The sequence below is a fragment of the Ochotona princeps genome, chromosome 30 (assembly GCF_030435755.1).
Source record: "Ochotona princeps isolate mOchPri1 chromosome 30, mOchPri1.hap1, whole genome shotgun sequence".
Taxonomy (NCBI): Eukaryota; Metazoa; Chordata; class Mammalia; order Lagomorpha; family Ochotonidae; genus Ochotona; species Ochotona princeps.
The window spans coordinates 18410491-18674495 of record NC_080861.1 but is presented as its reverse complement, the minus strand read 5'-3'; the positions used below and the strand labels follow the sequence as shown (position 1 = coordinate 18674495).

Genomic DNA, 264005 nt, shown 5'->3' with positions numbered 1-264005 from the left:
TGATTTTGTATCCCAAAGATGTTTAAAAAATATTTATTTGAAATATTTATCTGTTTATTATTATTATTAATCATTGTAAGGTCTTCCATCTGCTGGTTCACTCCCTAAATGGCTGTGAATGGCCAGAGCTGAACCGGTCTGGAGCCAGGAGCCAGGAGCCAGGAATTTCCTCTTGGTCTCTCACCTGGGTGGAGGGGCCCAAGGACTTCGGCTGGCCTCTGTGTATTCCCAGGCACATTAGCAGGTGGATCAGCTGGGTCTGGGGCCAGCACCCCTATGGGATTCTGATGGTGCAGGCACTGACCTTCCCTGCTCTATCACGCATCAGCCCCTACCATGGACTCATGGAGGCTGGAGTGAGAGTCCTCACTGTAATTATTTCACGTAAGACTAATGTGACTACATAGAAATGGGCTGGGCATTTGAGTAATGGACAAGATGGGTTCCTACTTCCTGTGTGGCCACCTCGGTTCAGTTTCACTGAAGTTAGAAGTGGAAAGGAAAATGCGTTCTTACAGCTGTGTACTCAGTCATGCAAGCTCTGCTTCTTTCTGGGAAATCCCAGTTTACCCAGAGCTTGAGTCACTTTTGTGGGTTGTGGGGACTCAGCCTATGCATGTGGTCTTGTTTGCAGAGCCTGAGGAATCGGTGCTTTGCTACATCAGAGAGACAGGCCGTGTGTTACACTGGGGTTCGGGGGAGCCAGAGCCTGGGTATATTTTCAGCTTCAGGGCACATACTAGAGGGCACAGAACACAAGATTGAGGTGCTGAGATGGTAGTCTCTCTGCATGACTTTGGAAGCGTGTGTGAGCTTGACGTTCTTGGGTTCTGTGTGACTTGATTGGTAGCTCATAAACTCAGCAAGTGGGTACCCTGACTCTCCCTTCCCTAGAAGTAACACTGTCAGTTAGGTGGAGGAGGGCAGTGATCAGGACAACTGGATCTAGAGGATTGAGGGTAAGGACTTCCTGGGTCAGGGAAGAAACACAGAGGAAGCATCGGGTAACTTAGAGATAGTCCCATACGAAGAGGCTTGCGTTGGGGGTTGGAGAGCCACAGGGAGAAGTCAGGGGGCCATCGGCACTTGGAAGCTTGGAGCAAGGAAGAAACGCCTCACACCTCTTGGCTTTTCTTCCAAGGCTGAAGGGAACCAACCACTTCTGGTGTGGTTTCAGCTGTCAGCCCTTTGTACAAATGCTCTCTTAGCTGGGAGGAGTCACCTCACAACGGCTCCTGCAGCAGGCATGCCCAGCAACGGGTCCCCAGGGTAGGAAGGCCCCTGCGCCCCTGCTGCAGCCAAGCGCCCACTCTGCAATCTTTTGCATGCTTTTTGGGATCTCAGATTGGCTTCCTGGGGAACCAAACTCAGGACATCCCTTAGAGACTTGTAACCACTGAGAGCAGTGGTCAGAACGGCAGGGCATGGAGTGTCCCATGCAGCCCCTGTAGAGTGGTTGGGAGTTGATGATGGATGCTATGAACTGGTCCAGCCTATTCTATTGTATCCTGACCTAGTCTGGACTGCTCCCAGCCTCAATTCTAGCACACACCAGCAGGGGCTGCATCCTGATAGAGGAGTTCCTCAAGCTTCTGTATCAAGCTACCTCCCATCACAGATCTCACCTAACTTGGCCTACATCCTGTCCTGGCACTCCCTGGCAAGTACAAAGCCTTGCCCAGCTGGCCCACACCCATTCCAGCTCTTGCCGGTGGGTGCCACAGCCCAGCTCCAGCTGGCCCACCCCCAGACCCAGCTCTGATGTGGTTCAGCAGGTGCCAAGATCTAGCCCAGCCTGTCTCACACCCACTCTGGCTCTCATGAATGCCAGTGAGTGTTAGACTCTAGTCCAGTCTGGTACATTCCAGATCCAGTTGACACCCATGCCAAAGGATGCTGTAGTTATGTCCAGTCCAGTTCACCACCCCATTCTGGCTCCTACCCTTACCAGTGCAAACCACAGTCCAACTGGCCCACTCCCAACCAGATCTTGCAAATTCTTCTCAGGCCAGGTTGGAATTAGGGAGCATTGACTGTGCCATAAACATTATGCATTTCTTTTTTTTTTTTAATTTTTCAAGAAACGGTTGAGTGGAGGTATTATGGATCATGGGTAATGCGCTTTTTGTTAGTCTCTTAATAGTTGACGTCAAAGATAGTGACTTAATTCGTCTCATCCTAATTCCAGCCAAGGATTTTGGAAATGAATGCAGCAGATCCTGTGTGGTTTACTCCTCATTTCCTTTGTGAGTACACTCAGAAAAGCAGATTGAGTGGAGAGGTGGTGGAGAGTAGAGACATTCAGGGAGGACGGAGCACACAAGATCGTCTCCAGGTGTTATATACCCACACACAGTGTAAGAGGTTTTATCTTGGGACAGGTGATCCGTCCTAGCGCTTCCGGTAAGACCCCGGACAGGCTAGGCTGCAGTTGGTGTCGTGGGTGGATATGTGACAAGTGCCAGGGAGAAAGTAGAGAGAAGTGAAGGTGTGTAATGGACATGTTCATTAGCACCCAGTGTGGAAACCAGAGAGCATCCTCCAAAGGGCTAGCGAGAGAACGACTGGCAGCTGATTCCACGACTGGCTGTGTGTCAAGGGAACTGAAACCAACTGGCTGGCGAGATGTCTTCACTCCCACATTTCCCAAGGTCAAGGCATGGAAGCTGTGCAAGTGTCCAATACCTTATGAATGGGTAAACAAAAAATATATAGTACATATACACATGAGAATACTATGCAGTCGTTAGAAATGGTTGAAATCTTGCCATTTGAAAGAAAAATGGAAAGAATTCGAAGTCATTGTGTTAAGTGAAATAAGCCAGGCCCAGAAGGACAAATATTCCATGATCTCATTTGTACACGAAGTCTAAAAACGGTGGTCTGATATAACTTGAGTGTAGAAGGTGGTCACCCAAGGTTGCAGAATGTAAGACAGCAGATTAGCAGATGTTAAGTTATAGTTAGATAGGAAAGAGAAATTATGGTGTTCTGCTGTGTGCTAGAATAACCGTACTGTTTATTTTTCCTAAAAAAAAAAAAAGGCTAGAGGATGGGGCTGGCGTGGTAGCATAGCCAGCTAAGCCTCCGTTTGTGGCACTGGCATCCCAAATGGGCGTTGTTTCGAGTCCTGGCTGCTCCACTCCTGACCCAGGTCCATGCTAGTCCTTGTACCCTGCACCCAGGTGGGACACTCGGAGGAAGCTCCCAGCTCTTGCCCTTGGACCACCCCAGATCCAGCTGTTGAGGTCATTTAGGAGAGTAAACCAGTGGGAGGGGGGATTTATCTTCCCTGCAATATTGCCTTTCTAAAAGTAATTTAAAAAAATACATAAATCTTAAAAAGGCGGTGGTAGATGCTCTCACCGAGGGGACAGCTGTGCGTATCCTGAGTTAGACATTCCATCATGTATGCGTTATACCAAGTCATCACCGCGTGGTACTTTACAAATAGTACAATTTTTACAGAAGTTCAAAACAAAACAAGGAAGACATTTGCTCCCTCATCCATTTCAGTGATCATTGGCAAATAGAATGGCTTCCCGGCTCAGGTTCAAGGCTTACTTTTAGCACTAGAAAAATCATGACAGCAATGACCTGCTAGCCAGCTCTTCGCTTCATGTTTTCTCGTTTCTTTGAGGCTCAACCCCTGCCTGCCTGGCCCTGGCTCCCTGCTGCGATACATTTTTGTACTCCTTAGGAATCAAATCCCAAATGCTCTTTCAAGGAGCACCTCCATTCCCCAAGCCAAGATCAGTGGAGTTTGCTGTTATGTTGATAAAAGGCCCCACTTGTGCCCCGTGGCTCCAGCACCGGTATTAAGGCTGGGCTGCAGAGTCTTCAAACCCGAGCCTGACTGCTTTGACTGGCTTTCTGTCTTCAAATCTCCCCCGCCCACCAGGGGAAGGTGGAGCAGCAGGCACCAGGCTGTGGATGTTGGGCACCAGCCTGTAATCCCAGGACCCAGAGTGAAAGATCTTCCACCTGCTAATTCCCTCCTCAAAAGACTACAAGGCTGGACCTGAGCCGATTTGAAGCTGGGGACCAAGAGCTTCTTCAGCATGCCCCATGTGGGTGCAGGGTCCCGAGGAATGGGGCCGTCCTCTGCTGCTTTCCCGGGCCATATTCAGGGAGCTGGATCAGAAGTGGAGCAGGCAAGGCTAGAACCTTGAAGGTGGAGGATTAGTCTGTTGAGCCACAGTGCCAATTCACGTACTCCCTTAGGTCAGAGGAAAAGGTAGCAAACCCAGTGTGTTGACATCATTCGTGCAGTGCATGCTTTTGGTAGCTCATATACAAGCACCGGAGTGATATAATCTGTCCAACAAATAATAAGTGTGTGCGAATTAGGGAGACCACTTAAGATTGTTTCATATATGGAAAAATTTAAATCTCTCAAGTAATCCTAGCTATACATTTCTTTCCTTTGCGATTCGTGTTCAACCAGGTGAGTCAAAGTTGTAAATGAACTTCAGGTAAAGCCGCCTTAGTAATTCACACAGCTAAGTGGGACAAAGGAAATTTCACTTTCGCTTATTTCTCTCTCATTGGACACGTGTGCTCGTAGCTCGTCTACTTTTCTGTCTTGGGTTCCGTTGAGTTGGGGAGGCCTGCACCATCGTGAGCCTGGCATCTGGCGTGACTCTGTCCTCACATCTCTCCATCAATCCAGTACATGGTACTGTGGAAAAAACTGCTCACTTAGACAACAGTCGGGAGCCCCCCAACAGAAGAATAATAAACTTCCTTCGGGACCCAGGAGAGGAGCTTTCTCTGGTCCTTACTTAGTTCCAACTTTGGCTCCCCACCCTCTCTTGCAATGACCATCAGGGTCGCTCCGGAACCACCCCCCAAAAAAAATTGGATCAGATAGACAGAGACCAATAAGGAAAGCTTAGAACAGATAGGAAACAGCTTGGACTCACACATACTTTACTAGGTAGGACACAAAGATTAGTTACTCTTCATGAAGGGATTGAAGATTTCTCTGCACACCCCTCTTAAAACTTTTCTGCACCTCAAACGTTAACATATGCCTTGTTAGAATTATAAATCTGTTTGGGCTATCCTAAAATTCACCAAGTTCAGTAAAAATCACGTTTGAATCCTATAAGCTGCTAAACATAAAAATGAAAATAGACCCGAGACAGCTGAATAGTACCCTATAACCATTTTAAGGTGTATAGCAGCCAGTTGTGTATAAACTAAGATTGAAACGTCGATGAAGAAGTCACAGGACGTGGTTAAGAACTTGCATTTTCTAATGTATTGGTCACTCAATACCATTAACTCAATTAACTCCATGATGTTGTAAATTGTTGTTGATGTTATGTTGTAGCCTTTCATTGGAGGGGATGATATTCTGCCAGCTCTACTTTCAGACCAGGGATGGTCTCCCAAGAAACTGTTGAATTTATCTGGACAATAAGAGGCTGGACTCTGTGCATGGTCCATGCTCGCAATGAAGGAATCATGACTGGTTATGAACTGGACTACTGCCACAATGTGGAGGAATCCAATATGGGGGAGAGGGTATGGGGAGGGGCTGGAGGAATCCCAGAGCCTATGAAACTAAGTCATAAATAAATTTTAAAAAATGCGAAAGGAAACAAACTGCTCCCTTAGGAAGTCAGTTCCATTTGACTGTGTTTTGTTAACTTGTGGCTGGTAAAATACCAGTGTCTGACATAGCCCTCCTGCTGCAGCATGACAGCCTGGAATCTGAGTTGATGACTTTTCTTTATGCACGTGATCAGCCGACATATGCTTGTGTTCATTTTCTTGAGATAATCCTCAAAGTGAAAAACCTTGGAGAAGGCTTCGGATGCCCTACGCACCCGCACCCGGTGGGAGACCCACTTCCTGGAGAAATCAGACTTTTCCCAGCCTGTGCAGCAGGTGGCGCTCTTGGCATTTGGACTCATGCTGGGGCCTGCCGTCCGGAGGGCATTGGTCTGCTACAGTTAGCTGGTGATGCCTTGCAGAATGGTTAAGAAACAATAAACAAAACCGCTCTCTCTCACAATATTTATCTGGTCCAAATCAGCCAAGCTTAATCTGGGGCAGCACACAGGGAGGTGACAGAGCTATTGTTTGGTCCCTGAGTCCCATGGTAGGTGTATTCCGCAACCCCCGCCCCATGATCCCAGCAACAGCGGCTCCAGCCTGACAGCTTATGATTTACTGGGTTGAACTCACACCCTAGGATGGGAATATGACGTATGAACCTGCAAACTCCTTACGGAAACTGGAATTAAAAGCTACAGTCATTTGAATGCAGAATAAATTATTTTTCCTATAGTATGTGTTCGGTGAATCTGATCTGAGTTTAGGGAGATTTTGAGGTACGGCTGAGGCAGAGTGGGCAGGTGAGAGAAACACCTTGAGGTTCAGGTTTCAAGATTTAGGCTCTGCTGGCTGGCATGTCACGCAGCGTCCACCAGGCGACGCTGTTGTCAGCCTTGTCCCTGGGAAGTCGCCCTTGTCACCAGGGCCAGGGAGCGAACTTGGCTGGCTGCAGGGATGCCTGGGCCTGGATTCTGCTCTTTAACCTCATACCCGAGGGACGGCTGCTATCCGGGCTTTTGATAAATGCTTTTCCTGGCAATCGGGGTTTAGCATCTTTCTTGGCCTTGCCACATAGCTGCCTGGGAGAGTCCTGGTTTGTTGTGCGGGTGGATCCAGCCACAAGCGCATCTCTTCCCTCTCTATTCAGGCTGTGAGCATGCGAGCTTGGGTGCACCTGCCCGAGCGGTGTGGAGGGGAGCTGGAAGGCTGCGGTCAAGGCCACGGTTCACATGGCAACCCTGGGTTGGTGTCTGTACGACAGTTGTTAGGGACTGCGTGCCGGTCCTGGGGACAAGAAGTGTTCTTTCTTCTTGGCTAACAGCCCCATTCCAGGAACAGGCCAATAAAGGCTTAGGGCTGCCGTGCCTGAACCAGCTTGGAACCAGCTGCCATATAGACGAGATAAGGTCTTGGGACTGAGAAATCAAGTTCAAGCTGTTTGGTTTTTTTCCTCCCAATCCTAGAGTTGATGGCGGTTGTAAGACTTGTACCATCCTAACCTTTTAGAATAGCCAAGGGGTAGAGTGAAGAGTTATTACCATCCGCTGCTTAGCCCTAAATGCTGGGAACCAGGAGTTCAATTGCAGGCTCATCTGTGGCTGTCAGAGATACGCCATGTAAATCGCAGCGAGCATGTGTCAGGCAGTTCTCTGTATCGGTCAGATCATTTCAACGGCTTTGTGCTCTTTTTTTAGCCTGACTCTCAAGTTTATAGGCTTTTTTTTTTTAAAAGGGAGATTTCCAGAGAGAATGAGAGTATGAGAGACAGAGAGATCTTCCATCTGCTGGTTCACTTCCCAGATGGTTTAAATGGCTGGAGCTGAACTGACCTGTAGCCAGGAGGCAGACGCTTCTTCCAGGTCTCCCACGTGGGTGCAGGGTCCCAAGGCTTTGGGCCGTCCTTGACCTGCTTTCCCAGGCCACAAGTAGGGAGCTGGATGGGAAGCGGAATGACCAGAACATGAACCGGCACCCATACGGGATCCCTGCGCTTGGAGGTAGAGGATTAGCCAATTGAGCCATCCCACTGGGCCCCTCATTTCCTTATGTGCTCTGTCCTATCTTGGGTGTTCTTTGGGAAGAATCTCAGAAACCAACAGAAAGCATGCAGCTTTGCTGGGGAAGGCTCTGGATTTTCCTCTCTGTTGTCAGCATCCTGTAATAATTCCAGATTAAACTGGAGTTGCTGCTGCCCTTGGGGACCCTGTGTAAGACGACCTGAAGGAGGTGATCGCTCGGGAACTCCATTCTTGTGTTTGAAAGTTTGGCTTGGTCCCAGCAGCGTGGCCTAGTGGCTAAAGTCCTCGCCTTGAACGCGTCGGGATCCCATATGGGTGCCGGTTCTAATCCCAGTGGCTCCACTTCCCATCAGGCTCCCGGCTTGTGGTCTGGGAAAGCAGTCGAGGATGGCCCAATGCTTTGAGATCCTGCACCCGTGTGGGAGACCTGGAGGAAGTTCCTGGCTCCTGGCTTTGGATCGGCACAGCACTGGCCATTGTGCTCACTTGGGGAGTGAATCATTGGACGAAAGATCTTCCTCTCTGTCTCTCCTCCTCTCTGTATGTCTGACTTTGTAATGAAAATAAATAAATCTTTAAAAATAAATAAAGAAAGTTGGTCTTAGCACATAGCCTCTTGTTAGCAAGAGAACCACCCCCCCATTTTTTCTTGGGGTCCAGGTCCACCAGCCCAAACCATGAATCCCATCTCGAGGCCAAGAAAGTTAGGCTTACTATGTGCTCTACAGGGAGAGACTATGCTGTGCCTGGAGTGGAGAGAGAGAGAGGTAGAGAGAAAGAGAGAGAGAGAAAGAGAGAGAGAGAGAGAGAGAGAGAGAGAGAGAGAGAGAGAAGAGGAAGAAATAGAGGAGAGAGAGAAAAAAGAGGGAGAGAGAAATTTTCCATCCTCTGGGTCACTCCCCAAATGGCTGCAACAGCAAGAGCTAAACCTGTCCAAAGCCAGGAGCCAGGAGCTTCCTTTGGGTTTCCCAAATGGATGAAGGAACCCAAGGACTTGGGCCATTCCCTGCTGGTTTCCCAGGCCATAAGCAAGGAGCTGGATGGGAAGCAGGGCCGCTGGGGCATGAATTGGCACGCAAATGCCATTTGCAGATGGAAGTAAACTTCCATGCCACAGTATTGCTGTGTGGCAGCATTGTTCCTGGATTTTTCTCCTGAATGAGGCTGTGACGGCTGGAGAGCTGAATGGTTTCTATTGTGCCATGGGACTGCAGGTGCAGGTGGCTTTGTTCTAGTTGATACAGGCATCTCTCGGTTTAGGAAAAAGGGCTATTTCTGGAGGCTTGGCAGTATGCCTGTCTGTGTTCCATCAGGGTTATGGCACCGTCTTGTTTCTGTCTTGTCCTGCTGTGGTGGTCTTGTCCGATCATTTCTGATATTCTGTAGAGATTGAGTTGGGTCAGGTTTCAGGGTCTCCCTCCCCTGCCTCTCTCTGTGACCTCCTTTCAGCTGTCTGGCATCACCTCCCATAAGAAGCTGTTGATTTTCAAGTCTCTGGCTTTCTGCTTCTGGGAACCGGAAGCCTCATCTCCATGACAGCAGCTCCCTGTGCCATGGATCCCTGACTTGCTCCTGGAGTCTCTGGCTATTTTATCAATGCCATTGTAGTGATTGCTCTGTGTCCTGGCCAGTTCCTGCAGCCTGCAAGGAGCATTAATACGAAGAAGCTACAGGCTTCGTCCTTGGGTCAGAGTGACTCCACCAGCAGGTGCAGTCCCAATATTTCCACTGGTATTCTTGGTATCTGGTGTGGCCCAGCTACAACTGGACACTCCGGCATTGGGTCATTTCCACGCTTGCCGTGAATAACCCCAGGCACAGCACACACCTGTGCTTCCATTGGGGAAAAGCAAGATATTCTTCAAGACAGTAACCAGGGGCAGGTTTTCAGTGGGTGGCATATCTTCGAACTAGTAGATTTCACCACCGTTTTTAGTTTTAGAGAATAATGGAGCAGATGATAGTAGGGAACCCCATCTACGCATTCCTCCATTGCCTTCCAAACTGGCACCCAGTTACCTATCACTGACATCAAGGGTTATTGCTGTCATGTGGTGCCATTCATGAGCCATTCATTACTTTCGTGGTTCACATTACGGGTCACGCGGTACAGTTTTGTGGATTCTGACGGTGTAAAGACACCGCAGAAAACACTACAACTTCATCCTGAACAGCTCCACCTCCGTAAGCAGCCCCAGAGCTTCACCTGTTCATCCTTCTCTGTTTCCATCCCCTCACTCCTCCTTGCCTTGTGGTGGTGTATGGATCAGGAAAGACAGGATACGGTTGTGTGGTCCATTGATCAGAGCAGCCTTGCCGCTGGAGTGCTGTTTCCCAGAGAAGGCAGGAAGGGTTCCCTCTTTCTGTAGAAGGTGGAGAGTCCTTGTATGGGACATACAATGTATCAAGTCCCAGCACCTGCTAGCAGACCGTCATGTGACCTGCTTTCCCTTGCCTCCCCTGTGCTGTGGCAGTTCTACAGAAGGATGGGACAGCCCTGGACACCAAGGTAACTGTATTTTCTTGGGATGACTTTGTCCCTCTACCGGCATCCCCAAGCGGGTGAACAACAGGCTTTTTTCTGGTCCCAGACAAGGGAGGACTCTTGTGGGAAATTTAATTTTCTTTGTATGTTGAAGAAAGACAGAGGCCACGGACTTTCATTAATCACCAGGGGACTCATCCTCTGCCCACACGCTCATGAGCGTCACTTGTTTCGTTACTATCTTCTTGGGTCAACCATTCAGAACAACACAAATTAACCTCTGGTGATTGACTCTGGCCACCCTTGACACCACCTGCCTAAGGTCGACTTCATCAGTAAGGCTTGCCTGCCATCCTGGCTCTGAACTTGACGTTGAAATGGGTCCTCTTTTACATCGCCTCTGCCCCTGCCTCAGGATCTCACAAGCCAGATACTTCTGCCCAGCGCACGCTTGCCTACCGCAGATTGGAAATGATGGGATGGATTTAATCAGGAAGCTTGATTTGCAATGTGGAGACAGATGCTGGGGCTAGTACGGAGCTTGCTGCACGAACAAAGGAAACCTATTGCTCACAACTCAAGCGCTTGTAAGAGGGGCTTTGTGCTCAATTCGTCCTAACAATAGTAGGATCCTATATATCACAGTAGGGTTGTTAATATATATAATAATATAGCTAGTGTATTAGCTAGGGCTCTGCAGAAAACAGATGACACACGCAAGTATAATTTAGGAGACTCTGAAACACAGAATTTTTCTCCTCTACCCCTCAGGTGCTTGTTGGCAACTCCAACAAGAAGTCAGCAGGCAAAAGAGCTTGGGTGGTGCAGGCCACGGAGGACAGTCTTCTGGGCCCTAGGGCAGGGCAGAGGTGGTTGGGACAGGAGCTGAAGCAGAAGGGGAGAGTGTCCAGCCCACCTGTGCTATTAACATGATAATAGTGACAACAATATGTTGGGGAACCTGTTTGACTGACACGTAAGAACAAATGCTTTGTATGTCGAATGATGTTTGATTTTACTGCCGTGGAATGGAACAATAAAGCACAACTATTAGGCTTTCCTCATAACCCTTATTTCCCCCCAATTTATTCATCTGGGGCAATATGAGATTGCACTTTATTTTCCCCTCTGGATTTTTAATTTTCCTGGATTTTAAAGAAAGGATGAAAAGAATGATATAATACTATATACACCGATTTTTTGGTCTGTGCCATTGGATTGTGATGACTATTTTCAATTCACCTCATCACAGAAATCATTAGACCGTTCAGAAAGAAAGAAGAGCTTACTACAATCGCCATAGGAAAATAACTTCTAACTTCCTGAAGTTCCACATTTTTATACCTCTATCCCTGTTGCTACCAAAACAAGGGTTTTTTTCTTTAAAAAATTGTTTTCCTTCTAATACTGCTTGCATAGTTGAGAGGGATGCATGCCCATGTGAGCCTCTGATTAGGGTGTGGGAAGGTCAGGTACAAAGTTTTAGTTTTGTTTCTGCTGTGTCTGCAGGAGGTGAGGGGGAGAGGTAGCTCCTTGCTGTCCTTCTACAGCAGCGTCTGGAATGGGGGATGGTCATTTGATGTTGTCTTAGAGACCCCTGTATGGGGAGAAGTGTCCCAAGGGTATTTCTTGAGTAGTTTTGAGAGTTCTGAGAAGTTGTTGCTTTCATTACTCCTGGATTGAGAAAAAATTTTTCATGGTTTATTGGTTGACTAAGTCCAGTTTAGTACATCCACAAACCCAGCAAAGTTCTTCAAAGCTTAGCTAGGAGAATTGTTGTATTTTTTGTTCTCCGACGAGGCGGTTGACATCCACTGCTGACTTACAGGAGCTGGTCGTTAGGGCCCCTGTGTGCATCTGGGGGTGCTGCTCACTGCACAGGCTTTAGTAACTGAGGAGACCAGTCCTGATATGTGTACTCCAAGGTCAGACCACACATCATATGATTGTTGCCTGAGGCTGGGGTCTGAATCCAGTTGGGGAATCCTCCAAGAAACCTCACCTGGGGTGACCTCCAACTTGACTCTTGTGTGCACCAGCCAGGGCAGGGTGAGACTGTCACCCTAAACCAACCAGTGCACACACTGGTAGATGTAGCTGCCTGGTCAGTTCCACTCCCATGCCATGGGTCAGCAGGTGCTGGAGCCCAGTCTGAGATGGGCAATACTCAGTTTCAGCATTCAGTAGCAGCTGGTACAACCTGGCTCAGTACAGCCTGACTCAGCCCAGCCTGCACCTAGTCCAGTTCTCGTCAATGGGAATAGCAACCTAGCCTAACCTTGCCCACTGCCAGCATTGGCCCTGATGTGAACTGGCAGATGCTATAGTCCAATTAGATCTGGCCTGCATCCTGTCCTGGCTTTCACTCTTGCCGGTGTGTGCTGTGGACTCACCCAGCTGATCTGCCCCCAGACCTGGTCCATCTGTACGCCCACAGGCGCTGCGGCACAGCCTGATGTGGTTTGTTCCCAACCTTGCTCTCACACTCACCAATGGGAGCTGCATTAGCAGGGAAGTTACCCAGGTTCCCTGACCAGACCTGCCACCCGCACGTGTGTCAGCAGGTGCTGTTGCCCAGGTTGACATAGCCAGCCCCCAGTCCTGGCACTCACTAGTGGATACTGTGACCTACGTCAACTGGAACATTCCCATTCTAGCACTCACCTGTGCCCCCAGACCTGGCACTCACACTCTCTGGTGGTAGCTGAAGCCCAGCAGGGGAGTCCCCAGAGTCTCCCTGCCAGGCCTGTTCCTAGCCCTTGGTCTTGCCTGCGCTGGCATCTACTTTAACCCAGCCTGGCCTCGCCCATTCACAATCTCAGCTCTTGCTGGTGGGTGTTGCAGACTAGCCTTGTGCTGGCTTTCCTGTGTGCCAGCAGGTGCTGTAGTCTGCTCAGCCTGGCCCGCCCACAGCCCTGGCTCTTGTGCTTTCTGGTGGGAGCTGTGGCCTAGTAGGGGTGCTCCCAGGTTCCCTATCAGGACTGCTCCCACCCTCGGGGATTCCATGTGCGCTGGTCTGTGCAGCCACCCTGCCTGCCATGGCCTACCCTCAGTCATGACCTTTGAATGTGCTGGTAGGTGCCACAGCCTGGCCTTGCCAACATCAGTTCTTGGGAATGTCAGGTGAGTTTCTGTGAGATTAGTTTCTGTGTTTTAGGCATGGCCTGTCACCACTTCCAGTTCTCTGTGTCATCTGGTGGGTGCTGCAGTCCTACAGGGGTCTGAGCTCACAGTCCCTTATAGAATCCGCCCTCAGAACTGGTTCTTTCACATTCTGGTGGGTGCTGTGGCCTAGCCTGATGAAGCTCACCCTCTGTTCTGACACTCGCAGGTGGGTACTGTGGCAGACCCGGCCAGGCATGCTTCGCAGTCCCAGTTTTTGCATATGCCAAGCAGGCTGCATGCCAAGCAGTGCTGTTACCCCAGAGCATGCGTCCCCCATGGATGGGTGCCTCGATCTGACCTATACATGTCCTCAGGTTTCCCACTCTTAGCCGCTCTGTCTCAGCTCTTTCGTCTATGTGGAAGTGCAGTGGCTCAGTCCATGGAAGCCCCTAGAAGTCATTCATGCCCTGTCAAACATGTCCTCAGACCCCCCCCCCTTTCACGAACAATCTTCAGCCCCTCCACTTGGAGCTGGGGTTCCTGCCTTTCCCACATATTCTTTAAAAAATACTAAAGCAAAATAAAAAAAAGAAGAATAATAAGCAGATATACTGGCATCCTGATATAGTTAACAAAAGTTTGGCACTCACCAGGCCCCGAATGCTTGCCAGCTGCTGGCTGCTTCTCTCCGAGCACAGTAACACTTACAAAGCAGCCTAGGCAGTTGCCTACATCTGGGGAACAAGGATTTTTGTTTTTGTCACAGTGTTTCCTCTGTCGTTTGATGTATCTCTCTAATGATCTGCTGTACCTTTTCATATGTTTATCTGTCATCTGTGCTTTTTTGTGAGTGAGATGTTGGTGATATTTTTAAATCAGATTTTGTTCTTGATGTTAAGCTTCTTTGTATATTTTGGATAGCAGCTTTTATCAGATAGTTTTTTGGGGGTAATAATTTTCTTTCACTCTGTGGCCTGTGTTTTTCATTCTCATGGTACTGTCTTTCAACATCAGAGACTTTTTATTTTAATGAAGTCGAGCTTGTCCATTCTTTGATGGCTATGCCTTTGGTACACGTAGAAAGTCATCATCAAACTCAAGGTTATCTAGATTTTTCTCTTATTACCTTCTACAGACTCATAGCTTTTTAAATGTACATATGAGACTTTAGTTAACTTTTGTGAGAAGTATAAGATTGTATCTACCCTCAGTTTTTTTTTCTTTTTGCAAATACTTATCCATGTTTTCCAGCACCATTTGTTGAAAAGAGTTATCTTTGCTCCATTGTGTTACCTCTGCTTTATCAAAGATTAGTTGGTCAGATTTATATGGTTCCATTTCTAGGTATTCTATCCTGTCACTTGAATCTGTGTGTCTACTCTGATGAACTGTCTTGATAACTGTCGCTTTATAGGAAATCTTTAAACATTTTTTCTTTTCCTATTGGCATGTGTTATCCTCAGGCTCTTGCATCTCCAACTTCAAAAGAAGTTTGTTGATATCCACAAAATAACTTGCTGAGCTTGCACTGAATGTGTAGGTTAACTTGAGAGGAACTAGCATTTCCGCACTATGGAGTCTTCCTTTCCATAGAAATGAACTACATGTCTGTTTATTTAATTTGTTGATTTCTTTCATCAGAGGTTGGTAATTTCCTGTCGTAGATCTTCCATACATCTTGTTAGATTTTCACCTGCAGTTTTATTGGTGCGAATAGATGTGGTAATGTGGTTTTAATTTCAGATCTTTAAAAAATATTTATTTATTTTTATTGGAAAGTCAGATACACAGAGAGGAGGAGAGACAGAGAGGAAGATCTTCCGTCTGATGATTTCACTCTCCGAGTAGCTGCAACTGCTGGAGTTAAGCCGAATCTGAAGCCAGGAGCCAGGAGCTTTTTTGGATCTCCCAGATGGGTGCAGTGTCCTAAGGCTTTGGGCCGTCCTTGATTGCTTTCCCAGGTCACAAACAGGGAGCTGGATGGGAAGTGGAGCTGCTGAGATATGAACTGGAACCCATATAGGATCCTGGTACATGCAAGGTGAGGACTTTAGCCACTAGGCTATTGTGCTGGGACTGTATCTTGAAACCTAGCAGTGTGAGTTTTTCAGCCTTGTTCTTCCTCAGCCTTGGCTTTGTAAGGATTTTGCTTTTTCTCTATGGCCTTCGACAGTTTGTGGATACATATATAATAGCTTTTTGGGATTTGGATTGAGTTACAAGGATCAGAAGGACTAATATCTTAATCATGCAAAGTCTTCGACACAGACGTAAATCTATTCTCCTTTGTTCACATTGTTTCAGAACTTTTGTTAGGTTTTCTGTCAAGGGAATGGATGTTTTATTAAATCTGTGCTTAAGTATTTAATTCTGTAATTGATTCACGCTTACGTATCTTATTTTGTAATTGATTTATTTCATTCTACATTCCAAATTGTTAATTGCTGATAAACAGCATGAATCTCAATGGTGACTCACTTCATGTTTTTTTCTATTGAATCTAGTTTTCTGGCCAGTGTTCGTGCGCAGACATGTTCTGAGACGCGAAGACAAGTTTCATGGTGCAATGTTACCGGGGCAAGGAAGAGAGTCCGGCATCTTTTTCCTCTGAGCTTTCAGTAGGCAGCCTGGTTTGGGGCCCCGAGTTCATTGTTGCAGAGGGCTGGTTCTTTTATAGCCTTGTGATCCCAACTTAGAGTGGCTTCTCCCCCAACTTCATGTGTATCCGTGGTACAGAGCTGTAGCATGGATGGTTGCAACTAAATTTGCTTTTCAGATTCCAAATTTTGCACACTTCATTCAGTCAGTTTGGTTTTACCCTGGAAATGCCCCTGAGATTGAGGTTATCTTACAACTTTGAATTTTCATTTCTGTCCCTCCCAGAAGAGGGTTGGGGAGTGAAAACTCTGGCAGACTCCCCAGAAACATACTCTTGCCAAGGGTTCCTGTGCAAATCACTTAGAGCAGAAGCAGGAGAGAGTGGAGGAGCAGCAGCAAGGGTGACATGTCAGGCTGGTTGTCACCGCAGCCTACGTCTGAGTGAGCCCTGAGGAGTGGGGATAAGAACACACAGCAGATTCTGTCCAGCTTTCAGGCAGGGAGCTGAACCCGTGTGTCCTTGAACTTGACCATCCCCAACCCTAGGCTACTTCAGGAGGAGTGGAACTCCTGGGAACTTCAACTGTCTGAGGGCACGAGCTGTTAGGAGTGAGGCATGCAGCTGGGGGAGAAGCATGGTTTGCTTAGGAGAGGATCCACGGAGTCCGGGCACAGCACGGGCAGCGAACGCCCTGTTAGAGTGTTATGTGTTGAGAAAGCAGGGTGAGTGGAGGCCGCTTGTAGGCAGAGGGTCACTTTTCCATGGTTGTTTCTATTTCCTTTAGTTCTGCTGATCTGAGGTTATGCGCACAGCCCTTCTCCTCCCCGTTCCTCATACGGAAAAGCCACATTCGCTGTGGACTCCTTTGTAACTCTCCTCTGGACGAAGATGATCCGTCCACTGCTGCCTTTTAATTTTAGGGTCACAGGCTCTCCATTTCTCCATTCACCGTGTCAGAACCCAAGGTTGTAGCGGGCAAAGCTATAACTTGTTTCCAAAAATATATAGCTAACACTCTTTTTTTACTGGAAGGTGATGATTTAGTTGAATATCATTTCACTTTTAATTATCACATCCATCAGGGGACTTGGAGGTGAAAATAGAGAAGCTGACACTTGAATGGGCTTAAAATTCAAATGAGCCTGGTTAGTAGGTGGACCTCTTGGATGTAATGTTTGCATTGGAGTGATTCATCTCTGTAGGACACATTACCCTAAAAGTAGTCATCATTTGCACTGATGTCACTGGCAATTTTCTTATTGATTTTGGATAATGAGAATGAAAGCACACTATCGATTAATTCTGGAAGCTAAAATTAGTAGCTGAAGGCAGTGGACGCATGACCCCCTTTTCTGTGTCTGGAGTGGGAATAAACAAGTGACCAGGTTTCCAGGCCTTGTCTCAGTTTTAGCTTTCACTTGCTGTTTCCTCCTGTGTCCTTTCTCTTTCGGCCTTTATTTTAGGTAATTTTTAATTAACGTCCAAAAACTCTACAAATTTATGGGGTGCAGTGCGATATTTCAACACATGCATACCATGTGCAATGACTAAATCTGAGTAATTAGAAATTTTCCACCTGAGAACTTGTTATTTTACGTTGGAAATGTGGTTATCCTCTTGTTAAGCTATTTTGAAATGCACAAGAAACTTTTGTGAAATGTATATATTCTCTAAAGAAAAAAATACACCAAAAAAACAAAAAAGAAAAAAAATATGTTTATTCTCTTCTACAGTGGAAATGGAATTTATTCCTCCTTTCTGATTGTATTTTGCTATCCATCTGTTCCTACCCGATCTTATCTTCCTAACCTTTGGTGACCATTAGTCTACTTCAAGTTTTTCTTTTAGCTCTGTCTCCACCTTTTTAAAACTTCGTCGTGTCACATACAAACCTAATCATAAATGTAATAGCTCATTATATTCCTAGGTTCTACCCACTTGCAAGAGGCAGGATATATACAAGTGCAAGTGTTGTTACAGATCATCTCAGAATTGTACCAGCCACAAGGGATGATAGTCACCCAGGGTGGTGATCAGCTTCCGTGTGTTTGAAAGGACGGAGTCTTCAATAATGAGACCAAGTGCGCAGAATCACTACAATGAAATGTTAACCTTTTATAGAGTATAGGGATATGGGCTCTTATGGTGCACAAACACAGCGATCCTAAGTACTGACCTATCTAAGGTAAATGTTATTTGAAATGTGAGAACTGAATATCCAAACACATGTGATCATGATCGTCCCACTCATGTCGTGATTGGGTAGTGGTCAGCAAGGAGAAAACAGAAAGGAATGGGGCCCAATGAATGGTAACCTAGTGGCTAAAATCCTCACCTTGCATGCACCAGGATCCCATGTGGACACCGGTTCTAATCCCGGAAGTTCCACTTTCCATCCAGCTCACCTGCTGGTGAATGTCAAGGTGAGGTAAGCTATGCCAGTCTGGGTCGCAGGTCCCTTCAACACATATGACTCGGGATGGGGAGTTAGCCCATTGGGGGAGTTGCAGAGGTTGCCCAGCTAGGCCACTGCTCCCACTGGTGATCGTGAGAGCTGGGGCTTGGGGCAGACCAGGCTGGGCAGGATGGGCCTTTTAGTAGGCCCATTGCTCTGCATGCGAGCTTGGTTGAGGGGAAGAGTCAGGCTGGACTAAGTGACCATATTTACAGGTGTATGCATGAGCCAGAGCAAGTGCAGGCTGGTTGGGCTTTGCTGCATCATTGTTTAGCAGATGCTGGGACTGGGGCAAGTCTTTTCAGGCTAGACTGTAGAACCACCAGGAAAGTGCAAGATCTGGGGCTTGGTGTGGGCTTAGTAAGGAAATTGTGGGCACCTCTCTGATGTGCTGTAGCTCCCACCTGTGAGCATAACCAGGGCTGGGGGCAGGCATGGATGGGCAGGCAGTAGTGCCTGCTGGCATAAGGGTGTGCTGGATAGTGGGGTTGGTTGGGCTGAGTTAGGCTCCAACCCATTGATGTGTACAAGAGCCAAATGGGATGTGGGACAGACTGAACCTGTACATACTGGCATGTGCAGGAAACAGGACTCGGGGTGGGCTTGGTGTGGGTGATTCAACTAGGCTGCAGTTCCTGTTGGTGGGTGTGAGGGCAGAGTATGTGGCAGGTAGGATTAGGACTGTGGCAAGCATCCATTTCTTTGAGTATGAGATGGGCTGGGGACAGAACTGACCAAGTGACTGCAACTACCAGTGCATGTGTAGACTGTTGTGGGTGATGGACTGAGCTGGACCCTGCACTGGCTAGAACACACGGGAGTCAGATTGGGGTCACCTCTGGTGAGGTTTCTTGGGAACCACACCCCAACTAAATTGCTGGGTTCAAAACTCCAATCATGGTGAAAATTACAGGATCTGTGGTCAGACCATGGAATACATGTGTCAGAACTAGGTCTCCTCAGTTGCTGAGGCCTGCGCACTGGATAGCATGCCCAGATACTCATGGGGGACATGGCAACCATTTCATTGAGGCCTGCAGAAGATGTCTTGTAACATCAAGGGTGGGACAAGTTGGACAGCTCCCCTGGTCAAGCTTTGACAGAAAGTATCTGGGTAAATGGGAACTCTTAGGTAGACCATGTCAACCAATGGACCTTGGAAGGATTTGCTCAGTCTTGGAGCAATGAAATCAACAGCCTCTGAGAACTGTCGAAACCACTTAAGCAGTATCTTCAGGACATGCTGCACATTGGAAATCCTGGGATGACATTGGGTGGCTGTCCCTCAGTCCTGGGTACTGGGGCGGTTGGGCTTCTGGGAACAGCTCTCTTTCTGTTTCCCCATTTTCCCCAGATACAAGAAGAAAACAGGAAATTGGAGGCAGTTGTCTTATCCACTTTGCCCCATTCCTTATCCCTTCCCATCCTAATTAGCAGTCCACATGGGTATGCATCCCTCTCAACTATGTAAACATTCTAAAAAATGAAATGAATTCATTATTTTTTAAAAAGACATGTAGGATGTTATGAAATTTTGGTAGCACTCAGCAGCCCTGCCTCTAGCACCCCTGAGTGAATGGAATCACCATTCGGGGGTCTTCAGTGAAGATATCTGGGAAATTTACTCCTGATGGTTCTGCAGTCTTACATGACAGGACTTGCTCCCATTCCCAGCACCTGCTAGCCAATGATGCGACAAAGCCTGACCAGCCTGCTTTACCTGTCTACATGGTCCCTACTGCCATGGAGAACGGGTCCCAGACATTATCCATACCACATTCCATGCTGTACAGCTGGCCCTGTCCTTTCCCTGATGTCCTTCTGGGTGTGTTTGTCGAAGTACTGGAGGGCTGGCTTCCTGGCGGACTTTCAAAGGCAAACTTATTTCTGTTCAAGTTATGAGGAGGTCGATAACTCATTAACAGTGATGACAGATTGTGGGGGCTCTAGGACAGCCTCCTGCCCAATGTGAAATGACCAGTGTGTTTATGAAATCATCTAATCCATAATCATATCTGGTAATGAAAGGGACCGGTGGCTTGGCGGTGGCATTTTCAAGGTGGTCATCATGATAGGTTTCTGTGAGTTATAGCTTCAGCCAACTGCAATGTGTGCACAGTGAGAAAATGATTCTATACGGGTTGTTCTTGTTGATGGTGGAGGTCAGAGTGAAATCCCTAACCAGTCTAGTTATTTTTATAATTTATATGACTTGAGTTATTTTGTTGTTCTACACTGTTTCCTATTCCTCTGATCCTTAGTACATTCTCGGAGACTTGGGAGCCCGTGAGAATGGCGCTGTTTTCAATTTTGTTAATTACACATGTATTGCTTTCTAACTTGCAAGAGTTGTGGGGTGTACCAGTCAGCTTTACATGAGTCCAAAATATTCGAAGGGAGCTTCTTGGGAAGGAAAATGCTTAGGCTGTCTTATACTTTAGAAGGTCCCGATCCTACAGCCCTATTAGTCTGTGAGTTGGAGGAGGCTGGTGATGGTGGGGGTGGGAACAGAGGAACAACCCCGTGGGAAGCCAAGAGGCAGAGAGAGAAGCTGGGCTGAACTTGACCAATGGAGCTCACTCCCACTTTTGGAGGGCATGCCCTCAGTAAGCTGAAGACCTCCCACCAGATCTGCTCCTCAAATTAGATCAACTCTCCACACTTCGGGGAACCATAACACAGTATAACAGTTTTTTTTTTTTTAATGCAAACCAGGACTGACAGGATCATGCCTTTGAGTGCACTGCTTGGATTGGCCTTGAGAGATGATTTATGTTTCACTGGCTACATTGAGAACCATTTTTGGACCCTTTACATGACTGCCGGTGGAGTGTATGTGAGATTTCTATGGACTCAGGTTTTTCGTCACTTCTCATGGTGGCATTCAGCCCCTTTCTGGACTCTGGCCACTTTGGCTTCTGTTTCAGGGGTCATTAAATGGGCTGCCAGGCTATTTTTCCGTTTTCAGTGACCTTAGGGCCCATATGTCAGCCTCCATAATTGTATGATTGTGTAGTGTTTGGGACTTCAGGGTCAGATTTATAAATATGCGACAAATCAATGCCTACCATGCTCTTTGGGGTGTTTATTTGGGAGGTGATGATAATCATCAATTTTTATGGTAATCAGGGTTAAATCACCAGTGAGTGTGAAGTGCTCGGTCAATGTCAGTTAAAGTGCCTTTTCCCCACCAGCACAGACATTGGAAAGTTTCTCCCAGGGCAAGGAAAGCACACTTCAGTGTAACTAGATGCTCCCTCCGTTTTTATGGATATAGCTTGACGTTGAGGATTAATCAAAGCAAAGATGTGAGGTAGTAGGTTTAGCCTCAGATGAACGAGACAAATATCTGTGGTATATCATTCTTGCATGGATTACATACACATTGTTTCCTGAATGTTCCATATTCTTTAAAATTCCCAATTTGAGGAAGAAGAGTGTAATTTTTTCTGTTAAGTTTCAGCTACTGATGGGACCCTCCAGTTCATTGCTCCCTGCAATAGAAGTTTATCCATTCTATTCTGCAATGCTTTTAATAGTCAAGTTAAGATACATATTAAAAGTGTTACCTGAGTGTCACTTGAGTGCCAGACTTCATATGAACAGGGGAGCTGTCTCTGGAACTGAATTCTAAGTTTTTCTTACACCTGCCTCATCATCTTTTTTTATTATTTATATTTGGAATGTTTGAATGATTTGGACAAGGGTCAGCTATGACCTTGGTATGCCTTACTATTCACAATTACTTATTTTTCCAGAATAAGAAGATTGTCTTATACGCATCAGCTCTTCCTGAGGTTTATAGAAACAGGAATGCTAGGCTAATTTATATTTTTTAGAAGGACATATTCTCTGTTATCCTTAGAACAATGATTAATAATCCTTAGAACAATATAATAATGATTATAACAATGGGTATAGATATGATAGTGAGAATGCTAACTGTTGTTCTGTTTATGACAACAAAAGTTAAATTACAATTATATAGATTATTGAAATGTTAGTCTCTTTGTAGCCATAGTGGGGGAAAAAAACTACTGTCCTTTTCTTTCTTAAGATTTATTTGTTTTTATTGGAAAAGCAGATATTCAGAGAGGAGGAGAGATAGAGAGGAAGATCCTCTCTCGATGGGTTGACTACAATGGCCGGAGCTGAGCCAATCCGAAGCCAGGAGCCAGGAGCTCTTCTGGGTCTCCCACACAGGGTGCAGGGTCCCAAGGCTTTGGGTCGTCCTTGACTGCTTTCCCAGGTCATATACAGGGAGCGGGATGGGAAGCAGGGGCGCCGGGATTAGAACTGGCACCCATATGGGATCCCAGCGTGTGCAAGGCGAGGACTTTAACCACTATGTTATCGCACCGAGCCCAACTAGTGTTCCTTTCAGTGTCAGTCTAGAAGGAAAGCCTTTGAAGACACATTGGTCCAGCAAACTCGTCTTACACACAGCGATTGGAATGGCCTCAAGAAAGTGGTCACTGGAAGAATTGGGGAAAGCACCACATCTGTCATGCACCTTTTACTCCTGGTACAGGAAACACCACAGAGGCCTGTTCTGCGAATGTTCTCAGTACTCCTAGGTGATGTTGGGGTGCACTTGGGGGAATTAAAGACATTTCACAGGAGTCTTGGTTTTTAATCTTTGAAAATGTATATATGTTTTGTATTTTATTTCAAAATAATGTATTCTTTTGCTTTAGGAAGTTCAATTTTTTTTTTGCCATTCAGTAATGCTGATTCTCCAGAAGCAGTGCCGTGTTTATCTTGGGCATTGAGGAGCCCATGCCCTTCCGCCAGGGTATCAACTGCTCTCGTGGAAGGCTTGAAGTTGGGTGCAGCTTCTTCTTCTTCCATTCTTTTGCGTGGACTGTTGGCTGTTCGCTGAGCCTTCCAGCTCCTCAGGGCAGGGACCTTGTTTTCATGCTTCCCTTCCAGGATAGATGTTGAAGATGCAATGAGTCCTGGGCTGTGTCGTATCTGATACTCTTCATCTTTTATCCTCAAGGGCAGACCCGGTTTCTGCATTGGCTTAGAAGGTTTCCAAGGTGAAGTTCCCCCACACCTGTCACTGGCCCGTCTAAAAGCCATCACTGTTCTGATGGTCCCTGAGGAAGCTGCTCCTGGATGATTACATCAGTTACATGGCGTGTTGAGATCACAGGGGCACCTCCAAGGAGTGGATAAAGATGGAACATCCCTCTCAGGAGGAACATGGAAATGACACAGGACATGGTGTGAAGCAGCCTGCTCAGCTTTGTCTTAGGAAGATGAGCAATATATCACTATAACTCATAGGCACACAGGAAAAGGATCTGATACGGGGGAAGGAGGCAGGTGCCGGACAAATAAAGTATGAGAATGAGTTGGTTGCTTTGGCTTTTGTCACAGATGGAACGAACTGAAACATGACCTACTTCGGGTACACCTTGAAGGAAGTGAGAAGGCAGGGTGCAGTCTAACACTTGGGGGTCACAGTCTAGTTCCTTTTTGGTTCTAGGCATCTCAATGCAACAGTCAAGAAATTCTCATTGAGGGGACCAGATGGATAAGCTGGGGTTTGGTGAGGGAGGAAATTTCATCCATTCCTGGTGTAAAATCAGGGGTCTTCCTACCTAACAATGAAGAGCTGGGAGAAACGCTTTTCAACTCCATGGGCATAAAAGCTGCGACGACTCCTGGGATTTACCTGTTTTCAGCTGGTGGCCTTGGGGACAATACCAGGACCCAGCCCACGGACTGAGGGCTGTGGCAAAGAAGCCAGAGAAGCAGAAAGAAGACCAAATATTCAAAGCAAGACCACCATCTCAAAAGCAGAGGCGTCTGCGAGTAACCATCAGCCGAGGCGCTATGAAAGATTACTCAGAACGGACTATATTTCTGGCTGTGTGCGTTGTCAAAGGAAAGTGAGAAGTTGGCTGAGCTTCTAGCATAGTTTCAGCTTGGGGATAATGAGGCAACATTTGCTTAAGACTAAAAATGTTCAGGATTGGATTTACTGTGAATGAGTCACACACAGATGATCAACTGGAAATGGTTGAAGAGGGTTGTAGGATTTTTTCGGAGTTTCCAAATGTATTAGATTGGCTTAGAGTTCCAAGGAGGCAGATGACCCCTCACCTTTTTTTTTTTTTAAGAAGGGAAATGCGGGTTTGTCTTTGTACAGGACTCATAGTTACAGGACTCATAGTTCCTAACCATCCTAGTCAGTATTTTTGATGTGAAATATAGTAAGACAACTCATGATGAGAAAAAAATGAGACACTTGAGACAGGGAGGTAGAGGCTTGAAGATTTGTGGCTTTAAGAAATCTCTTTGAAATCACACAATCGCTCCTGCTGTTTTACACGATACAACTGACTATACAAAATGATGTGAATATATTCTCTGTCTGTCTGTCTCTTTCTCTCTCTTTGTGCTTGATATAGGGTACATATTCAAGTTTAAGTTCCCTGGTCATTCACAGGTTCATATCCCAGTTTTAGTTACCCATGGTCAAAGTCCAAACATGAACAGAAAATTTTAGACAGAATGTGTAAGTTTCAAATTGTACACCATGAATTGTGTGATGAGATCTCCTGGTGCCCCACTCTGCACTCCTAGGGACATGAATCATTCCTTGGTCCAGCACATATGTGCTGTTTAAGCCATCCACCTGGTAATTACTTCGTAGCTGCCTCAGCTACCAAGCTGACCTTGTGACATGATGGGCTTCTGCTCAAGTAACTTATGTAGGAGTCTGTTGCTAGGTCACAATGAAGATGTCATTCAGCTTCCCTTGTGGGCATTCTATCATTTCAACTCATCACCAGGAGAGGGTTATAGCACAACAAAATATTTTGAGAGAGAAAGCAATCACATTCATGTAGTATAGTGTATTGTTACAATTGTTCTATGCTGTTGATTATTGCCTTAATCTCTTGCTGTTCTACTTTATAAATTACTAATCACCATAGGGTGTGCTTGTATTATGCATGGGAAAAAGAACCATCTGTGGATTTAGGCATCCGTTGGAGGGTCTTGGAAAGGATTCCCTATAGATAATACATTATGTTAGGTAAAAATGAAAGCATTATACAGAATTATGTAAAGCCTTTAGTCTTCCCTTAAATATCCTCCGAAAGCTGCATTTAGTTAAAAGTTGGATTATTTTTGAGATGTGCATAAGAAATGTTTACATGTAATTAGGTTCCTCTGTGTTCCTTGTGAATGTCTAAATGAGTAATTTTCTTTTCATTTTCACATCATTGCAAATCTGACATCTAATTACATGATGAACGCTGTAACTTTTATGGGACCTATCAAGCAGAAATAGCTGATGGTCTTGAAATAAATCCTTGATTCTGTCCTCTGCAGAGATTTGGCTGGCCATTAAGACTTGTCCTTTCACTTCTTCCAGGGCTGGCTTCAATGTGCAGAACAAGGAGCACACCTCCCAGAGAATTCTTGTTACACAGTTACCTGTTGTTCTGCTTCTCATAGGGTTCCAGTAGAATTATTTGTTCTACCCTGGTGTGATGAGATGAAATAACCCTCCCTTCCCCTATGTCTCTTTTCCACTTCAGTACTACTCTTCACAGTTTTTTAGCCTGGATATTTGTATTTTAGTTACTGGTGTAGAACTGTGTTACCTACTGAAGAGTCACAGGTTCAGCTGTAAGTAGCTTTCAGACCAGCCCCAAGACACAGAGAGCACACTAGAGTGTCAAGCCTCCAACTGGTTGAATGTTTTCTGAATGCCTTGGATACAAACACATAATAACCACATAGCAAAAGATGTGCAAAATCCTGCAGAGTTTCAGGATAGGGAATATTACTGCTTCATGATGTTTTTGGAGGGAAGCTAATTTTAAAAGCTTATGAATAGTAAATGATAATATCAGCTTTTAGAAAACCCTACGAGAATTCTGCCTGAGGCGATTGCTCGTACTGATGGTCATTCTTCTACTATTTTGACATTTCTATGCTCAAAGGAAAGCAACATTTTAATATTACAAGGCTGTTTCTCACCCTTGAATTTCCATTTGACCCAGATGTTGTTTGTAACATGTGACCTGAGGACTGTACTGAGAATGAGTTTGAGCTGGAATTGAATTTTGGCACATTTTCTAGGTAGTTTTGCACAGGGGAGTATTTCTGAACTTCAGACCCTTCTCCTATAAAATGCAGATCAGTTTGTGTGGTTTATTATATGGGTAAAATGAGATACTGCATGTGAAAGCCTTCAGAAAACCATCAACCAATGTCTGCGTATCAGCGTGGATTGGATCTGATTCTTGAGTTGTGGCTAGGTTTAAGCAATCTTTATTTCTACTTCTCAGACATGGTATTGAATATTATACTGATTAATTTGGCATCACCTAGTTAATTTTCCTGAAATAATTGGGTAATATTTTGATTGTTAAAGGATTTTATGTATTTATATATTTATTTATCTACATCCCTCTCCAGGTAGTGGGAGAGGAAAAAAGAGAGAGAGAAAGAGAGAGAGAGAGAGAGAGAGAGAGAGAGAGAGAGAGAGAGAGAATCAACCCCAGTAGCTAGGGGTAGATGAGACTGAAGTACATAGCAGGAAGTCCAGAAAGATCTGTTACCCTGTTACCCAGCAACGCAAGCACCTGTACACTTGTACCATCACCCACTGTTTTCCAAGCACACTAGCCAGCAGGCTCCTCTGAAGTGGTACAGCTTAGATTTAGACCAGCACCTCTATTTTGGATGCAAGCATTCCAAGTGGTATCATAACCTACTGTGCTGTAACATCTAACTTGCAATTTTAACATAGGTTGTGTTTAATTTATTAATTTACAAAGAATGAACATCTTGACTACAGTGGTTTAAATTTGATAACATGCTGGTTATTTGAATGACTCTTTATCTCCTGACACAAATGTGATTGTTTATTTTCTGCTTTAGGTTTATAATCTTTGTCCATTAACTTGGCATTTAATCCATTTGGGACCTGGTCAAGTCCTGACCAGGCCACTTCCAATACAGCTTCCTTCTAAGTCTCCTGGGAAAAGTAACAGAATTTAAGTCAACATTTTTGGTAGGTTGATTGCATGGAAGTTCATTTATTTTTTCAAATTCTTTTAATTTTATTTTTGATATAGTTGATTGGGGTAGGAAGGGTCAAGGGTTAGAGGAAAGTGGGTAAAACCATTGTTTCCACCTTCTGTTTTTTGTGTTTTTGTCTTCCTGTATCTGGGGGAATGGGGCAGATAAGGGGAGAAGCTACACTCAGCCTCCCAACCACCTCCATACCTTGTTATGTTGGAAGACTACTCAATGCCATCCTGGGTTCGCCGATGTGGGACATGCTCTGACGGTCTTGCTCAAGTGGTTTTGATAGTTCAGTAGTTCTGAATTGCTGTCAATCTTGCCACTCCAATATTGCATGGCAGTTTAAAAAGCTTTATTTTACAAGCAGAAAGACACACAGATACACACGTACACATCGTGAGAAAGAGAGAGCAGGAGAGAGAATATAAATTTCACCTTACTGGTTCATTGCCCTAAGACTTGGATCCAGAAACTGCATCCAGGGACCCAATCACACAAGTCATCATGGCTGCCTCCCAGGAGCTGGGGGAAGGAAGCTGGAGTTAGTAGCCAGGGTGATCAATGCAATACAGGCTCTCCAATGTGGCACATGAGTGCCTTAACTGCAGCTTAAAGCCCACCCCTGCCAATGTGGAAGCGTGATCTGATTATAGGTTTAAAAAAGCACATAGGATTCATCCATTTGCAATATAATGATTAATGACTTCTTCTGTGCACAAGGTGAGATTGATTTTTGAATTGTGGCAAACCAATGAAGCAAGGGACAGGATATCAGAAGGTGGAAAAGCGGCCAGCCCAGTGCACCAGGCAACAGTGGACAATGTTGAGAAGGGCTGCTGCCATGTGAAGTCAGTAGCTCGATGGACTGACAGATCCTAGGTCGCATTTTCATGGATTTTAGTCGAGCCCTGTGACTTTGGACCTGACATTTGTCCTTGCAGGGAAATATCCCCTTGGCATTTGGATATTTGTAATGTCATTTGTGGGGCATACAAAAATCTATCAATTTAAAAATTAGCTGCTATAGATTTATTGGACTTTGAGTCATGCCTGTGAAGGCTTTAGCAAGGCCAGAACAAATGATTTTGTGGGTGGTATATGATCATCAGGTCGGGCATTTACCACCCTGATAAGAGTCTCCTTAAAGGATACTCAATGAAGCCATTACTTCAAGGCTGCTGCAGGGTTGATTCCAGGTACATTTAAAGGGGACCTGCTACTTTATGGTAGCTCTTAATTGCATTTGTTTGCCTAGAACACGAGTGAGCATGGATATCATAAAATTACACCAAAACAGCAAATGTATACTTACTGACAGCTAAAGCCCATCTGGTTCTGTGGTGAGGAAGGCAGCAGGGAACCATCTTTAAAGCTGTGGGAGCTCTCAGAGACACCTGGGAGTTCTGCTTGTACAACAGCATGGCTGATTCTGGTTCAAAGACCACAAAGGCCATACTTGGAAAAATGCTAAACAGAAAGGATGGAATGATGTTCTAAGATTATAGAAATCTATAGTTTTGCTACTAGGTTTCCTGAGATTGCATTAGCAGGAAAGAGGTGGTAAGGCCAGGACTGGTCTAGGGACCTCACTTGGATGTGTACCAAGACTGGCTGCTGGCACGACTGGTTTTAACTGATTCCAGAAAGAAATTACGTCATTTTTGGTCCAAGCCCAGGTTGATACACCAGGGTCCTTGGTCAGGTGATTGGGCCTAGCAGCCAAGGAGGGGGACACCAGCACTGCTGACTAAAATTATTGAGTCAGAAACTTGCCAGTTGGGAATTCAGGAAGTTAGACAAAAGTCAGGGTGAGGGTGTTGAAAGAACTAGGTGGGGATCCGCAGACTCAGTCATAATCCACCTTTGCATCTGGTGGTTGAGTCAATCACTTTTACCACTTGCTAGCTCTAAGAGCTAGCTTTCATTCATTCTGGAATGAACAGATAAGGCAACAACTTTGGTGCGGTTTTGAACTTGATGCCCCCCCCTTTTTTTTACCCCATAATACACATCTCCTATGACCTTAATGAAGACTCTGTGTATGATAGCTTCTCAGACTCTTGTTTTTTCAAATCTAGGGACAGGAGGCTGCATTGGCCCTCCTGGTCTTGGGCAGAAGAGGCCCAGGGTCTCAGCAGCGGTAGAGGTTGCTGGTCGCTTGCTCTATATCATCAAGGGCTTGGCTGCGAAGATTCACAGGACCAGGCCTCGTGACCCAGGCAGACATCAGGGGCCGTCTAACCTGGGCCCTGGACTGGGGGTTTATTTCATATTCCAGCCAGAGTACACGTTTTGGGACGCCCATGCCAAAAACAGAAACAAAACAAAACAACAACCCCGCTTGGATTTCAGGATATTACAATGAGACTTGGAATCTATAGTCGGCATTCCGCTCTCTCCATTTGTCTTTCTTTCCCAGTTCATACCTTGGTGAAAGCTGTCCTGGAAGGCAAGAAGAGAGAGGTGTAGAAATGGGGCACCTTCTTTTAAATATTCATGGCCACCTTGGAATATCTGGTAGCATTCTGCAAGCTGCAAGGGATCCTGGGAATCAACCAGGTCTGGTTGCTAGCAGCCATTGATTGCAGCCCAGGTGCTCATGCAGCCTTTGGTAGGTGTCTTGTGCCTCACTGGTCTCCGCTTCCCCTCTCTGACCACCCTCTTGAAGAGAGCCAGGGGGAAAGCTTCTCACAGGTTGCCACTAGTCCTGCTCGACTTCTTCCTTTGTTTCTGTTAGATTCGCCGACTAACCGTGAAGGTACGTATCAGCCGAGTATACAAAAGGATATAGATGACCTTGATTCAAAGAAGCTCCATCCACAGGCCTTTCTCTCCAATGCAGTGGAAAGACAGATGTGGAGAAGGGAGCTACAAAGGAATAGAAAGGCGAGGAAAGAAACGTGCAGCGGGTTTTAAACCCCTCTCGACACAGAAGCTGAGCTGGATGTCGCTTTGGCCCTTGCTAGGAGAGGAATAATGGCTTGTGTCCATAACTGGTCCTGCAGTGGCTCTACTGCCTCAGGGGCGTGCCGGATTTCTGCTGTCCATTCCGGGGTCCAGTCTGAAGTCAGAGTGAGTTACAGGGTTAGGAGGGCGGAGCTTGCTTACTCCTGTAACCATGGCAACCATCCGTTTTCTACCTCTGAGTCCCCATACTCGGTTTCCTCCTCTACACCGAAAGGCATGGATCTTTTTTTTTTTCAAGATTTATTTAATTTTTATTTGGAAGTCACATTTACACAGAGAGAGGATCTTCCATCAGCTGCTTTACACCCCAAATGGCCACAACAGCTGGAGCTGAGCTGATCCAAAGCCAGGGAGTGTGAGGGTTTTTTAGGTCTCTCACATGGATACAGTAGCCTAAGGCTTTGGGCTGTCCTCGGCTGCTTTCCCAAGCCACAAGCAGGGAGCAGGATGGGAAGTGGGTCAACTGGGACACAAACTGGTTCTTATATGGTTTCCTGGTGCTTGTATGGGGAAGAAAGATGATCTACAGCAGTAGGCATCCCCTGATGTGGCAAGAGCGTACCTGTGTGACTGCTGTTTTCTGGGGCACCGGATACAGCCAGAATGGGGCAGGGGGAAGGAGTTTTCAGAGCCCCAAAGAAGGGGATGAACTGGATAGAGATATATGGGCTCCATCTGGTGCCAGTGAAAGAGCAGAGATGACTGAAAATCTATTTTATGGAAGCCAGTGGTTGGAAGAAACTCCTGAGAGCATTTAAGGCCTGGCTTTGTTGCAGCTCTGACACCTTGCATGGTATGTGTGGGTGCCCCAAGGATGGACGGACTCTGTATCTGTTCATTAGCGGGATTGTTGCAACATGGGATCTGGCTTCACTCCTTATGAAAGGAATTGATGTCAGTCTTCAGAACTCACTCCTGCGCCTGCTCTCGAAGACCCAAGTTTATGCCCATGGCTCTTGGTTTTTTGTTTTGCTAGGCAAAGCACAATGCATATTTGTTAATTGCATTTGAGTGACGGAAGCTGTTTTTCTGCTCTTGCAATGAATGTGAAGCGACAACTACTATTTACAAGCACTTTAGACACACACACACACACACACTCCTTACAAATGAATGTAAAGCTGATGTTGTTTGGAAACAGCCTAATTTTAAAACCAAAGACACAAATGTTTGTCAGCTCTTTTGCCATCTGTACGGTTTTGGAGGCAGCCAGCCTTGTGATGCGTGACTCCAAATGTGCTCGCTTTCCACAGACCTCAAAGTGCGCCTGATATTTAACAGAGCCTGCTACTGTTTCCTTGAACTGTTTTTTCGCAGAGTGAAGTACTCACACACCTACGTTTCAGGTGCCATCAGCCAGTGCTGCTCCACCTGTGATCTAAGGGCCACGCTGCACGCACGCGCACACACACACACACACACACACACACACACACACACTTTGTGTCTGGCCCAAGAGGAGTTAGGTTGCGATTTGTCACTGCTGTCATAACCAGGAAGTGGTCCGTGGCTTTAATGAACGGGAAGAAGTTCTAAGGTGAGTGTGGGCGGTGGTTGATCTGTGGCATCTGCCAGTTACAAATTGTTGGGGCTGGAAGAACTAACTCAAAAGTTACAGTGAGGGTGGCGGTTGGGTGTAGTGGTTAAGCTGCTGTGTGGGACACCTGCATTCCTGTTTTGGAGTGCCTGGGTTTGAGTTCCAGTTTCGCTCCACGTTCTAGTGTCCTGTTAGTGCACAGTTCGGAGAGCAGCAGGTGATGGCTTAGTTCCTTCGGGGTCCTGCCTCCAACATGAGACACCTGCATTGAGTTTCCATGTCTCTGTCTCGGCCTGGCATAGCCCTGGCTGTTGGCACATGTTTAGGAATGAACCAGTGAAGTGGAAACATCTCTCTCTGTCTCTTGCCATTCACAGAAGTAAGAATCAAAAGTTAAAAGTGAATGTCTTGAGCATAAGGAAATTGCTTTTAACTCTCTTCTTTCATTCTGTAAAAACATGCCTATAGACTTGAGTGTGATTGAAACAAAATTAGTTTAGATATATGTTACCTCATGACTGACACCAGTCTAATTCAGGTTTGTAAAAAAGCATTTGTTGGAACTGGTGTGGTGGTTCAACTCATTCATTGTCCAGTTGTCAGCGCTGGTATCCCTTGTAGGTGCCTCTTTGTGTCTTGGTTGCTCCACTTACTTTTCAGTTTCCTGCTAAGGAGGATGGTTCAAGTATGGGATCTCTGCCTGCTTGGCCTATGTGGGAGATAATAAGGATGTGACACACTGTGTCCCTGGGGGATGCCCCTGACAGTGGACATGGCACACTGAGACCTCAACCTGACCTCATCACTGATTATATAGGTTAGAGCAGTGGGCTATGCCCCAGTCTCTCTTCTCTGTCCTTGTTGAGCTGTGCTGGGATTTCCTTGATAACTCTGAGAAGTCATGTGTGACCCACGTTACCTGTCAGCCACATGAGGTCAACATGACTTGGCAGCATTCCTGCCAGCCCATGTGTTATACATGACCTGTTACGTGATTGGAGGATCCAGAGAGATAGACATGCCTTCTAGCCAATCACAGTGTCATTGTTGGGTGGGAGGACTGTGAGAAGACACACTTCTGCCTTTCCCCTTTCTTAGTCTGTACAAGTTTGTGCTTGCTTTACAATAAATGGACATGCTCTATCAGACTGTCTCTGGTGGTTCTTACTGTGGAACATTGCCGCTGCCTCATCCCCTTGGTGGTCGCGGGGGCCTGCTGGTCAGGAAATCCCTGCACCCCCCGGGGGATCCAGAAGAAGCTCCTGGCTCCTGACTTTGGATTGGTTCAGCTTCGGCCATGTGGCTGGTTGGGGTGTATTGTAGAGTTCATTTTTCTTTCTCTCTTCTGCTCTCTGTAAATCTGACTTTCAAATGAAATAAATAAATTAATAAAAGTAAGTCTTCAATAAAAGTAGAGGCATTTGTTAATGTTGAAACTTAAATGCTTGTATGGGTGGTGTCTGCTCAAAATGTACACAGCAGTGCTCACTGTGGGCGATCGCTAACTCATAATTTTTAGCTTACTTATAAGTGTGAAAGGACAAACACTTATGAATGGAGTAAAGATTCTATATTTCTTTTGTGTCCACATGTTTATGAATGAGAAACACAGCTTTCACTCCTTTCCTGCCTCTTACCCTGATTCTGCTTATTGGTGAATCTATATATTTACTGGACTGCAACTTTATAACTGCTAAATCTCAAAACAAAGATGTGGACTTCTAGATGTGTGTCCAAATTGCTGGCTTTTAATTTCGTTTTTATTTCAACTCATTTTTAGTATATGCCAATGGATCGGAAATGAAAGAAAAGGCAGCCCCTCGCCACGCAGGAAGAGATGTAATTCTAGAGGCGACATAAATTGTCACGGGGAGGGCCTTTCTGAGTCTTACTTAAGTTTCAGAAAGACTTGCAGAGAACTCAGCCAGAACTTTGCAAGAGCTCTGTGCTGGGTGCTTCATACAGTGTGATTTTGGGAGGTCTACTGAGCAGGATCCTCCTGCAAGCACTGTGTCTAGTCCCAGCTGTCTTACCTACCATCCTATGTGGGGACCAGCAGGATGCTGTCCCAAACCATATTCTTTCAGTGTTGCTTTTGCATCTGTGGGAATTCTGAGTGCTCCTCCTGATAAACTTTTGGCAAGTTAATTGCCAAGTGACAGACGAGAAAGCACATGGGCAATGTAACAGGTTTCTTTTTTTTTTTTTTTTTTTTTAGTATGATTGCCTCATTTGCCTTGACAATTTCAATACTGAATTAAATCAACATGTGGCCCTCTTGTGGCTTTGATTTGACAGTCAGTTGCTGAAGAGTAAGAAAATACTATCTTCAGCTGAATTTAATCATAATTTTCCTCCAAAACCGAGTACTGGTCTCAATTTTCTTTTTTATATTGAAAACAAAACTACTTGGCTGCATCTGCAGGTCAGTACAGGGAGCTTCCAGCTCAGTCATTTACAGCTTCCTTTGGGGACTGGATTTCCTGTGCCCTTTTCTAATGGAAACCTTGAAAAAATATATATAACTATATAATAAATATTTTATATAAATAACTATATAATATATAAAATAGACTATATAGAATAGATATACATAAGTGTATTTATTTATTTATTCTTATAGGAAAGGCAGACTTAGAGACAGGAGAGATGAAAAAAATCTTCCATCTGCTGGTTCACACCCCAAATGGCCACAACTATCTGAATCCAGGAGTTTCTCTCAGGTCTCCCATGCAGGTGCAGGGTGTTAAGGTTTTGGTCCATCCTTCTCTGCTTTCTCACGCCCCAAACAGGAAGCTGGATTAGAATTGGAGCAACCAGACCCGAGCCAGTACCCATAAAGAGATGCCAGCACTGGCAGGTGGAAGACTAGCCAGCTGAGCTATTGTACCAGCGCTGTAACCTTGAATTTTTAGGAGCTTTTATTTCTTTTTTGGTATGCTACCTATTTGCAATTTTTGCTATTTCTTTTTTGTATTATTTCTTTTTTTTTCAAGATATATTTACTTTTATTGGAAAGGCAGATTTATAGACACAAGGAGAGAGGAAAGATCTGCCTGCTGGTTTGCTCTCCAAGTGGCTGCAATGGTCAGAGTTGAACCAATCTGAAGCCAGGAGCCAGAAGCTTCTTCTGGGTCTCCTGTGGGGGTGCAGGATCCCGTGGCCCTGGGCCATCCTTGACTGCTTTCCCAGACCACAAGCGGGGAGGCAGATGGGAAGTGGAGCAGCCAGGGTACAAATCAGTGCCTATATGGATCTGGGATTTTCCTACCTCCTCCGCAAATTCCCACCCCCAACTGATTTTCCCCGTATTATTATGATAGTGTAATACTTCATAAGCAGTCATAAGTCCATCAGTCTGTTACTTAAGTGTGCCCGGACATTGCTGGTACAGACGATCTCAGATAACCCATTGTCTAGATATGTCCAACAGTTTCATTGAGAGTCCATCTTTGATTTGGACGTAGAGTCGCATACTGCATTGTGTTTTCACATCTAAATATGATAGTCTCTATTATGCTGTCACTATACATTCCCTTAAATGAGAACCCACAAAACAAAGTCAACAAGAAATGAATTGATTTTAGCAGTTCTCTATGCGTTAGGAAGATTGACTTTTTGTTTGTGATAGGAGTTGCTTTTATTTCCAAAAATTGTAAATTTCTCTTTTGATGATGTTTAAGGTCTGTGATTTTGGCAGATAGAAGATGATTTTATGCGGTTCAACTTTTCCATCCTTTTTTGTGGATGGCAAAGGATAGGTTTGCAGAGAAGGCATGGATTTTGGTCTCAACAATGGCAATAAAGATGCAAGAATGGTGGTGGACCTGGGCCCGGGGAGGGTGCACAGATCTGGACAGGGGAGGTGTGGCTCACACGTTGGTAGCTGGGTCAGCATCAAGGTGGGCTTGGGGCTGAGGTTAAGGGAGAGCAGGTGGCTGGGGATTGGGAGGCTCGGTGCTGCCTCTTTGGCGGTACATGAGCAACACCTGAGCAGAGCTTGGAGTAGAAGCAGAGGACAAGAGCCCATCACAGCCACAACGTCCATGTTTGAATCCTGCAAGTGGTCTTGGAACAATATTTGCTTCAAGCTCAGGTTTCAAAATGGATACAAACGAGCATGTGTGCATCACAGCATGCCCTGTATCCATTTGAATGGAGCAGCTGCAGGTTAGCTGTCTTCTCCAGGGAATTAAAATAAAGGTTTTCTGGCAAGGCGCATATGCCAACTGCTTTCCGGGGTACAGTTATAGCTTAAAATAGCCTGAAGGGCTGGAGGGGGAATTGTATTGACGTCTGCTTGTCTCTGAATTTTGTTACATCCACAGCAAAACACAAGAGAGAATATTTTGTGAAAACCAGGAAGCTATATAATATTTTTATTCTAGAACAGTTCGGTCGGTGTAAAAATGTCAATTAAATCAGCAGATGGCTTAGGTATTCTTCTAAGTTCAATGGTAAAATTTCAGAATTAAAAAGACTGACAAATATGGTATCTATTCCATTTCTTGATTTAGCGATTTGAGCTGTGTCATTAAGTCAGTGTTATAAAAGCCCACTTGAGCCTTTCTTCCTAACCTCAATATGCTTGGAGATGAATACCAGTTGGGTGGGGGCACTGTATCATTATTTCATCTTGTTCTGTTTTGGACTCTCAGTTTTTTTTTCCTCGTTTTTTTCTATAAAGCTTTTTTTTTTTAAATGTAATTGACAGTGTCACAGAGAGAGGGAGAGAAAGTGTGTGGGGATGGTGAGGCAGAAGAGACATAGAAAGAGAAAGAGAGAGAGAGGGAGAGATCTTCCATGCACTGGTTCACTCTCCAAATGGCCATAACAGTTAGTGCTGGTTCAGTCCGAAGCCAGGAGCCTGGCGCTTCCTCCCACATGGGCGCAGGAGCCCGGTGCTTCCTCCCACATGGGCGCAGGAGCCCAAGCACTTGGGCTGTCTCTTCCCTGGTTTCCCAGGCACATTAGCAGAGAGTTGGATGGGAAATGGTGTCTTAACTGGTGCCCATATAGGGGATGCTTATGCCACAATGCTCTGACTCTCAGCTTTCTAAACTCACAGATACTGTATTTTTAATGGTGTTGCAAATGAAGCAAGTGAAAGCAGGAAGTTTGTCTAAGGTCACCGAGGTATAGGCATAACTTGGAATACAGGTGTTCTTGTAATGGCAGCCACCCCAGGGGCTTATCACTGGATGGCTTTGACATGGATTTTTGCTTACAAATCTTGTAAACCATCAAGTCACAGAAAATCACTTAACAGTCATTAGGAAAGTTAGATAGGGACAGGACACACTGAGAGAAGCCAATGTGTCATGTTCACTTGTGTTTATATCTCATGTGGAAATAGCAGGGAAGCCATGCTGGCTCCTATCTCTGACAGAGGCAGGGCAGGGCAGGGCAGGCCAACAAATTACCAGAGAGATCGAAGCCACTGGGCCACTAGCCTCATCTAGCTCTCTTTTTATTTATGTGTGACAAATGTGATTTATGAATCCCAGCTCCTTTGTCCATTATAGAATGGAGTAATTGGCTTTGTGTCCTGACACCATCATTTTGTTCTAAGCCATTCTGTCTATTCTTATACATTTCCTGGCTGCATTTGTACCCCTGTCTTGTCAGTTCCATAAATCATTACAGATAAACAAATCCTTCTCTTAACCTTTTGGAAAGATAACATGCTCAATATTTTCTAAACATGTTCTTGCCAGCCTTGCTTTGGGGAGATAAATATGTCCTGTCATGTTGGCGCATCACTACACAATAGCGTGATTTATGGAGGGGGAGCAGGGCCTGTTCATTGTGGCTTAGCCAGAGACTTTCTGAATGTCTTTTTGCTGTTCGGAAGAAGCATGGTGAGTTGCAGTTGTAGGAAGACGCAGTGAAGAGTATCAGCAAAGACCTTGTGGTTAGAATTTTTGCAGTTGTTCTCACAGAACATAGTGCGGTAGAGGTGAAGGCTCTGACAGTCACTTGATTTATCTAGACATGCTTTTTTTGAGGGATGTGGACTTTAGTGATCTATTTTTTTTTTCTGGATGCTTATTCATACATTTCACCAAAAAAGGTTTTAGTCAAGAAACATCTTTCCAGCTTCCAAAGCACACATTTGGGGTTTTGCCTCCTCTAATTAAGAAAATGGAGGAGAGACAGAATGCATAGGATCCGTAAGATGCACCTGCTATCAGAGCATAACGATGCTATGATGCTATCACACATGTCAAGAGAATCCACCTTGTGCATACAACACCAAGAAGGAAAATGGGTCATGGTTCACAGACCAAGGGGCCAAGCAAGGGGGGGAATTTAAATCCCTATTTGTCAATAGAATGAACTTGAGAAAGTGTCTGACTTGAGTTCACTCCCTTCTACAAAGGGCACTGTGTACCTCAGAGTGTTGTCAGGATGGAGCACAGCACCCTGGCTTTCCAGGAAGCTTTTCCTTCTAGGTTTGGGAAATCCGGAGGCTCACCTCTGCTTGTCAGCTCATAGCTGGGATGTCTTTATTCCTGCACAGTCTTGCTAGTTAAACTTAACTTGCTTTTCATCTCTCATGCACAGTTCTTTTTCCTGCTCTAAGCTGGTACCCACCTGTGTGTGTTCTCTCAGAGGCCCACCTGACTTCTAGAACAATCCTTCATTAAAAATGAGGAACTTGCAGGACCCTGCAACAGGCTCATCAGATCATCACCTGCTGTTCTGTGTTCATGACTGAGGCGTTCAACCTCAGATCCCAGGGCTGTCTTTTAAAATTAATTCCATTTACAGATACTCCAGAACACCCAGATAACACATTGAAGTGTTGGGACTTCACTTTTATCCTGTGACAAATTAAATCTCTCTAAATAGGAAGCTCCCAAAGTTCATGGAAAATGGAATTAAAAGAGATTTATTTTGATGCAAAGTGATTTTGAAATCCATTTATACAAGGGCTCTTCAAAAAGTTCATGAAAAATGAAGATCAAAAGAAAACAAGGCATGAATTTCTAATATGTTTTGCACAAAAATAAGTTTATCTTTTAATTCCATACTTCCATGAGATTTTTTGAAGTGCCTTCATGTGTATACACACTCTCTCTCTCTCTCTCTTTCATTGCTTTTTGGGGATATCATAGTTTTTGTTTTGATTAGCATTCCCTTAGACATTTTCATGTATTTCTGCAGTGCTTAAGAACCTGTACCTGCGTTTTTTTTTCTTCCAGTTTTTGCTCCTTATTTTAGCTAAGGAAGTTCTTGAATGCTTCAAGAATCAGGTTAAGAGCTTTACATTCAAGAAGAAAACCTAAATCGTCTTTTCCAGGAGTCTTGTAGGTACAGTCCTATGATGTTGGAGGCACACCCCACAGTTGCCACTGAGCACAATGGCTTGCGCATGGCTGCCCCCTTCTCTGGCAGTTCAGGTACTGTAAGCTTAAATCTCTCTCTGAACTCCTTCTCATGGCCCAGGCTGGGTTTCTTCATTGAAATCTGTGACTGATTTGCTTTCCTGTGCCCTGGTTGCAAGAGAGGCCAGCGAAGATGCTTCCTGGTTTTCATTTGTTCAGGTGAGTTTCACTTACCCAGAAATTACCCAAGTGTAGGGGCTATATTTCAAAGATGCTGGAAAGGTTGTTTAAAGCTTCAATCATAGGAAAAGTGAAGCTTGTCTAAGGAAGGGCCTGGTGGCTGATCCTCACCTTGTAGGTGCTGCGGTCCCATGTGGGTGCCCGTTTGTGTCCCAGCCGCTCTGCTTCCTGTTCAGCTCCCAGCTTGTGACTTGGAAGAGCAGAGGAGGATGACCCAGGACCTTGAGACTCTGGGTGGGATGCCTGGAGGAGGCCCCTGGCTCCTGGCTCAGATTGGCTCAACTTTGACCATTTCTCTTTGTCTCTACTTCTCTCTGTGAATCTTGCTGCATTTCCAATGAAAATAAATAGGTCTTAAAAAAAAAAGATTGCCTAAGAAAATAGGTTTTAATCTCCTTTCACAATTTTGTGTTGTTTCTCCTAGTAAGATTTTGAAAGTATTTATTGCCCATGTTGCTGAAGAAAACAAAAAGGGAAAAATTATTTCTAAGATTTGTGGTTTTTTCAAATCAACTTCTTTTTGATGATTTTTACATAGATGATTAGGGTGCAAAGGATCAAGGGCTACAGGAAAGTGGGTGAGATCATTGTTTCCACATTCTCTTTTTTTCCTTCCTGCCTCTAGGGGAACGGGGTGACAACGGGAGAAGCCACACCCAGCCTCCCAAACGCCTCTGTACCCCGGGATGGAGGACAACCACCCAACGCCACCCCAGAGTCCCCGATGTGGGGCGAGCTCCAAGGATCTTGCTCAAGAGACTTTAATAGTTTCACAGTTTTGAATTACTGATGATCTCTCCACTCCACGCATAATGAAATCTTTCCAGAATCCATTGGTTGACATAGTTCACCTTAGAGTCTCCATTTGCCCAGATATTTACTGCCAACACATGGTTGTGGTAGTTGATCAATTTGTTCTGTCCTCTGTCCTCTGTTATGGTACCAGGTATCCTCTGCAGGTTCCAATGTACTGCCATATTCACCAAGAGCACCTGGATACACCATCCACTGCAGCTCACTTGGGGAGTGAAACATCGGACGGAAGATCTTCCTCTCTGTCTCTCCTCCTCTGTGTATATCTGGCTGTAATTAAATGAATAAATCTTTAAAAAAAAGAGATATAGTTGGGAGTCCATCTTTTCTTCAGGAGTAGAGATGCATACTGCAATGTGTTTTCACTTCTCGGTATGCTAGTCTCCATTTTACAGTTCCTACACACACACACACACACACACACACACACACAGTTTGCCTATAATTTCTATTGATCTTGTATTTTGAAAGATTTTTCACAAAGATCCGGAATGAGACAAGGATGCCCACTTTCATCACTGCTATTTCTCTGGAAGCCCCTGCTGAGGTCTACTCATCCCATGGGAACCTTATATACTGAAGATACGGCAGAACGTAAAGTTCCATAAAGAAGGGCAGTGGGGGACAGACAGGTGAGCACCCAGTGGTTGAGATCCCTGCATCCCGTGTAGGAGTGCCTGGATTTGATTTCTGGTTTCTAGCACCTGACACTAGCTTCCTGCCAATGTGGACCCTGGGAGATAATAACAATGTTCTGGCTTTGGGTTCAGCCAGAACATGTGTGGAGTGAACATATGGATGGATCTCTGTTTCTCTCCGCCTCTTGAATAAATAAGGAAAAATCTTATTAAAAGAGAAGGAGTGAGAGAGCATGGCAGATCATCCCTTATTGATCGTTGAAAGGAGATAGTCTTACGTTGGCAGGAGAATAGGAAACAGGTATCATCAATCAGCCTTTGCTGCAGTCATAATCAACTCACTCCCGAACTGAATAAAGCCAAGCACTACTTCTGATATCAAATGAAGACTGCAGGTTGCTCTGACTCAGGAGTGTATTCCTGACCTGCAGCTAACTTCCCATTCCAGAATTCAGGCTAATGGATTAGTTTGTATTTTATTTTCCTTTAAAAAATCCTATTTTTTAAAAGGCAAAATTACAGGGAGAGAGGAAAAGACAGAGAATCCACTAGTTTACTCCCCAAATGGCTGTAACAGTCAAGGCTGGGTCAATCTGAAGCCAGGAGCGTGGAGCTCGGGTCTCCCGTGGGTGCAGGAGCCACTTGAGCCATTCTCCGCTGCTTTCCCACATACATTAGCAGGGCGCTGGATCGAAAGTGAGGCAGTCAGGACTAGAATGGATGCCTGTCTGGGATGCTGGGGTCAGGAGGGTTTACCTGCTGTGCCACAAAGCCACCCTCTCTTCCTTCTTTCTTTCTTTCTTTCTTTCTTTCTTTCTTTCTTTCTTTCTTTCTTTCTTTCTTTCTTTCTTTCTTTCTTTCTTTCTTTTTCTTTTCTTTCTTTCTTCCTTTCTCTCTCTCTCTCTCTCTCTCTCTCTCTCTCTCTCACTCTTTTGTTCAGATTTATTTATTTATGTGAAAGTCAGAGTGCCAGGGAGACATGGAGAGGCAGAGATAAAGCTTTAATCTGCTGCTTCATTCCCCAAATGACCTCAGTGGCTGAGGCTGGACAAGACTGAAGCTGGGAGCCAACAGCTGCTTCCAGGTGTGCCACCTGGGCGGCAGGACCTAAGCACCCAGGGAATCCTCTACTGCTCTTCCCAAGCATTTGAACAGCGAGCTGGACTGGAAGTGGAGCAACCAGGACTCAAACCAGTGTCCGTCTGGGAGCCAGAATTGCAAGAGGCAACTTAACCCACTTTGCCCCCAAACCAGCTTGTATTTTCTCCAGCTTGTATTTTCTCCACTAGTCCAAGAGAAGAATGCAAGGGGCCAAGAAGAGTGAGCCTATTGAAAAGCTTTTGCTCCCAAGTGGTCAGTATCACTTTTTTCCATGTTCCCCTGGTCCACTCCAGTCCCACATTCTGCCAACTAGGATGTACTCAAGGTCACCTTACAAAGGTTGTTGACCAGTGAGCCTTATAGCGTGCTATGGGGAGGGAGCAGGGGGTGTGAGTTAATGGGAGTGAAGGCAGAATAGACATGAAGATTCCATTCAAATAACTTGGCATTTAAGGAAATGGCTGTGTAGGGGTGACAGGTTTAGGGTTCTAATGTAACAGAAGGGACTATTCTGAATGGAAATCAAAGAGGGGCCAGTGGAGTGGTGCTACAAGACCTTTAGTTGCTTCCTGGTGTCCCACATAGGCACTAGTTAGAGTGCTGGGCACTCCACATTTGATCTCACTTCCTGATAATATGCCTGGGAAAGCTGTGCAAGATGACCCAAGAGCTTGGTCTCTTGCATCCGCATGGGAGAAACAAATGGAATTCTTGGCCCATGCCTTTGGCCTGGCCTAACCCTGGACGTTGCAGTCATTTAGGGAGTGAACCAATGGATGGAAGATCTTACTGTGTCTGACTCTCCCTTTAGCTCTGTCACATAGAGAGGGAGCGGCAGAATTTGTGCTTCAGCCTTGCTGATGGGCAGTAAAATCTTGACTTGTTTTCTAATTAGCAGAAGATGAGAGAATCACGTCTTTCCCCTGAACCTCATACCTCTGAGAAATTCAGTAGGCCTGCGGGCGATTCCTTGTGTTATGGAGCAGGTAATAAATGCTTGAGGTTACATGGGGACATTTCGCCCTGCTAACAGCACTCTGGTATACTCTGAGCACTGGACATTTTTGCAAGGAGTACACTGAGCCTTTGGTAAGACGTTTTGCTCCCCGGCCAGATGTTGGCGAAGCAGCCAGACCTCTTCGCGATTGAATCCAGATGTTGCTTTTGGTTGCAAAACAAATAGCATCTACTTCAGCCCTCCTCCTGGATTTGACAGAAAAAGTCTGGAGTTTATTGCACTCCTTGGAGGATTTGCTGACATGTTGCTTTTCATTTTCTGAAAGCAGAGCCTGCATTGTATTTGCCAAACACGTGTAAGAACACAAACAAAACCCATGTTTGCAAGCCCCAAATCAGTGCCCCTTACGCCTTAAGGGCATTCCGGATCACATCCAGCTCCACAGCGTGTGAGCTCTCTAGGCTACTCCCCACAACTGTGCATGCAAAGCTGTACGCTGACAAGTGCACGCCTGTCTCTGATCACCTCTGATTACAGGGCACACTCTGTACCACCTTCCTGAGATGAGCATTCTTTAGACTCCCATGGCTTCCTGAATCGGATGTAGGTGCCTGGGGAGAGGGATTTTGTGCAATGGAATTGGCTAATTGGAGCTGTGGTGAAAGAAGAGGAAGGCGAAATGGAAGGGGACACAGCATTCTGAACAAATAAAAGAAAGATCCGGGTGTGAATTATTGCATCCCACTGCTCTTTTCCCAAACAACTCTGTGGGCAGAAAACAATTGGCATCGTGGCCAAGTTCCTTCTGGGTGATGGAACTGTAAGCCCTACACGGCATCCGGGGTTCTTGGAGTCTTGCTGAGTACATGTGAGGTTGAGAAGGGCTGATGGGAAGCGACACGGAGGAGCAAGCGGAGGAAGTGTATTCTATGCTTTCTATTCTTGCCTCCGTGATTCACAACACCTGTTCCCGCCTTTCATGCTGGAGACAGAGGTGAACCCCTTTGAGGCCCTCCAGCCAGCAGGTTGTGTGGTGAACAGGGGGTTGCCTACATGGGGTCTGGAAAGAGGCTCCAGAATCCTTATAGCAACAGGACGAATGGGTTGATCACTGTTGGCTGTGTGGTCCTTAACACAAGATAAGAATTACAACAAATCCTCACCATGCGGGCTTCTCCAAAGCCCTTTAGTGCTGCTTGATGCCATCCCAGGCTTAGGTGGTGACTTACAAATCCTGCCTCTTACTTCTGTGTCCTGCCCGGATGTCTTCCTCTTCCTACTCAAGATTAGCTATCTTTTAGAAAGAGAGGGTTGCTCTCTATAAAATGCAGGTCTAGGGGCTGGTAGGGTGGTGTGGCAGGTATCCCACACGGAAACCAGTTTGCGTCTAGCTGCTTCACTCTGATCCAGCTCTCTGCTTACGGCCTGGGAAAGCAGCATAGGATGGCCCAAGGCCTTGGGTCCCTTCACCCACATGGGAGACCTGGTTCCTGGCTTGCGATTGGACCATCTCTAGTGGTTGTGGCCATCTGAGGGATGAACCAATGGATGGAAGATCTCTTTCTCTTTGTGTCTCCTTCTCTCTGTAAATCGTTTAAAATTAAAATTAAATGCATATTTTGTAAAGAATTTTTTATTGGGATGTGAGATACACAGAGAGGAAGAGACAGAGACAAAGATCTTCCATCCATGGCTCATTCACTCCCCAAGTGGCTGCAATGGCTGGAGTTGAGCCGACCCGAAGTTGGGAGCCCCTTTCAGATCTCGCACATGGGTGCAGGGTCCCAAGGCTTTGGGCCGTCCTTGGCTGCTTTCGCAGGCCACAAGCAGGGGACAGGATGGGAAGTGGGACTGTTGGGACATGAACTGGCACCCTTATGGGATCCTGGGCACGTGTAAGGTGAGGACTTAAGTCGCTAGGCTATTGCACTGGACCCAATTAAACGAATCTTTAAAAATTTTACTTAAGGTCTACTTTTCCTTAAATTTATCCAACTTTATATATATATATATATTTTCAAGTAGTTAGGAGATTTTATTCTAATAGCTATAATTACAGTACTTGCCGAAATGAAAACCGAAAACAAGTATCCAAAATAGTTGATTACTAATCTTGTATTGAAAGCAGTTAAGAGTTTCCACAACATGAAATAAAACGGTTCTGAGGTTTTCCCAAGAACAACTTAACAGCTCCAACTTCTTCAGTGTTTATCAAGGTACAAAAGAAAAAAGTACAGGTCGTCTTTTTCGATGGCAAATCGGACCCTTGCAGCCTGAGGGAAAGAAAGCTATTGTACGCACTGAGATGGGGTTGCTTCCCGGGGCTGTGGCTGTAGGTGCCCGACCCTCTCGGTAGGCATGTGCTTCTGCTGGGGAGACCCCAGACATCCCACCAGTCTGTTGGCACGTGCATGAGTGGGTGCTGGGAACCACAGGTCTCTGCTCCGACCTCCTGCTTACCAAGGGGGCGGGGCGTGAGGGAATTGCTGGATATGTGGCCTCCTGGTGCTTCCCTGCCCACGTGACTATGTGACCACAGTAGGAGCATGACTCAATGGAATGCAGGGTGACCACAGAGATCTATTGAGATCCTGAAGAATGGATCTTTCAGGTGATCCCATGAACTGGCACTTGGGCCATTCCTGCAAGCCTCACACTGGGCAGCCTCCCTTGCTGTGTGTTCATCTGTTCTCATGTTTATTTTACACTATCTTAAAAAATGCACTGAGTTTGGATTTAAACTAATCACCAAATGGCATCTTAACAGATCTATTGGCCAGAGGTGCGTCCAGATCTTAATTAGCATAGCAACAGACTCCGGGAGGCCTGGTGCCGAAGTGCTCAGTCCCTTCTCAGTACTAAACAGTGAGTTGAATATTTTTTTTTAATCATTAAAAAAAGGAAAAAAAAAAGCTAAGTAATATTGCATAGGAGTACCAGAAACTGCCTCAGTGGAAACAAGCTATTTACATTAAATAAGAACCTGGTTGCAGGCTGCATCTGCACGGGGGCAAGTGGCGCGAGGCACACTGGAACCCTCCGTGGAGGCAGCTCCTGGCACTCGGGACCACAGAGTCACACGTTTGTCACGAGAGGAAAGCAGAGGGCAGAGGGTGAAGAGCAGGAAGTGGGAGGGGGTTCCTTTCACTTCCGGTTCTGGAGTTGACTGGACAGCCAATCCCGTCCTTCATAGAGCCCAGTCCCGCTGGTGGCACAGGTGGCCTGAATGTACCAGTTCCTGTGGCATAGGGATGGCACTCCCCGCTTGTCTGTGACTTCAGTTGCACTCATGGCGTTCGGGAGGTCCTCGGGGGTGGGATGGGGGAGGCTACCATCAGAAGGGGCCACAAGCTGCCCATCCCCAGGGCAGAAGACCCAGGTGGATACGCTGAATAAAGGGTCCAATGAATAAAAAGCAAGATGACCATAGTAGGCAGGAAATTGACAAAGGCTATAAGAACTAATCAAATGAAAAGATGTAAAAATTCTTAAGCATTTACTTGCTGAAACTTTTAACTAGTTACAATGTCTTGAAAAGTACAGTCATATGGATTTCTATTCATTTATTTAAGGAATTGTAAAACAAACGTTTGACAAACTACCATCAGTTCTCCTTTTTCTGATCTGTTGTCTCACATACAGCTTTTCTGGATAGTGTTGGAGAGTTTGTGGCTCTTGGTTGGATTCTGTAGTGGAAAAACACAGTCCTGTAATTTAGATTCGGGGAATAGAGACGTTCAGTGGCTGAGAGGGGGAAGGTTGGCTTCTTTCTTAGAAATAAGTGCCACTGCAATGGAACAGGGTTAACTGGGCACATGGCAAACCAAATCCTATGCTGGAGGACTTCACACATTCTTTCAACAGGTGGCACTCATGATTACTCAGTTAAAACCAATGAAGACATTATTTTTTTAAAACTTTATTTATTCTTTTTAATTCGTTAATTACATTGTATTATGTGACACAGTTTCATAGGTACTTGGATTCTCCCCACCCCTCCCCAAACCCTCCCACCATGGTGGATTCCTCCACCTTGTTGCATAACCACAGTTCAAGTTCAGTTGAGATTCCCCCATTGCAAGCATATACCAAACATAGAGTCCAGCATCTTATTGAAGACATTATTTTTTTTTTAAGAATCTCATTAAGTTTCCACACTTGGGGATGCAATTAGAGCTGTTTTTCACTTGAGAAGATGGATCTTACAGATAACAGCTTGCCTCGTGTTGAGATTACCCAGTGTCATTTTTGCTGTCACGTTTTTCTGTGGGTCCCTGCATCTCAGTGGCAAGTTCTACATGGGACTCTGATCTGATAGCAATTGTTTATACTGTTTGGTTGCTGCTGCTGCTGTTTTTTTTCTTCATGCTACATTTCAGAAATAGAGTTTTGGAGGCAAATTCCATGTAGAAGAGCCATTCCCCCCAAAGACCCTGCAAGGGTTGGCCTAACCTTGGTGCTGATGGAGACTTTTTCTTTTAACTTTAAGATTTCCAACTGGAGATGTCCATTGGAATAATACTCTTTCTTCTTTTCCCAGTTTTGCATCTGACCCCCAAATTGTGTATTTTCTAGTATGTGTAATTTGGTTGAGGACAACTGAGATGGGTTCATTCATTTTAACAATAGGCTTAAAGGAACAGAATTTTGATAGACAGAAGTGAGGACAAGCGAAGATTCTGCAAAGGGCCTGTGGGGCAGATACTGTCCCTCTCTGACCCTCCATGTTGAGCTGGTGCACCCATGTTTGTAGCTTCTGGGGATGTCAACTCTTCCTGCTGCATGGCCACCCATCTTTTCTGAAAAACTATCCCGGTCTGAAGGAAACTTTCTGGGCTGTGCAATTCTGGGAATATGACCTCTGTAGCCTTGAGAAAGGACACACATGGGGTGTTGATTCGGCTCGAGTCCATCTGTAGAGTGTGCCAAGGACAGACTGCACCTAAGGCCACACTGTTGTCCGTCTACCCTATTTGCCATGTCAGCTTACTTTGCCTTAGGCTTCACAGGCTTCTCGCAAGAGTTCTTTCCCAGGAAACCACACACACCTTGTGTTGGGTTTGGCTGCAAGGGACATTGACTTAGGACAGGCTACGCCTTGGTTTAGTTTCCTCTGGTCCCAGAATTTTGAATGTGCAGCTAAAACAAGTTCTGTTTTATTTCAGTGGCATTCGCATACACTAGCTGCAGGAATTACTGAATGAATTTTAGGAGAAATTTTAGAAAAAAGACTACTTGAGAACAACTAGGCCTATTTGCAAAATAACACATAGATTTTTCTATAAGGTTAACTTGATTTTTTAAAAAAAGATTTAAATATATATTTGAAAGGCAGAGTTGCAAAGAGAATTATAGTCCATCCAATGATTGATTCATTTCCCACATGGCTACAATAGCTGGGACCGGATTTGTACAAAGCTAGGAACTAGAAGCTTCATCTGACTCTCCCATGTGGGTGGTAGGGGCCCACGCACTTGGTGCATTTTATGCTGCTTTCCAAAGCACATTAGCAGGAAACGGGATAGGAAATGGAGCAGGTAGGAATTGAACTGGCACCATAAAGGGATGCTGGCACTACAGACAGCAGCTGAACCCACTGTGCTGCAACATAGGCCCCTAATTGTAAGTAATGCAAGAACGATGGATATTAAGTAAAAGAATTCCTGCACTAATTTTAAACTCCCAGTTTATTTAAGCCAAGTTGCGATTCCTTGACCAGGTAGATATTTCTTGGTGATGTGTTTTCTTTTATCTTGCAGCCTGGACTTCTTTTTCTTCCATTTACCTGTGTTCTGATGCTTTCAAATCCTTACTGTTTAAATCAGGAACATACTTCCTAAATGGCCACAATAGCTGGTCCAATCCATAGCCAGAAGACAGGAGCTTCTTCTGGGTTGCAGGAGTGCATGCAGGGGCCCAAGGACATGAGCCAACCTCTGCTACTTTCCCTGATCAGAAGCAGAGAGCTGGACCTTGAACAGGCACTCACAAACGATTGCTGGCACCACAGGCAGAGGCTTAGGCTACTGTGCCACAGAACCAGCCCTGTAAATGGTTACTCTTGTTTCATATCACTGTTGCCTTTCACTACTGCTGAGGTTCAAATGCCCAAAACTCAAGCTGAGTTGCAATGGCCATTATACCAGTATTAAGAAGTGGGACTTTGGAGAGGCCAATATAGCACAAGCAGTCTGTATCCTGGATATGATTGGTGACACAGCTCTCTCTTGCCCTCATGTCTTTTCCCATGTGATGTTGTAGCCAGAAGACCCTCACCTGCTGCTGGCATCTTGAGATAGGACTTCCCAACCAATGCATTTCTGTCTATTCCAAATTAGCTAGTCTCAGGTGTTCTGTTAGAGCAGCACACAATGGATGCAGACTACTGGTGTGTGAGGCAAGCAGTCTCCACGTCAGGAGGTGGAGTGGCAGACTCTCCTTGTGTAGTTGAAGCTTATTTTAAATGCTGTTAAATGGTTGTGGTGAATGCTTCCTGGTAAATCCTTCTTGTTTAGGAACTGTGTCCTTGCCTTGACTGTCCACCTAGGGCCTATGTCTGTGTCCTTCAGTTGTAACATGCTCAGCACGCCACATTCTGCTTTTGCCTGACATGGTTCTAATTGGGCTGTGGTCCCTCTGGATGTGAATCTAGGACGTCAAGACAATTCTTGCAGAATATGGACACGCGTCCCTTCTCACTGCAGATTTAAGGGCCTGCCTGGTGGGTGACTTCTAGTCCAATAGCCTCTTCAGTAAAGCATTTCATCTGGCATGCAGTTTTACAGTTCATTCGCTTCTGACAACATTGCCCATACACGTTTTCAAAAAGTCATTTTTTTCTGCTGATTTTCACAAAATAGGAAACTCGTATTTGTTGTATTCCCTTTCTGATAAGGGAGAGTAATCGTTGCACAGTGTAAGAGACTGGTGAACTTTTCTTATGTGCAAGGTCTCTTTACCGTGCCAAACCCACGGAGTCAATTCCTGGGAATACACCTTGCTTACATTATTCCCTTTACTCGATTGCTTTAAGCTACCCTTTCCATTAAGCTATATCTCTTTATATTTCAAGTTCTGGGCAGAGATATAACCACTTGAGCCATCAGTTGCTGCTTCCCAGGGTCTGCATTAGTAGGAAGCTTGAATTGGGAACAGGGCCAGAATGGAGAATCATAAGCTTGAAATGAAAAGCTAAAAGTAAAAAAGGTGGGGCTCCAGTTGACCCAGAAACATGAAAAACACATTCGTTTGCCAGCAGGGATTTTTTTTGTTTAGTAAATTTTTCCATTGCAAACAGTGATTTGCAAAAAGAAAACCACCAATTAAAGTGGATTTCAAATTTGAATTGGAACCTTTCATGGAAAATCAATTATGAATTATATCTTTGTTAAATACATGTTCACAAACATGAGAAATCTTACCAGACCTAAGGATGTATTTCTCAATAAAATGGAAATCCCAGGGGAGTTCATGTCATTACTTCAGAGGAAAGACAGGGAAATTTCTTCAATATTCAAACTCGCTAAATTACTTAGGACAAAGGTCAATCCACAAATGGACAAACTTGTTATTTAATTTTTTAAATCTGTGAAGTTTATGATGTATCACGAGTGGCTCTTCCTATTGAAGCAAATACATAGAATAGATTATTTATCATCAAACCTGTTCATTAAAATTTGGTGTATGTAATTGACAAAGTGTCTGAGAGCTCTGTGACAACCATAGCATTGATCAAATTGCATAAAAGTGATATCACGATAGTTTTCAAACTCAACAATCAAAGAAGCTCCAGACGCAATGAAAGCAAGACTTTAGAATAACAGCCGCCAGTAAAGGGATTCGTATTATGATTTAGACACAACCCCAAAGGCACACATGTTAAGTGTCTGCTAGGTGTTAGGCATTGTGCTGGACACTGCATGCCTCACAGAGATGAATGGATGCAGGGTAATTAAAATGAGGATGGGACTTAATGCTTACGCAATTATGCTTCCTGTCTGGCACTGTAACTGACTAATGACAGAGCCTGGGGAGATTTCTGACCTTTTTGGGGCCTCAGCTTCATCATATATCATTCAGAGACGCTGACTTTAAGCACTGTTGTACGAACTGGTATAGATGAGATAGATCAATGGATGCTGGGAGACAAAGAAAAACAGCTTGAGAAAGATTTGGTTTGTAGGATGTTTACTGTTGTGAGAGAAAAGATGACCAAGTCTGGGGTGGAGAATCCCCTTGATAAAGGGAGTATGTGTGAGCCAGGGGTTCTCCAGAGAAGCGTTGTCCCCAGCCCACTAGATGTGGAATCAAAGAAGGAGAACTTTCACAGTATTTCCAGATGACCTGCCTCCTCTGGACCAGGCCTGTCTTGTAACACTTGACCCAGACTCACAAATATCAAAGTTGTTGGGCTGGAAGACACATCACGAATAGGAAGTACGAACATTTTGCTACCATGTGCCATCTTGGATTTTTTCCCCCCTTTATGTGTTTCTCTGTAGGCTTGGAAATCACTTCTCATCCCTGGTACTCCTGCATCCTTTTCCTGCAGTTATCTAATGCATTCCATTTCGTCAGGACATTTTTGTATCGTGATTTCATTAAGCCAATGAGATTTGCTGATCTTTCTTAATAATAGATGAGAATGTATGTAGAGAATAGGAAGGTTGACCTTAAGGTTGGTAAGAAATGAGAAGTTGAGGTAGATGATGGGAAAGATCATTGAAAGTAAGGCAAGAGGGGTTAGTGTTGTGGTGCAGTGGGTGTAGCTTATGTCTGATGTCCTCCCATAACAGCACTGGTTGGAGTCCCAGATACTCCAGTTCTGATCAAGCTCCTTGCTAATGTCCCTGGGAGAACAGTCAACGATGGCCCAGGTACTTTGGTGGGAGACCTGGATGAAGCACTTGGGTTCTTGATGCAATCTGGTCCAGACTTGGCGATTGCGGAACCAGCGGATGTGACATCTTTTTCTCTCTGTCTCTTCTCCTTTCTCTCTTTGTAACTTTGTCTTTGAAATAAATAAGTCTTAAAAATAAATTAAGACTGTCAAGCCTTTAAAAAACAAAACAAAACAAATGTAAGCTAAGAAATAGTATGTCCATGATATTAACGTAGATGCTGAAGCAAAAAGAACAGTGACAAGAATGGCAAGAAAGAAGAAAGATACAGGACCCATAGTAAGATCTGGATGCAGGAAGCAGAACCAGAAGCGAGTATAGGCTGTTAGCATGAATCCCAGGAAGTTGAAGTTTTTAGAAGCAAATGGAGAAGAACATTCTGGAGATAGTGCTGAGAAGTTGACAGGACTTTTCCCTGCTGTAATCTTCTAGTACAAAGAAGAATGAGGTATAGGAGAAAGCAGTTGCCTGTTGAGGACATAGAAAGAGAAGTTCTGCCAAGTTTCAGTTATCAAAGAAATAGAAAGTTGCAATTCATAAATTTCTCGTGGCACTGGAAGTTTTGCTAGCTAAGTAGTTGATACAAAAATGGAAATGGGTCATTGAGTCCGTTTAAATAATAGCTAGAATTTTCAGTTCACAGAAAATGTTGATCATGAGATGTGGCTTCCAGGGCCTATGTTACTAACTTACTTGTTGAACACATTGTTGGGAGCTCTTTTTATCTGTTTTGATAAAGATAAATTAATGTTTTCTTCACTGAATCACTCCTCTACCAGGTTCAGGGATCTTAGATATATATTCACTATTCAAGGGTTGCATTTCTAAAAGAATATAACTTACCTATCAAAACAGTGCCAGTTTTATTTTCTGAATAAATATCAGAATTCTATTTGATTCTGTATTTTAATTCTATTTGATTGAGTCCGGGGGGTGATGGGATGTTGATCTTTTTTTTTTTTTTTTTACAGGCCAAGCTTTGTTACATTGTTTTCTTTCTAACATTATACCGCAAATGAACATGTTGAAAATTCCAGAAGCTCTGTCGTGACTTGTGAGAACAAGATGGAGTGCTGTGTAGGTAAACCGATCCTGGGCTGGACACCTGCTTTTGTGTGGTGACTGCTCTTACGGGTGTCTCACTCTTCCCTGTCCAGAGTCATTGAAACAGGAGACTCGGGTGTTGTATCAAGTGTGTCCAAAAGACTGCATAATATTGCTGCCCGAAAGTCAAAAGCTTCCATTATAAAATCATGGAAATTTCTTAATCAGCAGAACACGGGCGCTTTTGTGGTCAAGATGGTCTCAGTGAGGAAGAGACTTCCTGGAAGCAGTTTGCCCAAAGCTACCAGGCTCCTAGTAGCTGCATCCAATCCAACTTCTTCCACTGAGGAATGGACCCTGGCAGCTGAAATGGAGTCAGACCAGGATACACATTTTCAATCTACACCACAGGAAACCATCCCATTCCTTTTGTTCTAGGAAAACCACTCAACTTCAGAGAGCTGGCTCAGGCGCGACTTGATGGCTTCAAAACCCAACAAGACTCATACATTTACAAGAGAGAAAACACCCGGGAAAGGTCTCCCTCTTAGTGTCCTGGCAAACAGAAACAGGAGCGAAGTGACACTTGCCCCTTGAAAGGTTCGTGGTGTGAACAGCCTGGCAAACAGATATTGTGCCTTCCAGAAAGGGCTCCCAGCTTTATAAACCCCAGGTTGAAGGCAGAAGCTTCCAGAAAACTGGCTTGAACTAAAGATGTGGTTTTTTGGGAGAATCAATGGGGACATTTTTCTCTTTTCCTTTGTGGTTACCATCTTGCTCTACAGAAGGCTGTGGCAAGAATTCTAGTTTGGGATGAATCTGTTTTGAGAAATAATGTAGAATCAGAGAGTGTTAGGATGTGTTAAAGCAACTTTCAGAAAACCTTATTCATGTATGTGGCAAAGAATATGCATTTATTAATGGTGGAGCTGGAGAAAAAAATCCCACCTTTCTGCTCCTTCCCTTTGCTCACTCCTTGCCCTATAACTTGAAATAGTCACTTCTCTGGCTTGAATATTCTATAACCTTAGCTCCGAGGTGAAGACAACTAAATAGTGTGGTTTATTTCTGGTTATAAAAATATAGAAATGGAACTAGCTTCTACAGTAAGACAGTCAACTGGAGATCAATCAATACACATGGAAACATAAGAGCAATTTAAATACATGTAGGTCCAGTTCTGTTTTGAAAGCAAGAAGAGAGGATTCAACATAAATTATGGCTCAGAAGATGTTTACATTGTGTACTAAAAGTTTTAGGAAAGGGGAGGGGTGGGTTGGTACAATGGCTCAACAGGCTAATCCTCCACCTTTAAGGGTTGGCATTTCATATGGGTGCTGGTTTGTGTCCTGGCTGCTTCACTTCCCATCCAGTTCTCTGCTTGTGACCTGGGAAAGCAGTGGAGGATGGCAAAATCCTTGGGACCCTGCACCCACATGGGAGACCCAGAGGATGCTCCTGTCTCTTGGGTTGGGATTGGCTCAGCTCTGGCTGATGTTTCCATTAGGGGAAGAACTCAAGTGTTGGGGCCTTGTCACCTAAGTGGGAAACCCAGTTGGCATTCTAAGCTCCTGTTTTTGGTCTGGCCCAACCCTGGCCCATTGCACCATTGGAGAAGTACAGCAGTGGTTGAAAGCTCAATCTTTCTGCATCTCTGCTTCTCTTTTTGGAAAACTCTACTTTTCAAAGAAACACATAAATCTTTTATAAAAAAAAATTGTTGGAGAGAACAAAATGTGATCTGCATTTTGAGTTTTAATTTCAATGTGGTTTTATATCCTTTAGGAAAAATAAGTTTCCAAAAGCCAGTGGCAAAACTGATGTTTCTCCGATATGGACATAATGGTCTTACCCACTTCCCTACAGCCCCTGAACCTTTTTACCGTAATTAATTATGTAAAGATTGTTAAAAATATAATAAAAAATATATTAAAGAAAAAACATGATGTTTCTCTACATTTACTACTCAGATGATCACATCAGGATGGTTTTTTGGAACAAACAGGCTGTACTACAAGTGTCGGCAAGTTCTAGCTGAACTACTGAAATTTATCAAGATACTTTAAAAAAAATCCATTTAAATATTTTTGATTATATGCAACATTGTGTATTCGCCCCTGTCAAAATTCTTAGAAGACTCACTTAAGTGAGTAGTCATTACAATAGATTATTGTGCTTGTATTTTAGAAGGTTTTTAAAAAAAGATTCTGCATCAATAAAAATTAGTTGTGCTTTATTGTGCATGTTTTCATCTTACAAATTTAACTTTTCTTTCACTAGTTAGGAAATAAAGGATATTATCTTGTTTTTCTAAGAATTTGGCAAACATGGCAACTCATACAAATAAGTGGATTGGAGCTTTTGCATGAAGAAACATAAAAAGAAGGAAAAACACCCCAGCTTCTTGACTTTTGCTATGCACAAGTGGGTGAGCATACACACTTCTGTAGTTACACTATACATGCATTCACGGTACACATTTGTACTGCTACAGCCCTTCAACGTAATATGAACATCTACAATTTTGCGTTAACTATGATTTTTTTTAATAAAGATGAACTGTATCCCAATGAAATTGTCGGTTGATCAGATAGCATTATGGGGATCATTGGCTGGGATGTGTGTGTGTCAGGTTCATACCCCAGAACACAAGGATGCTGTGTGGGATCAGAGTAAACCATCAAGCCCGAGGCTGTAATGAGCTCTCTACAGAGGTGGCTTCTTGGCTGGCCTCTCTGCCAGTGTTAATGTATCTAACGAGCATCCACAAAGACAGTCTCAGGAGGAGACCTTGTCCAAGCTCATGTGTTCTTGTGGGCATTGGAATAGTCCGAAGACTCTTCATCTCCCTGCTTTTCAGTGCATTAAAAATCTTAAAGGTCCCGTCATGCTGGCTCAACAGGCTAGTCCTCCATTGGCAAGTGCCAGCATTCCATATGGATGCTGGTTCATTCCTCCACTTCAGATGCAGCTCCTGCTTATGGCCTGTGAAAGCAGTGGGGGATGGACTAAGTACTTGGGACTTTGTACCCATGTAGGAGACCTGGAAGAAACTCTCGGCTGCCTGGGTCTGGGTCAGCTCAGCTCTGGTCATTGCAACCACTGGAGGAGTGAACCAGTGGATGGAAGATCTTTGTCTTTGTGTATCTTCTTTTGCTCTGTAAATCTGCTTCTCCAATAAAAATAAATACATACTTTTAAAAAAGAATCTTACGATTGTAATTTATATCATCATGTGAATTTAACTGTGTGAAAAAATGTACCTCTCTGTGAACATGAATGTTAATTTTTTGCTATTACCATGTATAGAATGTCTACTATAGTACAGTGTTATATCAAACACTTAATTTATGTAAGCCTAGTTTATCTCACAGTGGCCATACAAGATAGGTTCTTTTACAGTCCCCGTTTCATCTTGATGAGAATTTTAAGTTTCAGATGGGTTAAATCATTTCCCATGATATTTAACTAACCGCTGAACACAAGCCTGCTTCAAAATCTTAGGTTTCCCTAGTATGTTTGATGTTTCACTGGCAAGTAACCAGCCTCATTTCCTTCTTTGATGTTGATGAGCCTGATGAGTCTGAAGAAGTCTGTATGAGATTGCTCAACTCTGGAGACCTTGACAAAGCCAACCTTCTGGACCTAAAAGGCTGAGATGTGGGGTCCCGACAGACGATTCTCCCCGCTGGTCGCCCCAGTTCACATGTTCACCAGAGGAAATTTGTCTTGCCCTTGCTCTGTGTCTAGTTTCAACACCACAGAGCTCTTGAAGTGAGCGATGGACAGTAAGGAAGAAAACCACAAGGGCCGTGTGTTTATCATTTGCTCTTGGCAATAAATGAGCAGTTTGGGAAAAGTTTTATAATGCAAAAAATAGTTATTTCTTCCAAAAGCCATAAACTCTCTGAGTTTATAAAGTACTTAGTTTCAGATATCTGACAATTCATAATGGAAGAAAAACAGACTTTTTTTTTCCATTCAGAATCTCAGGACTGGTGCTGGAGAAAAGTTCTTGACATTCAGGCACTCTGTGTGCAATGTTTATAAACATGAGTGGCTCATTTTGAGTGGGCAGAGCACCCATCAAGTTCTTAGATCTTCAGTCTTCAGATCTCAAAGTACTCTGTTTAAGTGAAAGGGAAATCAGGGATTTACATGCTTTTTTTCCTCTGTCCAAGGCATGCTGCTTTCGTTTTAAGAGGAAAGCTCCAGTGGCTTGCATGGTGGTTCAACGGGCTAATCCTCTGCCTGGAAGAGCCCACATCTCATATGGGTGCTGGTTCATTTCCGAGCTGCTCCACTTCCCATCCAGCTCCCTGCCTGTGGCCTGGGAAAGTAGTAGAGTATGACTCAAAGCCTTGGGACCTTGTACTCACATGGGAGACCAAGAAGAAGCTCCTGACTTTGGATTGGTTCAACTCCAGCTTCTGCAGCTGTTTGGAGGAATGAACCCAGGGATGGAAGACTCTTTCTCTCTGTAAATCTACTTTTTAAATAAAAGTAATAAATCTTAAAAAATAAAGAAAGGAAGGAAGAAAGAGCTCAACCCATCTGGACAATAAGTAGCTGGACTCTATGCTTGGTATATGTTTGCAAGGAAAGAATCTTGATTGAATTTGAACTGTAATACTGCATCAAGGTGGAGGAATCCACAAGGGGGGAGGGGCGTGGGGAGGGGGAGCAGGTGGGGGGATTCCCAGAGCCTATGAAACTGTCACATAATGCAAAATAATTAATAATAATAAAAAAGAAATACAGAGCATCTTAGCATTGCTATCCTCACTGTCCCACCCAAGCAGTGAACAGAGGGTGAGGAATACAGACACACAGGGCTCATGCTCAGGGGATACAGTCCTCAGAGACAGTGGGGAGGCCAAGAGTCGGAGTGCCAGAGCAAGGGAAGCACACAACCAAGAGAGCGAGCCCCTCCTTATCAGGAACCTTTACAGGGGCTTGTGAGGGGAGTGGTTACAATGCAATAACGCCCCTTCTCAGGTTCCAGGTGATGATTGGTGAGCATCACAGATGGTGGTGGGGGAGTGGCTTCCAAGTGCGTGATCCTGAACCAGCTGTCTATCTCACCACAGATTCTGCCTTTATACCTGCCATGAGCATCCTGCATCCAACGTCAGACTAAGGGGCTGTCCAGTTCTGTTGGTTCCACCTGAGAGCTGGCATCAACCTTTGCTTTCCCAGGGGGAAATTCCCCTCGGGTATTTTATTTACAGTAACAATAACAACAACAAAACAGTTAAGGGGGACTGGGAGTGGGGTCTTTACTGTTAAGTGTCTCCAGAAATATGAGGTGCCCCGTTTGGAATCGGTTTGCTGGGAAAGCTTTGGAGAATTTAGAGGATCAGGCAAGAATGTTACAAGCTGTGTCGGGAGCATTTGTGGTAAGGGCACAGAGAAAACAGAATTCTGGTAGAAATGTGGACAGTGAGGTTTCAAATGGACTTGAAAATTCTATTGGAAATTGGACTAAAGTCAGGTAGATAGCTTGACATGAGTGATTGGGCAGGGGGTCACAAGACCCTTCACCCACGATCCACCTAAGACTACTAATTCCGTGGTTTAACATGTGTTAGGTTTTAAATGCACTTAAAGCTCTTAAAGTTCTGATGCATAGCTAACTTCCCACAACCAAGTCCTCTTTTCATGAGGAGTTTACTGCGAGCCAAAATTCCAGATGCGAAAAGGTGCTTAGTCGGTTCTTTATTCCATCAAGGTACGAATGGGAGCAGGGGTGGAGGGGGAGAAAACTGGAAGGGAAATGTCCCCTGCTATGGTGGCAGGATGGGGACGGGGTGGGCTGCAAGGGCAGAGAAAGGGGGCAGGATGGAGGAGGGAGAGTTCTGTTGAGTTACTGAGTTCAACAGTCTGAAATGCACTTCTGGATCTGGGTTGAGTGTCACTGTTTTCCTCTGTGGTGTTTACAATTCTCATGTCGTAAGTAGGTGGAGAAATAGGCATGAGACCCTATCTCATTCTTGAAAAATTGCAGTTTCTCTTTCCTGGGAGATGGTCCAATAAGAGTCAGTTCCCTGGCTAATCCTTTTAGACGCTGTTTTCTGCAAGGGGTGGCGAGGACCATTCATGCAGGGAGTCCATGCTTCTAGAGCTGTTAGCATTGCCAGGAACTTGAGAATTCCTTCCTGGTGACCACTTCCCTTGAATATGCGGCTCCTGATCCTGGGTCTATCTCTAGCTTCTTGCTCTCCTTGGGTTCTAATCCAGCCTTCAGAAAGGGCAAGATCTTCTCTTCTCTGAGTCTTGTATTTGTCTCAACACTGTTCTCACTGTTCAATCCACTCTGTCAATAGTCCTGCTGTGGTCCTTCTGATTTCTCTAAGAAATCCATATCTTTTCTCCTTATCTTACTGATTTATGATCTAGTCTCTTCTGTATTTGTAAGGAGTGTAAAAACATCCCAAGCATTCTTAAAAATCTATTTGTGCCTTGGAATATTTCATTGGGTCCTGCCCTGTGCCTCTGGTGGATCTGCTGTTCTTGTCTTTCTCAGCTTCCCATGTTCCCTTCCCTGCCTAGTGTTTTCTCCACCTTGTCTGGGGTTTTCTGTGCGTCTTGCACCTGACTGCTTCTGTCTTACCACGAGAGGGTAGCAGGAATAGGGCCTGGAAGCTCCCAGTGGGATATGCCAAAGGCCTGGGTTGACAGAAAGGGCCAAGTGATTATTGATGTGTAGATACTGTGGTCTACATAGACAGGCATGCAATGTGGAACTTGGATGGCTTGGTTAAACCAGTGTCTGCAGGTGTGTGTGTGTGTGTGTGTGTGTGTGTGTATGTGTGTGTACACACATGAGTGTGTGCACATGCCCTTTTGTAGACAGGAGAAGCTGGTAGAAGAAATAGAAAAAAAAAATCCTTTGGATAGCCAAAAAAAAAGAAAGAAAAATATCAAGGACTTTGAAAAGTCCAGAAGAAAGGCAGAATGTCTTTCTGAAGTTTCAAAAACACTGAGAACACTCTCCTTAAATAAATAATAATAATAAAAAGCAGTGAGAAAAGCAGCCAGACTATACGAAAGTTAGGAGTCAGTGAGTAAAGGGCTAAAACTCAGGGTTTAGAACCAATGGTCTATGTTCAAACATCAGCCTCATCACTCCTCATTACATGGCATTGAACAATCTTCTTGCTTCTTGAATCCTTGCTTTATGAGCCAGGAGTTAGCCCTGCTAGGATTATCGTGAGGGTTAAAGGAAGTATTGCTTAGAGTTTCATGAGAGAAGCAGAGTTATGTAAGTAATTTGGAGACTTTTTTTTCTTTGAACCTGTAGATGCGGGTGGTGGAGTCTGAGCTATGCTGCCGTCCCTTCATCTCTACTGTTGCCTAAAGTAACAAAAGGCAAGCCAGTCCAGCTGCTGGCAATTACGGCGGGTGTGGTTTTAAGCAAAGAACCCACCAGGATGAACTGGAATCTGCATCCTTCACTTCATCTGCAAACTTGGTGGTCCCTTGCAGGGAGAGTTGCAGCCCTTCACCCAGAAGCCACAGGTGCGTATGGAGAACCTGGAAGAGGAGCTGAGCTGGAGCAGGAAGAATTGCCATGAGTGACCACAACACTGAGCTGCCCAGTGTCTCGTGCCTCCCACTGACCCTCAGAGAAAAAAAAACACAGGGTGGCTCCTTCATTTCCACCTTCAAAACTCAGGCAAGTTTTCGTTTGTGACTGATGCTGATGTAGAACCTTCAGGGGAGGGAATCCAGCTTAGCCATGATGTCACAGAACATGGTCCACAAAGCCAGAGTAAAAGAAGGAGCTGCTTATGTGCAAGGGCATAGTGCAGTCAGTGGCTGGCACAGAGCATTCTCAAAATGATTTAATGCTGTCTGCCAAGCGAGGTATTTTCCCTTGAAAGTAGCCAAATGGGTGATTCCAAATGCCAGAAAGAGGCAGAGCGTCCTGAGTCTAAGTTAAACCAGCCATAGATGTTGACCTGGAAACCTGGTCCCAAATGGGAACTTTGTGCTTTTCACGACAGCTCTCACAATTGTGCATCTTTGCAGTTTTTGCCTGCCCGCTTGGGCTGAACTCATTGACCCATATTCTACTCACTACAGAGGTCTGCCTGGGCACACAGAACCCAACCCAAAGGCCCTTTACCCTCCTGCCATGTTAGGGGAGCAGTGGACTGCTCCGAGAGGACACAACTGTGCCCTCCAGGGGGTTCATGCTGACACTCGTGCATTCCCATGGAACTCTGGACTTCATATATAAACCAAGAGTGTACACATAAGGAGTGAAGAATCCCTAACAAGGCCGCTGATTTATTCTCTCCATGCCTCAGTTTATTTGTATGGAAGATAAGGTTGTCAGCCACCTTCCTGAAAAGGATATTCGGAGCTTTCACATAGAAGACTTGACATTTATTAACCAAGGTCATAGGAAAACCTTGATTTAATCTCTGGAAGAATGCTCAAAGGGCTGCAGACATAGAGACCATATAAGCGTAAAGAATTTTGCCCATAGCTCTTGACAGAGGCTGTGGTCAGTCCACAGCTTCCCTCTGTTCCACACTGGGTGTCCAGGCAAGTGGAGTACTAACAATGGAATCAGTATCTATGACACTGGCCTGTTAACTCTTCACATACTCAGAAAAGGTTTTTCGAAAGTATCTATTGTACAAGAAAATAGAATCTTCGTAACCAAAAGGTTATAATACAGCAGTAGCTTCTTCGTAAGATAATACAACTCGTGGGAACAAAAGTGGACCACAGTGAATCTTTTCTGTGCCGCAGATTGTACTATCCCATAAACATCTCCCTTAATTCTCTCAACAATCTTGCCTGCTGGGTATTAATATCTTGGAAGTTCAGAAAGGTTAAATCATTTGTTCAAGGCCATAAGCTCGCAAGGAATTAGATCAGGGTTTGAACTTACCCTGTAAGCATTTAAAGAAAAAAAATATCTATCTAAAGAAAACTGAAAGGAAAAAACAGTTACAGAAAAAAATCCATGCTCTTTACACTGCATTATTAAATACTAATAGCTGCCTCCTGGGTCAATAGATACAGTGTTCTATTATTCTTGTGCGTGTGTGTGTGTGTGTGTGTGTGTGTGTGTGATGCAGTGGTAAGCAAATAAAATGAAGATCAAGTAAGTTTTTAAGTACTATATAATCTTCAGATATTATCACTGGAGTACACAATTTGATTAATAATATACTTAGGTTTATGTAGGAGCAAATAATATTGTCACTATTCTTGTGTATTTACAATACTCCTTGGGAGAAAGATTGTGTAGGAAGGGGAGAAATAATAGTTGAATTGGTATGGTGGGAAGGCCAAGTGCATTTGGGGCTGGGAAGCTCCAGGGAACTGAAGAAAACAAGGTTAAGGAGGACTTGGAAGCATCATTTAAATAAAAAACCAGTGCTGACTTGTGCAGTCAGTTCACGGAGTTTCAGGTCACTCATTTCTGCTGTCTGCTCAGGGCTGTGTTTGCCATCTTTCCAAGTCTGAGTAACCCCGCAATAGGTCCCCATGGGGTCTTGTCTGTGGCCTGTTTGCTGTTATTGTCCAAATCTCAGGTTAGAAACCTCACAAAAGTCACTCTGTGAGCAGCATGAAGGGAAGACCATCAAATAAGTAGGTACCGCACTCATATCACTCATTAGTCCGCTTAGGGGTTGGATTAATGAAATGTTGGCTCTGGGTGCTATCGTAATGATGGGGATCTAGCGCAGGGAAATTCCTGCTGGCTTGCAAAGCTGTACATATGACAGTGTGTGACAAGTTCTTAAAAACTGACGGTGGAGGTGGCTCTGCCAAGGTGGGCACTGGGGCCAGGGCCTGGAGGAAGGAGAGACCCTTGGAGTGCCTCCAATTCATTGTTCTCAAAAGAAGGTTCTTTTTTTTTTATTGCTTTAAAGATTTATTTACTTATTTGAGAGAGTTATAAAGGCAGAAAGGAGAGCCAGAAAAAGACAGAGTACTTTAGTAGTACTACGATACTTGTCCAGGCCACTTGCTGTCAATAGGACCGAAGCTGCAGCAGCAGCAGGGATACAACCTGTGCTCAACTCAGATGCCAGCATCACAGGCAGTAGCTTAACTCACGGTGTCACAGCGCTAGATGGTATTCGTGTAATTTATAAATCTGTGCTCTGCATTTCTTACAGGGAGTAGTAATTCTTGTTCAAAGGGAGACAGCCCATCCTGTTGACATGTGCGTGGGCTTGAATGTGCCAAGTGAGGTAAGGAGTCATGTGCCATCTTGTTACTTCAGTGAATGAGGAGAATTTGGGATGCAGAGAGGCCAAGCTGGGAGAAAGCAATGGGGAGCAGGGAAGGGAGATGGCAGAAAGCCAAGGGGTGGGGCCACCTGCTGGACCTCCATGCTGACGCAGTCCGGTCAAGTGTACTGAACACAGCACTTGAGCTGCGGGAGTGATTCATTGCAAACAATGGTAAGACGCCCAAGTGTTGCCTCCATGCGAAGGTAGTGCAGTCCAGAAGCAGCTTGCAGAGGCATAGAAACAGGAGGATGTGTGTCACAGCATAAGTCTAGAAATTCTACATTATGTCAAAGAAGCTTTAGACTCTTTCAAGGGTATGGAGTTGGGACTCGAAGTCAGGGGGCTGAAGAGGCTGCAGCTGGCTCCTCTGATGTGGGAAGGTGTTCAGTTCAATACCCAAACCAGTGATCGACTCTATGTAGAGAACTGTGTTAGGTGCCAGGACAATATTTAGCCACATGATTGGCCACATATTCCACAAAATGGGTGTTGCCGACATTGTGAAACACACTAGTTTCTTCCCTTAGATGATTTGTAATGTGGTAAGAGAGAAGGGGTGTGGGGAAGAACAATTTGCATCTGGATTATAAAACAGAATAAAGTAGGAAGTCTTGACAGGGGCTGGAGGGCCAAGGAGTCATTTTGACGGATTCAGAGAGGATGGTGGATTCAGAGAGGTTTCACGACACACAAGGTGCTTCTGATCCTGAATTGCTTAGCAGTTACCATAATTGATGCTAAGCCTTTTTGTTCAACCGAACAAGCCCGGGGCCTGGGCACACTGGTGGGTGTCTGGCTTTGGACTGAGACAGCGGAGGGTCCCTTGATGCACTAGTGAGTGTTGACCCCAATGGATACCTCCTCGCCTGAGTGTGCTCTGGAGCTCAGCCCTCAGGTGTCCTCCAGTTTGTGGGGACGTTTAGGTGAGAGGTTTACAGTCCCTGACCCGGAGCCCTAGTTTCACATTGAATCCAAGACCCTTTGCTTTTAACACCATCCACAATCGAAGACTTAAACTTAAAATGCAAAGGAGTCCTATGTTCCTTCTGACCCCTGAGCTGACCTGTGCTGTCTCTAAAAGCAGAGGGAATTGGAGCTTAGTGGATGCCTAAGAAGGGGCTTTGTGGAGCAACCGTGTTAGCAAGTGCTCTTTATTTGTGGTTTGTTTGTTTTCCAGAGGTGGTGATGGATCTGCAACATCACGCACTCACCTTGGGGTTGGGGCTGGGGCTGCAGTTCCCCTGCCAAGATCTAGGGCGTAATCCAATCCCCGGCCTATGTCTTGAGTCTGATCTCTATCTTGGCAGGCTTGGCTGATGTGTCTAACATGCCAGAGGCAGAGGTCATGGTCATCTCCCTGGACATGCTCAGAGGCCTTGGGCATGTGCTGCCAATGGATGAACCGGCTGGTGATTTTTCCTGATGAGGCTACTGCACCCGGGCACTCTAAGCTACCCCAAGAGCTTCCCTTGGGTACTGTTATCTAGGACAGTTGGGCCTAGCATTTGTACAGAGTTTAGAACTTACCTGCAGAAAGACATTTACAGATCTGGCCAGGAATCAGACATGCTGTGACACACGCTAACCGAATGGTTCAGGGAAGCTGAGTTTGGTGAGCGCAGATTGCGCAGGCGTTTGCACCTCCCGGGGCGGTCCTGGAGGGTTTTGATCAGGACAGTGACAGCGTCAAGATGCTACTGTAGAACAACGATTCTGCCTTTGAGGGTGTCTAGGAAGAGACACCACCAAAAAAGGCTTGGCAACGATGGAGGAGCTGGGAGTGCCTGGTGCCAACAGGATGCTGCCAAGCAGGCTGGCTGACCCCGTTGCGTTGCCATGGGCCTCTCATTGTTGCCCTATATGGCTGTGGACTCGGCCCAGTGACGGGCCTCTCTCATTTCCTGCCTGCCCCCCTCTCATGTCTGAGAATGTCTTCTCTTCGTGTTTCAGCTGTCCCAATGCAAACTTTTTTTTTTTTTAATTTCAACTTCAATGAAAGCTCCCAAAGATGCTAGATTTCACTCAGATTTCATGATGTGCCATAGATCTCCTCTTGGGTTTTCTTCATGTCTTCGTTGCCCTACGTGTGTTAATCTCCTCGTTCTCTATAATCCTGTTTTGATTAGACATCATTTGCTTTCATTGCTCCATCGATGACTAATAGCTAAGTAATGACTGATCTGCCTAGAAACAAACAGTACACTTGGGAAGCAAACGGTAGCCAGCCCAGAGTGCAGATGTTTATGCTCTGGCCATCTCCTGGGTGTTGGCTCAGAGCTCACCTGCCACTGCTTCTCACGCAAAGCCAGAAAGAGGTCCCTGGGACCAATATTCACCCTTCCTCTCTGATAGGCATGGGACTTGGGAGGAGCAAACAAGCAAGCCAAACCTTTCACTTTAGCCCCTGAGGCTGTGAAATATGCAAGACTGAAGAGAGGGGTGGTTTCCTTCAGGAGGGAATGGGGCCGTGTCAGCTTGGATGCACTCCTGCGCTGAGGAATCTTTCCCCACTTTTCTCAATGTCAGAATCGTTGCTTTCTTGCGCTGGTTCTACACCAATGTCCTGCTATTGGGGTTTTCCTGTTCTCTTGGCATTTGGGAAATCCTGCTTGCATCTTAATCTGTTAGTTCACCTTGAACAACATTCTTCGAGCAGAATCACAAGGTCCAATTACGTTTCTCCCATGATCTGTGTTGCTATTTCCCAGGTGACAATGCGATACTGTGTGTTTCCTATCAATGCTGTGGCTTAAACAGTACAGATTTTATAGCTTATGTGGCTTTCACTGGGCTAGGGCACAATGGGTTTTCCTCATCAGGAGATTCGGCCATGGTCCTGCTGGCAGGACCATGGGCAGATCTTGAGTTCAATAAGCAGGAAGCCCTGTCATTCTAAGAAGTCATGCTGGTATTGACCTCGTTACTTTAGCTGGTCCCTTGGGGTCACATCCTTCGAACCTGTGCTCTTGTCAAGTGGGCCCGGTGCTCTCCTTAAGAGTCCTGCCAAATACCCCCCTCCTGCATCAGGCGGCAGCGTGTGTGCTGCTCTGTCCTTCCCCACTGAGTATCCCAGTGTGCCTTGCAGAGTCCTGCTCTGCTTGCTGGCGGAAGGGATCCTGGGAACTCTTTGTTCCAGTTCTCTTTCTGCTGAGTGCACACTGCTCCTCAGATGGCTGGCTCTCCTGTGAGCACCATAAGCCTTTCCCGAGAGCCTGCAAATTTATTTCCAGAGTAGACTCAGTGGGACCTGCATCATTCTGCTTCATTACACTGAATTTTATGGTTTTAATATCACATGTCCTTGAGAGTCATAAATTACCTTCCTAGTGTTGGAGATTCTAACTTTTTTCACTGGGACTGCAAGAGGACCCAGCAATGGTGGTTGCACGGAGTGGTAAGCAGCTTTCTGCTTGAGGTCTGTAACAGAAGGGCGTGTGACAGGAAACTGACCCAAATCACACGAGCTGTGAGATTTGTTTATAACTTTTGTTCTTCTAACCTTGACGATGCTTGTGTATTTGTTTCCATTTTTTATTGTTGGATGAATACTATTTTCTACAGTCTCCATCAGAATTGCTATAGAAAGGGTGAGATCTATGTGACTGGCTTCACAGTTGAATTGACAGTTTCTCTTATGATATGAATCAGAGCCCTCCTTGGAGCGGAATGTGGCATAACAGAGTAAATCGACTCTTCCTTCTTTCCTTCACGCTGCTTCCCCAGCCACAGCCCCTCTTCCATATCAACTCCTTCTCTCTACCAGCATCCGGCATTTCACTAGGTGCTAACGCTGCTCCAAGACTCCACACACTCACACAAAGCGAGCATGCTACTGTAATCATTTGAGCAAAAATCTCGAAAACACATGTCAACACCTCCTACATCTTTACCTTCTTATTCCTGCAGAATTTCCTCCATCATCCACAAAATCTAGTGAAAGTAAAATGCTGTAAGTGTTGGGAAATTAGGACAGGAAGAGAGAAAGCTCAAAAGTTACCATGTCACTTCTTATCTATGGAAAACTGAGAGCATGCTTCAGCCTGAGAGCTTTGGGCTTTGATAGCCCCTCTTCCTAAGGGCAGTAACAACTCCGCCATGCTATCTGGGGTTTTCCTCTTGAATCTTATGTGAGGTTTTAATTTCATTGCAAAAGTAGTAATCATGGGGACTGGCGCTGTAGTATAGGGGTAAAAGACCACCAATGATGCCAGCATAATGCATTGGTGTCTGTTCTGCAGCTGTCCACTACGATTGTTCGGTCTGCCAAGTTACCTTGTGCCTGTGTTTCTTTTCTTTTTTTTTTTTTTAAGATGTTATTATTATTGGAAAGCTGGATATACAGAGAGGAGGAGAGACAGAGAGGAAGATCTTCCATCCGATGTTTCACTCCCCAAGTGAGCTGCAAGGGGCCGGTAAGCGCCGATCTGATGCCGGGAACCAGGAACCTCTTCCAGGTCTCCCACGTGGGTGCAGGGTCCCAAAGCTTTGGGCCGTCCTCGACTGCTTTCCCAGGCCACAAGCAGAGAGCTGGATGGGAAGTGGAGCTGCCGGGATTAGAACCGGCGTCCATATGGGATCCCGGGGCTTTCAAGGCGAGGACTTTAGCCGCTAGGCCACGCCGCTGGGCCCGTGCCTGTGTTCCTTGAAGGTTGTCAGTGTGGTATCATCCAACATGCCTGGAACTTTTGTATTCACTCAATGCCCTTCCAAGTACGAGGGAAAAGCAAGTAGGTCATGTTAGAGAAGATGTTAGATGTTTTTCAATGTCAATTCACAAATTATCTTTTTGGACTTCTGGGACTTCTTTGGGGTTAGTAAATGTAAATCCTGCCCTAAGAAATGGAGTTAAGGCATTTCATGGATCCTGGGAAATTCCTAAGCATAATACAGACTCTTCGCCTGACACACTTTCTGCATCACTGTAAGCTTTCTACATCACTGCATGCTTTTTTCTGCAACACTTTTTAGATCCATAAACTTGAAACTCCAATAGCATCCTGAAAATATTTACAATGGACTCCATATAGTAAGACATGGCACACTTGAAATAATTAATGCTCTACTGTCATTTTACAACTCCAATATTTAGCTTTGCAAACGAAACCTTTCTAGCTGCTTAGGAACATGACGAGATTAGGAGTTCAAGTCCTTCGTTTGGCTTTTTTATTGGTTACATGACCTCGGACTGGTGACCTAATCTTCTGGAGTCTTGACTTTTCCGTTTGCAAAATGTGGCAGTACTCAGAAGATTCAGAAATGGGTTGGTAGCAAATGGATTCTTATCTTTTACAAGGGTTCTTAACAGAGTAATTCTGCCCTAAATAGAGACATGCTCTGTGGTTCTGTACCTCCAGGATCCTTATTTCATCTCTTACCCACGCAACATGAAGGAAAAAACAAATGTCCAGTGCCTTATCGTTAGGAACACTTAGGTCCTTGGCGTTTTTCAGGAAAACCTTCACATTGTGACGGCACTGATTTCAGATTTCATTGTCAATTTTTTCTGTCAAAACTCCCTAACCCAAATTCTCTCCATTTAAAAAAGTGTGGGTTCTAGGAATGTGATTGAAATCTTCTAATCTGAAGGTGGTTCCTTTAGTTTGCTTCACAAAGTTGTAGAAAATGTTCCCTTAGAGTATGAACTGGGTTACTGATGCTAAATATGAAAAGGGAAGTTATTCCTGCTCAGTGTGGTGGAGATCACTACTAATACTTCCTGCCCCCAGTGTTGTCCTGAAGGCTTGCAAGGTGTCTCTTATTTCAGCCCTGCTGTTTCTTGCTCTTGACTTCTCTGATGGAGCACACTGGCAAAAAGAATTAAGATAGATAGAAAATACTTTTAAGGATTTATGTAATAGTTACACATTGAGCTATTCACTGTGGACGTGTTTCTTTCTCCGCATCTATTGGACGTGTGTAAAGACCCATCAGATATTAGATCGCAGAATAAAATGCCAATGAAACCCTCAAAGTAGAAACTGCATGCACCAGATTTTCTGGCCACATTGCAAAATAGTGGACTCACACACACACACAGCACATGCAGGTGAAATAAAGCCAAGGATAAATCCAACATTCTTCTATTCAAGCACGCCCTGCCATTGTAGGTAGAGAGAACAGCAGAACATGCAGCCGCCTATGGTCAAGATATAGTTAATAGTTTCATTGGCAGTTCAACTTTGATTTGGGTGTAGAGATACATACTGCTATATTATTGTAATAATATAGGGGAAATCAATGGGAGGAGAGGAATTGGGGATTCTCTCTTCTGTTCTAAATCAATGCTGAAAGTCATATACGCCATTGGCCTGCAAGCTCACATAGTTTCTTAGTAACAGTGAGCCATGAACAAATGTTTGGGATTTGGATCCTAAGTTTCCTCAAAATCAGATGTGACAAAGTTGCTTGAACACACGACGCAGGGTTGCCTCTGCCTGGGCATGGCCGTATGGCTTCTCTTGCTTGGCTTTGTTGTCCTTGGAACAGTCAGCTACCTAGACCAACTTTTGGAATTCTGAGGAGAGTGTCTATTTTTTTAAAATTAAAATTTATCCTTTATAGTAATGATACCATTGGACCCTAATGATGTGTTCTATTTTTTAAAAATTATTATGTTTAACCTTATGGGATTAAACATGCATGGTGATTTTCTCACTGATTTTTTTCCCCCTTCATTTTAGGGCAAAGACTGACTCTAGTAATTTTCTATGTGTCACCTCATCAGTTGCCTTAAATAAGCAACTTGAGTGCTGGGCTCTACTGTTGACAGATGTGTGTGCGTGCTTTTGTGTGTATGCCCTGGCTATGTAGCCTAGCAGAAAGGATCTGTGAAATCAACCCTATTGACAGTTCTCTGGACCTGGGCTCCCTGTAGCTTTACTGTCCACACTTGAGGTATCAGAGAGGTCTGCTAGCCATGATAGGGGTTGAAGACAGAAATTCTGTCCTCCACCTTTTGGAAGGCTGGCATGGCTCAAACGATGCTTTGTTCCAAACTGAGTATGACAGAGCCAGGCCCTGTGGCATCAGTGGTGAAGTGCAGAGCACGGCTGCCCAGGCCCAGCTAGACAAGAGCCATCCTTCTGCTGGAGGTCTGGGAGTAGGAGCGGAGGCAAAGGTTCGCTCTCACACAAGGTGCGTGACATTCTCCAACATCCACTTATTCTTCATGAATATCTTTCCTTCCTTCCCTGTCCCCTCCCAGAGTGTGTCTCCTGTGATCCTTACTTTATTTCCATTCAAAAGCTGTGGCCCTACTACTTCCGGATACTTCTGAGTCGGGGAGACCTAGGAGGCTTTGGTATGTCAGAGCTCTGCTTGTCCTTACATTTCTGCAGCTAGATGGGGGAGCGGGAAAGGCTCTGGCTTCTAAAACCTCTGTGTGTGGGAAGGCAGGTGTACCAGTCTATGCCATGAGGAGCATCTTGCCCTATACTTGACTGAATGACTCCAGACATCTTGGGCTAATTGGTTGCCAATACTTGATGTTTGCAAAACTTCTGGGCTTCTCTGTGCAGAAAGAGCATTTTCCATTCTGACTGTCTCGAATTACAAAGCCCTTCTCCCTGCTATCTATTTCTGTACAACAAATCACTTCAAAACCTGATGACTAAGCAAGCCAGCACATATTTGTTGTGCCCATAGCTGTGTAATGTGGGCAGGGCTCAGGGGGATGCCTCGTCTTGGCTGAGATGTCTGGGATATTAGCTGCTGAAGTGCGTAGTCTTCTTCCTGCATGGGGGACTTGGGGTAGACAAACTTCTTCCATCATGCCTCAGGGTTTCTACAGTGAGTGATCTAAAAGATCAAGGCAGAAGCTACAAGAATTCTTTTTTTTTTTTTTTTTAAATCCTAACCAGATATCAATTAGAACCACCTTTGTTGTATTCTGTGGATCACCTAAGAATAGTAGAGTTCCCTGTGGGACAGGCCACACACGAAGGCCAAGAAAATCAGCAGGCAGGGGAGGCTGGACAAGCCCCCGGAAGGCTGACCACCTTCATAACCTTTCTAGTTTCAAGAGGTGAGTGAGCTTTTTAAAATGCAAATCAAATGTACATGGGATGTGATATGAGGAGAAACACTTGGTCGGGTTTTGCCTCAGAAGGAAGAGATCAGCACACAGGTTTGTTAAGCTCCTTCCAGCCACTGCATTGTCTTTATTAAATGGAATATTGAATTAGAGGCAAAGAGGATTTGTACTTGACGTTCCGTTGTATAGAAAGGCAGTCATGATATTCACCCTGGCTTTCAGAGAATCCATCTTAACTCTGTATACTTGGTTTTGTATGTTGTATCAGAGAGGAGGACATTCTGGATGCTGGCTTTAAAATGAGAATAAGGCATCCAAACTTTTATGAAACCAGCAGCCATCCCATCTCAGCTCCCACCTTCATGCTGAGCAAGAACAAAATACATCAATGGAGACTGATGATGCTTTGGTTTGGGAACGAATGCTTACATGCACAGGATGCAGCCACTGAAGACTTGAAACCAAATTGTTCTAGTGATTTATTGCTCTGTAACAAAATAGATCAAAGCAGCCTTGACCCCAAGGTCACTGTGAGTTGAAGTTGAACCATATTCTTGACTACTGGGGTGCAAGTTTGGATGCTAGGGGGAGGCTTGAGGAGGAAGGCATCACAGTATATTGCATTCTTGTAAACATTAATACACGTACAGAGTAACAGAGAGCCCCCTCCACAATGCTAAAACAGCCCAACTGTCTTCACGCCTGGAAGGGTGAAGCATGAAGGATTCGTCTCCATTTTATATCTGCTAAGGTATAATATACTGCCCTGAAGAAGCAGGAGCTCTGGTCTAGTCATGTTTCTTGCAAGGTTCTGCGGTGTCCCGCTCTGTGTTCCTGGTTCCCTGCAGGGTGGTCCTGACCTCTAAAGATGCTGCTGCCTACCTAGAGGAGATGGTTGGCCACATCCTTCACCCTGACTCAGGAGAAGACCTGGTAACTGACGGGGCTATGTCATCTTCACTCCGTAAGGGCTCTGTGGCCCTTCTTACCTTCACTTCCCATTCCCGTCCTTGTGTCTGGGCCTTAGCTATTCCTCGGTCTCCCCTGCCCCCCCGTGGATGAGCTGAGCAGCAGGAAGGACAACTTGCCCACACATTTGGGGCCTGGGCAGATCTTTGGTGCTGTGTCAGTCAGCCCTCACGTGTGCAACACAACAGGACTGAAGACCAAGACAGAAGCTGGCTACTCCGTACAGCACAGTCACAAAGTGGGAGGCCTGGGAGAGGGCAGTGTAGTTCCAGGGGCAGGGGTGGTTGGAAGTAGGTCTTCCTGACATTCTGTGCAGAGACAGTTTGGGGTCTGAGTGAGATGTGATGCTGCTGATTAGCCCAGACAGGGGACAAAGGTCTGGAACCAGAATAACACTGCCTTACATGGACCTGAACTCCACCCTGGGCCACACCTTGGTAAGCTATGGGCCATACCACAAGGGCAGGACTTGAGTGTTACAGTGCAAGCGCAGCACTCAGCTCTACCACAGGCTGGCTCAGCCTCGTCCCCACATCAAGCAACCTGTTACCCCACGGTCTCAGATCCTCCAGTCTTGTCTCTGTGTTTCCTGCGGGGCTGGGTCAGGGTGGCAGCTCCTCTGGGTGACACAGTGTGAGATGAGGCACAGGGCATCGCAGCAGAGCTCGCCTGCTGCCATGGGAGGCAGGGCCAGTGATCAGATGTTTTCTAGGACGTCGAGGGGGACAAGGCCTCTCTTCTTCCCACTGAGGACCCTCACGAAGCCATCTTGCTCATCTTCAGAAGACACGCAGATCTGGATGGGTGGCAAAAACAAAGAAAAAAGACAACGGACGTGAGCATCAGCTAGACGTCACAATGTGCTTCGGCTTGGCTCGCCGCTGCCTTCAGAGTGCAGGAGCACCACACAGGATGGATGGGCAGTTGTGGTACTGTGAGAAAAAGACTTGAAAGAAAAGCAGGCAGAAATCCATCAGGCCCTGGTATTGGATGACTTGTGAAATTTAGCTTTATGAATGAGGATCAACAAAGTGGAGATTGAGTGTACATCCTCCTGAAAAGATATGAGATAGCGCTTGTCACAGAGCCTTGAATCTGGCAGGCATGGGTTCTCAATATTGTAATTGTAGAGCGTTTATTTATTATTTGAAAGGTACAGCCACAGAAAAGGATGGATAGATAAGAGATTAGATAGGTAGGTAGGTAGATAGATAGATAGATAGATAGATAGATAGATTAGATAGATATGAAGAACTTCCATTTGCTGTCCTCTGCCCAAATGGCTGGCACTGGGCCAGGCTGAACCTGAGAACCTAGAGTTGCATTTGAGTCTCCCAGGACTCAGGCACTTGGGTCATGATTTGCTGGTTTCTCAGATGGAGAACCAATTTCTCAGATGGAGCACCAATTAGGAAATGGATCTGAAATGGAGCAGCCAGGAATCATGCTATCTCTCCTATGGGACACTGGCACTGTGGGCAGAGACTTAACCTGCTATACCACAAGTCTGGCTTCAATTAGTTATTTTAAAGGATTAGCACAGTATTATCTGTCACTCTGCAAGGGCTCTATCCAGTGATTAGAATTTCACATGCCCCCTGAGGAATTCTTTTCTTTCAGCGTACAAGCCATAGATCCTAGCATCTCCCATATTCCAAAGTAAGGCCCACCTCTGCCATAGCAGAGAAGGAGTTATAACTAGTAGGGACAGTGATGAACATGGCAGAACAGAAGGGTAGAAGGATTTGATTCCCTGACCTTGGGGCCAAGTCACTGAATTGTCATTCTCCAATCTGCCCTGTGTCAGATCTCTCATTGTAGGAGTAAACATACCCTTCCATGTTAGGTATGTTTGAGTTTTAGGACTTAAGAATGGTTTTTAATTGTGCTGTGGTTATTGTAGCAAATTACAATACATTCAGTGGCTTTAAGCTGTCCAATTCATTATATCCCAGTTTTGCAGTTCTGATGTCCGGTGAGCTTGACTGGCATTCTCTGTTTTGGGTTTCATGAGGCCTGAATCAAAGCATCGAGAAGGTTCTATTCCCCTGTTTCCTGTACAGCAAGGCTTAACCCAAGGCCATTAGGCTGTGGCTGAGCACAGCTCTTTAGGAGCGTGGAACTGAGGTCCCTGCTTTCTTGCTGGCTGTCAACTGGGGTCTTTCTCTGGCTTTCCTTCCTGCTTTGTCTCTTCTCTGTTCCCATTGAAGGAGCCGGCATAAACACTGGGCTGCTTAGCAGGATACTGCATGAGCTGGGATAGCTGACTTCGGATCTATATCCTCACTTAGGATCTACATTCTCAATCATACCCACAAAATCTTTTTGCATGAAAGCTGGGCTAGTTTTCTAAGCTGCTGTAGTTGACTACGGCAGAGCTGGTGGTTTAAAGGCTTTTGCTGCCGTGCGATGGATTAAGCTGTGACCTGCAGAGCCAGTATCCCGCAGGAGAATCAGGTTGGAAGAGTGGTTGCTCCACTTCTAATCCAGTTCCTGACTAATGCACCTGGGAGAGCAGTGGAGGATAGATAAGTACTTAGGGGCCCTGACACCCACGTGGGAGATTTGGAAGAAGCTCCTGGCTCCTGATTTTGGCTTGGCTTAACCATGACTGGTGTGGCCATTTGGGAGCAATGCAGGCAATGGGAGATCTCCATCCTTCTCTCTTTCTCTGTAACTCTGCTCTTCGAAAAAAATAAATTAAAACAGGATGATTTTTTAAAAAAGATTTGGTAGTATAAAACAAAGCAACAAAAACATCTTAGAGTTCTGCAGGTTAGAAGCCTTAAAATCAAGTTGCGGGCAATGCTGTGTTCCTCCTGAAGACCCTGAGACAGAGTCTGCTTCCTTGTCTTTTCCAGCTTCCAGTGGTTGGCTCATGGTGCCTTCCTGTGTCTTCAAGGAGAGCAGTGTAGCACCTGCACATCTCTCACCTCTGCTTCCACTGTCACATGGTCTTCGGTGGCCTTCCTGTCTCTACGGTTCTCCTGCGCTCATCCCGATAACCCATGATGACCGATCCCATCACAAGACCCTACGCTTACATCTAACCTACCAAGGTCCTTCTGCCATTTAGGGTACTGTATTTGATCATACAGTTTTGAGGAACAGGGCATGGGCATTTTTGGGGAGCTGTTATTATTTGTTCATTTTTTTTTTAAAGACCTAGAGAATTACTTTCCAGCCCTTGAAACAGTGTAGGAAATAGTCACAAATGAGGACAGTTTTAAAAGCTCATATGAAAAAGGAATTAAAAGATAAGATTAGGTACCTGCAACTGTTTTTAAAGATCAATGCATCGTTTTTTTCATAACATGCATTTTCAATGGACTTTTTTCCATATGCTTGAAAATTATACTTTTAGATACATATGGGATGCAGTAGGTGGAGGGAAGAGGTGGCTTCAAAGTTACAGGATTCCCTTGAGGTGAAGAAATGATGAAATGAGATGTAAACAAAATATATTGTAGAGACGGGGTGAGAAATGTCCAGCCGTGGGCTATTTAGGGCTAATAAAAACCACTTGGTTGCCAAGGCAACTGCAGGGCCTTCTATATTTGTGATGTTATAAACATCCAAGTGGCCTTTGGCAGAAAAAAAGTTTTTCACCCCTGCCAAAGGGGCTGATTGAGAAGAAAAGACAAGCGAACAGACACCAAATTAACATCCATGTTAGAAGTTAGGGAAGACTGGGCCTGGCATGGCAGCTTAGTGGCTAAAATCCTTGCCTTGGACAAGCCGGGATGCCATACGGGTGCCAGTTCTAATCCTGGCGGCCCTACTTCCCGTCCAGCTCCCTGCTTGTGGCCTGGGAAAGAGGTCAAAGATGGCCCAAAGCTTTGGGACCCTGCACCCGCGTGGGAGACTTGGAAGAAGCTCCTGACACCTGGCTTCGGATCGGCTCAGCTCCGGCTATAGCGGTCACTTGTCTCTCCTCCTCCTCTCTGTCTATCTAACTTTCCAATAAATAAATAAATAAATAAATAAAGAAGTTAGGGAAGACTGAAGTGAAATTTCATAAAATCATAGGGAAAATGGGGGACTATCTTCAAGTGTTCCCTTGGAAGACAGTGGAGAGAGACAAACGAACAGGAAAGGTTAGAGATGTAAATGAAATGTGGCAAAATACAGATGATCCAGCCACAAGCTACTATACTCCTAGAGGAAGAAGTATTAAGGTCCAAAGGCAAATGATGAACTGGGGAAAGTATTGGTCACATATGGTATACAGGTGTAAATACACCTAAAAAATAATGTACTAATAGCATAAAAAATGGGCCAAGTATACAAGAAAACTATTCAAAAGAGAAGTACACACACCATGTATATTATGATACAAAGTCAAACTTTCTAACTATTTGTGAAATATAGGTGGATATGAAATGTTACTCTCCATCAAAATGACAGATATCAAAAACAGTGATGATCTGGCAAGTGGGGTATCTCTTTTATTTTTTAAGATTTCTTTATTTTTATTGGCAAGTGAGATACACAGAGAGAAGGAGAGACAGAGAGGAAGATCTTCTGTCCACAAGTGGCTGCAATGGCTAGAGCTGCGCCAATCTGAAGCCAGGAGCCAGGAGCTCCTTCTGGGCCTCCTGCACAGGTGCAGGGTCCCAAGGCTTTGGGCCATCCTCGACTGCTTTCCCAGTCCACAGCAGGGAGCTGGATGGGAAGTGGGACCGCCAGGACATAAACCAGCGCCCATATAGGATCCTACTGCATGTAAGGCGAAGACTAGTTGCTAGGTTACTGCTCCGGGTCCAAGCATGGGGTATCTGAATACCCTTAAAAGCAACTGGGGGATTGTAAATCAGCACATTTTTTGTTTTCCTCTGGAGACAGTTTATCAGTATGTATCAAGAACTGTAACTGTGCTGCATTCTTATGAATTATAAGAATATATATAAGGGGATTATCAGAGCTAAGATTTAGGCTTAAAGATGCTCTTTCTGAAGTTGTCAGTCATAGCTAAAAACTAAATCTTCTAAATATCCAACAATAGAGGACTCTTAGAACATTGTTATACATCTAGCTTAGGAATTGGCAAATGTTTTCTGTAGAAAGAAAACAATGAATCTTTAAGCATTTCAGGTCATACATTATGTTGCAATAATAGCTGTTGTAGCATGAAAACAGCCACAGGCAATATGAATAGACCAATCATGTAATAGAACCATATCTTGCAAAAGAAAAAAAAAACTTGGCAGACAACCTTTGCCAATGGGCCATAGTTTGTTGCCCATTATCTGTAAGTTGAAATTTAGTGCTATTATTTAAGAGAATATAAGAAACAAAATAAATAACAAAATAAGATGATGATGTCAAAATACAATTTGAGGGGCTGGGGTGGCAGTGTGCCAAGGTAATTCTCTGCGTAAGCCACTAGCATCCCATACAGGTGCTGGTTCTAGTCCTGGCTGCTCCACTTCTGATCCAGTGCCCTGCTTAGCACTGCAAGAACTTAGGAACCCCCACTTATAAGACCTGGAAGAAGCTCCTGGCTCCCAGCTTCAGGTTGACTCAGCTCTGGCTGTTGCAGCCATTTGGGGTGGGTGTGAATCAGTGGATAAAAGATCTTATTCGGGGGCCTAGCGTGGTAGCCTAGTGTCTAAAGTCCTCACCTTGTATGTGCCAGGATTCCATATGGGTAACAGTTCTAATCCTGGCAGCCTGCTTTCCATCCAGCTCCATGCTTCTGGCCTGGGAAAGCAGTGTAGGATGGCCCAAAGTCTTGGGACCCTGTACCCACGTGGGAGACCGGGAAGAGAAACCAGGTTCCTGGCTTCAGATGGGCTCTGGCCATTGCGACCACTTGCAGGGTGAATCGGGATGGAAAATCTTTCTCTCTGTCTTTCTTCTCTGAATATCTGACTGTTTAGTAAAAAAAAAAAAAAAATCTCAGCAAAAAAGGACCTCTTTCTTACTCTCTCTTTCTGTACTTATATGACTTTCAAGTAGACATAAATAAATCTCAAGAAGTTAAAAATATATGATTTTAAAGGGAAGTTTGGTATAAAACATATCAAAACGTTTATGTTGATAATAACTTGATGGTTGGATTGTCTGTGGTCACTATATTCTTTATTCCTTTACAATATATATTTTCAGATTTCCTCCACAAGAAAGAAATGTATTTGAGCCTTAGAAGCTAAACATAGCTTCTCTTTTAGGAAAAAAAATCCTTGATACAACACAGAGAAACTATGAAAATAGATCTGTAGGTGTGGCAGAAAAGTGGATAAATTTAAAGAAATATTTTAATGGTAGTTGAAATGGGCTTAATGAAAATAAATTTTCAAATTTTATAGGAGAAAGAAACATACTTTTGTGTCAACACAAATCCTAGCTGTGTTCCTCACACATGGGTAACTTAATTCCTTTTGGAAACAGGAGCTCTATGAAAAATAATATAATAATTATAGGACAGATCAGCCCCAGAGGCAGAAGAATGATTTAATCAAAGAGATGCATTGCATTTATTTATTTTCAAAATTAAATTTATTCTATTTTCCTGTTAATGATCATTTGTCTCTTAACATTTTCAGAGTTATAAATATCTTACAGGCTAGTTTCTGATTTTTCTTGGGTGATTTTAAGTGGCCTCACCCACTGCAGATGAATTCCTCATTTAGCCTTTACTCCGAGTGATGATGATAGCCAGGGAAATGTCCTCTGTTAAGTATTCAATGAGGTCAGGCATGTTAGTGGGGACACAGGTGACCAAGTTGGACCCCCCACATCTGCATCAAGCAGGAGACGCATCTACTATGCTAGATGTGGGTGTTAAATGCTCAGAGGTGACATTGTTCAAACTGCTCAAAAGGGCTATGTGTCCAGGTCTCTGCTGTGATTTTGTTCTTTCTTCTTTAATCCATCAACCCAAGCAAGCAGCTGCTTTAAAAATAATGCATCTAATGCAGTTTAGCATTCCCTACCAGATTGCTGGTGTGAGTCCCAGCTGCTTTGCTGCTGACGCAGCTCCACGCTAGTGAGCCTGGGACAGCAGCAGAAGACAGCCCGGAGGAGTCTAGAGCATCAGTCCTGGCTCCTGGCCTTCAAGGAGTCAACCAACTGATGGAAGATCTTCCTTTTAAGGTAGAGGTATAATAACTGTGTAATAGAGACCATCATAGTCAGATATGAAGATACAGTGGAATATGCTTTCAAAATCAAAGATGGACTCCCAATGAAATTGCTAAATATATTTTGACAATAGGATGCGGGATTGTCTGCCATTATCCATGCCTACGATGTCAGGATACACTTAGATACCAGAATGACAGATGTATGACTATTTATGGATTGTAGTATTGTAATTATACAGGGGAAATGGAGGGATGAGGATCTGGGGAGGGGGAAGGGGCATAAGGGAAATCCCAGAGCCTATTATTTAAATTTAATTTAAAAAGCCAATAATATGAATCTATTGCCACATTAATGGCAAATAGTGAAAATAGGGCCATGATCTGACAGTAAAGAGATCTCAGTGCCTTTTGATAACTCATAGGTAACTGGAACTAAGGGTTCCTTTGATTGTGAGAAAACTATAGGACTTAAAGGGAGAGAGTAGAAATGAATACCGCTCCAAATTGAGCTCTGAGTAGAACACCTGAGGACCCTGCAGATGTGTCTTGTTCCTCCTTTACCCGGAAGATCTGATGTGGCTGATTAGGGTGGGGGCGAAGGGGATTAGTTACCTGTAGTTCCCAAGTTATTCTGATCCTCTCATGGGTATCATGACATGTCAGATTGGATGAACATCAAAGATTAAGGTCTTTTCTCAAGGAATTATGAATGAACCCGTCTGAACCTGTCAGGCTGAAATTCCATGTTCCATATAGGATACGTTTAATGGAAAGGGCTGGGTTTTTGGTCCCACTGGCACTACCCTCAACCTCTTACAGTTCAGGCAGGAAAGAGGATAATGCTTTGGATAACGTGCAAAGGCATTTACAGGTGTCACGAAGCATATGTTTTACTTGTGAAAATTGAGGAACTTCAGCAGACTTTAATTTGCCTTCTGAGTTCACTGATTTATAGATTAATAACATGGAAACAAATATTCTGGGGAAAAAAATTGAACATGCAAACAAGATTATAAATTTAATTTAGTCAGAAGACTTCCCGATTTTTGGGACAGGGAGCATCCAGTTGGATGAACCTAGAGAAGCGTCAAGTCTTGGCATTGCATACAGCTGGGAGAAGCACGCGCTTTCTGTGCAGAGTGTGCATGGCATGAAGATGAGATCTTAGTGTGATGATGATGGCCCCATTGCCTTGAATTAAGAACTCAACGGGGAGCCTATAGGAGCAAGAATTAGTCTTCAAGGGGTCTTTAGATTTTAAAATACTTCTCTTTATAACATTTACTCTCCCTGAGAGCCAAGCGTATGGATAGTTCTTTCCTACTCAGAGTTTGTTCTACTCTGTCCAGGGAACATGGTTCCATGGGAGGCACTGACATTAAATCTGTAGACCTAGTTTGATGTTATGGTCTGGCCAGTTATTAGGTTTTTGCCCGTGGAAGAAGACACAGAGCCTGCATGAGACTTTATTCCCTCGTTTATACTATAAAAACAGTGACTATTTAACCTATCCCATTCATAGGGTACATGTGTGGCTTCAGTCAAAATGTAGGTGGATAAGCTTCATAAACATTATGCAGCATGTTCTTACAGCATGATTAATTCATGATAACGAATGGGGACACCTGCAACCAGGCTGCACCGCTCTCAAAGAGGCTTGATGGCTTTTGCAGCTAACTCTTTGGGGAGCATGTAGGCCAACACTATGTTATGAAAGTACCAACTCCAGGGAAGCTAAAAGACAGGCGACAATCGTGACAAGGTGCACTTCATGCTTCTACATGAATGGGTTTTGACCTCTGAAAAGATCCCCTATCCACAAGCAACCAGGTGAAAAAGAGTTGCACAATCAAACCAAATGCAATGTATGCCAAAGTGGCCCTACACTGTAAATAACTGTTAAAAAAAGAGAGAGAGAAGAATACCCATTTCAGAGGGAAACCATAAAGCCAAGAGATTCTATTTCCTATGGGTATTAGAGATTTTGATATTCAAAAAAAAAATTAGAAGACACACAACTCTTGGGGAACAGAGATGAAATAAAAGCAACAATTCATTTTTCATTTTATATTTCTTTGCAGGGTGGGCCTCATCATTTTCAACAAGGGCAAGCACTGGCTTGGAAAATAGTAGAATTGTTATTCCAACAATGTAGAAAGATTGGCAAGGTTGTGATTTCCCAAACTGGAAATTGAAGTTTGCTCTGACACATTACTAGGAGAGGAGAGAAATTTCTAATTCCCCAAGTCTTCCTTTACTATGCCCAGAACAAAACAGAGCACATGCTTTTGTTCTGGGGCAAGGATACCGGTATGGCACAAAGTCGTAAAGGCAGGGAGAGTAGAAGAAAGAATGAAGCTCTGAGTTCCTGTTTCTTCACCTCCAGCAACCTTCCAGGGAAGAAATATGGAGCAAGAAGCAGGGAGTTTAAAGGAAGAAGTCCAGGGAGTTTACAGCTTACTTTTCTGGAGAGTTGGTAGCATCATAAAGAATTCCATGTTCAACATGGCATCGGATCAAGACAATACCGGACATCTCTTGAGGAACTGTAAGTCTTGATTTTCTATTGATGTGTTGATGCTTAGGCAACGAGGGGAAGATGCCATGGGCTTCCCTAAACAGGCAAAGGACTAGAAGCCAGACAAGGAGACGAAAGACAGATGCTTGTACCTTGAGGCAGTGAATCCTGGGACACAGCAGCAAATAACGACAAAGTACTCCTGTAGAACTAGCAAGACTTAGCTACTTTCTGGTGAACACCAGCACAGAGCCCAAGCTGGAAATCCACGTCAGAGTCCAGTGGTTCTCAAAGAAAGGCGTGGGGATCCTGCCTCCAGGACACTTTGAAAAGATCCTATTCCCATGAAGTGGTTTGATATTGTGCGCTTCAGTCTTACCCCACTATGCCATGGAGTAGGTCTGACCTGTCCTCAGAGAGTATACCCACTCAAAGTGGGATCCCACTCACTGAGCTTCATGTGCATTTCACGTTGGTTTCAATGATCGTTGCACTATGTTAGTCATATCTGGTGTAAATTTGTGCGTTTCACTCACCTGATTCTCTTTCAGAGTTATCTGCCCCTGTTCCTTACACCCGATGAATGTTCTGACACATCTAAAAATCTTCTCATTTTGTTGTACTCTCTGAACAAAGTTAGCTGGGAAGAAGCCAATCCTATTTTCAATCTTCCCCTGAAAGAGAAAAAGAGGAATGCATTTATTGTTGAAGCATTTCCCACAGTTAAAGCTACCAAATGATATATATATATATATTTTTTAAATAAAAGGAAATAATTAATTACTTTCCACCAATCTTCATTGGAATCCTCTAGAAGAGTAATCATGTCTCCTGGCCTAAAATGAAAGATGAATGAGTTAGGTAGTTAAGAAAAAAAAAAAAAAAAGAAACATAAACTTTAAAGTCCGAAGTCAGAAATGTACTTTTAAACAGAAAAAGAATGGGTCTGACTTTAATGAAAGCAAGCATAATTTGTGTCGCATCTTTAAAAATTCTCTCTTTAACATAAATGATTATATTTGTATTGCAAAGCAATCCAAGTTTATGCTTTCAGGTGAGAGGCCCCCTTATGCTCTATTCCATAGCACTGCTGCCATGACCTGTGTGGTCATATATTCGTCAGTATGGGTGTGTGCATGCTTGCCCCTTTGCTTTTGGCAGCTGGAATTAGTCCTCATCTTTATCATTGTCTCCATCATCTCAGTAATATCTCAAAACTTTGACTTCTCTCCCTTTTCCCAGCCTGTCACTTTTTAACTGGCGTAATTTGGGATTTCTCCATGTGTGTGTGTGTTGCACTAGTTGTAGTTAGCATTTCACTAGAGCTTTTATTATCCGAAGACTTTTATTTCTTTTGATCTTGGGACAATTTTCTCTACTATTTCTCCAATCTTTTGCTCCCACTTGTCATCCTCCCTTCTTTCCTTCTGGAATTTTCGTTGATACCATGGAACACACTGGATCCAAATGCGACACATTCTGTCTTTCTCATACACATCCTGTCTCCTCCTCTACCCATGTTCTTGAAGCTTTATTCTAAATCTCCTAATTATTTTGTATTGGTTCTTGTCTTTTCCATTACTTACCGTGATATTGAGAATTTTTTGAAAATTTAGAAAACAGTTTAAGAAAAACAAAAGTTGATTTCAAGAGGTTTTGCTAATTCCTGAAAGATTTCTTTTTTATTATTTAGTTTAAAAATTGCTAACTAATTTATTTCAAAGAAAGAGAAAGAGGTCTCCCACATACTGATTTACTCTCCAGATGACTGCAACAACTGGCCCTGGGCCAAATGGAAATCGGGAGCCAGTAATTAAATCTGGATCTCTCACGTGGGTAGCAAGGACCCAGCAGTTTTACTCTCATCTGTTGCCTCCCACAGTACACATTAGCAAGAAGCTGAAATCAGAAGTAGAGCTGGAAGTTTTTTTCAAGATTTATTTTGGAAGTGGCACACAAACATATACACACTGACACACACACACACACACACACACACACACACACACACACACACACACACATCTTCCTGCTGCTGGATCACTCTCCCAGATGGCTGTTGTAATGGTAAGGGCTGAGCTAAGCTCAAGCCAGAAGCCAGAGAGTCTTCCAGGTCTCCCATGTATGTAGGTGGCAGGGGCTCAAGCACTCAATAGGTTTTCCCAGCCCATTAACTGGGAGCTGGGTCAGAAGTAAGAGCAGCTGGAATATGAACTGGCCTCCACATGGAACAGTGGCTTCACAGGTGGTAGCTTTAACCACTGAGCCACAGCACTGGACCCATAATAAGCATTCTTAATATGCCTTCTTTTCGAAGTCTACTCATTTGCATGGGTTTCAAATTATTTTTGCACCAAAAATAAGCTGATAATTCAGCTCCATTTTCCACTAGCTTTTGGAGATATCCTTGCTTGTCTAGTTCCGGAAGAATGCACAGTAGCAAACAAACAGCCACAAAGGCCCTATAGGCTCACTTACACACCTGATATTGGCTGGTGGTGATTGGGAGAAATTGGGGTGACTTTGCCATATTCTGCTTTTCATACACAACAAACCAGTTTGGACACTCAGGGAAATGTCAGAGACTTAAGAACAGCAAACAGCAACATGTGAAAACATAACACCTTTAAGGTCAGAACCGACACATTGTCACTTCTGTCACATTTTACTGGACAAGACAAGTCATGTGGACAGAATCAAGGAATGGGATCTGCAAAGTATTAAGACAAATGTATGAATACAGACAAAGGGTGAAGAAGTCCAGCTAATGATGCAATCAACTTATCCGCTCAGTCATGCTCCTTTGATGACTTTGTGGCACCTTCACTGTCCCTCCTTGTAGTATTCTTAAGACGCCATTATTGCCTTCTGTGCATTCTTGGGTCTCTGTTCTTTCCTCTCAATCTATTTGTATTTGTGGTGTCTTCCAGGAAATTCCCAAGGTTCTTGGTTCTCTGATGATGTTCCCTTTTTATGTCTTAGTATTGTTGCAGAAACATTCTTTTATATATATATATATTTATTTATTTATTTTCAACTTTGAATTATGTGGTATGATTTCGTATAGGCTGGGATTCCCCCCCAAACTCCCACCCCCCGACAGATTTTCCCCATTTTACTACAAAGGTGTAGTCCTTCATAAGGAATCATAATTCTATCAGTCTCTTATTTAAGTGTTTGTTTATTCCAAAGCATTTCTTTTCTCTTGTCGAATTCATCACTGTCTCGCGGATTACATGGTAGCATCATTTTTCCCAAGAGATTTTTTTGGTTTCCTTTTTGTCACTCATGTGTTGGTTACTCAGTGGTGCGTTTTTTTCATGGTGCTGTAATTTGTTGTTGATGTTGTTGTTGTTGTGGCTGTTCTAATTCATATCAGTTGATCTTGTTTCATGGCTTCTCAATTAGGAAAATATATAGTGATGGAGTACTGGGGTCTATTATATACAGATGTGGGGGTATAATGGAACACGCATCCCTGCTTCCAGGTGAAAGACGGATTTCCAATGAAACTGTTGGACATGCGTAGACAATGGGCTGTCTGACATTGTCTGAACCAGAAACGTTCTCTCAAACAAGATGTTTTCTGACATATTTAGTAATTGGAGCAGGAGGGGAGGCAGATTTAAGCACACACTATACTGTGCTGATCCAATCTCCTCTGCTGTCATCTTCAGTTCTCAGCTAATATCCATCTTCCCTGGGGATTCTGAAGGCTTCAGGTGTGTGGTACCTTGAAGCACTAAATGCAACTGGCAGGCTGGCATTTCAACTGTCACAGTTGCAGGTTAATGCCACAGAAAGCAAGATAGCTTAAAATCACTTTACCAGGTGAGGGATTTAATTAAGTAGCAAAGATGAAAGTCAGTGTAGAAAACCCCTTGCAGCTCCAGCAAATTTTATTTAACCCAATCACCCAAGCACCAAATGTTAGAATCACATTCAGTGACAGTGCTGATGACTTGGTGGAAATTGCAAATGGAGAATATAGCTGGAGACTGGGGAAGGGAGCTTTTCCTGAGGGTGAACGAAGGTGCTGTCTGAATCGGACTTCTTGGGAGACACACTCTTTCCTCTCCCTGCAATTGCACAGCCCAACCATGTGCCCTGGGCTAACTGAACTATACATTAGGACAAGGCAAGTATTGGAGTATGAGGCACCCTTTCAAGAAAAAAATACTAGACACAGTCATAACAATATCAGGATGATTCTGTCTTTTTCTATAAATGAGCTTTCCTTGGATCAGGAAGTCCCTTGGGGAATGAGGGGAGTTAAATTCACCCATGAATTTTTGCTCTTTTATTTTGTTTTGCTTTGTTGTCTTTTATTTGATTCACTGGAGAAATAATTACAGAGCATAGACTCATGAAGAACCATGTTATCAGACCTGGATGTCCTTTGGTGAACAAAATCCTTATTGGAACTAATAGGAAAATGAGTAATACTCAAATCAATAGATAATAAAGTATTGAGTGAATATGAAAGTAGTAATATATGGTATACACGCACAATGAATAAATAGGCAATTGCAGACTGTTTTAAGGGCCTTGAAAGAAATAAATAGAAGTAGTAAGAACAGATGCCTGTGGGGATTAGTCAAATACTCCAGGGATGCGACTGTGGTAGGTCATGGTGTGATTATCATGGCAATGACCCTGCTCCAGGGTAGCAGGCAAGTCCTGAACTTCTGGGTCAGCATATCTGAGGCTTGTGGGCTTGTACTAACCCTATGCCCAATCCAGCAACTCCCATGGTCTCGGCATTCTTTCCACTGAGCCTGTTCTCAGAATACTCTCAACACCAGTTCCAGGTGATAGATCTGAGTTTGCCTGCAAGATAGAACCTCTCTGTAATGGAAATATATCCGACATATCTTGACCCGGTGTTGAGGTTCTGGCTAGAGGCCAATCATTTGCATCGTTGTGAGCACGATGAAGTCTATGCCTACAACCACTTGCTGCGTCAGGGCTTTTCCAATGTGAGCCACTGTGCACCAACCCTAACCACCCTTCCTGAGGGTGGGCACTAGACAATGAGGGACAACCTTTACCCCCTGGAGTTCCTGAATTTATTCAAATCTTGCAGTCTCTGGGGAGCCCTGGAAACCTAGCTCTAATCAACTGCCCTGCGACTCCAGCTCTCTGTAACCCTGACTTCCAGGGGCAGCCCCTTTGTGGCCCTTCCTGGGAAGCTTTGAGCTTTTCACTGTGGATTTTCTCCACCCATTTCTCCTTTCCTGTCATGGTATAGATGCTTGTGTTGTGATCAAAGAACAGAATCAAGGCATTCTCTCCCCACCTGCTGGACCAAGAGAGAGCCTTGTCAGTGGTCTCAGAAGGGTCTCCTGTTTATCTTCTCCTCTTGCTATTCCAAAGATGGACATTGCCAGCACCTGGCTTTCCACCTCCAGGCATTTCATCCTTCCAATGCTGAGAGGGCCCTTTCTATAGAATAATTCCCTATGTAGGTTTTCACACAACAAGGAAAATTCTGCCCTGGCCTAGCAGTTATTCTCTTTCAAATCCGTTTGTATTCCTGATTCATTGTGTGTAGCTTCGTAATTCAACTCTTTAAAGTTTTTTTGACCAAACTCGACAGGCCCCCAAATATTGGAAACAAAACAAAACAAAACAAAAACTAGTCCTCTTGCTTAACTGCATGAGAGCATTTAAGCAGTAAAATAATTCTGCTTTGTCATAATCTGGAATGGTGCACCAGGCTGCAAATATAATGCAGTTCATGAATAATAAAGGGATATTTTCTACTTGGTGAGGATGGAGCAGGGTACCACAGCCAGCCTCTGCCTTTCATCTGCTCAGTAATATTTATCTTAGGTTCAGAGGAGAATTTCAGACTGGTTCCATCACGATTTACGGGCAGTCTTGATGCGAAGAGGCTGCTGTAGGCTAGCAACAACAGGAATTACACAGCAAAAGTGAACTATTGAATTATGTGTTATCAGCGAGGAGGAAAGAGCTCACTTACGAGCCTGCTGGTTACTGTCTGGGTTTACTATCAGCGGTCCCTCTGATTCCTTCATTGTCAGATTTTCCATACAGCAGTTGGAATTCATTTCTTCCACCACTAGAGCAAACGACTTCAGAGACTCATTGGTTAGGGTGATGTCCTTGGGTAGAGTAATGACAATGTATTATGAAGGTGGCTTGGTCTTCCATGGGTGGAGGCTCCTGAAGGGAGGAGTATGCATTGACCCAAGAACTGTCCCCCAATCTTTCTCCATCCCCCCATGTGGAGCTCAGGCTTGAAGAAGTGAAGCTGATGATACTCTCCTGATGAGGTCACTGCTTCCATGAAATGCCTTCTTCGTCTGAAATCACCCAAGACCTCGGACTTACCCCACTGTGGGGTAAGTGGTCCAAGACTAATTCTCTGGGTCTTCATTTCCTTGGTGTTTTGGATAAGATATGCCAGGGGTACAAAGCTAAAATGATTTAGCCAAGCCTCAGAGTTCCTGTCTCTAAGTGAGGATAATGACTGTGCTTAGTTCTTCAACTTTAAGGACTAAATGCAGGCATCCTTGTAAGGAACATTTAGACAAGTATGCAGTAGATGGTGGTCATTATTGTTGCTGAGAAATAGTTACTGCTCTCAAGATGCTGGCAATCTCCAAGAAGGAAGACACATAAGCTGGTGTTTCCAGTGTGTGCCATCCTTGAATGAGAAGCTGATGCTAAAACAAATTTGGAATTGATCCCAAGGAAAAATTCCTAACACACATGCCTCTTTAAGTCTCAATCTTGGTTATATTTATATCCTTATATATGATGTGTAACAAATGTAATACAAGTTATATTTATTTTGCTGAATAAGTACTTAGAAAATGTTACTTGCTTCCTAAACCTGTATTTTGGAAATAAGAAGTTCTAGTGAGCACTGGCTTGCAAATGCATATTCCATTAGGTCCTTGGCAGGACTGGTTGGTTAAAGAGCTATTTCTTGACATCAGTGGCTTCAGACAGTAACTGTAGGTGTGATTCGGTGCTTTGCAAATTCTTTCTGTTTACACCAACACCACCCTAGACCTCCCATTCCAAAATCCCATGGAGTGACTCTAGGAAGACAATTGATTAGATCTATAATAAGATAATTGATTAAGAGAGGACACTGGAAAGCCTTGCCAGTGTGGAGCCAGGGCTAGTTGCAATCCTGTCAGGAAGGCTCCAGGAAAGGAACAGGCCAGAAACTCCCTAGTCCTCAGGTTTAGATAACAGATCAGATACAGGTGCAGATACAGATCAGATATCTGTCAGATACAGATATAGGCAGAGGTGTGGAAACTCCCACAGTCTCACGTCAACTCCCACTTGCTGTTGAAATGTAAATGCCTCAAACCCTCCTCCTTATGTCTCTGTGACTCTCACTCTTTAAGAAGGCTGATGTTCATAAATTTTGGCTATTGACCATCAGTCAGTAGTCCACTTGCATTCTTATCAACTCCATGCACCAAGTCCATTGCTGCCGGACAGTGAACAAGTGACCACAAAGGTATTTAAGGTCCAAGGGTTGGATCTGGTAGTCTACTAGTCGGTCAACCAGGTGGCTGGCTACAACGGTAGTACTGTCAGGGTTGAGGATGACAACCAATGGCCTGGAGAAGGATGCCAGCAGTCATTGAGTGATGTGGGCAAGAGTCAGCATTCTCATGAAAATAACCAGGTTTATTCACTACTTACACTAGGGTTTGAAGCCATCGCAAAGTCAAACTGTCGCTTTTACTAGTGTTGCTCGTCAAAATGCATCACAGCTTCTTATTCTCTCAGCAGATATTTTGGGCCATGTTTAACATATCATACTCTTTCCCATTCATAAGGCCAAAAGAATGCCAAGTGAAATTGACAGCAACCATAGTGACTCTTCCAAAACAGATGTCCTTAAAAGGCCAAGCAAAGGGGTGGAGAAAGTACAAGGGGGTGGAAACAAGCAAGCAGCTCTGATAATCACGCATCTACTGCCTACATATTCACCAGATCCACTTCCCAGGGGTGGTGTCCTGCTCCAGAATCTTTTTATGGTCTGGATGCATGGATAGGTTTTAAGGAACTCCAGAACTTCCCAATTTGATTTTGTCTTAGGCTTGCTGTCTGTGAGACGGCTTATGCCTTCCCAAGTCCATAGACCAGCTCAGAGAAAAAGCATTCAGCTAAAGGGCCATTTGGAAAGAATTTGGTAAATGTTCCTGAACTGTCATGGCTCACGCTCTCCAGAACCTAATTGAGAGAGGCAGCTGAGAGAGAGGGAGGCTGCTAAACACATTAGTGACATCAGGGAGACCTGGGTTTCTTGACATAGCGCAGCATCAGAACATAATATGCATCAGAGACTTTCCTCAAATAGCCTTAATTGCATCTTGATGTCCTGGTGACTGTGAAGATTATTTTTAAATCAAATTGGTGCATTAGAATTACATTTAGCTTTAATTAAGTTGATGCATTTGCAAGCAGTAAGGTACTTAGAGAATGGAGATGAGACACTAACGGAGTTTCCGGTCTAGCTGTATCTCAATTCTTATAGGTCTTATAAAATGTTGTGATGCAAATGACGCTAGAATGTGTTGTGACCAAAGGTCCAGGGATCACTGACAGGGAACCACAAAACTTGCATTCTGGTTGAGTGGATGCCGTTGGCCCAATGCACGGCTTTGGGGATGTTGCAGTTGTTTTCATAGAGCAGAGGGTTACAATCCGAGAACATTTAGCCCTACAGATTTCCAGGTTCAGGGTGAGCTCAGGAATCTTTATTTAACTACTATTCTCCAAGGGATTCTTACAGGTTACAGCAAGCATCTTTCCCATTCTAAGCAGAGGTTTTCTACCCTGCGAAAATGCTGCTGGCTTGGGTTATCTCACACATCTACTATAAGAACTAAAGGGGATTCCAAGACTATGAAATGAGTCCCAAGATGGTTGTTGTGGGGTATCCTGTCTGGCTCACCCTTTCAGCTTATTTTCCCCATTTCAATGCCTTCAAGCTATCTTACAGATTTTCAGAACAACGGCAGTCATGTGACTAATCTTGTCCATAGAAGGGCAAGTGAACTGTTCCTCGTGGAATGTAAGTGAATACCAAGTTTCTGCATGGATCTGCACATTCAAGTCAAACTTCCCTTACTGCCTACCTATGAGATGTACTGAATTCACTTCCTAAACAGGTGTGGCATCTTACTGTCCATCACATTCATTCATGAGTCCAGTAAAAATTTGGAGAAGACCTCACTTAATTTCGAATGAGTGGCATGATTTTATCTTGTTAAAAAATATCAGTCCATTCACACGAGTGACTTCTCATGGACTGTATCCCTCAGACTATAGCTTCCTGAACTTGTGGCCCAGACTTCACACTCCTGAAAGACTTGTAGAAAGTTGATGGGCTGAATGAATGCATTGCTAAAGCCAGGGATTCAACTAGAGCTGTCAACATTAGCAGGCAGGAAGGTTAGCACAAGCAACATGTGATACAAAGCGTGGGTACAAGAAAAGGTGCAGTGGACACGGAATCAACATCCTTGGTCCAGCCCCGAACCTCCTCAACCTCCTCTCCCATCTCACCTCCAGGCAAGCAAAGAACCATAAGAGCCAGGTATCAGTTCAGTAAGTATGGCTGAGTACTCAGAAAATCTTTCCACATTCAAGTTTGAAATGCACGTGGTTATCTTGGTATCTACTGCTTCTTGATGATGCTTCATCTCCTCTTTTTTTTGTGATGAGAAATTTTCATTTTTTAAAGGGATTCTACTTTTTCTCTCCTCTCTTTACCCTTTCTTCACAGGAAAGAGAGTAGCTGTTCTTCAGCAGACCTTATAGGTACAGGCATTTGCCACTTCTCTTTTATTGGAAGCTTAGCCTTGATGTTGCTTCTTACAGAGCCTGCCCAGGTGGCTCCAGTGTTCCTTTGAGATGCCTTTGTAGCATCTGGGTCCACCCTCCATGGACACACAATAGGTCCCCAGATTGGAATCTCAGGGGATACCTGCACTTCCCTCCCTTCATGGTCACATGGACTCTACAAGAACAGAGATCAGCTCTTCAAGAACAAATCATGGGTATGACCACACAACGGTTAATATCATTTCTGACTCGATTTCAGGCAATACTTTGAGAAAATCCATAAGAGATGAATTCTTACCAGCCCATCTTCAGAGATGTTTGCATATGTTAGTTAATGAGACATGATCACTGGCTCTCATTCAAACTTGCCCATGGAAAATGCTGCATCTTCCAAGAATTTGATAATTTATGAATCTAAAGATCCTTATTTCAGATTTCAAAAAAGAAAAAAAAGATTTAAAAAAATAATCATCCCCTCCAATTTAGGTATGGAAGTACCAGTTGCTATTTCTTTTGGGTTTAATGATATTGAAGAAGCAACTCTTTATTTTTCCTCTTTTGTTCATAAGCTTTTTTCCCCCCTTCTTCTTTTTCCCATCTTTATGAAAAAATAGCCATCATCATATAAATCTGCTTGGGAGAACTAATAAGAACGAAAATAACTTAGATGTGGGAAGTCAAAAAGATTCTTGAGAACAGGCATTATATGGTAACTAAAATATGCATTTTTGACCTTGAAGGTCTTTTACTTCTCTCTGCTCTTTTATTACAGTGTACCTACGATGTTTTTGGGGATTCATGTCTAGTTGGAATCATTTACATGTAATGATCATTTACACAAAGGATCAATTCAGCAAAATTGTTAAAGTTATTCTTATTCATTACAAAATTTGGATTTACGTGAATCATATGTGATGACTCTAATTTGACCCAAAGCAGTGAAGAATAATGTTACAGTGTAAGAATTAAAAGCAGGGTATCTTTCATCCAAAAGCTCAGAATTGATTCGAGTAACAATGTTTATGTGGGAACATGTGTATGTGTGTGGGAGAATAACATACATGTGAGTGTACATTACTGTATATATGTTCAAGTGTGTATGCCCAAGAGCAAATTGCACATATCCAACCATAAATCGCATGAATATGTGAGTGCATGTTCATACGTGAGTGTAAGAATGTATGTAAACGTATGTTCATATGACAATGTATTGCACTCCCTGGCCAGAAGGACGATTTGACACATGGGCTGTGTGAATTCACAGAGTGACGCAGTGCTGATTATGATGGGATTCTCACTTATGTTGGGCTCTGTAATTTGGATTTACAGTAGAATCTTGACTGCTTTGGTCCACGAATCAAGCTTGATGTTTCAAAGGTGTGGTTTCTAGATCTCTAAAATAAATGTGGCAATAAGTGAGGCATGGGTGAGTGGGACAGTGGCGGAGATGCCACTTGGGAAGTCTTCATCCCATATTGCAATGTCTGGGTTTGAATCCTGACTGGCTTCTGATTCCAGCTCACTGTTAAGGCACACTTTGAGAGGCAACAGATATTTGCCCAAGTATTTGGGTCCCTTCTCTCACATAAGGAACTGGGCGGAGTTCCTCGTTTCTGGCTTCAACCTGACCGAGCCCTGGCTGTTGTAGTCATTTGGCGAAGGAACCATTGAATGGAGAATTTCTCTCTCTAATTCATGTGTCTTTGTCACTCTGCCTTCCAAATAAATACAGAATAAAGTTGTTAAAGCTAGTGTTTTAAATTTACTAAGCAAACAAAATGATCATGAGGGTTATTGGAGGCCATTTCCAGAAGAAGTAATGCTAGACAAACACATTCTATTTGATAGAAGAAGCTGGGTGGTTCTTTCACGGAGCCAGATCTCACACAATCAGTGGTGATCGAGACCGCAAAACCAAGTGCCAAGATCGGCAGTGGCTGTCACTGTCTCCTTATGGCTATGCCAGTTAGATGAAATCTTACCAGGTATACTCAAAAGTCAGAGAGAGATTTTAACTGATTTTTTTTTTCTTGGTAGAGACATGACAATGTTAGAGGTTGTTTAGAGACTAAGAAATAAAACACGAAGAGAAAGTATCTAAAATATATTGTACACTTCACTTTGCACTGGGTGTGAAATGTGAAATCTCACATTATTTATGTTCTTGCCCTTAATAGTTTCCCTGGGTAGGGGAAAATTGAGGTGCCGAGAGATTAAACAGCTTGCTCAAGCTGGTGCAGATATTAACTGTCAGAGCTGGAAGCGACTCAGCCAGACTCCCAGCTAATACTCTTCTCTCCTCTGCCACCTAACTCCCTTACACTCTGTCTGTGATGGTAGAAAGGCTGAGAGTTGACACAGTCCGCATCGGCTGCAGAGTTCTATTTATTTAGAAGGCACAATTGTTAACAATTACTTAGGAGCTGCCATTTGGAACAGTTGTTGAGATGCCCACATCCCTCATTAGTGTGTCTGGATTCAAATTCCAGCTCTGCTTGAAATTCCGGCTTCTTGCTGATGTGCCCATACAGAGGCAACAGTTTAGACTTGAACAAGTAGGTACCTTTGCCCAAATGAGAGGTCCACCTTGTGTTCTTGGCTTCTGGTCTTGGGCTGGGTGAGAGCCCTTATTGCGGCATGCATCTGGCGAGTGACCCAGCGGAGCGGAGATCTCTGTCTCTATCTCTATCCAAATCAATATAGAAATCCAGTAGCAAATTTCACAATATGTACTATGGAGATGGAGTGAATGAATGCTACTCCTGACATTTTATGACTAGTGGACAATTTGAGTCCGTGGTAACATAACGGAGAATACAAATGAGAAAGCAAGCCAGTTGACTGGAGAGGCCGGTCAGGGTGTATTCCTGGGAGGGAGAGGTGAGCTTTGATTCCACAGTAAATCGTATTGGTCAGGAAGGAATCGAAAGAACTCCAAGCAAATTACTATTGCATTCACAAAGAACTGAGGGTACAAGGCAACTTGGAAGGAGCCCTGCTAAGCCTTGCTGAAGCTCTCAGAAGTGGAAAGAGTGGTTCCGAGAGGAGGAGCTGATAACTGTGCCAAGATTCCCCGGACAGTGAACACTCCTCTGCAAGGTGCTGTGATTTGCCAATGGTCTCCACTGCATAAAATATACTTAAGAAATCCATCCACTGTTACGGCTGGCAATGTGACTGCCTGTGATGCTAATATCCCAGATGAGCACCTGTTCAAGTTCTAGTTGCTTCACCTCTAATCCAGCTTCTGCTAATGTACTTAGGAAGGCAGCAGAAGGCGGGCCATATTCCTGGGCCCCTGCCACTTATGTGAGAAACCAAGATGGAGTTCCACATTCCTGGCTTAGACCCCTATGCACAGGAAATCATCAGAAGATGGTCCAAGTGTTTGGGATCCTACTACTTATATGAAAAACTCCAATGGAATTCCCAGTCCTGGCTACTGTAGCCATTTGGGAAGTGGACCAGTGGTTGGAAGATCATTGTCTCTGACTCTCTGTACCTCTACCTCCCTGTAACTCCTTCTTTCAACAAATAAAATGAATCTGAAGAAACAGATGTGCTGGAATATAAATCTGTTTAGTACTCTACTATTTATATGGGGCTCAGAACATATCACCAGTACCTTAGTGTTCTCTTCACCCATAACAAAGTGGACAGAGGGAGCAAGACAGGAGACAAGATCTTCTATGACAGACCAGATGGGCGATAAGTACAGTAGATTTTAGGCTAAGAGAACCTGATATTGAGGTTGACATGAGGCCTGAGCAGAAAGTGATAGTCACTCTAAAGAGTGAGAGAGGCGGTAGACAGTGTGCTGTGCTCTCTCCATTGCTAGACACAGGTCTAGACCATTGGCCTTTAGCAGAATAAGCCCTTCCTATTATTGAGCAGATGGATCATTCATGCTTGCTGAAGAGACAATGATGATTGATGACTGCTGGCTTCTGTGCCCTGGAGCTCACACTCCTACCCTTGTCTGCATGCTCAACTTCTTGGGCTCCAACAGATGAGGATGTGGGTAGATGAGCATCACATTTTATTAAAAGAATTTTTAAAATCCTTACAGCTTGAAGAGAAGAAGATAACCCAGAAAGTCACAGTTCATTCAAGGAATTACACCAAATCCCTGAAGCATTGATTTACCCATTCTGAATCAAGTGCCTGGCTTTTTAAAATGGGATCCTACAATTTCCTAGCAAAAAATGTAAGTGTGATGTATCACTCCAATATCACCATCTGTGTGATGGTGACATTTTACCCTTGCGAACAAATAGCCTTGTTTGTCTCATAGCAGACTGCAAACATTGGATTTGTGACCAGACAACTTGACATTTGATGGTTTACGACCAACTTAAATACGTGCACCAAGATATGATCAAGAGCAGGCAGCAAGACTGGGTTCCCCATGATCCCCAGCCATGCTTTGTGTATTTCTGCAATTGCTTTCTTACGAATCTAATGCCTTCTTTCTCTCCTTCTCTCTATAAATCTCCTTCTCTCTATAAATCTGCCTTTCTTTAATAAAAATAAGTTAATCTTTTTAAAAAAAGTCTGATGCCTTCAGAGTCATCTGCTGTCATAAACCTACAGGAACCTATGCAATAGTGAGTGCTTAAGTCTTAACTCTCAGACATTCAGACAACAGTCTCCAGAGGACTCAATGAGATGTACTTATTACAAAATTCTGCATCATCAGCTGGTAATTTTGGCTCATCAGCTGAAGGCGAGTTGACACCTTGGCAGTGAAGCCTACTTGAACTGGATCTGTACCGACTCACAGAGCTTTTCACGGGTCTTCCAGAACAGGGTCCCCTTGATAAATGCCACTTTCTCCTCTTCCAGTATCCACAATACCAGAACAGTTTGGATCATGCTTACAGCTCTAACCAGTGAGGTCAGCCTGACAATTGTGTTCAGGAATGCTCTGAGCTTAGCTGTCTAAGGGGGACAGAGAAGCCTGACCTCTGCCCAGGAAAGGGCCCAGAATGACTTCCTGGCAAACCCCAAGTGAATACTGATGCAAAGGTAACTTTGGTATGTGAGCCAGTGAGAGTGGCCAGGCTCCAGCAGGATAAATATACCCACTGTGGACTGTCTGATTGGTGTTCCCCTGTGAAGGAGCAGCCCCAGGCTCATGTTTACTTTGCAGTCAAATGCTCTACCACTGAGCTATACCCCCTAGACTCATGTTTGCTTTGACAGCATATGGAACTCATGGAATAGGGTCTAGCAGGAGCCTTCAGTGGGTTGCGCTCTCTCTCTCTCTGTCTCTCTCTCTCTCCTTCTGGGAAAGTAGAATAATAGAAGGCTGATGTCACAGAGGTGGGAGACCTGGCCCAAAAAACAACACAGCCTGGAGATTTGGGAGAGTCTGACCAGCTCCAGGGTGGAGAGCCAAGACTTCGGAAGGCACCTGCAGGAAGTGACCTGGGACTGATGACTGCCTGCACAGCATTCAGACAAGTGCAGTCCACACTCAAATCTCTGCAATTAGGCAGTTTCCAGCTTGAATGTGTCCACCTATTTTTACCAGGAAAGGAAAGAATGCGTCTCCGTTGGCTCTTTTATCTTGTCTAGGGTGGGAATTGCAGACACCATGGCCTGAGATCCTCCAAGTGTGGGACAGCATTAAGGCCTTTTCTTTGAGCTGACCACAGATATCGGAGCTTGTGATGATGAGCCATGTCCTATATATTTTGTGTGCTGGCTTCACTTCAGTCTCACAAATATTTTAAGGCGAGAAGGCTGCTACTCAATGCATGAGGAAATAAGAGAAATGAGATGGGTATAAATGGTACCATGCATGACAAGGACTGTAACTCGGCCAGCTGTTAAGATAGGAGAAATGTGCCTTATTTGTGATCATAGAACAGGTTTAGGGGCAAGCATTTGACTTTGTGGTTCACTCGGGACATCTCATTCCACATTGGCGCAACTGGAGTTGAACACTTGCTGTGTTCCAGATTTCGGCCTCTTGGGGGACAACAGGTGATGCTCTGGTATGTGGCTCTCTGAGACCCACGTCAGGGATAAAGACTGAGTTTTCGGCTGTTGACTTCAACCTTGCCCAGCCCTGGCCATGTGTGGGCTTTTGGGGGGATGAACCAATAGGTAGTAAATCTTTCTGTGTATCTATTTTTCTGTTTCTATACCTTTCAAATAAATAAATAAATAAATAAATAAATAAATAAATAAATAAATAAATAAATAATAAAAATACCAGGAAGGCTTAGGTTATCTCAGGATCAACAGAACTCACCTTGTTCTGCCAAAGTTTGAATTACTATCAAGAGGATAGTTCCCAGCTGGCCCTCATACTTTAGTCTGATTGTCCTATCAATGTTTATTTGGGAGTTAAATTCTTTTTTATTTCAATTCCCCCTGCCCCAGTAAGGATCTATAGGAGGCCAAGTACCATTCGCTTTGTGAAAATGCACATTGACACTTCTGTTGGCTGTGACCTAAAACTCTGCTTCCCAAAGCATGGTCCCCCCTGCCAGCAGCCTCTGCACTGCCTGTGGACTGGGCAGATACAACGTCTGGAGCCGCACCCCACATCTGCCCAGTGGGAAGCTCTGGAAGCAGGCCCAGAAATGTGTGGTTATCCAGCTCTGCAGGCTGGTGGTAGGAAACATTAGGAAGGGCATAAAACTGAATTCTTATTGTTTTTTTTTTTAACATAGAAAAACAGAATTTAAGACTTTATCATTCTTTTTTTTTCTTTAACGTGTATTGTTACCTCATTTCCAAATCTTCATTCTCCTGTGGTACAAACTTGTACAAGGCAACATAGGTGTTCATCTGTAATGGGTCTTTGGAGAGAGGTCCCTGAGAAAAAAAAATAAAAAAAGAAAATTAAGGCAAGGAAGGAGGAGAAAATTAAGAGAGGAAAGAAAAAAAGAGGAAATGGAGAAATTACTTCAACATAATTTCAGTTATGTGTCTTAACTTTTTAAGCATTATAAAATCTCTTACCCTTAGGTTTACTTTTGATTTCCTAACTGAATTTGATTTCATGAAAAAACATTTGAAAATAATCCTTTGTGAGAAATACTGTAATTTTCTTCAAATACTTTTTTTTCCTCTCATGAAAAATGATACATGGTTGGAGTTGGAAAGAATCTCTCTAAACAAAGAGGGATGTGGGAGTATTAGCAAAAACTGCCACTTCCTAAAACTGATGTTTTATTAGCTAGCCTTAAAGTTGGTGCCCAGCACATCAGAGGAAATTGGATATATTCAATTACTTCTGTTATCAATTATCTCATTTATGTGGACAAAAAGAACTCGTGGACTTTGGTATCTGAGTTTATGTAATAGAATCACCAGCTACTGTCAATGAAACTTTGTCGTAACTACCATCACAATGACCACTGGTGATAGTTAACCAGACGTGTTAAGCACTGTGTTACATGTACCAGTACACTTGAATTTCATGATAACCCTATTAAGTTTTATTATTATCCCCAATGTATAGATTAGTAAGGAGATTTTCAAGCGTCACATACATATTAGCTTTTAACACTAATGAAATAAATGTTATATAAACATTGATACTTTCTATTAGCTCTATTAAGTAGCGTGCAATTGTGTAGTATACCTAAATACATAATAATATAATGTGCTATGTGTGTACATAAATACATCTCATACAAATAGTGGTGTTCTTTTTGCTTATTATTCACATGGCTATTCAAAGCTGAAGTATATTGTACCATTTAACTTTTTAAATTCTATTTGAAGGTATAAAATATAACATGTACTTATACACCATAAAGTATAGGCATAAGATATAACTCTATAATATGCACATATAGCATACATAGAATCTTCCAGAACACTCATTGAGAATGCCTGTTACAAAGAAAGTGTGCTTGGTGCTCAAATTGTTTTTGCACAAAATCGATTAATTTCTCATTCCATTTTCCAGAAAAAAATATGAACGACCCTTAGGGATCAATTTGTATGCCACAAACAAGTATATATCAGGGACAAAAAGGTGCACCCTACTGACCCTTTTTTGCCTGTCATGAACTGTGGTTTTCTGTTACTTTTTTTTCTGTGCCACCTATGCGATGATACATTCTCCATTGTCCTATTTTATTCTCTAAAAATGCTGCTCTAGGACCCACTAAACAGATTTCATGACCCCCTTGAACGGTGGTTTGATCCAAGGGCTCCCATCTTTTCTATTGTTTGTGACATCCATAGATACCTGGTGGTTAATGTTCTTTGCTTGGTCTCTGAAATCATCGGTGCCGTTTTCTGGATATGTAAACACTGCAGGAGACAAGAGAAAGCAAATGCTTCAGGAATCCAACAGGGTTGAGCCCACAGCCTCTGCTTCAACACTCATTGCTTTTCCCTGACCTTTCCCGGCCAGCTGGAGGTGTCACCCTCTGTCACCTTCTTGTCCCCATCTCTCTGACCTCCTCATGTGTTCCCATGACTTCGGTATCTGTGGTGAGCACTAACTCTTCCCACTGCTTGCACTCCTATGGCACTGTTCCTCTCAGGAGCAGACACCATGCCGTTCACCTTGGTTGAAAGTATCAGATAACTTGGTAATGAGATGGGGCTGGGTGATGTGCAGTCTTACTTAATTACATGGCAATTGCCTTTTCTAAGTGTTACATTCTTAACACTCAATTTTTCATGTTAGCTTCCTGGTGATAGCTTTATTTTCTTTGAAGGACTTGTTTATTTATTTAATAGAGAGAGAGAGAGAGAGAGAGAGAGTTATCTTCCATCCTCTGATTCACTCCCCAGATGACTGCAATGGTTGGGGCCGGCTCAAAGAAGAAAGCAGGAATCAGGAATTCCAAGTATCCCACTTGTGTGATATGAGCTCAAGTAGTTGAACCAGTATCCCCAGTATCCGCTGCTTTCCAGGTACAGTAACAGAGTGTTGTATCACAGCAGAACAGTCAGGATCTGAACTAGTGACTGATAAGACACAGGCGCTTAAGGTGTGGGACCACAGGCTGGCTGTTTGATAGCTATGTTCTATCCTGCAGATTAAAATTTTGGTTTTAAAGTTCAAAATATTCCCTTGATGACTCATTGTGCTTGCATTGAGGCTAAGTATTTAGTTTTTCTTAGAATACATAGCGCTTTTCCTATGGGATTTCCACAGGTTCATGACACCCTTCCTGGAGAGCAAGCTTCAAGACAGGTGGAAAGCTTTTGTCTATATACACACAGATATGGGTGGTCCCTCATGTGTACTGAGTTTCTGCTTTAACTAGTATGATCAGCAAATCTATACTGATTACCAATGTCATAGCTTTATCCTTGTTGTATACAGGAAGGGGTCTTGAAAAAGTTGATGGAAAACATGTAGTATAAAAGAAACTGCATGAATTTCAAAACATTTTGTGCTCAAATAAATTTATCTTTTAGTTCTATGTCCCATAAACTTTTGGAAGTATTTCCTAAAGAAAAAGTGACAAATGTCTCCAAGTTTATATGATTCAGTTATATAATCTGTTATTTAGGTGACTTGACCTTTTAAAATAACATTATTGGGCCTGGCTCTGGTGGTACAATGGATTAAACTACCATTTGTGCTGACGCTGGCATCCCATATTGGAGTGCTGGCTTCTGTCTAGGCTGCTCTGCTTTCAATCCAACTCTTCACTAATTTACTTAGGAAAGCAATGGTTGATGGCCCAGGTGGTTGATACCTTCCATCCATGTGGGAGATCAGCATGGAGTTCTTGGCTTCTGGCTTCTACCTGGCCCAGACCTAGCGATTGCTGGCATTTGGGGAGTGACCAGCACATGGAAGACCTCTGTCTTCTCATCTCTCTCTGGTGCTCTGCCTGCCAAGTAGGCAAATAAATCTCTCTCTTTAATAGCATTACTGTTTTATTGTTCTGTTTGGTTTTCCTTGAGATGATCAAGAAAGTATCAATAGTGGCAGGGAAACATTCCTAGAAAGTTCTGTGAACTATCTCATCAGTGCACTGATTAATCTCTGTGTTCACCGTCGATGAACCAACCGGTGGTGATGCAGAATATGACTCAGAATGGAGGTCACATGCCCTTGCTCTCGGCTGTAACACCTCACAGTTTCAGAGCCTATGGCAATGGCCCCATATTACCCCTTGGAAGCCCAAAAGCAGTCACTGGTGGAGTTCTGACTTGTGGACAATGAGGAATGACGGTTTAGTTCTGTGAACTTTGCCTACTCCATTCTTTGGCCAATTAAACAGATGTTGGCAGACCGAGGAGTGTAGACATACATCTATCAACCCCTTTCCTGATCATGGGTGTCTATCTGAAATCTGTTTGTAAACACTTGCTTCCGTAAGTGTTAAGACTGGTGTTTCTAAAAGAATGTTAAACATAATGGAAATATGAGAAGAGAACCTTCCTCCTAAATTCTTGGTTGACACTGAAAAGGAGTATATGCAATGTTCAATTTGGACTGATTTTACAGTTTTGCAATTTCACATTAATTTAGGTTCTTTTTGTTGTTTAATCAGAGATAGAGGGAAAGATAAAGAGACAGAGCAACATGTTCATTTGCCAGTGGCTGCACTGACTGGTGACCGGTCAGGCAGAAACCAGGAGCCTAGAGCTCCATCTGGGTCTCCCATGTGAGTTCCAGGGTCCTAGGTACTTGGATCATCCTCTACTGCCCTCTTGAGCGCCTTAGCAGGAAGCTGGACTGAAAATAAGTTTTCAAAACCTTTTATTGGGCCAGGCACAGTAGCCTAGTGGCTAAAGTCCTCACCTTGCAGGTGCTGAGATTCCATATGGGCGCTAGTTCATGTTTCGATGGCCCTGCTTCCCATCCAGCTCCCTGCTTGTGGCCTGGGAAAGCAGTCGAGGATGGCCCAAAGCCTTGGGACCCTGTACCCACATGGGAGACCCAGAGGTAGCTCCTGACTCCTTGCTTCAGATAGGCTTGGCTCCATTTGTTGTGGCCACTTGGGGAGTGAACCAGAGGATGGAAGACCTTTCTGTCTCCCCTTTTTATGTATATCTGACTTTCCAATAAAATAAAATAAATTAAAAAAAATCTTTTCCTTTAAGTCATTCCTAAGACTGACTTGAGGACAGATGAGAAAAGGAAGAAAACTATTTTACTGAACTCTTTACCATATAGCTTTTATTTTTATGCCTTAAGCTTTTTTTGGCAAAAATGATCTGAGTTTTAATTTTACCCTGCTAAGTATGCGAAAAAATACTTCTTTTAAAAAAAAACTTTTAAAAAGTTACAGATTTGAAAGACAGACCATCAAAGAGAGGCGATGAGCACATTAGCTGTCTTACTCTTCAAATACCCACAACAGCCACGGCGGGGCCAATTCAAAACCAAAGTCACAAACTAAATTTGAGTCGCTTATGTGGATGGCAGGAACCCAGTCACTGGGCTGCTCCTGCTGCCTCCCCAGGTGCCTACGGACAGAAAGTTAGAACTGGAAGCTGAGCCTGGAGTTGGACGAGGCCAGTCTCACACAGCATGTAGTTGTCCAAGCAGCGTGTTCACTAATGCACCAAGCACTTTCCCTGAAATGCAGATGTTTCCAATGTCACAGAATCAACAGAATCTTGCATTTTGGCCACACCCTCCAGAGGAGTTTCTCCTTTTTCCTTATTCTTTCTCTTTCGTGACCCCAGACCCACGTGCACCACTGTGTGAATCCACTGAGTGAAGTAGCAAGGAACACTGTTGGATTATCTGATAGCTACTGGAAGTTTAGGTCTCTGGGATATTACAACTCAGCTTTTGTACGATACCTTTTAAAATCCATGATTGGATGCAGCTGGCTGAGGTTTTGTGTCTGATTTCTGTGTCCCTTCAGGAGGGAGATGGGCCAGTGATTTTCCGTCCTCAATGCCTCCTTGTTTGGTTTGGGAGTCAGGATCACACCAGCCTCATAAAGCACCTTGGAGAACGCTGCTGCCCATCCCCCACGCCACTTTCTGTTTCTCTGAAACAGCTTATGTAATCTGGAAAATTTCTACCCCTTCAGTGTTTGGTAGAATTTACTTATAAAGTTGTTCAAGCCTGGTATTTGTGTGTGCGTGTGCCAAATTGAAAATATTGACTTCGTTCCTGCAAGATTTAGAAGAAAATCCAGGTTTGCCATGTCCGTCTCTTCTTGTGTCAGATGTTAGGAACGCCTTTTCGGTGTTTGCTCATGTGAAAAACACTTTCGTGTTTATGGGCACAAGTTTGGTTATGACAGACTCCTGGTTTTCTTTCAATTTCTGCTATGTTCTTCTCTTTTTGTTACACTCTTTGACATAAAAACTGTTAGAGATCACCAATTTTATTACTTGAAAATATCACTTTTTTTTTATCATTTCTATTCTTTATTATCACTCTGCTTTTTGGGAGTTTATGCTAATTCCTTTTCTGGCTTTGTAAGTAATGGTTCTCAGATGATTTTTTTAAATGTTTTAAATTTCTGTTTTTAAAAGGATCATTTATTTATGAAAGAGTTATAGAAAGAGATGAAGACAGAGAGAGAGAGAGAGAGATCTGGTTCACTGTCCAGGTGAGCACAGCAGCCAGGGTTGGACCAGGCTGATGATGCCATGAGGCAGGAGTCTCATCCGAGACTTCCACATGGGTAGCAAGGGCTCATATACTTGGTCCGTCTTTAGCTGCTTTTCCCAGGCCAGTAGCAGGAAGCTAGATGGTCACTGGGATCTCTGGGTCCCAAACACAGTGTCCAGATGCTCATGCTCATATTGTCCAGATGACATGCTCATATTGTAGGTAGCAGCTTAACACACTATGGAGCAGTGTTGGCCCCAAACTTACTTATTTATTAATGTAGCAAATTTGATCGTTTCTCGGCCTTTTGGCTAAGCTCAAGTGTAATATAAAAAGTTTGAAGCTAAATAATTCAGTCACTGTTTTACTGCTATTTCACTAGTTTCGATAATGTAGTATTTTCTTTATTTTAAATACATTCTGGCTTTCTTGCTGAATTCCGTTGACCCCTGAGATTTTTAAAAGATTTATTTATTTATTATGTTGCATTATGTGACACAGATTCATAGGCTCTGGGATTCCCCCAACCCCTCCCCGTGCCCTACCCCCTTGGTGGATTCTTCCACCTAGTTGCAGTATTATAGTTCAAATTAAGTCAGGATTTTTTCGTTGCAATCATGTATTTTTACTAGGAAAGCAGATATACAGAGAGAGGGAGAGACAGAAAGATCTGGGATCCCAATGCATGCAAGGTGAGGACTTTAGCCACTATGCCATAGCACCAGGTTCACTTTTTTAAAAAATAAAGATTATTAGTTTTTATTGCAAAGTCAGATATATACAGAGCAGAGGAGAGACAGAGAGGAAGATCATCCGTCAGATGATTAACTCCCCAAGTGACTGCAATGGCTGGTGCTGAGCTGAACTGAAGCTAGGAGCCAGGAGCTTCCACCAGGTCTCCCACATGGGTGCAGGGTCCCAAGGCTTAGGGCTGTCCTTGACTGCTTTCCCAGGCCAGAAGCAGGGAGCAGGATGGGAGTGGTGTTGCCGGGATTAGAACCAGTGCCCATATGGGATTCTGGTGCATTCAAGACTAGGACGTTAGCCTCTAGGCCACCGCGCTGGACCCGAATCCCGGCAGCTTTATTTCCCCTCCAGCTCCCTGCTTGTGGCCTGGGATAGCAGTGGAGGATGCCCCAAAGCCTTGGGTTCCTGCACCTATGTGGGAGACCTGGAAGAGGCTACTGGCTTCTGGCTTTAGATCGGTGCAGCTCTGGCTGTTACGGCCGCTTAGGGAGTGAATCAACGGAAGGAAGATCTTCCTCTTCGTCTCTTCTCTTCTCTGTATATCTAACTTTCCAATAAAAAGAAATCTCAAAAAAATGTCTTCACATGAAGTGGATATGACTATACTATGCTTTATGAATATATATAAATACATGCCAATATATATATTGCTTCATTTTTTCCACACTGATTTAGCACTCTATCTCTCTGTGTCCATTTTTGCTTTTGATCTGCCCACAGTGGCTTTCTCCCTCTTTGCTTTCCTGTCTGAAATATCCCTTAAACAAACTGCAAACAACAACAACAAAAACAAGGCTAAAGCTTTACTATAACTTATTTCCTAGATGGTTATGAGCAGTAGGTTTCATTTCAAATGTCGTCTGAACAGCTTTCTCTTCTAGTGTCTTGCATGGGTTGGTATTGACTTTCACCCTTGGTACATCTGGTCCGTTTCCTGCCATTTTGCATGACTTTATTTTTCACACGCTTTCTGTGTTTTTGCCTTTTGTGTTTCCTACTGTCTCTCTCTGACCACTTTCTTTTGAGTTACTTGGCTTTTTTTTTTTTCTTTCCTTCTCATCATTTAGTTTTGTTTACTCTCCAAGTTTGGAAAGTTAAATCTGTATTCTATTCCTCTAGTGACTATCTTGGAAATTTTACGAAGCTTATTTTTGACGAAGTTTAAAGTGAAATAATATGTTTAATCTTTTTTTAAACAATAGGAGAATCTTTGAATGCCTGTTCCAAGAATAAACATCAGTATTCTAGATACCGTTTTATTAACTTTTAAAAACAGGCTGTTGAAATTTAAAAAAAAAATTTCATTTTATTTGGCAGAAAGAGAAACAGATCACACACACACACACACACACACACACACACACACACATCCTTTCCAGTTTCTGGTTCACTCCTTAAACGCCTGCAAGAGCTGGAGGTGGGCCAGTTTCAAGTCAGGGGCTGGGGATGCAATCCAGTCCTCTGATGTGAGTAGCTCAACCACTTGAACCATCATTTGCTGCCTTTCAGTGTGAATTTCAATAGGAAACTGAATCAGAAACTGAATTGGGCCTTGAACCATGTACATGGATATGAAATGCAAGCATTAGAAGCCATCTTTTAACCACTGCTACAATGCTTCTCCCCTAGTCCAGTCATTTTACACTTAGATGCAGCCACCTGTTTGCTATTGTTTTGCTCTTAATTTAATCTTACTTCTGAGTCTTTCCATTAGGACTGGGTTCTCTTCTTTGAAGTGTATTTTGTGGAAAATTTACTTAAGACACTGTCTTAAAAACATTGTCTTAAAAACATTGTCTTAAAAACACCAGAGAGGGGCTAGTATTGTGACGTAGAGGATTAGGTTATTACTTAGGACACTGGCATCCTACAGGAGTGCTGGTTCTGGTTCCATCTGCTCCATTTCAGATCCATCTCCCTGCAAATGTGCATGGGAACGCAGCAGAAGATGGTCCAAATGCTAGGGCAGATGGGAAACCTGGCTGGAGTTCCAGGCTCCTGACTCTGGAGCCAGCTAATTAAACCCAGCCCCAGCTAATACAACCATCTGGGGAGTGAACCAGCAGTTGGAAGATCTTTTCTCTCTCTCTCTGTTTCTCCCTTTCCAATTCTGTATTTAAAATAAACAAAACTATGAATGCAGGGACTATATTTTGTTGTTGGAAAAATCTAGTCTTAGAAGGTAGTTTTGCTTTTTTGTTTTGTTTATACTTCTAGGTTTACAGTCACTTTTCTTTCAGCATATTAAAAATAACCTTCTACTGTCCTTTATCTTCCATTATGATTTGTAAAGGGAAATTGTTATAACTTCAATTTGTTGGCATGTGGTCTTTCTTCTAGCCTGCTTTTGACTTTGAAATTCTACAGCTTTGCTAAGATGTATTTAGGTATAGATTTCTGAATGCAAAAATTATACCATCAATCAGTTCTGGAAAATTCTCAATGTTTTCCTGAATATTTATTTTTTGGTCCCAAAATCTCTTTATGCACTTCTAAAATATGAAATTTGAAGCATGCTTGACTTTTTAAATTTATCTTCCATGTTTCTTATATCTCATAGGTCCCACTGCTTAGCTACCATGAATATACTCACATTTCTTTGCTTCTGTATTTCAACGTGTTAATTCTCTCTTCAACTAGGTCTAATATTCTACTAAATACATCAATTCATTCTAATTAAAAACTCTATACTTTATATGCCTTTAATCCAAATTTTCATGCTTGATTTTGATAATATATTGTTTTTTGTTGTATTTCTTAGTTCTTTTTATATTTTAAGCATATGTAACTGTCTAGCATATGTTTATTTAATAGCTACAACATACAAAATCTCTTAAACATAATAAATGTATTGTTTTTCTATCTTTCATTCAATGTGGCTCATGTTCTGATGTGTTTGATGCATTTTTGATTGTTATCTCATGATAGTCAAAACTTTATTCTTGAAAAGCTTTTGATGTTTTATGTCTGTCATTAGAGAGGGTTTAAATTTACTCCTGAAGAATGCCTGTCATCTTTTCACACTTGGGATACTTGAAACAAAATGGAAATTTCATTTCATTTCACTTTTCCCATCTAGGTAGAATAAACTCAGGCTCTAAGTTCAAAAACGAGTTCCCTCCTCCCCCTCATCTCCTTTCTTCCATTGTCCTTCTCCTCTCTCCCTCCCTCCCACAACTCTCGCTTCTCTTTCCTTCCTTTGTGTTTCTTCTGACTCTCCACCTTTCTTTTCTCCCCCACTCTTCTTTTTTTTAATTTCTTTACTGATATATCAAGGCTAACACATTGTATTTTTAGGCAAGATACTTTCTTGTCTTGGGATCTGATGAGGGTTTTCAGGATAATAGTATTTTTCCAAAATGTTTCTTATTTAATCTTTTATCTGCACACTCTAGCAAGTTTTATGTTTTTTGTCACTCATCCACGAGGCTTATTACCCAAGTTGAGCCAATGGTGAGACGTCAAACAAATATTTCCGTTAGCTGACCGTGTCTTTGGATTTATGCTTTATTGCCATCTCTAGACTTGAAGCCTTATCTTACTGCCAACTGTGCCATGAATTCACTAGAAATTTCTTTTTGTGACTGTTTTTTTTGGTGGTAGTTTCAGGAAACCAAACTCGGAAAACCTTCTATGAATATCCTGCTTTCTACAGTGTTGGAACGGAACTTTGAAGGGACCTTTACCTCCTCTGAATGCTGTCTTTGCAGAAATACATTAGGAACCCTTGTATCTGTAATCTAGGAACTGTCCACTGGAGGGGGACAAGAACCAGGGGCAGTGGCCAGTGGAATCATAAAACACCTGTGTGTGTGTGTGAAAGCGAGAGAGAGAGAGAGAGAGAGAGAGAGAGAGAGAGAGAGAGGGAGAGAGAGAGAGAGAGATGGACACTTGAGGCAAGAATCAGTGTGTGCGAAAGACAATGCTCTGTTTTCCAAATCTGAGCTTGTCATTTTTTTTTTCTGGGAAAAAAAAATTTCCTCACTTCAGTGACGAGTGAGGTAATTTGGGGTTTCATCATATCCTGAAGTGCATATGATTAGCCCAGTCCATTTGGAAGAACATTTCTAGGAATTTGTATTGCTTATGTCCTGTACTCTGTGATTTTCTTCCAGGAAAATTAGGATCACATGCAGTCATACTGAAATGCAATTAGTGAGGGCAGCCAGTAAAATTATGATTTGGCAGTTTGGGCTGCAAGGGGCAGCCAGACATGACTTGCCCTTCTGTTCATTACTTTGCCATCGGGGAAATTTCTAGCAGTTACACCAAAGGGGAGGGCTAATAACCTCTCCCATCTATGTTTATGATGCGTTCAGGCATCGTGTTGAAAACCACTGGCAATACTAAGACCTGCTTGAGTCATTCAGAAGAGGGAAAGCAGAGAGAGTGTCCTTAGAGGTCAGGGTGAGAATGATGCTCTCTTCACAGAAGGCTTGGAGATATTCCTCAAGGAATTTGGCATAACCCCTGGCTGGGAGATACAGCACCTGTGTGCATTGTGTGTGTGTGTGTGTGTGTGTGTGTGTGTGTGAGAGAGAGAGAGAGAGAGAGAGATAAATGAAACATGTAGTGATGAACTGATTGAACAGAATCCCAAATGCTGCTTCTGGGAAGCCAGCACCCTCCTTGCTGTGACTGGGCAGACCCATGGGAAGTTGGACCAAAGAGGTGGGTGTTTTCTCCATTTGCTTCTCAAATTACATGGACAGGGGATTAAAACGAATCAAAGGAAAATGTTTTGAAGCAAACTGCTGCATAATTAATCCCCCTCGCTTCTAAGGGTGCTTTTGTAAAGAAAGTTATTGCTGATCAAAGGAATTGCTAATGGGTTTCCAAAGCTTTTGGGGGAGATTTATGGCCAGCTAAGTTCTTTCAAGATATCTCTTTGAATAAGGATGTGAAAACATCCCTTAACATATAATAAATTTGGACTTTGAGTGTATCACTCTGAGGGTTATTTTCCATATCTATTCGGCATGGGTGAATATGTGTGTGTGTGTGTGTGTGTGTGTGTGTGTGTGCATTAGAGGAAAGGAAATCAGAAGCAATGGCCTATTTATCACACTTTAAGAATTCACGTGTGATTTCTAATTGAGCAGCTCTGGGAAAGCCTCCAGGTGCTGTTCATTTGTTGGTCCAGGAGTCATACCTGGAATAGAGGTCCTGTGCTGTATCACCGATGTTTTATGACCCCATGCTTCATAGCAGTGAGCCCTAGGTGTAACTCTTGACATGATAAAATCTGTGGAATCCATCTTCAGACAGGAGAAATCCCCAAGGTCAATGGCAGCCTTAACCACTCCATCAGAAGAACTCAGCCAGGATGACTAAGTGGTGGGCACTTGCTCAGTATAGTTTTGAGAGGAAGCAGGTGGCAGCTGCTGCCAGACTGAACACAAGGTATGCGAAGAATGGGAAGTCAGGGTGGACTTTGGGCCAATCAACCAGTTATATGGAGTTCCTATATACTGAGCAGAGATAGCCGATGTGGATGTGGATGTGGGAGGTGGGCTGAGAAGTATGAGAGATCAGTTGAGGTGTGTTACTCTGCATCCAGAGGGCCATGTCCAGGAGGCTGTCGGCATCTGGAGGAAGTCAGGAATCCTATTATTAGAGATGAAGTTTGGAAGTCATCCATGTGTGGATGGTGCTTATATTCAATATGCCATTTATGATCACAAAGGCTGTGTAGGCCTTTTTATTATCTTTACTTTAGAGTTGAGGTGATAGAGATGAGACTGGGTCACTTCTCCAAAGCTATGTCATCATTAAGCAGAGTCAGACAATCGGCTTCCCGGGCTGTTGGTGATGAGGGGGCCAGCAGGGTTACCGGAGGGAGGAGCGTTGGTGGAGAGACTGAGAGCAGAAGTCAGCCTTGGGAATGAGCAGGTGGTCTGATGAGAGGTTGCAACAAAAGAATCTCCAGCAACCGAGTTCCACAGGTGTGGGAGGACTCCAGTTGCTGGCCAAATCCAGCTGCCAGAATTGAAACATCAGCCGGACCTGGGCTGGAGCAGCAGCCCTGCTGTGTTACTGCCTGCTGGGAGGCTCCTCTGGCAGCTGACAGTCTCTAATTTGTCTCTCTCGTGGCACTGCGAAGTGCTCAACAAATGTTTGCATTGATCTAAAAGTACAGTTTCCCCCAGGCGATGCCAAAAAATCCTTCCCTGAGCAGTGAGCTTTAGCAGATGTGTGTAGGCTTGGCGCCGGGGCAAGACTGGGGCATGGTAAATACTGATGCTTATTTAAGAAGGCAAGACATGGAGAGCAGCTAAGCACAGGATGCCTTGTGGGAATTGCCACAGACCAACTAGAGAGGACACATAAGCAAATTCCCAGGGTGCAGGACATAGAAGCCATACCTTGTTAAAGGCAAGTGCTGACAATCCTTGGGATGAAATGCATAGCTTCCCGGCTGGAAAGGGCAGGGTGACCAGTCAGGGGACAGCGGCATATCTCCATGCTTGGCATGTGGGCATGGGGGCCTGTAGGGGTCATTTCTGGCAGGAGAGTGTCCTTAGCCAACATAACAATGCAGATCAGGACCTGCAGGCTTTCCAGCTTGTAAATAACCCGAGCTCAGGTTTTGTGGTTCATGTGCTTCGGCCGGCAACAATAGGTGTTTCACAAATGATTTCTGATAAATGGACGAAGATTAATCTGTCATTGAGGTAAAAAAAGACTCAGGAAGAAAGTATCCATACGGGCCTGGTTGTATTTTTTTAAGCTCTGTTTTTCGAGTTGGTTCTTTCTTGGGGCCAATGTGATGGCACAGCAGGCTAACCATCCACCCTACGGCACTGGCATCCTATATCGTCACTTGTTCGTATCGCAGCTACTCCACTTCTAATCCAACTCTCTGCTTATAGCCTGGGAAAATAGTGTGAGGATGGCTCAAGTCTTAGGGAACCCGCACCCACATGGGAGTCATGGAAGAAGCTCCTGACACCTTGCTTTGGGTCAACTCACCCTGGACGTCGTAGCTATTTGAGGTGAATGAATCAGGGAATGGAAGACCCTTTCTCTGTTTCTCTTTCTCTCAATGTAAAATCTTCCTTTCAAATACAAATAGATAAATATTTCTTAATGCTCACAAGCAATAGTAGGGGACTAGCACTTAATGAATTATTTAGAAATTATTGCAGCATTACGTGCCTTAATTCATGAAGAGATTAGGCGTTACTATTATGAATGTATGGCTGGGTTGTACACACCAGTTGTGGATAAGTGTAGGTGTCAGTGCTGGGGAGGAAGTAGAGAGTGGGAGGCCCACAGTCCCCTCTACTTGTTTCAGGAGCATTAGTTTTAGCATGAAGTTGCTTCTCTGTGGCATGGTTTACTCCTCTGATCTGCACCAATGGAAGACATCATGCATTCACAGAAGAGCTGGGAGTGACTCCTAAACCCTGACAGAGCCAAGCCCATAGGTGTAGGAAGTCAGGAGACAGAACTCAGGGAGAGTTAGATCACCAAAATGACCAGAAAGCATTCCTAGTTTACTTCCAGAATCTTAAACACTGCCTGTGTGAAATTCCAAGGCAGGCAGACAGGCAGGCAAAGAAGGGCTTGTAAAACCATCTTACCTGCCTGCCGACCCTGACTTAGGTGATGCTTACATCTGTTGGACAGCTCCCTACTCACCACTGTTGCTGCGTTGTCTCAGGTCGTACCCGCTTGCTGGCCCATCAGCCTCTTCAGGAACCTCCACGAGGTCGGAAGTCTTGGAGGAAAAGGGAAACAGCAGGCAATGAGCAGAGAGTAGCATGTCAGTGAGCAGTGATTTTCATGCCAGGAAAAGAGCTCAGAGGGAATTCACCTCTCTCTTAAGAAACCCACCGCTACAGTGTTGTCTGTTTAGATCGTGTCCTTGAGGCTGTGTGTGTCCTCACGAGAACTCCACTTCCCCAGGGGTTGGTGACAGACTCAGACCTGACTGTGAAAGGTGCCTGGTGAGCACCGAGTGAACACATAGATGCCAGGCCTCAGCTAAGCCTCTTCTCAGGAGCAGAGACCAGAGAGAAATCAGAAAGCTTTCCCATCTTCTTACTTGAAATTTCCAATAACACTACAGATCTTAGAGAATTTAAAATCATAAGTACAGAGACCAAGAGCACCGGTGTGGGATGGATGACTTGGGTTCAAGGTAAAGACTATTTCCACTACTGCAAAAATCAATCAATTACAGTGTAAAACATACTCCACTATTTTAAATAAGCCATCCTCATCCTGCCACTTAAGTTACAGAGATAATGGTAAGAATAACAACCATAATAAGGGTACTTTGAATTGCTATGATCCCTGATTGTTTATCATGTGCTTGGCTTTAATCTCAGGTATTACAATAATCTTATGGCAGGCCCATTTTCCAGGAAAGAATCAGAAATCCTGAGAGAGATCAGTAACTTTAGTGGGTGCTCCACAGCAACTGTTAGCGGTGTAAGCCCCGGCCACAGTCTCCAGACTTTGTGCCCTTCCTTCAGGGCGTGCTAGAGCAGCCTCACAGATTAGTAAGAGCTTTTATGGCCACTACATTAGTAGCATAAACTTGGTTCTGGCAGGAGGATTTACACCACAGGAATTGGCAAACACCACCACTGAGGCTGTACCACCGCTCCACCCTGGGTGGGTCAACATGTACCAGCCACATGCCCTGGTTTCTGTTAGCCTGGCTCTTCTCTTCAATGGAGGAATAAGGGTGTTTTTAAGAAGCGTTGCATTTAAGAAGCATAATTTCTGTTTGATTTGAGAGGAACGAGATTGTCCACTCCCCCCCTCCCCCCAGCTCTCCTAGTTAGCTCTAGAGCACCATGCTCCAGGGGGTGACTTTTCCTTTCTTTAATTCAGCTTTAAGACTCTTTCAGTCATTCTCGCCTTCTCGATGCATGAGAAATCAGAACAAAATAAACTCCCAAAGGTCTCAAAGTCACTTGCACCCTGCTCCTTGGAAGCTCAAGATGCCTGCACAGGTGTTTCTTGCAGAATTTCATCCTGTTCACGCTGGCATGTGAAATGGAAAGTCGCTCATAAACTAGCCAACTAACTCTTAAAATGATATTTTCGCATATGCTTTCTGTTAACCTTCCCAAAGCCATCAAATTGTTTATGTTCTAGAACATTTGAAAGCATATTAAAGAGACCATTTGGAAACTGCCAGGCATCAACTTCATGACCATGTAAAAGAAAAATAAAACACCTCTGCAGCCAGGAGAATATAAACCTACAGCACACAGCTTTCCTCTGTGGAAATTTTAGCTTAAGGATATGACACTACTAGTCCAATGACTGAACTTCATTATCATTTGACCCTGAAGGAAGGAAGCAAAAATCATTTAAAGAATCCATCCCTTGTTTCTGTTTTCTTCCATTGAAGCAAGTTGGATGTCAAGACAAGAGTGAAGTGACAGATATTTAAATGGAATTTTTTGTGTTTTTATCTCCCTGCAGCTCTCAGAATAATGCCCTTACAAAGCAAACACCAACAGATATTTAGTCATGGAACCAGGCATCCTCAACCAGACACTGATGAATGAACTCCCTACTGACTTTCAGAAATCCTGCATTTTGCCCCTTAAACCTGTCTGTTGTTTCCAGATGTTGTTAGGTATGAATCAGGAATGAAAGCAACCTGAATATCCTTCTTGATCTCTCTGATGGTCTGTCTGCATCTTAGCATCCACCAAAAACTTGGGAGGATATGTTTCCGAGGATATGTCCTTGTTGTGAGCTCCTCGAAGTTCAGAGCCATAGAAGCAGCCACCTGCAGCTAACCTGGCTAGATCAAGGCCACCTTAAGGGAGAATCCGATCTGTTCTCACTTCTTAGCCCTTCCACCAATGCCTTAGTTATATAAGCATGGAGATGCCTGGCTCGGGTGGGATGAGACTGTATTTGCTCTCACCAGAGATAGGAGAAGTGCAGGGCTGTGCAGGATGCAGGTCACAGTAGACCCAGGTCTACGCTCTGGACAGTTCGTATTGTTCTCTTGGATGACTGGATGGTATTTACAAAAAAACTTGATTAGTAAGGGTTGTAGCCAGAGGCAGCTCTTTGTGGCTTTGGGAGAAGCGACTCTGGCGGGAATGTCCCTTTTCGTTACCCCAAGAAAAAACCCTGGGTGGTGAGTAGTTGGTGACTATCTACAATGGACCAGCACCAAATAGGTCAATAACTGTTCAGCTTATGGGCCAGTAGAGCCCCTGGAAGCCTAGACAAGATGAAGAAAGGCAGAACCTGGGCCTCGGTATTGTTGCAGAGTTCTCCAGTGAGTTCTGATACCTCTCTGGGTGTGAGAATGCATCACTGAGATAAAGCGATGGAAATCAAAAGATGGAAGTCAGGGAGGTGTTACCTATAGGGAGGTGGAGACGAAAGGTGGACAGAGAATACCCTCAGAGAGAATGGCACGCGTGATGCCTGGAGCTTAGGGCATGATCGATACAGCACTGGATGTGAGTTTTGAAGTTGGTCTTTTAGAGGCCCCTGGTAATTCTTCCTCATTCTTCTAGCACTTCTTGGGTGTTTTCTATGTGCCAGGTAACCTGCTGGCTCTGGCGTAATGAAGACAAATGAGTTGTGGTACTTAGTTGCCTTGTTCCTAGCTTGGTTTTGAAATCCAAGCATAGTTTTTTTTTAATATTCATCCTCATGAAGTCTTTGAAGAGCCTTATCCATGGTTAGATTTCAAAAACTTTTTTCACTAAAATAATCGTAGGTTTTAATGCTATTTTCCACAAATTCTTGAAGTATTTTATATATTTGCATACAAAATTAATCCTATCCATATGCCCTTTGCCTGTTTTTATCACATTTAGCATCCTTTCTATCCTTTATTTTCAGGAAATGAATTTAAATTATCATCATCATCTGGACTGCCAAATGATAATGTTATTTTCTCTGGAAATCACCAAGATTCAAGTATTTTTAAAATGTCAAAGATTATACTCTCCGTATTGTGAGGTCATGTCTACTGAAGGAAGCTAAATTTCATTTTTACCATGAAATTCTTCAATCCCCCCCTATAATATGGTTATTACATAAGTAATCCATATATGCCATGCTCTTATTCTTAATAATACAGGATAAGGCAGATAAAAGTGTAGTCTTTAAAAATGTTAAGCATTGCTGTCAGCATCTATACTTTTCCCTCTTGATTTTGTCTTTAGACATAAACTGTGAATTTAGAGTTATGTCTTCTGCTTTTGCTGTCCTGCACAGTAGTGGTGAACTGTGGGCTTCTCAGATTTGCAGAGTAGAAGGAGAAACTAATTGACATGAATCTTACGAAAAAGAATAAAAATTATTTTTGATTTTCCCCTCTAGGAAATCAGTGGAAGAGGGGTGGTGTTGTAGAGTTGTGAATTAAGCTGCTGCTTGCGATGCTGGCATTCTGGATGCTCCAATTCTGACCCAGCTCCCTGCTAATGTGTGTGGGGAAGCAGCAGAACAGGTTCTAAGTACTTGGGCTCCTGCATCCACATGGAGACCTGGATGAAGTTCATGGCTCCTGGCTTTGACCTGGCTCACCCCTGACCATTGTGGTCATTTGGGGAGTGAACCAGAAAATGGAAAAATCTCTCTCGGTCTGCCTCTTTTTCTGTAACTCTGCCTTTCAGGTTAACACATACATCTCTGAAGAAGGGAGAAAGTAGGGGACTCCAAGAATACGACATTTGAAGACAGTGTCCAGATTCACATTGTGGCATCTGTCAGAGCATTTACAAAGCTATTGTCCTACCTGCAATCTCAGGTTGTCCTATGAGGGAGCGGCCTTGGCTCAACCCCTGAGCCCTTCCCAGGTGTCTGTTCCAACATTCATCCAATGATCTATGTGTTTTCATCTTGGACGTTGAGAGGGCTAGTGGGCCAGAGTATTGACAGGCTCATCTGTGTCCTGTCTGCGAGTCTACAGTACAGGGTCTTTGGAAGTGGAATGGGTAAGGCTGAGAAAGCTAGCCTAAGTGGTCATGTGCCCTGGAAGGTTCTTTCTTCTTGCACAGGGAGGATGCCTTCGAGCACTGGCTGCAGAATTGCCCAACATCTTAGTGAGTTAATAGACATTCTATTATATAATCAGATCCCAGGGATGCACTGAAGAATCAGCTCAGATGAAATGAAGTGTAGGAGAGGCACCTGGGAAGCTCAGTGTCCCATTGGGATGGATGACTGAGTCAGAGGTCAATTTCTCTGGTGGTGCTAATTTCTGCAGCAAAATAAGGGATGCACCTGTCTTAGAGAGAAAGGACCAAGCATACGCAATGAATACTGGGATCCTTGCACTGGGGTGTAGCCACCAGGAGGACTTGACACTGTCACGTCGTCCCTTCTTCTCTCCATTTCTTTGTGTTGACTCATGGGTTATCTAACGTTGGTGGGAGGGGTAAAGGACAGATCTAGGAAAGGGTCTAGGAGTTTGAGGCCAAGACAAAGTCTTTGGTCAGGAAAGGAATATGATGCCTGGGTATCAGCCACAGAAAGTCAACCCTTAGTGTCCCAGAGCATGTGGGTTTCCCTCGAGAGGTTTTCTGGCTTCCTAGAGACCCACCCTTATGAGATGTCGTGAGGGAACCCCCCCACCCTGCAACCAGCCCTGCCAGAGACCACCAAAGGCAAGCTCAGGGGAGGGAGACAATTACAGAGGTTCTGTGGGGTGAGTCAGAGCCGCTGCCCGAACTGCCCTTCTTCATTCTCTGGGCCAGGGAGGTGCCGAAGCGGAGGGTCTCGTAGACAGGGTCCACCTTATTGCCACAGGCTGCAAGAGAAGAGAAGGCTCATCTGAGAAAACTCACGTGGGCAAAGCCGGCCAACCCCTTGTCACATCTCCTGGCTGGATGGGGCCGGTCTTGTGCAGCAGCCTCAGGGTTCCTGGTGAGACGGGCTTTCTGCCACCGGGTCTTCTCCTCGCCCCACCATGCACCCATTTTCAGAGCCCCTTCATTGCACGCGACACTGCCAGTAGGAACTCGGCTCCCAGCTCTTCCTAATGGATTACTCCTCTTCTTTCTTTACTCATTCCCAGAACTCCAATTTCTTCCCATAGTCCACTTTTCTTTCCCTTAAAGGGGAGATTCTGCTCACTGTGACACAAAGCCTGAGATACAGTTTGCAGCAGGAGGCAACTGTTTTTTTTTTTTTAACTGACATTGCCAAACCTTGTGAATTTCTAACAAAAATATGGTTTACAAAGTGTCCCCCTAAAAGGGCAAAAATGGGCGTAGAGATTTGCAGAGAGAAAACGATAACATCAATTGACTGAAGGATACTTTTAAAGAAACCCAAGCCATGCATCTTTATAAATACAAATATTCTTTGGTTCTCACTAAATAATAGCTGATGTTAACTGAATTCCTACTCAACAATGGCCTAAAAAGTATGTGTATTTTTATATGACAGTGAAGAAAGATTGTAATGGAAGTTCATATTTTAATGGATCTGACTGGTGGAATTACTGTTCAAAGCCAACCAGCTGGTCAGTGAGGCAGCTGGGCTTTGATGCAACTTTATAGCTTGCTGGGCTCCAAGTTCTTTCTACTGGCTGGTGCTGCTGATGGCCGAGAGAGCAGGGCAGCACCTGTGGGGACTTGGAACTTTTATTGTCTTCATCCAGGGGAGGATATTTCCAGGAGAATTTTTTTTAACTGTATGTCTTTCTTTCAGGAAATTATCACAAACCAAAAAGTCACCAAACCCAGGTGCCTGGGAGGACAGCAGCCATTGATGTTGGCTTTGCTGCCTCAAATTCTTCAGCCATAAATATCCCAACTCACCAATGGGCATAACTTCTTTAATGCATCCAAACTGCTCTTGGATGAGCAATGGGGAGCTGTAGTAACGCCGAAATCCCTTTGGCTAGAGGGAACAAGAAAGGAAGGGCTTAATGTTATCAGAAAAAATGTAGAAAAAACACATGAAAATGCTGAAACTCAATCAAATTGAGCAGAGGATGTTGTTGATACAGTAGGTTAGGGATGCTCACATCCCATGTCTGAGGACCATCCCCACTCTGCCAGCTTCCTGCTAATGCACACCCTTGGAGGCAGTGAATGTTGACACAAGTACTTGGGCCTCTGCCTCTCATGCAGGTGACCTGGAAGAAATTCCTGGCTTCAACCTGACCGATACCTAGCTGTTGTGAATACTTAGGGAGTGAATTAGGTGATAGATCTTCTCTCTCTCTCCTCTCTCTCTTTCTCCACCTTTCAAGTAAAAATAAATAAACGTAAAAAAAAACACCACAAAAATAACCAGTTCATCTCCCCCAGGGGTGACTTGCCTTATTCATTCTATCACTTATCCCTGGCTAAAAGTTGGGAGAGGGAATTGTAGGTGACTGTAGTTAATTCAATGTTTCCTCCAGAAAGCAAGCCTCCGCCCTGCCTTCCCTAGCCTGCATCTCCTCCTGCAGGAGAGGATTCCTTGAGTGTGTAGCATCCTTCCTGTGTGGCAGTATACAAATGAACTGCCAGACATTATTTCACCATAGCTCCTTTGTGTGGCTTATTAGAATCATAAATGGCTTGGGTATGGGATAACAGTTTTTAGAGTTAGGCCTGTGGGCTTCTGGCTCTCTCAAGAGCTTTGTTCAGAGTCATTGGCTTTGAGTTCTGTCTCTGTTCTCTGTTTTTGGATCTATTATCTACAATCTTTGCACGACTATGGGAATTTTCCTTTTGGGAAGGAGAATGGAACGAGGTTGGTCAGGGATTTAGGAGAAAAGAGCATTGCTAATCAAAATAAATGGAAGAATTCTCTATGAACCTCGGTTTACTATAGCCAACGTTGGATAAGAGCTAAGTTATCCAGTTCCTACCAACATTCCAGAATGTTAGTCAACATTCCAGGAAAATGGTGTCCTCCATGCCCAGTGTGAACAGGGGCAGAAACCCTCCTTATCATGCTGATTCTAGGGGCTGGTCTCGGTAATGCTATCCCTGACTTTTAAGAGTTGGTATGCACTAATGCTATGTCTTTACATTTGAGCCACAAGGTATACCAGAATTCCTCATCTATAAGTCCTAGATTCTTAAGACAGTTGTTATGTCAGTTTAAATACCTTTGTGTGGAGTCACTCTTGATCCTTTCTATAACTTCTGCTATCCTAGCTTCAAATATCAAATGAGCTATTTATCCACATGTGGCACCAGGATGGAAGTAGCAGGGCTGGATCAGAATGGGCCAGGGTCACTCACCATCCCTTTGTTTGGCCAACATGATTCTGTTTAATTGGTGTAGAATTTTGTCTCTCTCAACATTTTGGGGAATTCATTCTTGACCCCCACCGAGGTGATGGCCAATCAGGGAGATTTATCGCTGTGGTGTACCTGGGGCTGGTGGGAGGTGTTTCCTGGAACACTCGACCATCCCAGAATGTAGTACTTTCAATGCTAAAAGTGTTAAGTCCAAACCTGAAAGAAGCTGGTCATTTTATAAGGCCATAAATCCATGTGAGGCATTTGTCTGTTAAGTTGGTGACTCTTTCCCTACCCCGTCATTATGCCAATTAAGAAGCCAAGTGGGGAGTGCACATTTAGTGCAGGATTAGGATGCCTCTTGGGATATCTGCACTCATAGAGCAGTGTCTGGGTTTGGATACTGGCTCTGCTGCTAAGTTGAGCTTCCTGCTTGAGCACAATCTGAAAGCTAGAAGATGATGAATCCTAGTACTTGAGTCTCTGCCACCCATGCAGGAGACCTAGCTGAGCTCCTAGCTCTTGGCTTCAGACTGGACCAGCATGGCTGTCGTGCGCATCTGGGGGAGTGTACCAGCTGTTGAAGATGCCTCTGTGGTTTTTGAACAGAAAAACAGAAACCAAAGAAAAACTAATTTGGCATACCAGGGATTCTACCATACCTTTACTTAAGAATGCAGGGAAGGAGTTTGGAGGGAGTGAGCTCACTAGGAGGCACAATGTCTGGGCAGTCGGTTCTGGGGTTCACTCCTTACCAGCTTGCCCATGCACCGCTGGGGCACCAGGCCATCCGTGCACTTGTGGTGGATGCTCATCTTACAGGCTTTGCAGCGTAGTCCATGCTTAGCATTGGTTCCTGTTGGGGACATGGCACACTTGAGTTAAGGCACAGGCTGCCCTTTCCTGGTGACTGGTCTGAAATCTCTGAAAAAGTGTTCACTGCCATAGTCAGCGAATTCTTTTTCACTTTTGCATGACACTTTCAAAATGGATTATATATATGTGTGTGTGTGTGTATTCCTTCTCCATTTTTTTAAGAATTCAGCTCTGGTTTCTCCCTATTTCTTTCCTATTAACTGCTCCAAAAAATGTCAGCCCCCACTACTTTTTCCCTTGAGTCAAGTGGGCACCTTCCATTTTCTTTATACTTTATGTAGGTCACCCATTGCAGTTTCTCTTTGTCATTACTGGGTAGGGCAAGCTCTAGCATTTCACCCATTTTCAACCATCTTCCTATAATAGGGTCTGAGCTGTTACACAAAATCTCAGGACAATGATGATGGAGATACTACCGAAGGAGAGTTTATGTGACAATGCAACTGAAGGTCTTCTACAGTAAGGGAGAAGGGACTCATGCAAATCCCTACCCAGAGCAAATGGAAGAGGAGATCTGTGTCAGTGAAATCAATGGGGGTGGTCACTTAGCTTCTTGGGATGGGGCGCCATCCTGGGGCAAGAAGAAAGAAGACAAAGGTGCCATCCTGGCACCACAGCCTCAACGTCAGAGGCTCTGGGGGTGAAGCACTGAAGGCCAGAGAAGTGGGTGAGGTGTAGGAGTTTTAGGAAGATAGCAGTGGTGGGAGGCACCTGCACTCACTATTTCTGAAGATGGTTTGAGGGGACGGGGTCCACATAATCTAGGACGAGAGTTGGGGGTCTTCTCTGCCAAATTAAAGTGAGGTGACAGCCCCTCAACCCTGCAATGTAGACTTCAAAAGGAGCTGTCACACTGGATTTTACCATTCTTTGATGGTCGACACACCTCAAATATGCCAGCAAAGAGGCAGAGCGATGGGATACTGGAGACAGGGATTCTTTGTAGGGTTGTTGAAATGCCACAGATCTCACCCTGGTGAGAAGGCTGAGGGTACTTTGTTGATTCCTTAGGCTGAGAGGGATCTTCAAAGAAATTATTTTTAAAACCCGGCCTATGCTCCCTGGAGTGTGGAGAATGTGTTCCTGTGATTTGGGGAAGCTTAGTGGTGTGAGATATGAGTGACTGATGGTCTTGTCAGCCTGTTGAAGAGATATGAGTGGGCACTCAACTATACATCATAGCTGAGTGAAGACATGACATGAGGCTATCTCAGGGCAATCTGAAAATCCAATCCACCTCCAGTGATGCCTGCCTCTTCACCCACCCTCATCTCTTCATCTGTTTGCTGTTTACCAAGGGAACATGCAAAGTAATCTTCTGAAAAAAACGATCGGATCATCTGCCTCTCTCAGTTAAACATCTTTCATCAGTTTCTCTCTGTCTTTCGTCAGCATGCTTAGGCTCTGCCTAAGTCTAGCTTCATTCATTCTCTCTTGTTCATCACACATCAGTTGTATGGCTTCTTGTTAGTTTATTGTGTTCATGAGCTCTTTAATTCTTTGGAGTCTACACAGTTTTCTTTGCATGCCTGATATACCCCATCTTTTTTTTTAATCGCTCCTCACTTGGCTAGCAACCCATCATCGTTTAAATAACTTGTCATTTCTTAGTGAAGCATTCTTGAAGACATTTAACCTTTCCTGTCTAGATTGTCACCTTTTTTTTTTTTTTTCAAACACAGCAGTCTCTGGCTATCTTTCATAACATTTATCATGATTACTATTTGAGAATTTGTTTTTCTTGTGAGCTGAATGAGCTGAAGTACTCTGTCTATTCAACAGAATTGCATCTCTATCTCTGAGCATCATGCCCAACACACTTATGCCCAATAAATTAATGAACATGGTTTTCACAGTGTGCAGAAACAATGGTGCCTAATTTGATGAGATAATTCACTGACATTTATCCACTAAAATGTACTATTATTTGAGACATGATGGGCCCATAAAAATCCACCTATATTATTTCATTTTAGGGCTAAGAGACCTGAACCTCCAAGTGGAGGAGTGATTTGCTCCACACCAGAGGAGGTCCTGCCTACTTTCACTGCTTGATGCAAAATATCAACCTTGATTTGAGTTGTTTACCTATATGAAGGTTCAGGTGAAATGAGTTCACTGTGTTTTAGAAAGAGGGAGCGTAATAACCTGGTATTTCACGAGTAACAGTGGGTAGACCAAAGAACTAAAAGCCATTGGGGGCTATAACCTGAAAACTGCCTTTGGAAGGCATCGTTGAACAGAAAGCAGGTCTGCTCTTAGAACCACAGGCAGAAGTTGAAGAGACACATAAACACAGCATGAATTGTCAGGCGTACACTAGCTCATAAGAACTAGCTCGAAAGGACCTGTGTGTGTCTGATAATAACCACTTAGCTGAGAGACTATTATGCTTTCCAAAGACTAAACTTGGAAAGCAATGACTTTTATTTTATTTTATTTTTTCAAATTAGATGTTATTTGTGTCCTACATAGGAAGGCAAGTTAGAGGTTCAAAGAAAAAAGTTATTTAATTGTGTGCTGGACTCTACAATCACATCATTATATATTAATGTCTACTTCCATTTAGAGCCAAACACCATGGTTTCTCTTTTTCTTGTTGGTTTTTGTACACAACACCATTCTCCAGGACTCAGACCACCATCAATTATTTGGTTTTAGATGTTCCAATTTTTATTGTGGAATAAGAATAGTGATTGAAGAGGAAAGCTTGCATTCAGTGGCTCAAAGTGTAGCTCAAAGCACAGCAGTGGCATTAGTATATTATAGCAAGATATGAAGGAGTCATGGCCAGAGTTGTTTGATAATTAGTGACGTCCATTTTCATGTGACCTTTATGCCTGAATACCGATTTGAAATCATTTATCATCATTTGAATCTTTATCATCCTGGCTTCAAAAAAAGAGATTTATTTGTACTAGAAAGGCAGAATTACATAACAGGAGAGACAGAAATCTTCCTTTCCCAAATGGCTGCAATGGTTGGAGCTGGACTGATCCAAAGCCAGGAGCCAGAAGCCTCCTCCTGGTCTCCCACATGGATGCAGGGTCCCAAGGATGTGGGTCATTCTTCACTGTTTGATAGGTCATAATCAGAGAATTGGATTAGAAGTGGTGTCCATATGATATACTGACATTGCAGGTGAAAACTTATTTTACTATGTCATGGTGCCAGCTTTTCACTCTGGCTTTTTAAACTTCAGAAAACTAATAATATTCCTGGAAACTCAGCTATCTTTTCATCAAATAGAAATAGCCTATTTACTCTTAGGGCTCTGAAAGTAATAGTGCATAATGAAGAGGGGCCTTGATTTACAGTGGGCTTATACCTCAATAAATTTATTGTAAATTAAAAATATTCTATGTCAAAAACTCATTCAGTGCATTTCACTTACATAACTCCATAGCTGAGCAACACAGTTCATTGTAGGATATCAGTTGTTTAGCTTAGCACATGTTTGATTGATTGGGAGCTCAAGTTCACTACCACTGCTCAGCATTACATTCCAAGATAAAAACAGAAGCCAAAATTCAGAGTATAATTTCTTGAATATATTTACTTTTTGCATCATTAAGAAAAATCTTAAGGTGAACTGTAATAAGTTAGGAATTGTCTGTCCATAGATGTGCTTAAACGCACGGACATAAAGATGTTTGGGTAAATACTACTGAACTGGCCATGTGAATTTACCACTTAGCCATGCAAAACCTCATGAAAATTAAAGTCCAGGAATAAAACCAGCATGGAATAACTACCAAGAAGAAAGCTCTGTGAAATTGTTGGAGGATAGCAGAATTACTTTCTGTCTGGAGGATAGAAAGCAAGCAGAAAAAAGCAATGTGAAAGCCAGAAGGTTGAGGAGTTTCAAAACTGTTGGGCTGGTGTTGTGGCATAGCCGGCAAAGGTTCCAACTGAGATGACTTTTCCAGTTGGTGTCCTAGGTACTCCACTTCTGATCCAGTTCCTTCTCCTGACATGGGGAAAGCAGTGCGAGAGGACTCAAGTGTTTGGGGACTGCCACCTGCATGAGCTACCCAGATGAAACCCCTGGTTCTGGGCATCAGCCTGGCTTGGCGATGGGTGGTGCAGCCATCTCTGGAGTGAATCAGTGGATAGGAAGTGCCTCTCTGCTTCTCTCCCTTTCTCTGCAACTTTTTCAAAAACAAATACATCTTTAAAAAAAGGTTTTCAAATCTCAAAATTCTGACAGAAAATAATTTCCTAAGGAGAATTTTATAGACAGCCAAACTACAAACCCATGTGAAAGAATAGAAATATTTTCCAGGCTTGAGGACTAAAAATGCATATTTTCCATGAATCTTTTGTTAGAAAATTAATAAAACTGAGCATGAAAAGTATTGTGTCTAATACAAAACAGCAAAAGAAATGGCATGGAGAAAATATAAATGACACCCCTTATTGGTAGCTCTGCAGTGGTCCTAGATTAGAGGCTGATGATACAAATTAAGGCAGGTGACTTGAAAACCATGGAACGTCAGACTTTGCTGATGCTCCTTAAGTTTGAATATGTTAGCAGATGTATCATTAGATAGATTTGTGGAATATTTTGAAAAAAAAAACTCGTAATGATAATGAAGTGTTAAGTGAAACAATTTCTAACTTAAGGAGAAATAAACTTTGGATAAAAAAAAAATGTGATCACAGTACAGTGCCTGAACTAGAAGATAATGATAGACACAAAGAACATAAGTTCACTCTCCAGCCATCACAAAATAGTGGTAAGCCACCTGGGAAGATGGGAGCAAGGGGCCAAAGAACATGACTCTTCTGGGCAGGTTACAGCAAGATATAAAGGAACGAAGATTGTGCAGGTGGCAGGAGAGGGAAAGCTTAATTCTGAATGGCAGAATGCCAACAGATGTTTGATTAATCAATAAGGAGCAGTATAAACACAGCAGTTAGACGTACTAAAATAAATCCCAGGAGAAACAAACAGAGCAAAAGTGGTTGCCTTTCTGAAGTAAGTTTGGGATGAGACAATCTTCCCCGTAGACTTTCAGTTCCATCTGTATGTATTCTTGATGCTGTGATAAAAAGCAAATAAAAGTGAAATCTCTCTGGTAACAAGATCAGCTCAGGCTCTGTGAATGCTGTGGCTCTTAGCATAGGGTGATGTAGGGCAAACACGTGGCCAGTTTGTCACATATGTTGTTGGTTCTTACCTGGGAATCGGAATTTTTAGGCTAACTTTAAGGCTATTTTGAGTTGCAGTTGAACCTTGTTCAGAATGGCAGTTGTCAGCTTCTTGTGGGATTCGCAATAGATTGATGTGACTGTAACACTGATTGGGTGTCTAGTGCCTAGCTATGCCATCTAATGCCAAGGGAAAGTGATCTGCCCAAACAGGACTAGATGGAGAAGGCTACTGGCAAATGTACGGAGAAAACAGTGCACAGTTGTTCTCAAGGCTAGTGTTCAATCTACCACGTTAGAGAGCATGCTGCTTCTTTCAAATGAAGCTCATTGCCTATATGGGCAAAAATTGATCAGGCCCGTTTTGATGAGATTTTAGCATTAAGCCATTGCTTCACTCTTAGTAAAGTTTCATACAATGTCAGAATTAAAAATAAAACAGGAATTTACTCCAGAGATCATTCAGCTACTGAAACAATTTGGAAAATAAGGAAAAAAATAAGCTTGTACATGAAAAGAAATGTGAACACAGTACATTATTTGTGTCTGCAGTCAACAAAGGTTGTAATTATTATAAATTATTTGCTTACAGGTTACATAATGTAGGATTTCTCCTATAATTTATCAGATTAGACAAATTATTCTTTATGATGATTATGGATTAACTAAAGACACATAACTTCATATAATTGAACATCTATGAATACACTGGCTATCCCTTACCCAGCCCAAGACCCCAGATAATGGCTGAAACTGCTGACCATACCAAAGCTTCTAAAGATTACATATGTTCCAACGCATACAAACTAATTTGTAAAGTTCAAAGTATAAATTAGGTGGAAAAAGATATTGACAACAGTGCTTAGTAATAGAATAGAATAATATAATGTATAATGTCATGTAAATACATTCCTTCTTACTGCCAAGATGCTTTTTATGCTACACTCGCACCTCCCGTGTTGTCATGAGATGATGCAATGCCCCTGTGACACAATGAAGGCGGCATTGCAATGGCGTGAGATTATCATGTCAAAGTTTCTGAACACAAACATTGTGATGCTGTGACAGCTGACCTGATAGCTAAGGTAATGCTAAGCGAATACAGGTGGGTAGGATGTACAGTACGGACACGTGGGCCAAACGATGCGTAATGTCTGCCACAGCACAGACAACATGGCAGGAGATTTTCTTATGTAACTCAGCACTGTGCAATTTCAAACCTAACAAGATTTCATTAATATTGATGGAATTTTCCTATTTGGTACCTAGACTGCAGTTGACCATGGGTAGCCGAACCTGGGGAAAGTGATGCCACATGTAAGGTGAAGACTTTTGTACATCCATACAGCATTTCTTAGATTATAGAAAATATCTGTTAAGGATCCAAAGGTCAATAGAGAAAGAACCCCAAGACTCTCAGGCCCTTGTTCTTAAAGGATTAGCTGTGCCATGCCTCTAGACTTCAACCGGTGCAGTGTCACAGCAGGGAGAGAAGCCTGCAAGAATGTGCAGGGCCTAAAGAAAACCAAATGGCTACTTCACAAAAGGCATTAATGCTGCAAAGAGGAATGTAAAGGCAATGAATTAAGTTTTCAAGGGTTGGGTACACCAGAGGCACTTAAGGGCTAGGGTCTATGCAAAACGTGATAAAGATGATAGAATCAATAAACCTGTAAACCTGAAGCTACAGCAAAAGTGCTGCTAGGTAGCAAAGCAAGCGCAGTAGTGCAATTAATGCAATTATTACTATTCATGAATATCTTATCCAAAAATGAAACACTTGGGTGGAAATCAGTTAGAGGAGCCACCCATCATAGTTTTTCTATTTTCAACATGAAAACTTGGTCTCCTATGTTCCATCAGTTCATTTATGGTACCTGGAAAGGTGGCTGGATGTGCCTGCTGGGGGCCCTCACACTTCCATCATAACCTTTCTTTAGCTAATAAACCACTTCTCATCTTCCGCGAACCACCTCAAACATTGGGAAAGCTTTCTGCATATATGCCCACCCCAGCTCTATGTCTCCTGTAGAAGATGCCACTCTTCTGTATCCTACGCTCCTTCCCCTCCCATCCCAAAGCACCTGCCACAGTGGGTCATCTCCTCTACCATATAGATCCTGACATAGAAAGGTATTATATTTATCTCTGGGTAGTCTGTAGCCAGGTCAGTTTTGGGGTCAGCCTATCTAGGTCCGTATCCGAGAATATTTGAATCTCACCCTACTAATATCACCAAGAGAGTGAGACTTCTTGTGATCCCCTGGCTTTAGGGGCCTAGGTTTGACTTTCTATCTGGCCAGTACAGGTTTTCATGCCAATGATACAATGTGAGTGCATCCTGGTGGGTTGGTTCTTAGCAGCCCTCAAGCTCCTGGGTATTCTACAATCCTACCCAGGCATGAATTCATCAGAAGCTGATTCTGTGCACCTTACTGGTTCTTTTTACCCTCCTCCAGACAGATTTCAACAGCTGTCTGAACCAGAATCAAGTCAGCCGTGCCTCTCTTTTGCTTGTGAAGCTCTTCAGCCAGTGGCTTACCTTGGCACTTGCATCTTCCTCATGGTCCAGGTTGTCATCAGGCCTCTCCAGGTGACCTGAGGCAGCCTCTGTGAAAGCTTTGATACACGGAGAGAGATATCTCTGGTCTCTACTATTGCTTTCACCTCATGCATGCAACCCAGAGAGTTTGTTGCGCCCTGCCTCAACAGGCCTAATAACGGCTGTGTGCAAGCATTAACAAAGGAGCCATAGCTTCACAGACTGATTCAAGGCAAAAACTTCTGAGTTCTCACCAATAGGTGATGGGCTGAATGAGCACATGCGGAACTTGATTCCCTCAAACAGACTGCATGAAGTCTGTCTCTTTCATGACACTATTTCAAACTTGTGGCTCAAAAATCGGAATAATCACAAAATGATTTGCAAATGCCAATGACCCATTGTGGAATTGAAAGAAAACAGGCAGAACACAAGATGAATTTGAACAGATTCCACACATGACTTTTCTTTGATGTATATTTCTCAGAGTCTGGGGTCATGTAAGGCTAATGGTTGTGCCTCTGCTCAAATGAAAAAAACATCGTATGAAAGAAAAACAGTACAATTAGTAATGAATGTTTTGTGCACTTGGAAAAAAATAATAAAATTAAGATTAAAGGAGTTTTTTGGCTAATACACAAATGTGTGTGTATATAATATATATATACACACACACACACGCATTTGAGGGAAACAATGTTGTATCAGGAGTCAGAAATTCAGATTCCTATCCTGATGTTTTGGAAAGGGAAGATAGCAGGAAGCTACTGAAAGCTATGGAGCTCTTATACATGCTGCTAGGCAATTTCTTACATGTTTCTTAATTTTATGACAAAATGAGTAATGTCTTTTATATTAATTTGTAAAAATTGAGGGCATGTGGGATAATGTAACTTTGTTGGAAAGAAGAGAAGTTCATAAGAGTGTGACTAACTGCATGAACTTCACTCTCTGAGGTCTCATCAGTCCATTGAGGGAGGGATTTTCAATCCCTTAGTTTCATGGAGAGTGAATTGGGACCCACGAATGTGCAGTTAGCACAAAAGTAGGACCTGAGTCTGAGTCCACACAGCTCTGAAGCCCCCTTCTCTTCCATACTCCCTCTGCATTCTGCCAAGAGTAGAAGGATATTAATGATTCCCTGAACTATGATTGTCTGTAATAATGATAAGCAGACAAGCCAATAATCACAGATGGAGGTTGGGGTTGGAGGAGAAGCAGTGAAAATTTGTAGACTTGAAAAGTTCTATCGAGAAAATTCTGAGGTTGCAGTGTTTCTTCCTTTTTTGGAAGGGGCATTCTGATCCCGTTGTGGTGGGCTGATTGGTCATTATTAGGCTGAGGTGACTAGCATGTAATAGATTCATTAAGATTATAAGGTTCTATCTTTGTAGAGTCCAGTCAGCCCTTTGAAAAGCACAGCATGAAAGTGTGGAAGTTGGGGAAGGATTGCAGGTTCTACTGTTAACCCCTCCATACTGCTGGTTACTGATATGATCATTAGTCCCTCCAAAGTCAAGGCTGAAAATACATTAGTCAATGTAAGACTGTCTTATGTACCTCTCCAAGAATTGATTCTTTGCTTGGAAAATGACATTGATGGACAGTCTTTGAATTTCACTAGTAAGAATCATGTTCTCATGTTGTCTGATTATTTTAAAAGGAAGATAGAGCCAAGGAGGAGAAATGCAAATGACAAGTAAATGAAAGTGCAAAAATAAGACAACTGTTTTGCAAATCATTTCAACTCCTGCGCATACATTATAATACATTCAGATGTCTATATTTCTTTGTGTATGAATGCACACACGTATATAATTTATGAAAACCCCACCATAGGGCAGAAAACATCAAGTGAAAGCATCCAAAGTTTCAGTTTATAGTTAGTTTTATAGTTAGTTTGAAGGCCTTGAACAAGGTACCTGATCTTTGATCCTTGCTCAAGTAAGGTCTGAGGGAGTGACTGGAACATGGTGTGTCACCTGCAGCTCTGAAGAATGACTCTCCTTGAGGCTCTGACTCCCAGTTTCTGTAGGGATGAAGCGGTCGTGGCAAACGCTGGGTGTGACTGGGCATGACCTCAATGTAGTACAGGTTTCTAGCTAGCAATCTATTCTGTATGGCCACTTCCCCATTCTTCCTTCATCCTTGCTTTTTAAGAGTTTACAATCTCAAGTACTTTTTGAACACAAATATGGCACAAAAGAAGAAATAATACCTAATGTTCAGAAGAATTCATTCTGTGGCTCTTTTATAAATAACATTGAGATATATTTAGCAAACATATAAATATTTTTTGTTTATAAGGATCTTCTGTTTATGTATTAGTCTAATAAATGAATTGTTGATGGACCTGTAACCCTAACTGTTACAAGTTTTAAGAGCCATGGACATACAAGGAGAATTATGCCTACTGGTTATAGCATGTGAGACTTTCAATGCGCACAAAACATTCCATGGCACTTTAGGAATATACACACACATTGCACAGGAATATCTTCCTGGGGAGGTTCCCCAGGAGCTTATATCAAAGACTTCACAAACTTGTGGAAAATGGAATTAAGGGTATGCATTTATTTTGGTGCAAAAAAAGTTTGTTACGTCATACAGGGAAAATGTGTATTATTGAAAAAAAATTCATAGATTATAAAAATGCCCTGAAATAAAATCTTACTTTTTGAAGTGCTCACACACACTGAGACAGAGTTGAGAGAGAGGGGGAAAAAACCCTTTGTCATCCAGAAATACAGTACAACCAAAATGAATGGGCAAGCACTGACATTGCCATTAGAGAAAAATGGGCAGCTGAAATGTCAAACTTCACCTCTCAGATCAGGCTCAACTTCGGAAGGTTCTGGAAAGGAGTGCGGAGCTGTCAGCTACCTTGATGTTGGCAGGGGTTCTCCTTGTCCCTCATTTGTCACACTGATGGTGGGAAATGGGAGAGACATTGAAGGTCAGCGAGGACCTTTGCGTTTAACCTTGTCTGAGCCTAGTCCTGCTGGAGTAGGAGAGAAGCAGAATTACTCCTATTTGGTTGTTCTCTGTTGAGAAGTTTCTCTATTTTCTAACCTTCACAGATGGATTAGAAATACTTTTTGTTGGAACCGGTGTTGCACCGTAGTTGGTAAAACTGCCACTGGCATCGTTAAGAACAGAGGTTTGTGTTCTAGCTACTCCACTTCCAATCCAAATCCCCACTAATGGTGTGGGGAGACAGTGGAGGACAGCCCAAGTGTTTAGCAGCAAACATTCAAGCAGGAGACCCAGAAGACTGCTCCACGATCCTGGCTTTGACCTGGACCTACCCCAGGTGAAAGATCTGTCTGGTGAAAGATCTCATACTTTTTTTTTTTTTTTTTAAAAGAAGTACTTCATTGTTATTTTGGTACAGTATTTTAAAAATGTAGTTTGGGGGTTCATCAAGTGAAGACAGAATTAGCATGAGGAAGGCAGATAGCTCCAGATTTTTCTTTTTAAAACACCTCTTCTTTGGCAGTCAAAGAAAGGATTTCTCTAGAAGAAAATCTTTAGGCTACATCAAGCATGGCTTTAAAGTCAGAAGGGGTCAGCTTCTCTTAAGTCTAGATGGTGACTATTTTAGACTTTTGTCTCTACAGAAAATCCCTGGCTCAACATTGCTCAACTAAATGACTCTTTGACTTCATGATGGTGTGAAAGTGGTGCACATTCAGTATAAATACTAGTTTGGGATTAGAATTTTAAGCTTTGCCTAATATGTGAGGGTATATTCCTCTGTCACAGTGCTGCGCAGTAGCAGCAGCACCTGTGGCTCACTCGTCAGCCCGAGAGGGGAAACAGTTGACATTCTTGTGCTGTGCTGGGTGGCTGAACTCAATGTCAGGTGCAATAGATGCTGGTCATGTTGTAAGCCTGTTCTAAGTTAAAGGACGTTGGCCTTGAGCTCTGACATTGTGACATGAGAACACCCATGAAAGATAAGTAAAAGATGAGCATAGCTGTGTGTCCTTCAAACGTCATGTGTAGAAACTGAAAACATGCATTTTATGCATCATGAATATTCTTCTTTTGATCATTAAAATATAATTATAAAAAATTCATGGGCTGTATGAAAACAGGTGATGTACCAGATTTGGCATATGGCCCATTGTTTTCCCGTCTCTGTTCTGTCCCAACTTCCCAGTTTTGAAAATTTGAGATGGTGTTTTCATAACACCAATCATTTAGAAGTCAATCGTTCCATGTATTTAGCTTATTAATAAGGTGATGTCGCCCTCAGTAGTACCCTAGTTGTACCTTGTCGCCCTAGTTGTACCTTGAACCCATTAACTATTTGATTCCCCTTCTCTCCTGACCCGTTGCCTCTGGCCAGCATCCTTCTGCTTTCTAGAGTTTCCCATTCTGGATGTTTCCAACAGATGGAGTCCTGCAGCTCGTGGCCTGCTATATCTGACTTCTTCCTTTCAGTGCAATGCTTTGACGGTTCATCCACATTGTACCTATATTAGGACCATATTTTTCTTAATAGATGAATAATATTCCATGACACAATCACAATACTATTCATACAATACAAATAATATATTTTGCTTGTCCATTGTGGATTGTACTGCTACAACAGTATGTGTACATGCAGTATGTGTACATGCAGCTACCTGAGTTCATTGCAGGATCTACCTGGGAGTGGGATTTCTGGGTCATGTGGTTATTCTACTTGAGCCTGTTGGAGACACTGTCATGGGACATATCTTGCTGGCTTCTGAGTTAGACTGAGCCATGAGCAGTTACAGCTTAGATCATCTTCAATCCAACTTCCTTCCTGCCAAAGAGCCTCATCTCCATTGCAGCACACATTTCACATTGGATTGACACCTGGAAGTTTGAGGTAATCCATTCTCAAAGGAAATATTTTGGAGCATCCTTTTGCTAAGAGGGTAAGGATAAGTGAAGCTAGGTTTCCTGAAGTGACATGTCATTCTCCCATATTTGCCAGAGGAGATCACAGTGCATTCTGCCTGCAGGGAGGAGTACCTCCTTCAAGGACATCAGTGTTCTGACTGTCCTGTTGATGCGTCTCATCTGCCTGCACAGAGGAGTGCTGGTGCCTTGAGTCTCCAACTGTTTCCACACACAGTATTAACCTTCCACCAACAGAAAGGCAAACTAGGCAATGTATGTGCAATTTTTTTTTGCATAGGCTTGAGTATTCTGACCACATGCATCACCTTCAAAGTTTCCTTGGATGGAGTTCTACAGACAAGATCATCCTCAGCCTTTTTAAAAAACACCCAAAATGGGATTTTGATACAGACCCAAAACTGTGCTTCTTGTATTTAAAAAACAAAACCAAACAAAATGCATGGAGATTTTGGACTCAGGAACTCCTGATTTTGAATGTGGACTCCCATATTGTCCTTAAAAAAACAAATCCAGGAAAAGGACTAATGGTTTACTAATTGAGGATGAAGTGGAAAGAAAATGTCAAGAACCCTTCCCTCATGAAAAGATACTTTTGTGAACAATTTTAATAATGAGTTTTAATGAAATTACTGTATCCTGTTGTTCTTTATCTTCACAAAATAAAAAAAGGTTTTCTTAATTTTTTTTTAAAAAAACAGCTAGGGCCCGGCGGCGTGGTCTAGCGGCTAAAGTCCTCGCCTTGAAAGCCCCGGGATCCCATATGGGCGCCGGTTCTAATCCCGGCAGCTCCACTTCCCATCCAGCTCCCTGCTTGTGGCCTGGGAAAGCAGTTGAGGACGGCCCAATGCTTTGGGACACTGCACCCGCATGGGAGACCCGGAAGAGGTTCCAGGTTCCCGGCATCGGATCGGCGCGCATTGGCCCGTTGCGGCTCACTTGGGGAGTGAATCATCGGACGGAAGATCTTCCTCTCTGTCTCTCCTCCTCTGTGTATATCTGGCTGTAATAAAATGAATAAATCTTTAAAAAAAATAAATAAAAAAACAGCTAAAATGAAGTGAAAATTAGCAAAGCAAAGGAAAACTACAAATCAACCTTACTTATGTAAACACTTGCAAACATTCTACATGTTAGGAAAGCAAAGCTGATGTTGAAGGTGAGGAAGAGTCACCTGACAGGTTAATTTGAGAACCTCAAGGGTAGTTTGTCTTAAGAGACGGCCACTGGTCTCATAGTCACATAGATTTCTCATGGTTAACGTGAGATAGAAGAATGTTTCCTGTCAAAAAAGGATGTATATTTGAAATAAGCTACCTGATGAGGAAACCAAAGAAGCTCCTCTTGGTCACCCACAGAAACCAATTGATCTCATCCGTTATCTGACAAGCACCACTCTTGAGGCTTGACTTGCAGTTTGTGTTAGGCACAAGCATTTCACAAGGCTGATCAAGCTTTCTTCCTTAGTAGGTGTTCTTTTGGCTTCTAAGGCAAGTGGTTTTCTTGGCTTACTTCCACCACCACTTAGGTCACTACTTCCTAGGTCTTTTGCTAGCTTCTCCTCTTTGGCTTAGATCTTGAAGTCCCCACTGCTCAGTCTTTTGTCCTTTCCTTGTGTACTTTCTTGCTTGGTTATATTAAAAGCTCCAAACCTTTATAGACAGTTTATAGGTGGGAGGATTCCAATATTTATATCTTTTTATATAGACAAAACCTGACTACTTGACATAGTGTTTGCCCATCTAACAAGTGAGAGTTTCAAAGTTAATGTGTCTGCAAGAGGACTAATGGACTTCTTCCAAGACACATCCCAGAACCCATTCACCTTATGGTGAACCATTTCCCTGAGCCAGTTAAGGGCGACAGGACCAAAAACCTTGGGATCACTCCCACCCTAGTGTTTCACCCACACAGCTTACATGCCTTCTCTAGTCTCCTTCTACTGTACTGTGACAACTGACCTCAGCTATTGTAACGGCCTCTTCACTGCTTTTCTGCCTCAATTCTCACCTCTACTTCACCAAACTTATTTGTCATAAAGTAGTCAGAGCAACCCTTTGCAAATGTAATGAGAGGTCTACCATTATTCTACAGAGTAATGGTGAATGCTCTATCAGCAGCCTACGGAGCCACAAAAGATCTACATGCTCTGCCACCTTCCACTCCGCAACCACCCAGCTTCAGCATCATGCTGGCTCCAGGGCTGTTCTGTAAATAAACCACGACACCCCTGAGTTGAGTTTTGCTCCCCCTGCTCCATCCACTTGGAGTGCTCTTTACATACTTGCTGCAAATTTTACTCAGATTTTAGCTTCTCAAGGTGCTTGCTCTGGCTACCTCAAGTGACACATGCTTGACCTTTCTCAAGCCACCTTTTGTTTTTCTTTTTCCAGTATCCCTTGTTACCTTAAATTGGCAATCTTCATTTGTCCGCCCATCCAACAACCCATTCAACCATTGTCTCGCCAACTAATACGTCATCTCTATTAAGGCCAAAGTCTTTGGTTTGTTGACTGGCACATTTCAAGTGCTTAGAACAGTGCTTGGTACACAAAAGATTTTCCACAAGTATTTGTTGAAGGAATTCCTATTTAAGTCTGAAAGAGGGAGCCAGGGACTGACATTAATGATAACATATTTATTAAGTGAGAAAACTGTTTACTGAAGGGAAGCCAATTTTCTCCAAATAGTTCTGAGAACTTTTGTCCAAATTTCAATTGAAATCTCAGTGGGATTCAAGTGAGGGGCTTCACTAAAATGATTCTAAAATTAAATTTGAAGAGTACATGTCTGAAAAAGCTAGTATTTCTGAGAAAGAATCTATTGCAAACCACAATAGTGAGTGAGCAAGTGATCTATTGGTATTGGGATAAAAGGATAGCATAACCACAAAAAAAACTAAAGGACCAAAATGATATCTTTAAGATTTAGTGTTGGAGAAAACCAACTTTTCAATTCAGCAATGAAAGGAAGAATTATCTGACAAATACTGATGAGTCATACAGTTAATTACTTGGTCTTTCATCCGCTACTTAATTAATAGCATATTCTGAGTGAAGTTTGAATAGGTTAAGACATTTAAATAAAAGTTAAAGTTCATGAATTAATTGAGGAAAATATAAAAGCTGGTTTACGCTTGACAAAGTCTAAGCATGACTTTAGGAAAGAAAAATAATCGAAAGATTGACAGATTTGGTTCTATAAAAATATAGTCAGCAGAATCAGGTTGGGGAAAACTAATGCTTGCATAATTGAGAATATTACACAGAAGTTATGAACACTTCTTACAAACTAACAGGAAAATGTGAGTGAACACAAATGCTACATGGTATTGCTCAGAAATACACATAGATACTTTAGGAAGAAAACAGCATTGAAAGTTAAACATTTAGTATGTCACCGATTTACTCATTAAAGAACTGGAAGTTAAGAGTGATACCATTTTTTTTTTCCCTATCTGAAAAAAAACATCTACCAAAGGGTTTGTCATAGATTGCTTGTGGGTCACCCTGGCATGCTGCAACTCGGAAGGAACAGATGGTGTTGTCGCCAGGTTAATGTAGGCACAAGTATCTAAGTTTTAAACATATGAATCATTCTGGGATGCAGCAACTGTAGTGACAGAATTGGATCTTAAGAACATAAATCATTTGCGAATATTTAATCACAAAAATACTACCATGTTAGGGCTATGGTTGTCTCATTGCAAGGTAAGCCTCTGCCTGCAATATCAACGTTTCGTACGGGTACTGGTTCGAGTCCTGGCTATCTCACTTCAGATCCAGCTCCCTGATGAGGTGCTTGGGAAGGCATTGGCAGATGACCCAAATCCTTGGACCCCTGCACTCAGGTGAAGCCCCTGGCTCCTGACTTCCAGCCCTCACCCTTTTTGCTTCCTTGGGCAGTGAACCAGTGAATAGAAGAGCTCTGCACACCCCCAACCCTAACTCTACCTTTCATATAAAGCAATCTTTTAAAAAAATATTGCAAGCTTGCAAATAATAATGAAAAATTGAAGTCAGCAAAACATCACAAAATTAGATACTATTTCTTGAAACTAGTTTGGCACATACATATGCAAAACACCTTTTTTGGCATCAGATGATTTTCTAGTTAGTAGTGATTGATATAATCTGAAGGTCATTATATAATGCTAATGTGTCAACATCAGGGTAAAAAGCAATCTGTTTAGACAATTCTCCTTTAAAATAAGCATATTTATTCATGTGAAAGCCTGGCAGGGCATATACTAAGACATTAATGATAGCTGTATGTGGGTGGTGAAATTATAAATTAGCTCTTGATTTTGCACACTTGGATTTTCTCATTTTCTATAATGAGCGTATTTTCTTTCTGTAATATGAAATAAAATAGATATTGTGGAAGGAGAGTGCTTTTACTTTTGAAAAATTATTAAAATGAAGTTTTGCTGAAATGAGAAGAATCACTCTGGCAGTTTCGGGTTTGGAGCACTCATTGTCGGGAATTGTGATGGGGTAGGCTTCTCATGCTTATGGAAAAACAAGACAACAGCTTTTCCAGTGGAGGCCTCCAGCAGCCTCGGGAGTTTTGTCCTGGATACTGAGCTCTGACCTAATGCATCAGGGCCTGGATCACAAATTTTCTTGCTGCATGCCTTGTGCATGCCCAGGGTATCAGCAGACAGCAGGCTGGAGTTTGCCTCTCCCTATGTCTGGACTTTGAAGGCAGTGAAGCATGGCTCAAGTACTCAGGTCCCTGTACCCACATGAGAGACCTGGAAGAAGTTGCTTACTCCCAGCTTTGGACCAGCCCAGCACTGGCCATTGTGACCATTTGAGAAGTGAACCAGTGGGTGGAAGATTTTTCTTTTTGTCTCTCTTTCTGTCTGTGTAACTCTGCTTTTCAAATAAAAAAGCAAATTGTAAAAAAAAGGAAACAGATTTTGGACTCACCATAATTTGGAATTAATAATAAAAGAAGGAATGGGTCCAGAACTTAAAACAAAGCAAAGCAAAACAAAACAAAACAAACCTGCCATTTCTGGCCAAAGCCAAGTAGTAGAGCCACATGACTGGCCCTTTGTCAGCAATGACACGGCACATCTTTTGACTGCGCATCTGCTTCTGAGAAACCTGACTCTGACCTTTCCTTTTAAAGAAAATATATCAGTTGGCTCTCCGTACTCAGCAGAAAGCTGCTGGTTGGAATTGTAGATGAGTGTGGCAGTGGCAGCTAGGTAATGCCGGCTCATCTTCAGTGCCCAAGCCAAGTGCCTGCGATCTCATGGGACTTGCACTGAGCTCTGTATCCTCAGTAACTTCTTCCAGCGATGCTTGCTTCCCACAGTACTTCGCATCTGCCATAATTCAGGTCTCTACATGGGTAGCCCTGATTTTTTAACGCACTAAAGCAACTGGGAAAGAAAATGAGTGAGATTCATACGCATGAGCCAAAGTCAGGGATCTTCTTAAAACTTCAGTTCTCTTCACAGCCATCCCTGCATTTCATTTTCTCCCAATCAGATCTTTTCTCTCCTAAGGTCTTCCTTACCAAATCTTAGTAACTACTTGTACTTTCATATTACAGAATTCAGGAAGATGTTGTCAAGCCTTGCAAGTCAGAATGCGATCCCTGGGCCAGAATCCCTGGAATCACCTGAGACTCTCTTAGGCATGCAGAATCTTAGGCCCCAGAGCAGACCCTCCAAAGCAGGATAGGAGTTTAATAAGGCGTTTTAAGTGATTTGCAAGTGCGTTAAAGTTTTGAGAAGTCCTTCTTTATGGAAAAGTAGCATAGGGATAGAAAGTATGTTGTAAATGGGCTGGAGTCCTTATTTTTTGGTGCACAACAGACATGACTAATCAACTACAAGAATTTTATCATTCAGTTATGAGGCAGGCTTAGCAGTCTTTCTGGGGGTCCCTACCAGTCAGCTGGGATGGCAGTGCATCCCTTGACAAGGTCTGCATCATTGTACAGATGCAGAAACTACACAGTTCGGAGAAGCAGTGTGATGTGACAGATATTGCAATATTCCTTCACAGTAAAACTGATATTGAAATCCTAACCCTTAGCCTCCTGGTCTACTAGGTTTCCTGTCACATCACACTGAAAAGCTAAGCAACACAACTGAGACTGGGACCTACATAGATCTTCTATTTCTCACCATCCCCAAGACAGTACCAGATGATGCATCCTGGTTCTCACAGTGCAGCAAATTAGAAAGAGCTTAAGGTTTGAGTTAGAGCATTACAGCTTAACCCACTCCTAAACTTTTGATATCTCTCAATAGTTAGAAAGTTTTCTGGTAAGAGGAAAGGAAGGGAACATATTTTTCCATTGAAGTTGAACTAAAGCCATGGGACCTTGATTAAAAATAACCCATCCCATCTTTCCTTACTCTGAGTTCAATTGATAAGATGCTTTCTAAGTTTACCAGGAAACTTAGTAAAACAATAAACTGAACAGTGACTGAAATACTATCAAACAAGCATAATGGGGTCAACAAGAAATGAGAAGACCCCAGGCCATCTTCTCCTGCTTGTATTCCCCACTCCTTGATACACAATGTCTTTTCCAACCCGGTCTTGCCTTGAAAAAATTAATGGCATTCATTGTTTATAAATGCCTCTGTTGATCTTTCCTATTTCGGTTCCTGACTACTAGTGGAAAAACTCTTTCTACTTCCCCCACCCCTCACCCGCACTTGGCTTTAAAAATAGCAGCAGGGGCTGGGTTGGCTCTGGGCCTGGTGTTTGGAGTCCATGCCTTTGGCCCCTTGGTCACCAGTTCACATCGTCACACCAGGGCTGGCACGCTTTGCTTCTGCTACATGTGTTTGGCTTAAGGTTTGGGGAGGCGGTGTCCTCTGGGATGATCACTTTCTCATGACCATCTGGGAAGCATCTGAACTTGAAACTCCTGACCCTCATATTAATGATCTCTGTGACCATGTCTTTCGCTCTTTCTCAAGTCTGCGCTGTTGACCATCTCATGTGCTTTCCTAATAATTGTTGTCCTAGTTCAAGGCTGGGAAATGTGTGTTCATCTCCAGTTCCTCAAAGAATGGACTGGCCAGTCGCTGTCATCTATTTCTTAATCCGTTCCCCATCCTTCCTCAAAATGCTTTTCTAGGATTTGGGAAGATGACTAATCAACCTGCTTTTTGGATATTAAAGTAACGTGAACAATGAAGAAGAGTTTTTGGATAACCTACGAGGTACTTCCACTCATTCCATTTGATGCAGGTTCCAGCAAAGTCTACAAAGTAGGGGTTGTTTACGATCTTATTTTAAAGACACCAGGATTGTGGGAGAGTAATAAATTCTCCCAGGTAATCGAACTCCTCTTTATCAACTTCTCTTCTGGCCATATCTTGCAGGTCTCTGTGTTGAGTTTTTCTGTGATGGTCCACATACCCTCAGGGACCATTAGGACCATGAACAATGTATCCCTTTCTGATATCAGTTGGGTGGGACATATTCTTGCCTTGCTTTTGGTAGGGACATTGTAGAGGGAACAAGTCTAACTAGGGAGCTGGTAACTCCTTAAGCAACCAAGTAGGGTGAGCATTCTTGGGCAAAGCAGGAATGTGATATCAGCTTGCTTCCCAAAGAGATTTGGAAGCACTGTGTAAAGTAAGTGAGGAGACAGAGATGGAAGGAAATCACATTATTTTAGACATGAGAGGGACTGAAGCCCAGGCTGGCTTTTTCCTATAGATCCTTGGCCTCCCAGACATGGGCTCTTCGATGGTTCACAAAAGGCACACAGCCTCTCAGTACTTGTCTGTGAGCTTGGGCTAAAGCTCAGGTGGGACGGCAGGAGCCAGCCACATCAAAGGCAGGCTCAGATTCTGCAGCACCAAGCCCAGAAAACCCTCAGCATCTACTTTCTAACACACCTACCCCCTTGTTCAACCCAACCTCCGCCTTGAAGCATGTCTCTAACCTTTCCTCCACCATGGGCACCTTTTGTTATTTCTTCCTGGATGGAATGAAGAGAAAATAAATGAAGTACAGGAGGCCTTGGAGGAACATGGAAGTACCGACTCAGACACGCCACAATACCACTAAAGAGCATCTTGTTGGTGATCTTAAGCAAATATCTAAAAACTTCAACAACAGACTTCCTCACCTGTCTGGTCTGTTATTCATACTATGGAAACATCTTTCTGTGTATTGCTTTGTTTTGCTAAGGTCTGATTTTTTTTTTTACAAAATCGCCTAAAACACACACTTCTTTTTAGGTTTGGCAGGGAATACTTAGTTCCGCCCCTCCCCCCCCCCACCGAAAGATGATTCAGAAATTCTCCAGACTAGCATACTGGGAAGTGATATGTTGCAGTATGCATCTCTAATCTTGCATGAAAAGAGGACTGCTAATGAACCTTAAATAATATACTTTGAAAATAGGGTACTAAACTTAGTACTATTGCCTATATTTATGATGTTATGATATGCTTAACTAGCAGAACGTTGGAATTGTGACTGTTGCTGAAGGACTATATTATTGTAATAATACAGGGGAAAGCAGTGAGGGGCAGTCAGGGGAGTGATGGGAGAAGCCCTGTGCCTATGCAACTGTATCATGAAAAATAATGATAATAATAATAATGATATAACAGCTCTCCAAAGAACTCTCAAATATGATGACCTAGAATTTGCGAGAGGTATTTTTTTCTTAGCTGACTTTTTAAAAACAATCACTTTCTCCCCTGTGGGACTGTTTATGACTCTAATCAATAATAGCAAAATAAATAGTTTAGATAAAAGAAGATATGTATCCCCATCCCCCTTTTTAAGTACTGCTAAGACAGCAATGTCTGGTAACTTGGGAAGTTTTGTTTTCTGGAGCGCTGAGTGCACATCAAGATCCTATCCTCCCCACTTGGTCCTTTCTCATTCTTAATAGTTCTGATGTCTTTAAGGACATGGTATGTGTAAGTGGGGCAGGGCAGGGTGGAAAAGAAGTATTTCTCTAATATTCCCAATGTCAGCAGATATGAGGATACTTCAGAAAGTTCATGGAAAGTGGATTTAAGAGAGAACGTCACGATGGTGTAGAAATGGATTTGAAAAATCTGTTTCGTCAAATGCATTCCCATCAACTTTTGAAGACCACACACAGTATGTATTTTAACACAAACAGGGAACCACATAAATGTATTGTCAACATCATTGACATAAACTAAATTGGATGGTTCTTTGGATTTCCTTTTTAAAATTTGTTTTATTTTATATACTTGAAAGAAAAAGAGAGAGAGAGTGGCAGAGCGTGAGAGAGAGCTTCAGGACACTCAGATCTGATTGCCTGAACAGGCCTGGAGGGGGCTGCATTGGAAGGCCAGTGAGTTTATCATGAAGGTGTTGAACCCACTCTGCCCTATGACTGCAATCTATTGAGCAATACAGGGAGGCCCAACAGGTCTGCAGTTTCCAGTACCAGAGACTCCTTCTGCCTTCTCAGTTTCTAGATGACTTCTTTTTTTCTGTAGTTGTCTCTCAGTCTCCAAGCTTGAATTTATGAAGGGGAGAGTGAAAAGGGAAATCCTTGAGCCTAAGGAAATGTATATTGAAAAATAAAGAAGTTATTTAAATAAGTAAGAACAAAACATACACAATACAAGGAAAAAATGAAGAGAAAGATAGCCATGAGAGAGTGGGGTCCCCGTGTCCAGCTTCCTTGGGGGCAGGCAGGAGCCTTGATGTACCTGGGAAGGCTTTCTGAGGAATTAGGTATTTTCCATGATCCTTTTCTATTTTTTTTTTTTTGCAAAAATTTACTTCCTTTTTGATTGGCATTTTAAAGCGGACTGTTTTCCCCCATCCACTAGCTATTTGTTAAATGCTCATTGTGCAGGTGTGTGTCACATGGCTTCTGTGAGAATAGGCAGATAAATTACAGTTTGATTCTGTCCTCAACGAACTTCCCACAGTCTGGGCTGTTGGAGAAATGATGTGAAAATTCACAGAAATCTAAGTGATTGACACAGAATGGGGGCAACATTCTCATTGGGAGAGATTTAGGATGGGCTTGGTGAAAGACAGACGAAAGAAGGAGCTATCCCAGCTGTTCTAGAAGGAAGAATAAAGGGTTGGAGCATTGGACATGGGAGGACAGAATGTTTGTTGCAGAGTAGTGAGAAACGTGGTGAGAGTGGGCATTTCCGCCTGCTATTGACCTGCCTTCTCTTTTAGTAGCAGGTCCCAATGTTTCACATTTTCAAGACTGGCATGCAGGTCACCTGAGATGCTCCAAAGCCCAGTACTGTCCCCTAGAACAACTGCTGTTTCTACTTCTACGTCAGATGCTATCATTGCCACCGTTTACTGCTGCTCAATCTTCGTTAGAAAAAAAGGTGGTTGATATTTTCATGTAAATATTTTTAAAAGATTTAATTTACTTATTCTACTTGAAAGCCAGAGTTACAGACACAGAAAGGGATCATTTATCCACTGGTTCACTCCCCAAGTGGCTGCAATAGCCAGAGCTGGGTCACTCTGAAGTTTAGAGCAAGGAGCTGCTTCCAGGTCTCCCACAGTGGCCCAAGGCTTTGAACCATTCTCTGCTGCTTTCCCAGGCCATAAGCAGGGAACCGTCTCAGAAGTGAAACAGCTGGGATTAGAATCAGTTCCTCTATGGGATGCTGCCACAGCAGGTGGAGGATTAGCTCAGTATGCCACAGAATGGTCCCTATTTAAATAACAGTTAATGAGATATTTCTTAAAATATGCAGTACTTGGCTGCACACATTAAATTTCAAAAAAAGTAACAGCAGATTACAATTTGAAAGTATTTTGTGCTCATTTCACTGAAAGGTGCAAGGTACAAGCCATGCATATTTAGCCGTGCTATTTATATTTGCTAATTTCTGTGAGAACATTGGATCTGCTATTGAAGTCTTAATAACTCTAATGAATTTGCTGTTGCAACCATTGGAAAGTCTCTCTGAGTTATGTGCACTGAAGGCATTACAGGCCAAATGATTTTCAAAAGCAGCTAAAAGGAATTAGGGAAAGGGAATGTGAAGAGAGAAGTCCGTTGTTACAATTCAGTTGCCTTATCCATTGGCTCTGTTCTCTACTGAAGACCTCTGAGTCATTTCCAGGACTCTGGACTCCCATGTGTTGGGGGTGTCCAAAGGGACTGTATGATACAGCCTTATCCCTTCCACAAACCCAATAAGCCTAATTTGGGAGGTAGCTGAAGAAGCTGTTTCTGTTAATGTCTTGAAGTCTGCCTCATTGTGTTATTCATCCATCAAGTGCACTGGAGATCCCATCAACAGTGGAAACCCTCTCTTATATGACACCTTTCTCAGTATTGAATGAAGACAACAGCCATGCACCCCAAAGATCATTATCTCCTGCAAACACTGCTCATCCTACAGAGTCACCATCTTCATTTAAACTTCTGTGCCTCGAATCACGATTCTGTCATAACAGCCAAATGTCCAACAAACAAAAGTCAAGAGGGACTTGCCTCTATGGGGACTCAGAATTTTATTCTATTTTTGTCTTCTAATAGAAAATTATCAGATAATGTCTGGCCCCTGCAGAGTAACAGTCTCACAAATTCATTGAGTTCTAGGTACTCTACGGTAAGATGGAAACAAATTGTGGCCCCAAGGAGAGTATCTATTTTTTTTTTAAATCGATCCTGGGTACATTCGTATTTGTTATTTACAAACTGTACAGTCCCTAAAACAACTGTCCAGTTAAACAGACAACACCTCATGGTTTCAATTTTCCATTCTGTAAATATACAGACTTGACATTTGATGTTTAAAACCTTCCTTGATCTCTGTATGGCCTTTCTCATCTGAGACAACTACATTAGTGATCAAACATGGCTTTGTAATTTTAGTTCCATGTCCTTATGCTTGTATGTGTGTCAACACACACAGTGTGTGTTAACTGTTTGGGTTGATGGCTTATAATAGATTTTTTTTGAGCAATAGGGTTAGATCAGGTCAGGAAACAATTAAATTCATGGTCAAGAACACAGCAGCCAAGGTCTGGGACTCGGCATAATATAGTATTTCCTTGTATGCATCATCACAGTAATGATGTCATAGGTACAACCATTCCAAGGCTCATTTGCATTTTAAATTCACTCTTGAGGAGAGGGTGTTTTTATACAGCATCTTGTAGAGGTAGTGGATGTATTGGTACCTTGTACATTTCTCATTTGCCATATTAGTTCTGTGGCTGTGAGTGACATATACACTTCTTCATTTTCTTTTTTCAGAGAATTATCTTTGGCCAAATGAGATGCTTCTTGCCTGAGGGGTCACTCCCTCATGCAGCCTCGGCCACTGCCCAAATGACAAATATGTACAGGCTAGTCTCTTGCCCCAGGGTGGAGTTCCTCAGCAGCTCTCTTGGTACCTTCCCTACTCACCCTAGCCTCACGGATTCTCCTTCTCCTGAAGATGCTCCCACAATAAGCCACTTTCATAGGGATCCTGGTCTCAGGTTCTACTTCTAGATTCTTCTGTAAAATAATATCTTTTTAATTTTGTTCAGAGGTTGCTGATTGGAGAGTGATGACAGTGAATGATTCTCTGGACAACAACTGTGCAAGTGATGGAATTCAGCCATTTTGCTAATTTTCTGCTCAGAAAATAGGAATCTGTTTCATACCCAGTGCCTTCTAAGTGGCCTCAAACTAAAAACAAAACAAAACAAAACAAAACAAAACAAACTTACTTAAGATGGTAGGGAAACAAGGTACCTGGCAATAAACAGAACAAAACAAAACAAAAAAAGGAAAATTCTTAGTTGACTGAGTAGATTTAGGCACTGAGTTAGCTACATGAATAGCATATGCTGACTCATCAAGGTAGGGAATGTCAATGAGAAGATTATCACACAGATCCAATGCGTCCTTGAAATGAGTCATTGCAGGAGGTTAACTCAATGCAAAGGCAGAGTGCCAGAGATGAAATATATTTAGGCAATACAAAGAGAATATGCGTCCACCTACCCTTGTTTCGCATTAGCTAAACTTAAGAATGGCAAGAAGAGTGATTCTTCTTCGTGGGGGCAATGCTTTCACCCAAGCCAGTATAGCGGATGTTCAGATTTCTCCCAAAGGTGGGAGCATTCAACATTGAAATTGGAAGGCACCATTGACTGCTTACTTCTCTCACATCTCCCTGAATGGCTAGATTGATGATCTTTTTGGAAGAGTTGATCTGAAGAGCTGATGACAAACAGTGGCAAGACCCTACCAATTGAGTTGAGCTCTAGGGAAAGCTCCAATGCTTGCTTCACTCAAGGAATCTGGAAGGGTGGGATTTCAAATGTCAAGTCCAAAGGTAAGAGAAAAGTTGGCATCGGGGAGCTAAGGAAATTAGGGATGGATATGTGATGAATGAAGCCAGGGTCACGGTCTATTTTCATTGGTGAGTGGTTTTGTGAATTTGTAACATTTCCAATTGAAAAATATAGGAGTCAGTAAGAACAATATGAAGCCTTGGAAAACTGAGAATCTATTCAAGCTTGGAGACATTGTAGACAGCTTGTCAGATTTACTTTATTTTCAAGACTTATTTATTTGAAAGTCAGTGTTATGAAGAGAAAAGTAGAAGCAAAGAGAGAATGAGAGAGAGCAAATTTCTGTTTGCTGGTCCACTGCCCAAATGTCTGTAGTGCCAGGGCTGAGCCAGGCTTAAGCCAGGAACTGGAAGTGTCTCCTGGGTCTCCAACATGTATGTAGGAGTCCAAGCATTTGGATTATTATTTGCTGAATTGGAAGTGGAGCAGTTGGGATTTGAGCTCGCGCCCACATGGAATTCCAGCAAATGGTTTCACTATACCACATTGACTGGCCTTGATTCATATTAGTTTCAAGGTCTATTTTTTTTTTATTTCAAAGTTAGAGTTATACTGAAACAGGGAGAGCCATAGAGCAAGAGTGAAAATGAAGGTGAGAGCAAGACAGAAATCTTTTGACTCATTCAAATCCAAAATGGCCATATTGACTGGAGCAGGGCCATTCTGAAGCCAAGAGCCAGAAACTCCATGCTGGTCCCTCACATGGGTGTCAGGGGCCTAAGTACTTGGGTCATCTTCTGTTGTTTTCCCAGGACATGAGCTGAGAGTTGGATTGAAAGTGGACCAGCCGAAACTGGAACCAGTGTATTTATGGGATGCTGGCATGTCAAGGAGTGACTAAATCCTCTGTGCAACAACCCCAGCCCCCAAGTTATTTCATTTTTAAAGTGGTATTCATCAGTTGGATAACACACGAATGACATTCAATTTTTTTTCTTGACCTTGAGTATAAAACCGCTGCTTCTAAGTAGAAAGGTGAAAAACTAAGGTGTGTGGGTGTGTATGGAGCTTTACTACATTTATCTGAAACATCATTCTAAGGGTGAATAGCAGATAGCCTTTCCCCATGGCATAGAAACTGAAGATAATCTGGGCTTGAAGGAAACAGGCTTTTAGGTGATACACACGGGGACAAGAGGTGAGGTTTTGGCAAGAAAAATGGGTCCATTAGACTCCCTTATCAGGGAATGTTTAAGTCCTGTGCATTGAGTCCACAAGGGGGTGAAATTATTTCCATTGCTCACTTGTTGAAACACAGGCTCCAGTTGGTCTTTTCACCTTTATCACAATGAATTTCACAATAGATACTTAACACCACCCCCTGCCTCTATTTAAGAATTATGACAGCACTGCATTGAGAAGACCTGGTGAAATTTGTGTGGATGTTTAAAGTCACACATCAGCTTTAGGAGCTAAGCATTCACAGAAAACAAGCTTTGCCTTAGTCTTTGGAATGGAGAATAGGTTGAGCTACACTCCCTTCTACTGATAGTCAGTTAGCAGGCATCAGTTCTAGATACAGAACTGAAGTGGGCATGTGGGGACTCAGAAAGTTAGCAGAATCTACAGAACAGACAAAAAAGCATCAATAACCCAAAGACTACCCAAGTAGGTAGACTGGATTCCTGACCCTGTTCTTTATGGCTTCCTGTATCCATGCCTTATGACAGCAGCTTTCAAGTCTCTGCTACTAGACGTGGAAGGATTTCTGGCAGGCTTGACCACATCACTTAGTGTAATTAGTAGAAGTCAGAAGAAGACTTGTAGCAGAAGTCACAGGGTTCTACCTCCAGCCCAAGGTCTTATGCATGGCATGCTTCCCCTTATCATCGTCATGACAGCATGATGTGGCTAGTGAACAGGTCCAAGGGAAAAGGAAAAGATAAGAACCAGAGGGAAGTTGCAGCAATAGAGCAGAGTCTAAATCAGCCAAGCCACAGCTGGTCAAAAGATACTTGGGTGAGAGGGAACGTTCAGTATATTGTAGGCTCTGGAATTTTGTGAGTTGACAATGGTGTTTGGAAAATGAAGACAGTCATCTGTGGGAAATCAAGGATAGGTCAAAGTTCAGCAGTGTGAAATAGTGGCCTCTTGGGGAAGCAATGGACTATGTAACAATAGGTTGATTGATGCAGGTATGCAAAGACCCGACTTCCAACTCAACTCAGGACAACTTGAAAGGTCTATGGAACTCCCTGGGGCAGAAGTTGACATTTTGGTTATAGCTTGGTTACGCAATACAACTTTTCCTTCTGCCCTGGCCTGTTTCCCTTCCCTGTACACAACTTTTGCCCTCTGTTAGTCTCCCTGCATGAAAACCTCTAAGGCTTTTGGCGCCTGGCCCTGGGGAAGGGGACAGGAGAAGGGCTTACCCACGATCATGTGGTTGCAGACATCACAGAAAGTGGGTTTCTTGAAGATGTGCTCCTGGAAGGCATGGGCTTTTCCGCTGCTTGGGTGCAGGCCTGCCCTGGTGGGAGGGGAGGAGAGACTTCCCAGAGCAGGCAGTGGGCTGGAGCTGGGGCTGACCTCATTCAACACGTCCGCATGCAGCTTCACATCGCTGTTGGTTTGCTGGAAGAAGTTGTCGGCACTTTTGCTGCGTAAACTCTTGGTCTTGAAAGAAAGTGATCGTTTTAGTTTCTGGAGCTGCAATGCAATGACAGAACAGTCTCTCTTACGATCAATCATGCAGACTCATGCTGTGGGGGTGAGGTCTGTTCCATGCACTGCACAGTTCTCACTTGCATCATCAGGACCAAAGGGGCTCCTGTGTGTCCCCGTGTGGATGTGGCAATGCCAATGCACACTGAGGAGGGAACGCAGCGGCACCTCACTGGACCCATTGAGGCAAGGCCAGACCATCCGAAAGAGGTTCTAGTCCAGCTTTGCACCTGCTCCCTGCTCCTCCTCAAGTTCCCACCAATGCACATTCAAAGAGTTTCATAGCACTGGGCTCTGGATACTATTTGCCTACTGGATTTGGATTGTTGGAAATGATGTAAGCACAGAGGCTCTTTCTTTTTGTTGCCTAGCTAGCAGCCACCTGCCTTTGCATCCAGCACTACAAAGGAGGCCACTGTAGGACTCAAAGCCAATCTGGTTCAGCTGTCCACAGAACACAAGCCAGTGCACTTAGGTCTGGCAATCGCCCTACACTGCACACTATCCCGTGTGTGTGTGTGTATGTGGGGGTGGGACACGATGTCAAATAGTCTTGGTGTTTCCCCTGGCCCTAATTTTTGTATTTATTTGTGGGAAACTAGCACTTTTCATCTTTAACCCTGAGTCTCATAAAGTACAAAAGCAATTGCTGCTGAAAGATCCGGATTTGAATCTGATCTACAGCTCTAGTCTGTTCTTCACTTGAAGCCACAGAAACCTTGTGCAATCACAGATGTGAACTTGTGAGCCTCTTGTTCACAATCCTTCAAAAGCTTTCCTTGGTTCTTTGGTCTCAAAGAAAGCTCCTTGCCATAGGCTCCACAGACTGATGGACTCTGGAGCCCTGCTGATAACAGTGACAGGTTGCACCATCATCTCCCTTGCTCTGCCTTTCATGAACAGTGGTCTTGGCCAAGTCCCACATGTACTATGCTTTGTTGTCACCTGGCCTTAGGAGGTTTTCCTTCTGTCTACATAAAAAAAATACAGCATGTACTTGCTGTACTGCCTTCAGTGAATCTTTATATTTTCAGTAGTGTCCTGTTGCTTAAAGTGAATGTCTAGGACTCGGCTAGGGCTCATATCTGTTGACAGAAAAGTGCTCCATATTTTATTCTGATCAGGGTATTCATTAGTGTGGGCAGACTCCCTGTGTAGATGAGTTGACATGTCCTCATTATGCATAGCCACTTTAGTAGAATGCACAACTTTCTGCCTCAGAAGACCAGAGAGCTGTGATGATCATTGGTGCTTAGGGGAACACACAGAGAGGTCACAATTTCTGCTCGTTCTCCTTACCCATGCTCCTTTGCAATGCAATTGGGCAACTGCTCCCATCAAAAGTGGAGCTTATCCTCACTTTGTGAATCTTGTTGGATTTGAGATTTGACCAATAGAATGGAGCAGATACTATTTCAAATGGATACCAAGTACAGGCCAGAAGAGGTCTGGCAGGTATCCAACATCAGTTTGGAAACCTGTCAAGCTACCAGGTGAACAAACCTAAGGCAGCCCAAGGGATTAGGAGAGACATTAGTCCAAAAGGCCCCGCCCCACTACTCCAGGGATAACCCAGATCTAGAACTATCCTGATGCCTTTCAGATGGAAAGGCGTGTAGAAGAGGCCAGCAGAATTGTTCAGGTGAGTGAGCTCACCCACTCATCAGTGAAAGAGGTGACTGGAGTCCTAAGCCATTGAGTTGTGTGTCTTTCGCGTGGGCATGGCAGTGGAGGACTGATGCAATGCTGTTCCCCCCACCTCCATGGCATGGGATGGTACTGTTCTTCTGTACCTACTTGAAGCTGGGTGGCTGTGCAAAGCCACTTCTCCAGTTCAGGGAGTTCTGAAGTGGAGTGGCCCTGCAGAAATCCCTAGAAAGGCCCTACTAGGGTCAACAATGAGACGCCATTAGCCAAAAAATGTTCTCTAGAGCAGTAGCAAAAACCTAGGCAGCAACATTAGAAATAGTGGGCCAGCTCAGTCTCTTGCCTCTTTTCCTGTGCCTTATGGTTCAAACAGAACTCCCAAAGGAAAGAGGAGGAGGAAATGGAGGAGGAGGAGGAGAATGAAGACATCCCTGGATCACCCTGGGTTTCTCCGTCACTGTGGTGCATCCTACTACAGCCTGACTAATCTTGGAGAGATGTCAGGAGCCCCTAGGCACATAGCATTTATACTGAAGAAGGTATAATTTCTGAAGAAGCCACATGAAAGGGAGCTTTGAACCAATCAGTCACTTGCCATTGAGACTGAACTCCATTGAGGGGAATCAGCCAAGGAACAGAACAACCCCTTTTGCTCCCAAGCCTTTCAGGCCACAGGAAGTGGTTCTAGATGAAGGAGAGCTTCCTTATCACTGGAGTTTTATCTTAGCCAGACTTTTAACATCAAAGTCACAATGAGGTCCAGGAATCTGCTACAATAATTTGTTGCTGGATGTGCACCATTAGGAGAGAGAGGTTTGTCAAAGCAAATGCCATCACAAGGAAAAACTAAAGTTGTGTTCCATTTGCTGCTCACTGAGTTTTGCTTGTTCAATACGTTGGGTAATTGGATCACAAAAACAGAATAACACCTACCCTGATTATGCCCAGGCACTAGTGTGAATGTCATGGGAAAGCTGTCTAACAATTCTGCATGATCTATACAGATGGAGGCCCATATGTCAAGGGAAGGTCAGTGGCAACGGGCAGCCAGGACTGTGGATCCAGCTTCAGTGCCTCCTTAGCTGGGTTCTCTGTGTTCCCTGGAGTTGTACACATGATATGTAAGTATCATGCTTGGAGCACCTGCAGCATTTTTCCTTGCCCTGTGGAGTGTGGCTGAAAGTGGTGTTAGGCCACTGGCAGAGTGTGCTTCTAGAGCTGGAGGGTTTGTTTGCAATCCAGTTGGCTGTTTCTTATTCCAGCACACCATATAAAAGGAATGCCTGCAAGTTAAAGAACTGGGGGCTAATTCTTTGCAGCACCAGCATCCTCTATGGGCATTGGTTTATGTTCCAGCTGCTTATGGCCTAGGAAAGCAGTGGAGGAGGGCCCAAGGCCTTGGGCTCCTGTGCCCATGTTGGAGAGCTGGAAGAAGTTCCTGACTCCTGGGTTCAGATCAGCTCAGCTCTGAATGCTGCAGCCATTTGGTGGAGTGATCCAGGAGATGGAAGATCTTTCTCTCTGTCTCTCCTTTTCTCCCTCTGTAATTCTTTCAAGTAAAATAAATAGATATTTGAAATACTAGAAATGACCTGAAAGGATGGTACTGTCGGTAGATAGTCCTGGAAGCCAGAGACCAGAAGGGAACATAGGAAATGCAGGATGAAAAACAAGCCCTGGCCATCATAATCGTCACACCATGATCAGCCTCCCTGTGCCACTGCCGCAGCCCAGCTTCATTTCTTTTATTGTAACAGTAATAAAGAAACATTCTTGAGCACCTCATTGTGCACATCAAAACCATGTACCCTACTACATGAAGTTATCCTTTTGAGTAGGGGAGTCATTAAATAATTCAATCATTATATATAGGGGAACTACTTTGAGACAGCACAGGCCTAGACTTTGAGGTGATACTGTAGTGCTTAGTGTTTAGGGAGTAGTGACAGAAAACAAATAAATCATCAGAGATATATATCATCCATTGGGTGAGTAGGTGTGGGGACACAAAGGAAAATAAAAACAAAGCCAGACCTTAGAAGAAGATGACCCTGATAGTCATCGCTGTGACACAGCAAGTGAAGCCATAGCATGGAGCATCCCAATAGGCACTGTTTTGAGACCTGGTTGCTCCACTTCTGATCTGACTCCCTGCTCAGGCACCTGGCAAAGCAGTGGAAGATGGCCCGAGTGTTTGGGTGCCTATTATTACATGGGAAACCTTGAAGAAGCTCTGTTTTGAACCAACCATCTCTGGCCACTGCATCCATTTAGGGGAGTAAAGCAGTGGACAGATCTCTTAGATTTCTCTGTCTGTCTGTCTCTCTGTAACTCTGCCATTTGAATAAATAAATATGTCCATCTTTAAAAAAGAGAAGAAAAAAAGCTGACCAGAAGGCTTCTCCGATGGGTGAGAGTTGAGTGAGTGGAGTCATGGAAGATATCAGAGTATATGAACTCCATTGGAGACATGCAAAACAAAAACCAAAACAGAAAAAAGAGAACCTCATTGTTTTAAAAAGTGCATTCCAGATAGTGGAAAAATCAACAACAACAGAGGCCCCAACAAGAGAGCAAAGTTGATGAGTCTGAGAAACACCAGGAGTGTCTGGAGAGGAAAGAGGTGGGAGAGAGGGCAGATGCCAAAGGAAACTTTTCATGCCAGGTCTTGTAGGTCAGGCCCCAGGCTTTGATATTACCTTAAAGCTGGCGGCTTGGGGCAGAGAGTGACAGAGCCTACCTTGCATTTTCAAAGGATTACTTTACACCATGTAGAAAACATATAATAGCATGGAAGACTCCTGCAGAAATTCTGATGAGAAGTAATTCTGGCTTGTTCTAGAACAGTTACGAGAAGATATGGCTGAGTTTACGCTACATTTGGAAGGTAGAACTGATTGAATTTGTTGGGGAATTGGATGTGGAAGTATGAGCTATCTAAAACATCTTTGGCCAGAGCAGCTGGGTGAGAGGAGGGGAAGACTTCTTTGGAATTCAAGTGGAGTAAGATAGGTGGATGTGCGGTTTTGGGATCCAGGGGTGAGGTCTGGGCACAGGCAATAACTTTGGAGTTATTAGCATATAGATGGCATTTGTAGCCGTGGGACGAGATGATGTCAGTATGTGGGCAGTGAGTACAGACACTGAAGAGAAGTGATCTGAGGACAGAGCCTTGGAGTGCTCCACCAACTCAAGGGTGTGGAGATGAGTTGAGGACAAACAATGGCATTCACCAAGTAGAGAACAGTGCATGAGAAGACCCAAAGAAAGAAGGTTTTAGAGGCTAAAGAAATGAAAGGATTCAAATGATTGTATAGTATTGTCAACTAACGTGAGCTTCAGGGATTGGCCATGGCATTTGGAAAATGCCTTCAGGAAACGTTAATGGTAGGAGATTCAGTGAAGAGGAGAATGTGAAAACCTAGTTGAGAAGGTTTTCAAGAAAGAAAAACTAAAGGGAAAGTAGTGGAGGCCATGAGCCAGGGTAGTTTGAAGGACTTGCTAAGAAGATTAATGAAGATGCAGTAGGCAGTAAAGTAGAGGAGTACCAGCATATAGCATGGAAAAAGTTATATTAAATGTTTCATGTAGATTTGAGAGATTATTTCAGCATATTCTTAACATGATGATGTTTATGAGAGAGGAGGGAGGCTGGCACAGTGGCAAAGCAGGTGAATCCTCCACGTTGTGGTTCTAGAATCCCATATGGATGCCAGTTCATGTCCCAGCTGCCCACTTCTGTGTCAGCTTCCTGCTTATGGCCTGGGAAGCAGCAGAGGATGCTGGAAGTTTTTAATACCCTGCACTCATATGGGAGACCTGGGAAGAAGCTCCTGGTTTCCATGTGGCTCAACTGCTGACATTACAGCCAATTGGAGGAGCGCACCAACAGCTGGAAGTCCTTCTCTCTCTCTGTTTCTCCTTCTCTCTCTGTAAACTCTTTCAAACAAAAGTAAATACACCTTTTAAAAAAAGACAGAGAGAAAGATTGCTGGAGTGATGTAGAAAAGAACTGGCAGGATAGAGCGCCCAAAGCAGCAGGGTCTTCTCTAGACCCTACTGAGAGACTGAGAGGAGGAAAAAGTGATAGAGTATGTGCTGGTTGGACACAGACCTTCTCTTCTGGTTGCAATGGGAGGAGAGAAGGTGGGAGAAAGCACTGAAAATCAGAAGAGAAGGAAAATGGAGAAGAGCTTTTAGAGATGGGAAAGTGAGTATATTTGAACAGCATGCAATAGAAGGACGACCGGGTGATATACAGGATCCTTTTCAGGTTATTGTCTTATTTTGCCACTGAAAAATCAGACACCTGAAAACTCAAAGTGCAATGGCTAGCAAGGTCCATACATATGTCTCTGTGACTCCAAAGCCCCTGAAATCAGATGGACTTTCTTAAGGAGCAATCCCATCCTTGAACTCCTTGACCAGAGAAGGTGCCAGCAGGAATTTTAGCCACTATCCATTCTGTTGCCATGTCCAACCATGTTTTTAGCAGCCATGAGTTAGGAAAGAAGAAATTGACATCACGAGAGTGATGGAACACCAAGAATTCCGCCTGAAGTTGACCAGAACAGCAGCACATTGATTTACCAGTGTGTTCTGCAGCAGCACATCAGGCTAATTAACCAGCATGTACTTAATCATTTCAGCCAGGATCTAACATCCACACCCTGTGGGAAATGGGTGGTTGTGGTGTAAATGAGTCCCTGCCCACGCAGGCTGTAAATCAGGGCACAGCCACCATGCGGGCTCAGGTTCAACCTTGCTGAATTTTTGCCATAAAATCAGTTGTGTCTGTGCCTATATTTACTTGACTATTTAAAACCACACCAATGATGCAGTGGCTTTTATTTCTGTATTGAAATGAGGCCGTCTAAGCACCTCAGACACACAAATGTGTCATATTTGATGCTCCTATGTGGGCCACATGCTTGTTTGTAGAATGAACATTTTTTTTTCTTAACATTTCTAAAACAGAATTATGTCTTCAAGGGAGATGTGCACTGTTTCCCCTTTTTTTCCTGAAAAAGATATTATTAATCCAATGGATGATATTTAAGAGTTGAGGAGGTAAGATAATTGTCATGCTGTTGTCTAACAGTCTTTGCGAGGCATAGCTCCTGTAATCCAGCTGTCCACCACATAGATCAACTTCATCTGCTCTCCAAGCTTGGCTGATGCTTTGGCTTGTCAGAATGTGCCCTGTCCTCACCCCTACGTTGTTCCTGGGGCTCAGTAGGCTGACAGTGAGCAATGCATTGGGTAAGATGAGGACCATCATTCTCATCAATGTTTTTATTCATCCGTAGCCTGATTTCTTTTATGGTAAACACAATACATCCCCAGGTCTCATTTGCTTTAGCTTGGATGACAAAAATCAAAGTCGGACATATTTCCTTTACATCTACCTGGCTCTGCCACAGTCATCTGCAACACATAGCTGGTAATGAGCAAAACTGGTAAAAACCAAAATCACTCTCAGATCATGAGCAGGATCAGCTGTATGCTTTGTCACCTGTATGTCTGTCTGCCCCTGGTCAAGTTTTAAGTTTCATCACAAAACAAAATGGATGCGTTCTGTGGTTGCTAAGTTAGCTTCCAGCTCTGACAATTCAGTGCTTTACAGGAATACAAGAGACTTGTAACAGTCTACTTTTAGGAAGTCTAATATCTGATTCTAGAGACAAGTAGTGATGTTTAAAACTATCCGAGGGTGGCAGAAGAGTCTATATTTATATTATCAAGCAGTACATGGAGTGTTTTGATCACTGTCTAATATGTCAGAAATGGTAGCTATCAATATGGACTAGATTAGTCAAGGAAATTCTTCCAAGTCTCGGAGGATGCACAGGCTTTAAAAGATATAATTCAACTGTTGAAATGCTTTCATAGCTATCATGGTCTCTACCTTTTCCTTCTAGGTTATATCCAGAATCTTAACCATGTAACACAAGAACCTTCTCAATGGCTGTTGCTCATTCTGAAGGCTTTCTCCTTCCCAGCAAACAGACAGGCTAAGAGCAGCCCCCAAATTTCAAAGATGTGTGAACCTCCAATGCTGTTGTTTTGCCTGGAGGACAGAGGGAGGATCCATGGCTACTACTCCAGTGGAGGTAGAAATGCCTAGTTCTCCTGGACTGCTTAACTTCCCTTTGGAATCTTTCCCAGTCCTCTCTTTTGCTCAGTCTGGGCACTCTCTCCTGTGGGCAGCATGGAGATGTGCCACTGCTCCTCCTTCCATCTAGTTCTGGACTCCCCTGTAAACGTAGAGGCCACTTCCAACCTCCAGCTTGGTTTCTGGCCAATAGTAATGGTATTAATTACGCTAGCATGTCATGATTGGGCTGTTTCTGTGTATAAGACCCCATATGTGGGTCTCACAAGAATTGTCTTTTGGCCTTCACACTAACCCTGTTTGATGCACAGGGACGTCTTGCAGCCAGCAAGTCTGGCAGTAGAGATGCATATTGCAATGTATCTCCTTCCAAATTCTTAAGTTGAAGCCTGAGCCTGCAGTACCTCACACTGTAACTCTATTTGGAAAGAATATTTGCAGAGAAATGCTTAAGTTCCAACAAGACTAATTGATGTCCTCATCAGAAGAGAAAACTTGGACACCAAAGAAGAGGAAGGACTGTGTGAGGACACAGTAAGAAGACAGCAACATGTAGAGGCCTCGGAGTAGAAAGTAATACTTTGATCTTATACTTGCAGTATTCAGAAGGACTAGCATCTAAATCTTGGTTTTGATGCTCAGGTGTTTTGTCATGGTGTTTTGTTATGGCAGGTCTAGCAAAGTCACCTGGCGCTCAGCTAAAACTTGTTGAGGTGAAACACCCTGCTCCTCGAGCTATCCATTGTACTCTCAAAGAGCTGCATGGAGGACAGCTCTGTGGCATATCCAAGATTGTATCTGACATGCACCCTGGCGTGTGTCCCATGGGGAGGGAAGAATAAAATCCTAGTTTAAATTGTCTTGTACATGCTGTGTTGCCTAGGGCAGTTTTCTTCACACAGGTTGCTGAGTTCTGCTGCTCCCCATCTAAGTCTCAGTGCCCATGCCACATTCCATGCCCTGATCCAAGCTCTTACTGCCTTCTTCACACTGAGTTTAAGATTTTACGCTTGCAGGTGCCACATCACCTGCCCAGTTTAATCTAGGAATATTTCCCAAGAACAAACTCATTTTGCTATGTAAATAAGTATAAAAAATGAACATCAATGCAGTTTATGTAACTCAGACTCACCTTTTAGAAACTGTATTCACAGAATTAAAAAATTCTGCTTCAGGGTCTCATCTCGAACTCTGCCTTGTTCTAGATTTTCATGTACTTTTAGTTTCATTTGTCTAGGAATAATATCTCTGTTTCTTTGTCTTTTGTGACATTTTAAATTGAAGACTATTGAGCAGTTGTCTAGAATGTTCTTCATTGGGAACTCATCTGATGTTTCTCTAGAGTTTGGTTCAAGTGTTTGGGGCAGAGATACCACAGAAATATCTTCAGTGTGCTACATCATGGGGGTATAGGAAGTATGAACTTATATTGTATACAGAGTCAGTTTTTATTTGTAGGTTTTCAACGTCTCAAAAAAAAACCTCCAAAGGACAGACAATTTTCACCTCTGTTCATGTGTGTATTTCAAGATCTTGGAGACAGCCTAGCACATATAACAATTGGGTAAAGGGATGTGTCAAAGTGTGAATGTCTGCAACGCCCTGGTATATAACTATCAGAAAAACTACTCACTATATATACTGTCCAGAGAATTGAGGAAATGTCTCCCTGCCTTATGTTTTCTCAAACAGTAACAAAATAGAGAGGCAGCCTGCAGACATCTCGGGCACACAACAGCCCTACAATGCTTAAGGCTCTTAGACAAGAATTTTCAATCCATTCTGATCAGGTTGACTGAGACAGGGGCATCCCAGGGGCCTATTTATGGCACTGTTGATTGGAGGTGGGCCTGTGGAGGTTATAGATGCAAGCCCCACCAGCAGAAGTTTAATGCAACATGATATAAGGTCAAGATGTTGCATGGAGACTTTTCCAGGCAGCCTTAAGGTCATGGGGACAGTCTGCTAGGCTCCTAACCTGTCTGGATCAGGGAATGATTGAGGTCGCTTGGAACTTGGATCTGGAAAATTCTTTATGGATGCAGATTGGGACTATTAACATTAAAGGCAGAGAAAAAAATATGCTGGAGGCCAACTGAACAAATAGGCCACAGATCCTTTTCCCAAGGGCTAAGATTTAGCTGGGGTGTCTCTGGATATGGACAAGCAGTTGGCTGGTTGGGAGAGGATAAGTGGAAGAGTTGCCGAGATAGCTGTCACATTTACATGTTGTTTTAGATACCTGAAAGTGAGACTTTTAGGAACAGCAGTGAAAGCCATGAAATCTGCCCAATATTGGCAAGAGGCATTGAACAGAGTTCTAATGAATGGAACCAGAGAAAATAGTATGAGATAAAGAAAGCTAGTGGCTCAAGACACCCCACTGAGTTCAGTGTGCATCCCTAATCTTAATGAAGAATTCATCTTAATGTATGCTATATAACTTGATCTTAAGACACGGGTGGAATTGGAACTTGGACCCAGGTCTCTGAGTCTATGTCTGGAGGCCTTTCCATTATGTCACTGTGCTGTTTGTATTGTATTGAGGCAAGCCAAACCTACTAGTGCCTTAAAGAAAGTGGCTAACCGAGTAACTGAGTAAGTCAGTGCACATGACGCTTAGCTTGTGTATTTCAACGAGTATACACTTCCATGGAATACTTCTAAAAGCTGCACATCAGAGTTGCAGGAACTTAGTAAATGGTTTTCTATTAAACAGCTTACTGGGAGAATCAAAATAGCCAGTAGAATCCCAACTCTCTTTAGAGCTTCCTCTGGCACAGCTCCCCTGTTTCAATGATCTGTCTAGGCAGAGATAAGATAAGGCCTGTTTCCTTTGCCAAATGAACAACAAAGACTTTTTCCTCTTCCTGATAATTAGGAAAAACTCCAGAGTCAGATAAAACTAAATGAGAAACAAATGTACTGATTTTAAAATTAACTATTAGGTGTGGGAGAATTTGATTTCTTGTCAAAGATTAATCTTAATCCTTTTAAAGACTACTGGCCACTTGTTTTATATAGCATCCCATCCTATTTGGGTTTCTTATGATTTCATTGAGATGACATAATTTTGGAAGACAAAGAACAAAAGCGAGAGGCTCTCTCTTCAGTATGACAGTCAGAGCGGTTGATGTCATCAGGCTCCATGTCTGCTAACATTGGTCACTGGGTTAGGGTGAGGTTTTTACAAGGCTGTTCTAACTCGGAGGATGATATTTTTGTCATCATGGATATCACATGATGACAGAAAACGGAGACTACAAATAACCTGTTTCTTGGCATCTAGTTGTCTCTTAATTGTAACATCCATTCATGAATTTTGCCTCCATGATGTGTTAGCTGGCAGTGTTCTATTCCCATTGGTGTTTCAGTTCTAATATAGAATAATTCTCCACTTATTTATTTCTTCATTAACTTATTCACTGGACCGATGGACTGATAGACATTTGCTTTATTCTGTTGGTTACACTTTACTGCTCAATTTGTGGCAGCCTTTGTCCTCCAGCAATCTCTGTTGCCACCTGTATGCTTTTTGTGATGCTCCAATTATTTTTGGACATTTCCTTACTCCCTAATACTACATGATTATTCAGGTTTATATTTTTCCTACTCCAGTCTGGCAGTCATTCTGCCAAGATGCCTTCGCTAATTTCCCCAGGGAGTGGTATTTACAGTTTGAGACCTGGGTACTACATGTATACATTGCCACAGGGATATCATTGAGTTCAGGCTTTTTTTAGTGGACCGATTTGGAAATACATGCATGAATATTTATACATTCATCTGTGCAGATCTTTCCCAAAGGGGCATATCTGCATTTCCTTTTATATTATCATATTTATACAGATATTAAAGTCAGCCTCATATCAATGCATTTTTATTTATTAACACATATTATCTTGTTCCCTAGTTGATATATGCATGGGTGCAATCTATAGGTACACTGGAGGATGATGGGAGAGAAATGCATTAGGGAAAAATGCAAAGAGCCAAAGAGAAATTGGCAAAAGTTTGAACAAAATAGAAAAGCCACTTCACAGGAGAATCATGTAGTCTCTTAATCAATGTGTGTCAAATTCAGCGGGCAGGAGAACCTAGTCACAACCACAGATATTTGTTGGCTCTATGCTCTTACTCATCAGCTCAGCTAGGGGCAAAAAGAGGCAGTAATGTGTCCCTTATTCTCAAGTTTTCATTCTCTTTGACTTGAACATATCCATGGTATTTATTGTACGGAATTAAACTCAGTCTGGTGAGAAAAGAAAAAATACATTAAAATACAGAATAATAGGGCAAGTGCAAATGGTCAATTGGCTAGCCGTCCCTCTGCAAGTGCCAGCAACCCATGTGGAGGCATATCTGTGTTCAGGATGCTCCTCTTTCTGTCTAGCTCACTGCTTGTGGTCTTGGAAAGCAGAGGATGACCCAAAGCCTTGCAGCCCTGATACACCCATCTGGGAGTTCAGGAAGAGGCTCCTGGCTCCTGGCTCCTGGCTTTGGATTGGCTCAACTCTGACCATTGAGGCCACTTGGGGAATGAACCAGCAGTCTCTCTCTCTCTCTCTCTCTCTCTCTCTCTGTCCTTCTTCCTATAACTGTGCTTTTCCAATAAAAATAAATACATCTTCAAAAAAAATCCAAACAAATACAGAATAGCAGGTTTTTTGGAGGGATATTTTAGTCAGATGGATTATAGCAGGTTCCCCTGTCCCCATATCTATGCAGGGTATCTTTCAAGACCTTGGAGAATGCCTGAGGCTGCAGATAAACACACACCCACACACACAAACCCACACAGTATGTGTTTAAACGTGTACACTTTTATTATATATCTATGTGTGTGTATATATATTCACACACACACATTATATATATAATGTTTTTGCTCTCTATCTGTGCTAAGCCTTAATTTATAAATTAGGCACAGTAAGAGATGAACATCAATTAATTGTAAACCAAGTAATTCCAGCAACACACTGAATAAATGATTGTGATTTATCTTTGAACTTCCATGGGATATGCTGGGCAAGGGGATGATTCATATCACAGGCAAGAGAGAGTGGTATGAAATAAGATTTCATTATGCTACCCAGAATGGCATTTTAAAGCTTATGATTTACTTATTTCTGGAATTTTCCATTAATATTTTCAGACCATGACTGACTTTGGCAGCTGAAACTATGGATACTGAAACCACAGATAAGGAAGAACCACTGTAGTCATGAGCAAAAGTGGGAAATGAGGGACTGCACCAGGAGGAGCTTCAAGTTCAAGGGCTGAGACAGGAGAGGAGCTTCAAGACTATGTCAATGAACCTGGATAGATTGCACAGCAACAAATAACTGCTGAAGAGCATCAAGGAAGAGAAAAATTGTTCTTATGAAAGTAACATGATATAGAAGAGAGTTTATGAAAAAACGCTGTTTTCTTCTGAAAGTAGACTCTCAGTTTAACTCAGAACTAGACCTCTTCATGGTTTTTTTTCCCAGTCTATATGTCTGGTCATACATATACATGCCCTCTTTGAAAGCACAGAATTGAATGAAGTACATTCCTTTTGAAATCTTGTTTTTCCATTTCACAATGTGTACTGGGATCTTTCATTATTCTCCCACATCCATTTTTCTCCCCCACGCGTGTCATTCGATAGCATGACCCAAAGCTTCTGGCAGATCAGGGAGAAAGGAGGCTCCTCTATTGCTGATGGACTGTAATGAAATGCTGTGAGTCCATTCTGAAGCTGGGCTGCCAGACCCTGAGCATGCTGGCTCCACTGCCTCACCCCCTTTCCTACGGCCTGACATGTGGCTGTGGTGGAGATCCTAAACCCTGGAGATGATGACAATGTCCCAGTCCCAGAAGGATATTCTGGAAGGAAATGGGTGCCGAAGGACCCGTAGAGGCATAACTGCCCTGCTGACCCTAACTTAACCTTGACCCTAAAGGAAAGAGGAATATACTTTTCTAGGGTTGGAGCCGTAGCCCGTTTTTAGGTTTTTGTTGGTTGTGCAAGCTCAGCTTAATCCTAACATATTTTCTGTTACTAATCATCCTTCGAGGTTCATTGTGTACCCTACATGTTTGTGTGGACACACCAAGACAGTAAGAGCTAAAGCGGACTTATTTGGTCAAAGAGGTATTTTTAAATTCATACTCCCTTTGTTGGTGTAAGAGCATATTTTTTTTCACTAATACTTGTGATAATTTGTTAACAGCCAGCGTAAGTAATTTTAAGGTATTTTCCAACAATAGGCAGAAAGGTCATACTCAAAATTTAAAATCATAGATGTGTTTTATATCCTTACAAATTTATTTGACTTATAAGGGTAGAACACAACTGCTCAAAAATTTGTATTTTTTTCCCAGAGGGTTATTGATGATTTTATTGACATAAATGCTTTTATCAGTTTATAAAAGTTCTCTGTCATTTGTGTGGCAAACAATGGTTTATCACTTATCTTTGATTTTATCTTCAGAATATGCATACTTATTAAGATTTTTTGGAGTTTTAAACGATTTTTATGAAGTCATATATGCCGGTGATCATGCTGATAATGAGAACAAGATTTATTTAAGACTTACTATTTGCTTCTGAATGATTTTTGAGATTGTTGTCTTACTTAATTGTGAGATACACTCCCCCCGACCTCTGTTTTAGTTAAAATATAATGCAAGGACTCTAACTGCATCCACATACATACTAAAATGGTCATAGGAGACTTTCCTTGCTGAATTCAGACACAAATTCTCCATCACGAAAACATTTCTCATAGAAACGAGTGAGCCTAAAGTGCTAATCAGTGTTGTAGTGTGAAGACTTCTAAAGCTTAAATGCAATAAAGCTAACAATACTCAGATTTTAAAAAAGGATGAAAATGGGTCCAGTGCGGTAGCCTAACAGCTAAAGTACTCGCCTCACACATGCCATATGGGTGCTGGTTCTAATCCCGGCAGCCCTGCTTCCCTTTCAGCTCTCTTGCTTGTGGCCTGGGAAAGCAGTTGAGGACCCCCCCAAAGGCTTGGGACCCTGTACCTACATGGGAGACCCGGAGGAGGCTCCTGGCTCCTGGTTTCTTATTGGCTCAGGTGCAGCCTTTGTGGCCGCTTGGAGAGTGAGTCAGCAGATAGAAGAGCTTCCTCTCTGTCTCTCCTCCTGTGTGTATATCTGACTTAACAATAAAAATAAAATAAATCTTTTAAAAATAAAGGATGACAATGTTCATTATTGGGATAAAAAGTAGATTTTATATATTCCACACCCGGTAAAAACTCTTCAAAACAGAATATGAAAATTGAGAAGATCAAATTGGGTTAGGAAGCAGGTGGGGGCTGAAGAGGAGTGGAAAGCGCACACAGCAACCAATAATATCATCCGTAATAAAACCTAAGCTCGTAGAGAAGGCGCAAGGGAGAAAGCCTGATGCTGTAGGGAGGTGGCTGGGCAGTGTTGAGGGCAGGAGAGGCAAGGACTCGTGGAGTGCAACAGGACAATGCGTTGAAAAGTCACTAAAGAAGATCACAGTAAAGAAGACATAAAGAAACAAACAGACCCTGAAAGAGACTTCCGAAGGACTAGAGTGGAAGCATTATTCATGGATCAGATAAGAGGAATTCCTGGCTAAATGAGGAAAGAAGGTTGAAATCTGTCAGTGAGGGGATGGCCAGATGTCAGGTCAGTGAAGCAGAAGGAGACATTGCTTTTTCTGCCAGCTTGTGAAGTGTTCCGTCGGAACAATAGAGCATCAGGAACGGAGGACATCCTAGCATGCAAGCGGGTAAACAGGCCACTCAGAGAAACCGTTGCCTCACTTCACTCCACCACGACATGACAGAAGACAAACTTAGAATCCAAATCCTCATTCCCTCAATCATTTATTGTTTCAGAGGCAAGAGAAGGAGGTGGAGGGAGGTGGAAGGGGAGACAGAGATTGAGAGAGAGAGAGAGAGAGAGCGCAAGAGATACCAACTGGCCATCCACTGGTACATTCCCTAAATGCCAGCAGTGGTGAGCGCTGGGCTGAAGATAAAGCAGAGGGGCAGGGAGCTGGAGTCAGGAAACAAAGGCAGACATTGAACCCACTCCCCTGTGACTCTTGGGTGTCTTAATCACTAGGCTATATGCCCATACCAACACGTGTAGTTTTAATGCCAACAGATGGCCTTTGACAAGCAAACAAAATAGAAAACTTGGGAAACATCAACAATATGAAGTAAACAAGGACTTGTTCTTGGCTCCATTTAAGCACAGTTATTTTAAAGTGGTTGTTATATATAGATTTTACAAAGAAAATGCACCTTGCGAGAAACATGTAACGAAACAGATGACATATTTAGAAGTGCTTTAACAGCAATAAAAACACCATCGCTTGTAGTAACAAAACACATGGTGAGGAGGATGGGAAGAGAAGACAGAGCGTGTTAATTTTCTCATCTTCTGTGGTGGAAAAGTGATAATGACAGCAAGAAGAGTGATAGCGCTTACCTCTGGCATTGGATCCTGTGTGTGTGACACTGTCCCATAATTTCACAAGCATAATCTCTTGTAACACTTTGCCAATCTACTCGTCATGTAAGTCCCATTAAAAAAAAAGTAAAACACTTATTTCATTTGACTTTATAAAATTTGTTTATCTCTGGAGCATACGCTGAATAAAACATGTTATTAGACATGTTGATTCACAAGGATGCGTGAATTTGCAAATTAGCCAGCAAGCAATGTTATAGCCAAAAGAAAAGATCAATGAAAACAAGATCAATGAAAAAGATCAATGAAAAATCTATATAGCTCCATGTGCGATATATTGAAATCCAAGTCAGCTCAAGGTCCTGCAGCCCGTAAGTGACAGAGCTGTTATGGAACACACGAGTGTCTGATGCCAAGACTTTAGCTCCAGAGAATAAGCTCACACCTACCGTCAGGTGAGCGGAGACTTCTGTCGCCCAAATGTCACCAGACACCAGGGTAGGTCCTATTATCACCCTCATATGGGGTAGGAGAAGAAATAATTGTACTATTCCGTTCTCAAGGTTGATAAGCAGAAGTACACTGTTGCAATAGTTATTGAGTTAAAATGTAAAACAGCCAAGATTATGCCCTTAAAATTTTATTGTCCTTAAATTTATCTGAAAAAGAAAATCATACGGCAAAGCGTTGTGTCAGTACAAAATAATTAGGGGTTGGTGAGCTGTAGTGTGTTAGCCCACTGTCTGCAGCACCAGGATGCAGTATGCTTTTCTATTAGAGCTGTGAATGCTCCACTTTAGATCCCGCTTCCTGCTAATGTACCCGGAAAAGGCAGTGGAAGATGGTCATCTATGGGCATCTATGGGCATCTATGTGCATCTATGTGGGAGATCTGGATGGAGTTCCAGGCTCCTGGCTTTGGCCTGGACCAGCCTCCCCCACTCCACTGGAGTCATTTGGGAAGGGCACAGGTGGACAGGGGCCATCTCTCTCTCCCCTTTCTCCCTTTCCCTCACTCGCTGTTTTCTCTGCCTCTTAGATAAACAAAACAAATATCTTTAAAGGAAAGGATTAGCAAGAAGCATGAAAATCTCACAGAGCATAAAAAGACAGAGGTGAAAAAATCCAACATATGGCAATAAAAGTTAATGTGAATTTTCTCATTAAATAAATTTAAAATCTAGTTTCAAAGAACTATGCTTAAACCAAGACAGCTTTTAAAGATTAGAGAATTTGCAAAGAGAATGATGAAAGGGAGGATTTTATAGTATTAACACTTGAAACAGCTGAATTTAAGTCTAGACAGGGTAGTGAGATAGAGTGGAGAGACAGCAGTGAATGGCTTGATTCAAAATAGGGCTTATACAGTCATGAACTGTTACTAAATAAAATGACACAAAGTTCCTAAAACTGTTAGAACTATGAAAAGAAGTAGTAAAAACCAGTAATATAATAAAGCTCATGTTCTATAAGAAAATATAAAATATATAAATGGTTTAAATATAACATCAATCAAGGGTATTGTGCTCTTTAATCTGTAATAAGTATATTATCACATCTTCCAACAATTGCCTTAAAAGCAGCCACAAAGAATCTTCAATGAGTTTTTCTACGTAGATGAATACACAGGCAATATTCTAAGAGCGGAGAGATGAGGGAAAGGAATTTGATAACCAAAAACGGATGAACAGCAGCTTGAACATATCCAGCTGACTGGGAACTAACCCCAGCATCCCCATCAGTATCAGGTGCATGCAGATGTGCTCCTGTTAGAGTGCCCAGCAAACAGCGACGAGAGTCCTAACTGCCAAGGCTTGGGAGAGATAGTAATCCGGTTGGATCCAGGAACAGTTCGAAAGCACCCAAAGAGTTCACCGTGACGAAGCATGAAAGATGAATTCAGACTGCAACTAAAAAAACTATCAAAGCGTAAGAAAGGAAGTCAGGGGAGACTGTGGCTAATAAATGAAGGAATACTTAACTGGTTAATACATAATGGTTCATAAAGAAAATGAAATCAGAAGTGAAAGAGAAATCACACAGAAGATAAATTCAGGAACTGGTTTATTGAGAAGTATTTAAATAGAAAGCATGAATAAATGTAATTGAGTTAAAGAAAACACCTCCTCTACATACATGAGCTATAGAGTGGGAGAGGAAGGAGCAATCACTAAAGCATGCCATTTGAGATCCTTTATTAATATGCTAGAAGTCTGCTGTAAAATAATAGCTTTCTAGGAAAATATAAATTGCCACGAAGTGATACAAAAACTGATCACTTACAGTGGAAATTATGAAATATGATTTTCCATCTTTTCCTTTCTCCCTCCATTTCTCCTTTTCCTTCTCTCCTTTCTCTGTCTCTTCATTCCTTTCCTTGAAGGTGAGAGAGAGGGGGTGGGGGGAGAGAGAGAGAGAGAGAGAGAGAGAGAGAGAGAGAGAGAGAGAGAGTGATCTTTCCCTCTTGTTCAATTCTCCAACATGTGTAACATGCACAGCTTGGTGTGTCTGAGGCCAGAAGCTAGAAACTCAATCCAGGTCTCCCGCATGGTGACAGATTCAACCACGTAAGCTATCAGTTGTTGCATCCTAGGGTTCCAGTTAGCAGGAAGCCTGATACAGGGAACTCGGCTGAGACACTGAAATTTTATGTGAGAGTTCTCTATACTCTAATATTTATTGCAGCTGAGTTCACAATAGATAAGACATGGAATCAACCCATGAACTGATTACTGGATAAACTACTATGCAGCCGTAAATAAGGATTGAAATCCTGAGTTTTGCAACCAGATGGATCCGATTGGAAGCCATTACGCTTAGGGAATAAGCCAGTACCCAAAAGACAAATGTCTATGTTTTCCCTTATCTGTGATAACTAAAACATAAAGGGGAAAAAAACAATAAATGTAAGGTAAAGCAACATCCTGGGATTTGATTATTGATTATAACCAGAGGAACAACAGTTTGGTTTTATTTTCTGCTCACAATATGTTTACGTCTTTACCTAACAGGTGTTAAGCCTTTGCTTGTGAATTGAAATCAAGTATGCCATTGTAAAAATTAGGAAAATAAAAAGAGATAAGAAAGGAGCAGGGTGGGCAGGGGATGTGGGCAGGAGGGAGGGTGGACAAGAAAGTATGCTGTACTCCTAAACCTGCAACATGAAATGCAGGAAATTTGTTCACATTATATGAATTAAAATTTAAAAATGAGAATAAGAATAAATAACGAAAGCTCTATTTAAAAAGAGAAGCAAGGATGGTGATATCCGAATCAGATTTCTAGACCAATCACAAATTAAGATATAGGGATGAAAAGTGTAACATATCAATGCAGAACTGTTTAACCATGTATTCATGGATTTGAACCAAACATAGAACCACAAAACATGCATGGGAATGGGTATGGAACCATGTGTCTATAGGAATAATCTGAGATAGAAGAGTCAGACTTATCTCTCCCCTTGTGTTACACATAAATTTACAGTCGAAGGGAAAACCTCAGTGTGAAAGAATACAGTTAACAAATGAAAATGTAGGATTATCACTTTGGCATCTTAGGTAGGAAAGAGTTTCTAAAACAGACTCAGCAGTCACAGACCATAAGGGAAAATATTGGTGGATGTAGAGCACTAAATTTAGAACTTTTGGCATGGATTTGCCACTGAGCTGTGACAAGTGCGAGAAAGGAACATGTGTGGTGATGAGCCATTGGCATTCTGGAGTTGCTTGCATTGGCAGTTAAGCAGTTCAGCACTGCAACTAGTAAGCTCGAACAGGGATGGTTGGTATGACTTCTATCTGGTGTTAACTAGAGAAGTTCTAGCAGTCCCATGTGTACTAACAGAATTGTAAATGTCTGCTATGCCATAATGGCTCAAGCAGGATTTCCATTAAAATTGAGTAAATTGCTCTCATACAAAGAGTAGGTGTTTATGAAGCTGTTCTTTGTCCCTCAGGTTCAGGGTCAACTTACCAAAAGCAAGTATAAATTCTGTATTCCAACAAATGGAAAAGCCCAGAGGGACAAGAGCTGTTATTTCCAGGAGCATGTAAGGCTCTCAAACACACGGTCTTGTCAGTTTTTTTTTTCTTGTTTCCCAAATATATAGAATTGTGCTGTCCAGCATAGCACAACTGACCTACTGAGCACTCAGGAACTGGCTGGTTGGAAGTAAAAATGTGTATAAAGTGAAATACATGCTCAATTTAGGAGACTAAGAAAGACGGTAGAAAAAAAGTAAAACTATTTTTCTATTATTAAAAATCATTTCTCCAGCACCTTTTGACTTTTATTAACATGAAAATTGGGCCCGGCGGTGTGGTCTAGCGGCTAAAGTCCTTGCCTTGAAAGCCCCGGGATCCCATATGGGCGCCGGTTCTAATCCCGGCAGCTCCACTTCCCATCCAGCTCCCTGCTTGTGGCCTGGGAAAGCAGTTGAGGACGGCCCAATGTATTGGGACCCTGCACCCGCGTGGGAGACCCGGAAGAGGTTCCAGGTTCCCGGCTTCGGATCGGCGCGCATTGGCCCGTTGTGGCTCAGTTGGGGAGTGAATCATCGGATGGAAGATCTTCCTCTCTGTCTCTCCTCCTCTCTGTATATCTGGCTGTAATAAAAATGAATAAATCTTTAAAAAAAACATGAAGATTGAAAATTTTTAAGTTACATGTGTGGATTACACTATATTTTTTATTGGACACCAAGTTCTGGTCCTACGCAATGGCTAGTACATTGTAGACGCTGAAAGACAGTAAATGAAAGGATGACTTATTCAAGTCAGTCAAGTGAGTCATCTAATCAGCAAAGTTTATTTCTACATTTCTTCTTTTGTCTTTAAAAGGATTTATGCAAGAGGCAGAGATAGATAAATGGAGAAAGAGAGCGAGAGTGAGCAAACAAGTTCCCATCCATTGGCTCACTTCACAAATTCTTGCAACAGTTAAGGCTGATCTGGACCCAAAACTAGAAATTGGGAGATAAACTCAAATCTTCCATACAGAGGGAAGAGATCTATTTCCATGAGCCGTCACTGCTATCTCCCAGGGTCGGTAGTAGCTGGAATCCAGAGTCAGTGGTTGGGACTTGAACCCAGGTACTCTGATGGGAAATGCAGACATCTTGACAGGTGTCTTAGAGGCAAAGTCTCTGCTCTTATTATTCAATCTTCTATCTTTACCTACAATCGTAAGTATTAACTGGAGAAAATATGGGTGTGAAGGTAGGGCCAATTTAGTACTTTCCTAAAGGGACAGACAGTGAGCAGAGCACAACGCTTTGAAAGCAGAAATTCATTTATGGAACAGGTATTGTGTGTTAAATACTGCGCATCCTCCCACTAACCCTGCCCTCCAACTTTCTAAGGGATTATTATTCTAACTGAACCATGGTGACACTTGAGGGTCAGAGTGGCAGGGGTCATGCTGCAAATAAGTTGTGGCGTCAGGAGTTAGTCCTGCTCATTCTGACCTGACCAGGCACTTGCAGCCAGCAGATTCTGATCCTATGCACCCACCATTTCATTCAGTATTGTAGCTGCAATTGACTGGCGAGGTGTACTCCTTGGCATCAGAGTCCTGCTGCATGATGTTCCCCTGTGTGGGCTGCCCTCTTTTTCTCTCAAAAGGCCACTCAACAGATTAAAGACTTCGCAGATATGGAACTTACTTAATTTGCTTCCTGTCCATGTTCCTCTTCCAATGAGAGCTCAATGAAGGCAGCCAGGTTTTCTGTCTTGTACACTGGAGCGAACCTAGCAGTTAGTATTGAAATGTTTGCTACACAGACAGCAGTAGCTGATTGATGCCTGTACCAAAGAAGCCTCCATCACTGCAGTCAGAACTAATTGCTGCATGGGTGCGCCAGGGCATACTGCTTGCTCCCCAAGTACTGTTCTCATTCCAACTGATTAGTTCTCTTTCTTTGCATTTCACCACTCAAGGTTTATTAGCTTCTTACAGATCGCATCACATCTTCATCAAGTCTGTATCTTTCCTGAAGCAGTTACCAAGGTTTGATCCTGATCCAAATATTTTCCCAGCACTGAAGACTCTCTTACTTGTGTGCATAACTTATAGAACCTGTTTCTCTTCTCCATGAGGCTTGTCACTGCAATGTGCCCAGCTTTTCCTACCACTAGAAAAGACCCTATGACATAGTTCACAACAATCATCTCCAACTTAAATTCCTCCAAACATTTACGATTTCCTGATACAAAAGAAAAGGTTTGGTTTAGTCCAGGATCATGCATCCCTGTTTTTTGTGGCTTCAGTGAGACTCTCACATGATCACAAATACTGAGTAAGGGGAAAGAAGCCAAGAATCACTGTTTGAAATAGGAAGTAGGAGATCTGGGCAGGGTCAGGTACAGGTTATTATTATTATTTTTTAGATTTATTTATTTTATCGGAAAGCAAGATATACAGAGAGGAGGAGAGACAGAGAGGAAGATCTTCCATCTGATAATTCACTCCCCAAGTGGTTGCAAAGGCCGGAGCTGGGCTGATCTGAAGCCAAGAGCCTCCTCTGGGTCTCCTCTGGGTGCAGGTGCGCAAGGCTTTGGCCCATCCTAGACTGCTTTCCCAGGCCACAAGCAGGGAGCTGGATGGGAAGTGGGGTGGCCAGGACATGAACTGGCATCCATTTGGGATCCTGGCACATGCTGCTAGGCTGCTGTGTTGGGCCCACAGGTTTTTATAGCAACAGCCAATGGATCACACAAAACAACCGCAAATGCTTCCTGGGGTAGGACCTTCCTCCACTTGAATCCCTACCTTGTCAAGGTTCTACAATGTCTCCCATCACCACTGTGACAATGAAACTTCCCGTATGTGAAACCTTGGGAAACAACTCCAATATATCACAGCACTCTGCCACAACCCAAGGAGGTAGAACAAAGCAGGATCTTGCTAGTTTTGCTGAGTAGCAGAGCTGAGTCAGCAATTTCTTACCCCCAGACATTTTGATATGTGAGAAAAGTACAAACTTCTTCAATTATTACAGGCTGGATTTTCTGTTCCTTTGGGCCAAATGGGGTAGCTAATCTATTTAACTGGTATAACATATACAAATATTGCACATGTATGTATATATTTTGCATATCTATATCTATCTATCTATCTATCTATCTCTCTATCTATCTATCTATATATATCAATGAAAGATTTTGAAATTTGAGGAGACTGGGACTGGGACATGCTGATATTACCTAATGAGATCAGAAATCAATCCCAGGGCTCTCAATGTACACAGTCCATGCTTGGAACCTGCTCATGTTCCCCATCACTGGGGGTGGGGGGCAACTTTCAAAGCCCATCTCCCTGTTGGAAAGATGGGAGTCTCCCAACACAGGCTCTTGCAGACTTTACTCAAAAGGAACACTGTCTCCTGGAATTAACTGCTATTCCTTGTGCAATGTGTTGGCAAAACACTGCTTGTCTTTCCTCACACGCCTTTCAGGAGCCACTTTGGACAACTCCCACCAGTTCCCTTTTAATTCTGCTCACTCTCCCAACCTGACACTGGAATTCAGTATGTGTGCTTGAGGACAACCAAGATGATTGGTGCCAATTCCTGCAGCTGACTGAGAGAGGCACAGGTTAATGCTAAGAGTCGTACACACACAGTTTCCATTGTGTGACACCTTAGAGACCTTGAAAAAGACTTCAATTGTATAATCAGTACGAAGAAAAACCGCTTGTCTGGGTAGTAACATGATCATACTGACTTAAGTGTAGAGGAAGGACTAGTATTCCTACAGACAGAGGATGGCTTCACTCAAAGCTATGACGGTGGCCATGGTAAAAGCGACATGCTCCAGACATATATGGAAATTCAACTTCACAGGATTTCTAGGTCAATCAGATATCAGGATTGAGGGAAGGAAAGTAGTCCAGGAGAAGTCCAGCATTTTGGCTTGTGTAGTGGCCATAGGAAGGTGGTGCTCATTGGCAGGGTGAGAGAAGCTCCTGGGGGGTGAGGAGGGATGCATGTTGGGCAATTGCTTTCTTTAACAGGTGAACTTGGAGAAGATTGTTCGACATGCGCCCTACATTCATCATTTCAAACATCACACCAAAGTGTTTTTATGTGCTTGAGGCTAGTTGGCAAGGTGTCAGTGTGAGCAATGTGGGCTGAGGGACATATTTGGAGATGAAGTGAAAAATCAATTGGCACCAGCAAATACTCGCACTAAGATTTTATGTCTTCAATTTCAAGTTGCTGATGATTTTATCCATATGATACTAAGGAGATGGGTGCATTTGCTTCGCTAATTACTTCAGTTGAGTTAGATATTGGTTGAAGGCAGAAAACAAAACAAAAGGAGCTGATTGCCTTCAGGATTTTCCCACCAAAACAAACAAAAACCATACAAGCACACAGATAAACATGGTTGTCACACAGCACAGCAACGCTATTAGTGCCAAAGGGCTTCAGAGAGCTGATTGCCCAAAATATCTGAATCTGAATCCTGGATTTGATTCCCAACAGCTCTATTAACTGCTGTGTGACTGTAAATGTAGGTTATTGAAGTATTTTGAAAAACTAATCCCCATAAAGCTCATAGCACAGAGACTGGGGCACAAAATTAACCCAATACCCATGTGCTGGTTTTGATTGCTTCCACTCAGAGAAGGAAGCAACGTATACACCTGCAATGCTCTGGGCACCTGTCTTCAAGCTTGTGCACTGATATGTTTGGGAGTAATCTCGCACGCACATAGGAACACTTTCATACGCCATGTAGGCACATGCACACCTATTTTCTTATTTTATCACTGTCTTATTTGCTATGCTTAGTAACATTTCCCTGGGATGCTTTTCCAAAAGGGAAAGATTTTCTTTTTCTTCCAAGCATTAGCTGTTACTCCTGGTGCCTACCATGGCTCAGGATTGGTCATCCTTCCGAATGTGCAGCAAACACCCTCTACAAATCATTTTCTCTAAAAAATAGGCCACCCCAGATGAGCTTTCGCTTCAATTCTCATTTCTACGCATCGTTACAAAGAAAAGAAATATTCCGTTCTTTTAGAGCCCTACGGCTAATCTATTCCAAACAACGTGATTCAACGAACATGAACAAATCTCTCAAGGTTTGCAAAATGCCCTCGTTTTGCTTGATCGGTTGTTATTGGATTTATGGACAATAGAAATGCAAGCCTGACAGACTTCCACAGACACTGCCAGCTGAATGTTTACTCTGTTTGCCTTTATGGAGCCATTCACCTGCAGTATTTTACCTTGGTCACTTAATGCCTCACCTGTCTTCTCTATTTCTATTCTAAGGTGCTTATGAAAGGATAGATCCAGCAGGTATGGGATACCTTTCCAGTCATAGCCACTGTGTAGAAACAGATGATCGGCTCTTAATGCTGCAAGCCAATTAAACTTTGAATGAACATATTTCCCCCAAGAGTTCACTTGACTCTCTGGGTCAAGAACTACTCAGCTTACATTGCCCATGCTGCTGGATGCATGTTCATGACAAAAATAGAAAAGTAACAACAACAAGCAATGGCACTGGGAAATGCACTTTATATTTGGAACACGGACACAATCAGTCCAATGAGAATGAGCACAAGCATGAATTCTACTTATCTGCTGACCACCTTGATGGGCACAAATTAACTGAATTCCAATTTGGACTGCTTTGTTTCACTGGTTTGAATTGTAAAGAGACAATCCATTAGGATCTCAATTTCAAGTTATTAACAGTTCCTCTGCAGCTTACCAATGATACAGCTAGTCTGGGTTGCCAAGCTGGAGCACACTGAATTTGGGAGGTGACAGAAAACTTGCCAAACCTGTGATTATATTCCGCTAGATTCCATTCAGCAAAATCAGGGGTGGTGGATTTTGAAAATTTCACATTCATGGTCTTGCCATCATCATTGTCATTCTCATCATATTCATCATCAACATTAGTATTGATGTTTATAATGCAGTATGTGAAGTAAGGAAACAATGATCTTTTGTAGAATTTCACCATGCTCCCTGTGGGTGTCGTAATAAAAAAACGCCCCCCCTCAACACACACACACACACACACACACACACACACACACACACACACCACAAGTACTTATAATTGTAACAGGAAATCCACATTCGAGGTGGTTTAAGCAATTAGGATATTGTCTCATACACTAATGAGGGCCTGGCATGATAGTTCAATGGCTAAATTCTCATTTTGCAAGTACTGGGATCCCATATGGGTGCCAGTTTGTGTTCTTGGCTGCTCCATTTCCCATGCAGCTCCCTGTTTGTGGCCTGGGAAAGCAGTCAAGGACGGCCCAAAGCCTTGGGATCCTGTACCCTTCTGGGAGACCTGGAAAAAGCTCCTGGCTTCAAATTACCTCAGCTCCAGCTATTGCATCCTTCTGGGCAGTGAATCTATTGATGGAAGATGTTTCTGTCTCTCCTTCTCTCTGTAAAACCTGACCTGCTTTTCTAATAAAAATAAATAAATCATTAACATTATATATACATATGTGTGTGTATGTATGTATTAGCGAAGGGAGATAAGTGGTAGTTAATGCAACTTCAGGACAACATTACTAAGGATAAGTACCAAAGTTTTTTCCATCACTGTACTTTGCCTTCTTCCTCTCAGCCTTAAAGCTGGCTTTGCATGTGATCACAAAACGGCTGCTAGCTTGCAAATCGTCACTACCAGTGGAGGATGCCATCCTTCCTTGTGTTCTAATCAGTCTAGAAAACCTTTCCTAGGAGGTTTTACCATTAGACTTCTTCCCAGCCTCCTTTGCCAGCACTATATCGCACGTCCTTCCTAAAACAAAACCCAGGAATGGAGAATGAAATCCCCCTGATGGGCTGAGACCAATTAGGCTTTGCCTTTTCGGTGCCTGGACTGAGAATATGGGCGGAGAAGCGAGGCCACCAGAGTAGAGCTAACATTTTATTAGAAAAGAGAGACAGGCTGTAGGGTAGGCTATAAACAGGGCTTCCTAAGCAAACAGGGCTTCCTCATCCTGGAGGAGGAGGACAATGATTGGACTAGTGGTGGGGGAAGGAACAGAATGTGGAAGAGAAGACAGAAAAGATTCTGGGGCACAGGAGTTAATAATTTCTTGTCCCAATGTGTGCCCAGGACCTGTGACTAGGAAAGAAAGTGAATCTCTTGATTAAGTCACAATTTATCACTCTGATTATTACTGTGTTAGGTCATTTAAGACTCTCACCATGCAGGCTGCAGCAACCCTGTCTCACTGGCCTCAGTAAGTTTAAACTTCCATATTGTGAGAGAAAGAAGGGCATGGAGAAAAAAAAAATCCACGGTGGTTGTAGTCTCTGACAGCAACCCTGGATGTGGTTAGCATGAAAACCATGACTTTGGTCATAGGCTCCAAGAATATGGATTCTTCCAGCAACCACTGGGCTTATCCAAGGATGTCCAGCCTCCTGTGAGATTGGAATCCTGGTTGACACCTTAATTTCATCCTGGTGAGATGCTGGCAAAAGAATAGGCTAACTTTTATTAGATTCTTGCAAATAACTTGTAGGCTAACATATCTTGTTGTTCTAAGCTTCTAAATTTGTGTGATTTTATCAACAAGATGTCAAGGAAAAGCAAAAGCAAATGAAAAAACAAGTCTACATATTTTTGATTACTGAATGAGTGGGAAATAAAGTTCTTTGTGCTAAGCCACTGAACTTGGTGATTCATAGCTTCGAGTAGTATCTTAAATATAATCACATTATTGAGGGAGTTCAGAAAGGCATAGAGACCCTGTCAAATACATAGAACTTGTACCCTCTCTACACAGCTTGCCATGAATATGGTCTCCAAGGGATGGCCCGCAGCGTGACTGTACCTGTTAATCAAAGGGAATTCTGATCAGCTAGGATAGGTGACTCATCACCCAGAATTCATCATGCATTGCATTTATGAGGTCTGACTTGGTGCAGTCAATCGGACTCTAGACCAGATAAATGCAGCTTGATGTCTCTGAACCCATCGAGATTGTCTGCCAGGCTTATGCAGGAGGAAAAGGCAGGGGCCTCTGGCAGGTGTCATCTAGGTGAGCATATATTATGTGCTAGAAATTGATCTATGTTTTCTCATTCAATTTCACCACAGTGCTGAGAAGGAAGAAATACAAACTCCATTTCCTTGATGAAGAAATCTGAACTTATACAGGTTGAACAATATGCGTATACTCACAGATTTTAAATGGCAGAGCCAAGAATCAAAACTAAATCCATGTGAGTCATTTATCCATACATGAATTCATGGGTGATTTGGCCAGTATTCACCCTCCAGGTGTCGCTTACAGAAAGATGGACAAGATAATAGATCAAGGGTTAATAAACATTTTCTGCAGAGCCAGATGGAACTATGTCAGGCTTTGCAGACCATATGGTCTCTGTCACAACTACTCCACTCCACATTCTAGTATGATAACGGCCACAGACGGGTGATAAATGAATGAACCTGGTTGTGTACAAATAAAGCTTTATGAACAGAAACAGCAAATAGGTTCTGCCTGGCTTGCAGGCTGTAGTTGGATGACACTTGGTCTAAAGGGAGAATGGAGTTATCCTAACAACCTGGCATCTGCAGACAGATGTGTACATGGGAGACACAGACGGTGCCCTGGCAAGAGCTGTGGCCCCAGCCAGACCACCTGTCTCATGTTCCTGCAGCTGCAGAGTTGATGCCTGCAGGCTCAAATTGAAGAGAACTGTCTCAGCCACCATCCTACACTTTCCCCGGAGGCATGGCAGGGGGAGACCTTAGGGATAGGCTTTATGCCATTTCTCTCCACTTTGGACCACTGCAGTCTCCAAGCAGAAAACTGGCACAACTGCACAGCTCAGAGTCTGTCTTTCTGTTCACTCCTGCATCTCCTGGCCCCTGCATGGTAGGGTTCCCTCTCCATCTTCTCACTACGAAATGAGAGTCCACATGGGGCAGCTTCCACTGAAGATGAAGCAATGAAGAGCTGTGTGTCCCAGGGCGTCTGGTCTCTAAGAGTCTCTATATGGGAAACCTGGCAGACTCAGTATATCAAAGACTGTGGTTGTCATGGTCAGGGTTTGGAAGACACAGTGGAAGGCTTTGGCCAATGTATGTCAGGGAGCAAGCTCAGATAACAGGATGAGGCTGGCAGAAGAAGATGCAGCAGTGGGGCTTGTCTTGAGGTTATGCAGGATGATGCGGATCTGAGCTCATGGTATGATATGAGCCTGTTTTTTCAGATCTCCACTGGAGCCTTAAGCAGAGTTGGGGACCTGACAAGTTCTCTCTGTTGGGAGCCTCCTACATGAGCCTGTGCCTCACAGTTCACAGTTCAACGTAGCGTTGCTTTTGGATGGCCAACAAAAAGAAACATGAGGATTTGGGACTGTGGACAGGGACATATGACATAGGAAAGGGGCCCTGTGAGCTATTCTGTGGGCACCAAGATCTCCTGAATCCAACATGATGAACTTAAAACACTGTCCCTTCTTTTTGACACTGCAGTTCTTCAGGTAGAGAGTAGTTTAAAACTTTCAGAAAATTGAGCTGTATTTGCAATGAATTAAAACATCATCGGGCCCGGCGGCATGGCCTAGCGGCTTAAGTCCTCGCCTTGAATGCACTGGGATCCCATATGGGCGCCGGTTCTAATCCCAGCATCGCTACTTCCCATCCAGCTCTCTGCTTGTGGCCTGGGAAAACAGTTGAGGACGGCCCAATGCATTGGGACCCTGCACCCGCGTGGGAGACCCGGAAGAGGCTCCTGGTCCCGGCATCGGATCGGTGCGCACCGGCCCGTTGCGGCTCACTTGGGGAGTGAATCATCGGATGGAAAATCTTCCTCTCTCCTCCTCTCTGTATATCCGGCTTTCCAATAACAATAAAATCTTAAAAAAAAATCTTTCATTTTATTGCTCTACACACACATGAAGTTTGATGCATATAGTTTCTGTGAAGTTATTGACATATGTGTACCTGTATTTAAAAATTTGTGACTACCTATTCTTAATGTATTTTTTCCATAAAAGTGCACACACACTTTCTCTTGTGATTTTATCCATATCAGATACACACATATGCATACATATTTTACTAATATTTTTCCACACCATGGATATAATCAATTATATGCAATCACCATGATATTGGTGGAAATTTGAGGCTGTCTTAATTTCTGTCACAAGCATTGCTGAGTAAACATTATCATGAATTTTCACATATATAGACATTTGGTAAGAATAATATAATAAAAGCTAATACTTGTGGGTACAAATACAGACCCATCACTGGGTCACAGGCTCCACCAGCATTTGAAGCTTATGTGTTAACTCAGGGTGCACTTCGATTCCCAGCCTCATTAGGAGGAGGTCACTGGTTTTTAATATCTGGGAGCATTTAGGGATTTCTAAAAACACTTATGACACTGTAGTTTATAAATGTCATCATAATTTTTCCAATAGTGTGTGCAAAATTGTTTTGGCTCTATTTTGCTTTTTCTATGTGACACTGTGATTGTGCACATATACCTGTTTCAATTTTGCTTTTTGTTTTTATATCTTGTTCTGGTTGCAGAGTACTTCTATTTTACTTTTATTGCTCAGCACTATTTGAGCTCTCTCAGGTGAAATACATTGATCCAATTTTCCTTTTCCTATTAAAAACATTATTCTGATTCTTCTTTGATTTTCTCCTCAATTTAACTCCTGCTGTCCTCTCCTACAGGAGATGAGTGGCTGACCTGCATGTACTTTGAATACCTTTATATATTTCTTTATAAAGAATCTGTTCTTCTTTATAAAGAAGATTTTACAGAAATATTGTCTCATTCTAAATTTGCTATCAAACATTCATTCCCTTTCTCCCTTCTTAAAAAAAATAGAAAGTAATTATTTCCATATTGTCACAGTTGTTCTTGAATCTCTCTGAAGATATCAACTGGAAAGTTTCTAAAGTTCATCCTAATCTCCTTGTTGCGACGTGGTCCTCCAGGTTGGTGGGTTGGTGTGTGGACAGTGGCCATTGTGCCAAGGTTGTCCATTCGTATCTCAGGGTGAAGATCTCCCTTGATCATACATCGGTGATGTGAGTTCTGCATTTCTCACACAGAAAAGATTCTGTATGACTCCACGTGAGTAGAGAAGGCTGCTACTTGGCAGTCTGTCGTTTAGGATGTTGGGATGGATTAAACTGGCAGGATGGAGCCTTCCCCTGTGGCTAGTGTGGGGAGGTTTCACATAGAGTTGAATGCTCTCATTTATACTCACTTGTTACCCTTAGATTTAGCTGCCTTCTGATTACCATTGCTGTTTCCCTGTAGTCATTTTAATTTCAAATTTTTATTTTTATTTATTTTTTTGATGTTTTGAATTATCGTCTTCTGGCTGGTTCATCAATCTATTCTGGGTAACTTCCTTGGCTACTTTTTACACAAGCATTTTATTATTTATTTGAAAGGCAAATTACAGAGGGAAAGGGAGGGACAGGCAGAAAAAGATTTTTCATCCACTGTGCTTATTTCCCAAATGCCAAAACAACCTGGGGTAGACAACGCCAAAGCAGAAGCCTAGAATACCACCCTGATTTTCCACGTGAGTGGCAGGGATATAAGACTTGGACCATTTTCTGGTACTTTCCCACGCTCATTAGCAAAGAGCTGAATTGGAATTGGAGTAGCTTGAACTCCAACATGTTCTCTGATTTGGGATGCTTGTGGCTTGACCTACTGTGCTACAGTCTTGGCCCTGTAAGAGCTAATGTTACCAGCTGTTGAGGCAGGAATCCTGAGCCCTCTGCCTTGCACAAGTTGACTAACTGCTCCAAGCTCTAGTTTTGCCTCCATAAAATGGCATAAAGATAGGACCTATGTAGGAGGATGGTGAGGATTTGAAAAAAGGCACCGAGGTTGTATAATGTACCTGGCCAGTACCTGCTGACTCCACTTCTTTGTCCTCACTCTGCTGGTCCCTTTCATTTATCTTTTCTTCCCTTCACTCCCACTCCTTATATTCTTCTCTTTCCCTCCTTACTTTGTGATTCCATCATTATTATTATCATTATTATTGCCATACCAAAATCTGGGTGGCATTTATTCTATTATTTATTCAAAAAACTTTTTGATTGAATATTCATTCTTTCAACTGTTAAAGAATAAGATCCAAAAACCAGATTATAGTGTTTTCCTACAATTCCTTACTGTTTCAGGTTGAAGGAGGGTTAAAAGCAACAAAAAGGAACTAGAAGAATAAATAAACAAATAAATAATGTGAACAAACCCAAAGGTACTTTAAAAAGTTTATGGAAAATGGGATTAAAAGATCTTACTTCTGTGCAAAAACATTATACTCTGTGAGGGGTTCATGGACAATACATATTATGAAAAAATTATGCATGACTTCAAAAACGTTATTTTTTCACTGAAATAAGGCTATATTTTATTTCAATTTTGTACAAATCTTTGCCCTTGTAATAGCCGCATGACCTTGGGCAAGTCCCTTTACTTTCCCAAGTTCCAGCATTGGCAGATTTCTCAGGTTCTCAGATTTCTCTTTCTGTACAACGAGTGTTGAATAAAATGATGTACTGAAGTCATCTTGCCTACTGAGACTCAAAGAAACATTCTCTTCCCTTCTCTTGGCTCTGCCTGCAATGGAGTTTAGACCAGGTCTAGGCTGACTGAGACACCTGTGTGCTGTTGGGCTCTGCACTTAAATGGGCTTCTAGTTGTCTTTTTTTAAAAAAAAAATATTTATTTATTTATTTATTTGAAAGGCAGAAATAGGAGAGAGAGAGAGAGAGAGAGAGAGAGAGAGAGAGAGAGAATCTTCTAACCCCTGTTTCACTCTCCAATTGGCCACAACAGCTGGGTCTGGGTCAGACCAAAGCTGGAAGCCAGAATCTTCAAGTTGGACTGGGGTGGCAGGGCTCCAGGTACTTTAATCATTATCTGTTGCCTTTCTAGGTGCATTAACAGGAAGCTGGATTGAAAGCAGAGCAGCCAGGACTCCAAGCTGCCCTCTGATGAGGTATGTCAGCGTAGCAAGCGATGGCTTAACCCTTGGGTCTCGGTGTCAGTCACCGGAATTTGCTTCAATGCCCTTTGCTATCGTTGTCTTGAAATTCTTCAGCATGGAGCAACCACCTCCTCCTTCCTTTTGCATGAGTTCTCTATGCTATGACCAAGTTCTTGGAAGGAGCTTTGCTTTGGTCTTCCCCAGGGACAAGGAGATGGCAGGTTCCTAGGCACTTGAGGGCAAAGTGGGAGACTCTGTGAAGTCTGGCTCTGTCTGATGCTCTTCCACTCAAGCAGCTAGTGCAGGCATCTTTGTGTTCCCTGCAGCAGCCTTTCTAACTATAGCTCCAACTTGAAACACTTGCTATTTTTCAACCAGGTTCTTAAGGTAGTGCTTGGCAAAGTTTTGGAAGCAAAGTGACTTTTAACCTTTTTTTGTTGTTGTTGCTAAGTGTTAAAGGAATGAGTTTTTTTTTCTCTTCAGTGTAGGAAAATTTCGAGGAATATGCTGGAGAAGGCAGGTTCAGGCTATGATTGGACCTGGACTTCTACTTGAACATGACATCCTTGCCAGGAATATGTGTGTCTGCGACAGTCCCTTTACCTCTTCAAGACCATTTAATGAAGGATGGAGAAGCTTTGTATGCCATGGGGCTTTGGGATATTTGTAACACCATTAGTCAGCCTTACAAAATTATCAGCTTATAAAACAACTTGCCACAGATTTATGGAATTTTCAGTCTCATCTGGTTGCTTTGGCAGGAACAGACCAGGTTACTTCAAGGGCCTTTTGTGGCTTGTGGGATGCTTGTACTCTGCTTGCGTTTTAGTGGTCATCCATTCTTTACTGTTCAGAAGGGATGTAGGGTGGTTTTCATAACTGATAGGACTGAGAAATGCAAGGATGTAAACAATTCTTAGAGGCTTGACAACCCAGCCATTTCAAAACGAACACAAAGCGTTGTTGGGAGGGTTGAACATTGCACTTGGTCGGCCTCCTTTGCCTTCTTTCTCCAAGCCCATAGCTGGGGAAGGATGCTGGGCTATCCCAGTGTGGTTCTTGCACTCTCCTCCTTGCTAGCCAAATTATTTCTGGACACCTGTGAAGGTATCGGAAGCCTTACCTATCGAGGGAATGCATGCACACCAGCCTGGATCGAGAAAACATCTGTATAGATATGCGCTCAAAGTAGTGTATTTGTAAAACCAGGACTGCAGGCATGCCAAGTCAGTGTTTGTCTGCATGGCTGACACTCTCACAATATGTTCTCTGAATGCAGTGCATCTCAGCTTCCCTGGAAACTGTAAAGAACCTCAGGCTCCATCTGAAATCCAGGAACAGTCAGGAATCTGTGTCTTGAAAAGCTCTGTAGGGGCTGCTGATGCACACTTAAGTTTGTCACCAATTCCTTAATGGAAGTTTTTGAAGGTGATGATGAGATCTCCCAACACAGTATGCTTGCCTAAATGGCCTTCTCCCTGACTGTGCAGCAGTACGTGCTGTGCCATTGGGAGAAGAACATAAGCTCTTCCAGTGTCAGCTTCCTCAGCCTGAAAGCCAAGAGGATAATGAAGGCCAGTGTTCCTTCCACATTTTCTTTTCCATGAATGAGGATGAAGAACTAGCCATTTATGCTCCTAAATATAACATAGGGGCAGATGATCCCTGGGAAGGAGAGGAGAAGCTATTACCACCGATCTATTTCTAGGTCCCTGTCTCTATACCTATTCACATATCTATCAATCTGTCTGAATGTAGGACATGGTAAGCCGAAGGTTTGGAGTCAGATGACCTGAGTTGGGGACTCATGATTAGGATATATTGAAAAACTCACCTGCCCTGCAGTGGAGGAGACTGTAGAAGTGAGGTGTTAACGCTGGGTCTGGGATCAGGACATTTTCCAAGTGTAGACACACAGCTTTCTTTCTTACTCCCCAAGTCATGAGCATCACCCCCATTCCCCTTGGAGGCGCACGCATCCTTTCTCTTCCCCCAATCACTTCCCAGCATTTCCACAACTGCCTCTGTTTTGCATAGGACCATCTAGGTACAGCATTGGCACTGAATGATCAGAGTTCACTAAACCTGGAGGCGTTGTCCAAGCTGGCTCCAGGACCGGATTTTTGCTTATTTATGACTTCAGAGTCAGTTGGGGGAAACTTTCTAAAACCCAGTGAATGTCTGTGGGCCAATTTTATTAAAATCTTTCCATGTGACATCACTAAGTGAGTCTGTAGCCATGGATTTCTTATGAGTTAAATTATGATAGATTAAAAGAGAACCCTATTAAAAGACAAGAAGACTAAGCATGCCTCTACTGCTTTCCCAGGCCACAAGCAGGGAGAATGAAGCAAAGAGTGGAGTAGCCAGGATATGAACCAGCATCCATACGGGATCCTGGCGCATGCAAGGAGAGGGTTTTAGCTTGACTCGACATAGGATATCTTAAAGCAGCAAGGAAGCTAAGTTGCACATCTTCCTGCCAGAACAGTGTTTTCAAGTAGCCAAATATAATCTTGCCAAGCAAGTGCTGTCCTTTCCTTCCTCTAAGTTATTTCAGAGTGGGGGTTTAAAAATAAACAAACAAACAAAACGAAACTCTTGTATTTGAAAAGGAGAAGGAGGGGATGAGAGAGAAAACCTTCCATCTACTGGTTCACTTCCCAAATCTCTTCAATGGTAAGGAATGGATTAGGCCAAAGCGAGGGGTGTGAAACTCAGCTCAGGTCTTCCCCGTGGGTAGCAGAGACTGAACTCTTGGAGCCATCACTTGATGAATCTCAGGTTGCTCATTAGCAGGTGACTGACTACAGAGCAGAATGGGGCTAGAAACCAGGCCCTCCCATACGAGATGCGGCCTCCACACGCTCACTCTTCCAAGTCAACTTTCTCTCTGCTCTGTGACTCAGTGGCAATGTAGCCAGTTTCTAGGGCCAACAGCTCTTACACACTTCTACTGGGGATCCAAGCTGCACTTTTGTCCAAATAAAAAACAACCATCGTCACAAATAAAAAAAATTTTTTTTTAAAATCTATTTTATTGTATACAAATAAAAAAAATTATAGAATTTCAAATGTTAAGCCTGGAAAAGGCAAGAACAGCTTTGAGCAGGGCGGGCAGGAGAATAGTGTTCAGGGTGCTGTGGGTTTCCTTCCTCAGGTCTTCTGTGAGGGTCCTTACTCTTGATCCCTAAATACTTTAACTTGCAAATACCTGTTCTTCTGAAAATTGTTCTTAAGGAAGGGCACTGTCTCCACACCCCTTCCATCCCAAAGGTCAAAACCCGAAGGATACAACATAAAAATGTCCTGCCTTATTGCTTTAAGGCAGGAGGACAATTGTGTGGTGCGCTTCGAATTATAGAACCCCACTGGAGATCAGGCAACCTTGAGCTTTTTCTTGACACCATGTTCTCGGGCTTAGAAAAAAAATAATTCTATTTATTTGAAAGACAGAGAGAAACAGGGGGAGAAAACTTGCTACAACTGGTTTGGACTACCATCTTGGTCGCTCCTGTGAGGGACCCAAGCAAGCATTTGAAGGCAGGACTCCATCTGAAGGCAGGACTCCATCCCAGGCATCCTGTGATGGCATCTTGGTGTCCGAAGCAGCAGCCTCACCCCAACACAAAGGCCCGCTCCATGACACCACATTCTTTTTCAGCTCCTACTCCTGTCCTATTCTTTTTCTTGCTCCCCTTAGGTTTCTCCAAAGAGTGCTCCTTTGCCAGGTGACATGGATTATAACCCCAGGGTCTTATTTAGAGACCCCAAATGAGGGATAAGGGGTAATAATAGTAAAAAAAAAATCTAGACTCATACCTTATGCGGTGACAGTAGCTTACACAAGAGAAATTACTCAAAGTCAGAGCTGCATGAAGTGAATCTGATTGTTTCCTTTCATTCTTCCTTTCTTTGAAAAAAAAAAAAAAAAGAAAAAACGCCTCATGTCTTTCTAGATGATACTAGAACAGGTTTATTGCAAGGCTCATGAAGTTGGAAATGATCTGTGAGCCTCCAGTCTTGCAGCTGCTGCCTGGCATTTTGGTGCCAGGCGCTTGAGTTACAGAACAAAGGTGCAGGCTCCCTGCACAGCTGTCAGCCCAGGCCATGGACAGTTTTCCAATGGGAAGGCTCAGGCAGGAGCCAGGAAATGTCCTGCTATCAAGCTGGATGGCTTGCCGGCATGCCAGCTTGCATCGGAATCCCAACACACATGTTTACAATAATTCCCGTTATCAGTACTAAGGTTTATTACAAATTCAGTGTCACTTTGCTATCTGCTGTATACAAAAGTCAGTCTGTGGAAGGAGCCCCTGCCAAAACTCTCCCCACAAGAATAAACCAGCAAACAGCATATGAAATGCCGCACATGGCTTTCTCAGACAAGCTCAAAAAAGTCTCTCCTAGAGCAAGATCTCTCACAGTGGCTAAAACTCCGTATGTTGGAAAGGTGTGTGTCAGGTCCTGATATTAAATTGTGATTTTTTTTTAATTCATAGAAAGAAGCAGAGGTTATATCTTTTAAATGTGTAAGTTTTTAAATTTTGCCTTTTCATTTTGTCTGATGCAACTTATTCATGTTACATATCTTTTGATTGTTTCACTTACAGGAGAAGTGGTAAGGGTCCAGTGCAGCAGTTAAAAAGTCTACTCAGTAGGCATTGGCAATAAAGAAACATTATATTTGGGAAGATTTTTTTGTTGTTGTTAATTTGAAGGTCATGTCCTTCAGGGGTGAGCACCAGCCAACTGATCAACAGATGAAGTAACCAGAAAAACCGCCTTAGTTAAACACAAGGATATCAGTAAATGCAGCTCCATCTATTTGCCTTTGAACAGGAGTTAAGAAATCCAAAACCTGGGCCCAGCACGGAAGCCTAATCGCTAAAGTCCTCACCTTGCACACCTGGGATACCTTATAGGCATCACTTCATATCCTGGTGCCTGTTTCCCATCCAGCTCCCTGCTTGTGGCCTGGGAAAGCAGTGGAGAGTGGCCCAAAGCCTTGGGACGCTGCACATACATGGGAGACCCGGCAGAAGCTCCTGGCGCCTGGCTTTGGATTGGCTCTGCTCTGGCTGTTGAGGCCACTTGGGGAGTGAATCAGTGGATGGAAGATCTTCTTCTTTGTCTCTCCTTCTCTCTGTAAATCTGAGTTTCCAATAAAAAGATAAATGAGTAAATCTTAAAAAAAAAATTCAAAATCTATCAGAGTCTAGTGTCTGATCAACATTTTATAGGAATATCCAAGAGCCAGAAACTATGAGTAAGAAGAGTTTGCTGTACTATCAGTCTCATCACTAACACACAAAACCAAAGCCCAACCTTGTAGAGGCAAAGGGCCTCTGTTGACTTCTCTGAGATTCAACTAAGTTCAGTACTGATTTTATGGTAAGGCACATGAGATTACAAAAACAAATCAGAACAATGAAGAAGGAAGCCTCCACCCCAACTGAGAATTGTTCTGTAAGTAGGACAAGACACAAAAGACGCCAGAATTAGGAGAGGACAGCATGACCAAGGCAGGAGTGAAAGGGAAATCATGCAAGAAAGTTCAGGGACTGGTTTGAATGCCAGGCATCCTGCAGAATGAAGGAATAGAAATTCGTAAAAACAATAAAACTGCTGTGCAATTTGTAAATAATTTGCCCTTGTATGACCACATGAAAATAAAATCTCATCTGGCATTTTCTGCTGTTGTGAGCAAGGGCAAGAAGTAGATTATGAGATTTAGAAGTGACCATCTCAGTAGCAAAAGGCTTCAGTGGTTTTATGTCATCTGTTGTCAGGAGGCTGTTAGCTTTCCCTGGGCAGCCCTGCCTGGTGTGGTCTCCCTAAAATACTAATTTTTCCCCTGAAATACCTTGAGAGTGAAAATGCTAACTTCCTCCCCTAAATCAAGAATTTTAGAAAATGTGTCTTTTATTTCTAATTTTTGCATTTATTTAAAAGGCAGAGTGACAGATTCACACAGAGGGAGAAAGAGTTTCTATTCCCTTTTTCTTTCCCCAAGTGACTTCAATGACTAGTGCTGGGTCACACTGAAAGCAGAAAGCAGGAACACGATCTAGGTCTTCCACATGCGTGGCAGAGACCCCAGAGAACCATAAACTGCTGTCTCCCAAAATACGTGACCAGGGGCTGAATCAGAAGCTAGCCAGCCATGACTCTAACTGCAGCCCATATCGCATGACACTGTCCTGAGTGGTAGCATTTGCCTGCTGTGCCATACTGCCAGCCCACCAAGAAAATGTTCTAAAAGAAAGGAAGTCATATTAACTTTGCATGGCAATAATTACAGTAAAAAATATATATCCCTAGCACTTTTCCACCATAAAACTGACTTGTGCCATATAATTTTACTGTTATGCTACCAGTGTTAGATTTCTCAATAAAATCCAGGTTGATTAATAGTGATACAATTTATAATTAAGTTTTTCTATGTAAGTGGAAGCCTTGCATGTGCAGCTTTATTAAACTTGGGTTCAATATCTGCTTAAAAAAAAAGAAAGAAGCAAAAGAAATCAGTCTGAAACTCTATATTTTTAAATTTCAGGGTAGACACTGCCATTGTGCTTTTAGAATAAGATGGGATGGGGCAGTGAACAAACTTTAAAATTTTACCTTTAAGTTTTTGTTTATGAAGCTGGCGTTGCGGTACAGGGTTTAGCTTCCGGCCAATCAACCTGGGAGATAGGAGTTGGACTAAGTGCTTTGGCACTGTTGCATACAAAGAGGTTCAGACATCAAACATGGATTTCTCATAGTTCTAGGAACTTGAAGCTTGGGGTCAGGATGCCAGCATGGTCACTTTCTTAAGAGAGGACCCTCCTCCTGGACTGCAGATGGCCACTTTTGTGAAGAAGAGATAAAGGTGCCAATCTCCTGGCTCTCCTTCTCAGCACTGACCCCATTGTGAGTCCTCCATCCTCATGACATCCTTATCTTCCAAAGGCCCAGCTCCAAATGCCACCACATCCAAGAATAGGTTTTCAACAAAGGAATGTAGAGGTTACATACATTCAGTCCATAGCCATCACCGCATGCATAACAGCTCCTTGTACCTCCCATTCCACACAGGTACTCTTCACTTTGCCATCACCTGCCCTCTCTAGTTTCCCCCAGAAGCACAGAGTAGGTGGGAAACTGGCTCTTGGCAGAGTTGAATTTCTCTGGGTGGCTTTGGGCAAAGGGACATAGGAACAAGGGATCTGAAGGTATTTATAAGGGAGTAATTACAGTGATAGAAAAGGGAGCCCATCGTGGCTGAGGGACACCCAGTGAAAATATGGTATGCTTATTGGTTTGATGGATTTTGTGTACTGGTGAGATTGAAATATTATTGGAATCACAGTATTAAAGGGAGTCAGATGGAAAGGTATCAGGTTATCAGGTTTGATCATAGAGTGAGGAGCTTGAAGGGAGATCTGCAATGGGCTCGGTTGATGCCATAGAAGACCACACAAAGAGAATGCAGGTGACACGTGAGTCAAGAATGATGAGCTCAGTTGAGGGCAGGTGGAATTGAACATTCAGATATTAAGTTGTTATTCCTATGAATGCTTACCCTGTGGCAAGTGGATATATTGATCTAGTATATCACAAAACAGCTCAGTAGAGAGATGTCTGGTTTAGTTTCAGATGTAGGAATTCACAAGCAGTCCGAAAAGTAATAGGAAGTCAGATCTAGCCTAGCAAAGACCCAGAGAGATGTTGGAAGTTGGGAGTGAGAGCAGAATGCTAAGAAAGTCAAGCATTTGAAAGATGAGTAGAGGAAGAAATGGCTCACAGGGCCAGTGAACTGTTACAACAGCAGTAAGGCAATCAACGGATGGTGACAGATTCAGAGAGGCAGCCAATTATTTCTTCTCTTAGAACAGAGGAAATGATGAGCTCCAGCATTCTCAACTCTGCTGATTCCATAACCCAATCTACTAGACTAGTGATACAGATCAACAGAGATTTGGAGTGGGGTTTGGTGCAAAGGTTAACACACCACTTGGAATGCTTGTATGCCATCTTGGAGTACCTGGATTTGAGTTCCAAGTCGGCTTCCGATTTCAGCTTCCAGATAGTACACAACCTTCGAGGCAATTGATGATGCCTGAAATATTTGGGTCTTTAGCACTCACATAGGAGAGCCTGAACATGGGCTCCTGAACTTACTTTACTGTCCTAGCCTTGAATATTTTTTTTTTTTTTAGTCATTGATTACATTGTATTATGTGATACAGTTTCACAGGTACTGGGATTCTCCCCACCCCTCCCCAAACCCTCCCCCCATGGTGGATTACTCCACCTTGTTGCATAATCGCAGTTAAAGTTCAGTTGAGATTCCCTCTTTTCAAGCATAAACTAAACATAGAGTCCAGCATCTTATAGTCCAGTCAAGTTCCTTGGCTTCTTGGGGAGACCCTGTCTGGTCCGAGGACAGAACCAGCAGAGTATCATCCCAATCAATTAAAAGCTCCAACATACCATCAGCAACAATTAACTTCGTTGTGGAATTAACTGATATAGTATTGAGTAACCAATATGTTGAAGACAAATGCGATTTCTTAACCACATTCTGTGGTCACCTCATTGACATTTGAATTTTAGTTTGTACACAACATATAACGTAACTTACATAAAATAACATGTTTTACATAACATCATATCATCTTAAATTAAGGCAAACATGTGGTATCTAACCTTTTGGGATTGGCCTAGCCTTGAATATTGTGGGCTGTTGAGAAGTGAATTAAGGAATGAGAGCTCTCTCTTTATTCATCTTTGTCTCTCTGACCTTGAAATAACTTTTTAAAAGTACATTCATGTATTTTTTGTATTTTTGTTGTTATTATTTTCCATGGTATGGTTTTGTACACATAGGGATTCACCCCTCCACTTTCCCTTGCCCTCATACTGCCACTCCCAACATTTTAAAATGAGGAATTGCAAAATGGGGGTATTCACAGGGCAAGCATTCATAGGATTACAGCTGGGAAGAGGGAAGCTGGGCAAGACCGAAGGAAGGTTCCAGAGATGTGCTATTGTAAATGTTCTAAAGATTTAAGTGAAATGCATGTTCTGGGAGACAAACTGCAAGATAGTGAGTCTGACTCAAGCTGACTTACAAAAAAAAACGAATGAAAGCAACAAAAACATATTCAGCCCTATAAATTGTGCCTCGGAAGATCACAGAAAGAATCATGGACACCTTCACTTGTAATTTTCTAAAAACTTGGAATATCCCTAAAAAGAAAGCTTCACCAAGAACACAAAAGCAACAGTCACACAATAATTTCCCTATGTACGTACATGCAAAAATAGTAAAGCATGGGCAGTCAAATCCTATAAGTTATTAAAAGAAAGTTCCCATGCCAAATAGGATTTATTCCAAGAATGTCATAAGAGTTTAATATTAGGATATCTAATAATATAATCCATCCGATAAGGAGGCCAAGGGGGAAAAATCACATGATTACTTCAGTACTTGCCAAAAAGTCATTTGAAACAATTTCATATCCATTTTGAGGGGAATTCTTGGGAAGCTAGAATCATTACCTATATTTAACACAAGAATGCCTGCCTCAGTTTAATGGTGAACATGAGTGAGAAGTCTGGAATTTTTATAGAAAGGGGACTTAAGGAATGATTTGGTTGAAGTTGAATTTGCCTTTGAAGTTGAATTTGCAAGGCACCACATGATTTTCCAAGACTGAAAACAGTCTTGCAGTGGCCCACAAACTTCTTACGCCTCTCCAACAGACAGAAATACAATAACAGGTACGCAAGTATTGTAGAAACTATGATAATCAAATAATGCTAGTTACCATTTGCCTACTACATATTGGCATTGTGTTGAACATTTAGCATATAACAATTAATATAACAAAAGGCAGTCAAGCTCCAGGAAGGGAAGCAGAATTCGCAAAGTGGCATCTCAAAGTGTTACAGTGAGATTTGAACACAGCTGTGTTCTGCACCACTAAGCAAGCATGCCATTTTCCAATTAATTATTTATTTTTAAATGTTGTGTGTACATTTGAGGTTTACAATAGAGTGCTGTAGGATACAAGCAAACAGCACAATGGTTACAACAGGGAAGCAGATTAGATTAGTATCTTCAGCATCACACACACTCACTTTTCTTGGGACAACAGCAGCCAAAGTCTACGTAACAAACAATCCAAATCCAATATGTTATTTTTTAGCTTTAGTCTTCATGTTATACTTTAGGTATCCAAATTTGACCACCCTATGTATCTACTATGTTGCATCCTTTAATTTGCCTGTCTCCATTTTCTGTTCACATTGTGCCCACTGCCCCCATGGTAGCCACTGTTTAGTATTCCATTTGAGCTATTATTTACATGTATGTGTCTGTGAGAGAGGGTGTATACACATATATAAATGTAACACAAAAACTGAGATTACACAATATTTCTGTGTTTGGCCTATTTTGTTTATGTTGTGGCAAGTGGTAGATCTTCATTTTATTTTATTATTTTAAAAGATTTATTCTACTTACATGAAAGGCAGAGTTATGAAAACAGCGGGGTTGGGGGAGAGATCTTCTAATCACTGGTTTACTTTCCAGAAGGCCTCAGTGGCTGGTGTTGGGTTAGGCTGAAGCTAGGAGCCTGGCATACTAACCAAGTCTTTCAATTAAGGGGTAAGGACCCCCAGGTATTTGGACCATCCTTTGCTGCTTTGTCCGGGTGCATTAGCAGGGAGCTGGATACAGAGTGGGACAGCTGAGACTGCAGCCTATGTTTATAAGGGGTACTACACATCTGCAATGCTACAGCACTAGCATCCCAATTTCTATTTTAAGAGATGAATAATGGTCTAATGGAGACTACATGCACATATGTATGAGCTCTACTCCACTGCTGGTGGGGCTGCAGGCTGGTACAGCCTCTATGGAAATCAGTATGGAGAACAAACAACTCAAATTCAACATACCGTATGATCCAGCAATAGCACTCCTAGGAATATATCCAGAACACTTGTTTTATGAGAAACCAACATGCACCCCTATGTTCATAGCAGCACATTCAGTAATTGCAAAAACATGGAAGCAGCCAAAATGCCCATCAGCAGAGGATTGGATAGGAAAGCCATGGTTCATCTACTCCATGGGATGCTACTCAGCTATTAAAAAAAACAAAATGCAGTTCTTTGTGGCCAAATGGGCCAAACTGGAAACCATAATGCTGAGGGAAATGAGCCAATCCCAAAAGGTTAAATAGCACATATTTAACATTTCTTAATTTACTTGTCTGACTGATGATAGGAATTCAGATTTTTTCTGCATCATAGTCTCTGGGATTAATGCTGCCATGAATGTGGCAACTGAGGTATCTTCATGGGGCTATGATTTAATCTGGGTTCAGCTTATAAAACCAAAAACAGGATTGATGGCTGGCAGAGTAGTTCTTTTTTCTTTCAACAACTTCCTTGCTATTTTCATAATATCTGTACCCATCTACTTTGTAACCAACATCCTGTGTTGTTTTACCTTCTTCCTCCCCCCTCCCTTTTGATTACAGATATCCTTATGGGTGTTAGCGATGAGATTTCAAAGTAGCTTTCATTGGCATTTCTCCGATGATAAGTGATGCTCAGCACTTTTTCATGTACCTATTGTTAATTTTGGTGTCTTCCTTGGTCTATTTCTTTACTGCTTAGTAAAAATAGAGGCCAAAAGATTATAAAACTAATACAAATGAACCTGCCATCAGAAAATATTAAGGAACTTCAAAAGTTCATGGAAACCATCATTATCTTTCAACTTTCAACAAATGTTTTATGTCTCTCTCAGATAAATGAGATGATTCACATGTAAGAAAACTCAGACATCACAATGCCAGACTTTAAGATGTACTACAAGGCAGATGTAGTCAAAACAGTCAACTCCTAGCACAAAAAATCAACATGCAGATCAATGAAACAGGATAGAAATACCAGAAATGAACCCACTCCTGTTTAGTCAACTATTGTTGAAAAACAAACTGAAATCAATCCTGGAGGAAAGGACAGTCTGTTCAACAAATGATGCCGAGAAAACAACTGTAATCAACAAGATGTCTATCTTACATCTTCTGCAAATGTCAACTCTAAATGGATCAGGAATCGAAATATACACCCTTACACCATGAAACTACGAAGGAAAAACTTTTTGGAAATGCTGTGAGACATAGCTGTAGGCAAAAATTTACTGGAAAAGACCCCAGAAGCACATGCAATTAACGTAAAAAATAAACAAATGGGATTATATCAAGCTAATAAGCTTTTGTACTGCAAAGGGATCTGTCAATAAAGTGAAGAGGCAGCTGACAGAATGGAAGAAAATATCTGCAAATTATGGAATTAATAGAGGATTAACATCCAGAACACGTAACTTGCAGCTCAAGAAACTCAACAACAAAACAAACAATCCAGTTAAAAAATGGGCAATGGCATGAACACGAATTTTTCAAAGGCTGAAACACAAATGGCCAACCAACACATGAAAAATGCTCAGGATCGCTAGTTACCAGGGAGAAGCAAATAAGAACCATGATGAAGTTTCGCCTCAACCCAGTTACTGGGGAGGGTGTGGGGAAAGGTATGCTAACCCACTGTGGATGGCAATGTAAACTAGCACGATCATTATGAAGACAGTGTGGAGATTCCACAGAAACCTGAAAATGGTCTATTACCTGATTCAGCCATCGCACTTCTGGAATGTCCACAGAGAAAGTGAAATGAGCATGTGAAAGAGTTATCTGTACCTCCATGTTGATTGCAGCTCAATTCACAATAGCCAGGATAGGGAATCAACACAGATGTGCATCAGCAGATAAGTGGATGAAGAAAATGTGGTATTATACACTACAGGATACTGCTCAGCCATGTACCCCTGTGTTGTTGTTTTTTTTCAGCAAAATGGATACATTTGGAAACCATCATGCTTAATGAAATAAGCTCATTTCAAAGAGACAAATATATATTTTCTCTGTTATATGGACGCTAATATACAACATAAAAAAGAGCAGTAATGAAATGTCACTTTGAAATCGGATTACCATTTTTAGCCTATGTTTATATCCAAGTGGGAAAGTGATCTTGTGTTTCTTTTGCATTTTGCTTGTTGACTATTATGATTAGAGCTAAATTAAGCCTGTGAATATAGGGTGGATTAGAATTATGACTGTACAAATACTGCTAAAGACAGGGAAGGGAGAGAGGGCTATGGGATGGTTTTCTTGGAGCTGTGTATACATTTCATGTTTGTGTTCCACCCAAATATATTTGTCGAAACCCAGTCGCCACTGGAGGTTAGTGGATCCTGAAGTTAGCAGGCTCACAAAACAGAGGCTGGGGGAGGTGCCTCCTTTCCCTCCACCAAGTGAGGAGATGATGAGAGAGTACCATTTATCAACAAGGAAATGTGCCCTTGCCTGACCTCCACAACCATGAGAATGCACTTCTGTTGTTTATAAATCACCCAGTTTATGGTATTTTATTACAGCAGCCCGAACAGACTTAGGCAACCAGGAAATAGCCAACAGATAATTGGACGGGAAGCATTCAAAGAAAATTCCCAAACTTTTATGAGAAACATAAAAGAAATCTCAATAACTGAATGCATACATTGCCTTCCTTAAGGAAAATCTTCATGATTCAAAAGATTTGTTAAAATGACTACTAAAGGTTTCATGGAATTATTTTCAAAATATAATTTTTATAACTTGATAAGAAAGACCAAAAAACGAAGTGAAGATAAATAAATGAATAAAGCTCCCAAGAGGGTACTTTGATTGTCAGTGATTATCAATTATTAAAGTCTGTTATAAAGCTTCAGTAAGTAAACATTATAATAGCATCACAAAAGAACATTATAGTAATAAATGAAAAAAGTAAGCTAAAAATTGTTAGGCTATAACAGATGACTAAAAGAGAACTTAGTACATATTACCATTTATTACATAATAAGTGTAACATTTGAAATCAGTGAAAAAAGCAAAAAATTATTCAACAAATGGTTTGAAAATACTTCCTAGTCTTGCCATTCCAATTGCGATGAAATCTATTCAGAATCTACTGGCTAACATAGTCCCTTCATGTTAGAATATGTGAAGAATTTCTACAAAGTAATGATAAGAAATCACATAATCCAATAGGAAATCGAAACAGACCAAAGATGTGGGCAACTGCTTCATAAAACATGATATAAGATGTCAAGTATAAGGAAAGCTTCTGAATTCAATAGGGATATGCAAGTACATATGTTCTACCATCCACCACTTACAAACCCTTCACCAAGTGTTGGTAGTACGAGCAAACAAAAAAAAACAACAACTTTTTTTTCAGTTAAAAGGCATAGAATTGGGATTATTAACCAGAGCTGAGTTGCAACAAACTGAACTCTTATACATTGCTCACGGAAATGCAAATAGGTCCAGTCCTAACAGAACGTTGATTCTGTCTACTCAAACTGATCATAAATGTAGACCCTCTATTTCAATAACGTCACTCCTAGGAATACACCCAATGAAAGTAGTTCTTGTATGTCACAAGGGATGTAAGAGAGTGCTCACAGTAGTACTGCTTATGGTGTTCAAAACCAAGAAGTTACTCATAATGTTTGCCATAGGCAGACTGCATAGAATATGCTCCACTCACACAATAAAGGTGGACGACACTGAGAGCTAAAGCTATTGCTACACATGGTGACATGGATGAATCTCCTCATAGAACAGTGAGTGAATGAAACCAAACAGGAAAGGGTACATTCTGCATGACTCCATTTAGCAAAATGGCAAAAACAAGCAAAGGTGATGCATGTTGTTACAAGTGGGAGTAGTGCTCATCTTTGACAGCACAGTGACAAAAGGGGACATTGGGAAGTTTCTGAGGATGATAGTAACATGCTAATCTGCAATTTATGAAGTCGTTACATATGGATCACGAGTCAATTGTTTTGAATATGCATTAAGCTGTACTCTTACCACATGGGAAATTTTTGATGCAATTCTATATTTCACTGGGAAGTTCAGTTACAAAACTAAGACTTAACTCTTCTTAAGGTCTCTGTAATGATAATAAAATCACTTCAAAGCTTTTCTGAGCATACCTGCTCCTATCTTTCGTGAAGCTAATCATAATAAATACAAATGCTTGTATAATAAGGTGAATATTTTAATGTAATTTTAAAAATGTGTGAAAGCTGGGAAAGGAATTACATGTGAAATCAGAAGGGGCTCATGAAACAAAAGTGGTGAAACCATGAAATGAGATACGATCCCATCTTTTATATTTATGCTATTGATTGTTTTGAGAGTATGAGAAAAGTGTTTCTATAGCACGCTAGGTGGAAGAAAAACATGATGTGCATTTATATATGCACTGTTCCAGCTGTGTCTTCTGCAGGCGCCTGACTAAAAAAAGGAAATGCATATGAAAAAGATGTGATAAAATTTGAGCAATTCTTGCATTGAGGCGATTGTGTGAATTTTTCATAGTTAATTTTTTGGTGACTCGCAATTGTCTCTCTTGAATACTTTTTACTCACATAATTGGGAAAGTAAACATACAATCAATGCTTTCAATCCATTGGCATCTGAGTAATGTTTAGCATTGTTTGCAACATGGAAGACAAGTCAGACACCTTAGCTAGAGTCATTTGTTTGGATCAATGTGCAAATAGAAAGGAAAAAAAAAATAGAGAGTATGTACAAATAATTCCTTTAGAAACCTTGGCTGGAGGGGGAGAAGCAGCAACAGGAAAGCACCAAATCTTCCTTTGTTGTACATTCTACAGTCCTTAAAGTCTAGACTGGTGTTTCTCAAACTTGGTTACACAAGAACAGTCATCAAGGCAGTTTTCACAAAACATTATTTTTTGACACCCTTTCTCAGAGACTGGGGTTTAACAGGTTTCGACAATACCCTGGGTTCCTGGAGTGGTTTGGTGGCAAAGCCAAGGTTCATTCTCTTTCACTTTCTCCCCTTTATGAATAACAGCTTCTTACGCATATATAGGATATGCTGAGCACAAAGCAGATACTTAATAAATAGTTGCTGACTGATGGACACAGAAACCTTTCTGGGAGGTTCAGGGCATGCTCTCATGGCTACAGACTTCTTTTCTCAGATTAGATGGTGGATCCAGGTCCAGCCACTACCATTTAGGAATAAGGAAAAGCCTTTGTTCATGGTTATATTGAATTAGTTAGTAGTTCATATCTGCTTTTAGAAAACTGTCATCGGCTTGGGGTGATGGCCTCGTGGCTAAATCCTGGCTTTTTATGTGCTGGGAACCCATATGGGTACAAATTCATGTCTTTGCTGCTCCACTTCCCATCTAGCTTCCTGCTTGTGGCCTGGGAAAGCAGTACAGGGTGACCCAAAACCTTGGGACCCTGGATCCACATGGGAGACCAGGGAAAACTTCCTGACTCCTGGCTTTGGATTGGCTCTGCTCTGGCTGTTGAGGCCACTTGGGGAGTGAATCAGCAGAAGGAACATCTTTCTCTCTGTACGTCCTCTCTGTAAAAAATCTGACTTCACAATAAACAATAAGTAAATCTTTAAAAAATTGTCACATGAATGTGACAGCTTGTTTTCTTGGTACTACAAAGAGCCAGGGTAAAACATTCCCATAGTCAGAGTTCTAAGTCCAAAGAAGGGCTAGCACTGTGGCACAGAGGGTCAAGCCAACCTGTGCAATGCTGGCATCTCATATGGAGTGCCCGTTTATGTCCTGGCTTCTCTATTTTTTTGTTTTTTTTTTTTTGTTGTTCCAGAACCCTGCTAATGTGCCTGAGAAAGCAGAGGAAAATGGCCCCAGTAGTTGAACGTCTGCTGTCTATATCAGAGACTAATGAAGCTCCTGGCTTCTGACTTGAGCCTAACCCAGCCCCGTGCAGTGAACCAATAGGTGGAAGAATCCTTTATTTCTGTCCCGTCTCCTCTTTGTTCTTCAATTCTAAATTCTATGGAGAGGAATACTGATTTTACCACAGGGACGTCTGTCATGGTTACTAGAATTATTCCATTGATGACATGTGGGACTGATTAGTGGTAAGTCTTCCAATTTGAAAAAGGAATACAGAATAAGAGGCATTGTATGCTTATATGCACATACTGCATGATTAATGCTTTCTATAATCTTACGGCTAACAGAATGTTACACCAATTGACTATCAGAATCTCCACTGTTGAGATGAGAAGTTGAGACTTGGACGCATTAGGCAACTTGCACATGATCTCATGGATGATGACTTACAAGAAAAAAATTTGAATTCTTTTCTGGTAGACCTCAAAATTCACAATCCCTCCATATCACCAGAAGAGGGCCTTGGGCCATGTAAGTGATGGGGAAGGACATTCATCAAAGACAAGCTTTCTAAGTAGGAGAGAAGAACATTAAATTTTCCTTTCTATTCAATGTTCTCAGCCATGCCCTTAGAAAATAAGCTTGTCCTCTTTCTGGAATAGCTAATGGGGATAGCTAAGGTACACCCATGGCTTTCAAATGTAACAATTCAACTTCATGAGAAAGAAAAACCACAGTTCCATTAAACCTTATCACTGCTGGTGCTTTCAGGAATTTCCTTAGGAAGTTTCCTGGGGTCTTAGACCATTTCAAGAGTTGTGCGAGGTGGGGAGGAGGGAAGAGAGAAATCATGCTTGAGGGATATACTTCCCTTTAAGGATTTGATGTAAGCTTTGACTCTTTTTCCCAGATGATGGACAACTTTGAATGTTGCTTCTAGCTATAGATGTTTCCAAAGACCATTCAAAGACCTTCAGAAAATATATTAACCCTCGATTAAAGAAACCTCTTGATTAAAAAAAAATAAACATTTAGAATATATACTAATCACAATCATGTTTATACAAAGAGCCCTTATCTTTCGGAGCTGTAACCTGAAATATTTAGGGATGAAATGATAATTGATGTTAGGAATTTAAAATGATTCCGTTTATACAGGGAGAGAGTGGTGGTGGTAATAAGTATTGTCCATTAATTGACAGTTATTGAAGCTGGCTTATTTGGTCTGTCATCACAGCTCTTTATCCCATTTGCTTTTGTGTGCAATGATGTTTTCTGTAACGAAACATTTGTACAAAGTAAAAGTCCACAATTTAACGACATCAGCAATAGATTGTCTCTAATGATTTCACTTCGATTGTCCCTTGATTTAGCACTTTGAGGACTCTGCAAAGATAATGGACTTCCGGGGACACTTTTATGCCAGGGTCATTGGATCATTTACTCCTTACCTACTGCATCTCCTGGAACAGGGAGTGTGTTTGAGTCCCATTTCCCAGATGATTCTGCGATATTGCATTTAATTGCTTCCATAAGTACACTTTCGGGGGGAAAACGTAGCAAAACCAAACACGGAGAAACCGGCTCACAGTACTAGAAGTATTTCTGAGGATCAGAGACACGAACAGTATTGTGAATGACTTGCAAAATTTGTAGGCTATTGCACGAGCCTGGAAGGCAGATGCACAATGGTTGAGAGTTTGGGTTCCAGAACCATGCTGCAGGGTCCCTAAGCTACCCATGTCATTTAGATAGGGACAATCTAGCAATAAGCCCTCTAACCTTTCTGAGCTTTTGTTATTCAAGCCAGAAAATAACACTAACGACTTCTCCCGCAGTGAAAGGACAGTTGCACCTGCCTTACAGTCAGCATTCAATTAGTACTCACTATTATCCTCTCAGATAGGTAAACACAAAAATAGTTGAAAATAGATATACAGTTCAAAATACTACCAGTTGTTGAATTATTTCTTTGTTGTTATCTGAGCTTTTCAAATATCTAACAAGAGTGTTTCTACCAAGAGCAAAAAAGTTTCTAAAGAAAGTAAAAAAGTGCAAAGTATTGAGAATGTTTAATATCCAGCAGGAACCCAACAATGTCTGTTCCAAGAATTCTCTCTCCTTCACTTAATGCTTCAAATGAATACTTTAATTGACAAAGCATAATGAAGTTGCAGTTATGTTTTGATATGTGCGCAACGTAGAATGATTAAATAACTCAGGCTGATAGCCATCACGTCACTCCCCGGATATTTTTTTGTGGTGACACATTCAGCACTTACTCTCTTGATTATTTGGAAAGGTAAGTGCTTTGATAAACAAGGCCATTTGTCAGGAGATGAAGCTGAAATGATTTATCCCTCACTGTTTCTCGTCTTCCTCACTAGGCTTTCATTTCGGGGTGGAGGATCTTTGAAAACGCCCACAAGCTTTCACAGGTGGTCTCTTCAGTACAGAACAAATAGAGCCTTCCTTTGCTCCCCTATCATGCCCATCCTGCTTCTTCTTTCCACATCAGCATGCGTGTTAACCTTGTGTGGGATGTCTGGGTCCCTTGAAGAATATCTTGCATGTTTAACTGAGAAAAATTCACAGCCAGGCACACAGTTTTGCATTCAGTTTCCTGAGGCTCAGGTGCCCCCTGTAGCTTATCTCCAGTAAGATCACCAAACCATGACAGAGCAGGTGTTGTAGACCATGTGGAGAAACGAAAATGACCTGTACATATTGAGAGCCATAGTTCAGATAAATGGGTGGATAATTACGGGCATTACATAGGAGGTTTTTGCTTTGCCAAATAATTTACATTGGGACATCTATAAATAGCAAACTCACACTGTGTGTCTGAACCATGCTGCTGTTACCCAAATGCTAAACCCTTTCCAGAACATATCTTACTGTTGAGCAACCTGCCCATTTCAAACAGTCTAACACCAGTCTGACCCCTGAGTTCTTTACAGCTCACCTCTGCAATGACCACTAAGTACCATCACTTGCGGTATGCAGATGGAAAACAGCAGTCAGACACCGAGAAACTTAGGAATGTTAGAAGGAGAAGGCAGATGAGGATCGAGACCCTGCTTTGGAGTGAGACGGATTCCATCTCCTTGGACAAGGAAGAAGGACAAGGATTGATCGACATGACTGACAAAACATGAGGTCATCACACCTGTGCTTCATCAGGGTTTTGAAAGGTGGGGACCCGTGCCCTCGTCTCCAACTGGGTTTTGAGACATTTGACACACGTTCCCCAGGTCAGACAGACAGTCATTAAAAGAACACTTATGTTTTAAAAATGCAATACTCTCTTCCGTGTCAGAATACTATGCTTCAGGGCTAACTTGGGGAGATGGGATATTCAGGGAGCCAAGTCAGCTGTCACACCACTTCCCAGAGCCGCCAAGACTGTTGCTATTAGAAGACACAGGGCTGTGTTTTGTCTTACCCTCTCCGACTTGCCTTCTACACACACTGCCATCCACCTGCCTTTCCCTACCACTCAGGGTTTGCCTCCATTCCAAGGAATCCCTTCTCTTCAAGTCAGCAGCCGGGCTCTGCAGACTCCCTGTCACTGACCAACTCCATCTTCCGTTCCACTCCTTGCTGGGTTGCCATGTGGTATTGCGTTTTTACTTGCTCCTCTCCTAAGATTTCCAAACATGTGCCTGACACACACACACAGAGCTCCAGAGAAACGGGAATAGTGACAGAGAAGGGCGAGTTTGATTTTGTGTCAGTGTGGTGTGTTAGTGTAACTCTCCTAAAACGATGACTTCCACAAGGGGAACATCAACTTTCTCACCAAGGCACTAAGACACTACTTCTGTCTGCCTGATTTTTTTTTTTTTAAGTTGGAGATGATTCCTGTTCAGTACTGGATATCTCGGAACTCTAGACCCCTGGGGATTCTGACATCCTTGGCTGGCCCAGTACCAAAACGTCTCTGGACGGCAGTCACTGGACTGGCTCTATCCCTAAGCCTTAACATCCACCTACACTTGCTTTGGGGACAAGCAGGTTCCAAGCACTCAACAGTCACCGCAAAACCCTAAGCTCCCTCCTCCCACACCTCTCCCTTTCCCCAAGATAGGGATCTGTGAACCTGGAGTCAATGTGAACTGCCTGTTTGCTCAGCTGAGGTCTGCAGGCGCAACCAAAAGGCTCCTGGCCCCCGGAACGGGATGTCCCGCATCATTAGCAGTGAGCCCCGGCCAGCCAGACGTGCAGGTCTCAAGAGAGGGACAGTCCTGGAGCCCCCGCCCTGCTAAGAACACTTCTAAGCCTGGATGCCAGGTCAGGGGAGGCAAAGGTGGATCGGGAGAGGGGAGTGAGTTTGGGTTCTCCTGGGGCAAGTGTGCGAGGTACCTTGGATTCCTGGCTGCTGGTGGATGCGGGAGACGGCGGTGGCTGCTGTGCGCTCGCAGGCTCCTTGGGCAGCCCGTCCACGCTGTCCTCGCGGGCATCGCTCGGGGGGATCATGATGGCCACGCGGGAACGGTGTTGGGCCCCCGGAGGAACAGCAGGCTCGCCTTCCTCCAGTGCGCCCGGTTCGCGGAGCGCTGGCTCAACAGCGGGTGCCGGGGACTCCCATCCTCGCCAAGAGCCGACGTGCCCTCCTCCGGCCTCGCCCCCGCCCCGGGCCCTGCCCACCTCGCGGGCGCTCTCGTCCCCGCCGCGCCCGCGGCCACCTAGCCGGATGACCACACTCTCTGTCGTGACTGCCGCCCACCCAGCAGCGGGCGGGCGAGCAAAGGGCCTCGGGTTCGCCCGCTGGAGGAGGAGGCGGGAGGCAGGGAGGCGGCTCCGGGGCGGGGCCACGCGGACACCGGGAGTGGCGAGAGCAGGCAGGGTGCAGCGCCCACCCGCAAGTCCACGAAGAGGCTGGGTGCGTACAGGCGCCGTGCCAAGGGTGCTTGTACAAGCTAGGGTAGGAGGAAATTCAGACCCAAGCGTGAGTGAATGGAGAATCCATCAGTGATGCGGCCAGGAGGGACCACCTGCAACTGTTTGCTCAGTCCTCACCCTAGAGATGGTGACTTGGGTGCACTATTTATAGGGCTTAGTGGCAGCCAAGTGGAGGGGCTCAGTGGAGCCAAGCGGAGTTCCTTGACTGTACTCTCCCTATTCGGCTCTGGTTAAAAGCAGAGAGCTTGCCAGGGGTGTGGACTACTGTTCCTGGGCTCTCTGTACATTAACACTTTCCCCCTTTATTGAGTCCTCACAGTTACCCCGTAGAGGTAGGTATTTTCCCCCTGTAATGTTGAGAGGAGGAAACATGCTTCCGGGAGGCTAAGTGATTTGCTACATCGCTGATGGAGCAGAGATTTTAACCAGTTTTACCTTGGAATTCATGTTCCGCGGACTGTGGGGCGCAGCGTTCGGCTGACTCCTGGGAGCAGAGGAACAGACTGGCTGCTGTAGAATGTTCAGGAGGTCAGGGGTGCTCTCAGGCGCCCAGTTTGTTTCCTTGTGACAGTCTCTGGAGACAGGCCCATTGGATGTATGATCCAGCCACCCTTAAAGACACAACTTCCATATTGAAGGAAATGAAACTGACGTCCCCGTCTCCCACCAATACAAAATCCCCATCTTCACTTTCTAACAGGACCTTGTCAACTTTTGTAGATTTTCTTGAAAGTGCCGTGCGTGTCAGTAACACCAACTTCACAGGTACTCTACCTGTACAATCAGGGTAGAATTCATTACTGGGGGGAGGGTCCCATCCCTAACCTCTCAACAGGCTTTTAACAGGGAGCTACATTTTTTTTTTTCAATTTTGTGTTGTAACTTGACAAATTATGTGTTCAGTCCTGCATGCTTACCCTGGCTCATGTCCTTTGGAAGGAACCGACAAGGCTTTCTGTCCCAGACATGAGTTGAGAACTCTTGTTCTAAGGGTCAGCTTGTTGTTTGGCATTTGTCCTCCAGAGTTTCCTAAAGTCCTTGGTGACTCTCAGCCTCTCATTTGGCAGGGCGAGATTGGCCAGCCCAAATGGTCACAGTGCTGTTCTAAAGAGATGAACAGTGATGATCAGAGCATGCGCTCACAGAAGTCCCAGTAATATCAACACATCCTCACTCAGCATCTATTTCTTGCTAGACATTATGCTAGGGACTAATACACAACAGATTGAATCTATTTGGTACTTGATTCTGATGAGAGAGATGAATTGTTAATCTCTCTCTCTCTCTCTCTCTCTCTCTCTCTCTCATTCTCTCTCTTTCTCTCTCTCACACACAATTTAAATAACTCTAATAGGGAAGAGTGTAGGATTCTAATAACTGTGTATAGTTATGAGGCCTGAACTCTTACAAAAGACCAGACGCGAGTAATTTAGGAAGCGAAACTTCAGGGTCTATTGGCAATCCAACCTTGGCACGCAAGCACAATATGGTTTATCACAAGGGATTGTTCATCATTGCCGTTCATTTCTTTAAGAATTGAAGATGCCATCTTTCTTTTCAGTAAGCACTTGGCTGTGAACTTTAAATGTTCTTTGAATGAAATTCTAGTGCCTTCCCAGTTCTCCATCATCCCAGCCTTGTCTCAGTAGCAAACATTTTTAATCTGATAAATAATAGCTCCCTTTCTTCAGAAATAGTGGAAATACTTCAGGGTTCACAAACGAAAGAAAACCCTTGTTCAATTAAATCTCTTTTCACCTCACAATTTCTTTTATTCTTCAAACAAATCTGCAAGGATGTTGTATTCTAAGGATTTATTTCCTTGACCAATATTTCTGAGGGGCATTTCCAGACGCATGTCATGTCCCCATGGTATTTTTTCCTAAGTAACCAATTATAATAAAATCACTTTGATCTCTGCTATGGAAGGGACAATGTCTTCCGTGCCTTGTTCATTCCAGCCCCTGACATTTTTACCAAGATAGTTAAGGGTGGCTATCCTTGCAGCCCTGAGGCTGTAAAAGATCTAGTTGTTAGTTATCCCAAATGTCCACACACTGAATGGAGAAAGAGCTGAAGCTCATAGAAAACCCAAGTCTCAAAGTCCCACGAGCTCCTCAATGTTGAGGAGTTTTGCCTTCATTGTGTGAGAGGAGACTCTCAAAGTCATGGCATTGGTGAGTGTCTATCTCATTGGATTTGCATGAAGATAAGTAGCACCACCTTGTCCTGTCTTTGGAGCTGTGGTAGCATTTTGTTTATGTCTGCCAGGATAACCTCATTTTTTTTCTACAAGAGCCTAGTGATGCTCGGAAAGTTTTGCAAATAATTATTTCACGTCTCAAATCCACAGCAGGACCCTGTGATTTCTGTAGATCCCTCTCATTGTCTGTTCATTCTGGGTGCTTGTCAAATCACAAGCCATAGAGGTTCGCTGTGTGCGGAAATTTGTCTCTATAAACTTGAACCAGAAACTCCCACTCTGGATTCATTCACCAGTTCATTAATTTGTAAAGACGCACAAACCTCCTCCCGATTGCACCCAATGACTTCTGCGAGAAATTCTGCTGAGCCAAAGTGTGGGTGATATCTTTGCTTTCTCCTCTTGCTTATCTGTAAGTTTGGATAAAGAGGTCAAAATTTCTTGTTATGGATTTTGATTTCTTCCAAAGCCATTCAATAGAAAGATACCAGTAAGGATGCTTAGACAAAACAAGTATATTTGTAAATGGGACAAGAACAAAAACAGAAAAGCAACAAAGGGAAACAGATAGTCAGTAAGAATGTTCAGAGGATGGAGTACTGATGAAGATGGTCTCAAGAAAGAAATGAGGGCTGGCACAGTGGTGCAGTAGGCTAACCCTCTACCATGTTACACCAGCCTCCCACATGGGTGCCAGTATGTGTCTGGCTGCTGCCCTTCAGGTTTAGTTCCAGGCTCATGGCCTGGAAATGCAGCAGAGAATGGCTCAGGTCCTGGGTCCCCTGCACCTACATGGGAGACTCGGAAGAAGCTCTTGGCTCAGGTCTAGCCATTGTGGCCATTTTGGGAGTAAACCAGTAGGTGAAAGATTCCCTCTCTCTCTTTCTCTCTCTCTCTCTCTCTCTTTCAACCTGCCTTTCAAATACAAAATAAATAAAACTTGAAAAAATAACTTAGCGTCTCTCACTAGCTAATGTATTGGAATCATCATGGACAAAGAAGACACATGAGAAAGCATGATAATTTGGATTTCAATTAATGATAATAACAGCTGACATGGGTTGGATTCTCATGCATTGTAGATGTTTTGCAAATTTAATTTCATTTAATCCTCACAAAACTTTAGCTCTTTGTTATTTTAGGTTATACAATGATAGCAGAAATCCAAAATCAAATATATTCTTGTCCTGCATCCACTTTTGGCCTTTCTACTCCACTGCCAACCAGACAAGAGTAGAACCTAGAGCCACTGGGAAGGCTGCAGGTCAAATGGGGAGGGAACGATGCAACCCAAGAACCTGAGATGTGATAGAGGACAGAGGGAATGAGCTCAGGAAGAGCTGCCCACTCCCTTCTTTTATCTTAAAAGAAAGTAATGAGCACATCAGCACTTTAAAATTGGCAGCCAAAAACTCAAGTCAATGTCACTGTTGCTCTCCAAAAACCTTGCCTGATGGGTCTGCCTGCAAGCCCAGAGAAACAACAAGGTTTGTCCCAAATCTTGCAGCTCAGAACACAGACAACTTTGAGCAACTGTTTGGATAGGTTCCATTTCTCACAGCAACTCATGATTGGCTTGTTCCCAAAGCTAGCAACTTTTTTTTTTTAAGATTTATTTAAAAGGAAGAGTGACAGGGAGGGAGAGGGAGAAGCAGAGAGAGAGAGAGAGAGAGAGAGAGAGAGAGAGAGAGAGAGAGACCTTTCATCTGCTAGTCTATTTCTCAAATGTCAGCAAGGGCCTGGAACTCCATTTCAGTTTCCCATATGAGTGACAGGAGCCCAGGCAAATGTACCATCTTTTTCTGCCTTCACAAGACATGTGAACAGGCTGCTGGATTGGAAGTGGAGCAGCTGGAACACAAACGAGCCCTCTGATATGAGATAGTTTCATCACAAGTGTTGCCTTAACTTCTTATGCCACAACAGCAGTTCCCAGGCTAATTTACTTTGGAGACTCAAAATGTTTGACAGGGCAAATGATATCTATCTTAAGCATTCTTATGCAAAATAACCATACCAGCACCAGTAAAATAATAGAAGGTCAGATTCAATACCATTGTTGGACAGCATTTGAATTCTTGCCAATGAGAACACGAAGAAACCAGTGGAGTAGCAAGGCTTACACTTCACATAACTGCTCACCCTCTGGGTTAACATCTGCCTCTCTTCTTGAAAATTCAAGACTGCTTCCATGATTGCTTTGAGTTGTTTATAATCTCTAGAGGATTGAGAACAGCTTGAATCTTTATTCGTAATGGAGTGGAAACGCCAAGAACTTAAAATCCTAACATTCTAGCCTTTCTACTTAGAGACAGTGACATCCTAGACAAGTGGTTTAATCCCTCCCAGCCTTAATTTCCTCAAGTCTAAAGTGGGGATAATTATCCCTCCTTCATAGAGTTCTGCAAGGACTTACAGTTTACTCAAAACAGGATCTGATATTACCATCATTGTCAGTCCCTAGATTTCTAGCAAAGATATTTGACTTGATTTGGACTTACTATTTGCTACAGTCAAATGCATATCTAGTATCGGAAGTAGGTCTGTTCTACAGTGCCCGAAACTGTCATTAGCATTTGTTTCGGGAGTTTAGACAAATTCTGGATAATGTCTATAAAGTAAGCCTGTATTACAGATTTTGGTCTTTGCTGATTAGCATATACTTTCACTGAGTTCACTTTCTCTGATTCAAGGTATACGTTTAAGAGGCAGAGGCATAGAATTAAGCTCTCCCTGCTCTGTTTGACCTGCAAAAATACCTTACTCAAGCTTTTAGTGTTTGTGGTTCCCCGCATCTGAGAGTTCCCTGCTGTTTTCATGTCCAGTTTTCCTTAGCATTTGCCGTCTAAAAATAGTGTTTGTTTTCTTCTCTTTATTTTACACTCCTAGAAGCTCTGAGAAGTCAGTGGCCTTCTCACTCCTCCTTACCTAATAACTCTGAGGCCTGGGCACTCAATGAAAATGTGTTATATGAATGAATGGATGAAAGGCAAAAATCCAGTGCTGGGAGGGGGGAGACCTGCTAAGCTAACATAAAGGGAAAACCGAAATCAAAGTACAATTATGTACTTGTCCAAAGTTGATTTGTGTGATACACTGGAACACTGTCTACTTACTTGCCCACCAATGCCATTGATCCATGTTCTATTCTGCTGTGAAATTTATGGCCAAACTAGCAATTCTAATATGTTTTCAAGCACAATTTAAAAGAATAGCGGAAAAATTAAACATTTTCTATAATTCTACCACATACTGATAATTACAAACTACCGCTTTGATAAACCTTTGAAGTAGTGTGGCTGTATTTAAAATGTATTCTTATTTATATTTACAAAAAAACAATTTCAGGGCAATAAGCATGTAATCTATTTTCCCTTCGAGGATATGACATAGAGGTAATTCTGTGTTAATAGATCTAAGTACACATTGCCATTTCTAATGACTGTGTATAGATGCTTCATAACTTATTTGTGTGTGATCCTTTATTTTTTTTTATTATTATTATTTTGCTAGGAAATGTTAGCAATTAAAAACTCATTATCTCTTTTGTTCTAAATATCCACCTGGTGCAGTGAATGCGATCAGATCGTTTTTTGATGAGGTCATTTGAAGCCCAAGAGGCATTTTGCCTTCTCTAATGGAATATGGGAAACACAGAGTTGAGATGCTAGCTCACATCTTTGGCTTTTTTACCTGGAGCTCCTCTAAGCATATAAGCAGATGATAGACCTCAACATGATGTGATATGGAGGAGGCCCGTAGAACTTAAGACCATACACAGTCAGCACTAAGCATCGCAGTGCAAAGATTTTTTAGGGGGAAAAAAAAAAAACTCTAACAAGATAGATTTGTCATATAAGCCAGCAATATAACTATGGTATAGATATATAAAATGACATAAAATTGTTGTATCAGAGATACCATATTTACAATACTCAAGATATTAAGTCAGTCTAAATATCAACCTTCAGCTGAATGGATAAAGATAATTTGTCATATATACGTAATGTGATATTATTTAGCAACAACAAGAATAAAATCACATCATTTGCCCCAACATGAATGGAGCTGGGGCATATCATGCCGAGTGATAAAAGCCAACGTCAACGCACAAATTGTAAAACGTTGAAGAAGGATAAGTTTGGATTATCCTGTTCTGGTCAGTACACATTATACACATGAACTGAAACATCACACTGTACGTACAATTAGTGCTAGTAAAATGTTTTTACCGTGGAAAAAAGGATTAGGTCCATCAAGTGGAAAGGTCGCTGGAGAAGCTTCCAGTGGACTCTAAAGAGAGACTGAATTTTCTGGAAGGACAGGGGAAGTGAAGATTCTGCAGGCAGGTGCAGGGTCTTGCACATAGTGAGCGTTCAGGCTGGTGCGAGGATTATTCAGGTCTGGATCCTTGAGCGTCTGTTTCTTTTGGGGTTACTTTTACAGGCCTTATAAGCAGTGTTCGAGAAAAAGGCAAGGTTGGAGGTGGAGAAATTCTTTGAATAACAATTTTAAACACTTTATACAAATGATCTACAGACCACTTGGATCAAAAGCAGCCTTGGAGGTGTGTCTCGTGGCAACTATTAAGAGAGGGAGAGGGGAAAAAAATCACCACCCTGACATCTAGAGGGTTAACCTGGTCACACAGGAAGAAGGAGCCAGAATGCTGAGCATTCTGAGGCACACACATAGACTCTTACTCCTGGCAGCCTGACACGGACTGCTGTGGTTTGCTCTCTGTCAGGAACCCATCCGTATATGGGGCCCTAACGTTCAAACGCACGTTCAACTGGAACATTTACAACCTCTCCAGGATAACGGATAGCCAACTTCATCATCAGGTGTCTTAGAAGTTGTGTCCTGCTTGCGGGACTGACTTTCAAAACGAAGAACGGGCATTCCAGCAAAAGAGATAATAGCTGCTGTGTTTCATCCCTACAGTTTGGCATTTACTTTGAAATATGTTCCACAAAAGCATATAGAGCCGTGCTGAGAGCAAATGAATCTCAAAATCTCTCACAGCCTGTTTTCCAGGATGAGGGTTATTCTGGTGCTTTGTCTTTAAGCCTTTCAGAACTCTCGATGTTCCTTCAATTGCTCGCTTGGCAGCCAGGGGCCATTCATCAGACCTTGACAATGGGCCTGGAAAAGATGACTCAGGCTTTGTGCTTTTAATGCCAGCTTTCTTGTATCCCTAGCTGTGGAGAACTTATCCATGAAGCCTGGACTGAAGAAACCTCTTGTGCTTGAAGAGTTAGCCGCAATGTAAGAATTTTGTGTACTCAAGTGTTCATAGAATATTTAATGATAGTTGATAGTGACAGGTTATCAAATGCAGGACCCGGCTGAGGGAGGAAGCCAAATGTTGAAACTGGAGTGGATGTTGTGGTGCAGTGGGTTAAGACACTGATTGTAATGCTGGCATTTCAGAGTGCCAGTCTGTCTGACTCAACATCTTACTGACATACCTGGGACCAGTGGATGATGGGTTCAACTCCCTGAGTTTCTTTTATCCTTGGGGGAGATTCAGATGGAGTTCCTGGCTGTGGCTTCAGTTTGCTCCAGCCAAAGCTGTTGTGAACACTTAGCAGCCTTGTAGCGGATGGGATGTCCCTCCTTTTTCTGTTTGTCTGTCTTTTACTCTGCTTTTCCAGTACATCTTTAGAAAAGACTTGTTACTCTAAAGAAATTTGGTGTCTTTGGACTATATCTTGATCTCTTGTTTTTCGCTATGAAAATTCCCAAAACGCCAATCTATTAAGTAAATCACGTAATATTGTAAGAGAGTACAGCTTGTATCAGCTTTGTATAGCGTAAGAATTACCGTTAGCGGGCCCGGCGGCGTGGCCTAGTGGCTAAAGTCCTCGCCTTGAAAGCCCCGGGATCCCATATGGGCGCTGGTTCTAATCCCGGCAGCTCCAGCTCCCTGCTTGTGGCCTGGGAAAGCAGTGGAGGACGGCCCAATGCATTGGGACCCTGCACCCGCGTGGGAGACCCGGAAGAGGTTCCAGGTTCCCGGCTTCGGATCGGCGTGCATCGGCCCGTTGCGGCTCAGTTGGGGAGTGAATCATCGGATGGAAGATCTTCCTCTCTGTCTCTCCTCCTCTGTGTATATCTGGCTGTAATAAAATGAATAAATCTTTAAAAAAAAAAAAGAATTACTGTTAGCTAGAACACAATGAGAACTGTTGATGTATGATGGAAGATAAATATCCAGATTTTAGAAGTATGTCTTATTTTGATATTTGCTTTTTCTCAATTCTCTTATCAATGGGCCGTAATGTCGCATGATTTTTACCTCTTGTACGGTCATAGGACAAGGGACTAGTGTTTGAGTGAAGACACCTGAGGTCTTTACAAAATGAGTGTCAATGTCTAAATGAATGAGATCTTAGCTTCTTCGCTGATTGATTTATCAAACTTGCTGAGAACTGGAGGATAGCAGGTGCGTAATTAATTCCAAGGTTTAGAGAGGTGTATAAGGGGATAATTTGAAAGTGTGTGTAAAAATGGAATTAAATGCATTTTGCTGAAAAAATGTGAAATTGGTTTCATTGTGTACATTTCCACACTTTTAAAACAGATTTTTTTTTAATTTGAAAAGATTTCACAGAGAGAAGAAGAAACAGAAGGTCTTCCATCTACTGATCTACTTCCCAAATGGTCATAACAGTTTGCTCTGGGCCACTCCAAAGCCAGGAGCTTCTTCCAGGTCTCTTGTGTTGTGGGTTCCTAAGTTTCTTCCAGGTTTCTTGTGTTATAGGTTCCTAAGCAGAGGATAGCAAAGGTTAGCGTTTTCACATACTGTGTCACCGTGGTGGCCCCACATTTTCAAAAATTTTGAAAAGAATCCTTAGAGGAAAATTCAAATTAATGAGCAGTGTTGGATACAAATAGTGTGCTTGAATGTACAGAAAGGGCTGTGGGAACTTGGAGAAAGGGCTACTTAGAGTGAGAAGCCCAGAGAAGGATGCATCCTAGAAAAATATTAAGAGTGAACAGTGATTTTTCATGTCTTTCCTGGGGAAAAAGGTGGTCATTCTCAATGTAGTAAGAATGATACAGATCCTGCTTATGTCTTCTTATGGTGTGTTCTGGTGTCTGTTTATGGAGATGTTTTATCATGACTTTGGAGACAATGAAGGGACCTAGAATTAAGTTAATCACGCCACACTGGTAGATTCCCTTCTTGTTTTAGTGTATTTAACTCTCCAAAAATTTTCTGCAGACTTCTTGCAAAATCCTCTCATTTCAATAATAATTGCTGTGATGTTTTTGAAATAGATCTTAAACAGGTAAGCATATTTGAAAAATGTATGGAGCTAATTTGTGTGCTATTTCATGTTCCGTGGGTTTAAAATGGATGAAAACCCATGTTGTTGGATACATCACATTGTTTTTTGTTGTCCTACAGAATTCTATTGTTTGAGTCTGGCATGATTTACATGTGTGTTAGTGAATTATGAGATTGGAGTTTTCGCTGTCATGAACACTTATTCTGGCCCATGGTTTAAAAAATGTTTGTTTTAGAGGCAAAGTGACAGAAAGAGAGAGAAGGAGAAATGAAAAGCAGAGAGGGAGAGACAGAAAGAGAATCACTTTCATTTGCTGATAAATTCCCCAAATAACCACAGCAGCCACAAGTAGATTAACCAAAGCTAGAAGTTAGGAACTCCATCCTGGTCTCTCATGTGGGTAGCAGGGGCCCAAGTACTCGTGTGAGCTTCAACAGCCTTTCCAGACACATTAGCAGGGAACTGGATTAGAAATATGGATTTCAGGACTTAAAAATCGGAACGCTGGAAATGGATGCCATTGTTGCAGGTGGCAGCTTAACCTGCCTGTGTCACAGCACTACACCCTGTTCTGTGACTTTCGATGCTAACCTGTAAACATTAGTTGCAACAGCCAAATATTATCTTCAACACTGAGACAATCATTGCTTTTGATTTTGTAACTTTTGTTTTTGTTTTGCTGATGACTAATGAGGTTTAACTCTTTGACTATTGGTAATTCAGATACTCTCAAAAATAAAAAGACAAGCACTAATTTGTATAACGTGTGAAAATTCAAAAATTATTGCGCTAATATCTGTTACCAGATGTCATGGTTACTTTTAGGGAGATAGATAGCTTATAATTAGGAAAAGGAAGAGCTTGGAATTGGGAAAAAATGGTAGCTTCCTGTGATGACATTGGGGTTCAATTACCTCACTTTTGATGATGATGACTTGAGCTATAAAATAATTGGAGCTTTTTCACAGATATAATAGCATGTGTATATAAAATTTTGTCCCTTTTGGTGATGAGCTATAAAATAACTTTGTGATCCTTTTTTCACAGATATAATAACATGTTGATACAAAAATTGGTGAAGACGAGAGATAACTAGCTCAAACGAAAGTGAGCAGGGTTCTGGTAACAAGATGGAGCAGACATATTTCCCTCACTTTTCCCATCAAGGGCAACTGTATCAGTGCATATAACGTATAAAATATACATAACCTAGGCTTGAAGAATAAAGAGAAAAAGGCTTTGATTTAGGCTGCTGGAACACAAAGGTGACACAGTTGAGCTCCCTGAATTTTTGTTTGTTTGTTTGTTTGTTTGGTATCCTGTATCCTGACTTGAAGATGAACAAGCAATCTCATGCTAATGAGAAGAGACAACAGTGCTACAGAAAACCAAAGCAGCCAACCAAACTGTTTTCTTTAACTAAAGGGCTAAGAAAGGACCACCTTAGCAAGACCATAACTACTCCCTACCAGCCAGAAGGCACAGAGGAAAACTGTGGATCCACCCTCACGGGTGCAAGTGAGGATGAACTGCTCAGCAGCATGTAGAGCTATGAAGAAGCAAGTCAGGCATGGAGTTTCCATCATCTCTTTACAAGAACCCTGCAACAAGAGCCAGTGGAGATCCTGAAGTGAGGAGGATACCTCTTTCTCCTGGAGAATCTGCAGCTCAGTCTGTTCTTGGTGGGTGCTTGGTGGTGCTTGCACCTCTTCAGAAGAAGTCAATCAGAAGAGAAGATGTCCATAGAACTTAGAAATATCATAGCATCATAGGAAACATGTCCAGGTTTCAGATAAAAATCACTCGTTAAATTGAGAAACTGCAAGATAGCAAATGAAAGGTTTGTTACTGAGATGAAAGACTTGCTAAAACTTCCTGACAAATTTCAAAGCAGTGTGATCCATAGAGCCCAAACATCAATTACAAACATTTATAAAATGATTGGGAAAGCAGAAAACCTCTGCTTAGAAAGCTTCAACAAATGAGTTGAGGGTACAAGAAAAGACCAAGTGGAAATTTAGATATTACTATACAGAAATTGATATTAAAAAAAACCTGCAAGGGTAGTTTCCATCAGTGTAAGATGACACAGTGAGCAGGCAATTCAGAGTGAAAAGCATCTTCTCTGAATTGGATTGACGAAGGCAATGGAAAGGTTGAGAACATCCGGACCCCTGGAAATCAAGACATTCTCAGCTGAAGGAAAGTAAGAGGGATGCAACTGGAAAATCATTGTAAATAATGGTTCATGGAAATTCTCCAAACAGAAAGGGGACCACTAAGAGAAGGTATACAAAGAAAGAAAGAAAAAAAAAAAAACAGTGAGCCAAGCCACAGAAATATAATGGGCTTTAATTTTTCTCTTGAGTTTTCTAAATTGTGTTAGACTGTAGATGATAATATTATAACAATGTGAGTTGCAATTTTAAAGATATTCAGAGGAAGATTTTAAGATGAACATAAATGGGTAAGAGCAAGCATATTTTACGTGTTACTTGAACAGTTGTGTGACAATATCAGTAGATGACATAAGCTATGTATATAGACAGAGAAGCCGCTGAAAATGTTGCACAAGGAAATAAAACTGAGACTTAAAGACTTCCAACCATTTGGAAATTGTTTTCCTACATCAAATACATAAGGCAAAAAATGTAAAAATAAAAACTGGTAAATTTGGCTTTTGTAAAATATAAACAAATACTTTGTGAAAGACCCTCTTAAGCAGATGAAAAGAGAAGCTGCAAAAAAAAAAAAAAAAACCACATTAAGCAGATGAAAAGAGAAGCTGCAAAAAAAAAAAAAAAAACCACTCTTATGTGATGTAACTGACAAAAATATCTAGAATTTATTCGAGAAAAATCTCTCAAGACTCATGCGTAAAGGTAAGAATCAAATTAGAATACTGACAAAAACATGAAGGTACATGAAGGTATAGATGTCAAATAAGTGCATGAACGGCTCTCAGAAAAGCTCTCTTCAAAAGCAGCGCCAACACACGGTGCTGGTGAGGATGACAGAGAGATGAATCACTCATTCCCTGCTGGTGGGAGTGTAAAGCGGTAGCCATTTTGGAAGCAGGTTGCTGGGCTATGGTAATGTGACTCAACAATGGTACCATTTGGCATTTATCCCAGAGAAATGAAGATGGGCTTTTTCAGACAAGCGGTATATAAATGCTTCCAGTGACTTTCTCAAAACAGTCCCAAACTGGAAACAATCTAGACATGCTTCAAGTTTATTGCTGAAACAAACTGGAATGACAATACGTTATTATGTGACTCTACCACAGAAAGGAACAACCTGTAATGATTCTGTTGGGAAAAAAAAGTAAGAAAGCCAGTTCTAAAAGGAAACAGGCTGTATCATTCTGTAACATGCTTGAGAATATAAAATTGCAAAAGTGGAGAACTGATTGCTTGCTAAATGGGTTAAGGGTGAAGTGAAACAGAGAGCTTGAGTATGTATACAGAGGGATAGCATGAGGGACCCTAGGGATTGTGAATTTTCCCTATGTCTTGATTATATCAAGATTAATATTGTGGTTGCAGTGTTAAAACTGTGTTTCTACAAGATATAACATCTGGGATGATACAAGAGGTCTCTGTGAAACAGCTATGAATCTACAAATATCTCCCTATGAACAGAATAGCTGAAAATACTACAATGAATAAAACACATGAGTGATCATAGCCAATTTTTAGATTAGGGTATCAAAGAGTTTTAAAAGTATTAAAATTTGCTCAGTGTTTCCTTTTCAGAAAAAAAAAATGAAAATCAAAACTAATATTGCACTCACTTTTATGCATTAGCTCTACAAAAATAAGAATGATAACATTTATCTCCTGCAAGAATGTGAGGAAATTTATACTCCTAAGCTCATTGCCCCAGTCTCTTGAAACCTACATGTTGCATTAGCTACTCAAGTGAATAATTCACTTGTGTCTGTGGCTTCATTTCTGCAGTATAATCATTTGTATATATCAAACAACTAGTTCACAAGGAATAAACAGGAAGAGGCAAGAACAAAACTTAATTATTTTCTTACAGGTAGTTGTACTACCTATCATGGAAATTCTGACTGTAGAAGGAAAAAAATAATGAGTTTTTTAATGTAAAAATGTGTGAGATTTTGGTTCATCTTTGATGTGAAGAAAACTAGGAAGTCATCACTATAGTACTTTCAAGAGAAAAAAAAAAATCGAACAAACTAAGAATTGATGCTTTTTCTTAGACCTGTGTAAGAACTTGGGGCTTTGGAAAAGATATGCCAGACTAAACAATAACAATACAAAATAAAAAATAGAGTAGTAGTATTTTTAGGCTGTATAGATTTAAGGATAAGAAAAGCGTTTAAGAAAAAATAATGTTGTTACGCTCAGTGGTTGATAGATACATTAGGCAAACAATCAGTAAGGATGTTGATCAACCAACAACTGATATTCATAGAACCTTTCCTTCAACAACAGAAGAATGCTGATTCAAGCTTACATACAACACTAATATAGACATGAACTAGAAAACATACCTTTACAAATTTGGAGGAGTAGAAGTCAAAGATGGTATGTAATAGATACAGTGGAATTAAAATATGATTTTAAAACATTATATTAAAATACAATATACATGGATGTTTATAGATCTTTTTAAAGATTTATGTATTTATTTTAAAGAGTTATTTATTTTTATTGGAAAGGCAGATATACACAGAGGAGGAGAGACAAAGAAAAAGATCTTCTGTCTGATGGTTCATTCCCCAAGGGGCAGCAATGGCTGGAGCTGAGTCAATCTAAAGCTAAGAGCGCCAGGAGCTTCTTCTGGGCCTCCCAAGCAAGTGTAGGGTCCCAAGGCTTTGTACTGTCTTCTACTGATTTTCCAGGTCACAAGCAGAGAGTTGGATGGAAAGAGGGGTCTCCAGGATTAGAACCGGCGCCCATATGGGATCCTGGCGTGTTCAAGGTGAGGACTTTAGCCGCTAAGCTATTCATTGTTATTGGAAAGTCAGATATACAGAGAGGAGAGACAGAGAGATAGATCTTGTATCTGCTGGAGCTGAGCCGATCTGAAGCCAGGAGCCAGGAACTTCTTCCCAGTGTCCCTCATGAGTGCTGGGTCCCAAGGCTTTTGGCCGTCCTTGACTGCTTTCCCAGGCCACAAGCAGGGAGATGAATTGGAAATGGAGCAGCCAGGATATGAACCATTTTTTTTTTAGTCATCTGATTACACTCATAGTCAACATCCACATTAGTAAAAAACATTATTAGCATCTCAAGTTACCGGTCTACATAAAAAAGAATATATTGTAATTTACATGGTCTGATTCAATGGAGAAATATTTATAGCTATATACCAAATATTTATAATTATATACCACAACATTTTCATCCTCTGTCTATAAAACATACGATATTTTTCTTTTATGGTCTCATTTAGTTCACTTAGCAGTTATGAACTCCAGTTGCATCTGTTTTGTTACGAACATCAGAATTTTTAAGTTTTACAACTGAGTAGTACTTTGTTACATGTATGTGATACATTTCCTTTCTTTAGCCATCCAGTGATGAATATCTAAGTTCATTCTGTGTCTTATTTTCTGTGGATTGAGCTACTGAAAAGACTGAAAATATGCATTACTATTTGGTATATAACTAGACAATATTTCAATATCCAGAGAATATACAGCATGTGTTTAAATAATTCATGGATCCAAGCACAAGCCTCAGGATAATTAACAACTATTTGTAACTCAATGAAATTAAAGAATAACTATTCAAAATCCGTGAACTGCAACAGAAACAGTTCTCAGAGGGACATTTTCAGCATTTAATGCATATATATTGAAATATAACATTAGCTGTCTTCACTCCTTCCATAAGAATCTGGAGAAGAAATCATAATTGTAACTTAAAATCAAAGGACTAAAATAAATCATAAAAATTGAAGCATAAACAAATGGAGCAGAAAATAATGGAGAAAAATAAGCAAATATAGAAAGACAGCTTCAAAAAGATTGATTAAAACGGTAACATCTAGCCAAGCTGATCAGTTAAAGCTATGATAATATTGGTAAGGAAGGAGTTATCATTACTTATTCTATGGCATTAAAAAGATATTCAAGAGGAGTGTGGGCAGCTGTATTACTAAGAACTTGATAATTTAGATGAAATGAGCCAAGGTCTTGAAAGATACGAAGTACCAAGTGTAATACATAAGAAAAATGACCTAAGACTGTATATATTTGGTTAACTTGATAAACAATTAATAATTTTCCAGAAAAAAGCATGAGCCCTAGATGTTTTCATGGGTTCATTTGGTCAGGTATTTAAGAAAGAATGATGCCAATTCTCTATAATCTGTTTACAAAATGGAAGAAGAAAGAATACATCATAATTTATTTTATGATGCCACTTTCACCTTAGTACCAAAACCAGATGAAGATACAATTTGAAGGAGAATTTCTGACTACATACCTCCAATTAACATTGATGCCAAGTCATCAATAGTATAGTAGTAAAAGAATTCTACAAATTAAAAAAAAAATAGGGCACAATGAACTGGATAGACAGGCTAATCCTCTGACTGAAAGTACTACATCCCCTGTGGGTATTGGTTCAGGTCCTGGATGCTCCACTTCTGAGCTGCATCCCTGCTTAGGGCTGGAGGCAGCAGAGGACAACTCAAGTCCTTGGGCTCCTGTACCCTCATGGGAGACCATTGGATGCTCCTGGCTCCTGGTTTCAGACCAGCTCAGCTTGGCCTTTTAGGCTACTTAGGGAGTGAATGCAAGATCATTCTCTGTCTCGCCTTCTCTCTGTAAATCTGCCTTTCCAATAAAATCAAATAAATCTTTTGTTTAAAGGTATATAAAAGAATTGTAAGCTACGACCAGCTGAAATTGTCTCCCTGCCTGAGTTTGCGATATTGGTTCAATGCTTGAAATACATACATGGAATACAAAACATAAACATGCTGAAGAAGAAAAATCATGATTGTAGTCATGCATGCAAAATGATTTGGAGAATGTAACACTCATTTATGATTTTTATAAAGTCGGTAAACTAACCTTAAGGAGAGATCCACATTTTGATAAGGAACATAGGCAAAACCCAAAGCAAATGTTGTAATTAATCCTGGGGAACTGGAAGTTTTTTCTTAGGATTTGGAAAAAGGGAAGGATAGCTCTTACAACTCTTTATTTTCATTGTACCAGAAGTTGTAGTGTAGCAATGCAGTAAAATGAAATAAAAAATGCTACAACTGGGAGGGAAAATATAAATATTTCTTTATAGATAACTGTTAAAAATATCAAAGAGTTGGGCCCGGTGTGGTAGCCTATTGGCTAAAGTCCTCACCTTGCACATGCCAGGATCCCATATGGATCCCAGTTCTAATCCCAGAAGTCTTGCTTCCCACCTAGCTCCCTGGTTGTGGCCTGGGAAAGCAGTTGAGGACGGCCCAAAGTCTTGGGACCCTGTACACATGTGGGAGACCAGGAAGAAGTTCCTGGCTCCTGGCTTTAGATTGGCTCAGCTCTGGATCTGCAGCTACTTGAGGAGTGAATCAGCAATGGAAGATCTTTCTGTTTGTCGCTCCTCTTTTTTGTGTATCTGACTTTCCAATAGAAACAGATAAATCTTTAAAAACATATCAAAGAGGCTACAAAAATGGTAATTTTTCATGATACTGTGTTAACATATAGAAGTTAATTGCTTTTCTTTATATCAACAATGACCAAATTCAAATTGAAAGTTAAAAACACAGTATTATTTATATTAATACCAGAAAAGAAAGGAAGAAAAGCAAAGCAGAATTTGTTATAATTCTCAGAAGAATATGTTCCAGATCTGTCTGAGGAAATTGCAAAACTCTGATGAAAGAATGTCAAGGAGCTTTTGGTACATGCAGAGATAGACTGTACAGAGATTAAAAAACAATATTGTCAATACATCAATTCTTCCTAACTTGATCTATAGGTTCAACATAACTCCTATCAAAATTGTTAAATGTATATTGACAAAATTATTCTTAATGTGGGAGGGCAAAAAGACTCATTATATAACAAAATAATGACAAAAATAAAATGGACCAACACCACCTAACATAACACCTAATATAAGTACAAGGACCAAAACAGCAGATGATAGAACTGGACATACAGACAATAGAACTGAAGCGGAGAACCCAGAAATAGACCCACACTTGTCAATGTATCAGAGAGAGCTCAGTGGAGTAGACCACCTTTTCCACAAATAGTGTTGAAATAATCAAACATTCAGATGCACAAGCATTAATTTAGTCAAATATCTTCCATGAAGACTAACTCAAAGTGAATCGTAGACCTCTTGTAAAACACGATATATTACACATCCAGAAGAAAACATAGAAAGCCTACATGGCTTTGGATTTGGATATAAATTTTTGTAAGGTGTAGATGCAAAAGCATTCTCATTGAAAGAAAATACTAATACGTCAATCTTTATGAAAAATAAAACTTCCATTCTGCAAGAGATACTGTTGTGAGAACTAGAAGATAAGCCACAGACTGAGAAGACAGAAATATTTATAAAATACATGTGATTAAATTTGTACATCCATGCAAAATATTCTCTTTTGAACATTTGTATGCAAATATTTTAATTACTCTCCCGAACTCAACAACTCAAGAGCAAATAACTCATTTAAGAATCGGATAATATATCTGAGCAGACAATAGACAGATGGAAAATAAGCATATGAAAAGATGCTCAACATCCTTTCTCATTATAGAATTACAAACTAAGACAAAATACGATAGGCAATGACACAAACAGTTCCATGTCTAAAGTGAAAAAATACTGACAATTACAAATGCTGATAAGAATATGAGGCATGTGAATTTTCATTCATCCCTCTGAAAATTAATATTAAAGACAGTGCAGCTACTTTTGTTTGTTTCTAAGGATTTGTTTATTTTAATTGGAAAGTCAGATATTCAGAGAGGAGGAGAGAGAGGAACATCTTCTGTCCACTGATTCACTCCCCAAGCGGCTGCAATGGCCGGAGCTGAGTTGAGCTGAAGCCAGGAACCAGGAACCAGGAACTTCTTCCCAGTCTCATACACGCAGGTGCAGAGTCCCAAGGCTTTGGCCTGTCCTCGACTACTTTCCCATGCCACAGGTAGGGAGCTGGATGGGAAGCAGGGCTGCCGGGACACGAACCAGTGCTCACATGGGATCCAGGTGTGTATGCAAGATGAGGAATTTAGTCATTAGGCTACTGCTCTGGGCCTAGTGCAGCTACTTTTGGACACTGTAATGCCTCCTTAAACAGTTAACTATAATCTTGCCAAATGATTCAAAGTTCACACCCTTTGTGAGTGTCTCCATTGAGCTGAAAACCTAGTCTATTATATTGTATACAGTATACTTAATGTTATACTGTTCTGTCGTGGATACAACTACATTCAAACTGTGTCTCTTTGGTCTTCTATCTGTCACTGGCTGCTCTTGCCTCTTTTTCCCCTTTAAAAACATCAGTTATTTCTTATTTGAAAGTAGAGTTAGCAAGAAGAAAAAAGAGACTGAGAGAGAAAGAAAGAGGTATTCTGTTTACAGGTTTACTCCTCCAATGGACATAATTGGCAGAGCCGAGCCCATCTGAAGCCATGAGCCAGGAGCTTCTCATGGGTCTCCCACATGTGTGTACAATCCCAAGCACTTTGGCCATCTTCTGCTGCTTTCCCAGGTCATAAACAGAGAGCTGGAATGGAAGTAAAGCAATCAGAACATGAATGGGCACCCATAGGGGAAGCCAGCAACACTGGTGGAGACCAAGCCCACTGACGCCATGGCACCAGCCCCATTAGCTTCCTTTTCATTGGTAATCAGATGTGGGCTGACATGTGCAAAGGAACAACTCTTGCATATCATCCAGTTAGAATACAGCTGCCTCTTGCGGGTTTGTTCAGGTACCTGAATTAACCACATGTCCCTCAGTAAATGCTGTTCATTTCATTTCATCAAATGTTTCTTCTTGGAACACTCTTCTTTCTTCATTCCCAATGTACAGTCCCAGATTATAGATTGTGTCACATCACAGTATTTGCTCACAAACGACCTAACCCGAGGTCCCTCAAGATTGTTCATCTCTTTCTAAAAGGAGGGTTCAACTAGTGTGATGCCTTGAGCCTGTTAATAAAGTTAGACATTCTTGGAGGAGAGTCAAATACAGCTGCCAGGGCTAGTGTGTACTGAGTTGGTCATATGCCCGCAGCCACTATTTTAAATGCTTTTGGTGCATCGTGTCCCCAACGTCTGCAAGGTATTAGCGTCAGTTCCACTTTGCATCTAAGGGTCCTGTGACTGCATGAGGTGGCACCCCTTGACCAAAGCCACAGGGTTATTAAGCAAATTCATCCTGATTACATACACATGCTCTTGTACCTTTTTAGGCCTCCCACTTGAACACCCTGCTCTGCTTCAGAATACAAATGGGACTTTTAAATGACTCTTGCGACTTAAGCACATTATCTTTTATTTAAGGGAACACAAAATTAGAGCCTGTGGTACAAATTAGTTCAAAGAAATTGGATGAACTGACGTTATGAACATAACCAAGATTCTCATTGAAAAGCTCCCTCATTAATCGCCTTGGTGGTTGGCAGTTTGTTTCTTGCAGCTCTTAACAAGTGTTCTTACATTCGTATTTTAGGTTCAGATGGAACACAGGCTGAAGATACAAAAAAGTTGTTGCCTCCTGGGAAACAGGCTTGAACATTCTTTTGATAGTCCAATTGTTGATAAACATGGTACCTTGAACAGGGCTATGTTCCTCAATGTTTCTATCATTGAGGGGAACACAGGGAGTCTCGTTCAATGGCACTTGTAAAAAAATAAGCATCCTGCCAATCAAAATAAAGGGAACAATTCAAAATGCATTACACTGCAACTTCTGCTCATTTAAATCAATGTCTGTTTCTGACTTCAGTTGGAATATAAACACTCATCGCTTTTAGATATTACTTGAAGCTACTTAAAAGAAATTTAGTCCACACTATTAAAAAGGGAAATTTCATGTTTTCCTAATTGTGTGCCGTTAGGGCAGAATTTTAATTTTTTAGAAAATTCATTCTGTAATGCTTAATACTCAAGATAGAGCAGTGCAGAGAATCAAACCACTATTATAGTATTAGTATTTAACTTTTTTTTTCCCCAAAAGGCTATTAGCAAACCCACATATCCTTCCTGTGATGTGGTTCAGTGTTGCTTTCCTGTACTTCCTCACGGGAGAGAAATTAGAGATGCCTGCGACCGAAGTCACATAAGGCTAATACTTCCTGCTAAGATTCCGCTGTGCAGAGGCAATTGTTGAAAAAAAAATTGAATTGGTGGGAATAGTATAAAATACATTTCTCTATTTTTTCTAAAAATGTATTGATGTATTTCCACTGTATTTGAAAAGCAGAGAGACTGAGAAAAGGTTAAGAGAATGTGAGAGAGAGAGAGAGAGAGAGAGAGAGAGAGAGAAAGAGATCTCTTCCATATTTTGGTGTACTGCCAAGGGCCTGCAGTAGCTGGGCCTTAGGCTAAGCTGAAGCCTGGAGGCCAGTGTGCACTCCAGGTCTCCCACGTGGGTGGCAGAGCCCCAGGTACTCCAAGTCGACATGCGCTGCTCCTCAGGTTGCACATCCCCGAAAGCTGGAATGGGCAGTGGACCAGGAGCTTGAGTTAGGCACTCCTCTAACAGGAAACAAGTATCATATGCAATGTCTTAACTGCTGTGCTGAACACCTACCGTCATTTGTCAGTTTGTAAAACGTTCATGGAATTAACCTAGATGAGCTTAAACAGAAAGCACAAAAAATTCTCTGTTTAGACAAACACGAAGATTTATTTATTTATGCATTTCAAGGTTAGAGAATGCAGACCAAGAGAGTGAGAGACATGGAAAGGAGAGAGGGAGATGTTTTCCATGTGCTGGTTCACTCTCTAAATGACTGCAACAGTCGGAACTGAACCAGGTTAAAGTGGAAAACAAGCAATTCTATCTGCGGCTCTCATATGGGTGGTATGAGCTCAAGAACTTGGCTGTCTTTGCCAGACACATTAGCTGTGGGCTAGATCAGAAGTGGAGTGGCTGGTACTGGAACTGTGTAATGCAGAGGCTTATTTGGCTAAACCAAAACACACGTTACAGCTGTTTACCTTTAAAGCTGCTCCATGTCCCATCCTGTTTCCTGCTCGTGGCCTGCAAAAGCAGTACAGAACAGCCCAAAGCCTTGGGACCCTGTACCTGCTTGGGAGACCTTAAAGAGGCTCCTGGCTCCTGGCTCTTGGCTTCAGATCAGCTCAGCTCCAGCCATTGTGACCACCTTGGGAGTGAATCAGCAGATGAAAGATCTTTCTCTCCGTTATTCCTTCTCCCTGTATAACTGACTCTCCAATAAAAATAAATAAATCTTAAAAAAAACCCAAAACACACCACATATACAGCATCTCCTACTGTCACCTTTGACCTCTGGCTGGATTAACCTCTAATATTATAAGTTCTAGGTTTGGAACATCATTAATTTATTAACAACTATTTGTATACAGCTTCCTATAAACATTTTTTTTCTTTAGCATTCTCAGCAGCCTGTCTTACAACTGCTATTGTTATCTCCAAGTTAGAGATGAGGAGCCTAGAGTTGAAGGAATCAACTCCAAAGTCAGGGAGTGTGGCAATTAGTTTTCATTCTATCACCAAATGCTCCAACCTTTGGCACTTAGAGTAGCGATCATTAGCTCATCCCATGAATCTGTAGCCAAGCAAACTGCATGGCGTTAGCTGGGAAATCCTAGTGTTGATTCGTTGGGTTCACTCAGACAATGCAGGTCGTCTGCCAGGTTGCACAGTTGTCTTCCCATCCAGAAAGTTACCTTGGACTTGGTCCTGAGGTGGTCTGTAGGCACCAAGAACCCTACGAAATGGCACATCCCAAAGTTCAAAGTGCTGGCTGTGCCTCCGCTTACGTCACAAAGCCAAGGTGATGAGTAAAGAAACCAACTCTTGATTGGAGCAGTTGCAAAGTCCCTTTAAAAGAAGTGGGGGAACCTGTCTGCTTTTGCAGAACTGTCACAGTCAGTGACAGAGTCAGGTTTTGTACACAAGTCTAAGGCTCACGGTCCCATCCTGATCCTATAGTGTCTCTCAAACGTAGATGACTTTGTAGTCTTCCATCAAAGCACTACCACTTTCTGAAAGGACCTTGCCTTCCCTTTATTTTGGAAACCCTTATTCTTCCCAATTTCCCACAAGCAGTAGTTGTCTCTGTGTTCCCTGCTCTATACATTCATCCAACTGAACCCTTGTCAAGCTAAAATGAAACATGCACTCCTTATAATGTACTGTTCATGCTCTGAACCAGGGAAGGGTGTTTATCTAACTGTTTAACACAGCCCTGATACTTGTCCAGTCTCTGGCATAGGATTTGTACAGAAAACTTGCTTATTGAAGAAATGACAATGTACCTGCTTGAAACAATTTGGCTTTTCAGTCTTGTAACTAACACATTTATTGAGTAGTTGGCAATGCTTGCTGCTATCACCTGGAGCAAAACAAATGCTTTGAGCAAAGCAATGATAAGCACTTTATTTCTTGATGCCCAAATTACTTTAAAATTTTCCATTTTTTTATTTTGGTGTCTCTTATAATATCAGCTACGGTATAAAAATTAGATGCATAGAATAAGCAAAGATTTTAGACCCGACTCTGCACCCAGTTTTTTTAAACATCAGGACTGGAGTGTGGCTGGCTAAATCTTCCCTGTATGCTTTGTCAGAATGCACAAGCAATAGAGTGAGTACAGAACAGTAACACTGAATCAATCTCTCATTCTTTGGGAGTTAGCAATTCACACTAAGCTCAGGAACAACCACTGTGGGAACCGCAAGTTCACTGGAGAGCTGGACCTGGTGACAGGCTGGGCCAGGCTGGAATGCCGATTTCACAGACATTCATGGGAGCTGGTACTGGGAGGAGACCAGGCCGTACCAGGCTGTAGCACCTGCTGGCATTTGCAAAGGCCTAGCTGAAGGAAGCCATGTCAAGCAGGGTATTGGCAACTGCTGGCACACATGAGTAGGCCTAGTGGGAGAACTGAGGGAATTTCCCTGCTAGGTTGCAGCTCCTGCTGGGGAGCAGGAGAGATGGGGTGGGTGCTAGGCCAGTCAAGACATTTTTTATGGGTCAGGTCTGGGGAGATGCCAGGTTGAGCCAGGCTGTAGCATCCTCTGGCATGCATGAGAGCCAAGTTAGGCTGTAGGCTGTACCCAGCTAGGCTAGTATGCAACACCTGCCAGTGAGAGCTGATATCCTGGTCAAAGCATCATCCAGCATGTGTGAGATGTGGGGCTCGGATCAGGCTTGGTAAGAGAACTTTGTGGAGTCTCCTGTTGCACTCCTTTGGTGATCACAAGAGCCAAGATTGGGGTGGACCAGGTTGGGCAAGGCTGAAGCATCATTCAGTATGTACATGTGCTAGGTCTGGGGCATGCCAAACTGGACTGACACTCACAAAAGCCAGAATGGGTATTGGACAAGCTGGCTAGATTGTAGCACACATCAACAGCTCACATGAGAGCTGGGTCTGGGAGTGGACAAGGCTAAACCGTGCACTGGCAAGAGCCAGAGTGTGTGTATGGCCCAAACAGGCTAGGCCACAGTTAGTGCCAGGACTTGGAGCAGGCCATGGCAGCACCTGCTGGCACACAAGAGATCTGGGGCTGGGAACAGATCTGGTAGGGAAACTTGGGAAACTCCTCTGCTAGGCCACAGCTAATGCAGGTGAGAATGAGAACCAATGCTGGGGGCAGGCCAGGCAGGACTGCAGCACCCATTGGCATACATGTGGTCTGAGTCAGACTGGGCCACTGTGTAGCACACACTGTCATGAGCAAGAGCCAGGATGGGGTACAAACTGGGCCAGGATGAGCTACAACACCTAGTAGTTCAGGTGAGGGTGGAGGCAGAGAAAGGGTGGGCCAATTGGGCCAGGAAGCTGTACCCAGTGATGAGAGCTGGGACTGGATGAGGGTTGGGCTTAGCCAGGACTCCCCAATTAGACCACTGGACTCAAACCTTGTCCACAGGGAGAAATCACAAGGCATAGGTCCAACCTTGGAGTGCATGTATCAGGACTGGGCCTCCTCAGTTGCTGATGCCTGTGCAGTGGACAGCATGCCCAGATGCACATGGGGGACATGACAGCTAGCTCATTCAGACTAGCAGAGGACACTAAGTGTCTCAATGTGGGATGAAAGCAGAACAGGTTGGACAACCTTCCTGGCAAGCTTTATAAAAGTATCGAGGTATGTGGATGCAGTAAGGTGGACTTGGTTGGCCAATAGACCTTGGAAAGAGTTTTCTCAACTGTGGTGCAATGAAGCTTACAATGTCTTAAAAAGACCAAAACCATTCAAGTAACACACTTGGAATATTCTTCCCTACATGAGGATCATTGAATGACTGTGCCCTATCCCTGGGTGATGATGTAGTTTCATGCAAGGAGCAGTTCCCATGCTTCCTACCCCAGTAGATGTAGGAGAAAACCAAAGAAAAGAACTTAAATATTTGTTCCATCCATCTTTGTCCATACCTTGGCCTTCCCAACCCTGATCAGAGACACATATGGGCATGCATCCCTCTCAACTATGTAAACAATATTTAAAATTAAAAAAAAAACATTTAACTTAGTGACTTAACTCTTTAATGTCTGTACTACTCCTGGTAAGCTAGTAGAGTGCTCATCCATCTGTTTTTCTGCTATAGGATGAATGTCTTCTCTCAAGTGTGTATGTTCGAATCCTTAATGCCCAAGTTCCTATGTTGATGAAATTTGAAAACGGGGCTTTTGGGAAGTATGCGGATTAGATGAGATCCTGAACATGGGCCCCACATGAAGGCATGAGTGGCATTGTAAGAACAGAACAGAACAGAACAGAACACTGAGTTAGTCCTCTAGGTCTGTATCACTACGTTCTTTCGCAGCAAGACAGCCGTCACTAGATGCTGAGCAGACACCAAAGTCTCTCTTGGACTTCCCACCCTCCAGGACTATGAAGCAAATAAACTTCTATTCTTTATAAATGACCCTGTCTTAGATATTCTGTTCCAGCTACAGAAAGCAGACTAGCCAGCCCTACAGATGAAATGACCTAGTGTTTATTCTGAGCTGTTATACACAAAGCATTTTTGCACTATGTACTTACACCTACCAATTGGAAAAACTTGGAAAAAATAATCTGTGAGCTTCAGTTGGCTCATGCACACTGAGGTCACACAGATCTGCCTGTGTACAGTGCTCCTTGCCTAGCTTGTAGGAAGCACCCCGTTTAAGGCAGACGATCAATGTCATTATTAGTTTCACAGAGAGTATGACTGTGCCCTCAAAGCAAACCTCAATCCTTAGTTTATGTTTCCATGCTTCACTAGGAATTAAAGTCAATTTGATTGAAAAACTTTAAAAATGCATAGCATTAAATAATTAACAACCCAAATCTGATTATTTTCAGCCTTCATATACTCATCTGTCTTATATACATACACACAGGAAATTTTTCCTCTGGATATGGGCATTGGAAAAGAAATTTATGGTGTGCATTTTATAACTTTTAGTATTTTTTTAACACGAAACATATGTCAATTGCCTGAATTTTAAAGGCCCAGGAGACTATAGCTTGGTGGGATACCTATAAAGTTTCCTATAGAAAATTACGTGCTTACTAATGTTGACACATTATACTGCTGTTCATAAGGGTATTCACACATGTGTTTTTATTTAACAGAGTTGTCTTGAAATATTATATTAATGAGGTGCTAATCATGATCAGTAATAACTTTGAGAATTTACCATGTGGCAAGCCTATTTAGCTATTATTCCTGCTTGACTACTGACATTCATATTCCTGTTATCATTCCACAGATTTTTCTTGCGCAGAAGTTTCTTGTTTGATAGCATACCATGTCTCTGTTTTTGATTTTGTTGCCTGTGCTTTCCAGGTCTTATCCAAAAGTTTGTTACCTGAGCCAATGTCTTGATATACTTTCCTTATCTTTTTTTTTTGTCGTGGTTTCATAGTTTCAAGTCTTATATTTAGATGTTCAGTCTACCTTGAATAATGTTTAATGCCAGAAAACCTCAAAAAATGCAAATCAATATCATTGTGAAGAACCATCTCATTTCAGTTACAATGGATAACATAAAAAGATACAGAATAACAAATACTAGATATGGATATGCTTATACCCTGCCAGTAATAATCCACATTACTATAGTCATTGTGATGTATCCTCAAAAAACTAAAAGTCATATGATCCAGCTATAGTGCTGCTGGGCATATATCTGAAGTCAATAAAGTTATGAAATCAAAGAGGTACCAGCTGTCCCATGATCTTTGCAGTTCTGTTCACCAAAGGCAAGCTATGGAATTAGCATAGGTTTCCATCAATGGGAAAGTGGATAAAGAATGTGTGATTCATATCCATGTGGGAATATTATTTGCCCTTCAAAAAGAAGTAAACTCTGACACTGGGGTGGAAAATGAACTAAAATAAAAATGGAAAGATAAATATTGTATGTTCTCTCTCACATCTGGGAGTTTTAAAGATGCGTATGTATGTGTGTGTGTTCCTCCAGTGTGAATTCAGAATAGTGGTTACTACAGACTGACAAGGCTAGAGGTGCAAAGGTAGAGGGAGGTTGAGTATCTAGAATCAAAACACGGTCTGAAGGAATAACAAGTTCTTAATTCCACAGCATGATGGTGTATCATCTACTGTAGAAAGAACTGTAAAGGGGAGTGCTTGGCTCCAAATACAAGTAACAGAAAGGTTGGTTTCTTGGCTGAATGGGTATTCTTTATTTATATATACTGAAATATCACACTGTACCCTATGAAAATATGGAAGTATTACATGCTAATCCGAATTTTTAAAAATAAATAAAAATTCAGTCCTTCTGGCTGTTCATCCACGGCCTTCCAGAAAGCCTTGGTGTGTGGATTCTGGTTCCTTCATGCTCTCCCTTTCCTCTGGGTGGGCTCCACATGCACTGCCACAGACTCGTCTATCCGTAGTTCTGCACTTAGCCTGCTCTGGCCACAGGCCTCAGGCTCTGCCTCTTTCATTGGCTGGATCAGTTTGTAAAATCTCTTGTACATAATTATTCTTCCCAATCTTCTATATGTCCTGGACTCTATAATTTATACCAAGAGCACAAGAAATAGGAATGTCATCAAGAAATTGGGAAGGAATCCTTCCTGCTTCACTTTGGAAGTGAAAGAAAGCTCTTTCTGTTAGTGTCAGTCCTTTAAGGACGTGGTTCCTGCTGCCCAAAGTCCAGCCACCCCTGGAACACACACTCTACCCTCACAGGCAGGCTGTCTTTTTGGTCTCAAAATCTTACGTAACAGAGCATTCGGATTTGAAGTTACAATAGCCGTTAAAATAAAACCAGAGATAACTTGGCAAGGCAGCCATAACATGATAAATCTACTCTCTACTTTTCTCTCTCTCTCTCTCTTTTGGTTGACTCAAGAACTTTGATGATATATTCTTTACCACTCTTCCTGCCTCGTGTCTTGCCTATGATTCTATCCCTATTTCCTGAAATAGTTACCCACCCACAACCACCTATCATATTAATTACTTAGTGGGAAGTGTTAAAATTTCTTAAGTATCATTACAAAGAGATTCCATTTTGAATATTCTCTGTGCCCATTTTCTTTTTACTGTAACCTTATGAAGCTGCGATTGAAGTTACTTAGACTTTTTTTCTGGGTGGGTGCCCAAACTATGTTATTCACTCACCAAACACATACATTAAATATTAACATCGCTAGAATTATAGACATAGTGAGTAATGCCTAGAGGAAAATATGTAAAATAGCATAAACTCAAAACTTAGATATAACTTCTAAAACTGAACACAAAATTCTGACAAGTATTTGGCCCTGAAATTCCTCCATTATGTTCCATGGAAGCTGGCAGTGTTAGAGTTCATCTTTTGTTTGTGAGAACCACAAAATCCAGAAGCACCACACTGTTAAATTCATCAGACGTTCAAAGTTCATTGATTTGAAAAAACCTGCATGTGGTATAATTGTGTTACAGCAATATAATACATTATACTAGACTGACACCTTGTTAGGGAAGAACTCTCTTAATATTGCTAATAAGAAATTATTTTGTGCTGAAATAAGTTACTTTCTTTACATTCTGTTTCTAATTCATGAAGAATTCTGCAATCCATGTGCGGAAAATTGCCTGTTGGAACTTAGGCAATTGAGATTTATTGACTAGGTGTTGAATCCTGGAATTGATATTGAAAAAGCAAATCATGGTGTGTAGGCATTTGGCTTAGAATTGAAGATTCTGCTTGTTTCGCCACATCCTGTATCTGTGTTCTTGTGTCTTAGACTCTGTTCTTGGTTCAGCTTTCTGTTAGTGCACAGTTTGGGATACAGTGGTGATAGCTCGAGTGGTTGGGCTCCCGCCACTCGCATGGGTACCCGTACTGTGCTCTGGCTTTGGGCCCAAGCCTGGGGCTCTTGTGAGCATTTGAGGAACCAGCTGATGGAAACTGCCTCTCAATCTCTCTCTTTACCCCCTTTCCTTGCCTCTTTGTCTCTCAAATAAAAGAATGCATTCAGAAATAAATAACACATAAAGCCAATTTTCCTTAGTATACAGAAAAGTAGCACTTGCCTAATTAACTGGTAATAGGTATAGTCTTTCTTTCTTTCTTTCTTTCTTTCTTTCTTTCTTTCTTTCTTTCTTTCTTTCTTTCTTTCTTTCTTTCTTTTCTTTCTTCTTTCCTTCACACAAATACAAACAAAATATTTAACATAAATGATAATTACAAATTAAAATATTAATGACAAACACTCCAGTGTACCTGCTCTAAACACAGCACTGCCAACACATTCGCTTTTTTTACTCAGCCCACAGTGGCGGCTTCGTAGATGGCTTCCTAGGAGCAGCCAGAGAATGAGGAAAGTGGTGAAGTTCGCAGGGCACAGCAGTCCGTCCCAGCTGCGCAGTATCTGCAGCCAGCAAGTTTTTTTGGCAAGACAGCAGGGAAGGAAAATTCTTCAAGTGAAGCACTTTAGACGATAATCTACTTTTCCTCTTCTACTAGATGAGGAGGAATTTCAGGAACTGTAATAGATGGGAATTAGAAAAAGCTAGAAAACATTGTGGCGGAATCTCTGTTACGATATATGGATAAAGCTTTGGAATGGGCACACAATGTGAAGAAACTGAGTTCCAAGTGATATTAGTTAAGATCACAGATGCAGGCTATGTGTAGAGATATGAAATGGGATTATTGGAATAATGTGCTCTTGCAATTTCAACAGCTGAGAAGTCCCATGACAGGCTGGTGGCAGACTGGAGACACAGGGACACCTGTGACATAACTCAGCCACAGTCGATGATCGCCCAACAAGGGAAGCTGAGGGTGCAACCACCAGTTGGAAGTTAAAAACCTGGCTGGGGCACTGGGTGGCTGGTGCAGGTCAGCAACAGACATCCTGGAGAGAGAGAAAAACACGTCCCTGCACTGAGAAGAAGACACCACTATGCCGTTTATTCTCCCCAGATCTCTTATTCATCAAACATTGATCTTGCCCTGCCCCAAACAGGACAGTCAGTATCACATGTTAACCTTGTTTGGAGATACCCTTGCAAACAGGCCCACGATAATATTTTTTTCTGGTCGCTAGGTATTCCTTGATCCCGATAAACTTGTACCTAAAGTTAATGATCACACTGGCCATTTCATACCAAGATCAGGTGCCAAGATGACCAACTCCCTGAATATTGGTTAGTGGATATTGCAGAAGGATTGGAAGCTATTTGTAGGCTTAAAAATGTGCTGATTTGACTTTTTAATCACTCCTGGTGAACAATAGCTAGGACTAATTTCGAGCCATTTGGTGACAAGCTGATAACACTGCAATCTTTCAGTCTTGCCGGGGATAGTTTTTGGCACTCAAAGGAAAAGGTTCAAAAAATAAATCCAGGTATATACTTACTTCTGTATTCAAAATGCTGCTCCCATGACCACCACTTGTGAACCTAACAGAATGCTTCACCTGGCATCTGCAATCATTAGTTCTAAAAAAAAAAAAAAAAAATTATAGGAAAAAAAAAAGCAAAAACACTCATGAGTTGTCTTGATTTTACCATGTACCCCATCTTCTAGGAGTCTGTTTAAGGAATCAGTCAACAAGCGATGAGTTTGGACAACACCTTATGCATGTCCAACTATGCTATAAAATAGCTATCAATATACGGAATTACCTCTCTCCTAACTGGAATGAATAGGTGCGGGAACTGGGTGTAGACGTCATTTCTGTGATCACTCCACCTACCATCCCAGTGTAAGAATTTGCTTTCCATTTGAACAGGTAAACTTATTCTTCCAAGTTTTTGCTTTCTCATTTAAAGAAAGCTTATGGAGAGATAGATAGGCAAAGAGATCCTGTCAATTCATTCATTTCCTAAATGTCATCAATACTTAAGGCTGGGCTGAGTTGATGCCAAGAGCCAGGAATTTGACTCAGGCTTCCTGCATGGGTTGCAAGATCCACGCTTGGGATCCAACCCTGCTGCCTGGGTCTTCACTAGCCTAACCTGTGACATAACAAGTGACAGGATACGGCCCAGATACTCTGACATGGCAATAAGGACATCTCAACAGCTCAGCTAAATGCCTGTTTTCCTCCTCTTGACTGTGAACATTATTAAGTAGTGAAACTGTCTTTGAAAGCTGTTTTCATATTGTAACTGCATTAACAGGTGATCTTTGGTGATGGAGGTCAGACCTGGCAGTAGAGACATGCCTTGAAGCAAAACCTGTGGATAGGGCCAATGCTGGTAGCTAACCTCACAAAAAGGCAAACAGTGGTGAAGCAGAGTATCAGGCTGTAGCTCTCTGATGATGCCCAGAGATCCTAATGAATACCACTTCACTTGAAGATTGCCTTGAGGGCCCCGATGCTCTGAGGTGGGTGCCCTTGCAGCCACTCTGGTGCCACAGCTGACTTACAGCCCCCAATAACCTTAAAAACGAACTATGACCTCACACCCATACTGGAATTTAGTAATTCCTGTAAGGAAGCTAACAGGAGTTTAATTTTGTAGGCAGATGTTTTAAACCTTAACATAGGAGGAAAAAATGAACCGAAGAATTTGATAGGTCTGGGCGGAGTGATTACTGATTGGAAGTTACAGGGTATACAAATACTAGTTCCACCAGCACCTCCTGTCCTAATTCCTGGCTCAAGTCTGAGATCACTGTAGTTGGCATTGTTGTGAAAAAGCTGTGTTCTCTGGGGGCGGGGGGAGGAGTAGCGTATCAAATGCAGCAGTGTTCCAAATTAGTCTTGAAGCTCAGAGCTGATAATGTAAATTGCCTTGGTAGGACCACCTAAAGGGAGCTTTCTTTGGAAAGCCTATTTTTAGCACAGAGCAGAGACCCAGCAAGAAAAGACTGCTTCTGCTTGACAAATGATGGAATACACACACCCTCGGGTGGGCTTCCCTTCCCAGCACTCCAGTGGCACACTCACCAAGCAGCAGGTGGAAGCAAAACGTTCATACGAACACCAGGCAAAGGCTGTACAATTCAGCCTCACACAAGTTTGGGATGCCAGTTTTTCTTAACTCAGCAGCTGCAGCTTTGTCTATCTTATGGGACTGAAAAGATACAGCGAACGTCTCAGGTGATGCGCAGCATATACATCCGAAGACGTTTGTATAGCAGCTGTGTCTTTTTCAGCCTTCATGCATACTTTAGCGCAGGGAAAACCTTTGCTTTCCTCTTGGTGTAACCCCTGGATGACTCCTGTTACCAACCTTCTTCCTGCCCTCTCTTCCTCTAAAAAGGAAGGGAGAAGAAGGAAATATTGAGAATGAGGGCGAAAAGAAAAGCAGGATGAGAACAGAAAGAAGCAAGAACTGTGAAGCAAAACTCTAGAACACCCTTGCCTAGAGTATTAGAACCAACTTGCAAATGGTTTCTTCTCTTGTTCTGTCCAATCTTCTGAAAATTGTTAAAGGACTGTTTCCAGAACAAAGGGACTGTGAATCACTGGCAAGTGTATGGACTCCTCAAAGGAAGCTCTCGCTTTTCTGTCTTTAGCACTAGACACATGCCTGGCACATACTAGGTGCTGAACAAATATTTGTGTAGTTGGAATAGAATTGAGACCTGTCATTCATTAGCTTGCCACACAAAGCTTCCTCCTGACTCCAAGTAAAAGTCTGTGTGTAAGTCTCTGGAGTCCACTCCTAAATACACACAGGCTTCTTGACTGTCTAGTTAGCACAGGAAGCACCTTGATTTACCAGTGTTTCCCAACAAGGCTTAAGACCAGCGGAAAGAAGCAAGTAGGCAAACTGCTGAGTTCTATGCAGTAGCTTTGCCCTTACCTGTGGGAAACACTCTACTAAACCATTCATTTGCCAGAGACTTTCCTAAAAGGCTGATCTTTGGAAATTAAATATGTTATGGTGAATAGAACAGCAGTTTCAAACGGATCAGTTTAGCACTTACTGAAAGCCTTTTTGCCAGTGGATGTAATGGGGCATAGTCACACTGTTAATACTTACTCTGTCTTGCTAGATTTTACATGCATTGAACTTTATGATAGAGGTGAGTCAGATGCCATAGGAAAATACAAAGGAAATGAAAGAGAAGGGGCTTTGTGACAAATTCTGCTGCCCTTTTGGGTTGCAATCCATATCCCCCTCTTCTTCCTGGGAATACAGTTAATTGCATTTCCCTGTCTTCCATAACTATAGGCATCTATCCAATCGCATGTGAAATGTGAATGATGTCATTTCAGGTTTGGCCTGTAACTCCTCCCACATTTGCTCCTTCGTGTTTTGAATCTGCTTCAACTGTCCGAGACAGAGACAGTCACGATGGTCTTCAGCGCTGTGCACTGAACAAGTCGGAGATCATATTGGCTGAGTCCTCAAAGGATGCTTAGACTGCTATTTGGGGAAGGTTGCATTAGAGTCATTTTGAATTGAACTTTATTTGTCATCTATGCCAATTTTACCCTAATACAGGAGATGATATCCTAACACTCCAAGCAGCACCTAAAGTAAAAATTTTGCATTTATAAAAATGCTATGAAATGTTCACAGGATTGTGTAAGAACATGGAATGGAACTATAATGCCTTACTATTAATGTTTTTATTAGTGAGTTAGTCAATTTATTTGTGAACTGTTACATTTTCCTTTATATTTAGAGTGTGTATTTGTAGGTGTAAAAAGAGTAATTATTTTAGCCTAATACAGGCATGGTAAACTCGAAGTTGAACTTTCCATTACATAGAGAAGTGTTTAATGTACCATGCTCTTTTCTGTTTTGGAATCATGGAGGGGATTTTTCAATATAATCTTTCCTTGTATACTTCTTGAGTACACAACACACTTTGTAATTGATTATTCCCTTTCTTCCGCTCTCATAAATTCAGCAAATTCACATCTCACCTACTTTGAGCAAAAAAGCTTAAGACCTGAGGCATCAACTTGAATACAAATGTTCTAGACTACATTTTATTTTCCTGGGATATTTTTTTCTTGTCCTGATTTCTTAATCTATTTTTATCCCATTGTTTATATTTCTGCAACTTGCCTCAAATAAACGAGTGGGCTAAGTCCAGGTTATATAAATTCACACTCATTTGACTTTCTGCTGCATTCTCCTTGCCCTTTATGGACTAAACCAACCCTACCATGTCATGAGGGGAAGAACAAAGCAACGACCAAAGGGAAGACTCTTTCCATGGCTCTCGTCCTCTCCCACAGAAAGCTGGCGTCAGGAACACAATACTGTGTTTCTCCTGTGAAGATGCTTCTTTGCCACCACTTTCTAGACAGACTAGTATGGACACCAAAGTCAAACTATCTTTGGGAAACAGACCAACATCAGTGACAGCAGCTACACAGCAGGAGTTCCCAACTAGAAGTTATTGTCCCCAAAAGGGGGCATTTGACAGTGTCTGGAAGCAGTTTTGCTTTCAAGGCTGCATGGCATGCAGGGAGAGAGAGAGAAGGTTGCAGGATGGGGCTTGTAGCTGACAACTAGGAGGGCAGAGGGTAACTTGAGTAGAGTGAAAGGGGTCAAGAGAGTAGAACTTGTGGAGATCTAGGGCAAGTGGGCCTGGTAAAAGAAATGACTGAGTATTGGGCCTGGATGGGAACATGGCCAGCCTCTTGCTTGGTGGAATAATGAGGAGGCTGGAGCAAAGGAGGGAGGCGAATGCACCTAGTGGACAAGAACCAGAGATGTTTCTCCGTGTTTTGCAAAGCACACGAACCCCTACCTTGAAGCAATCACCTGACCAAAACGTCAGGTGAACTACAGCAATATGCTGTACCTAGACGTTCTAACAGGGATAGGGCATGAAAGTCATTCTCCCTAAAATCTCATTCTTTGTTGGAAATCCTGTGTCGAATTCCGGTTCAAGTGTCTTCCAAGGCTGAGCTAAGTTATCGTGTAGTTTATACTTGTAATCACTCCTTACCACATTTGGTAGTTACATTCATCTGTTTGGGCTACCTTAACAACATACAGTAGACAGGTGGCTTAAACAGTGGAAACTTGTATCTTAGGGGACTCCAAGGTTAGGGTTCATGTGGGGTCTCTTGCCTTCTGGAGGTTGCCTTCTCACTGAATGTTCACATGATGAGAGGACAACCTCTTTCTCTTCCTTTACCAAAAACAAACAAACAAACAAACAAACCACTAAGCCTATTACATTAGGAACTCAACCTCATGATCTGATAAAATCCTTGTGTGTCAGTCAAGTTATATTGGGGTGGGGGTCAGGACAGCAACATACAGATTTGGGGGACAGGATGCAATTTAACCCATAGAAGTTGTTTCCTTTCTTGTTATATAATCCTTAGCCTGGTAGCAAAAGTAAGGTGTTCCCAACTGGACCCCCTGTGTCATTTTCTGAAAACAATTAACAAAAAAAATTTTTAAACAAAACAAAACAAAAACCTGAAAAATGAATGTTGTTGCTAGCCTATGGGACTTCCACGTTCATAAAATTGAGATCGCTTTTCAGAGCTCCTTCTTTGCTCCGTTTATTTTTAATGAAACCTTGCCTGCCTGTACATATTCTTTTGAAACCTCTGGTCCATAATTGAATGTGATTTTTATGAAGTGATCTGAATTTTTCCTCCCATCTGTCTATGAAATAAGTTCCTATTCTGATTATTTTAATGATTTGAGTGGAAATCCTCTTTCCTGTGTATTTTCCTAAAGTTTTCCATATATTACAATTGTTTCTTATGTAGTCTTATTGTTTTCATCTTCGGATAATATAATGCTAAAACCCTACATATTTACAACAAAAGCTATTAACTGCTAAATTGATTTTGCCAGAAAATCCACTAAGCCAGATGCCAGTTAATATAGTAAGCACATATTTTAATCCCCATTGCAGTGGTAAAAAGAGTCCAACATGATCTGAGCCTAACTTTGATTTATTCAAAAGCATCTCAGTCTGTTGTGCTGTTATTACAAAAGCTCCAAGACTGAATCATCCATAAAGAATACAAAATTACCTTCTCAAGAATTCCGGAGAACAGAGGTCCAAGATCGAGACATCAGAATGCGTGGTGTGTGGTGAAGGCACGTTCCTCCGAAGGGTTCCGTCCAGTTGTCCTTCCGTGCCGAGGACGGAAGAGCAAGAGCAATCTCTTCCATGCATCAGTCAACGACGTTCTCGGGGTGCTAATCCTGTTCATGAGGATGGACTCCTTAGACGCGCTCAAAGACCACAACCTTTAATGTGGTTGCATTTAGTTTCAAAATTAGTTTTAGAGGGGACAGCATCATCCACACCATCGCAAGACGGGGCTGTGCGTTTAGAAGGGAGGTGAGGGAATAGAGAGGGAGTTGAGTGGGGGGCAAGGTAGATTTAAGGATGTAGAAAATCACAAAAGAGTGCAGGAAGAAGGTTCGTGTGAAATCTATCTGGGTGTAACAAGCATTTGTAAAAGTTATGCTCTGGGATGCCGGCAAAGGCTAAAAGAGAGGCTATATTCAGGTTTTGGCTGCAACAAGCTGTTAGATATTTTAACACTCAAGTTCTTTTAGGTTGGCATTTAAACAGGGGATAGTGTTGGTGTAGCAATTGATAGAAACTGCTCGTGTTTTTCTCAAGAAGTCAGTCAGGGTTGAGGGCTAGTTGATGAAGTTTGAAGGCACCTGTCTAGAGTCTAGACAAGAGGAGATTCTTTGTCATCAGTCATGTACCCAGCTACAGACCACTGTCTCTGGTTGCCTGCCGAGGTCACTCTACAGAACTCTGGCCAAGGAGCTGTAGAAGTAAGAGATCCACATTTCAGGTACATTCAAAAGGACATTGCCACTTGCAAGACTTTTGACCTTGGGCTCTCTTGATGACTAAAACATAGATATGGCTGAACATGGCTTCCAAGTGAGGGTAGAAACCAAAGAGACAGTGGCACAAATACGTAGAAGTCCTCTGGGCCTCAGATGATCCAAAGAAACACACAGAGCAGTTCAGCTTGGATCACTTGTCTCCGGAGCTTTGCACAGTAAGGTAAGAAAGAACTGTTATATTTATCAAGGCATTATGCTTTGGGATATTCTGTTATAGATTTAGCATCTATTATCCTAATAATGTAGCAATATTACAGTGCTGTTCATGCTAATTGATGAAAACCATCAATTGTCCCTGGGTTATTTTTTAAGAGTGCTACATTATTCACAAGGCACAACTTTTATATTCTGAAGCTATATTGCTATAAATAGCTTTGATCCAATTTTCAATCCACTGTTCTAAGTATTTCCTTGATTTTTTGCCCTTTTTTATTGCATTTTCTATGTTCTGCTAGGTTTTTCTAATTTAGTTTTAATTGCAACTGGAATCTTGGGCTAAAATTCAAATCCCTATGGTTAAATTTCATTTTAGTCCATTATTGAATATCAATAGTAAGATTCTGAGCAGAGCTTGAAATATTGTGGATGAATGAAACAGTATTTGTATTCTGAACATTTGTGATAGGCACTATATATCTTGCTATTTCTCAATTATTCTGTTCAATATTTCTTCCACCAACAGTGCTCATGTTTTCCATGCTGACCCATAGTTAGGATTGATAAGCTGATTTTAGAAGCTTTTAAGGGTTGAAATTATGTGGACGCCGCTCTCAACCAGCAATATGGTGTTGAAGCTCTAAGCCTTAGTACTGTAAATGAGTAAATGAGACTGGAGATATGAGGAGTGAGTAAAGTGAGATTATGTGGGGTGGTCTCCAATCCATGGTGAGTTATGTCCTTGGGGAGAGAGGGTCAAGCAATTAGCATGCAGGGTCACAGAGGAAGACCATGGGAGGGCCCATAGAGGGTAGACAGCCATCTGCAAGCCAAGGAGAGAGACCCTCACCAAAAACCAGTCCTGACAACACCTTGATTTACTTATGTGTCACATGCATCTCGTATACGGAGCCTGGTGGTAATGCTAAGTAACTTTTTAAAAATGAAACGAAGTCTCATGGTATGGAATTTGCCTCTGGTGGCATCATATTTGTGCTCTGAATATTTTGGATGTTGAAACATTTAGAGTTTTGCATTTTAAGCTGAGATGCTCACCTGTAACACATTTTTTTGGGGGGGAAATGAATTTTGCAGGATGAATTGGGGTTTGCCATTGTATAAAATATTTAATGGATACCATCATAAATGTATAACCTAAAGTTACATTTGAGCCATATCACTCCCTTTTTTAAAATAATCATTATTTCATTTTATGACGCAGTTTCATAGGCTCTGAGATTCCCCTGACCCCTCCCCCCATATTGAATTCGGCCACATTGTTACAGTAGTACAGTTCATAACCAGTAATGATTCTTTCATGGCAGGCATGTGCCATGCAGAGATTCCAGCATCTTATTGTCAACAGTTTCATTGGAAGACCATTCTTGGTCTGAAAGTAGAGCTGGAAGAATATCATTCCCTCCAATGGAAAGCCACTATACAACTTCAACAACAGGAAGAAACAGGGAAATTAACAACATCATGAAGTTAATTGACATGGTATTGAGTGACTAATATGTTAGAAAACGCACGTTCTTAACCACATCTGTAAGTACTCCCTTGACATCTCAAGTTTAGTATATACACAACCGGTTGCTATAAACCTTAAAATGGTTATGGGGTACTATTCAGCTGTCTTGTGTCTATTTTCATTTTTATATTTAGCAGCTTATAGTATTCAAGCATGATTTTTACTGAACTTCGCAAATTTTAGGATAATCCAAACAGGCTTATAAATCTAACAAGCCGTATGTTAATGATTGAGGAGCAGAACAATTTTAGGATGGGTGTGCAGAGAAATCTTTCTCTGGTTCTTATTTAGTTCCAACTTTGGCTCCCCACCCTCTCTTGCAATGACCATCATGGTTGCTCTGAAGTCCCCCAAATTAGATCAGATAGACAGAGACCAATAACGAAAGTTTAGAACAGACAGGAAAAAGCTTGGACTACCATATACCTTACTAGATAGATCTCAAAGATCAGTTACTCCTCACTAAGTTGGGAATTCAACTTGGTCCATTCTACAAGCATGATTATTTTTAATGATCAAATTATTGCTATTTAGCTTCAATGGATCCTCTCTTTTGGTTGGGTTTACACATCTCTGAAACTCGTCCTTGCTTTATTATGTTACTGGGTTTCCTGCTCCATGTTTCTATTCTCTTCTTTTTAAATATTTTAAAAATGAGTTTTTTCACATAATTTGAACATTTTGATTCTGAAACAAGCAGACTCATAATGTGTAACTTGACGCCAAAACTATGAAACTCAGCATGGTTAGAGAATTCATCACAGCAATATCCAAGCACCTGATTTCACATTTACCCATAAAGGCTAAGTTCACTTCCACAATCACCTAGATTGTGCCTTGCTCTTCTTCCTGTAGTAGGGACTAGAGCAAAGAATCCACAGGGCGCAGGTGCACAGCCTTTTGCTTTCTCACTGCTGCTTGTTTTGACATACTGTGAAGGACTGCTGGACCCCGATTGTGAGTTACCATTCATTGATTGCAAGAGAGATTTATGGAGTTTGGAGACTCGGCTTTGTTCTTGTTCAGTACAAAGGCGAAGGTGTGTGCCTTTTCCCGTGCAGCACAGCCCTGAATCCATCATGTTGTTTTCCTTCGCCTTTTCTGTGAGGATGAAAACTGGTAAGTGTATGCAGCCCTATTTGCCATGAGAAACTAGAATCATGATAACAGTATCTGGGCTCAGTGGACTCTGTATGGAGCCCATGGGATTTTGCTGGTCTATCTCTTATACATTTATGTTAAGGGCAAGTGGGAAATCAGGTAATGAAAATGACTATTTCACAAGAGAAAGGCAACTATATCCTTAAATCCTTTTTGATTCAGTTATGTTTATCTCCACTAGGCAAGCAAGTCAATCTGTTGTTATGTGCTAGAATGGGTAGCGAAGAAGGACGCTGAACAAATATCAGCTTAGGCTTTGGGATACATTTAGCAACAGAGATTGTAGCGTTTCTCTGATGAATCCTATTGCCTTAAGTGATTGAAGCTTCTATAACATAAAGTAAACCTCAAAGAAGCTTAAGTACATTGTTTTGGGGGAAGGAATGATAGCACAATGTCCTGTCAAAAATGGGGGCACTGGGGTTGGTGCCATGACATGGCCATTGGGAGGTACAGGAATCTGCCTGGTCCCTCCATGGAGGGTCCTCTGACAATCTGGTGAGTGTGGTACTAAACTCAGTTCTGTCACCACATCCTTTCATCTTGGCATTCCCCACATCCCCCAGTTTTTTTAAACTAGCAACACCGTCATTTTTTTTAAAAAGTTTATCACAGAAAGTTTAGTGTTGAAGTGGAATTTCATAGACTCTCTGACGTACAATAAAGTAATTGTTATCTAAGTTTAACTATGCTGAATCTTCCAAATTCAAAAGTCTCAGAAAATGAAACTGTTAATAGCCAACTGCCCGAGAAGAAGAACTGATGGCCCAGTGGTAGAAGACTCTCAGTGAACTGAGACCAATGTCCATGCAACAGGTTGAACCACCACTTGTGATGCAAGCGTTTGATATTGGAGTAAGAGTTTAAGTCCTAGCTACTCTGTGCTTTGATCCAGCTTCTTGATAATGTGTCTGGGAAGGCAACAGAGTGCTTGGGGCCCTGCTACCAATGTGGGAGATCCAACTAGAGCTCTTGGTTCAGCCAGGCCCAACCCTAGCTGATGTAGGAATGTGGGTGAGTGGGATCAGACAGAGGGTCTTTCTCTCTCTGTCTTCTGTTTCTCCTCTGTTACTCTGCTTTTCAAGTAAGCAAATCTTAAAAAGATTTTCACTGGCAGTATTTTTTTATAATTAAGTTCCATCTCTATATGACTGGCATTGTTGATTGCACAGTGTGCCTCAAAAACATGCCAATAAGATGACAGGTACAAGTGAATTATAAGACACATCTCTTGTTTTTCATTTATCTGGCATGTGAACACTCCCAATAGCATTTTTTATAATGTTTTGGTGCCCAAGGATCTCAAAATATGCCCAAGACAATTGTCTCCACAACCCCCCTCTTAGCTGTGACTGACTTTGTATGTTGGTATGACTAGGTGATAGTAAGAAGCTGCTGAAAATCTGTGATTTTTTTTAAAAGATCAATGATGAAATATACATTTTGAGAAAAGCAGAGTATCTCCTTATTGTGAGTGGGGCTGCGACCAATCAGGTGAAGGCTTTAAAAGGAAAAGTTGGACCCTCATGTGTAACAGAGGACTTGGGATCTGAGCCGCTTCTTTTTTCCAGGTCTTCAGCCCATTGGCCACTGTGGAGTTGACTTGCTAAGAGCCAATTTTTCAAAATTTCTTCCCCCACCACTTCCCATAGACAGACCGTGTAACCATATCTATATCTGTGAATATCTATACCTGTAAGCTGTACATGTCTATGTTGGCTCTGTGAAGCATTCCAGTTAATATGCTAGCAAAGAACAAAAGCAAACTTCATTTGAAAATGACATACATTGAGGCTACTGATGCATCGTAGTGGGCAATTCTGTTGCTTGGGATGCTGCTAAGCCATGTGAATACTAGCTGGAGTACTGGCTGTGCTTCTTCTGGTGCAACACCCCGAGAATGGCCTGAGAAAAGCAATGGAACACAGCCCTAGTAATTGCTCCACTGTTTTGGGAAACCTGGAAACCTTGATTTCAGCCTGGCCCAGTACTGGATGCTGTGGCAACTTGGGCAATAAGATAGTGGATGGAAGATTTTCTCTCTCTAATTCCAATTTTCAAAATAAATAAATAATCTTTTTTAAAAAAAATGGAATACAGTTTATATTCTGTAGTATTTCAACATTTTAATGCCCAGAAAACTGACAACATGCCAAAGAATATTTTTTGGCATCCAATTTGAGATAAATTTCTTAATATAAAGCCTCTGAATTTAATTAGACACATACTTTCAACAACTTTGAATTTACTGATTTTCATGAAACATTCAATATCCAGATTAAAATATTTCCAGTTGACATTTGTAAACTTTTTTGAGTTTCTGAAAATCATCTTTTAATAGAGAACTTGTGGGATCTATGATCTTGGCATGAGATACTAAAGGTGGCCAACAGAGAGACCAGATTTCTTTTAGAACTTAGCTGGAGAAAGCTGTGCTGCCAACTTATGTTCTAAAGACACTGGACTGATATCTTTTCCCTTCTCACCATTTTTTTTTTTGCCTTGGTCCAATAAGCCTTTTCTGTGACATAAGTTGGTGCCTAGATTATAAGAAATCATTCTTGACAAAACACAGAACTCATACTTGAAAAAAATGTGAATAATGATGACAAGCTGGTGAATTCCATGCTTCTCACTGTAATTCAGGGAACTAGAGGACTTTGAGCCACCCTGGAAGTGCAATTGCAGAGTTTTATAGATTCTCACACATTGCAGGAAAGCATGACAGCTTTCCCAGCCAGTTTACGTATGCACACATTTGTCACAATCATTTTTAAAATAACTTATTAGCGAGAAACATACGTCATATTTTTATTCAAGTAACATATCCAGTAAAACTCAATTGGCTATCTGTGTAATCTGTATACATCTGTGGCCTCAAGCTCAGCTCTGCTGGACTATGATTCACTGGCCATCTAAAGATTTAGTTGCAATAACCTTTTGTCATTACATAACAAACATCCATTGTATAACTTTTTCATGGATAACTTATGTGTGTATAGTTTTAAATACACAGGTGGATGACTTTCGATAAACATTAACTTTGAAATTAGCAGTACAATCTTGATACAGAATATTTTTATCTCAGAAAGTTCTTTCAGGTCCCTTTATAGTCCATTGTATAAATTTGTCACATTGTATAAATTTGTCAAGTTAGTTTTACACATTTTTTTTAAAAAAAGCTTTGAAAAATCTATTTGGGAATGAGTGAGAAAAAGGGAATTTCATCCATAATCAAATCCAGGCAGTTGAATATAGAACTTTGGTATCTGAATTAACATTAGGTTAAACACTTGCTCCCTAGCTTCACAGCTGTAATAACCTACACAGCACCCAGGGCCAGACTGTTCCTGAATAAGCAGCTCCCTCCACAGTTCCTATATGACCAGTGGAGCCAGAGGTTCCCTTCTTTCTGTCGAAGTTCCCCATCATTGACTCAATGTCAGTGGCTGTGTCATCCCTGTGAGTTTCACAGAAGCACCTGCCACTTCCCTTTGAAGGCATAATCCCTTTTGCTATGACAGACTCTGCTGAGCTTCCCTCATCTTCTTTAAACCCCCTTCACCTCCTGACCACTGACACAGAAGCAAAACCCATTTAACTTGGCAGAGGCCAAATCTTTCAGACTTCTTAATGACCTTTCCAGCCCAGGTGACTGTTGTCTTCCAGGCCACCGTCACAGGACTGGGGACAGTGTAGTGGCCAGGACACCTCCTGGCTGTCCTGGTCAGTCTCTCTGCCTTTATAATCATTCTCTCCCTATCTCTTCTACCAGGCTCCCAGAGGCCTTGATGCCACTCCTCAATAGTGCAGGTGGAGGCAGCGGGTCATTTACCTGTTCAGATAGAATAACATCATGGTCCTAGCTGCCAGATTTGTAAACATTCATCTCTCCGCCAGGGCTCTCTTTTGTGTCCTGTGGTCCTGAGTTTCATCTGGGACCACCCCTGCATTCCCATTATGTCATCTTACACATCAGTATCAGTCCCTCTAAGAGTTAACTGCAAGAATATCATTTCAGTGAACGGTCTTGGAATGGCCTTCTTCCAGGCTCCCTGGCCATCAAGCTCTCCCCTTTGTAAAGCTGCACCTGACTGGTGTCAGTCAAAGATGACTTGACTGGTGAGGGAAGGGTCCCTCTGAGAGACCTCATTTGGCAGGAGTGGAATCCATCTGGGGGTTTCCAGTTAGCCACATCACCCACGTCCTGGATTAATCAGACTGCATGATCGGCGGCCACCCTCTGCAGCCCAGCAAGGACACAAAGAACAATGGGAAATTGCTGTATTGAGCCACTTTTTCTTTCAAACAAACCAATATATGAAGATGTTCATCTTAAAGTATATGCGTGCTTGTTTATGTATATATAAGGAAATATTTCAATATACATGTATGCACACACACACATTAGGAAAGGAGAGAAGGAGAGAGAGCTCATCCACTAGCTCGCTGCAAGATAGGGACTGGAACGGGACTGAGGCCAGAAGGCAGGAACTCATTTCAGTCTTCCACATGAGTGGCAGGGCCCCAACTACCTGAGCCCTCACTGCTTAGCAAAAGGCTGACCCTCACATAGGTGTCTGACCATGCCAGAAGCATAACACTGCATCATATGGCTGGTAAAGGCACAGAAGCCCTTGAGCTAGATGATCACACAATTTCGACCTGCTGCAATGAAGGGTGGAGCAGTGAGCATGCTCACCTCATCCCCTGACTTGAGGCCATGGCCACCCTTCTACCTCTTGCCCGCACAGGGCGGTGCCACGGTCATGTTCCTCCGGAGTGTTCCTCCGAGCTGGGCTGTTGGAGAGAGCGCACTTAAGCACACACGTGAGAGGCACCTGCAGCTGTGTAATTATTTACATGAAGGAAAAGCTGAGCCAATGATGCGTCTAAAATATGTTATTTTTTTCCAGTCAGCAAGACCTAAGAAGGGCTGTGAGTCAGCCACAGGAAGCAGGCTGGGGGCTTGTCCACTGTTGGAGAGGTTTTGTGGTCTGATGGCAGACGCCATCGCTGCGGTTCACTTGTAACCCGTTCCCTGTGGTCCTTGATGGGCGCAGAGGGTGCCTACTGACATTTCTCGGTAACTGCTTTGCGGTAGGTAGGGATGGGGGTTAGATTTGGTGGAGTCTGATTTCACGGATAAGGAAACTGAGAATAAGCATATTCAAATGGTTTATCCAAGGACAGACAGCTAATAAAAAAAGAGATAGGCACACCCGTGGGCACAAAACCCTGTGATTTCTCACACAGCATCTTGTCTTTTATCATGAGAAAATCAAAAGACAAAACTTCCTCTCAAAAAACATGTCCCCAGATGTCTGTTCAGTGGGGTAACTATATTATTTTCAACAAAAACACATTGTCTGAAAAGCGAGCATAAGGCAGGGGTCAATAAACTTTTTGTGTAAAGAGCCAGATAGTAAATATTTTAAGCTTTGCAGGCCATATGGTGTCTGTCGCAATTATTCCACTCGCCTGTTGCGGCAGGAGAGCCGCCCTAGACGGTATGTAAACAGACAGGTGTGGATGGGTGCCAGGGAAATTTGAGGCCATTGAAATTTGCATTTGCATTTTCCCTTGTCATGAAATATTCCTCCCGTCTCTCCCCTCCTGCTCAAACATTTAAAAAATGTAACAACTATTTTTAATCTCCCAGGATATGCAAAAATAAGAAGTCAAGGGAAGATTTTGGCCTCCAGGCCATAGTTCACACACACACACACACACACACACACACACACACACAGAGGAATTCTTATTGGTACTTTGAACATTAAGCTTGCTGACTTCAGGGAGAGATTTTTATTTTTCTTGTGCTGAATTTTTAATCTTAATGCCGGAAACAGTAGTGAAATACCAGTGTTTGAAAACGTGTGTGCAAATGGCAAAACCTTATAGTAACAAGAAGACCAAGTAATGAGTAGACAAGTTAAAAGTAAAAATTGTAGCCATATGGATTGCTAGAATATTCTATGCAGTAGAAAGTTTATTATAACAATAGCAGGCTGTCCATCTGTTTAAGTCTTACTCTCAGCTAACACTTGTGAGGTTTATGAAACTATTTTTCCAGGGAATTCACTGAAAACAGCAAGATTGAATAGAGATTTATGTCATATGAAAGTAAAGGAAAAGGGACTTCTAATAGATGATTTTGTTGTTTGGATGGTTTTTCGAGTGAGCCAGAGAAGCACTGGGCCCTATCTTATACAAAGCACCATGAATGACAAAGTGACAAATGTGACCTGCATTCGGGGATCCACGTCTGATGTTTCAGACTCAAAAGATTGAACTGACGATAAGAATAACTGCTATTTGGGTCATCTTTCCTTATTTATATAGAAGAAAGTCCTTCCAACTGGCATCTTCTTTAATTCCCTGAGACTTTTGCGAAAGCAGGTGTTAGACTAGCTTACCATGAAAGTGGAATGTGCACTGTTTGATTTCCCAGCATCAATTTCAGTCATGTACTTTTATATTGTAACTCAAGTACTATCTGAGTATTAGTATCTGATTCTGGGAGGTTGTAGGTAGCACATGGAAAAGATCATTCCATAATCAAACTACTTGAAAAATGCTGAAATAAACTGGCGTGTGTGCTTTAGAATCCCCCAAACCTTTCCGCAGCTACTGTGAAATGTAAATTCCCAAAGGAAAAATAGAGGATGTGGTATTTCCCATTTAGTTTGGCCCTAGAATATTTTCTTTTTCCTCACATGGTATTTTCTAGACCGGGGAAAGGTTAGTTCTACATGAACCTGCAGTAAATCTGCAGTAAATAAATGGACCCCAGGAGGGCTTATGGTTTCCTGTTAGAGTTTTCCACAATAATAGCATCCTTCCACCAGAAAAAGACTTGAAAACACAGTGATTCAAACACACTCTCATCGGACAAAGTAATAGTTGGATCACCTCCGGGGGCAACAACTTGTGTTGAGTGAATAGGGGTTGGGCATACTTGGTTCCCAGTCAGTGCCATTTACTCTGCCCTCGCTCCTTCCCAGCTGCTGAACATACGCTCAGCCTGCCTGCACACAGTGTTATTCAATGTCAACTCAAAATTCTGTCTTAGAAATCAAAATCGAAATCTTAGAAGATGTTGGAATCCATAGCAGCCATTGAAACAACCTGATTTGAGGTTGCAGGTTTTCTGCTCTACCCAGAGTATTATGGCATTACCAGCCAGTAGATATTTCTGTTACAAATGCTCACTGAAGCATTACCACATGACAGGCACTGTGCTCAGCTCTAGGCATGCATCGTAACAAGCAACACGGCATTCTTTCTGCCTGCTGCGACCTTTGCTACTTGAGACAGAAGCTTGATGGAATCAGCTGTCCCTAGCAGGGAGTCAAGATGTCCATTGTCTTAATTGCAAACCAGCTACCTCTTGGGACCTCTGGTTGACCTTGCTGCCCACTGTTCCACTCAGCTCGTCAGAGTAGTAGATGAGCTTTTCTTCCCCTTATGTCATGATCATCTATGGTGATGGGTCAGGGGACCGGCAGTGTTCTTACCATAAATCTACCCTCTCTGGAATAACTACAGCGTTTTCCAGAGTTCTAGGACACTAGGATATATTGGGAAGGTCTGGTGTAAGTCCGGGAGCCCCAAAACCTGAGAACGGGAAGCACTGAGAGATGAGAGAGGATTCCTCCTGTCTCTGCCTTTTTGTGTTATTCAATCTCCCAATGCGTTGATTGATGTCTGTAACCCTTACTGCCCATACCGTGCCTACTGGTGAGTGTGAGCTTTACTCAGTCTACTGATGCTAATTTCTTCCAGAAATACTCAGATAGAATACGTTGCAGGTGCGGTCACCATTGTGGTGTAGTGAATAACGTTACCCATCCACCTGTGATGCAGGTATCCCATGTGAGTACCGGTTTGAGACCTGACTGTTCCACAGCTGACTCAGCTCTCTGTTAATGGCCTAGCAAAAGTACTGAAGATCCATATGGGAGATGCAGAAGAAGCTACTGGCTCCTGGCCCGGCCCTGGCTATTGCAGACACCTAGGGAGCAAAGCAGCAGATAGAAGATCTCTTTCTCTCTGTCTTACCCTCTTGTTTTTTTTCTGTAAGGCTTTCAAATAAAAAAATAATTAATTAGATAACTACATCCTTAAAAATGCTTTTCAGGCTACCTTGGCACTCTGTAGCCTGTTTTGAGTTGCTCCATAAAATGAGCCTTACATCCATCTTCTATTAATGACAATGAAATCTCTGTGACTACTCTTGTTTGACCAAAGGAAGACCTTTGAATTCTTTACTAAGAGAAAGAAGACTCCTTAAGCCTTTAATATAATACACTGAAAATCCCATTGTCTGGGTAGATGAAGCCGTTTCACTGGTGGAAGAAGGGGGTACAGTTTATTTGCTCAAAAATTTTTTTTGGAAGATATCAAGAGCTCGCTATAGCAAAAAAGGTGAAAATACTGTTATTTATAACTAAAAAGCAGAAGCACCTTAAAGAACAATTTTTGGAATTGTGCTCCATTTAGTCTTGAAGTAGGAGTTAAGCTTGGTACCTAAAACTCTCAACCCCAATGTCATCAAGTATTCAATGGAATTATAATAATAGCTTTCTCATCAGCTGATGGTGAGAGTTCAATCAGTTGATGCACTTGGATTAGTGTTTGCCATATGTATTTACTTAATTATACATTCTTAATTATATATAATAATATATATGGTGACATATTATATATATAGTTATGTCTCTCAATGTAAAATCAAGCCGAACAAGACAAATTCAGTCTTTCCTGTTCAAAGATGAAGAAACAATTCAGAGTGAAATGATTTCTTTTCAAGGTCAGGCAGCTAGCGAGGCGGAGAGAGGCAGTGAGCTGGAATACAGTTTTAGGTCTTCTGAACCCAAGGGCACAGCCTTGTTTATTGGAACAAGAAAAACAAAACTAAATATCCGATTTGATATTAAGGCCCTAATGAAACCTGGAAGCTCCTGATCCATACCTAGATTTTGTACAGTAAGTAAAGTAAACATCTGAACCTTTGGCAACAGTTGGCTGGCTGGCTGTTGTTTTTGGTCACCTCCGTTTGAGACATGCACTGTCCTCTTTGATGGCATCGATTTGTAAGTCCCCTGCCTCGCTAAACCACTCATCTCAATTTAACTCTACAATTTGGCTGAGCTGGAGCCATGCCACTTTGCCAGAAAATGATTAAGACAAACTCTAAGAATATTGTGAACTTCATCAGGAAAATCGATTCCTCTAACAAGGAAGTGAATCACTATCGATCTTCTTTTCTCTAATTGGACTCAGAGCCCTGATAGCTTTTCATAAGTGCTGGTAGTTTGCTTTCAGCAAATGCTTTTTTTTTTTTTTTTTTTTTTTTTTTTTGCTTTTGCATGAGAGTGTAACCAACTCTCAAAGCCTGCACCATGATTTCTCTCTCTTTTATCTCAGCTCATGAAGGTTAGCCTGGAAGCTTTTAGACATTGGCTGTCTTCCTGACACAGTGTTCATTAGGCTTTTCGTTGGCCTAAGTGGACAGTCTCTGCGCTCCTAAGCTGTGTGACCACAGGGGGTAGACACAAGTGGGAGCAGGAGGAGAGCATGGCTAAGCTGTTACTAAGGTGACCAGTTGAGCAGTGACTTAAGAAAAGAATTATTATTATTATTATTTTCATTTTTTTTTTACAGGGGTCTTTCATCTGCTGTTTCCCTCCTCAAATGGTTCAACAGTCAGGACAGAGCTGATCCGAATCTGGGAGCCAGGAGCTTCTTCTGGGTCCCACACATTGGTTTAGGGTCTAAAGGAATTGAGCTATTCTCAGCTGCTTTCCTGGGCCACAAATCAAACTGGATCAGATGTGGAGCAGCTGGGACACAAACCAGCATCCATATGGAATGGTGCCACCACCGTTCAGGGGATTAGTGCACTGTGCCACCACACCAGGCCCCTAGTGTAATGAATGTACCAATTTTTTCTTTGTGGTTTTCTCCTTTTTCTATCTTAAAATATAAGTTTTTACCCAGGGACCTGTATTTGTTTCACATATTTTCCCTTCATGTTGATATGTTTAATCCATTTGAATTTTTTGAGAAATTGTAAGTTGAAGGGCCATTTTCTTTTTTACAAAGTGTTATTCATTTATTTGAAAGACAGAGTGACAGCGAGAGACCAGATACTGGGCACAGGAAGAGGACTTTTTTTTTTTTTTAATCTGCTGATTCTTTTCTAAAATGACTGCAACAGCTGCTATTAGGCCAGGTTGACACCAAGTATCAGGAACCCCAGTTGCGTTGCTCAAGTGAGTAGCAAGGACTCAAGTTCCTAGAGAACTGTCTACTGTTTTGCAAGATATGCTCGCAGAAACTTGGCCTCACAAGTAGTAGCTTCACTTGCTGGGCTACAGTAAAGACCTTATTTTATTTTATTCTATTTCTGTTTTTAAACTAGGATCCATTTGAGTGACAGAAAGAAAAAGGGCAGAGAGATCGAAGTTTTCCATTTGCTAGCTTCCTCCCCAGATGGCTGCAACTGCTAGAACTAGGCTGGGCTGAAGCCAGGAGCCAGGAGCCAGGAGCCAGGTGCTCCATCTGGGCTCCCAAGTACAGCCTTCACTTACTGCCACCTGGGGTGCACATTAGCAGGAAAATGGAATCAGAAGCTGAGGCAGGACTCTCACCCAGGTATCCCAAATGGGATTCAGGCTTCCCAAGCAGTGGTCAGCTCACCATTGAGCAACAATGCCCACACACATAGTGCTTTTGTAATGGAAGCTCTACGTCTAAGCTACGTTTTGGTGTATAGGATTTGACTTCACATTTCTCATTTAAATATTGTTTGATTCTACATTGATTTCCTCATACTATTATTTATTTAAAATGTTTCTTTAAAAATGTGTGACTTCTCATCAACATAAAATTATTCTTTAGCTTCAGTTTTGATCATCATAGAGCACATTGGTTATAGCACTGTACATATTTCTTCAAAGTCACCTGTGAAATAAAACATGATCAGTTATTATAAATGATTCATGTATATATGAAAATCTGTATTATCTAGTTTTATGTAGATGTTTATTGATTAATCTTAAGAATCTTGGTGCTGATTGTCTACTTGTTTAAGAAATTTTTTTTTTAATTTGATTCCTGCTAATGTAGAATTTAGGATAGTTCAAGTACTAGGCTTCCTGCCACTAGTGTGGGAGACCTGGATAGAATTCCCAGGTCCTGGTTTGGGCTGCCTAACTGTTGAGTTCATTTGCAGAATGAACCAGTGAATGATGGCTTCTTTCTCTCTTTTTGCCTATTAAATTCAAAATGAAAGTGGCACTTCTTAAAACAAACAAACAAACAAACAAAAAAACCCTGTAACTTCACATATATGGTCCAAATACTTAAATGCAGAATGATACAAAAAACTACTGTGTAAGATCACATCAGCATATAAAATAGAAATCATCATTGTTAAAATGGTAAATTAACAAAACCAAGACTACAGGAATAGACATTAACATGGAAACCAAAAAGGAAATAAAGCTAAGGTAATTTTTTTTAGAAAAAGTTGAATGCCTCAACCCAATGTGATGGCTCAGTAGCTAAACCCTGACCTTGCTGGTGCCACAATCTCATATCGGTACAGGCTGATGTTCTAGCTGCTCTACTGCCCCTCCAGCTCCCAGCTTCTGGCCAGGGAAAGTAGTGAAACATGGCCCAAAGCCTTGAGACCCAGAGGAAGCTATTGGCTCCTGGCTTTGGATCAGCTCAGTTTTGGTCACTGGGGTCATTTGGGGAATGGAAAATCTTTATTTCTGTTTTTCCTTCTCCGAAAATCTGCCTTTCAGTAAAAATAATAAATAAATCTTAAAAAAAAAAAAAAAAAACCAAAGGAGGTGAATGCCTACAAGTATCTAAAACACAAAATGTTACTGTCCAATGACAAAATCTGTTTCCAGAGTTGTGCGTAGATCATTCATAAAGACTGAACTAAAGAACAAAGTAAAATTTAATTTGTTTCCTGGCCTGGAAATCACATGGGAACACCATGTGCAACATGTTGCAGAATATGGGAAAATCTTAGGATGAAATGGATTACTGTCATGGGATTGAGTTTTGGACATTTAAGTAATGTACCCATAAATAACATTTTGTCTAATATGAAATCAAAATGTCGACTACATAGTACTAAGAAATAATGGTAGCATTGAAACTTTTGTAGTGAATTTAAAATTATTTCTTTTAAGAAATTATCTTTATTGGAAAGGTGGATATACAGAGAGAAGGAGAGACAGAGAGAAAGATCTCTGTTCACCAGTTCACTCCCCAAGTGGCCACAAAGGCCAGAGCTGAGCTGATCCAAAATCAGGAACTTCTTTTGGGTCTCTCACATGAGTGCAGGGTTCCAAGGCTTTGATCCATCTTCCACTACTTTCTCAGGCTCTAAGCAGGGAGTTGGGATGGGAGGTGGAGCATCTAGGTCAGAAACCTGTGCCCACATGGGATCCTGGTGTGTGCAAAGTGAGGATTTAGTCACCAAGCCGTTGTAGTGGCCCATTCACTTAGGGTCCCTAGTATACATAGTTGTACAGCATAGCTGCTCCCTTTAGACATTTGGCCCTGTGACACACAGATGGTCTAACTTTGCTCTGTTTCTTGTTGGCTTTCTTTGTCTTGAATAGAACTTTAGGTGAGTATTGTGGCTGCAGAGGCAGCAGAAGTGGGTGGGGGAACAATCATTTTCCTTAGGTACAATGACAAAGCAACCAGGACAAGTCATCGAGGGTATTTGAGAGTCCCCAGTGAGTCAGAATGATTCTTCCTCAAGATCTCTTGTCTTCCATTAAGCCACAGTCAGAATCCCAAAGAAGTTTGCCCAAATCTGCAGGACTTCAGTTCAATTTGTTTGAAAATAAAACCATTTCCTGCATTCCCTGCAATTAGCCTTAGGAACAATTTCATACAGGGTACCTTTTTATCACTGTAGATTTTAGATTTAAAGTTCTTGCTCCCAGCATTCCATGAAAATTCGGAAATCAGGTGTTGTCTTTGTTTACCGGAAAGATAAGGCTAGCTCTCTTCCATTTAACACAGCTATGTCGCAGCAAGCTTTAGCAACGCTGAGCTAGGGAAATAAATTATCTATAAAACTTTTTTTAAAAGCCCACATTAAAGCCGTAAGATTTTCTGTATTGCTTGCCAACTGACAAATCATCCAGTTAAAGAGATGATGAGGAAAATGTTGCCTTCTGGGAGAACAGCCCGTTTATCTGTATATTGTTCTTGAACGAAGAAAAACTTGGCAACAAGTGGATGGAGCAATTCTGAAACTGAAAAAGAGAATGAAATATTCTAAATTAAAATATTTTAATGAAATACATACATTCACAGAAATGTGTGTATCATGCTACCGACAGAGCTCAGTGGATGCTTGGCTAAGCTTAATATAGAAATAAACATTTGGGAATTAGTTGCAGCAGAGGAGAAATTTTATTTGTGAACTGAGCAAGTGAACAAGAAAGATAGAGTTAAACAGGAAACCTCGGAGGGAGGACAGCTCAAGGTGGAGTGTCTTGGGCTTTTCCATGTGTCCCTCAGCTGGGCAGGGGTGCCAGCTGCTTGAGAACCTGGACAAGAACTTCCCCATGGGTGGTCTCTAATCAATTAGGAAATGACTGGGCAATTCCTGTAACTGTCCACCTAAAGGTGTTATTTTCCTGGTTACCTAGTGGGAGAAAAATGGCAACGAACAAATGGTGAGTTTCCCAACAGTGAACATCCCTTCTCATTGAGGTGTCAGATTTCTCAAGATGTAAACAGTATCCTGTTGGCACTGTGTGCAGACAGGGGACAGTGAGATGGTGGCCCAGGGAGATTAGCCTCACAGGGCTTGCCCCTGCACCTGATAAAAAATTTTTGTGGGCTTGAGCCATTTTATTGCATCAACATGGATCTTGTTGAATTCTCATGAGATGCATACGACCTCCTTACAGGCTGAACCCAGAGCAAGAAATATAAATTTTTGAGCACTCCAGGAGTCAATTTTCTTTCTTGAGAGTTTTTTCAAAATTTTTATTTTTTTAAAGATGCATTTATGCTTATTGGTAACATTCAAACATTTGTTTAAAAATAAATACAGCATTCATGCAATGGAATGTTATTTTTGCAGCAAAATGAACTGTTTTCGGTTGTATATAGCTACACAGGATTATCTAAGCTCACACTGTGTGATTTCATTTAAATAAAATAGCAAAAATAGGCAAAATTAAATTACAGTGTTTAGGTTGCTTACATAGGTGCTACAATTATAAAGAAAAGCCAGGAATCCTTAACACAATGTCGACATGTTTAGCTCCAGGGAGGTGAAATAGTGTTAAAATTCGAAAGGATCGTGTTTTGAAGTTGCATAACTCGAGTGATGAATATATAAGTTTAAACTGTATAATAATTTTTGATGTTGTACCCCAGGTAATGTCACTTTTCCCACTCTGAATGAGTATTCCATGCTAAAATTGATTTTTTCCTAAAAAAAAAATTGTACTAGAAAATAGAAACAAAGTGAAACTAATATTTAAATAAAAGTTTTGATTCTTTTACAAAAATAATAAAACTGTGAGTCTTTGATGGATGACATTTAAAATAAAAAAGGGAAACTAGTGCTATGATATAGCAAATGAAGCTTATGCCTAGGGCGTCAGTATTCCATGTGGGCATCAGTTCAAGTCCAGCTCCCCTGATAATGGCCTGAGAAAGCTTGGGAGAAGGTCCAAGTCCATGGTCCCTTGTGTCCAAGTGGGAGACCAGAAGGTTCCTGGCTTCTGGCTTCGAACCATCCCAGCTCTGGCCATTGTGGCCATTTTGACAATGAAGCAAAGGAAGGAAAAATCTCTTTCTGTCCCTCTTCTCTCTGTGTAACTTGTCCTTCAAACGGAAATAAACACATCTTGAAAAAAAATGAAATGAGGGAAAATGTACAAATGTTTCAAACTAAGAATACAAATGGTTACATCAACACAAATAACAGTTACATAAACACAAATGTGAGACATTTAAATTAAAACAGTTATTAAAAACTACTTCACCTGGATGTGCAAGCTTCATTTTAGAGCCTGAAAGACATGATGGTATATATATATTTAAATATATATATATTTATATATATATATAAAGATATATTTATTTTTATTGGAATTGCAGATTTACAGAAAGGAGAGACAGAAAGATCTTTCATCTGCTGGTTCACTCCCCAAGTGGCCACAACATCTGACACTAAGCTAATTCAAAGTTAGGAGCCAGAAGCCAGAAGCTTCCTCTGAGTCTCCAACTTGGGTGCAGGGTCCCAAGACTTTGCTCCCTCCTTTGCTGCTTTCCCAGACCATAGACAGGGAACTGGATGGGAAATGCAGTAGCTGGGACACATGCAAGGTGATCCTAGCGTTTGCAAGGTAAAAATTTAGTCATTGAACCATAGTACCTGGCCCAAAAGATATGAATTCAAGAGAAGTATGCCAGCTATAAGCATCAATGCAAATGGCCTGAAGTGTAGTAAATGTATTCCATTGTGCTAGCCTTGCTTGACCATTAGTATTGACCATCAGCTATAGTGATTGACAGGCCATGGTGCTTGTTCTTATGTTGCCCAAACTTAAGTGATTACAGTTAAAAAGAAAAGAAAAAAATGATTTCAATATGTAAATCATTATGCTCCTGCTGGGTGGCAAGGGTGGCGTAGACAAAGAATCAGGCCTTCAAAGGCACATCACAAACTTGTGAGCCAGCAGAGCCATGCCTTATCTAGGCCAGGGTTTTCTCCTACATTGCTTCCCTTTAGTTTGTGAGTAGTGACTTCATTTTAAAATGATGTTGTACCCTTCAAAATGTCTGGCTGTGTGCAAGGTACTTGTGTGAGCAGTTCTTGCAAAGAGTACAGTGCATGTGAAAGTGATCCGGTGTGAGACAGAGACCCGAGTTCAGTTGCAGTGTTCAAAGCAAGACATTTGGCTGTTAGGATGTTTACTACCTCATCACAAAATAGAGAAGTAGACTTTGGCCTCCAGGTTCTTCTAGGGTGTGATGTGTACTATTTCTAGCGCCTCCCATTGTGTGGGGTCACTTTCAAAGACTTCTTCAGCAGCACTCTGTGCTATGATAGAAAACAAGTCTAGCATTCATGTCTATATTGTTTTATTTAGCTTGCATTGGGCCTATTACTCAAACATTAGTAATTCATATCTAGTATATGAAGTATCCAGATGTCAAAAACCACCACTTTTATTCCTGTCATTAAGATATAAACAGTGTTACCATATTAGCAATACTCCCTTATTTCTGCATCTATATGTATTCAAAAATGGGATTGTGATATACAGATTGCACAGCCAATTATATATATATTGCTGTGAGTATTAATTTTTTCTACTGTTCATCTATGATTACACATCTGGACTATTTTTAGTTTTCACTCTTATCAGACAGAATGGAATTTCCTAAATTCTATAAATTTATTTTTTTAGGAAATAAGCATTTGAAAAACCACAACACTGAGTAATACCTAGTGAAGATACTGTCCAAATGGTGAAAATATTTATCTACAATTTTGTATGCTTCATTTTTAAGTCACACATTAGTCATAGGTTACAGAATTCATGTCTGTAAAGGGACACTTAAAAAGTTCCAAAGACAAAGACAGTGTCTAGACCTCCCGCTGGATCTAATTAAAGAGGGTCTCTGGGGCAACCTTGAGATGCATTATCAGCCAAAGCTTACAAAGAGAGCATTTGCCTAGTATATTTGTTTGTTGACCTAGTTAGAAAAGTGCAACAGAACAAACCACTTGTAAAAGCTTGTCCTCCTTAGCTTTAGACACTGAGGAATCCCCAGTCTCTAAAACCCATTTGGCAAATAATCCAATGAGCATCCAGAGAAGTAAGCTCCTGTGTCATTTGCAGAGAGGTAGCAGGATTGTATCTTAGCTTCACAGGAAGATTAGAAGTCCAGAAGAAATGAGGTTGCCAGCAGTTTCCTGGAGGGGACCATGCGTCTGAACCTACAGAGTCGGAGTGATATTAACATTGAAAACCCTTGCTTCATCAATGATGACAAGTGGCCCCCTTTTCCCTTTTCTGTTAATCTTTTCTTTTTTGTTATTATTATTTTATGAAACAGTTCCACAGGCTCTGGGATTTCCCCTTATACCCTCTCCAAATCTCCCCACTGCCCGTTTTCCTCTGTATCATTACAATATGATAACCCTTCAGAAACAGTCACAAGTCCGTCATTCTACTATTTAAGTGTATCTTGATATTGTATGTATGGAGGTGGCACAGTCCAGCATCCTATTGTCAGGATATATTTGACAGTTTTATTGGGAATCCAACTGTCATTTGGAAGTAGAGATGCAACTGCATTGTGTCTTTGCTTTTGGATATGATTGTCTGTATTACACAGTTACTATCTATTCCTTTAAATAAAAAGCCATAAAATAAAATTGCCAGCAGGATGAATGAAAAAAATATAACGTCAGAAAGTTAAATAACATGCTAAAGAATGACCTATATGGGGCTAAAAAAAGGAAAGAGAAAATAAAAAAAAAGCTTCTTGAAGAAAACAACGCTACTGTTAGACCTATGTGTAATTGGAGAAATTAATCCGAGAAAAAGAATGAGAGCCTTTTTGAAGAAATGACAAGCAAAACAAAAATATCAAAATCCATGAAATGTAGCAAAAACAGTATTGAAAGAGACATTTATAACGTCAAGTGCTTACAATCAAAATGATATAATAATGCATCTCAAAGACCTAAAACATAAGAAAAAATGAATAGCAAGTGAGCAATGACAAAATTTACAGGCAAAAATACATCAAATTGAAACTAAAAAACTAAATCACAACAAGAGCCATGCTTAATAGGATGAGTGAAATGAAGTTGTTTTTTTATTACTTCAAATGTTGCCCACTTTGCATAAATGAGGTTAAAAATTCTAAATACCTTGAGAGTCAGGCCTAAGTTAAAATATGCACATTCATCGCTCATCTGTTGCGCCACCGGGTGAGCTCACTGAAGACTACGTCTATGTGTTATTGTTATTTGACTGTATCTGACACACAAGGATCATACAAAGTTATGAATACTATGTAGTCGGTAAATAACTTTATATATGGCAAGTTAATTTAGAATGGTTTTATTTTGTTGCTTTCTTCTCATGTCTTGGTTATTAGTGGGGAATCAGACATCGTGTGTCTCTGCCTCAGAGAGCTTTGCAAAGCAAACTAGAAAAAGAGAAAGTAGATAGAGACTTAGTGATGGAGACGAGAGAGCCAAGTGCTTGGTGTCCAGGATGATGAGGTTGAGTCAGCTGAATATGAGACCTGGAAAATGTGAGAGCTTGTCCTATGCAATCTCCCCAGTCTGCAACTAGTTAAGACAAGTTAGGGGTCTGGGTTCCTGGTTTTAAGACCATAACATTCTGTCAAACTTTCAGAGTGGGAAAGGCCCAGGGGCAGATACTGTGACATTCACCAGGAGGGAGGGGTGACTAGCACTTAAACTTTGCCAAATATTCTTTTGCCTCAAGTGAAAAGAAAACAGAATTGCTGGATTTGAAGACCCCGTTAAGACTGTGACAGCTGGCATAGGTTTGGAAGTTGGCAAACATGCAATATCTTGCCATTGCCAATGTTTTACTGAAGTACTGTGCCATGCAGTGTGTATTCAACTATGGATGTTAGGCGGATGGCTCACCACTCACTGCCCTTGAAATACTGAAGGGGCCAAGATATAAAAATCTACATTGCATCATGGCGAAAGCTGCAAAGAGCACATCTTGAGCACATTTAACAGAAGGAAGAGGTTCTGGGTATCATTCAGGCTGTGCAGCTGCGACTGGGGAGATGATTAATTCCCACATCTGTGCATTTATGTGTGGGGAAATAAAGGAGAATAGCAAAGGACACATCCAAGACTGCCTTGAAGCAAGGCATGGGGCCCTCAGTGGGAATTATACTACAGATGCCTTCAACTTAGCCCAGTTCCAAGCTAACAGATGCAGTTCAATGTAAATGTAGAGGAGACTTTGAAACTTTCAGAGTGAAAGAAAGCAGGTGAATGGACAGCTTTCATGTGGTGTAGCAGCCTTTCTTCTCTGGAACTGTCCCTGGACAGGTGTCCTGGGGGCAGAGACAGTTATGCGACATTGGGCCTCTGGAACTGTCCCTGGACAGGTGTACTGGGGACAGGGACAGTTATGAGACATTGGACCTGAGAATGGTCTGATTACTTCCTGACAACAGAGTCATTTATGTCAAGTGCTGAGGGTTCTGGAATTTTGGTCCCCCCAAATTTAGACAGCATCCTCACCAGTGCTTCTGTAATTCCATACTAGATCAACTCTGTTTCTCAATGACACTTCGCTTACCAGACTGGTTTCCTTTGATTTCTGTTTTGCTCTAGAGCTTAATTCGCTTCTTCAATCAGAACCACTGTTCTTTATTCTCTCTTTTTTCCTTTTAATTATTAAATTTATTTGAAATGGAGAGACACAGAGGCACATGGGTAGGACAAAATCCTACCCACTGGTTCATTCCCTAAATGGTCACAATAGGTAAGACTAGGCTTGTCGAAAGCCAGGAACTGGGGTCCTCAATGTGGGTGGCTTACAGTCAGATTCTTGAGCCATCAGGGGCTGTCTCCTATTAACAGGAACCTGGGGTTGGGACCAGAGTTAAAACTTGAGCCCAGGCTTTCCCATAGAGTGTGAGGGCACTCCAAGTGGTGGCTTCATTGCAGCACCAAACATCCATCCTTATACTGCAATTCTTTATCTTGATTCCAATGCATTTTG

General features: G+C 42.4%; 1 protein-coding gene across 5 annotated transcripts; it reads right to left on the bottom strand.

Moving 5' to 3' along the window:
- Positions 1 to 72142: 72142 nt before the first annotated feature.
- Positions 72143 to 204238, bottom strand: STAC (SH3 and cysteine rich domain). Of its 5 annotated transcripts, none has more exons than XM_058657138.1 (12): positions 203850 to 204238; positions 149158 to 149434; positions 148741 to 148824; positions 120745 to 120845; positions 118568 to 118649; positions 117437 to 117552; positions 112446 to 112524; positions 99753 to 99817; positions 98277 to 98365; positions 82473 to 82524; positions 82225 to 82362; positions 72143 to 72878 (listed from the first exon to the last, which is right to left on the bottom strand). In XM_058657138.1, exons 1-12 carry the CDS (start codon positions 203961 to 203963, stop codon positions 72780 to 72782), a joined length of 1296 nt encoding a protein of 431 aa, XP_058513121.1. In that variant the 5' UTR covers positions 203964 to 204238; the 3' UTR covers positions 72143 to 72779. The 5 variants fall into 5 exon arrangements, with proteins under 5 accessions (XP_058513121.1, XP_058513122.1, XP_058513123.1 ...); XM_058657139.1 differs by having other exon boundaries at positions 149158 to 149401; XM_058657140.1 differs by lacking the exon at positions 82473 to 82524.
- Between the last annotated feature and the right edge of the window lie 59767 nt (positions 204239 to 264005).

What these genes read in the sequence shown, in the direction of transcription:
- STAC (XM_058657138.1), bottom strand. Translation starts at nt 203,963, where the DNA reads ATGATCCCCCCGAGCGATGCCCGCGAGGACAGCGTGGACGGGCTGCCC. An exon ending in CTGCAACCACATGATCGTGG is followed by an intron (nt 148,825 to 149,157) that starts GTAAGCCCTTCT and finishes GATTTCCCACAG; the next exon opens with ATGACTGTCTTCATTTTCCA. An exon ending in CCAATGAAGATTGGTGGAAA is followed by an intron (nt 82,363 to 82,472) that starts GTAATTAATTAT and finishes TTTCTCTTTCAG; the next exon opens with GGGAAGATTGAAAATAGGAT.